We start from the raw sequence: 259,732 nt of genomic DNA, 5'->3' as shown, positions 1-259,732 counted from the left end.
ACCTACACACATAAGTTGATTTAGTAGCAGTGGTCAAATTTCAGGTATTCATTAGAGACCTCGGGATTTATTAAGCAATAGGATCTCTATCGTAATACATTTTAAACACATTTCTGCATTTATTAAATGTGACTCTTATATTGGCGTTTATATGGACTGAATAAAGGTCATACAGTGTATTGCCATTAATTTAACCAACGAAGTATTTTACCCACAATCAGAAGCAATCACAGAGAGGAATAAGTAACTACGTCTTTGTTGTGATTTAGCCTTCATAATCGAGAAAATTTTGGATTTGACTTACGTTTAAACACTGCTCATGCTAGCTTTGTCCATTATGTTACTTTTATTATTAAGATAAATAGACTTAAAACGGAGTATGAAATACGGTACAGCAAGTCACGCATATAAATAGCTCCCTCTCCTGGAGGATATAGACTAGAAACACAGCTTTGCACTCCAAGGAAAATGTTTTGTATTACGAATTCAAACTAACTTCAATTTTCAACTGAGACATAATATATATATATATATAGCTTGATTTGCTCCACTGAGCATTTGCTTTTGCCATAGCAGTGGGATATTGCAGCTAGGAGTTTCACAAACAGTGGTCTCTATTTCAATATTGAACCTTTAGAAAGTTAATTAGTTAAAGTTGCTTTGTGTTTCCATATCAGCCACCGTTTTCAGGGAATTGAAAACTGGCTTTCGTCTGTTGACTTGTCCGTTTCTGTCAACGTCCATTTATTGCGTTTCGCGTTCAGCTTGGCGTTAGGTCCATGGTAGGAGCATCTGAGCATCTGTTCATGCGGCCCCGGATAACCAACCAATCCAACTACCACCACGTACAACAAGAGCATCTTCAAGAACATTGTGACGAACAACATCATGCCCAGAAACGCAAGCAGACGTAAGCACAGACCTTCTCTAAGACCTGCACTCACAGTCATCTCTGCCAACGTCGAAGGGATTTCTACTGCGAAACAGAACATTTGAGCCGAGCTGTGCAGCAATCTCCAGTGTGACATTCTGTGCCTTCAGAAGACACACCGAGGAAGGTCCAACCACCGCCCAGCCATACATGGTATTATCCTGGCATGGCTCCAGACTGCGACCAAATATGCGACCATTTTTTGAGAGTGTGCGAGTAAAAATTTCACGTGGTCACATTCATGCGAGTGCATGATGATCATTAGCCTGTTTTGGTGCCCCCCCCCCCCCCGGCACGGGTACTGCGTTAGCCATTATGGTTGAAAATAGTACTTTTTATTCTTCACTGGCTAGGTTGGTCTGAGTTATATGTTGCATTCAATTGCCTTGGGTGTTTGATCGTGTGTTATTACTGTTTACTGCTGCACAACCAATTCCGTTGCGCGATTACTCTCATCTAACCGCTGAAAAGAAGTGAAGAGGGACTCAATGTTTCGGGTGATGCATCGGTCCCTGCAGGCTTTGTGTTTTTTTTTTTTTTAACTGTCGTTGTACAACTTCAAAGTTTCAAGCTTAAACTGTGTTGACCCGGCAATAGGCTAAGTTTAGAGTTGCCTGCAACTACACCTTGTTGAACGGATACTAAGCCAGAAAAAAATGGCAACTGTAAAATGATGTTAAAGAGTTGTTTGAAATGTAACCACAAGATGGCATCAATAGATTAAGGGTAGTATTGTGTAAGTAATTCCAGACCATTTCAACTTTGGCTGTAGTTAATGAAATAAATCACAATATAAAATTCACCAAGAGTGTGTAGCAGAACTGTAATGAAGCTGTGTGTTTTAATATTTTTATACGTTTGCAAGTTTTTTAACATGGTTATAAACTCAATTTCTATGAAAAAAATCATAACTAAAATGAAAATATAGTGCTGTAGAAATTCATACAACTAAATGATAACCCTTATATGATTATGTGCCTTAAAGTCTTGAAGGACACAAATGTGCAGAAAGTTAAAAAAAAAAAAAAATTGCTTCCTCCTGCCAGCCAAGCCAAGGTAAGGTAAGGAAAATAAGGGTCTAATGAGTGCAGCAAAGGCATTTATTCACACAAGCACTCTAATACAGAACACACAGCTCTTTAAAGCTCATATTGTATGAGTCCTATGAAGTGTCTTCTCTCCATGTGCCTGTTTTGTTCACTCGTCTTTACCCTGTGGAAAGTAAACAGGATTTTGAAATTATTATTTAAGTGGCTCTCGTGACTAAAATAAACGAATGACATATTTTAATAAATGATTTAAGCAGAACATAGAAAGATCTGATTTGTTACAGGTTGCAAAAACTGACAATAATTTGAAGTGGTTTCACTTGACCAGTGTAACAGAGGAGTGTTCATCTTTATGCCAGAAACAGACAGCAGGTCTGCTCAAAGCCAAGGGTTTTCAAGTCTAAATCAAATGTTACTTTTGAATAACAATAGCCTCTCTGTCACAAAAAAGGCTGGCTATCAAAACATCAGTTCTAACTAATTCTGTTACCCAAGGACTTACAGCGCAGATAAAATGCATTCTTTGTAAATCTATGCTTGTTTGGATTTTTAGTGCTCCTGAATGCTTGCCACAAATATGTCCTGCTTATATCACAACCAATTGTTTCTTATGCGGATGTCCTAGGTGCACCCTTTTTCACATCTACATCTACCTGTATTGTTATTCAATATACATTAATAGCCATTTAACCGTGAAGACCAAAAATGTAGTATATTTGGAAATAAAATAAAAAGTTGTATGAACTGTACGATCATATGACAGTTTTTGATAAAATATTTCCATACCCCATCCTTAACCCATTGAAACAAACTTCAAAATACAACATTCATTCATCAGTCATGTGCTGGGCAGGAATCTAGGGGATTAGTTGCTCCATATTAACACTGCTTGCACTTGGGGCAGGGTGGTTCTGTGCAAACAAATGAGGATCCCATCATGCTACAAGGCATTACTATATATACCATGTGTGAATATTGTGTATATATACTTTGTAAGTTTTGAAATTAGTCTGGAGGCCAATACCATAAAGACCTGCATAAAGCAATTTACTATCAGTGGATTGCACTAATAATAGTCGAAAATGTCTATCGTATATCGTTGCACTTTTTAATTTTGATTATAAATAAACTGCAGTTCACTCAGTTAGGACTTTTCTTTTAAGCCCAACCACATTCTAAAAATTTAAGCAACGAAGAGAAAATCTGAATATATAACTGCATAATGCTAGTGTTGGACGTAACACTAGTCATAAATATATTCCAAGTTTTGACAGTTCACATTCATTCTACAAAAATTGTCTGTTACTTTGGACTACTCATTATCTTCAGACAGATTTAGCCTAGCATGGAAATACCTTTTGACTGTAGGTCTTCTTCCCATTAAAGTGATTGTCAACTAACCTTTGATCCCATATCACGGCTCTTGGCTCTCAGCTTGTTGACCTGGGACTCAGCAATGTCAGCACGCTCTTCAGCCTCCTCCAACTCATGCTGCACCTTCCTAAACTTGGTCAGGTTAGTGTTCGCTTGCTCCTCCTGGAAGGAAGTTTACAAGATTACACAATTATGTAATATTTAAAATCGTTTATAAATCATATTTAAAAGTTGATTGAGCTTTGACTTACAGCTTCCTCAGCCTGCCTCTTGTAAAGCTTTACTTTCAGCTGCAGCTTGTCCACCAGATCCTGGAGTCTGTTCACATTCTTCTTGTCTTCCTCTGACTAGGGGTGATTCAATAATACACTTTTTTAAAGATCTTTACAATTGTAAATGTGTGAATTGGTTTGTGTCCCTTTCATGCAGTTATTATAATATAGCTGGTATGTGTAATACTATATGTATGATAATTTACCTGGTAAATGAGTTCCTTGACTCTCCTCTCATATTTGCGGACACCTTTAATAGCATCAGCCCCACGTCTTTGTTCAGCTTCCAGCTCACTCTCCAGCTCACGCACCTAGAGATGAGGAAGTCAAAATAGTCATATTCCCACTCTCCAAAATTCTGAGAGAAGTCATTTTGTCGTGTAAAGTTCACACATGAGAAAAGAGTGGCCTACTCTAGCCTCCAGTTTCTGGAGCTGTTTCTTGCCACCCTTCATGGCCAGATTCTCAGCCTCATCCAGACGGTGCTGCAGGTCCTTGACTGTGATCTCCAGGTTCTTCTTCATTCTTTCTAGATGAGCACTGGTGTCCTGTTCTTTCTTCAGTTCCTCTGCCATCATGGCAGCCTGTATATTTCACATGAACACTTAGCACTACCCTCACAGAAGGGTGATTGTAAAGCTGAACAGATTTTGAACCAAAGTATGACAACAAAAAATACTATACTATACTGAACTATCATAACATAGCTTTAACAAAATGAGAGGCATCTATTTAGGAAGAATCTCACTGGTATTCTCACTGAATAGGATACTACAGCTGAAATTGTCATTCAGTGGACAATGTCATGCTATAGTACTATTGTAATGGTGATGAGCAAATTATTTCTACTGAAAATTAAGATATTTATATTGAATTAAGATTGCAGTATTATTAAGATACAAACTCTTTTGTATACCTTCAATATTAGAAGAATTGAATTACACATTGAAACATGTGCGTGCATGCGTGCGTGCATGTATGTGTATAGAAGTTCTGAGTCTTAGTTCTTGCTCTTATAAAATCCAGCTGATTATCATTTGTTTATGAGTCAAGTTGCATTTAAAAATTCCTGTTAAGGGGTCAAGTTCTGTTTTTTTTGTATGAATTTTGTCAACATCATTATGAAATTTAAGTGAAATATTGAAGTAATAAATACACAATTTACTGCCAAATCACTACTTTCTGTTGTCACTCACATCAGTAATAGCCTTCTTAGCCTTTTCTTCCGCATTCCTTGCTTCCTGGATAGTCTCATCCACTTCTGCTTGGACTTGGGCAAGGTCAGCATCAAGCTTCTTCTTGGTATTGATCAGACTGGTATTCTGGAAACAAAACCAGCATACTTTTTAACAAGTATTGTACTGAAAGTGTGTTCAAAAATTAGAAGAATTTGAGGCATTGTGGATATACAATGTTTTGTTCAGCCGAGACATTTACATTACGTGACAGAATGTAATAAAACTAATTTTAAAAAAAGATGCATTGAACTCAACCTGAGAATGCAGCAGAGTCACTCGTTCACTGGCATCCATTAGCTCCTGCTCAGCCACTTTGCGGCTTCTTTCCGTCTGTTCCAGAGCAGCCCTCAGTTCCTCAATCTCAGCCTGCATCAGGGTGTTCCTGCGCTCCACCATGGCAACTTGCTCCTTCAGGTCTTCTTCACCTCTCAAAGCATCATCAAGGTGTAGCTGAGCATCCTATTAATTAGGCATATTCAATTATCATTCTATCGCCACAAATAAAGATGATGTAGAGTCCTAACAGCTGAGAGGAAGATTGTTTAACAGCAAAACATTACCTTGAGCTGTCCCTGTACACTCCTCAGCTGTTTCTGGGCTTCGGCAGCCTGCCGGTTGGCGTGGCCCAGCTGAATCTCCATCTCATTCAGGTCTCCCTCCATCTTCTTCTTGATTCTGAGGGCATCATTTCTGCTCCTGACCTCCGCATCCAGAGTGCTCTGCATTGACTCAATGACTCGCTGACTGTTTCGTTTCAGCTGCTCAATTTCCTCATCCTTCTCTGCAATCTTTCTGTCCACCTCAGACTTGATCTGGTTGAGTTCTAGCTGAACACGGAGAATCTTGGACTCCTCATGTTCAAGTGAGGCCTATTAAAAGAGATTGGATGTGTGTTTTCAATCTGTTTAATTTCTGATGTCCAGTTTTGAAGTTATGTAGTAGATGCAGTAAATCCTTACAATCTTGATTTACAATTAACTGTTAAATATCAAGAGGCACAAACATAACCGTCTGGATTTCATATTAACACAGTATGTTAGTATGCTTGTTTATTATTTAGTATAGTCTCCTGTTTTTTTATAGATTCATTCTAGAATGGTAAAAATTAAGTCAGGAAAGTTTCGCCATCAGATTTCATCAATCAAAGTACATTACCGAACAAGTACATGAGCATTCATTCAAAATTGTTTGCATTTGTGAAATAAAATATGTCAGCCTGCCAGCAAGTTGTAGCATATCTGCACATGTATGTCTTTTCAAGTCAGTACATGCCTCCTCAGCAATAAGCAGTCAATACTTCCTGTACATGCCTGTTACTGAGACTAAGTGCCTATGGGAGGCGATTGTAGTATTAATCTCAACAGAAATAATGCAAAAACACAATTTTTGCTGAATACCTCTGCTTCTTCCAGTGCAGTCTGAATTTCTGCCTTCTCAGTCTCTGCTGTCTTTTTTGCCTTCTCCAGCTCATGTATGATCTTCCCATTTTCACCAATCTGCTCGGTGAGATCTGAGATTTCCTCTGGTTATAAAACAAAAGTAACAGCATTTACATTATTCACACAAGACATAATTTGATTATAAATTTCAATGATGGTTTTGGCAAGAGTGCTTAAAAATGAATGATTGAGGGAGAGAATGAGGCAGATAGGAGCGAGGCAAAGAAATGAGACAGCAAGAGAACTGTAAGCAAAGCCATACGCTGTAGGTTCCTGTTCTCTCGTTTCAGGGTCTCCAGCTGATCCAGAGCTTCTTCATAGCAGTTCTTCATCTTGAAGAGCTCAGTGCTGAGAGAACGAGCCTCTTTCTGAGACCCTTCCAGCTCTGCCTGACTTTCCTCATACTTCTGTTTCCATTCTGCCAAAACCTGAAGTAATAAGAATAATAGACCTTTTTGGAAAAGAACATGCCATTCAGCTTCACTAGCCACATAGTTTTGTCTATACTCTAGAATGTACGTAGTGTTATGTCAAGCCTAGTATTGAATACATATGTCTGTAATGGCACATGTTGATGTCGTCCAGAGACAAGAGTATCCATTATTGCCACTATTTTTATTCCAATGGCTTTTGGCTCATGAAGAACAATTACATTTCTTGAATATGTTCCTGTGTTTTATATATTCAAAGGTTATTGAGTATTATTATGTTCATTATACTCAAAGATTCTTATTTTACAATACCTTATCAAAGTTTCTTTGTTTCTTATCAAGTATAGCAGCCAAAGCATTTGCTCTCTCCACATCAGTCATGAGGTCTTCTACTTCCCCCTGCAGTCTCTGTTTGGTCTTTTCCAGAGAGGCACACTTTGAGTTCAAAGCTTCAATTTGTTCTTCCGTGTCTTGCAGACGCTGGGCAAGCTTTTTCCTATGAAGAGTGACATTTAATATAGCTCACTCAACAACATGCTCATTCACTCATACTTTTATGTGGTAGTGGCATGAAATAGGAACAAATTGAATCAGAGGAAAGAATCAGTGAACTTGCTTAGCTTCCTCGAGTTCCTCTGTGCGCTGGATGGCATCAGTCTCATACTTGGTTCTCCACTGAGCCACTTCGCTGTTGGCCTTGGACATTCCACGCTGCAGTTCGGCCTTAGCCTCCTGCTCCTCCTCATATTGCTCACGGAGCAGGTCACAGTCATGGCGGGCTGACTGCAAGCCATGGGCGAGAGCATTTTTCGCCTGTATAAAATACACAAGATGGTTAATGCAAAGATGTATTTACATTTGCCAATGATCCACAAACCATATCCGATGAGGGACATTACCTTAACCTCCTCTTCAGTTTGCCTCTTCAGCTCCTCAATTTGCTGAGTGAATGCCTGTTTGCTTCTTGTTAACTGGGATACCAGGGATTCTTTCTCCTCCAGAAGGCGAGCAAACTCTCCATTTTCTGTCTGAAGCTTTGCTTTCTGTACACTAATGTCATTGATATGACGCAAATTTTCGTCACTTTTAGTTTTGAGTTCACTGAGCTGGTCCTCAAGGCTTCTGCACATCTTCTCAAGATTAAGCTGTCATTAGGGGAAATATCAATGTAAAACAGTTACTAAAACATGCAAAGTGGTGTTTGTATTTTAATTTGTGTTGCACTGTTACCTTTGCTTTAGCTACTGCTTCCATATTGCTGGCAAGGTCATCAATTTCCATTTTGTACTCGCTCTTCTCCTTCTCCAGCTTCTGTTTGACACGCTGAAGGTTGTCGATTTGCTCGCCTAATTCAGCTACAGTGTCTGCATGCTTCTTGCGGAGGGCGGCCGAGGTTGCCTCATGCTGAAGAGTGGACTCTTCGAGATCACGCCGCAGTTTCTGGAACTCAGCCTCGCGCTTTTTGTTCACCTCGATCTGAGCAGCAGTTGCTCCACCAGCTTCTTCGAGCCTCTCACTGATCTCCTCCAGCTCCCTGGAGACATCAGACCTCTGTTTCTCCACCCTGGCCCGAGCAGCACGTTCAGCTTCAATCTCTTCCTCCAGTTCTTCAACGCGGGCCTAAATTTCAGTTCATTACGTGAATTTAGAAGTTGTGCTGCTTACATAAGAGATGTCTGTTTGAAGCATAAAAATCAGGTGTTACCTGTAGCTCCTTGATTTTCTTCTGCAACTGCCCACCAAGTGCTTGCTCATCTTCAACCTTTCCAAGGAGCTGACTTATTTCAAAGTCCTTTCTATGGGGGAAAAGAAAAGCATCATAGAAATGTCAGCAATGAAGGTAGTTGGAAGATTTATTTATATTTTTTCTTTCAGTGTGTCAGGTTTTGTAATGTTTCAGTGTTTAGTCTTACTTTTTAATCTTCTCCTCTGACTGTTGCTTGTCATTCTCCAGGTCCATTATGGATTCCTGGGCAAGTTTCAGGTCTCCCTCAAGTTTTCTCTTGACTCTCTCAAGGTCCATGCGAAGTTTTTTCTCTTGCTCCAGAGAACCTTCAAGCTGCAAAGTTATAAAATGTACTGAAATAAATGAAGTTCTGACCTTCAAAGGTTTTTTTTTTGCAAGGCCCAAATGGAAACTCACATCATCCACCTGTTGCTCAAGTTTTGCTTTAGCTTTGGTCAGAGTGTTGACTTTGTCTTCCTCTGCTTGGAGATCATCAAGGGTCTGCTGGTGTGCCTCTTGGAGGGCTTTTTTCTCCTTTGTTAACTTGGCAATGGTTTCATCCAGTGATGTCATCTCCTCAGTCAAGTTTTTAACCTGCATAAATGCAAATATGTGCAGACACATTCAGATGAATTTTCTGTATCCCAGAATCAGTCACACAGTATTATTGTAGCAATTTTTTTTACCTTGTTTTCAGTTGCATGTTTCTCTTTTTCCACTTTGGCTAAGGTAAGCTCTAAGTCATCAATATCTTTCTTCAGCTCAGAGCACTCATCCTCCAGTTTCCGCTTCTTAGCAGTCAGTTCGGCATTTATTTCCTCCTCATCTTCTAGTCTCTCATTTAATTCTTTCACTTTTGCTTCAAGCTGGATTTTATTTTTTATCAGCCCCTCACATCTCTCTTCAGCATCTGCAAGATTTTCAGTTTCCTAAATTGAAAGGGAACTTGATTATTTATTTAAATAATCAAATTACTACAGCTGGTCTTTGACTGTGGTAAGTTTGCAGTTTTTCCCATTAATCTGATATCATAAGGATCCATACTGCACATAGTCTACACCGTATACAGGGTTTACTCACGGCTGCCACTTGTAACTGCAGATCATTCTTTTCCTGGAGCAGAGTGACCATTTTCTCCTCAAGTTCTTTCCTTTTGGCTTCTACCTTTGCTAGATTTTCCTTACACTTTGCAAATTCCTCTTTCATGGTGGCCATTTCCTTTTCAGCTTCTGCACTTTTTAAGAGTGGCTTGATCTTGAAAAAAACCTTCATCCATGGCCAATGCTTCACATTCATGAATGACCGGATATTGTACTGAACGATGAAGATGGACTCTCTATAAGAACAGAGGGGGCCAGAGGGTTGTGTCTTCTGTTTAGATTCAATATAAAACTGAGTATAGTCAGGTTTTTATCAGCTTAATGTGTCTTTCTTAGAACCATTAATGAGGTTAGGTTTTACCGTGAAATCAAAGAGGATCAGTCTTAATGTTTGAAACTAAGCATATACTCATGTCCATCATGTTTTTTTTAATTTGATGGTGCTAATTATATTGACTGTAACATCCTTAATGTCCTACCTCCTTTCCATCATTTTCATAAACTCCTTTCTCATGAGGAAGCCCCGGCAAAGAGCTTGAGTCATCGTCACCAGTGTTGCCAGCTTCTCATCTCTCATCTCCTCCAGCGTTCCCAGCAGACCAGCTTTGAAGAACACCTGTGATCAACGGTAAAGTTTATGATATGTTTTGTGCTTTGCAAGACATAATTATTCTGTCACAATTTTATTTAATGACAATGGTGCACAAACCTAAAAATATCCATAGCTTCTTCATTCCTGGGTCTATTTTTATGCTTGCTTTACCTGCTGTAAGTTTCTTCCTTCTTCAGGAAAAAGTACACAAGCTTTACAAACAAGCTTGTGGAGTAAGTGATGAGTTAAATCTGAGCTAAATATCATTTTGATTTTCAGAGATGCCTTAGGGACATATTGGTTATTATCAATTATGGTTATTTGTAGTGGTATTACTGAATTACAGTATTACTGCCCTTCATTGAACTAGCCCCTTACCTTGGTATGTCCAAACTTGTACTGAGTGTGGTCCACATCAATTGACCCCAAGAGCTTCTCTGAAGCTTTCTTGTTGTCAATGAACTGCCCTTCTGGGATTACACTGGCATTCAACACTTTATACCTATTACAATTGTGGAAAAATAAAAAAAAATGATATTGAGATTATATATTGGTTTTCTGTACTCTTAAATGATTAAACATGATCCATATTATTATTTGATCATTAGGTTTGTGTTACTTTAACTGCTGTATGATCATTTTACACCTCTGTTTGAAGTCTCCATAGAGGATCCTGCTGGGGAACCCTTTTCTACAGATTCTGATGCCTTCTAGGACACCATTGCACCTCAGCTGGTGGATCACAAGATGATTCTCCATGAGACCTACAGTGTAATGGTAAAGACATTTATTTTCCAGTATTAGCTAGTGATGACTATAACTGAAATAAATAAAAGAAGCAACACCACTCAAAAGGCACATTATCAGTACAAATAATTTACCTGGTGTCTTTGATTCATTTGGAATCAAGCAGCGTACAAAGTGAGGGTGAGTACTTCGCAGGTTTGTCATTAGCTTCCCCAGGTTCTCCTGTAGAGTAATGTGTGGCATATTGTTTATAGTTGTGCCTGCCATTTATTATGTTTGTTCTGTTAATCAATGTAACCCTTACCCTGAACAAAGCAGACACAGTCTGGAAAGAACCACCCTTCTTCTTGGCACCCTTCTTGCCACCACCACCACCAGTAGCCTCTGTTTATCAAAATCAAATCATCACACTGAGTGTGTGCTATAAGGGAGTACACCACAAATTCCCAAAGATCCGTGAAAAGATTTACGATTTAAAGACTGAGCAGAGGAGACTTTTGTTTGCTTTTCAACACTGTTATTTTTACTATACATCTTAATGAGCTCAGGCCTTATTATAGGTAGCATACACTTAAAATATCACATTTATTCTCATTATGGATCTTTCAATGAGTATTTTAGGCCTGATACTAATAATGTGTGTTTGTCTTTCCTTGCAAAACATGTAAGGCCATATTTCTCAGAACATGATGTTTTGCATTGTATCTTCTTCTGTAATAAAATACTAAAGGGCCTTTGGCTGATTTTTTATTTATTTTGCTTTATTTCATGGGGAAAAATCATTTGACAGTGTAAACAAAATAACATGCAGATACCTTCAGCTGATGAAAAGCTTGCATAAAGATGAGCCAGCAGTTTCACAGAGGATTTCTGATAGAGCTGTACCACAGATTCATTCAGGGGGTCCTTGTTTTTGTCCAGCCAACCACAGATGTTGTAGTCCACAGTCCCAGCATAGTGCACCAGGGAGAAATGGGCCTCAGCCTTGCCTTTGGCAGGCTTGGGCTTCTGGAAGCAAGCAGCTTTGCCAAGATGTTGGTCATACAGCTTGTTCTTGAAGGTTGTGTCAGAAGCCTTGGGGAACATGCACTCCTCTTCGAGGATGGAGAAGATTCCCATGGGCTAAAAATCAAAACATAGAAAAACATGGAAAAACATGTAAAACAAGTGAAAACCATGTAAAAACACAAGTGCAGATATGCATTTATAAAACATAAAAAACATGTAAAAACACAAGTGCAGATATACATTTACAGTGCATTTAGTCAAGTTTTCTTACCTTCTCAATAAGCTCAATGCAGGCAGCCAAGTCCATACCAAAATCAATGAATTCCCATTCAATTCCTTCCTTCTTGTACTCTTCTTGTTCCAGTACAAACATGTGGTGGTTGAAAAACTGTTGCAATTTCTCATTGGTGAAGTTGATACACAGTTGCTCTAAACTGTTGAACTACACAAGCAAAGGACAAGTGTTGAAAACATCCATTGATCAAAACAATATTCATGGAGTCTCATTTGTCGATCATTTTTATCTGTTTTTTTGTACGGTATCTCTTGTGGCTGAGGTCACACCTTAAATATTGAGAACACTGATAAATTACTTTATGATGTGTATGAAAACTCAGGGTTATAGGTTATAGGAGAGAAATATTCATGGCACCAAAATCAGGGAAGAAGTAAATTGATTACAGAAAAAATGCCATGAAAGTGTATATAGCTGCAAAAACACCCTCTTCTCAGTACAGAATTGATGATATTAAGACTGAGATCCAGTTCTGTCTATTTGTCTAGAATGTGCTGTGATTATCCATGTGTTACAAAGAGAGCTTCTAATCCATTTCATGAAACCAGCAAAAAATGAAAGATACATTACACAAGAAATAGACTAAATTTTCTTTGTAACAAGGATACAAATATGCATGTGCTACTCACATCAAAGATCTCAAATCCTGCAATATCCAGGACACCAATGAAGAACTGTCTGGGCTGTTTTGTGTCCAACATCTGGTTGATACGGACTACCATCCACAGAAACATTTTTTCATAGATGGATTTAGCCAACGCCATGACTGAATTGTGGACCTAAGATAGTAATAGTAACACATTGGTGACACAAATGCAGTTCAAAACAGTTCATAAATACCTTATATTCAAAATAAATTACAACAGAGACAATAAGTGGAAATATAAATGTTTCACCTGTTGAACCGTCTGCCCCTTTGTCACAAATTCATTTCCCACTTTCACTCTTGGGTAACAGAGAGCTTTGAGTAAATCAGCGGAGTTTAAGCCCAGGAGATAAGCAACTTTGTCAGCCACTAAATTCAGAAAAAGAATTAACAAAGCAGAATTTTATTTGATTTATGGTGTTGTTCTTTCAACTTGATGGATACACATCTGTTCTTTTGTGCTGAAAGTTGTTCTGGTTAAGAGCATGTGCTAAATGAATGTAACGTAAGGTATTTATTTATCTTCTCACTCTGAGATATTTTCATAAATGAATTGATTAATGATCACAGATGTTACCCTCAGTGCCATCAGGCTCAGCCTGCTCCTCGCGCTGTTTCTGCTTGAACTTCATGTTCCCATGATGTATCACACCACCAGTCAGTTTGTAGATATTCAGTTTCTCTTCATTTGTGAAGCCCAAAATGTCAATGGCAGTCTAGGTATAAAATCATACTGAATATTAGATATATTAAAAAAAACATACCATCAACATCAAATCAGCAATGACCTTATCAAGAGCACTAACATCTGTGGCAACCAGCTCTTCCTTGTCATCTATGCTGGCCACAGTGATCTGGCCCTGGCTGATCATGGGGAAATCGTATGGGTTGGTTGTGATGAGGAGCAATTCTGTCAAAAAAAAACAACAAAATAATCATTCAGACACTTACACTTGCTAACAGTTGTTTGTCTTGTATTTGTTGAAATTAATAAATTAATAGCTAAGATAAATATAATAATGAGAATTCATGGTACCAATTAGCTCTGGTTTGTGGTTGGTCATGATCTGATAGAAGATGTGGTAACTTCTTTCATCTGCCAGCTGGAAGGTCACTCTGGACTTTTCCAGCAGATCTATTAAAATTAAAATGGAACAAAATGAAAACCTTAATAATTATGAAAGTGCAATGTAATCAGCTGCAATCAATCAAATGTTTGAGAAAGAAAACTCACATGTTTCAATATCAGCTGAAGCCAGTTTTCCTGTAGTTCCAAAGTGAATTCTGATGAATTTACCCTGATTTAAAAGTATAAGTATTTCAGTGTTGAGCAATATAAAGAATGTATATGCTTAAGATTTTGAATAGTGACTTACAAAGCGAGAGGAGTTGTCATTCCTCACAGTCTTGGCATTACCATAAGCCTCCAACAGAGGATTTGCTGCAATGATTTGATCCTCCAGAGATCCCTACAACAGAAGTAAACATTTTTAAGAAGTAAAAACATGACATAGCACATGGACCTCTAACATTCACAGCTGGATTCCCTCTAACCTGCATTTTACCAGCAGCTGCAGCCTCTTTCTTCTTGTCCCCAGACACTGCAATTGTTGCAAAGTACTGGATGACACGTTTTGTGTTCACAGTCTTTCCAGCTCCAGATTCTCCACTAAATTAATGGCAAATGCAAAAAGAAATAAGAAACATTGCAGTATAAGACCTGGAGTATAACAATCACAACAATACAATAAAGAATATTTTAAAATGTAGTCTATAGTAATAGACACTTACGTAATCAGGATTGACTGATTTTCTCTGTCTGCAAGGGGGAACATTTGGCATTTGTTCACCATGGCCTTTGTTCATTGTAAATAATTTCATTATTATCAAAGTATTAACAGTGTAATTAAAATATCAGTGTATAAATTATGAATAATCAATTGAATCTACATTCTGAGGCATAATACGTTATGTTTCTTTATTACCAGTGAGCATGAATTGATAGGCATTGTCAGAGACAGAGAAGATGTGGGGAGGGGCCTCCATGCGCTTTTTGCCTCTGTAGGCTGCTACAACTTCTTGATTGTACACAGGGAGCCACTTGTAGGGGTTCACAGTAACACAGAACAGCCCAGAGTAGGTCTGAAATGGAAGACCGCATTGATTAACCGTAAGAGGAAAAAAAAACAAAATAACTACAAAGACAATGTTTCAGATGTTGGGCTTTGGCAATTAAGACAGGACTCACATAAATCATCCATGCTGCATAACGCTCTTTGAGGTTGTACAGTACAGAGGCTTCATTGAGGTGGGTCATCATGGCCATATCCTCAATTTTGTCAAACTTTGGAGGATTCATTGGGCAGATGTCATCATCCTTGACTGTTACAGTCTGAACAGCAATAAGTGAAATAAGTGAAATAATAAATGTGGCCAGTGCTCCATCTAACAATTCAACATATATATATATATATATATATATATATATATATATATATATAACCTATATATATATAAGTTTATAGGTTTAAACCTATATACATACTCTCACATGCACATTAGCTTTACTGACTCACCTGTCCAGCATCAGTTTTAACAGTGACTTTCCCCCCTTCTTTTTGAAGGATTATACCTTTGACATACAGTTCCTTGGGGTCAACCACAAAGCAGGCTGTCTTGGCATCAAAGGGCCTGTTTTGTGCCTCTATTCTTTCCTTCTCCGGCTTCCGGAGGTATATGGCTGCCTCACCAAAAATGGCCATCTCTGCGTCTGTACTCATGGTGATTTACTGGGGAAGAAAGACACATTTTTTATTTAATTTAAATATTGTCTGTGAGCAAAACAGAACTGGAGAGAAAAAAAATCTTTTTTTTTCCAATATTTTTTCAAGGTTTCCTACCTGTATCAGCACAGCCAAGTACAGAATTGTGATACTGTTTTTCTCTACAATGAAAAAAACAGCACATTATTTCACCCCAGCTTAAGGTTTGTTAGTTTTCAGATCATTTCAGGAACATGACAGTGGTGGAAAAAGTGTCACTTACCTCTCTAAAGTTTTGCCCTTGAACTATAACTGTGCTACTGTGATTTTTGTACTGTGCCCTTTCTCAAATGTGTAAGACATTTGAGAAACTGAACTATTGTGTAATTGTAATTGTTCCCACTTTGAACAAAGCAAATGATATTTATGGTATGTACTTATATATTTTATCATGTCACACCCATATTAAAAAGTATCTTATTCTTATTCAATACCAATGCTCTTTTACCCATATAAATAATAGATTTCAATTCTATAAAAACTAAAAATAATGTGTTTGTCATTGAACAATTAGCAGAAAGGTATATACAATCAGGGTATCAAAAGATGCCAGGCAAAAATATGGGGTTCACATGGTAGAAGAACATTTTTCATCAAATTCATTTTTAAAGAATTGTGAAGAAATTTTAAAAACAACATAAATCAAGTGATCGTCTGGCAAACTACATGATGAGATAATGATCATAATCATCATAATAAAGAACAATACTTACCACTGTTTTAATGTGATAGGCCTCTTAGTAATTTGGGCGATTCCCTTCAGTGGCTTTTATTGAGATCATTTTGCAAGCCAAGCAAAACTGTTCTCTCTATTTGGACATGCGTTCCTCCCTCTTAGTAAATTTGTCACCTCCCACTCTCCATAATTTAAATTTGGGTCTGACATTTTTATCCACACAGTGGGAACATATTGCTTTTGTACAGTTGCCAGAATGCTCATTAATCCTGATGTTACTTTACTTATCATCACCTTCAAACTTCAGAACTTACTACTGATATTTGACACTTGATTGATGGTTGATGCTTTCAACAAAAAATTTGTAAATGGTGCTGGATAAGAAAGAATGGACACAACGAAACAATTTATAGATTCTCAGTTTTGCTATAGAAACTGCTAATAGAAATATGAAATAATAACACAATACATTATGAATGATAGACAATAGGATTGCTTTGAAGTCAATGTCATATTACAGCTTCTCCACTGTCCAGGTAAAAATAACTAAGCATGTCCATATCAATCACTGGTAAAGCTGAAGTGATGACAGTTTCAGTCCAAGGGAAGATTTAAAGGGAACCAAGATTCACATCCTATAGGTCAATGAATTGAAACTTCTTTTCATTTGAATTAAATTTTAATTTTATAAGACACATAACAAATGTGTAAATCTTAAACAATGGCAGTATATTTTCAAGAGTAAATTGTTCACAAGAAATTTTGTTACATTTGAACGGGTCATCTCTAAAATGTAATTAGAACCGAGCATAATCCTATGGCATTTTAGATATGCAGAGTGAGAATGGTGTCAGGTTTAACATGGCATATGAGTATGAGACAATTGTAATACCAATGGGCTGATGAAAAGAACATCCTATTTTTCATCTTGCAGCTACTTCAATTAATGTTATAATTAAATGTGTATTTAAATATTACACAGGGAAATTATATACAATAATGGAAAAATAAATATATTATTTTATGTATTATACATTTATTATATTTACAAATAGTGTACTGTTCATAATGTTGTATAATCATATAAAGGGAATAATAAGGGGAGTGCACAGATATGTTTTCATACTCATTTTAGCTCCTGATCGATATGATGGCGTATATATATTTTGTTTAATCCAGATATCTAATGCAAGCATTTGCATTATGTCCAGCATTTGACACTGGTATCAGAGATAAGTCCCTTTTTGGCTGCTGTGGGGGAGCTCATAAATGTCAGCAGGACACAGGCTGGAGCTTTGCCAACTGCAGAGCGAGAAGACAACCTGATGACAGAATGGTCTTGTCTTCTGTGTCACAAATGGAAACAAAAGATGGAGGTTTCTGCTTTAAGTGGAATAAAAAAAAATCAGTTTAAAAACTTTCACTTAGTAAAAATGGAATAATCCAATATTAAGCTTTTTGTACACCTTTGAATTTATATTGTATTTAAAGTAGGTATAGTATAACTAATAAGCACATACACAATTATCAAACTGATTGAAAAACTAAGCTTTGTCCTCTTGGTGCTTTTGTTTACTTTAGTTATGTGGTGAAGTAACACAACAGTAGTAAAATTTCCTTCTTGTTTTGTGTGACATATATTCTTCTTTAAAATACCATATTTCCCTAGTATATGCAAGTGATATGTTGTTAACTGGAACCCCACTCTCAGAAGATAACAACATTGTCCTCAAGAGTCATAATTCCTAGTCTTCATTATCATTATCTTCATTAAATGATGGACAAAATCTAATTACAGTCCATTCTGTAGTAATCCCTGAGAATGCTAGTCACCACAAATCTATTTTATGCACAACATGTGTGTCCTCCCTGATGTCTTAGTTTATAATACAGTTCCACCATTAGTGATAACAAGTGAAAGAAGCTAAAAACAACTGATAAACAATATCACCATGAATTGGGAAAAAGATGCATCTATGTTTTCTTCATTTGTATGGTGTTTATTAATTAACAGATTAAGAATACAGTTCATTATCAAAGAATTGCTCTGAAGGTTTGCATTCCTTTGTTGTCTGGTTTTAGAACCTTGTTGTCCATGGCAACGTTCTTGTGAAACTGAATGTCAACACAGATGTCAAATAACGGGAAAACGAATGTGAATTTAATTAGCTGAAAATGGGGAAACTGAAAGCGTCGTCCTGAAAAACAAACCATACTCTGTGTGATTTATTTGTGGTGTGGGATTAATGCACATGCCAGAGGCATTATGCCAGTACGCTTTTTAGAACTTGCAACTAACCCAGTGTTTCCTACACAGGTGAAGATATTACTTCCTACTTATCCATGTCTGGACTAGAAACAAAATGTTTACAATATTCCAGACATGCACAAATATACACTATATAGACAAATGTATTTGGCCACACCTATTTTTCAGGGTTTGGGCTAGGCACCTTATCTTAATGCTTCAGCATACCAAGACATTTTGGACAATGCTATGCTTCCAACTTTGTGGCAACAGTTTGGGGAAGGCCCTTTTCTATTCCAACATGACTGTGCCCCAGTGCACAAAGCAAGGACTATAAAGACATGCTTTGATGAGTTTGGTGTGGAAGAACTTGACTGGCCCACCCAGAGCCCTGACCTCAACCCCATCGAGCACCTTTGGGATGAACTGGAACGGAGATTGCGAGCCAGGCCTTCTCATCCAACATCAGTGCCTGACCGCATAAATGCTCTACAGAATGAATGGGCACAAATTCCCACAGAAACACTCCAAAATCTTGTGAAAAGCCTTCCAAGAAGAGTGGAAGCTGTTATAGCTGCAAAAGTGGGACCAACTCCATATTAAAGTATGTGTATTTGAATACAATGTCATTACAATGTGATGGTCAGGCGTCCGAATACTTTTGTCCACATAGTGTATTTACTATGTCAGAAAAATAAGTGAACTGTTAACCTGCTGAAAAGGCTAAGGATGTATCCAGTCCAAACACAGCAGGCTGTTCTGTTCAATCATTTACCACAGTTTTTGTTTTGCTTTTGTTAATAATGAATATTAAAGTCAGTTAACATGTTAAATGTTGCATTCTTAAGTACCAAAGCTAACATGTAATATGCAGATTGTATGAACAATGATTTTTGTTGCTGTTCTTTTGTGTTTTACAGTGGACTGGGTCCATGGCATTATGTAGCCTGTATTCACAAAAGTTGTGTTATGAGCTGAGCTGTCCTACCAAAATACATACTGAGAGCATCATGTATTGTAGGAGCGTCTGAAGAGCAGACCTTTAAGCAATAGTAGAGGAGAGTGCTATAGATATGAAGATATGAAGTGTTATAACCATTTAAGATACAGATTATTATACAGTTATTATATCATGCATGGATATAACAGTATAATATAAAATACAAAAAACATCCGCTGAGACAACATACAAATACATTTTTGAGATGCTTTGGTTTATTTATCTTCACTACAGAAATCTTAGAGACAACACTACTACATGTCTCATAAATTCTTCTGTTGCCACTTAATGGTCTTCTACTCTTCAGATTTGACAGGCTGTGTGACAAAAGTGAAAAAAGAGTTTCAGAAAAACTTTACTTTGACAGGAATGTAAGATAGCTTTAACTTTCTTTAACTTACATATAAATGAAATCCTAGCTACAGCTCCCAACAGCAGTCATAATGAAGCAAAATTGTCTAAACAGGTATGCTTTCCATAAGTTTTATATATACAGCACACAATCTTAGGCAGGGATCCAGTGTGACCACTTCCTAAAAGTCATACATGGCTCCTTGCACAAAACTGGAAAAGCCTGGTGTATTAAATATATTAGTGGGGTGATTATTATGCACTTCAGTTTATTACAGCCTTCTACATATACACAGGTAGCTGCCCTTACAGCTTGCAACAATATATTTTTATTACCATCATATTGATCAAGAGTCAGTTGTCAAGAAGACAATGTCTCTATATTTCAATATTTCATTGATAATCCTAGCCATTAACTAATTTGTAATTTGACTATTTTGTGAGAAAAAGTATGTTGTCAAAGCATTCCTCCAAACACATACACAATTAAATGGTCTTCATGACAAAATTCTGCATAAACTTGCTCTTACCTTGAAATTCACTCAGAATATTTGCTTGCTTGCTTGTTTTATGGGGGCATTTATTTCAATTTCTACAGTAATTTCGGCACCAAATTTAATCAAATACTATATTTTTCCAATTCTTACACAATATTGTTTGTTAATTTTGGTGACTGCTGGTATTGTGAGGATATGTAAGAATAAAAACTTGCTGCCACACATCTTGTCAAGTAATACAGATTTACCTTTCCAAGTTCACGGCTCTTGGCTCTGAGCTTGTTGACCTGGGACTCAGCAATGTCAGCACGCTCTTCAGCCTCCTCCAGCTCATGCTGCACCTTCCTATACTTGGACAGGTGAGTGTTCGCTTCCTCCTCCTGAGAGAAAAGCAAAATGCAACATTTCCTCATAAATGCTGTTTGTGACTTTGACGTACTATTACTTAATGCATGTCTTGTATAAATAACAAAATTGTTTAATCAAAACAAAGAAATCATTTTTGATTGCTCAAAATCACTTTTGCAGGAAAAAATGTAATAATTTTGTTTGTGTGGCCCTGAAATGCACTTTCCAGAGCAAGATTTTATGTATCATTATGTTAAACAGTTAAATGGAATACATTGTCCAAATGAATAGATTGAATAGATTGTCCTTTGTAAATGGATCCTTTGTAACAGAAACTACAAATTACATACATACTGTCTCAATATGTTTTGATGATCAATGCTTCAGCCATTTACATGTTAGAGTTACTCAATTTAATCTAGAAATTACATACATTTGCTTCTGTGGCTACAAGGGTTATCAGATCTCGCTTTGCCAATCTTCATCAAACCTAACATATGATTACCACACAACTCATAAAGCTGTGCTTGTTAGAAGGAAACCAACACTTCCTTAAATTTGCAATGAGTTAAGGAAAGTTAAAGAAAACATGTAATCAATGTCTGTGCTTAAGAAGAATTTTGTTTTGTTTATGAGAACTACTGTCGGCTGTGTTCAATAATCTCTCCTGTCTTCAGAAGCAGGCCTTACTCTATGTTATGTGGCCAGATGTTCAAGGCCATAACTATGCCTTGCAAGCACATCCCAGTTATTTCTATAGAACGTTTGTTCTATACGGTCTGTTCCAATTGTTTCCATTTTTATCCATTTAATGCACTCCTCAAATATCAGATAATGGAACACCACAGAAATGAATAAAACAGTTATCCATATGTTCCATATGTTGCATACGTTCCATATGTTATCCATACACATGTTGGACCTACTAATATGTAAGGACAAAATGTGGTCCATTATGTTCAGGAAATATAGGTTTCTGATGGACAAAGTAATTAATTTTATTTGATTTTATTCTGACAAGAAAATAAGAACAGACATTGATTGAGACATAGGGACATTGATTTGAACTTACAGCGTCCTCAGCTTGTCTCTTGTAAGCCTTTACTTTAAGTTGAAGCTTGTCCACCAGGTCTTGGAGTCTAAGAATATTTTTCTTGTCCTCTTCAGCCTGTATATATTGAAACAATTCCAGTTAGCTAGCTGCTTTTTAAATCATTTTAATATACTTGTTCACAAACCTTCATTTAAAAATGAAGCAGAGATATGACCTGGTAGATGAGCTCCTTGGCTCTCCTCTCATATTTGCGGACACTTTTAATAGCATCAGCCCCACGTCTTTGTTCAGCTTCCAGCTCACTCTCCAGCTCCCGCACCTAGAGATGAGGAAGTCAAAATAGTCATATTCCCACTCACCAAAATTCTGACAAATGAACTAATTAATACTCTACTACAAATGTAAATTTGATCTTTTGACTTTTGAGTTGAAAGAGTGACCTACTCTAGCCTCCAGTTTCTGGAGCTGTTTCTTTCCGCCCTTCATGGCCAGATTCTCAGCTTCATCCAGACGGTGCTGCAGGTCCTTGACTGTGATCTCCAGGTTCTTCTTCATTCTTTCCAGATGAGCACTGGTGTCCTGTTCTTTCTTAAGTTCCTCTGCCATCATGGCAGCCTGTGTATTTTAAAAATAGAATTCAATGGCTTGAAAACTGGTACAAAAAAATCAGATTTGTAATATTGCTACACACATAAAAAGTTGATATTTCTATAAAACATACATCAGTGATGGCTTTCTTAGCCTTTTCCTCAGCATTTCTTGCTTCCTGGGTGGCTTCCTCAACTTCAGTTTGCAGCTGACTGATGTCTGCTTCAAGCTTCTTCTTAGTGTTGATAAGGCTGGTATTCTGAAATATTGTTTTTAAAATAAGAAATACTGTACTTAATTTCAGTGACGTTACAGAAGGAATGTCCAAAGATGAAATACAGCTGACTATTAACCTGAGAATGCAGCAGAGTCACTCGTTCACTGGCATCCATTAGCTCCTGCTCAGCCACTTTGCGGCTTCTTTCCGTCTGTTCCAGAGCAGCCCTCAGTTCCTCAATCTCAGCCAGCATCAGGGTGTTCCTGCGCTCCACCATGGCAATTTGCTCCTTCAGGTCTTCTTGGCCTCTGAGAGCTTCATCAAGGTGAATTGTAGCATCCTGCATATATAACAAACATAGGGGTAATGTGTGACAGGGGAGAACACAGAGCTATTTGCTTTTCGCTTTGAACTCTGCTGTGTATGTCTCTGTATACCTTGAGCTGCCCCTGGACATTTCTCAGCTGTTTCTGAGCCTCAGCAGCTTGGCGGTTGGCGTGGCTCAGCTGGATTTCCATTTCATTGAGGTCACCCTCCATCTTCTTCTTAATTCTCAAAGCATCATTCCTGCTCCGGATTTCAGCATCTAAAGCAGTTTGCATCGAATCAATAATCCTCTGGCTGTTTCTCTTCATCTGCTCGATTTCCTCATCCTTCTCTGCGATTTTCCTGTCTACTTCTGACTTCAGCTGACTGAGCTCAAGCTGGATGCGAAGGATCTTGGATTCTTCATGTTCCAGGGAGGCCTTATTATGGACAAAACAAATACAACATCAAGATAAAACTATACAAAGATATAAATATTCTATCATTACATTATCAATTGTCATAAAAGAACTATCATTGGCATTCAGATTGACTCTCCCTATGATAAGTTACCTCAGCTTCTTCCAGAGCAGTTTGGATTTCCATCTTTTCTGCTTCTGTTTGCTTCTTAGACTTTTCTAGCTCATGGATAACTTTCCCATTTTCACCAAGCTGTTCGGCAAGGTCTGAGATTTCCTCTGGAATGGCATGAACATCATTATTAACACTGGAACCTAAGTGCTTGAATGTAGGTGAATGTAGATGTAGAAGTCATGCTCATGCCCTTCACATACGTTGCAAGTTCTTGTTCTCTCGTTTCAGGGTCTCCAGCTGATCCAGAGCTTCCTCATAGGAATTCTTCATCTTGAAGAGCTCAGTGCTGAGAGAACGAGCCTCTTTTTGAGCCCCTTCCATCTCTGCCTGACTTTCTTCATACTTCTGCTTCCATTCAGCTAGAATCTATCATTGGTACAAGTATAATACTAAAAGTATAAGACTACAGAGTTGTTCATTGCTAAGTATCACTAGAACAACATCAACCACAGAAAAGCATCCTGTACCTTGTCAAAATTCCTCTGCTTCTTATCAAGGGCAGCTGCTTGGGCATTTGCCCTCTCCACATCAATCATGAGGTCTTCAACCTCACTCTGCAATCTCTGCTTTGTCTTTTCTAGAGAAGAACACTTGGAGTTCACAGCCTCAATGGACTCTTCTGCCTCTTGCAGACGCTGTGCAAGCTTTTTCCTGTGTAAGAAGACGCATTAATTTTATGTTCTGAAATGGGGCACCAATATGTAAATCATGCTGAAGAAATAATAATTACTTGGCTTCCTCGAGTTCTTCAGTGCGCTGGATGGCATCAGTCTCATACTTGGTTCTCCACTGAGCCACTTCGCTGTTGGCCTTGGACATTCCACGCTGCAGCTCAGTCTTAGCCTCCTGCTCCTCCTCATATTGTTCACGGAGCAGGTCACAGTCATGGCGGGCTGATTGCAGGGCGTGAGCAAGGGCATTCTTTGCCTTTGAAGAAGCGTATAAAATTGGACATTGGTGTAAATGAGGAGTTTCCACTTTGCTCTAGAATTTAATGATATCAAACTTGTTTTTGTAAGACACCAACAATTGTTCCTCGCAAAAATCAAACCACGTCTTGTTTTGGTTTTGTTTGCTTTCTCAGAAGACATTCTTATGCCAGGCAACACATATAGCTTATATTTTATATACTATCCACTTTTTCTGCTGGACAACATACAAGAGGAATCAAGGTTAAGTACCTTGCTCAAGAGTACAACAGCTGGATGAATGAATAATTTATTGAGTAAATATCTTGATTATGTTTTCTCTATTGTAGAGTTAGACAGCTGATTGAGTCTTTCATAGATAATTTAGCGATAATTGTGCAATCTAAAGAGAAAGTTTTGAATCTGTAGGCACACAAAATATTTTTCATTTTACATCAGTTTCACAAGATGAAAAATACTATGTAAATTATGTTTAGGTCAATTAGTTCATTTTGGGAGGTACATCTATGGCTGAGGTGCATTCGGTTAGGCCCATTACAACACTAATAATTTCAGTTGTAAAGAGTGAAAAAAATGTCAATTATTTCTATTATAAACACTGTAATATATAATTTATATAATATAATATACTTATAATATGTAATTTGTATAACTATTATAAATATTGTAAATAGTTTATTTATTTAAACAGAAGCTTTACCTTCACTTCCTCTTCAACATGTCTCTTGAGTTCTTCGATTTGCTGAGTGAAGGCCTGTTTAGTCCTTGACATCTGTGATATCAAAGCATCTCTTTCCTCAAGCTGACGAGAAAACTCACCTAGAGCAGGAGAATTAAAAAAACATTTGGCCATGGAATCCACTGCAGTCTCCATCCATGTGAATATAGTTAATTTTATGTCTCATAAACTAAGTTGCTTTCTTACCATTTTCTGTCTGGAGTCTTGCTCTTTGAGCATTTATTTCAGCAATCTGACGAGAATTCTCATCATGCTTGGTTTTATATTCACTTAGTTGATCTTCCAAAGTACGACACAGCTTCTCAAAATTGGCCTTCAAATAAAAACAAAAAACAATGTTATAATAGTCACTGACAAATACTTCCATAATTGTCATAATTTTTTTTATATAAAAATTTGTTTACTTTTGATTTAGCCACAGCTTCCATATTGCTGGCAAGGTCATCAATTTCCATTTTATACTCGCTCTTCTCCTTCTCCAGCTTCTGTTTGACACGCTGAAGGTTGTCAATTTGCTCTCCTAACTCAGCTACAGTGTCTGCTTGCTTCTTGCGAAGGGCGGCAGAGGTTGCCTCATGCTGCAGAGTAGACTCTTCGAGATCACGCCGCAGTTTCTGGAACTCAGCCTCGCGCTTTTTGTTCATCTCGATCTGAGCAGCAGTTGCTCCACCAGCTTCTTCGAGCCTCTCACTGATCTCCTCCAGCTCCCTGGAGACATCAGACCTCTGTTTCTCCACCTTGGCCCGAGTAGCACGTTCAGCTTCAATCTCTTCCTCCAGTTCTTCAATGCGAGCCTGCAAAAAAGAGGATAAAACTGGAACAATCCTGCAGCCAGTAGCAACACAACAGTGTTATCCCCATGTTTGCCTCTTTGAGTACCTGCAGTTCTTTTATTTTCTTTTGGTATTGTGCTCCCAAATTTTGCTCATCTTCAATTCTGCTGAGAAGCTGGCTGAGTTCAAAGTCTTTCCTGTAAAGCAAAAATATGTTATGTGGCAATTTTCAGTTTTTGTGGTTGTCTGATTCTGTTTTAAGAATACATTTTTAGATTGTCTCAATCATACTTTTTAAGTCGCTCCTCCATTTGCTGTCTGTCATTCTCCAGGTCCATTATGGATTCCTGGGCAAGTTTCAGGTCTCCCTCAAGTTTCCTCTTGGCTCTCTCGAGATCCATGCGGAGTTTCTTCTCTTGCTCCAGAGAACCTTCAAGCTGAAATGTTTTAACATGTATTGAATTAAATGAAGTTCAGAACATCAAACATTTTTGTCTTGCAAGGCCCAAATGGAAACTCACATCATCCACTTGTTGCTCAAGCTTTGCTTTAGCTTTGGTCAGAGTGTTGACTTTGTCTTCCTCTGCTTGGAGATCATCAAGGGTCTGCTGGTGTGCCTCTTGGAGGGCTTTTTTCTCTTTGGTTAATTTGGCAATGGTTTCATCCAGTGTTGCCATCTCCTCAGTCAAGTTTTTAACCTGCACAGGAAATATGCATATACATATTTATATGTATTTCCTGCATGCATTACTGTATTACTGTACATTACTGTATCACTTTATTACTGTATTACTTCATTGCATCACTGTAGTAAAATCTTACCTTGTTTTCAGTGGCATGTTTCTCTTTTTCCACTTTAGCTAAGGTAAGCTCTAAGTCATCAATATCTTTCTTCAGCTCAGAGCACTCATCCTCTAGTTTCCTCTTCTTGGCAGTCAGTTCAGCATTTATTTCCTCTTCATCCTCCAGCCTTTCATTTAATTCTTTAACTTTTGCTTCAAGCTGGATTTTATTCTTTATCAGACCATCACATCTTTCCTCAGCATCTACAAGATTTTCAGTTTCCTGGATAGAAATGGATCATTAATAAAAGGTGAATGTCTTCAATGTTATGTTGTGCTCTATTTGAATTCATACTTACAGCCTGAACTTGCAATTGCAAATCATTCTTTTCCTGGAGCAGAGTAACCATTTTAGCTTCAAGCTCCTTCCTTTTAGCTTCTGATTTTGCAAGTTCTTCCTTACACTTTGCAAATTCTTCCTTCATGTTGGCCATTTCTTTCTCTGTTTCAGCACTCTTCAGAAGTGGCTTGATCTTGAAGTACAGCTTCATCCACGGCCAGTGTTTCACATTCATAAATGAACGAATATTGTATTGGATGGTGAAAATTGACTCTCTGAAAATGTATTGTTGTAATTAGATACAGAGGTCAACATTGCTGGTTTCAGTTTCTAAGCATATATTATTGTATTTGTTACCTCCTTTCCATCATCTTTGTAAATTCCTTTCTCATGAGGAAACCACGACACAATGCCTGTGTAATAGTGATGAGCACAGTTAATTTTTCATCCCGCATTTCCTCCAGGGTACCCAGCAGGCCAGCTTTGAAGAACACCTACAAGTATTAAAATGACATTTTCGCAACAGTATGATTGAATTTCATCAACTAAAGTGCATCAGCAACCATGCAAGTAGTAACATCTGACACTTGCCTTGGTATGCCCAAATTTGTACTGAGTGTGGTCCACATCAATTGACGCCAAGAGCTTCTCTGAAGCTTTCTTATTGTCAATGAACTGCCCTTCTGGGATTACACTGGCATTAAGTACTTTGTACCTGTGCAATTTAATATACAAGCATGAATGAAATTACTCATTTTCCTACCACACAATGAAACTTGTCATGAACATCTTATTGTGGTAAGTGATTTGTATTTCACCTCTGCTTGAAGTCTCCATACAGGATCCTGCTGGGGAACCCCTTTCTGCAGATTCTGATGCCTTCTAGGACACCATTGCACCTCAACTGGTGGATTACCAGATGGTTCTCCATGGCACCTAAAACAATTAAATTGGTTGGTAATGGTAAGTAATGTTTTATTACTATTTGATTACTTACTACTAATAAATACAAATAAAATATCAAATACAAGTTAATTGATCAATTTATTGATTAATATGTGAATATCTAGGCTATAGAATATCTAGAATATCAGGCTTTTAAATCTATTTACCTGGTGTTTTTGTCTCATTGGGAATAATGCACCTTACAAAGTGGGGATGAGTGCTTCTTAGGTTGGTCATAAGTTTCCCCAGGTTTTCCTGTTCAAATGAATGTAACATGTTAGTACTGATATACAGTATAAGATCATACAAATGAACAAAAGTTTTTTTTCATAATCTCTTTGAATAAGACATTTGTTCCAATGCCAGTATTGTACAAGGTAAATTCATTTTTACTTGGTCATGCCTACCTTTCTATATAAGAATTAGCTCTAAATTTTATAAGGTTGCAATAGCACAGAAATTACCCTGAAGAGAGCAGACACAGTCTGAAAGGAGGAACCCTTCTTCTTGGCACCTTTCTTTCCACCTCCACCACCGCTCTCTGAGAAAAAAAAAATCATACAGTAACAGATAATTTGTGCACGTGTATATTTGAGGCATATCTGTGTGAGTATAAACTCACCCTCTGTAGATGCATAGGTGGAATACAGTAAGGCTAACAATTTCAAGGCAGACTTCTGATACAGCTGCACAACAGTTTCATTCAGGGGGTCTTTATTTTTGTCCAGCCAACCGTTGACGTTGTAGTCCACAGTACCAGCATAGTGCACCAGGGAGAAGTGGGCTTCAGCCTTGCCTTTAGCAGGCTTAGGCTTCTGGAAGTTGTTTGATTTACCAAGGTGTTGGTCATACAGCTTGTTCTTGAAGGTTATGTCAGAAGCCTTGGGGAACATACACTCCTCTTCAAGGATGGAGAAGATGCCCATTGGCTAAAGGTCAAAACACAAACATATACTGTATAATATAAACCACATAAATATTTATACAAACATATAAAATGCACGCAGTCATTTTTTCTTACCTTCTCAATAAGCTCAATGCAGGCAGCCAAGTCCATACCAAAATCAATGAACTCCCATTCAATTCCTTCCTTCTTGTACTCTTCTTGTTCCAGTACAAACATGTGGTGGTTGAAAAACTGTTGCAGTTTCTCATTGGTGAAGTTGATACACAGTTGCTCCAAGCTGTTGAACTACAAATGATAATGAGCATTGAAGTCATTGTCAGCATTCAATTAAAGCCATACCTACTTTAAATGCACTCTGTATGAGTAAGAAACATGATATTTTACATTTACATTTACATTCATTCATTTGGCAGTAGGGCTGTGCGATATGACAATATATATCCTATGACGACAGAAAAACGTCTATCGTTTCATATTATGCTCTATCGTTCATTTCGTTGTGTCGCAAATCACACACTTTACGGCAATATTTTTCCTCATCAGCCCTATTTGGCAGATGCTTTTATCAAAAGCAACTTACAAGTGAGGCAGAGTACAACACAAGGACACAGTACTTACATACAGTACAGTACTTACATCAAAGATCTCAAATCCAGCTATGTCCAGCACGCCAATAAAGAACTGTCTAGGCTGCTTGGTATCCAACATCTGATTGATGCGGAGGACCATCCATAAGAACATTTTCTCATAGACAGATTTAGCCAGGGCACCAACAGCATTGTACACCTGCAAGTGACATGTTGCATGTGTGCTTCAGTTCACACAGATGGCTTCTTCAGCCCAAGATGTTCACTGCTGCCACACAGTACTGACCTGCTGTACCGTCTGCCCCTTTGTGACAAATTCGTTTCCAACTTTCACTCTGGGGTAGCACAGAGCTTTGAGCAAATCAGCGGAGTTCAGGCTCATGAGGTAAGCTGCTTTGTCAGCAACTAAATGTGTATACATTGCCACATGTTAATGCTGACTCACGCCAAAAAATTTGTATTCAACACTGTATACTAATGAAGGAAGGTGTGACTTTTACCCTCAGTGCCATCAGGCTCAGCCTGCTCCTCACGCTGCTTCTGCTTGAACTTCATGTTTCCGTAATGCATCACAGCACCAGTCAGCTTGTAGATGCCAATTTTCTCCTCACCAGTGAAACCCAGAATGTCAATTGCACTCTGAAAAGACACAATAATTAAACGACAGATTGGGTTACCCATTAAATCTGTAATTAGTAGCCTGTAATTACAGTGATTAAATAGTGATTACTTACGTCTGTGGCCATTAGTTCCTCACTATCATCAATACTGGCCACACTGATCTCCCCTTGACTCACAAATGGATAGTCATAGGGGTTGGTGGTGATAAGGAGTGTTTCTGGCAGGAAAATAGAATATGTAAATGTTACTCAAACATTTACACATCCATGTCACATTATTTAACCTTATCTAATCGACACTGGTAAGTGTTGTAGGTATTGTTATTTTAGTTATTTTTGATGACCAATTTGTTACACCTGACACACTTTTGGCTTTAAGATTTTTGGAATATTTCCTGCTAAGACCTCCTGCCATGAAAGTCATGATGATGATGAGAACAACATCTCCTGAAGAAGAAATGGAATAAAACAATCATAACAATGACCAAATGTACTTCAGAAAGTGTGCTTTCTCATTTTTGACTCCATTACAATAGCAGGTAAGCATCTTGCACCTAACAGAAATCAGAATTTCTTTGGCATAGTCAAGCAATCAAAAGCAGTAATTTCAATCTGCTCTGCCACCAAGAGGTGGTGGTGATATGCTGGATAGAGGTTTTGTCACAGATCAACGTCACAGACACAACCAAAAATTGATGAACCAATAATGCTGTAGTCTGTAGATTCCTTTTGCTGTCTGTGAAAAATGTCACTAAATAAATTGTTGTGATATCAATACTGAAATGCCAGCAATTGTGTTTGATCATATTCTTTGATGAATTATTTACTTGCTTCACAGACAAACATACAGGGTGATTTACACCAGTGATTTACAGTTTGATATTTACTGAAACAATTTGGGTTTAGAGTGTAACTGTGCAGCTGGCAGTGGTCGATAATGCTATCAAGGATTTTGCATTTATGTTACAATTAGTTGATAAGCATTGCAGATACAGTCTATTTAGGCGGCAGTGTGGCTTAGTGGTAACAACGCTGCTGTACCCTTGGGCAAGATACTTAACCCAGAATTGCCTCAGTAAAATATTCAGTGGTATAAATTGATAACATCTAAAACTGTAGCCTGTGTAAGGTGTTTAAGTAGATGTGGTTTGTAATCTTTGGTCACTAAATATCTCCCTTACCAATGAGTTCGGGTTTCTTGTTGGACATAATCTGGTAAAATATATGATAGCTCCTTTCTGCTGAAAGCTGAAAAGTTACTCTTGATTTTTCCAGCAGATCTGCAAAAAAATAAAAAGTTACAATGTAGGGTGATATAACATATAAACAAGCTATTGTTTTGTGCTGAATCTTCCAGAACTTACAAGTTTCAATATCAGCGGAAGCCAGTTTTCCTGTGGTTCCAAAGTGAATTCTGATGAATTTACCCTATAATTATAATGTAATTATAATGTCATTATGATAACGGTATGTCATTGAAGAGGGTATACAGTACTGCTGGCATAAAACTTACAAAACGAGAAGAGTTGTCATTCCTCACAGTCTTGGCATTACCAAAAGCCTCCAATAGAGGGTTGGCTGAAATTATCTGATCCTCCAGTGTTCCCTGAGGGAGACATACTGCCATTTGTTGGTCTGATTCAGAATACAGTAATTCTGAAATTAAGAAAATGAAATCCAAACAGACTGCATACCTGCATTTTACCAGCAGCTGCAGCCTCTTTCTTCTTGTCCCCAGACACTGCAATTGTTGCAAAGTACTGGATGACACGTTTTGTGTTCACAGTCTTTCCTGCACCAGATTCTCCACTATGTGTAAAATAAACAACAAACATTAAGTCATCCAAAGTTTCATGTAGCGCAGTATACTAATTACATAAATTTGGTACATGACATTAAGCCACTTACGTGATCAAGATTGACTGATTTTCTCTATCTGTGTGAAAATAACACATAATACAATATCATGCATTAAAATAAAATTAAATATATGATTATTTTAAAATTATGAAATAAATGATGCTTCCTTAAGCATGATATTCAACATTACTGGCAAACAGTAAAGCAAAAGGACTGATAAGCAAAAGGATAAAAATTTATTCTTTGGTGAAGTATGCTTCAATTGTGCAATGATAACGCTGTAATATTGAATCCAATAACATGTACAAAGGTAGATCAAATATTTTAAAACATTAGTTTGTGAGAACAAAATCTAACTGAAAAGCTATTCCAGTGTTACTTTCTCTTTATGTTGAGGAAATATTTACCAGTGAGCATAAACTGATAGGCATTATCTGAGATGGAGAAGATATGTGGTGGTGCCTCTTGACGTTTTTTGCCTCTGTAGGCCACCACAACTTCTTGATTGTACACAGGGAGCCACTTGTAGGGGTTCACAGTGACACAGAACAGCCCAGAGTAGGTCTGAAATTTACACAGATTAAAATAATCTTAATCTAACTTTGAACTTCTGTAAATACAATTATTCTATTTGCCAGAAAAACCAAGCCTACATAGATCATCCATGACGCATAACGGTCTTTGAGGTTATACAACACAGAGGCTTCATTGAGGTGGGTCAGCATGGCCATGTCCTCAATTCTATCAAATTTAGGGGGGTTCATTTGGAAGACTTGGTCCTCCTTTACTGAAAGGGTCTAGACAGAAGACAAGAAACCACTGTTACTGATAACGTTCTGCATCACACTTAAATTTAACCATAGGTTACATCTCTATGTTGTGCTTACTTGTCCAGACTCTGTTTTCACAGTGACTTTGCCACCTTCTTTGCTTTGAATGTTGCCTTTGACATACAGTTCCTTTGGTTCACACACATACACAGCTGTTTTGGCGTCGAAAGGCTTGTTTTGAGCCTCTATTCGCTCCCTCTCAGGCTTCCGTAGATACGGAGCAGCCTCTCCAAAGACTGCCATCTCCGAGTCAGAACTCATTGCTGCAGTACACTGCAGTGGACAGTTATGATAAGAAAGTTCTTTACAATATTCACTTGTTCAAATAAAAAATGTTGTACGAGAGAAAACAGCGTAAGACATTAAAATATAGAACACCATACTTTGCAATAAAAAATAAAATAATATATATAGCTAGCTAGCCATCATAATCGATGGTCTCATCCATGAAGACAAATCGTCAAGAAAAGAAAATATAACAGCCTACATCCTTTCATTGTAATAAGACTGCTTACAAGGTAACGACACACATGTTAAAGGGAGAACACAAAATTCCCACCACACTATGACACCTGATCTTTAGAGATGCGATAATGTTGCTGCACAACACAATGAAAAACATTCAGTTCAAAGGCCTGGCAAATAAGCTTGTCACCTCCCTGAAAACCCTAGCTCACCACAATATGTTTATGACACAGATTGATGCTTAGCTGGCCTCTAGTTAGCGCAAATGCCTAGCTAGCTACCTCTGGGTACTTTTCAAAATCAATGGCTGTGGGTTTAGCTAGCTAAAGCTGCACATGTTAGCTTGAGGATTCTACTAATATTAAAAAATGGGAAAAAATAACATAAGAAACTTAAGAAAGCCTGATACATGACTTCACATGCAAAATCTCACAAGCAAACTAATTAATTGTAATTTTTGAGGGAATCTTAACAACATTCAAACTAGTTTTCAATACATGTGCGGCTCATGTCAGCAGTTCTACATTTACAAAAATAATTTACCTTCTCCAATGGCTGCTGAGATATGTGTTATCCTTCGATGCTACAAAATGATAAAAAAATAAAAAATGTTTCATCTTTCTTGTTCTGTTATGCAACGGGGATAACAGTCCAAAATACTCAAATTCAAGTGTTCCATTTTGTTACTTCTCAGTTTACTCATAGCAATTAAACAAGATCTATGTGCTATCAAGATCTATTATCACTTGCATGAAAAATTATTACAATTTTTTTGTTTGTTTTGTTTTAGGCTCAACTATAAGGTCAGATAAGTTTAAGCAAACTTACCCACTGAAGTTCACCCACTGACCACAAGGTCCGGGTTCCTCAGACAGTGGTTGCTTTTATAATGATCCTTTTGGCTGGCATCAAAACTGAACACCTATATTTGGATTTTAGGAGTCTTATGTATGTGTGTTTTTTGAGGGTGGGGGTGTGTGGCTACTTAAAAATGTCTCAGAGGTTTTGTCATAAATCCATTACAGATGGCAATCATAATACTGTGTTGACATGTTTATTGTTCTGTATTGGAATGCCTTCCCTCTTGAAGTATATCTTCGTGCACCCTTTTGATTCTGGATTCAGTGTTCTGTGATCAAATTCAGTGCAACCTGGAAATAAAATGTCATAGTCATCTGTGGATGAAGAGAATGATGCAGCTTTGGAATACTATTTCCACTGAGTCAGGGTGCCATTTGAAGGTGCCTAGAAGTTCAAAGGGATCCCTGAATCAGATTAAGCTGAGGTATTATTCCCCAGAGGCGAATAATAACATAAACTGTCAACAGAGAAAAACTGTATTAGTCAAGTGCATTGCATTAAATATACTACTCATAATGATGAACAGGTGAATAGTGTTGATGTTTCAACAGAACTGGGTACTGGGGTAAATGGATCATTTATCAACCCAAGGTGACCTTAAAGACGTTTGTTTGATAGCATCTAGGCTTGTATGGTTGTGCTTACATGTACTAATATTAGGTTTGTCCTTAGGAGCTGATGTCATTTGTCACTTAGGTATTATGACTGGCAGGTGATGGAAAATTTATGTTGAAATGGTTGCATGTGTCACAATAAGCCTGTTGACTTCACTACTTTAATCTTCAAGTTCAAGTCCAAGGAAACTTTCTGACATGAATTGAATGTCCCCTCTGAATGCTGGCATTTCTGGCAGCATAAAGCATTGCAAGGAAGCCAATGGTCTGTTTTTATAGACTGGAGTAAGGTAGAGCAGTTACTTGCTTGGAAGGGCTTTGTCTTGAACGAGCCTTTAGATTTTAGAGGTCTAACATAATGTAGCATATCTAAAAACCCATTAAGTAATCAATGTCTCTATGATGTATTAATTAGGTCTTTACAGGATCAACATTACATTAATTGACTGTTAAACACAGAAATACTTGTTACAATGTTTGTTACACTGGGGTGAAAGAAAACCCAGTCGTTCTATGCTGTTTCAATTAATAAACTAAGCTCAATGGTATAAATCTTTCTGACAATCACTTAAACTATGAAATATTTCAGAGCTTAATCACAGAACTTGGAAAATTGTTTTCAAATGGATTAATTGAAGTGGCAGCCATGTAATGTATGTGTCAACAACATCTTCACATGAATCATTTGTATTGTGTATGTTTGATGGAAGTATTTGCATATATTTGGAAAGACACATATCATAACCATTCCCATAACGTTCAAGAATAAATGTGTTATGCATTCCAGACTTACAATGAATTTATCAGACCTCACTATTCAAAAAGTATGTAGGTCTGTATGTGAATCTAGAGGATGTTACCTCTGATTGTTGGCACCTACTATCACTCTTCTTATGGTGTTCTTCTCACATTCACAGAACAATACAAGACCTTGGAAATTGTTGTCAGTGCCAGCCCTGAAGCTGTTGTGCTAGATGTCATGTGCCTAGCTGTAATTCATATACCTACAAAAATATTATTAAGTTGTCTAAAATTAATTTTACTGGGCCTCACAATGACAAAAAAAGTCTTAAGACAATCTGCTACTTAAGACGATCAGCTACTTAAATGACCATTTTCCTTGAAACAATCATTTCACCATAAAAGATCTTTTCTGATTTTAACACAAATGACCTCCTAAAAGAGCTGCAGGGGCCCCCTGAATATCCAGGGATTAGTTTGTCTTCTAAGAATACTTCTGGTTCATCCTATAGGCATGGAATATTCTGGGAAATGAATGGCACATGTTGCCAGTGCCTTCACACCAGTGGAAAAGACATTGTGGATAACCATACTGGTAAATCTGATACAAGGCTGTCTTGCTAAGACACGTCCATGCTGCCAAGACATAGAGTTTGCCATACCAAAGAGGCTTCCAGCATGAGAATGGCTTCAGCTGCTCCTTTGGTTTGCCAGTCTTTCCCATTATATCACATGATGATGCATTTTAACCTTCTATCCTACTTGAGCATCTTGGGCCAGTGCAGATGAGCATTTCTAAGGCCTTATATCATTCTCTGAATCTGAGAAAGGGACAATAAGGTCATCAGCCTTTCAGGAAGGCACAATTCTTGCTTTTTTCATTGTCTATCCCTTTTTTTAACATAAACCAAATATGTTCGTTCCTTAGTACGTAGAGCCGGGAGCCTCACTCACAAGGTGGAATGACAGGATGTAATAGCACCACGGTTACGCAGCACCTACTTGCAGAGGTTCAGATCCCTACATATGGAGTCATTCTGAGTACAACGCCTTCCACTTCACACTACTTTAATGCTAAGTATGAAATAGCTGCCTGTGTGTTTCTGTAAATAAAGAGTGTTTAGTCTCAGCAAGTGGATTCAAACAGAATTGATATTATTGATATTTCATACTACACCATTATGAATTATATCTCATAAAATTTGCAATGTAGCAGTATTTGATGTATATCTAATTTGTACCCTCTTCTGGCACAGAGTTATGTGAGTGCAATGTGGAAGCTGGCAGGCAAGCCCATACTGTAGCAGCCTTCAAGCTTAAACCGGGCAACAACTGTGGTGGCTGCAATGTCTCAGTCACTCTGTTCACACTCGTATTGCTCTGATAACCCCTCTACCTTATAGTATACCTTGCATTGTGTGCTTGCATGACAAATGTCAACCATGCTGGTCTAATAGCGGTCTACAAATGAAGATGGATGAAAATGAATGGAGGTTCTATTAAATCTGTTTAGGGTGTAACTATCGGAAATATTTCAACTGTAACTTGTATGTCCATTTCCGGAGAAAAAACAGTTTGTATGTTTTCATGGATCATACTGCGCTTCAGAACAAAAAAAAAATGGTAAACAAGGGGAAAAAAATAGAATGGCAGAACCACATTTGTTTCAATAAAGCTTAACATTAATGGTGTGTAATGCCACAAACAGAAAAGTTGTTTTTTTTTCAAAAATCAAACAGGCGCCTGAAAATCACAATACTGCTGATCACACCGAAAGGATAGCCCTTCTCAACCAGAGGAACATTTGCCCATTGCTGAACTTCAATCTATGCCAGATAACACTCTTTTGATATTTTTCTTTAACTGTGTTTGGCATGCACATGCATTATCAGTACTGCTCAATATCCCCGTATGGATAATTTCCCAATCCCCATCCTTCTTGGTCAGATATACAGGACCACAACATCTTCCTGGATAACATCTACCCAGACTTTTAATAACTGCAGAGCTAGCACTTCAAGTGACAATCCACTAAAAAAGTTTAACAGCACATTTCTGTGAGACTGTTCAATTTACTGCTGTTAACGTCACCTAAGCAAATGCATTTCCACCAGTCCCATAACTGATAATCTAGCCAAATGCCTCCCTGACTCAAACCTCATCATTTCATTTGCTAGCTGAAACCACTGGATAAGTGCATGTGGCCAAATGTGTGCAATAATCTTACTTTATATGATGAAAGTGAAATACATGATTTGACCAAAATGCTGGGAGAACCAGAAAAACTGGCTTTGCTAGCTCTGCTGAATGTCAATGTGGATTTTTAGCGCTCAGTGACATGGACAGAAGGTCCCAGAAGCCTGGCTTCATTTATTATTCTGAATATATAAATGGGACTCCAGTGCTATTTGTGAGATTCTTGATGAAGGACGGTCATTATCCATCGACAATTTAAAAGACTGGACAACAGACACAGAAGACTCGTGTTACACCATAGTCTGGTCATTTTTTTCAAAGGTAAGCTAATACATACCATAAATATTGTACTGTTACTGTGATATAAGTTCACTGCTATATAAGGGGAAATGGACTGTGTATGAGCAACAATAATCATGGTGCCAAGCAACAGCTTTAAACAGTGTGTTTGAACATTTAAGCAAATGACACAGGAATCTTAGGCATTCAGTGTTCTTGACTTGGAAAATTTTGTTGGCTGCTGCTGCTTTTTAAAATCGAAATTCAACACTTAAGCTCTCACGCACTGTTCCTCAATACCACACTCAATATCACTGAATTAAAAACATAACCGTGAGCATTGTTTTAATTTACATGGACAACTGTGATGAGTGATAACCACACTGCAGGTATTTCAATTTAAAAAACTGAACCAATCACACAATGTCACACATGGTCTGCAAGAAAAAAATAATGAAGCCATCCAGTGCTGGAACCTTATCTAGGAGCAGTAAAATTGGGTAGAACCCACTGCATATATGTGTTCCTGTGACGGAGTGGAGTATGTGCTTTGACTGCCATACCAACGAGCCAGGCTCTTTGGCATCGTGGTCAAAGTCACATGTTTGGTACCCCGTAGATCCAGGTTCGAAGCTGGGTCGGGCGACTGCTCTTGCCCTTCGCTACAGTTCCAAAAGTTTGCCCAAATTCAGAAATAAAATGTAATTTTTTACATTGCAAATTTTCAAATGTGTACTTAACATATATATGTTATACAAATATACACTGAAGGTAGCTGGTCTCAGGTCAGGCTAAGAAACAGAGACGAGGCATTGCCGTAATTTCGTATGCTTTTTTATTGACTCTTAGGGCACTCTTGAATTTGGTATCAGTATGCAGGGAAGGCACTCACAATGAGATGTTTTTTCTGTCCATAGGAGAAGATCATATTATTTGATTTTAAGGCATTTCATACGGAAAGATGTCCTAGATTCTGGGAAAAAAAATATGAAGAATAATATGACATTACTCAAGCACATTATTCAGGGTCAATACTAGGTAGTGTTGTGCAGTTTGCGAATGAGCAAATCTTTGAATCTTTTCAGTGTGCTGTATGTACCGGTTCACTATTTGAAAAGATTTGCTCATTTGACTCACCAGTCAGGCAGCCTCCCCAATATGGTTTGAATGACAACTACATGGCCCTATAAAAGTATAAAAAAGAAAAGCTGTCTGTGAGTGGAGGAAAAGATACATTGGGGTGGGTTGCTGTCCAGACAGGGCATCAAGTAGTAGAGTGATTGAACGGAAATGCCCCTAATCATTGTATGAATCAGTACACTGTACAGTTATTCTTTTTCAGCGCGTGCAGTTCTTCCATTCATCCAGTTGTTTCAGTGTGTGACCATTTGAGTGTACTGCTGTTCACTAAGTCACAGCTGATTCATTCAGTTCTCCCTGTTTGCGCCGTTTTTCTATACTATAAATCTCATTCAGTTCTTTCAGTACTTCTCCTTCAGTGAATCTCGTTCAGTTTATTCGGAGTGTTTAAAAGGTTATTCCATCCGCAGTCATGCTGTGCAGTTTAATACATAGCCTACAAAGTTTCTCTATTGTGAAAAAATCTTATAAGCCTATTTGAGATTACAGCATGCAATTAAACATGTCTCAACTGTAATTTTTCAGTGTTTCACGTGCATTGTTTCACATGCATTGGAAAAATGCAGTTTATCAATATATTTATTCATGGAGTCATCACTCTTTTGTTAATAACTACTGTCATTCAGCACCTTCACTGTTGTAGCTACATATTTGGTAGAATTAAGGGAGAAAGGACATTTGATGATATTGTATTGTTTTTAATGGTTTCATTTTTTATGTCTGCATAAATGGCATGTCATATTCACTGTGGCCTAATGACACTACTTGCCATCCAGGTTCAAGTAACCTTCAGTGAAATGACTGAGTGTCGTCAAGTTGCCACCGTATGACCAGAGAAGGAAACAGAACTGAACAAGATGCAGTGAATGAGATGTACTAAAATAACTGACCGAACTGGAAAAGAACAAATCGGTGACCGTCACAGTCATATCATCACACTTTTTGACAGAACTGGAGCAGTGTTATTAAAACCGTGGGTGAAGTGCTTGTGGGTCGTGGTGTGTAATGTATAACACAGACAAATTTACATTCAGAATGATTTTTTTATTATGTAAATGATGTTAAAGCTATTAAACAACAAAGAATGATGTAAAAAGAGTAAAAATGCCCATCACTAATACTACTATACTTTTTATTGTTGATATTTCTAATGTATCTAGTTTACTTAATTTTTCAGGTTTCTTTTCCTCAAAACTTATAAATAAAAGATGTGAGTCCCCTTTTTTTACTGTCTTCAAGAGAGTACACATTTTGAATGTACAGTAAATAAAAATGTATGATTTGGAATCAGTTTCCTGAGTGCAATTCTTTTTCTTTTGTGGGCTGGGACATATTGAATATATGTATGTATTTTCACCACAATATATTTGTAAACCATTTCCACAGTGGGTTGCTCCTGATCCACTCCATAGGCTGAGGGTGAGTGTCCAGTGTGATTTTTTTTTTAATTGTCATTATCGATTACAGCCATTATATATACACAGAGTTACAAAGTTATATACTATGAAAAGCCCTTACTCATACAAGCAGGGCCAGCCCAAGCCTTTATAGGGCCCTAAGCAGAATTTGATTTGGGGGCCCCCCAAGACCTCGGCGCTGCCAATATTATTGACTATTGTCAATGCTTGATCATTCGCACGCCTGCTGTAAATCTAACACACCCATTATCAATTTTATTAGTTGTAGCTGTGTTGCTTACATCATACCAATGTCAGCCTGACATTTTAAGTGCTTTTGGGGGCCCTCTGGTGGCCATGGGGGCCCTAAGCAGGTGCTTATTTTACTTATGCCTCAGGCTGGCCCTGCATACAAGCATGAGGTATAATTTTAATGCTCATATTTCACTATATTTTATAGCAATTAAATTATATAACCTACACAGTCTTGTGAATTCATTTTTTTATACATTCTGACTAATAACAGAATAATATGATGCATATGCAGTATACATATATAAGGAAGCTTTGTAGATTAAAGAGTGTGTCACAGTGACTAGATGCTCAGTTGTATTGGTCTAATAGGCTTTAAATGTCATTTGAAGGACCAGCAGGAGAAAGATATGATGATAACAGGTGTGAATGTGATCGTGTATAGCTAATTTATGGACAAATAGAGAGCTTTACTGACCTCTCCAGTCCAGTGAAAGCATAAACATCAAATGTCTTGGAAATATGTACTGGTGTCATGATGTAATGTGTTCAAGATGTAGTGAAAAATTCTGTTTTACAAGATATCCCAAGGGACTTCCAACAGGGTTGTCTTTCCATTCTTTTCATATAGATTTAGCAATCTAACTCAGCCCATATGAAGGGGAGTGATGAGGTCTGAGGACATCTACAGATGACTATCCCCAATCATTTCCTGATTCATCACTGCTGGCTGAACATGAGTGTCACTAGTGATGATGTAAACCTCACTTTTCCTGAGCAAGCTCCATCGATACTGTGCTGTGTTATGCGGAGGTTGAAGCTGAGCTTTCACCAGGCGAATGCAATTGACGTCAACACAAAGAAATCCCCCGGAGCCTAACTGCTGTATATTGTCTCTGTGCCAAGATATAAAGGTCACCAATCAATGCAACAGTCCTTCCCTGTGCACACCCAAAGCCCCTTAGTTCCTGAACGTTTGTCTGAGGAAAAGTCTGCCTCTTCCAAATAATTTCCATCATGTATTACACAGCCAATAACCTACAGACCTACAAGGTCGACAGATAATACCTTAACAAAGATTTCCTTCAGTTCCTTACGTCCATGTACCTGCAGAATTTTGCAGGTGTTTATGAGTACATTGGTGTGAGTTCAATTCCCTTTTCTCTGCCTGTTTACACGTGATGACCTGTCCGCAGAATTTATTTTTATGCCAAACTGATTCTTGCCATGAAAATCTCGAGAAGATGGATTGTGCACCAAATAAAAAGAACCACAAAACACTACTGAACACTTCAGTCAAAATGACAGAATGTGATTGTATATCTTACATGTAAGCTATACAGCATATGGAGAAAGCATACATGATGCAATGATTTTTACTAGTTTTTTGTAGGCTTTTTTGCTGTTATGTTACTTCTGTTATTTCTTATGTTATTTCTGCTTTTCTCAGTAATTAGTATTTCCTGTGGCAGTCTTATTCAATGTCAGATTAATAAGATATGTCATACAGGAAGAGACCACATAATGCAGATGTCAAACTGGATGCTCATTTTAGCCAGTCACATTCCTGTGAGCTTCTGTGGCTTGTTTTTAAGGAGAATCTTATCTTACATCTGAAAAAAGAATCTGAATGAAGAATACCAGGGATTACCTCAGTGAGGCATGTGTCTCCTCTGGCTAAAGATTGAAATACATCTCAGAGAGAGAGGAAGTGAAGAACAAAGCAGGTGGCATATTTACGGGTTAGACCATTAGGGAATTTGAAATGGCACCGACACCTGTTCCTCCACTAAAGGCCCCGACATCACTGGAGAACACAGTATAGTGTTTTACAGAACAATGCATTTTTTTGTTGCGGTAGACAAACGCTTTTACCTAAAAAATGCAGTTATACATTTTCAAGCATACTGTGGTGATAATTAGTTTTTCACTATAGCAAGGAGAAATGTGTCACTAAGCAAGACTCTTCTTTTAACTTGGGAAGAGGTTAATTATACAGGGCCAGCTGAAACATCAGATTAATCATAGAACAAGTCTGAGGAAAGCTGATGAAGTTTAATTATTAGATGTCAATGATTTTTTTTTCTCTTTTTTGCCAGAAGAGATTCCAAACTATGAAATTACTCAGAGTAATTTTTTGTTTGTTTGTTAATGCAAGCCTTCACTTTTCAGATGTCAAGAGACATCAAGGAGACACCAGAATCAGTCTCCAACAATGGCACTGGATCACATTGCATCCATTTTTAACGTAATCTTTTCTGTAACAGATGTTAAAATCTCATGGCTTATGCGTTAATGTCATTTCAAGTTCAACATTTCTAAATAAAGCTCTGACAAGCATGGCTGTCTAGTGCAATGACATTCACTACTATTACTATTATACAACTAGTTTTAGGGATTGGGAAACAAATATCCAGGTATTGTCACAACATTTTTACTGTTTAATTTTCAAGGAAGTATTTAGGATTGAATAAACTGTTGATCTTGAATTACAGAGAGCAGAAACCCGAAACATTCATTTTTCATGGCATTGATTGCATTTTTATTTATAATTACACTTAGTCATTTAGCAGATACTGTTATCCAGAGCAATTTACAAAAGTCAATAGCAAAGGGTTAGGCTAAGAACAGAGACAATTCTCAAGTCTCACAATCAGATAGTCATTTCATTGTCATTACATTACACTATTATCATGTAGCAGATGCTTTTATCCAGAGCAAGATACATAGGTTACAATTTTATGCACACATACAGCTGGATATTAACTGAGGCAATTGTGTGTTAAGAATCTTGGCCAAGGATACAACAGCAGTCCCCAGCAGGGAATAAAAAAAAACAACCTTTTTGTTATGAGCCTTTTTCCTCACCATGATGTCACTGCTGCCACCCATATTCTGCTAACATATCTGTTACATATCAGTCACATTCTGTTAAGTGCCACAGTAAATCTTTGCTGGTAAATCTGGTAAATCTTTTCTTATCAGAAGAATGTCTAGGCTGTGAACTTGAAACGGGACAATCCTTCACAAGATAACAAAGGCAGCCATTTACTTTGTGCAACTGTGCTTCCTTGTGTGTGACACAGGACTAGTAGTGTAGGGATCTTACATTTACTTGCTTTGGCCACAGCATTGTACAAATTCACCAAACGGGTAAAAGAATAATCTAAAACCCATTTTATGATTCCTTTTTACTGTATACTTGTCACTGTGGTCTGCATGGCTCATTAAGATACTTGAATATCCCACCTCAGTATGAAGGTAAGATATGGGTCATTCTTGAACCACATGGTAAAAGTGTTTGATTTTCTTAACAAATCAATGTCTTCTCCGAGATGTTGTTCCAAAGCACTTGAGTTTGGGCTGGGGGGCCAGGGGCTGTTTTGATTCACTAAAAGTCTAGTTAAGTCATTAACCACATGCTTTTAGCACATGGAGAGGTAGCTAACAGAAAAAGCCCTGGTTATGGTGTTTAGAGTAATTAAATTGGACTTAAGACATAAATGGCTGTAAATTGAACAAAAAGGCAAACTGTTCAAAGAAATGTCTGTACATGTGGTGCCATCTAGTGAGCAACTACTTAAATAACAATATAACAATGTGCCAAAGGTGGTCTGAAGTTTTCAAGGCAGCATTTCCCAAACCTCTCCTGGAGGACCCCTTGTCTTGCATGGTTTAGATCGCTCCCTGCTCTAACACAGCTGATTCAAATGATCAACTCGTTATGAACTCCTGAAGCTGCTTAATAACAAACTGATCATTTAAATCAGCTAGTTTGGAGCAGGGAGAGATCTAAAACATGCAGGACAAGGGGTCCTCCAGGACAGGTTTGGGAAATGCTGTTTTAAGGGGAAAGCAAATCAGACTGCCAAAGACTGTATTTCCATTATCATTATTATTCCATTATCATTTCATTCTCAAAGTGTGCAACTGATTACTTTACTGCATGGAAATGAAAAGCAATGCTAAAGCCATTTCAATTGATCCAAATTCTTGATTTATTACCGCACAACACACATTTCACAGTATTACTTGTACAAGTCAGTATGCATTCCCTTATTCTTTGCAATTTCAAAGAAAAGTAAAAACATTAAAAGCAACAGAAATGTCAATTATTAACTTGCAATTTCATATTTTTTTAATCAAAAGCATTAACTTGTCAGCAACCTGTGAATACATCAATTGTACGTAGTAATCACTGAAACATCCCATTTGTATCAATTCCATTTCACTAATTTGAACTTTATTGAGTCTCTTAGGTCTCTTAAAGTAGTTAGGTGTCCTATATTTACATATAATTGGCCATAGCCCCTTCTGCAGTTATGTCACAGTTACAATGTAGTACTGTACCATCTGTAGTACAGTACTATCTCACCCAAGAGTGGTCATTACATTCAGCGTACATTAGAACTTACAATCCTTTGGAAAAAATGAAAAACACATTTCCACAACACAACAAAGCAAGTCCAGTAGTGACAATCAAATGTCCAGAGGCACTTCATTACATCCCACATTGCACAGTACTGACCAGAGAGTAGTTACAAGAATGAACATATTCATCTATATTCAACACAAAATGACTACATTTAAATGTGGTCATTCCATTACAAATATACACATGTTCAAGTATAGCTATGGGATATTGCACCTTGAAGGAGGGATGACATTTCTGCACATTTTTAAAACTACCCAGTTAATCAAATGGCAGAATTTAGCATCCTAACACATATATTTATTTTAACATTAAATAAATATTTTCATTATACAGGTTCAGCTTTATATATTACTTTCATAACTGATAAAAACAACAATTTTAATGTTATTCATCAAATATTTTTTAGTTATATATTTATGCCAACCAAGATTCATGAGGAGAATAAAACAGGATAAAATCAAAAATCCTACTGTAAAGTTAATGGTGGGAAATTATTACATACCACTAGTAAAAAGCTATTTTTTGACATCAAGTAAAAGGAACCCAAAACTACACTTTCAGATTCAGAACAAATGCACACATAAAAGTGTTTCTACTTTCTCAAAATTCAGATGATTTCCTAAAGGTTTTACCACTCAGTTCACACAGAACTGATTTCTGCGTGCCATTGCCTTACTGCCATTATATAATACTTTATAACTGTTAATACAACCACTAGGCTTTGTCCTCTCCTTAATAACCTCATGGATACATGAGAATTCTGTCTGTGACCCTGCCATTCCCTTTCAATGCCATCCTGTCCTCATATACATATACAGTGCCAAACGCCTCGCTGTCTGGTGGGGTCTCAATCACCCCCTCCAGGGTGAGATGGTGAACTCCAGAGGCATCTCTGTAGTAGCCCCCATCATGGTCATGCCCAGCCATGAAACACACCACACTCTTGTGAGCACGTATTATAGAGAGCGCTTTTTCATAGTTCCAAGCAAGACAAATTGGATCTGTGGAGTTCGGATGGATGGGCAGGTGACCTGCGAATAAACACACATTTTTAATGAGGGAAGACAGGCTGGCTGTGACGCAGTTAATGTTATTGATTTAGTGCAGGACATCAAGAAGTTTTGGGTAATTTACTTACTCACAATGATGACTTTTTCAAGTTTCTCATCTGCAAGGGTTAGTACCCCCTCAAGCCAGTCAAGTTGGTCCTGGCTGAATCCTCCATTGAACTTCACAAACCTTTGTTCCAATCCTATGGATACTGTTTTGATTTAATGTAAAGCAATATGTTCTTAAACACAATTCTTACAAATACATTATTAAACACATAGTTAATATTCAGGTATACTGCAAATGTTGCTAAATGTTTTATGTCGGTTAAGTACCGAATGCAACGTTTAACAAAACGGTAAAATAAAGAGGAGCCATGCTTGCAGCATTACCTGGAGGGTGATTAAGATCGTCGTTGTTGTTGTGTGCCTGCATGATTTCCAGAGACTGGTAATACCTTTCACTAGGTTCTTTTCGCCCAATAAGACTCAAATCGTAGGCATCAAGCACGACAAATCTGAAGCGTGGAGCAGGACTAAAATGATAGGCGTAGCTCTCCTCAGCGCTTTCTCCGGTTGGGACAACGTCGTCAGTCATGCCACCATCCGTGGCTTTGCTGTTCAGAGCCGAGCTCATTAGATCGTCTCTGCTGAAGTTATAAAATTCATGGTTGCCCCACACATGGTGTACTTCAATTTCACCTTTGTCCAGCTCATTCACAACCGTTTCGAGGGCTTTTTCGGACGCGTCATACTTCTTGTTGAACCCATCAATGATATCTCCTAACTGCAGGATGAAGCTAGGTGGAACTGCCTCTGTTCTCCACTTCTCATTTGCTCTACGTAGTAATTTCAGACTATTTCGGTAGTATCGTTTTCTCGTGCGTTTAAAGTTAAAGCCATCATCAATATCAGCATACTGGATATCAGCAATGATTCCAAATGTAAACAGAGGCTGTATACTGTCATCCATTTTTCTTGTCCTCGTCAATCTGCTTGTCAACTTCCCACCTTTTGCCCACCATCTACAAAAAATGTTGGGTATTAGTCAGGTTAATCAAATTGCTAACAGAGTATGGAGATAAAGGTTAGTTCGTTGTGGAGTATGGACGATAGCTTTGTTTGGAGAGTCAGTTAACGTTAGCTTGATTACATTTAGATACATTTGATTACACGGTACTTCTTGTTGTCAGGAAAATCCTGTTCAGTCTGCATTCGGAGTTTTGCATTTTCACTTACCCGATGAGTCGCCCTTCAGAAACGCAGCTGTTACGAAAAGAATGTTTAAACTTCAACATCAAAACACCAACACTTCCGACAACATGCACACTACTAGCGACCCTGACGCCAATATGGGACGTCATGACGCAGACGGTCACCTGATGTGCAACTCTGCTGTCCTCATTCAGAACTCTATCGCCATCTATCTAGACGGTGTGAATTGTCTTATATTGATGCTCTTCAAGACATCAGGGTGGGAGCAGAAGCCCCCATTAGGGTGGCGGTAATGACCAAATGACAAATACTTTGGAGGGTGGAGGCTAGAATCTTACATGGTTTCAGGGAAATGACAGGAAATATAAAATTGTAATAACAAGATCGAGAGTAGGTCATTCAAGGTTGGATGCATCATTGCCCCACATAGGGAAAAATACTACTGTATTTGTGATGCGCGCATGGATCCTGAAATTATACAGCATGTTCTGTATGTGAGAGTGAGATGTACATTGATCAGTGAAAAGAACTTCAAAAGAATGTTTCCTCACTTAGGGTTAAATCGCAGGGTAGATTTTATGTGTGTTGTTGTAGTGTACACACGGTAGTATGGAAATTTACAATGGGTGTTGCTATTCTGCACGGAGGGTGAGGGGTAGGATTTCTTGTGAAAAACTGTACAAAAACACATATAACACAAACCACTTAAGCACACATTATCATTCAGCGCAACATACACTAAATATATCATATGAACATGTACAGCCTAACAAATACCTAGAAATGGAACCTTAACATTAATTATCAAAGTTCACATAATATCTTAGTAATAATCCAAAGTACATAGTAGTCTTCCTGAAACTGAGGGGGCAGTTTCACCCGTAACTAGGTTCAGGCTAATTTGCTGTCACAGTGGGGTGTCGGTCAGGACACAGGAGTCAGGCTCCAGGTTCAGTTGTTTATTGGGGATTTGGGAATGGGTGGATGCAGGTGTGTGTGTTGTATGTGTATGGTTTCTTTGGCACAGACGCACACAACAACAGCACAATGCTTGGTCCCCAAGGGCTTGGTCTCCCCAGTTCTTCACCTCCCAGGTATTGTTGCGATACTGAGGTGGGGCAGGTCACCACCACTTTTATATTGTCCCGTATCCTTGGCCCTATTGAGGCCCTGATTGGTGGCCGAAGGATATGAGCAGGTCAGAGGGTAAATGGTGACCTGGGGGCCGTCCTTGGGGGTGCGCCTGTGCCTCGAGTTACCTGTGGGGGTCCTGCTGATAAGGGGAGCAGCAGGACCAGTTTGGCCAGGTTTCAACTGAGTTGTAAACAAGTGCCTGTGAGAGGTGGGGGTTGTGCGTAAACACAGACAAAGACAGAAACAGAAATGTGGCCCTTTTCTACACTTCCATAATAGCATCATTGCCTTCCATCATACCAATGTACTCATACTACCTAACAATGATATGCAAGGACAATACTACATCATCAGGTTCAGAGTTTAAAGTGATCAGATAATGTGTAGTACATGTCCAAGTGCATGAAGTAAGGTCTAACAAGGTGGTTTTCAGCGGGCATCGAAACATGGAGATTGATTCTACAGTTCCAGTGCTTGTAAATATTTCATTTCACCACTGGAGGGCCAGAGAGGAGAAGAGGAGAGTTTGGCTGTAGAGGGCATACTCAGGGAGGCTTAAGGCCAGCTGAACAGCAACAATCTGAAATGGAATGAAACTTCTGGAGAAGCTTGGTGTGCATTGTTCAGTGCATTTTTGACATAGAAGAGATCTTATAAAAAGTCAAAGTGGAGGTGTTGTTTATTTTATTTATTTATTACATGTATGTGTGACGTATATCAGGGACCATGTACAAAATACATTAACCTCAAAAAGAGGAAAGATGTTTTGTACCAGATTAGCTATAGCTAATTTTCATCTGCAGTCCCTGGGCAGGTGAAGGTGTAAACCACAGTATAATTGGGGGGTATGAGTAGATATAGTGGTAAGAGTAGAGGTGGTAGGCATAATAGTAGAAGTACTTTTTGGAATAGAAAGTGGATATGTAATACAAATATATTCTGGTGTTTTAGAATTTGCTGTAGGTGTAATATTGTAAGTTGTGTTCATTTACATTTGTTTTATATTGTTACATGGAGTTTACATGTTCACTTGATTTACACTTGAACACATTGGATGGAATTCAGTAAGTGATAAGCATGGGAGATGAAGCATTTTCAGAAACGATAGGACTAGCACAATTATGTATTACATTGTTAGTTTTTGGTATTGTATTGTAGGATACTGTAGTAGTACACACATTTAAATGGGACTTTAATTTTTACAAGGGAATGATTAAAAAATATATATCAGTCTGTCAATGCCTTTAATACTCTGGGAGGAAAGAGAAGAATAAAAAGAAAGATCCTGCATGAGACAAATACTGTGCATATATTCATCTGTAAACAAATATGTTGAAGTGGTGTGGTGGTACAGACTGGTGGGCCAGCTATCAGGGAGTTGTGGTAGCCTAGTACAAAGGCCTACAGTCAGCACAAATAAGTGGCATACAAATTTGCTACATAAACTCTCAATTACGGAATGACTCATGCTGTGCAGAAGAGATAATCTCAGTATTTCAATTTCGATTAAAATGCATCTCGTTATCTTATCTTATTTTAAAAAACCTCACTCATTGTTATATACGCTCTGTTATGTTGATAAGGTCTGTACCAGATGCTGATCACCAGAGCAGCAACCCTCAGGGTTAAGTTACAACAAGAATCTCCTGTGCAGCAAACAACATGGTTACCACAACCCTAAAATAGATTTAATTAAGATATTAAGACACCACTTTGTACTATATGAAAATGAGAATTTCCTGACCAATGAGAATTTTAAAAATCAATCCACTTTAATTTGGCATAGTGTCATTTAGAATCACACTGCACTGAAAACACTGAAAAAATTCCCTTGTATTAACTGATTAAGATAAACTCCAAGAATGACAGTGACAGTGACAGTGAGTCAGACACACCCATATTATACTTTGTTCAGGATATTGGATTTTCCCATTTCTCAAGTAATATACTCTAATGTGCATTATGTAGTTTCATTCACTACAAACAAACAGTACAGGTTTGTAAGTGATGCTGTACTCAGCATAAAAAACGAAATAAATCAAAATGTCATCAAGCGCAAAATAGATCGACTTTTAAGGCCGAAAATACATTTATCACAAGCTAAAAAAAAACATTCCGCTGTATGTTATTACAGTGAAAATGCGTGGTGCGATGGTGAAAGTTTCGGAGGCTATTAAATAGGCGATTATTACAAAATTAATTTTACCTAACACATTCATACTCTGGGTACCCTGGTCACACTCAAAAGTCATCATATTTCTATGGGTTCACACTCTGAATTAAAGTGTCAAATTCGTTGTCCCAAGTATGTTAAATTGCTCAGTTACGTCAACCCCCCACCAGCTACGTGGACAATCTCTTGACAAGAGGTGGTGTTGAGACTAAAAGTTAGTTGCAGTGCTATAATGGGTTCTGTAGCTAGGTGTCCTGCTAAGAGAGGGTGAAGTTACTCCCTGCATTGCAGCCAGGGTCTGCTGCTGAAATCCAACACACAACAATGGCGACTCCCAGCCCGAGCACCAACTCAACAGCCTCCTCCAGCAACAACAGCAATAACGCAGGATCTACATCAACATCACACCACCACCAATCCCAGTCTCAACACATAACGACAGTGAGCAGCATGCAGGGTAAGAGCAGGAAAAAATAAACATCCGTAAACGCCTTTTTCCACCTCATTTTGTCAGAATTACTGGAGAACATGATTGCTGAAATATCCTTAGCATGCTATTGCTGCACCATAGCGATGCAGTTTGCATTTCCTTATCGGCAACGTATGAGTAGGCCTCGGTGTTTAGTAGGCTCTTTATTATCCCTGATGTGATTATTAAACTTCGAGAAGCGTTGGAGACCGATGGTCAGAAAGTTACATAATTTTAGTTCTCTGAAATTTTGCATTTTATTGGCCGTTTTTTCACTGACAGCTATTCGTCAGGTAGATAGCAAGGCCTGTAGCTAAGCAATTAAATTTTACAGCCAAAATAGCAAGCCACATATGTGCTTTTATTGTATTACATTGTAATGCTGTCATTTAAAAGTATGCTTACACCACAATGGCAACACGTTTCAATGTTGTGTGAGAAACTAGCTAGCTTGCTAAAAGCATAAACAGTAAGTTTGTTAGCGAGTCAGCTAGCAAATTAGATGTAGCTTTAGCTAACTGACTAGCTAGCTAAGTTAACTTCCTAGGGAGCAGTGCTCTCAGTTTTATTATTGTGTATATGTTGGATTCCATAGCTATTCATGTCATTGTTCATTCGAGACGGAGCAGAAAGATTTGAAACTGTCGGCTGGTTTACGAGGTTAGCTATGCGAATAAGCAGTGTTAGAGCTCTACTGGCACATCGCTGTCTAGCCGGTCAGCTAGCTAATGATGCAAAGATCTACACGCAACAAATAGAATTCATAATCTGATATACTCGTAATAAAGACTGCAACGTAGAATTTTCTTTGCTATATTTAATGAGAGAGCCATGTAGGCACAGATACCAGGGATGTACCTCTGTTTTGGAACGTAACGTTTACGATATAGTACAAAATGTCAGGGATGTGTCAGACTTGTTGCATTATGTAAGACATTGAATGTTTCATTTAAACCTTGCAGAAACCAACACGTGCTGGAGATGTCAGAATGAAACAGGTACTCTTAAACATTTTTATAGAAATGCAAACATAGACATGTGTCATGAAGCAACCGTATCATATATATTTTTAGAATCCCTGGAACAGTATGAAACATTTGATAATTAACAATGGCAGTGCAACATTGCGGCTGTGTAGCTAGATATTTCTTTAACAGATGTACAGATCTTTAATACCTTAATCAATTGCATAAACATAGACTTATAGGTCAATGATGTCTGTGTTATGTTTTATACTGTTACTAGTAAAGCCATTGGAGAGTAGCTTGCATGATTTTCTAGACAAACATATTTTATTTGCCATTATAGTTAGGACAGTGGTAAGATGGACAAAGCATTCATTGTTTTTTGCATTGGAATGTGTCTGTACTTTTTCCATTCATATTTTGTGGTGGTATTGTATATGAAATTGCATGACCATATCTTGCAAAATAGTAATCATCACCAAGGACTTAATTGGATCAACAGAAGAAAGGCCAGTTTAAAATTGTGAAGACACCAAGACACTTCCTGTTATTCTCATGTGATTTATAGGCATGTGGCCCAGCGTATTAGTAAAGTTTTTTCCTGTCCATATTCAACAAAAGGAAAGACAGTGTTGGCTGTGTTATTTGTGAGTTGAAAAGGTATATATTGATTGATCAAAAATACTTTGTAACTTTGCTGGAGCCTACAGCAGATGAGTAGTTGGATGCAAAAACACATTAGGAGATTGTCTCGTTTTTGACCTCTGTCCAGGAAGTTGAATGTTAAGCTGCAGACTGTGGTCCAGTGTTGTACCCTCCATTTTGGTATCAAGGTTTGACGTGGAGTTACATGGTTAAATCCATACAGAAAGTCACGGTGATAGGACAGCAAACTTTTTTTTTTTTTTTTTGTAATTGTGGGATTTATGAGCTTGGTAGAAATTATACCTTGAAACATTCACATATTTTCAATTTAAACCGTGTCAAGGTATGTCTTTCATGAGCACCTTTGTTTAAAATAATGATCAAATGATCATTATTATTCTACTGTAGATAAACATTTAAATTCATATATTGTATTTGCATAAGTATAGTTTGATAATTCAACTCCGGATGACATGCTACCTCCCTTCCTGATATACATGATTGACTAGCTAGAAGTACGCAAGCATCACAGAACATTTTTGCCAGAATGTATTTTATGTAGGTGTGTCCAGCAGTTCCAGTATTACAGTATTTATGGGATTATGGACAGTACTATGGAAACCTGACCAGAGATTCTTCACAGCTGATTGACAGGGCAGAGGGTGGACATGGGTTTCAGAGAAATATCCACCTAGATGGTAATTGTGTGTAGGTACTGAGTGCACCAGGTGACAAAAGCAAGGCAAGGTTGATTTTGGGAAGTGACAGTAGGTAGGTATGAGCAGGAGCCCACAGCAGGAGTTCGGTGGGCTGGAATTGGCCAGGTTTCCTTATGTCCCCACTGTATCAGTTATTCTTAGCAACTTGTTACCTACAGGTTTGTAATTTGTTATTAGTTAGAGATTTGTAAAAAATGAAAATATGCCTTTGCCTCTCTTGTTTTGCTTTGTGCAACTTGTAGTGTGCACAAGAGCCATTAGCTGTGGGCAGGTGTGTCTGAGGATTGCACATGCTTCACTTGCATGCTTCCTGCGTGAATGCAGGAAGACTTGTGGTGAGGCGAGCTTAATGCTCAAACTGATTCCGAAGGTTGGGTTGAAATAGGGAAAAAACATATAGTCAAAAAAAAAAGTGGAATCGGCATTCATGATCCTCTATTTCTGAAACATGAATTATGTCATTTATTTAAATGAGATACTGAGATACGACAACACTGTGTATACCATTTCTTTTCAAATCTGTTGGGAACGTGGGTACATAAAGAATATAAGTGGACGGTTGTACAGGTAGTTCACAGGTACCAAATTATGTAACCAGGATAACCAGTATTAACCTCTTGATAGTATTGCAACATGTGATGAAGGATACTTTTACTTTTTTCACATTTTGTGTTGTTGGTGAAGAGTCTTGTCAGAGGTTGCAATGATGTACATGTTATGTCAGAATGTTCACAGTGGCAAATTATTATAGTGTAACAAGGTGTAGTTTGTATTACCAATGTGAATACACCAAATTCTCTAAATGAAAAAACATGGTGAATGCTTAAAGTAATCTTAGTCTACTGAATGTGCTATCTGTTCTTTTTTGTCGTTTGGCTTTTCTTTTACTTTCTCATACTTTAGAACCTTTTTATTTTCTGTTCAAAACCTTTTCTTTGACATATTCCATGAGACTGTTATTCCACTTTGAAGTTGTTTGCAATCACCATAACCGATCTATTGCACTTGCAGGTTTTATTACATTTTTTGTTTGTCAGTAGATTTTAGGATTATAATAATATCATCTTTATTTATATGTAGCACTTTAAAAGTATACAACACAAAGTGTTTCACAGAAAACAGTTAAAAGGAACATAGGGATGGCAAATGCGTGCTTTAATTGTCAAAGTTTAATGAGTATTGAATTGCATGATTTGTTGGTCAAGGCCAGCTATGCACATTTTAAGTATTAGCGTACAGCAGTATTCTGTATGTCTAGCTTGAAATACCTTTCTTAGCTGTAAAATGGAAGTCATTCACAGAGTGTATATGTGACCATTATGTTATCTTCCCCCATTTAAAGCTGTTTTTTTTTTCATTATCCAAGTGAACAGATGTATGTGAAGTTCATAATTATATGTTAGCTCATTTAGCATAATTCTCCTCTCCAACTTAGCTTAGTTTTATATAAAACAGATGCAAACAAAGTTGACTGTGTTTGTTTTGACGTTTTCTTAAAATTTCAAGTGCACAAGTTCATTTTTGTGGAAATTCCATTCTAATTGTTTATGTGTACCTAATTTGTCAAGACACAGTGTACCCTCTATAACTGTGTAGTAATGGTTTTAAGTTACTAAACCTTTACAGCCTGTTTCAAATAAAGCAGTCTTTATACGAATGAATCCAACCCATATTTGGATTATTTTTGTCACTGATAATTTAACATTTGGAATTTTTTTCAACTGTTAACACACATTTGAATATGGGCTTGTTTTGGAGTAGGGACATTGGTAAACGTTACAGTATGAAACACATAAATCAGTTAAATTATTCTTTCCTTAACTGTGATTCCTCTTCTCTGTGGAAAGTATAGATGCAGCATTTATGGGAGGATTGGGGTGATTGTATGGTCCTACATACTGTTCAACCAAGTACCTTAATCACTCCTTCTGTCTCAATTTACTGGGGATGTCATTTTTAGCTCGTGACATAGCAAAATAAGATATAGTTTTTTAGGCTCACAATGGAAGGAAATTGCCACAATATCATAAAAAGTATTGACACCCAATCTGAGAAATTATAAGAAAAAGGAGTTTATTTCTTATATTCTTCCTGTTGTGTTAATGCTGTGTGCAGGCCAGGGCATATGTTATTCCTAACCAACATACTCAAGAACCACACATAGTTGCAGATATTTGCAAATAATAATCAAATGTTTGTGATGTGATGTACCCACAGTACCCAAATCCATGCACAAAGATACTTTAGCATGTTTAACAGTTTATAATATGTCATTTTCCTGTTTTCTCACTATGAATGTAGATTAACATGGCAAACATTAATAAAATCAAAAATCTTTTCAAAGTCTTAAAGGAAGCTGATTGAAAGAAACACTGGTATGACAGTGTGGAGTAGGGGTCATGGATTAAAGCTTTTTACTGGGCTGTACCCTTGAGCAGGGATGTTACAACTTGATGTTTGTAGTAACTAGAAAACAAGTTTGATAATGTTGATAATGATGTTTTTGATCTCAGTGTGGTATGATTTGTTGTCTTCAAGATCATGGTATGTCATTGGTGGACTTTAACAGCTTTAACTGTATATTACAAGGCAGCAGACAGGCAGAGGTGTAAAAGCATGTTGAGTCAACATATGAGTCTTGCCTCTCTCTGGTGGCTTCATTTAGGATGGCTCAAATAAATAGTCTTTTCTGGCTGTCCCTGGCTTCTTGAAGGGCATAACCAGACCTCAAAAGAGTACTTCCTTTGCTGGTTTATTCTTCAATTTCTCATTGTAGGGCAAAGTACAAAGCAATGTAGAACTTGGCCATATGTATAACCGTGCCATCACTGCCTTTTTGTTGCATATTTTGCTGTTCGCCTTTATTAATCTTATTTAAGAAAAAAAAAATCATGACTTATGCGAGCTAGCTAGAGCGCTGTCAGCTTTCACAAGGCAAATGCACACGTAAAAATGAGAATTTGCAGACATTTTGGGAAATTATCTTACAATGTTTTCTTTTGTGAATACTTTTGGGAGTGAGTTTGCTGGCAAGCTAATGTTGGCTGTAACCATCTAGATGCAGCATATGTTTATGTAGCCAGTCAGCCTTCTCCCATTTTTCTCAATTGATTTCATTTTCCAGTTTGGGGATGGCTAGCTACTAACTGATAAGACAAAATAAAAATGTGAGATAAATTAGCAGCAAGTATGTCTCTCTGCTAGCTAGCTAATTCACTAGCTAGCTAGACCAAACAAGGAGCTAGCTAACATGCCACTGTAGTTAACAAGCTAATGTTTTTGATTCATGCATTATATTTGTGCATCATAAACAGTTTATATACAAAGTATAAGTAGACATTATACCCTGCCATTTTCCAGTTGATGAATGGAATGATGGAGTAGAGTTTGCTTGAAAGACCGCCATGACGCAAAAAATGTGTGATGTAGTACCTCACTGAATCACTCTCAGTCATGACATTGGCACCAAGACCATTTAACAAATATCTAACATCTATTTAGTTTACTTTCTTTAGGGCATACATTTGTAAATGGTAATACAGTTCCTTTTGATGTTTTTTAGTATATGTCTCATGTGGTCCAGTTCAAGAGATTGAAATTTATAGAAGTTGAATATAACATAAACAAATAAGAATTTAAATGTGAAATCAAATAGTTACTTTGCATAAAATAGGAAATTAAAATCTTGAAGATTTAAAAGATACTGTTTTATAGGATTATTTTTTGGTGTATTGATTGTTGTTTTTGCTTGTCTCTAACTTTAGTCATGCAGCCTAGAGCACATCTTACATTTTTTAAAAAAGAAAAAGCTTGAGTCTGTAGTGCTTGTCAGAGAGGTCCTCAAAGCATTTGAAATGCTTGGATCCATTGTGATTTTTGGTTGTATTTTTACATTTTATTTTTGCAATCTTCTGTCATGACTTATTTTTTGTTTCTCAGATAATATAACCATTGTCTGTCTCATGTTCTGAATAATTGCTAGTAAGAATCAGAAATCACCAGTATGGACATAAAGTTATACTGGACGTGCTACATCAAATGTCTTTCTCTAATGGCTAATCCTACTTTGATATTTGCAAAATCTTTTGTCTTCTCTTTCTCTCACTGTCCCACCCTTCTGACTTGATGCTGAACAACAGTGAGCTCTGCAAAATTAATAATTTTTAGTTTTTGATCTCTTCCATCATCGTCTTTTGCCATATTCTTTTTTTGAACTTGAAACTATTTTCGATAGTTTGTAACTGTTTTTGGTTTTTTACCTCAGCCATTGATAATTGGAGCAAACCTAATGCTATTGACTTTGTGTATAAATTGGATCCCTTTGAAGCTTAAGGATGTATAGAACTTTGTGCAGTGATTGCCTTGGGGACAAGGAAGAAATTGTTTGATTGTAGTGCAGATAAGACAGTTGTTAAATGGAGACAGAGGTATGCACTCTGTCGAGTTCTGCTCAAGTTGTGGCTTTTGTATTTTTTTTTTGTTTTGTTCTGCAAGTGCTGCATACCTCTCACGCATGTCCTTTACTTTGTTTTCTGTAGGTGTACATCACTTTCTAAATGTACTGAAAACTGAAGAATGCCCAAACTCACTTTATCCAGATCTTGTTTCCTTAGGCTACTAGTGCATTTAGGAAAGTGGGGAAAATCCCCTCTGATTTATCACTGCAGTCCATGCAGTATTATCTTCAGAAATTTTAATTAAAATGTGATTTGTAAACAATATCTGTGAATATAAATGATAGGTTGCCTTATCTTTCTACAAAAACCTAATATTACGGTTTTGTTTTTGCTCTTTGCTTAGGTGCTAAAGATGGAAATTATGCTGAGGGGAAGGAAACTTGAGCATGTTCGTTCTTGTCTTTACAACATCACACGTATTTGGGTTAAGACCAACAGGTTAAACAGCGTTACTGCCAGAAACCCTGGCAATTTTTTTTTTTAAGTATTGCAAGTGGAATGTAGACCATATTTCTGTTGGAGACACAATTTTGCTTTCCATGTTTATTAAATTATATGAAAATGAAATGAATTGGCTGCTACTTAGAAAATGAAAGCCTAACACAAGGGGTACTTGTGGGTATATGTAGGTATATGTAGCCAGCTATTCCCCATAAAATATGAATGTGTGTAGGTGTGTGTATGCATATCTATGTGTATGTGCATGTATGTGTGTAAGTACATGCATATACACACACTGAAAAATAGTTTTGTATTGTTGTATAGCTTTTAAAATCGTAAAAATGGCACTGAAGATTTAGATTAGACTTCAGATCTGGCAATCACTTGTATTTTTTTTCTCCTTTTTTTTACTTAAGATTTTAAAACTCAAACACATCCCAGTAAATAAAGCAGATGACTAACTCTATGGTCACGTGAGTAGAAATATGAAAGCACCATAGTGACCAAAGACAACAATTTCAGAAATATTTCAAATACATTGTCATAGCTGGAAAGCTGGGGTCGTGCATGTGTGAGTCACATGGCAACTACATGCAAAAATGCTTTTTTTAAAATTTGATAATCAGCATTCAGATATGGCTACAGGAAGTGGAAGGATTTCAGCAAATTTGATAATTAACCTGCTAAATTCCATACTTGGTTCTTTATACCTGTTACAATGATTAAAAAAGCAGAAGACATATTTTTTTGTTTGGGCACCTCGATAACTACCTAGCTTACTTTTTGAATTGCATATTAAATCATTGTCTTTAAATAATTGTCTTTAAACCTACAGCCTGTAGGGGTCCAGAGCTAATCAACAACTGAATGCTGGTTTTGGTCTGAGGGTAAGGTTATTTGTGAAAATAGTAGTATGTGGGAGTTTATTCAGGTAGTTGTGTTTTTCCTGTTAGCACAAAGGGTTGGTTGTGTTGTAAATTACAGTAACAGTATGTTCCCCTCTGATCCAGCAGTTTACAAACTGATTTTTTTTAACTTTCCATCAATTACAGGCAATAACAAAATAAGTGAATCTCATTTACCCTGAGGTATCTCTGAATCAAGAATTCTTACTTGGTGTTAGCTAGATAGTTACCTAAATTGGATGGGGCTCTAGGCTAAGGGTCCATGAGAGTGTCCAGTTGGACCTTACTGCTTTACATGGGTTAGAATATTCAGGGAGGGCGTAATTGTAGGCTTCCAAGAAAAAAGTAGTAGTGTGTGTAGAGGACAGTGAGGGACTAGTAGGTCAGGGGCTTTTGCTAGGGGTGGCCATGGCAGTGGAGTGGGGTACTGTGACCCAGAGCTGATGGGGAGAGCTGTGGGTCAGCATTTAAGTGAGAAAGGAGGGCTACATCCAGTTGTTTGGTTGATACTATAGCCCCAGTAATTACTCAGGAAGGAAAAGACACTGGTACTATTCACGGTACCAGTCACTTGAAAATTTAAGAGTGGACTGTTGAGTAAATTGTTTGGTATATGAGAACGAATTTTGCACTGATGAAAGTGCTAACGTGTCATCTTATTTGCTAAAACTGCTGCACAAATTTTTGCAATTTGTTGCTTGTCATGGTCAGAGCTCATGTGTAAATAAAAAAAAAAAAAATCATGGTAAAATAGGTGAGATTTTTGATGTTGGATTTTGCCACATTGAATGCAAAGCTGTATAGTTAAACTATAGTGCAAATAAGGGAAGGTGATACCATATGCAAAACATGTATTTTTACAAGAATAAGATAACAGTAGTTTCTACACTTTCATTTCTGTAATGATAAAGTATGATTCTAATGACTGACTGACAATGATTTTGTATTTATTGTAACACTTTTGGGAATTTGATATTTTCATAGTTTGATGATTTCCTGGACAAAGATTTGTCTGGTTTTGAAAGATCAGGGAAATGGACATAGATCCTATCATTGTGCTGCACGATGGCTATTACCTATGCTGTTCATGCAACAGCTAAGGAATTGAACAATGTGGTAATATATAAAATATTGCTTGTTTTCTCATGGATGAAGATGGTAAGATGGTGTGCATCTCATTAAAATGAGGTATTTTTTTCAGTTTCGTTCAGTCTGATTGTTTGAATTTGTCCTACCTTTATGATTGTAAGTGCATCTACTAATTTGACAAATACAGTATGGATGGGGAAGACCACAGAGGAAGTAACTGCTGCCTGAAGGTTAAAATGGAGGAAGCGGGTTGATCACATTATAGGGCCTTAAATTCCAACTAAATTTCACTGAAAATGCAAAAAAAATGTGTTTTGAATTGAAAATTGGAATTCCATTTCCAGTACATTTGAATTGCCTTGTTTCGTACATATATGGGTGTAGTTTTGTTACATTGTTCTTGTCAACCTCCAAGAAAGAAGCAAACCAATGTGGAAAAACAGAAGCATAATGAAATTTTAAAAAATGTTTTCTTTCCACCTCAGGGTTTCAGATAAACCTGTCTGGAGTTCCCCAAAGTAAGCCAAGAATTTTCTGTTATCATACCACCCCTTTTGTGTTTCCGTTTGACAGTCTGGTATGGGGGAGTCTGTCCACTATTGTTTCTTGACTAATCCAAGGTGGAGTGGTGGGCGAGCTTCCATTTACACCTGGGCATAAAGAGTATCTTCACCACTGCTTCGATGGTGTTCTTGTCAGATAATTCTCCACACCATCAATGCTCCTGCCAAATTTTATTATTTTTTTTACAATAACTAAATGTTTTATTCTTCCATTTTTTTCTGATTTATTGTAATGGAAGCTCTACCAGGTATTTATTGCACTCTCTTTAAGTACTAATGACCAGTAAAGACTGTTCACATATGGTTCTTGTCACAAAGAATGTATTTGCTTTTCCTCAACTTTGCATTTGTTTAATTTATTAAATCACAACACAGTAGTTTTTGGCATGAGCTGCACCTAATAAACAGCTGATCATTGATAAAACGAAGATCATTATGTGCGCTTAATGCGCCTTAAAGTTGATTTGTACTTTTATTTTCTTGACTGTACTCTCTTCTGTTCATGGTATCAGTGACAGTTCACGTTAGTTCACAGTTTATACTTATTCCATTATTTTCTGTGTTTGAAGTAGTCTTATCACAGTATTAATTAAATTGTTTATATTACAGTCATTGATCTTTATTTGTCATATGCTAATAGAATGTGGAATGTCTCTACAAAACTCAATGGAATGGAATGTCTCTACAAAACTGAAAGAATGAATTGAGGGAGGCATGCAGTCATAATATTTCATTATGCGAGGCATGATAAGGACAGCAGTTTGACAGCTAACCTGGCACAAAAGGACTTGAAAAATATTTTTTGAAAACATTTTCAGTCAACTGACTGTGCCAGCTGTCCTTGATTGCCATGCATGGCAAAGTGATTGAGGATTTGACATTTTTTGAAAGCCAGCGGAAGTGTCAGCACAGTATGTGCTTGACTGAATTTTGGCTAGAGAGAGACTTGCTTTTGTTTAACTGAAAAAGTAATAAAAACTGTATTTATTCAAAAAATGCATAAAGTAGTGCACCTTTCTACATGGTTAGGGTTAAGTTGGCACATGCTAGTGCATGAATGATGTTGCATCATAGAACAAAAGATGTTTAACATAACAGTAGAATAGAATCCTCTGGAAACTGACATTCATAAATCACCAAGTAAGAATTATTATTATTATTATTAGTAGTAGTAGTATTAATAATAAAGGGATCTACATACACAATTTACTTTGCTCAGGGTACTTAGGGTTGGGGCACCTGTTTTTTTTTGTTTTTTCCTGTGATCGCTCCATTCTGCAGTTGCAGACTTTAAATCAAACTGATATTGACAACTGCACATCACCATTTTGAATTTTTTGAAACACTCCTTGTGAAACATCATGGAATACTGACATTGGATATTTTACTCAGGATCCTTTTCCAGACCTCTACAGAATGGTAAGTGGTTAATCGAGATAGGGCCTCTGTAGAGCAAATTAAATTAGTGCTCTTGTGACTTGATCAGTAGTTGTAGCCCCATAATACATACTTTCCATTTGTGAAGGGCTGTGTCCATATTGAATTTGTTAGCAGGTATATTTAGTGCCTTGTTTAAAAAAAAAAAAAATGTTTCCTAATTTTCTCAACTCATTAAGTTAGACCAATTGCAATGAATATGAGTTGGGGTTCTATGTCACTACCGAGAAGATTATTAGTTAGCCAGCTGATTAAAGTTTACCACTTTATGATCCGGACAGGCCGGTGATAGCAGTGATTATTTTGCCACTGGCATCCCTGCTTGGCACTTGAGTTTTTTGGTGCTTGGAACACAAAGTGTTGGCTACCATTTCAGCTAAGGTCTTTCTCAATTATTTTTGATTCTGCTCTTACGGAACGACAAGCTTTAGTATCTGTTGATTCTTAACAATGTTTACATTTAGTTCTTTGTTACAGACTTGTTTGTTTGAGTATACATTTTTTCTTTATAACAGAAAGATGTAAATAAATGTATTTTAAAAGATAATTTAATGAAGAACCTAATACCATTATTAAACGCAGGTATTCAGCTTTATTGATTCAACTATTGTATGAGTACTTTGGTATTAAATGAGACTTAGAACAATGAATTTAACAATTAATTGAGACATATGCACAGTATTTTAATATAAATGTAGACTATTCCAGCAAAATTCCAGCATTCTATTTACCATCTTTAGTAATCATCTTAAGTAATGTTAGATTAAATATAAAGACTATTAAATACAAAGACATTCATTGTGAGTGAAGACATGTGTCATGCAATTTCCTCTATATGATCAAGATGTGGGTTGTGATGTGTGACTTTCACATAGTCTCTCTTAAAATGAGAAAATGCAGCATCCTCAGTACTGTGATACTCAAGCAGACGCTGACCAGTTACACTTTAGGGATTGTAATTTTTGTAATTATGTGTCCTATCTTTCATTTGCAGTGTGTTGCTTATGTTTTGGCTGAAAAGTACACTTTGATTGGATTATTTCTATTTTATGGAAGGAAAGTGTGGGCTGATTAGTTCTAGCAAGGCTCAGAAGAGTGACAGAGATTACTGTTCTTCCAAACTTGATTTTTGTTTACACTTTTGCAGTTTTCAGCTGGCTTTTTTGCAACAAATGTAACTGAGTGGGTATAGAGCTGATCTTTGGTATGGTCGTCGTTTGTACAATATTGAGATAAAATGATCACCAGCTCTTTACAGAAATAAATCCAAATTGCACTAAAAGAATAACAAAGTTGAAAACTACTAGCAGCAAGTTAGTTTATTTCTAAGAATGGTGTTTTATTTATTTAGTGTCAATACACAACACTAAACATTTATTGCTTCTAGTTTTGATTGTGTATCTGCGGAAGCCCATACGCAGGGCAGAAATACAGAGAATTACAGTAATTCTGTAAGGCAAGAAATGGCCCAAGCCTGAAAAAAGGAGATGTTCTGTGAATGTTGTGCAATATCAAGTAGCAAGAGTGAGTCAAAAAGGAAATATGTAGAGAGAATTATAGGGAGGAGTCTTGACCAACCTCAAGTTTTTTAGCAGACTAGGGGGAGGGGAAATGAAGATAAACTCTAGAGAGAGAAGTGAAGGGGTTGGAGTTAGGAGGCAGAAATAAGAGGTCATCCTGTAAAGTTATCATGCCTTGAATGATGACACCCCCCCCCAATTATAATTTCTTAAATGGAGCCTGGGTTGGCAGAAGTAACACAAGAAAATGACCCTTCTTCCATTGACAATGTCTCCAAAGTAAAGTTAGGAATATAGCATTTTGTCTCTGAGGTTACCCAGTAATGCTAGTGTGCTATAGAGCTTTTTTGGCATACAAATGACTTCCATTGCATGTGTATCTACCAGCAATAATTGAATTCAGTTTTGTTTGATTAAATGACCATGTGCATTTATTGTGTTTAAGTTTGAAGCCTTAAATTTTGATTATTTTTGGTAGTTTTTTTCTTTTGGTAGAAGAGTACTTCTAATGATTTGTAAATATTTTGTCTTATTTTATTGATCCCAGGTTAGACAGAATCATTGAAGCGGAATGCACTGTGCCTGTTGGTGCATTCTTGTCTTTATGCACAGAAGTGTAACTTTTATTTTAGCATTATCCATGGCACCTCAGCGTTTTTAGAGAGTTATGTCTTCACTTTCATTCATGGTTCTATTTTGTTTTAAACATTGCATTCAGGGGCTGTGATTAGTATTTAGTGATTTGTGATTTTTGTGCATTACTGTTGCCTTGGCTTTGACACAGTTGCTGAAAATTAAGAAAATATGGAGGATAGGCTATCATTTATTGGTCTCATCTCATTGTTGTCACTCACTGACTGTGATTTGTTAAGTTTAAGTTTCTTAAAAGTACAGATTATAGCAGACTACATATGATCTGACTTTCACCAGCCAAAAACATTTTTGGCTAGCGTCCTAATGTTGTGAAATATCACGTGCTTTTGGCATATGATCAGTTCAACTCGCCACTTTCTGTTTTTCAGTGACCTTTTTGATTTACTGCATACAGTTGGTTGCATTACCTCAGTGTCCTGCTTGCTGTTTACTGTAGAATTTAAGGGATGGGCAGCTCCTCTGAGCAAATGTGTGTTATGTGAATGTGGTTCTCCCTCTCTTTCTCTCAGGTAAACGCAAAGCACTGAAGTTAAATTTTGCCAATCCTCCAATTAAACCAACTACAAGATTCACTCTCAACACAACAGGACCTCCTTTCCAGAACCCACATATGTAAGTAATGAACTTCAGGGCCTCTTTTGGGTCCTGACATGAGTGGACTCTTAATGTATAGTAAAAGTGCATGTGCGTATGTGAATGTTTAAATGTTTGAGGTAGATGTATATTTAGTCTCTATGTCTTATATTATCTGTAAGTTATAATGATGTCCTGGATGGCAAACTCTCCCCGTAGTTATGTCCAGTTTTTGTCCTTTAAAATTAAAGCGTCAGTCTTGTTGATTAGACAGGTTAGATTCCTTTCTTACCAACACCTATAACAAAATATTCGTTTCAAATACATAATATATTCAAATAAATAAATAAATAAATGTAAATGTAAATATCATGCACCCTTTGCTTGCAAGTGTTTGTATAAGATGGCTATGCATTTGAGCTCAAAATTTCAATTATTTGAATGAAATTGGAACAGATTTCCCCTTTATTCAGCTTTTGCAGTGCACTCAAATGAACTCCAGATCAATTGGATATTGTAAACCAAAAGCGCATAATGATTGCAGGGTGTCTGAAGCAACTGTCCATTGTAAATTCTTTAAGACTCTGCACTGCAAATCACACAATAAGACAGCAGTGAGACCGAGAGACCAAATTCTAATATGAGCATATAAAAGAAGATTATCTGGTGTAACAATACCACTACAGGGAGCTGTCTCTTTAAAGTGCTTCTGCTCACTGTGTTCTAAATTTGGTTTACACATGCAGCCAATCAGCACAGGAGTTAATTTCCTTGCGTCATGTTAAATGGAATGTGATAGCATCCATAAGCTCCAAACATAAATGTTTGAATGCAGTTCTGCACAGAAAAACACTGTATTTGTCTGTTAGCTCTTTCACCTGAAAGTGAGCCAGCCCTTTTTCTGGAGTGCTGTTCTGAACATAGTGCAGAGCATGGTAGCGGATTGAAGGAATGGCTTGACTGCTATGGGATGGTCATGCCAGGATTAACACCAGCCTGTGTGTACTCTCAGCATGTGGGCCAGCATAACTGATAGCAGGAATCACTGCCCTTGTATGTTATGAGGGGTATTTATGAATATGAAGAAGAGGCATATTTTATACCATTATTTAGGGTTTGTTTCTTACAAATTATGAATAATTAAACACAAGGCAGGGTTATGGGTAGTATGGGCTCATGAACCTGTCCTATTATCAAACTTATACCAAAACTTCTGTCAATGTCAGAATCAAGTATATCCACTCAAATATTTTTTTTTTCAATAAAAGTCAATAGACAGTCAATAAAATACTTGAAAATTATAAACATTATGAATATAGTTTGTGTTACCATTCTGCTTACAGTTGATGGTATCTTAATGGTGTCTCCTTTTCTAAACTGTCACCTGTCACCCCCAGAGAGAGGCTGCGTACGCACAGTATCGAGTCTTCGGGTAAGCTGAAGATCTCTCCAGAGCAGCATTGTGACTTCACTGCTGAGGACCTGAAAGACCTGGGAGAGATCGGGAGAGGCGCCTACGGCTCTGTCAACAAGATGGTGCACAAACCCAGCGGCCAGATCATGGCTGTCAAGGTGATCAGCCCGTCATTTCTTTACTATTTTCATCAACGATAGAAGAATATGGGGAAGAATCTTAATGAAGAAATGCAGAGATGAAAATAAGTGATTTTCATGATGTACCAGTTTGCAGTTTCTTGAACTGTGTGACAAACTACTGCATTGTACTGAACAGTGGGTCATCTGACAAAATCAGTCATGAGCCTCATTTTTGTAATTGAAAAGATGATCACATTTTAAGAGCAAATGGGACAGAATATTTAATTCATTTTGTCTTGTCCTTTGTGTTGTTGCTGAAAAAATTTTGACCAAGGTCAGCATACACCATCCAGTTGGATCTTGCAATATCTTGCATATACTTTAATAAATGAAATATGACAAAATATAAAAGATGACATTTCATATTTGTTCATAATTCAGATGCAGGGATCCATGTTTCAGTGAATATGAAGCATACACGTTCGCCACATAACTGTCCCATATGAATGTTCCAGTGATTAACAATTAAATTTGTATAAAATAGCAGTCTATTTAAAAATCAAGGTGCCGACGTTTCTTTGAATGATGTTACATGGAGTGCACTTTAAGACCGAGTCATCCATTTGTTTGGTCCCTGCCACAGAGGATTCGATCGACTGTGGACGAAAAGGAACAGAAGCAGCTGCTAATGGACTTAGATGTGGTTATGAGGAGTAGCGACTGTCCATATATTGTTCAGTTTTATGGGGCTCTTTTCAGAGAGGTGAGTTCACTTGTTTTTCTTCAGTCATATAAAGCAGACAAATCAAGAATTCATCTGCTGCCTTTTCTTGTTTCAGAGCAACACTTTTAATTTGTTTGCATCAGAATCAACCATGTCTGTATATGTGATGTTATCGAGTTTTTATTGAAATCTGTGATGTCTTATATTGAAATACAAAATGGCTGAGAATGCCTGTAATAACAACTTTAAGTCTGTTACTTCATGTGGTTTGCATCAATTTTCCTTAGTTTGTATGCACTTGAACCTGTTATGATCAGACCATTTTTCTTTCAGGGCGACTGTTGGATATGTATGGAACTCATGTCTACCTCGTTCGACAAATTCTACAAATATGTATATTGTGCATTAGATGATGTGATTCCTGAGGAAATATTAGGCAAAATAACATTAGCTGTAAGTTAATCTTCTCTGTTTAATTATACAGTATGTTTTATATTTTTTAAACATTTATCTGATGTGTAAGGTGACGTTTCAAATATTTATATTGCCTCTTCTACCCGCCGTATTTTATTCCAGACTGTGAAAGCGCTTAACCACTTAAAAGAAAACTTGAAAATAATTCACAGAGGTAAGTCTTAATCATCCAGAAAATCAAAAACAAAAATATTCACATGGTTATTTTTTAGAGCTCCATTACTTAAGGCAAATCCCTTTTAAATAGTGTTATTGTTAATTTTAAAACCAACCACAGAAACATTGTGAAATGAAACGTTAGTTTTGAATGCGATTGTACATTTGATAAGTCCAGTTTAGTGTAATTGCTTAGCATGCACTACTGCAAGCAAAGGCCATTTTGTTACTGTAATTAGATATCTGATAGTAACTATGCACAATAAAGCTTCCATAAGTTTACAGCTGTTTCAGCATGGCTAAATGAGTGATGTTTTTAAATTCTCATACGATGATTTACAACTGGGGTAGCAGTGTAGCATAGTGATAAGGAGCAGGACTTGTAACCAAAATGTTGCTGGTTCCATTCCCTGCTGGGGCTCTGCTGTTGCACCCTTGGGCAAGGTAATTAACCCAGAATTGCCTCAGTAAATATCCAGCTGCATAAATGGGTAACATGTAAAAAATATTATAACCTATGTAAGTCACTCTGGTAACTTACATAGGTTATGAGTGTCTGCTAATTGCCAAAAATGTAAATAATGTAGTTTAATAAAAATTATTAAGGATCAGCTGATATAATTTTGATAGTAATACAATTTTCCTGGCTGCTTAACTGATTACACAGAAATTGGCTGAGGTATGTTTTAAAGTATCGTGTTGAATTTTATTCATCAACTGAAGTCTGAATATAAACAAGCAGTTACTTTAGCACCACAAGCCACTGTTAATATTTTATTAACTGCACAGAAAGCATAATGATGAGCCTTTAGAAATGCATCTTCAAGAGAACTTGCAGATCATATTAGTATTGTCTTGCAGTTTTTTATAAAGAGAAGGATGTATAAAGATGAATGATAATGCACAGCACAACCTCAAATAATGAGAAGTGATCGAGAACGGCATTTTGCTTCATCCTGTTTTCATTTCCCCCCCAGACATCAAGCCTTCCAACATTCTCCTGGACAGAAACGGCAACATTAAACTCTGTGATTTTGGCATTAGCGGACAGCTTGTGGACTCCATTGCCAAAACCAGAGATGCAGGATGCAGGCCTTACATGGCGGTAAGTCAGAAGGGCATTTCTGACTGGAAACACAGATGGGTTAAGGAGGGTTGAAAAGCCTTCTGACTCATATCGTATGCATTTTGAGGGTTTGGTGAGCATTTGCACATGAAGTTCTCACAGAGTGTCCAGCATTGTCACCTTTATATAGGCCACAAAGAAAGTGGTCGAGCAGATTGAGGAAATGGTGCGTCTGCTTGCGGGTAATTGTGCTTGGTGGAATTACAGGGTCCTGGTGTAGCTGTAGGGTCACTGCAGTGTTTCGCATTGCTGAAGAGCCCCAAACTGCGGCCAGAGCACTTGATCTCACAGCGTCGTCATTCAGATAGTATTTTTTATTTTTTTCCAGCTTGTTGACGTGAGCCTGGAGTCCCCCCAACCCCCCCGCCCCCTGCTAGTTTCCATTCTAAATTTGGTAGTACTGTCATGATGCAAGGCTTCTCTGATGCTTGAAAGGAGACCTCATTCATACATCCCTCAGAATTAAGTAATTCGGTCATTCCCTGAGTGGTGAGCTCACAGTGGAGGAATTCAGAGCAGTGTGTGTAGTTTCCTTTTTCAGATTTAATGAATGGCATTTTTGATTGCCCTTTTTATCTTTCTTTTTCCCGGGTGCTTCAGCTTTGACTGTTATCAATATTTTTTTTAATTCAGATTGGAGTTGGATATCCTTTTGAAAAGAAACTCTTCATATTAAGTACATTTTATACAGATAATAATCTGTATAAAAATGATTATTTTTATGTAACTTCTGTTAAGTCATATGTATTTCTCTGACCAAAAGCAGAATTGAATCATAGTTCATGACACAGATATTATGATGTGTATGTGGAACTGAATTTTTAGTTGACTTCCTACATTTTCAGTGCACTCCTAGATATGTCAGTTTAGGAGCACTTGTGCTGCAACAAGGGAAAAAAGGTAACATTTAGCCCTGCACACAGAAGGATGACATCACTGTCTAAATTCGGCTTATGAATCAGCGAAAGGAGGTGGTTCCTCAGCCCCTCTCATTACGTCACTGTCACCCCTTTGATTCAGTAAGATTGTGCTCAGAGCTTAGGTATTCCAGTAACCATGCAGCGTGCTGCTGATGTAATGGTTATGGCAGTGGAAGTCCAGCTGTTAAGTAATATGTCACATGGCAGGTAGAGGTGCCCCCACAAGCACTGCCCTTTTCTCTGGTCATTTTTGATCTGTCTGTTTATGGGTTCATTCATCAAGCACAGATTAAATACACCTAAAAAAACACCTAGGCTAAAGGGTCAGTTTTTTGTGATTCAGACATGGAAGATTTTCAGTATTAATTTTTACATTATTAAACAAGTATATTATAAAAGTGCATTTTCTTTTTTGCTTCTTCCATCACCGCTATTTGAAATACTGATGTGTGAATGAAGTCCATTATTTTAGCATTTGACGTTTAACATAGGAGTTACCCATTCCATGTTGGTAATCAGTCATGCCTTGTTGTAATTATCTATAATTACTGCTGTACTCCCACTTACCCCTGAACTCCTTGTCTGCCAGCAGTCTCCGGATTCTATAAAAATACATTCGACAGATTTTGCTTTTAGTTTTCTTTCTCACTGGTCAGATCCATGGAAACGTATGAGCATGTAACCATATAAGGGATAACAATCCTGATGCAGGCGGGATCCTGTCCTGTCACAGGCTCCCTGTAAAGTATGTTAGAGACTCTTTTGCACAAAGGTCTTAATCCATAAGCAACATCAGCGATTAGGCTAAGTGATCATATGGATAGAAATCTGAAATTTTGCATCCAATTTCTCAGAAACATGCTTTCTGTGAGAATTGTTATTTTTCCCGTTTTTCTGAGTAGCACAGATAAAGTGCCAATTTCATATACATAGAAGGGAACAGTTAAGTTTACATTGAAGCGCTGCTTGTCTGTGGTAGTTCACATGAATTTTAATATGAAACCTGTGTTTATTTTTCAGCCTGAAAGAATAGACCCCAGTGCTTCCAGGCAAGGCTATGATGTTCGATCAGATGTGTGGAGTCTGGGAATCACACTTGTGAGTTATTGTTCCTGCCCATTATACCTTCAGGATTGGCAGGATTTATTGATGTTTGTGTAGCAAATGCCAGATTTGTGGAGTCAGGATGCTTTATGACTGAGCACTCCTATCCTGCGTGCTTGCCACCACGCAGCAGATTTCACATTACCGGCCTGTCACGCTCACAGCTGGGAAGAAATGCTGAAGCTGGCTCAATCAAGAGTTTGGTTTGTTGTATCAGGTTGTTAATAAAGCTGGGACAAGTTCATTGGCTTGATTACACTGAACTGAAAAAGATATTAATCATAATCAGCTTCCTGTAATGTACTTTTAATAACCCTTACACAGTCTGCTAGACATCTGTAGCTGTCTTAACATAATGCAGTTACCTGGCTAACCATCAGATGTCTGGAAATATTCTAAGGAAGAATCACTGAATAAAATGTCCATTGGATTGTTTTTTTTTCTACAAATAAAAGGATGAGTACATGCCAGAATGCCATTGCAGGTTTCTCAAAATTCATCAAAGACCTGAACATTTCCAACAGCTAGTTGGTTGAATGGGTGGAGATTTGAGTAGCTTTACTTTATGACAAGTCACGTCATGTCCTCACCTTATTGTTCTGTCTTCTCTCCGGGTGCAGTATGAGCTGGCCACGGGTCGTTTCCCTTACCCCAAGTGGAACAGTGTTTTTGATCAGTTGACACAGGTTGTGAAGGGTGATCCTCCACAGCTCAGCAATTCAGAAGAGAGGCAATTCTCTCCCAAATTCATCAACTTTGTCAATCTGTGGTATGTATATGTACTGTAGCAATTAAGCAGTTTACACATAGATTTTACTTGATACAGAGCTTACCCCCCAAGTATATAACGAGGCAAAGAATAATGATAGTTTTGAGAGTCTTTATATTCCTAAATATGGAATTTGGGGGAAAATATTGTACTTGTAACCTTACAGAATGTGTATTCCGCATTTGGGTGAATTTACAGGCGTGTTTTTGTCACCATCTGTTGGTGATGCTTCAGTATGAAGGTAAATATGTTGCAAAATGCGAGAGCTTGTAGACTTGATTTTGAGAACTTGTAGAATATCATGTGAAAACTTGAAGAACAAAAATCTGAACTAATATGTTTAAATTTTCTCTTGTAGAAAAAATGTGAACTTGTATGTTGAAATTCACAAATGTGTAGACTGATATTTACATAAATATAATGACAGATGCAAACTTGTAATCCAAAATTTACTCGTATTTATTTATTTTTTTACTTGAGTCCATTTTCCAGTACAACCACAACTCGTTGATTACAGCCACAACTTGCTGATTACAACCACAACTCTCTGATTGCAGCCTCTCGAATCAGTCCCTACAACTTCACATCTGAACGCCTTGACTTTTGCAACACTTCTTGCAGTAAGCGTGTTGCAAAACCAATTTGCATTTGTAGCTCCGGAAGTGAGAGAGCAGAGCGGGGAGCAGCGGGTGGGGCGGGGGGACCAATCAGAAATCAGAAGACAAAGCACTTTTTTATGAATCTGATACCAAAAACAAATAACGGTTTGGTTTTCGTACTTTCTATTTTATGCTCAGAACAAAAATAGGAAATGAAGAAATGGGCAATGGGCTGAACTTGATTTTGATATTTTAGATGTTTTGATGCTTTCTTAAAAAATAAATAAATAATTGCAAGCACGGCTGTTCTCGGCTTCCATAGATTACAAGTTTGCAACTGTCATTGTATTTATGTAAATATCAATCTACACATTTGTGAGTTTCAACATACAAGTTCACATTTTTTCTAAAAGTGGAAAATTTAAGCATATGAGTTCAGATTTTTGTTCTACAAGTTCTCACATGGTATTCTACAAGTTCTCAAAATCAAGTCTACAAGCTCTCGCATTTTGCAATATATTTACCTTTATACTTCAGTTCTGTGTGTGTGTATGTGTGAGATGCTTGTTTGAACATTTAAATAAGAGGTTGTAAACCAATAGTCTGGTAGCTCCATGGTCAAAAATTTACATTAACATAGTCTTTTGGAATTCTGATTTACATATTGTAATTCAGCTAATTTGTCATGCAGTTTATTATGCTGTTTTAAATATAGTTTTTCCAGAATATGGACAAAATATAAAGTTATGTTCTCTCTTCTATAGCCCACATCACTTACATAGTTGAAACACGGGAGCACTTAACATTGCTTTGGTCTTTCGGTGCTTTAAAATTTTTATTTTATTTCACTCTTATCTAGCCTTACAAAGGATGAGTCAAAAAGGCCAAAGTACAAAGAGCTTCTGGTAAGTGTTTGTGTGCAATTCATTACTTTGAACCTGGAGTTGAAAAATAAATCTGTGAAAACTGTTTTTGTGCTTCATTGACCACGTAACTGCACAGCAGTCTTCAGTATTTAAGAAACTGAAATTGTTTGTTTGGTTCACAGAAACATGCCTTCATCTTGATGTATGAAGAGCGGACCGTGGATGTTGCCAGTTATGTGTGTAAAATCCTGGATCAGATGCCGGCTTCCCCCAGCTCCCCTATGTATGTGGATTTATAGTGTGTAGAGGTACGGGGAAAAAGCCTGAACAACAAATCCATGGTGTCAAGATCTGGTTCATCCCATATCGTGTTTAAAAGAAGAACGTAATCCCAAAACACCATGTGCACTGGTGTGCAGTTCAACCATTTCTGTATCATAATGACATTCACACAAACACGCACTATAGTTTTCTTGCAATTTTTTTTTGCTTGTTTGTTTATGTTTAAACAGAAGAGACATCATCTTGATGTAAGATTGTGAAATCATATTATTTGAAGACAGTATAGTCCTAAAATCAGGAATCGTGTCCAGTGTTTTGGAATAAAATCTTGTTGAGCTTTCATTTGAATGTTTAATGTTCACCTTATGCTCATGAGGTGAATAATAAATGTTCACCTTATCATTCTATTTAAATAAGTGGGGGAATATGATTTGGAGACCTTTGAATCTTCTAGTGAGTACCTTTACAAAGGGTTCACCTCTTGCATTCTTCTAATTTTATTTATTGGGTATTTTTCTGGACACAGGAAAAGGAAAATATATTGGGTATTTTTCTGGACACAGGAAAAGGAAAGTATATTATTAGACCAGGTAGATTTCCTAGAGCTTGCAGGGCTATGTGTGTAAGATTTCCTCACAGTGCAATGCTGATTTTAGACAAAGGAGAGAAAACAATTTAGCTTCACAAAGTCATGGTTGATATTATGGGACTATATTTATTTAGCAGTTTTAAGAAAAAAGTAAATATGTAAGTATATATTTGAACTTTAAAGTGTTGTAAACAAATAAAAAATTACCAAAAATGTAAGACACTAAGGGGTTAAGGCAAAATGAGGCATTGTAGTAGACACATAGGATGTGGGGGCATGTATGTGGATTCATATGTGAATTTAAAAATGTGTACAGGTATGGAAACACAAACATACAAACACACATGAGCTTGCATACAAAGTCATGGACAACTTTACACTTTGTAAATAAATGGGTATGCAAAAATGTTGTCCTGTTAAGAAATATTGAAAATTGTAAAGTGGCTTTATTTCCTTAATATGCAAAAAAGATTGTTTTTATTTTTATTTTTACTGCATAATTCATTAAAATATCCAAATTCTATGTACCACACCATAGAATATCCTCAATGTTTAGCATAGGATGTTCAGACATGTGTCCATGACTGTAAATGTGTACATATCTCCTTTAACTAATCCATCTGCATTTTTTTTACTTTGCCTACTATATGCATCAGCAGTCCTTGATATTAGATTCACACAAACCCCTTCTACCCCTTATTTCACCTGTAACAGAGCACTTAGCATGTTTTCAAGGGACACGGCATGTTAAATTTGCTTGTGCTGACTGAATGTCCCCCCCACTCCCCAAGCCTTCATTGGTCCTTAGTATAAAGTGACACCTTGTGTATGAATGACTTTGTAAAAGGGCAATAATAACTCTTTTCAGAGTTATGTCAGTTAATATGAGCTTGCACTTACAAAACCATGCTGTGCTGGTCACCAGCTCTTACCTAATTCAATTTGAGCATAAACATTGACACAAACTGGGATTCAACAGTTGACAAAAAAAAAAAAAACAATTAGTATTTTTGTTTCTGTTCATTTTTTGTTCAGTGCATGGCACCAGATAGTATTCAGCATTGTAACAGCAACCAATTTATGTAAAATCTATACCACAAACGGTGTCAGAGTTGAGAGTGGAAGGAGACATATTAGGAATTGTGGAACTATACTGTACCATTACATTTTTTTATCACTGTTGACTGCCTGTAAAAAAAAAAACCAAGTGTATCAATATTACCCTGGATTTAGGTTATCTACATATAATGAACACGTAAATGTTTTACTGTGGGGTTGTCGAAGTTGAACACAATGGAAATTGTCTTACACTAGACATTTCTAATGGAGAAAATTAGTGTAGAAATGTCAATTTATTAGAATATTAATATTAAAATACTATTAAGGGTGATGAGTATTACATTGTATCTTTATTAAGGATTTAAATCATGTATAATGTTCACACAACTGTGAAAATATTATATCTCTATGTTGTGAACTTGGGTTATTTCCTGTACAATAGAAAATGTATAAAATATAAAACAAGAACAAAAGATGTGCAGGGATGTTGCCTTATATGTCTGTGAACAGGAGCACGGGTAGTGTAACACCTGACTTCAAAGAGCTCCTGGCGATTTTATCCTATTTGCTTCACATATTTAAAAAAAAAAAAAAAAACGATCAGTGGAATCTAAGTGTTCATGTAGTAATGAAATGATATAGTATCTGCCTGCAGGTCAGTTGTAATAAACCTAGGATGTGACTGTGACCTTGTCATCTTGTTTTGTAAGGTCTGGAAACATACAGTTGCAAAATGTTAAATAAAACAAACCAATCTGCCAGAAATGTGGCCATTCATACCTACCATAAATTAATGTTTTTTTTTCCTGTGTTATTGAAAAAGTTTTGTACTCTCAGTAATGTCTCTTGGACTGCATAGTCAGCTATGCTTCTTTTCCGGTAAGTAATGCCTCTTGAGTTGAGACTGAATGTATAGAAGAACATTAATGGAATTGAATTATGTTGTCCCGCATTCAGAAGTTCCTCAAAATCCACTCGGATTAAATGAACAAAAATATATTGTAATCCCTTGCCCGTATTCTAATTATTCAAATGAGATTTCAGCCATGGCTAAGAATTGAAATGGTTGAATTTTTCAAGTACGTAAACTCTGGAAATATACATTATACTGTATGTTATGCAAGTAATTCCATCCAAAGTCCAGTAGTAGTCCTAAGGAACATGTCTTGACTTTTGGAAAAAGAGGTACAGGACTATGACAAATTCCATGAGCCTTGTAGCTCACAGCTCTACTACTCTAAAAGCAATTTACATTCAATTCATAATAGCTTGGTGTGATCCTATGGAAAGGAAAAGGAAGGTTTTGTATTATTTTTGACTAACTGAGGACAAATTAAACATTTTAACCCAACACATTGTTAATTTGTGATAGAAATAATTGTATAGTTGGCAATGGGTTTGAAGCAGTACCTACTAATGCAGCAAGATTTACAAGCATGTGTATGGGTGTGACATAAGTCAAAAGCATGTGGGTACCCTGGTGATGATATTGACTTGTAGACAAAGAGCACTTCATTGAGCAGCCATTTTATTACACTGTGATGCTGTTAACTGGCAATGGAGCTCATCATTGATATATAATATCATATAATATTGATATATAATGCCTATTCTGTGTAATATATTGAAAGACTACTCAGTTCCCTTTCTTGAATAAGTTAAAGTCCTCATTTTATTTATATTAATCTTCAGTATTCATAGAACAAGCCAAGGATGATTTGATTTTTCTGATAAAGTGTGATGATTCCTTTGACATGTAGATGGCAGCACAGGCTCAGAGAATTTGGAACAGTTAAATCACGCCCAGCACTAAACTGCGAAAAAATCCATTTGAATTTTATTTTCTGGTTATCCTTGACAAGTATATCATACTTTACACTGATTACTAGATAAATCATAAAGGATGATTTGATTCTTGAATGGACTCTCCATGTGATCATTCACTTACCGTATGAATCATTTTCAGTCTTCTAACCTCTGATTTTTTTCACAATTACTTTCTGGTTTTATTTTTTCCCCTTTAACATTTTTTCCTTTTTTCTTTAGGACCATATACAGAAGGAACTTTCTTTTCCCTGATAGTCTCAGCCATTTTGCTCTATTTGCATCCAATATCTGGAATTGCATTTGCATTTTATAATTTTTTTTTAATTTATAATTTTTAATTGACTTTTTCTGACCATGTGGTTCTTGAAGAATTGTATATATCCTCACATTGTGGTGAATATGCATTCACAGTGGTATGGATATAATATTGTTAGTTTCAATGCTTCATGACATTTGCATCTATTAGTGTTGACCATCTGAGCCAGTCTGTGCATTGCTGTGTAATATGGACACCAATGCTGCAGCTGGAAATGTGAGTCTCCATACAGCTTTGAACCCATTTTTGAACGTGGCCTGTCAATCATGGTATAGTAGGTATGGTTCTAGCAATTCCGAAGTGTTATAAACCCAAGATGGGTACTGATGCTACCAGGAGCATGAGACATGAAGGGTTTTAGCTGAAGCACATTTTAATTTTAGTAAAAATTATTGACATGGCAGCAGCCTTAAAAAGAAAAATGTATCGGCTCCGAAGTGGCTTGAAGTAAGTTTGTTACGGTGCTTGTCCCTAGTGTAGTCTGAGACCTACAACTCAGACTCGAGTTCAAACCTGGGTCAAGTCATTGGTCGACAATGACCAGGAGTCTCTCGAAACGGTACAGAATTGGTTCCATTACAAAAGGTAGGGTGTGTTATGTCGGTCAGGATCCCCTTATCCCCTTATGTCCCTTTACTCATTAGCACCCCCTAGTGAGTCATCTAGTGCCTATGAGCTCAGATGATGCCAAGATGAGAAATGACTTTCCTGTTTGGTGTTGCTCTCATGTGGTGCATGGAACTTTTGAAAAATAGCTGTTAGCTGCAGGTGAGTGTATGGGAGGATTGTATTTGTTGTTTCAGCACTCCAGCACAAGTGCAAAAGAGGTGAGTTTAATGCATACAATCTTAGATTTCAAAGTTAGATTGAAAAAGCGGCAACGAAAAGAAAACAGGAAAATGGCAATATGGATATTAAGTTTGAACCACAGTCAGTTGTTGTCTTCACAGTCTCCCCTCTTATACATTATTCTGAATGCAATTCCTCTAAAGCAGCGGTGAGGACTTTAAACATATGTGACCCCTCAAGGTATCTGCAAGCCCATGCAACTGAATGTCTCTTAAAACTGACTTATCCAATGGCATCTGACACCTAAGTAACTGCTTTCTTGCAGTCCAGTATGCAGTTGTTCTCGCAACACGGCCCATTCCTTTCATCTCATCGATCACAGTTATCTTAATGGGTGCAGCAACTTCATTTGTTTTGGAACACAGTGTCTTTCATATCATAGCTGTGCAGTTGGGTTAGAAGTTCTTAATAAGGTCCTGGAGTGCTGGAAGTTCAATCAGTCAAAAACGGAAGACCCCTCCTGCTGTTTGCATTTTTACACGACTAAGATGGGCAATGGTATGATATAAGATTTTCTTAACGATCTCATGGTTTTCAGAGAGCTCATGTCCTTCTGGTGTGGGGATGACAGGTGTGCTGAAAGGCAGCACATTCATTTTAGTATGCTTTCCTTCCAAACTAGCATATATGAAACAGCATTACCCATTTCAGATGATATGGCCTTTTTCTTTCTTTTCATATTCTGGCAGTAATATGAAACAGCCCTACCTCTGAAAAAGTAAAATGTACCAATAAAAAAATTCTACAAATGCAGATTCTATACAAAAAATATGCATACATTAAGGGAGTATTGTCATTTGTTTCCAGAATAAATTGCTTACACGGAATGCACAGAATTACTACAGTCAACGTTAAAATCTTAGATGTTGCCTCATCTGGCTGGATTGAGTCCTTTTATAACTCACCCAATTTATGATGCGTGAAAGGAGGACTCAAACATCCTTGGATCTGAATGGAGCAAACAATCATAGGGAACATTTTAACCACATGATAGTGAGAAAATCCACTTGGAAAACACAGGCATAAAGAAGTGACCTGCAATCAAAGACACAGGGTTACTTCTTTTTCCAGGCTGTCTTTTGAGTTTAATTATGGGAGACAACATTCCTCAGTCACAGTTGGGTTATTCCTGTCTGTGCTGACTTGCAGAAAATTTCAAGATGGGTCATGTTGATCTAGCAGACTTTGGCTATGTAACGCCCCAGTTTATTATAGATTTATACCAGTACATGACCCTGTGATTGTACAGTCTACAGTCTAGCATAGTGTACTGAAGTTGAACAAGGTTTATAAGAAGTAAAGCGCAGATTTCAGTAGGATGATAACTTATCCAGTATAATAAGTACATTATTGCAGTGAATAAATGAAAGTTTGTTTTATAAGGGCATAAGAGGATCATTTTTCATCTTGATGCTGTAACCACCGTAAACCATGTCTCACTAGGCAGACTATGTTCTTCTGTGTATGCATGTATGTACATTATATATAAAATATTTTCTCAAAACAGAAATCCTTTTACATTACTCAAAGCAAATCTAGTTATAGCAGTAACTTCACAAAAAACACAGTTGTAAATGCAGTAAATGCTCCTTCTTGAAAGATGAATGAAAGATTTGTTCAACAAATCAAAAACAAAGGGTAAACCCTGCTCTATGCTATAGGAATGAACCAGAACATGTTAACTTATTTATATCTGAGGTTGCAGTCTTAGGTAGACTAACAGACACTTGCTTATAGATACTTGTCTTGAATTCATTTTGTGAATATGGCAATGTATAAACGGATAATATGTAGCATATCCATTAGGAAAGTTTCCATAAAGAATAGTGTCTGCTAAGCAAATAATTAAATGCTAATGTTAAGGTCATTAGCTGTTTTGCACCACATGTAATTGGTTTACATAATTTTAGCTAAGTAATTTTTAACTGGCAAAGTGAAGTATAGCTATCAAGCTGTCAAGTATATATGACTTTTTTTGTTAGCTGAAGGCTAGCAAGTTAATGCTAACAATTACTGTTGGCCTCAGCCCTTTACTTTTGTGTGTGCATTGAATTTGCAAACATAACGTGACTGAAAAAGGAATAATAATTTTAGAGGAAGACTAAATGAAGACTAAATGAATGCCAGGAGCCTGATGTGCTTGGTTAAGATTAATTAATCTTTGATATGAGACATCTGGATGTACACATGCTTTCTACTGAGCATAAATAGGACACTTGAGAACAGATTCACATTATAGAAATATAATTGTGTTAAAATTTATTTTTTTGTCATCTACAGTAATACAGTGGTGTAGACAAATACCGAGGATGTTTACATTCTAAAACAGTTCAGTGGCCAAGCAAGAACAAAGCTTTCTGTCAGATGTTATTCTTGATTCATGAATTTCGTATGAAATTATGTAATCATAATCCACAGAAACATCACAAATTGTAGAATATTCTCTGTACGTGTACCTCAGCCGTAATTTATTTTTCAGGGACACCTCATCAAAAAAACACAAACAAAACAAAACAACAAATTTGTTACTTTTCTTTACCTTTTACAACAGTTGGCACATGCCTTTTCACACCTCGAAATAAACCTTGTGGTCTTAAACTGAAGCATGTGCTCACAACATACATTTTATCTGCAGGCAAATTCATATAGCGCTTCATATGGCCTTCACATAAAATGGGCTTTTGGGAGACGACAAATTGTACATGTATCAATACAGAACTCCATTATCACAGCCACCAAGCATTTGCTGGACAATAACATTGAGGGCATGTTCTTTGTTTCAGAGAAATCAGACTGGATACAAGACTTGGGAGTACATTTACTAGTTCTTTTAAAGATAAGAATCAATGGCCCGATTCAGATGACCCTTTCAATGGACTGAAAGGCTCATCTACAATACGTTTTATATGTTCTCATGGAAATTACGAATATTTAGAAGTGTCCTGTTAACCCTCTACATCCTGTTCTGCTAGTACCTTCACCAAAGCGAAAAGCTGTATGTGTAATTATTTTCACATTTAACCTGTTAATGAAGTCCAAGTAAATAAAAATAAAAATGGCAAAGTAAGCCATATCTTTTGACAGTGACAGTATTTGCAAAAATATTCACAGGCCTGTTTGAAATCGCAGAATACAGTTCCTTCTAACCAATCATCAGTCTAATTTTACAACATGTAAAATATCATTCTTAAGCACTTGCTCCCATTACAGAAAAACATCTTTCAATGTCTGAATAGTATTGTCATTTTACATTTACCTGAGGCATGCTCAATTGTCTGGAGTTTACAAAAGACACTGACTTTCACAGAAAGATATGTAGTGCATAGTATGTGAAAATGGCACAAGAGTTTACAATATAAGTAAAAGCATACTGAATTTAATAATATATTGAAACAACCTAAACCTGTTCTAGCGGAACTATACTGTATCCCACTGTTAGCTAAAAATAACAACTGCATAACATGTATCTTCCCTCAATATTTTTTCCCTGAAACTTTGGTTCACCTTTCAAAGTACCTATGACAGTTTTCTTAAAAGATACCATAAGAAGAATGTGATTAGTTTTGTTCACCAAAAGTGATTATTTAAAAAAAATAGTGTTATTTCAAATTGCAGGAGGTAACATATTTTTGGATCCTTGTCACTGCATTGGCATTTTATATTGAAATGGCTTTTTCAACAGTATTTAACTGAGATTAATTGGAAGAAATTGTAATGCAAACATTAGCACTGCATTTGAATACACAGGCCAACCCACTGTTAGTGAGTGGTATAAAAGCCAGCTAGCAGATTTATTCTAACATGAAATCACCTGTACTGCAGGTGTTTGTTTTAACTAAAAATTCCTGATCACAGATTTCCTTTCAAACATAAAAATGTGCCAAAGTAATTAAGGTTTGTGGTTTGATACATCATATTTAATTAAATGAGACTTTTATTTTGACCAGCACCAACCCAGGCTGTACCATTACGTTGGCATCTGACCTAACAGTCATAACAATAAACACCTTCATGTATGTAGCATACAAATTTACATGAAGGCACTATTTTGGTATACAGTAAGGGCACTGTGTGAATGAATAATACATGTAGTTGCAACCAAGTCTTGTAGGTTGAAAACAGAGTTTTTGACAGCTGACAGATGGATGCAACAATACGTTTGAAAGTGTACCCCAGGTCAAGTCAACAGACCCCATCTCAGTGTTGCTGTTTATGTGAGATGTCAGAATGTCTGTGTGACCCTGATGTGCAGACATTCTACACAGTTCTATATTTAGAAATCAACAATAGCAAAGTAGTGAGGTAAAATTGAAATGCTTGCTAGCCATCTTTACAAAATTTGATATAGTCAGGAAACATTACATTTGAGCAAGTTAGTGCACAATGATATTCACTCACAATGATGGATAGATGGATATGCATTTGGAAAAATATGTTGCTTGCTAGCTAGCTAGCTGATACTGTGTTCTGGTAACCTGAATAGTTTCACAATTTGAAACCAAGTATAGTTTTTACTTCTTCCAGTTAAATTAAACTCAAATTTATCAATGTAGCTAATAAATGTAGATTGATAAATATAAGGGATACTTTTCAATGATTAAAATAAATAGCTAGATATTTTTTAATTACTTCCTCACATAAAAGTGGAATTTATTAAGGGTGACTTACACAGTTTATGTTTTTATATGTTGTATCTATTTACAGTATACCTCCTGATGATTATTGGAGAAATGTAGATAAAGTACCTTTCTACCTTGAAGTGTGATTGATTTGACAAACCGAGATTAAGCTGAAAAACCACAGACCTTTTTTAATTTATTAGATTGGTGGTATGGTTAATGTGGTCATGCTCTGTGTTGTGTTTGGCATTGAAAAAGGGAAATTAGTACAGGTGTTTTCTCATCTTCAGGGTCGATTTAGAAAGGTATTTAGAAAACAGATTTTAGATAACCACCAATATAATGCTGCCCATTATACCCAAAACCCACACATCCTCTATCTTCTTTACAACTGAAATCATTCCTATTTAAAGCATTCTAAAAATATATGTGGTGGTGAAAGAAAACTTCATGTTTTAGGGGAGTATGCATGCAGTCATTTAAAATGATGAACACAGTGTCAAGGAGAAAATATTGGTGTACATTTACAAGTGCTGGTAAGTCTGGCATTACTTTTAGCTGATAAATGAGATTTTTAGAAAAATATACTCTATAAATAATTGATTTGGCATGACCTATTAAAGTATGTTGTTCATGTGAATTATTAAAAATAAACACGGTGAGGTTAAATGGCAGCATTCGGGTTTTAAGTCCATCAATCATCCAATTTTATCATATAGGAATGTCACATAAATATCAAGATATAAAAACAAACTGAAAATAATAAATACATCTGTGAAGTCTTTACTTCTAGGATACTTAGCTAAAAGAGGAGGGTGAATATCAAATAATAATACAAATCATATCAAAAGTATAGACAATTTGATCCCAGGCGAAATTAGGGCCACAGCTTTAGGAGATTCAGTTTCCATTAAAGGTATTTCATTATCAAGAAAAAAAAAAAGAAGTTGAGCTGCAAGGGAAGACAGATGAATCATACACATGGGGAGAGGCAGCAGAAAGATGTTCTACACTGCTAGGAAAGAAAATAATGATAATTAAAAAGACTTCATATGCCAACACTTATTTCCTGCATTAACCTTTGATCTTCCTCATCTTTTGGTCAACTTCAACACATTGTGTTTTGCCATGCAACAGAGATATTATTTGAACAAATTATTATGAGGGGAAATAATGTCAATCTTACATATATTTCAGAGTGTCACAGTGATTGAAATTGGTGAGCCATGTTTACGATTCAAAACATTCCTGGCAATTTTCATTTGACAGACTCTACACTTCATGAAAATATTTCCTTTTTATTCTAAAATAGTGAGAATATAAAAAGCTCAGTGTTGATAAAAATATGTGTTTTCTATACAGGTTAGCCCAACTGCAGTGTAGCGAATAAATACGTTCGAGCAAAAAGGGATTAAAAAAGTGATAAAATACTTGCACGGATGAGCAGTGGAAATGCTTTTCCTGCAAATATAAACTACAAAAAAAAAACAATCTGTGACAACTTCTACTATGCTACTCAATGTGCAACGTGAGCATTCTTGTATTTAAATTCTTGTATGAGAGACTAGCATTTTCCATATTGTGAGAATGCAGCTGAAGTGCTCTTTTCCCACCTAAAATACAGACCTCACCTTGTATCTAGTATGTTTATGTTTTTTTTTTTTTTTTTACAAATAGCAATAATAAGCTATTTACAAAGGGTTGATGCATAACAAATATCTTCACAGGACTGCAACTTTGTATTTCGCTTTGCCAATAAGTAAACCCAAATAATAAAACAAACAAAAAAATCTCTTCAGGTTTCAGTTTTTTGCTTCCAGTAAAACAAATGCATTGTTTCCTCAGCATGCATTTTAATAATACTGAAATGTGTTTTTTCAAGTTTTGTGTGACCAAAACTAGATGCATAGCAACTGTCGCTGCGCTACATTAATTGCAGCTGTGTATATTTATCCTGTACAACCTTCGTACTTTCATTTTTATAACATTCCTTTGCTGGTAATCTGTTTTAATATATATAAACTCACATCTAACTTAAGCTTGTCCCTGTGATTGTGCGCGTCGTGTCCAGGAAGACAAGGATCTTCTCGGAGCACCTGGCATTGTCGTACGGAAGTAGATTTTTAGAAAAGGAAAACGTGTTAGTGATGCTTAACTTCTTCTGTAAGAGGCTGCTTTGCTTTAGTGCTCCAAGCTTCCTGTTCACCATTGCTCTAAGTGAAGGTCCATGGCCGAGTTCAAGTTGATGTCTGCGACATCCAGGAATTCTGTGTTGAAGATGCTGGGCGCGGCCGGGGGGATGGAGTTGAAGCCCGTGGCAGAGCTTGGTGGCGTGAGATCCAGCCACTCCATGGTCTCCCACGGAGATTCGGTGAAAGTCATGTTGAGCCCCTGGCTCTCCGTGGCAGGAGAGACCCTGGCATCCATGGGGGACAGCGGCGTGTCCATCATGTCACGGTTGCTGAGCACCTTGTCCTGGCGGGTGGCCGCGAAACCCTCCCCTGCATCCTCCAGACGGCCTTCCTCGGCACCCATCTTGAGGAGCACAATCTCGCCCGCTCTGCCCATGGAGCTGCTCAGCAAGGCCTCCAGGTGGCTGTCCCCATTGCTGGCGCCGTGTTCGAAGGAGAGCTGGGACGGGGACAAGTGCTCATAGTGCCTGTGGAATTTGGGGACTGGTATGCTGGAGCTCCCTGAAGAAACTGTAATGTGAGGCACAACTTTGGTTACACAGGGCCTGTCTTCTTTGGCGTTAGCTGGCATTTCTTGAAAAGAAGGGGAAAAACACCACAGCACAGGTTGTGATTTAATATCCAGAAAGGAGTGAAATCTGGATGTGCTTAAGAAGTAAAGAAAAAAAGTACTCAGCATCAAACATGCTGTAGGCAATTGGGCAAGCATCCCTTTCGGCTGTCGAGCCCAAACTGTTTTCAGTTATGAAGCAATAACTCATGGACTGCAGAGGCACAGAGATTACTTAACCATGAAGAAATGCTCCAGTATCTCATAGCAACCAGGAGGTTGGCTTCTCTACATTTATGTCTTTCAGTCTCAAAAACTAGAATACTTTTTCAAAAACATGTACCTGTATGCATGTGTATTACAAAAACCCTTTAATAAAAGTCATATGCCTGTCTATCTTAAAATGAGTTCTTTAGTTCTTCAAGATTTACAGGCATGTACTGGCATGCTGTAGCTTTCAATGACTGTTGGCTTTTAAATTATACTCACCTCCACTTTCAATTAGTACATCAAGAAGTTCATCCATTTGCTGGCTCCTGGTCAGTTGCTGAAATTTGAACAGGTTGTTACATTTTGAAACTGCTTGTTTAATGTGAAAATTAGTGTTTATACTGACCTGTGCTTGAGACTTAATGTTCACTATGTATGCAATGACTTCACACTTTAGAGCTGCTTAGTAACTCAACAGATATGTAATAAATTAACAGACCTTTAATAACAGGACTTTCAAAAAGTTTACATAACCACACATTTAAATGACATATTGAGTTTAACCTTTCCATAACAGATTTAACATCATTTCAGAAGTCATAGCATGCTTACAGGGTCACAATATTTGAATTATTCTTTATGAGCTGTGTTCCTTTCTTGCATCACTGCATTCTAATTTAACTGTTCACCTGGGATGATCAGGACTATTATTGATTAATATAAAGCCAAAAGCTTGGCTGAAGGTTGAGTAATAATGGATTAAAAAAAAGATGGTGAGTAATGCAAGCAAAAGGAAAAAAAAAGCAAGCGATGTTGCAGAGATAGAGCCGAAAAGAATCCAGGCCAGCCACTAGTTACAGGACTTAAAGGAAGAAATAAGTATCTTGTTTTCTGGCTTTAGTCTTGAATTTAGTTTACCTGCTTTACTGCATCTTCATAGCAGGGGGGCCCTTTTATCTTTGATGCAGCAGAATCTGAGCTACAGCAGGTAGCAGAGGAGATGGAAAACTTTTGACCCACGTGCCTGGGAGAGTGTAATATTGCCATCTACATGAAGAAATAAATTAAAGATGTTATGTTTCTTGTTTAAAAAAGAGCATTCTGAAAGGGTTCTGAAAGCTGTAATTGGTGTCTGGGCTAGCTTCTTCATGGTCATGGTCTGAAAATGTACAAAATAAAGACGTGCGCTTGCATTCTTTCACAGATCTGTTCCAGTCATTTTTAGGGGTCTCCCTTATTTATACATTTCCTTCCTTTTAAATACTCTCTGCCTGATAACAGGAAACAGCAGAGTAACAGAGCGAACAAGACGCGAGGGACTGAACATGACGGCACATCTGGAGATTTTCAGCTGGAAGGCTCCAGACGCTGAAGCAGTTACAGAAGTAACATGTTTCAATATGCTCGGTCATACAGTTATTAATCCAGTTTCACCCAACACTCCCTATCAGGCTTAGAAAAAAAAGTGACAAATTAAAGAAAAGCAGAAAACAGTTAAGTGGTGTGCTGGAAGTTATATTTAGCCTCATTCTGGGCACCTACCCTTAGCAGAGATGAAGATTAGAAGAAGTAATCATGTTAACTCAACGAGTGTTTCTAATACCCTAATTTCCTACCTACCTTTTGTTGCATACTTGGATTCTTGGCTTTGGATTGATTCCTGTGGTTAAAACCGTTGTTGGTAGAGCTGGGGAACAGTTGCTGTAGGCTCCTTTGGTCGGGTGAGTAGGAGCAGTTCATGGGCTGGCCAACGTTCTTCTGCTGGGTCTGGAAAATCATGCCAATAAAGTCACAATTTGTAAAAATCTGTTTTAATATGTCAATTTCTATTTTCTTCTGTTAAAAAGTGCTGAATGAAAATTTCTCAAAAAAGGATTTTACACAGTTCTTTTTCACTCCAGAAGTGACATTTATCACTGTATGTACTCCTGGAAACAACTTTCAGACAGGTTCTTGCTGTTTGTATAGTTTGTTCTGGTCTAACCATGTTGTAGGCTTTGGTTAGCGCTTAAGTTTGCTGTACCTGCACATTTCGAGGCCTGCTGCTGGTCTGCTGTGGAGACCGGCTACGGTTCTCCCCGGACAGTGTAGTGGCAGACACAGGTAGCAGGTAGGGGTTGCTGGGGGAGGAGGACAGGCTGTTGTGTTGTGGACTACCAGCTGTCTTTGAAATGGGGGAGTGTTGAGGAGAGCACTGGGGGCTAAGGAAGGCAGACAGGGTGGAGGGGCTGCCGCTGGCTGAGGTGTCCAGGCAGCGGGGGCCGACCAGGCTGGACATGGAGGGTGGGCCACAGTGGCCCAGGCTCTCCATGCAGCTGCTGGAAGGGCTTTTCAGTTGCTTGGAGGCGAGAGGACAGCTGGAGGCCACATGCTCTTGTTTGATGGACACGCCGAAGAAGTGCTGCTGTTGGGGTGGAGGCTGCAGGTGGTGCTGGTGTTGGGGTGAGGCCTGCAGGTCCTGCTGGTTGTGGTTGCGCTTCCTCTTGTGCAGCTGCATTTTGAGCTCCTCAACCTGCCGCTGCTCCTGGTGCAGCTTCCAGGTCAGCTCCTCGATCACCTTCTGCTTCTCCACCAGCATCTTGTCCTTCTCCGCATCCAGGCCCTCCGCTTCCGCCTGCAGGCAGCCCCCATTCAGGCTGGCTGCCAGCCCCTCATCGGCGCTCAGATGGGCCGGGGAGGGCTGCAGGCCGAACTGGGGGGAGGACATGGTCACGTCGCTGAAGCTGTCTGGCAAGGAGCCGCTGACCGAGAGATCAGAGGAGGCTGGCGAGATGGGCGGGGTTGTGCTGGTGCTGCAAAACGGATAGAAGCCGCTGGCAGTGGAGGAGCCCGGGGACTGGTAGGATGACAAAGAACCAGTAGGGGTCACCGGAAATGTGACGGTTGTGATGTCACTGGAGTTGGATGGCGGGCTGGCGTTGGGGTCCTTGAAGGGCTTCAGCCTCTCTATGAGGGCTGTTTTGGTGCCAGACACAGGAAGGCCTCGTATCCTCAGCTGCTGTCGCAGCTCAGACACCTGTCAGCACAAGGACACAATCCAGTCAGGGAGGCACCAATATATCAACACAACACCTCTACTATCTATTTTAAAACATTATAGCCTTTTGAAAGATATATTTTGCAAGGAAAGTTGGCAAACTGACTGGGTGTGGTAGCAATTTTGAATGGCAATGAAACTAATTTCACAAAATTTTAATGACCTGTAATCTATTGATCTTGCATAGCAAACTGTAATTTCCTTACAAACTGCTGACATGGAAGCCCAAGTGTTATTTGACATGCTGAACCTTTTTAAAAGCTGGACGTACTTTAAGGTCATCCAGATTGGAGGGTAAAGGTCCTGGCTTTATTGGTGAAACGCAGGCCTGTCCAGAAAAGCTTGTCTTCACAGGAGATGAGGAAGTACTAGTCACAGTGCTTGTGGGAGCACTTGAATTTCTTGCAAGTTGTTCATTGGATTGCCTGTGGTATACATAAAAACAGTATTTCATATTTCATATATTTGACATCACTTACAGCAAGAACAAACTATTTTCTAAATATTATGGTTGCAAAGTATCAATGATCACTGCCATGTTTCTGAGACTGCAGAAGCGGCTGTAAGAATAAAATTTTCATTTTCTGCAAATAAAGTTCACACAATAGAAATCACATATTTATACATTTGACACTTTTTTGTTTCATCCCCTCCACAATTCTGCCGCAGAGTTGCTCTTTGCCATGTTAACCGTGTAGGATCTGGGAGGGAGGAAACTTGTAGGTATGACTTGAGGGACTCACTTGACAGGTAGTGAGTGCAAGGGCTGGAAGCTGAAGTTCTGCTGGCGCTGCTGGGAGTGCTGTTGGTGCTTCTGCTGGCTGAGGATCTGCAGCTGCAGGAACAGCTGCTGCTGCTGCAGGAGCCTGGCGTAGGCCGAGTCCATCGGGGGAGGGGACTTCTCTGCCTTCTGGTCCGGCGGAATGTACTGATGATACTTCAGCTTCTTCACCTTTGGCTTTGTGTCTTTCAGTTTTTTGTGACGGCTTTTGTCAGATGATTTTGACTGCTCCATGATCAGGATCACAAACACAACAGAAAATAATTAGAACCAAGTAAAAAGCAGACATGTAATACGTCATACTTCATATAAAAATATAACATATATTTAAGAGACCTATGCTATGCATTATGTCTTGCCCTTTTTATTTCATCTCAAGTTAAAGTGCTGATTGTTACTATATATTAACCATCCCTTACCTTTACAATTGCTGGAACAGGGATGGGTGGAGTTAGTTGGTTGTTGCTCATCACAGATTGGCTTTCCTCTTGGCTTACTTGGTTATTAGGAGAGGCAATATGTCTATTTACCTCCCTGCTTTGAAATCCCTGGAAAAGAATAAAAGCCAAACTTATTACTGTCTATTATATACTTATTATTATCTGTCCTCTAATATATGAATATGGCTTTTCTAATACTGATCACTGAAACAAAACACACAGAAATTAAATCCTGAACATATTTTGATGTTCTGTGATTATGTTGTTTTATTTAAAAGTAGTTACTCATTTCAACTCAAGATTCATGTTATCACTGGTTTATGTGTACAATTGATTTTGTCATATATTTCATCATAACAGATAATTCCAGTATATTTAAGAAATTAATACTTTGGAATTTTATCCCAAACAATAACGTTGCTGTTATGGGAAGTGCATTTCTTCCACAAAGAAATCACCAAGTCCTTTCCTAAACATGATTATGGTGTAGAAGAAACCATCCATCAGGTGAACATCAAAGCCATTGATAAGGAGCTCCAGCATAAGCCTTACTCCATTGCTCTAATTGAAATCAGATGTTAAAAGAAAGCTCAAAAAACAGGACGGCAGGCTTGACTGTCTAAGGGTTTACAGTGCCATTTCCCAGTTGGCACTGATGGAAGGGGCTGGAGACACGTGTATCCACTTGTTCCCCCACATTTCATCCCAGACACGTGACACCAATAATAGTTTAACGGTCTCGTGCCACTGCGCTCACTCAGTGAACAATAGTTTGGAATGCCTAGAGCTGTGCTGGAAAATCAAAGGGCCCCATACCAGGTCCACTCTATAACAAAGACGCTGGTATGCAAGACTCAGGCATCAGCCAAGGACCTGTCACATTCAGGTTAACGGTCATTCGAGAGCTGTAGCAGGACACTGCACTTCTCTCAGTATGCCACAAGGGGCACACATCACCTACTCTCCCTTGCTTTCTGCACAGCGTAGAATTTTCAAGTGACATTTTGCAGTGGAGTTCAACCCGCAAAACTTGATGCACACTTGGTAAGAAATATGGCTCAGCATGGAAGACATTTCCTGTTGACATATACTTCAAATAATCTGTTTACTCACATGTAGAGAGAAATAATGATTGATAAGCACTATGACCACTGCAAACTGGCTTACAGTCAATTTGGTGACTCAACACACATTAGACATGTGCATTTGATCTGTTGCCACTTCAGGATTATCTCATTCTGTTCATATAAATCAATCCATGTTTCAAAGGAAACACATGGAAAAAAGTTTAATTGAATACTGTGGTGCAGACTGAAATGTTATGCTTTATAAAAGAATCCCTTCAGTTAACTGATTTGAAATCATGTAAATCATTAGCTAACAATTACATGGAAAGTAATAAATCAATAAATCAACAAATCAGTTATGATTTTGTGCATTTACTCTCACAATAAGAATGTTCAAGAGAGTTATTTGCAGTGAAATCGGTAAAAATAGCATGAGGGCACCCTGCTGTTAATAACTAGCTAGACACAAAGTAGCTCTGCTATTGTTTTATTTCCAGTGTATCTATGTAAAAACTACAGTTCATAAAATTATAAAGCTAATTTAAAGATTTATCTTCTTAGCGGCCATCAAGCATCATTGATCAACACTTTAAAAATGGTAACTAGTGTCCCATTTTTGATCAACTTTAGATCAGATTTAGTTTAGTTGAAAATGAAGTACTACTCTATGATCTGTGGTTATAAAAATTCCCATTGTGACACGGTCATATATAACTGAGCAGAACTGATGTTCCAAACAAGAAATAGCACCCTCTATTGAAAAAAAATAATACAGGCTATACAAATCGTAACACTGTACGCAAATGGCCAGGTCACTACAAAAACAAAAAAACTGCACCTGCCTGTTCCCCATCTGTAATTGTTTGTTCTACGATTCATTCTACATTTGTTCTATATTCTTTGTTCTTGTAAAAAGTGAAAAAATAAAAACTTTTCAAAAAGGACATGGTTCCTTTAATCATGAAAATAATACCACTTAATTTAATTGTTTTTTCTTTATAAACTAAATTCTTAGAGGATTACTGTGCCACTCTTCAAGATTTTCATCAACAAGTAACGCAGAACATTTGTAGCAGCTGATGAGTAATTGTAAAACTATATGGTCACAACAATGCCAGAATTTAGTTGTTGACAGCCGGTTATGGTAGGGTGCTATTGACTAATTCAGTAATCCAGCTCTAAAGAACTTAAATTTGTATCCTAACAAAACTGCATTAAATTTGTATCCAAACAAAACTACATTAACCTATTAGGATTTATTACTTTTAAGGAAGAAGTTAGATCAGCAGCCCTATGTCTACAACAAAAACCACTTCAGTACTGAAGATGGATCAGTACCAAAACACATTCCATTTGAATAGATGGACTTGAAAAAAATTAAAAGTAATAGTTATAACAATAACAGCAAGCAGCAACACAACAATTATGGACACATAACAAGGGAATCGTTTAACTGAGTTAACTTACTTCATCCATTCAATGTTGGGAAATATTGAGAGACAAACCAATGCTCTGAACTGCTACATGAAAGCTAAGACTTTGATATAATCAGCTCCTCACTGGTAAGAATAAAGGGGAGAATTTCAATATGACTTTGATCTAATAGGAAAATGATTACAAGCAGTTTCATTTCTGCATGATGCCAGACTCTTCATAGCCTTTAAAAACTGAAATGAAAGGTGATTCTGCCAGAGGAAACAAAGGCCTGCAGGCTGTAAAACAACTTCACACAGTGCTCATGCTGGATGAGTAAAACCGCTTTGACAACGTGAGAATGAAGTCACAGGACAAAGATACGGCACACGCGAGAAGAAAAACATCTGTCTGCAGTCATTATCACCACTTGAATTCTCTTATTGCAGAAAGGTTTGCTGCTACAAATGCTTTGGTGACAACACTGTTATTACATATAGGGTCATATGTGTTTTCGATGTTATTGTACGGTTAGATCTAGGCTTGATTTTCAGAGGTAAAAGAAACTGAAATCTTACTCAAACCCAAAATGCATCCCTAGTCATCATTACGTAAGCATTTAAATTTGAGGAAGTGCACATCTCATTAGTTGGAGTTGCGCTTTCCCAGGAAGGTGTGGGTTTTGGTGTTTTGGTCAGAGCGGTGCAGGCTGTTCTTGAGTCTTACCTGTCGGGAGGTGGTTAGGGCAGGGGAGGACGAGTCACTGCTCTTGGTCTCTGATGAGGAGCACATTGACCCCTGAGACTCATTACTGTGGGGCTGCTCAGGGGACAGGCTGTCACTGCTGCTGTCTTCCTCAAATGCGTATGAATCCTCTTGCTTAGGGAACTTGGCTTGGTTCGCTGCACAGACAAAGCAAATGCAAGAGTGTACTGAGTCTGTCATATGTCCGTATTCAGTCTTACTTAAAAAAGAAGACATCAAGAATTATATAAATTTATTTGATAAACATTTGGTAAAACAAGCATGCCAGTTATCTTTACTTTTACAAAGACCAGTAAACATATTCCAAATACTCAACTAAGCATTAGTAGAAAGGAGTTGAGATCAGAATATTGTGAGTGTGTGTGCCTGTGAGTGTCTGTGCATGTGTGTGTTTGTGTGTGAGCATCTGTATTTAATTGTAAGTAATGTTGTATGTTTTTATGTACCGTGCAAAGTCCTTATCATAACACCGGTTTAATGCTGGGATTAAGAAATGGCTCATTTGTCACTTGCACCTAGTTGCACACTTGGCCTGAAGGAGCACTTTAGTGTGGAGGGAGTGCTGATAAACTGGGCACTGAGATGCAGCTCTATCTGGCCAAGTCAACTGCAGGGTTACCGAGGGGACAGTAGGCGGAGGAATTCACCCTCTATCTAAGCATGTGACCTGCCAAGCGGAGACCCTGGTTTTAATCACGACAGCCACACATTCAGTCACAGCCCTGGAAGACGACGCCCCCCTGCTGCTCATAAACAACAAGCCAATCAGGCCAGTGTTATTTCCTCCACCTGTTGATTCTGGATCCATTCACATACTATTCAAAGTACCCAGGGAGCACCTGACTACGAACTGTCTAGTTCCTGTCATCTTAGGTCATTTAGAGGACCTTTCCCTTATTGGAGATAGAGGAGCAGGGGAGAAAACAGAAAAAAAATGTATCGAGGTATTTCAAAATGGAGCAATTTCACAATGCAGTGTTCAAAGGAGCAAAATTATGCTGTAAAGTAAATCCCTCCTGGCACAGATAAGATGATAAAGGGTATTTTGAGCAGTTCATGCTATACGGATGTCTCAATTTAGAGGTTACTAGACATTTTAGTGTAGTACTTACATAGCTAGGATAATCGAACAAAAACAAAGCAAAACTGGGAGCCAAATTCATGGACCAGTGTAGGCCACCAGCTAAGGGTCACTGAATCTTTACCTTCCAACCCACACATAAACAGGCCCTCTCCTCTGAAGAGAAGGACAGACAGCTGCACAACAGCATAGGTCTGTCAGACACCTTCGTAAGCCACATAAATCATGTGAAGTCAAAACACAGAGAAACAGAGGGGGCATTGAATTGATCTACAAAATACAATGTAAATACAACTGATGTTTATTGCAAACACGTTCGTTTTTGTACAAACGCTACATAAACTAACAGTGCTGACCTTGGGTCAGTCTTATGCAATGCTTCCAACAACTGAAACAACTGCAGAGCACATCCATGCATGGGGTTTATACAAATAAGAGGGCGGATAATGAGACACAGTTTTTCATCCCAACATGCTGCTATTAACAGCATAAAGATGATACAAATATCCAATGAAACAACTATCAGTTAAAGTCACTATCTTTAAACTTCAATAATAAAATCAAAATCCTCTTTCTGGAAATGATCTCCCTTCAGAATTTTTACTAAATAACCATATGCATCTTGAATGTTCTGCCACTGCAATGCACACAGATGCATGGAAGTTCATATGTTCTACAGCACGAACCATGTACATTTAAAAGTAAAAAGTGCACAAATACTGCTTGGGTTGTGGCAGTCTGAAGAGAATGGTTCAAAACTGATCTGATAAAAGGTTGCAAATGTGAGCAAACCACTCTAGCATTAGTGCCATCTCCTCTGATGATAAAACCGCATACATGCACACAGCTATAAAATTAGCTGTCTTTTTGTTAGAGCTGAAACAGATGTTGGGATGTGGTTAGCTGAGGTCTTTGAGGGCCATGGGTTGAATTTCAGTTGAGATGCACAATGTATGATACCATCAGTTAAAGCCAGTGAGCTGTAATAAAAAGTCCCATTTTCTCTAGGTATTATTGACAGAGAGGGAGTCAGTGACCCATCCACTGAGTTAAAAATCAGGAATAAAAGCACAGCTTCTATTTTTTGAGATACCTTTCATTGCAGCTTCTTTGACAGCTGAATCAACAGGAATGATATTCTTTTCTACCAGCTCCAATGGGCCTGGTCTTAGAGCAATTTTCTCATTAAGATCGTCGGCAAGCCTGGCTCGCTTTAGTTTCATCTGTGTGGCCTGTATGGACCCTTCCGCGGCTGAGTCTGTACAGTAAACATAATGATAAGCACCATTAATCCACTGCAGCAGCTTCTGACAGAACCACATACATGAGGCATGAACTGAGTCAACTGAAAATTAAACAGTTTGTGTGCTCCCCATCTGAGGAACTCAACTGCCTGCGCTAAAATAATCAGCCGCGACTCATTTGCAGTGCTATATTACATTGACTGTAAATAGCCGCACACTTCCGAAGCCATGTTGCAAGCTTTGTTTTTAAAGCCTGGATTTTATGCTGGACAGGTGGTGTGAGACAAAGCTGTGTTTCAGTCTACTGTTGTGGCTTGGTACCACAAAGAACCATTTTGTATTGACATCATTTCTGTAACAGGTAACATGGTCGAGTTTGATCTCATAATGCTTGCCTTCAAACCAAGGATGTTGTCATTGCCAGAGGTAGTCAAGAATTGCACTCAAAAATCCAGTGGAAGATGATAATGAAGAAATTTCTCAAAGAATGTTTTAATGAGCAGTAATTCTAAATTTTAGCACACAATGCACGTATAATGTACTAAATCTTAGCCCAATTGCTTCATGCATGCTTTCACACAGTATACAATTTTATATACACAGTGTACAGTGTATATTTTCTGAAGAATTATGCTGGAGAAACTTTTCAATGGCCACAACCAAGATTTATGGTCTGTATTTCCATTAGTCAAACATGTCTTTGAATATACAGAAAGATGGTTGGCAAGGGGTTGCTCATGGCTTCTTACCTTGTAATATCTGCATGTTGACTAGTTCGGACTTCTCCGGTCTGCTTCTAATTTTGTGTTTTAAGTAATCCCCAGTCTGTAAAAAGTAAGGTAGATCATTTTTCAGTTAAGCACTCACAATTGTGATATGTTTAAGAGCAATCTGCATTATAATTTCAGTCTATTTTGTGGTTCAAGAATTAAATACCCAAATGCTCAAGAATCTGTCAACAGAACAGTGAAAACAGAAATGATGATGTTGTCCCCATTTTATCAATTGGACTTCCAAAATCATGACTTCTTGGTGTTATAAAGAAATAAGTTGAGTAAAGCTACAAACCTAGAACACCTCTTTATACCTCTGGTTTGTTTCATGTGAATATTGTAACCTATTTCTATTCCCCTTAGAAAAAAAACGAACCATTTTACTGTGATGTTTAACGGCTTGATATTTTGTCAAGAATGTTCCCCCGGGGTGGAGATGGATTTGAGAGATGTGGAGTGCTGAAATGTGCCTGAACTACAGCCGATATATTTCCACTTTCCTTTATCAAACAGTGTCTTTTTTGCTTTTTGGCTCATGAAGTTTCAAGATTAAGTTTCCATTGTAACAACATATATCTTAAAAGGCTGTGCCATTGTTGACTTGCAACAAGGGAATTTACAATTAAAATACCAAAAACAATTCATCCATATACATAATGGAGTAGTCCTTTTTGTAGGTAAACATGTTAAATGCAGTATATGATTGTATAATTCATACCTCACATACCCCAAATGACTACTCTCTACAACCAGTTTTTTTTTTTTTTTGGCTCTTTAGGCCATGGGTTCTAATCTTATCTACCACAGATGGTTGAATGGTGGGATTTTAAGAATCCTTCCATTTATAAATTTGCTGTTCCTTTCTTTCAAAGAGCACATTCAATGTTGGTGATAACTGGCTTTGTCCAAAGGGTACTAGCAATGTACTGGGAAATTTAAAGTTTTGCCACAAAATCAACTTTTAGCTCTGTAGCTGTGTGCAACCCAGACCTTGCTCAATGACTGATCCAAACATTCAGTGTGCAGAACACTGGCCTACCCCGCTGGGGGAAACAAAAGAGTCGTAATAAAAGATGTACGAGCAATATAATAAATCATGGTTCATAGTAAAACTATGCCTGAAACAGTAATAAGTATTCACACTTGTTCGAATCAGAAACATGATATAAAAAACACATACAAAATTGAACTTGCTACATATCTTATAATTCTTTTATAGGAAGTATGTGTACATTATGATGCTATTATCACAATAAATTATATCTTTATTATTTGAAGATTGTTTTTGGAGAATATAATTGCAATTTAAGATGTTTTGCAAGTTAATGCTGGTGACCAAAACACAGCACTCTATAACATTATGCCACCATAGTGTCATTAAATTTGTCCTTGACTTTTATGTGATTCGCTTTCGATTTCTCTTTGCTAGGTCATTTAAGACAAATGATTATGTATGAGCCTGTGAGACCCATTTTAACCCAGAGGTCCTAGCATGTCACACATTTACCAACATTATTCTTGAGTTATGGTGCACCTGCTTGTCCACTGATTGACAAAGAGCTATGGCATTTGCATCTGTTACCTTGGATCTCTCAAGACTTTTTCTCTGTTCATGGAATGCAGCTGGACTCTTCAGTGCTGGAAAAATAAACAATGAAATCAAACTGATTACAAGATGCAATGATATCAGTACAACTCTCCACACAAACACTGTCAACTACCCTATGTAAATATACACTGGCAGATCCTGTGTTGGCCACTGACGTTCTGAGATATGCATTTGCCTTCCAGCAACTGCAGCCCAGTCACCAAGGAAGAAAATATAACTGTCTTTGGTAAAAAGTTTCAGCAATTATTGCACTTTACACCATCTGAATCAACACAGCAGGTTGAAATACAGTTTTAAATGTATGCTGACATTAAATAATTGCAAAATATCAGTGAATTGTCTTCCCCCCCCATTGATGGATTCAGCTAATTTTGAATTTAAGAATCATGTACATTTTTTTTTTTAAGTAAGGTTAGATTATAGATTTTGATCTGTCTAAAATGACACATGAAATATTTTTAAAGCAGACTTTTAGGCATGAACCCATGATTCTGAAAAAAGAACTAAATTAGTAAGCCTCACTTCGTTGTAATCTTATGCTATTTAAACTACTAAGGTGCAACCTCAACAAATCTTAACCTTTATTCCAGCTACTGGGTCCTGTTATTGTGTCCTAGCTTACACCAACAACATAGGCACTGACTTTACAGCAAATGATTGCAGAAAAATGCTTATACATGAGCTGGTTGTCACTCAGTGATAAAAAGAAAGAAATAACTTGAAGAATGTGATAACTTTCAACATTGATGTCTTGTTGAAAGTTAACTTGAGTGAAAAATACTTGAGTGATAGATACTCATTCTAATTAGTATAAACTGCAGTTCCTTATTTGCAAATGCAGGTTCTGCTAGCATGGTTTAAGTATGTTAACTAAGTGGAAGAGTGACTACACTACTTTATCTTGCATACTTTGGTGGAAGATACCCACCAATGTTCAGCACATCTGACATGCTTGCATGGCTTAACATTAGTAACACTGCGGGACGGCAGTGTAGCATAGTGGTTTAGGAGCCGGACTCATAACCAAAAGGTTGCTGATCCGATTCCCCACGGCGGCACTGCTGCTATACCCTTGGGAAAGGTACTTAACCCACAATTGCCTCAGTAAATATCCAGCTATATAAATGGATAACGTAAAAACCTGTAATTGATATAAGCTGCTCTGGATAAGAGCATCTGCTAAATGCCTATTCCGTACCCCAATACTACATTACTGCAGTTACAGAGAAACAGGAAATATAAACAGGTTCATCTGCCTGTCTTTTTTCAGTTCTGACTTGTTTCTCTGTGGAAAAATGTGTTTGTATTTTTTTTTATTGATTGGGTGTAAATAAACAGATATACTGTATTTGTGATGGAATGCATGAGTCTATTTTACATTGCATTCTGTATCATTACAGACATACTACACTTGAAGAGTTGAAGGGCATCCAAGAAAGGAAAGCTGAACCAAAGTCTTATTAATAAACAGGAACTTGCATCAGATTTAGATCATTTATTTCTGTTTTGCTTACTAAATAACATTTATTCACTAAAAAACATTTATTTAGATTGAATATTTTTATTAGGATAGAAACATCCTCAACTACAGTGGAATGATAGTTGTTTAACACTGTGATAAACATTAACAATGTGATAAAAATGGTCAAATTAAAATCGTTTTAAGATCCATCAGTTTGAGTGTGTGTGTTTGTGTGTGTGAGTGTGTGTGTTAGTTATCTAAATTCACAAGCATTTCTTCAACAAAGCAGCATGGTGTAGAAGAATTTCGTTCACAGCTTCCAGTGTCATACCCCTTTTCTACCAATGCGAACTAGGTGCTAGTTCTGGGCTGGTGCTACTGCCGGTTCAGAGTTGGTTCAACTTGCGAACCTTTTAAGAAGCAGTTTGCTTTTCCATGGGCTAGAGAGCCACCATAGAGCCACGTCATTATGTCACTCTATATGTCTCTGCTAAACGTTATTGTTCATTGCACTCAACTTAACCTAAAAGTATATTCTCAGTAATTTAAATCGAGGTGCCCCTGCAAACTAGCGGGGACAAACAACAACAAAAACAAGAGTACAGTGCTTTAAAAAAACAAACTTGTCCACTACACTTTATATATGCCTTATGTTAAGCCAAAAGTTAAGTGACGTTGGTAGGTGAGTTGGTACTAATTTCTTACATCAACGTTACGAACGTAGCTGTTGTTCAGCTAACATTACCCAAGCAAGCATAGCTACTAATTTCATAACATTGATGTGACTAGACTAACAGCTACGTTCGTAACATTGATGTGAGAAATTAGTAGCTCGTTAAACAGCTAAGAAATACATAGCTGGCTGGCAACAAGGCGAAACATTTGAAAAATAAAACTCTGGTTTTTCTTCTTCTTCTTCTTTTTAGGCAGACTGGATGCTACACTAGCTCTGGTTTTTTTTTTGAAAATGGTGGTCACAACATTTTAGTTGGTCTTGTTGGTCACGATAATCCCACCCCCAGCCCCTGACGTAAGCGGTTCTTGGTTCTAGACCAGCAAAGTGTTGATGCCCCTCTCGCACCAGTTTTCCTGGCCGAGAGCCGGTTCGTTGGCTGTCAAAATGCAAAGAACTGGTTCGAGATTAGGCACCGGCCCCTCGAACTGCTTTGGTGGAAAAGGGGCATCACTCATTTATCAGTATGTGCACACTTGTGCTCATGTCTGTCTCTTAAGTAGCCCATGTATTCAAAAGGATTTGCACTGGCTTTAGTCTATTTAGTAAGCTGCTTTATAACTAGAGTATAGCCTAGTGTGTGGATGTGTTGACCAATGACTGCTGACTAAAAATCTCCAACATCTCTCTCAAATGTACAGGCTATGTCAGTTTGATCCTTTCAAAAAGAAAAACCAACTACTCCATATAACATCAATGCTAGCTAGTTAAGTATCAGGGAATGATGTTGCTGTTACCAACTTTATGCAGGACTCACACAAGCTTCTAATTTCAGCTCTGCTTCATTTGCACAAATAAAAATGAAAAAGAAATGTAAAGCTTGAATATGTTAGCTTTAATTATTAATGCTGATACTAAGGATATCTCATTAAGTGTAACGGGCTAGGACTTGAGGCAGAGGAACTGATGTCACATTAATGACGTTCAGCTTATCTGATTTTTACATTATGTGATGATCTTTTAATTCTTCTGTAATGTTACTTTTAATTTAAAAGAACCATCACATAATTGAGAGCAAATGTGCAATTTGGTCAAAATTCATAAACTGTATTTAGTCTTTTTAAAGCAGCTTGCCATCACATTTTTGACATTCAATTACAATATCCCTCAAGTTCCACTATAGCACAGACAGATAACATTAAACACCTAAAAGGTTGATTCCTCTACGATACGTTGCCCTGTAGTGCTGGTAAAGCCCCAGCCAAACGTGGACCAAGCCACACACATGCCAAGCCCTCTGTCCTCCAACGCCTCCCAAACCACAGGCCAAACAACTCAGAGAGGCCTGACTGCGTATTCAAGATCCTAATAAACACCAGATGTTTCTAGTGAAAATGTATACACAGGCCATACACATTGACTGCATTCCAAAAAAGTAAAAAAAAAAAAAAAACTAAAATAACTGAAAAGTAACGAGGAGTAAAATACTGTAAATCATTCTTCTGAATCAGAATGTGTGCATCATCATTATTCTCATCATTATTTAGGGTAGTGCACAGGATCATAATTACAGTAAGAGACACAATACCAATGAACACAACTCTAAACATGGGCATGCAATCAATATGTAGGCAGGTCAAAACAGGATGAATGAGGGGTCTATTCAATTTGCCGTAATGTGGCTTTGCATACTGAAAATAAGCAAGTGTGACTTTATTGTGACTTACATAAAATGTTTTGTAAAATTCATGGACTGCAATGCATCAGGAACTCATTCTGTAGTGCAAAAAATAAAAAAGTAATAAGCAGTGTTAAGGACAGCATGCCTTTTAGACTGTATAAGTGCTAGACATCTCAGTTCACTGGAAAAAATAAGGTAGCTACATTATTTTCATTACTATGTAAGCAATTTATTGTCTTTTGAGCACTCTCATAAGCATTACATTGATGCTTTCACCTTAGTAGCTAAACGAAGAAGTAGCTACAATTCTCTAGCCTGTCACTGTGTGAAAGTTTAACCACAAATGCTAAGTCACACAAGGAGTGTAGGGAAAAAAAGAACTTTCCATCTGCTTCACAAGCCTCTTGCTTACCATCAAGAGATAAACCAGCAATTCAAAATACTTTTAAAAGAGCTGCAGACTGGCCAATCACATTTTCTGTGGCCTTTATCTGTGGCAGACTCCGAGAAATTGATAGGACTGGCTTCTGGTTTCCTTTAGCCAGCACACTTATGAACTTATCTTAATGTTCCTGCTCATGCCATTCTGGAAAACTGTGCCAGAGATAGCACTCAACAGTCTCTTCCCCAATAGCATCCTTACAAATATAATGATCAGATGAAAGGCATTATTGTACCGCCTGTGACCTGTAGTGTCGATCTGTTTAAAAACCCTTTTGACTACACAAAACTGCAGGGTCAGTACAGTGTCCACTGCAAAAAGCAGCAGCAAAAATCAAATATGCAGTCAAGCTATGGTTCAGGCAGGGGGATCTAATGTTTCAGAGTAACAGTATCCTGTCATGCAATAATCTAAGTGGATAAGTGACCCACCCACTCCAGCATTGGTATTTTTTGTGGATGTAGTGGAGGTAGATTTCATTACCATGTATTGCATGCCACTTTGATCATTAAATCCTTCTCAGGTGACTTGCTGAATTACTCATGAAAGTCTTCTTTAATTTAATAGTTTGTTACCATGCAAGTCCATTCCTTCACCTCAGCACCCACCTGCATTTTGGATTTACCTGTTTCAGTGATGGTAAAAAACTCCACTTCTATCCTTTCCACTTACTTGCTGACTGGACTTAGGGTTCCAGGAGGGTGGAAGCACAGGCCCAAACTAATATCTTTTTACATTCATGTTATTAATAAAAATGTGATGAAGTTGTGGTAGCCATTCCACGTGAAAAAGTATCAAAGGGTGAACATTAAAGGGTGAAATTTATGCCAATGTCTGAGCGACAAAACTAAATCAACATTATAAAATTCGAATTTATTTTGATGTAAACAGGTGCCATTCGTGTACATCTATCCCATGGCAGGGCTGAACAGCACCAGCCTGGATAACTCCCAAGCACAAGAGCATTCCACTGAGGTCAGCTTCTGGCCTTGCTGTTATTTGTTTGCTGCCAGAGGCGTATAAGATGTTTATTGCTTACGCTGATTCAAAGCTCAAGCACACAGATCAAGTTTAAAAGCATTTTTCAGGCTCTGGTTTCCCTTTTTTCATGAAGTAAGTGCATTGGCTCGCAGAGGCAGTACCACTGCGGGCTGCATTTCTCTGGTGTTGCCTGACATTACATGGCAGCCCTTTCGGGGCGGGCTGCTTTCCCAGTGTGCCCATGAGACAGATCTGAGACCTCCGAAACCACTTGTGGTGTTGAAGGTGGAGTGTAGCTCGATGGGAAACAAAGGTGTTACTCACGAGGCATGATGCCCTGGTCTGCAAGCTGCTCCCGTGTCCTCCTCTGCTGGAGTCTTAACTGCAGGACTGGGGGGGGGGGTGCAAGGGAGAAAGAGGAAGAGACAAATTGACTCTTGACTCATTCCTTTAAGCATGCATAAAACCAAGCCTGCTATCTCTAAAAAAGGTCATGACTATGTGGGCTATGCAGCATTTTGGTCTTATTTAGAATACAGTTTCATTTCTGGACAGATTGAAGGACTGATTAATTATAGTAAACACTAAAGCCATTGGCAAGCCATGTGGTATCTTTGACATGACTGACATTTGACAGTGAAATGTAAATAGGCCCAATGATATATGGGTATATTTGTATCACAGCAGGCTAAGCATGATAACCCTTAGATAATCCCTATGATCCATCTATTGAACATGTTTAGTCTTTGATGTCTTACATATTGATGTTATTATGATGCTATTTAACACATAATGCATCTGGTGTTGATGGTTTTGAGCTGAGTAACACGCTGGGGTGAATTTACAAAGGGAAGTGAAAGCCAGCAATAAAACAAGAGTTCTGGCTGATGGCGTGCACATGCTAATTCCCATTTGTGGCACATTTACTAGAATGCAGCGTGTGGATACTTAAAGTTGTGATTAACTTATGTAAACATACAACAACAATCTCTTAGCGTGCTAACACATTTCTGATATGTGGAAGGGAGACTGAGACTGGATAACTGGATATGCACCCTCTTCGCAGTTTCTGCAAGGTTAATCCTCCTGGTGTTCCCAGATGATAATTCATTCCATCACAACATAAGTAAACTATTTTCTAAAGTTTCTTCTTTAGTCTCACCTTCTTCAACATGTGGTAACACAAAAAACAAGGGTGCATTTGTACCTTTTCTGAAGTTCCAGCAGGTAACTTTATTAGCATATATAGCTGAAGATAGCTCATAACACCCACTTTTCTTCAAATCGAGAGCACACTTGTACAGAGAGTTTTGTAAGTTACTTAATTTCCTATGTTTTTTGCAAGTCCACAATGGAAAACTCATATTAACATATGAAAACTGCAGAATTATGTTATTATGTTTTGGTTAACCAACAATTGGCTAAACCCCCTTTCTGTAATATTTATTGCATACAAAATGCAATTTAATGCTGACCTCTGGTGCTACTCTGCTGAGAAAATGTTTTGTGATTATTAGCCATCTGCCTCCACAGCACATCATGAAGAGTATTATTTTGCAAAGAGAGGCATTCCCCTGCTCATTGCAGGATTCCCTGTTTGACTTTATCACTAGTCACCTGAAAAAAGGCTGTTCTATGAAAACATGCAAAAGCAAAAACAAAACAGAACACAAAAAAAAGCAGAGGACTGACAAATATTTCTTAAAACAGGATGTACAACTATGATAAACACAGCTCCTGGCCTTTAAACAAACCTCCTTGCAGTGTGTGGTCTCCGCGGGTGTGGAGGGCCGAGCACTATGTGATTAGTCAGCCCAATGGAAGTCTAAGTGGAGCTCTGCACATGTGATGCACACTCTCTTGCTCCTTTCGTTAAACTAGGCAAAGCTATGTGGAAGTCATATCATCATGATGATGTCACATGTTTCAACTGGACTGTCAGCGTCTTTATTGAAGATTTCATATTGTGTACACTGTTCATTAATGGCACACGTAATCACTTGATGTTTAATCATCTTTGAAGTAATAAAAAAAAGTTTGGTTGCCAGTGGTCCACCCTTTTTATTAAAGCTTTTAAGGTGACAGGCCATGCATAATTATATGCCGTTAATGTCTGGTAAAGGCATTTTTGGCTGCATGAATAGATGCTCTTATCATAGAAGTGCACTGGTGACATTTCCATTAAAATAAATTAATGGGATTTCCAGGCAGGCACAAATTCTCAAACCCTAACTGAGACAAAAGGCAATGTTGCTGTCTTTCTCTCAAAGCTGAACTCCAATAGAGTAATGTTATGTAGAGGACACTGACAACATCCACAGACCAAAGCAACAAGACTAGAATTGCTCATGGACACCGATCCTTCCAGCTGATATGTTGAATTTCTTTTGTTATGGCTGGTAGTTTATTTTCAGGGGGAAAAACATTTCAAATCTGGTAGATAGCACTCACAATCACATGATCAAACTTTTCATCAGTTGCTTTCAATGAACATCCTGCATTGTGGTGTTAATTAAGTGCCACTGTGCGAGTGAGGCCATGGTTCTAAAAATGTGCATATAATTTGATGCCATACATAAAAACAAAGACATAAAACATTTTGCAAAGAATGTATGAAAATTTATGAAAACATGCATTGTGCAGGACATCTGTTTTTGCTTAGAGTACATCGAATGAACAACCTTTGACCTCTCTGAATCTGGCATCAAGTGGCATCACTGTGGGAAAGGCCAAAGCATAGGAATTCACTGGGCACTCAACCATACAGGGCAGAGACCTGCAACTGTATAGAGTCCCCTGCTAGAGATATTACCAGTAAAAATGAGAGAGAAAACCTCTGTGTACTTAAAATTATTCCATCCAATCCAAAAATGTTGTCAGATGACTTTGTTTTTGTGTACATTAGGCTTTTTTTTTCCAATGAACTCACTATTTACATTGCTGGTGAGCTTTTAATGTTACACTGCCCAGACCTCACTCAAGATGCTTCTCAAAGCAGCACACACACACTTTGATTTGAAGTACATGAAGGTACAAACATGTTATCTTTTGTTAGTGTGTGTCTGGACTGCAGTTTTAGAGAATGATTTGATTGCCGGTTTCCTGGTGGCTCAACAGTGAAGCCAATATTTTCCCAAGAATTGCCCAAAAAAGCTCAGTTTGTAAAGGTGTACTGCTACTATTTAGTGTCCATCTCACTGGTATCAAAGACAGGTTATGACCATATAATTCTCAAATTTGAAACTTGAAATTTGAAGCATTTTTTGTTTACATTTACATTCTGTTATTCAACCAAAGCTCTTAACTGAAGCCTTAAAAAGGTTCATACAAAAAGGCTAGGCTAAGAGCAGAAATGACAACAAATCACTGTTGCCACTGATAGAAGGAGTTACATAAGATTCTCATACATAGCATTCACACACAAAGTGCCATAACGGGTGCAAGAGTTTTCTTAGTTTACAAATATGTGCATAATTTATTTTTGAATACTCTACATGGAGTACATGTCAGAGTACACAAGCAAGTTCAAAATAGATGCCAGGTAAACACACATAGGAAATGAACATATGTATGTTGTGTTGAAATTAAATCACTTGAAAAACAGTTAAGAGTTACATATAGTTCAACATAAGCAATTATCTGGAGCCCTGAATCACGCCAATTCAGGGCTCCAGATCCCTCCAAAGGATTAATCAAAGCCTTAAACAGGCTCTGGATTATATACCTCCCCAGAAATGAAAGCCAAATGATTAACACTAATGAATTACGAATAGCAACAGCAGTTTTCTGTAGTGTGTATATTTACCTTGTACTGGGGAACAGGGATATAAACCAGGTGAAAGTCAACTACAGTGAATGCATTGTGCATGCTATTATGGATATTAGATTTCACATATGGTGTAAGGTTTGAACTTAATACTGTGGCTCTGCTGCAGTTTTAACTGTGCGAAACTAAAAAAAAATTGAACCATGCAGACTAATTAGATTGCAACAATCATTAAAACATTAGCATCATAACTACTATCACTGTACAATTCAAAGGTACGGTACCCCTAAAGTGCCATCCAAAAGTAAAATTTATGTGCTACAATAATTTGATAATTTTCATATGAATAATACATGAATGGCATTACTCTTTTGTCCAAAATATAAAGTGTTTTCCCCCAGTTTTCCCCCAGAATATATGTTTGTAACTGGAGAGAGCATGCATTCTGTGATAGCTAGCTAGCTAGTTGTTTACCTAGCATAATGATGAGAAATGCAGTAACCATGTCTAAAAAAGTGGAGTAACCCAAGCAAGAATCCATGGGATTGAGAAGAAGACAAATCTAACAAACAAATGGTACCAGCTAGCTATTGTAGCTACCTACTTCAAGGAGAAGCTACTGCTTCTCCTTTCTTAAACATATTTAAAATCAGTCCTTGTGTTATGACTATAGAACTGGGCTGCCAGACCCTATAAAGATTATTTATTGTTAAATGAGCCCCTCCTTTAGCTGAGTTGCTATAATCTTTGGAAAAGTTCCAGGGATCATTGGGCGCTTCCAGAAAAGTGCTTTACACACATATACCTAAAAGCTTGTTGAAATGTGAAAATTATTTATATTTATTATCTTTAAGCAGAGGGACCTTTCAAAACTGTCATGTCTTTACCACACAACACCATCAGGTACAGATTTCACAGGTAATTTCCAGGCAACCAGGGACACAATGAAATAAAACTGTGAGATTTCCATTTACTCTAGCAAACTGCAGGTTCACCTACATTTTCTAAATCTGAATTTCATAGTATGTTGTTGTGTATCTTCATGTTTGTCATGCCACTCATGTAGTTTTCCTTCTGAATTAAAATTATTTCTCCACAATTCTATTTTTGTGACATGATTATTCTTTGTGAATAGTAGTGTGGTGTTGTGGGGAGACACTTGTAGCAGGAAGGTTGTATTAATGTGACCAGGCTTGAGCACTATACACTTGTACATCTGCGCCATTCACTTAAACTGAATTACTTCTGCGCCACTCACTTAAACTGAATTACTTCATATAAGTTTGTATAAATGTGTGTTAAGATATGAGAGTGGTCTGAAAAATCTGTGGCCCCTCCCAAATGGTCTTCAACAGACATAACTGTTTATACATTGCAATGTAATCCTCAGTATCAACACATTTATTCTAAGGATGTTTCAGAATTCACATCCCCCATTGTGGCACTTTCCATTTTGCTTTCCCCCTCCCCTAAATTGCTCCAATCACTTCATTATCATAGACAAAATCTCCTTCAAGTAAGTAAGGCCACGAATAGATGGTACGATTTTAGAATCATTTTGCCAAGGTTCACTTGTTAGCTAATCATTTTTCATGAATATCTGGCATGTCAGAATTTTTTGTCATCACGTGTGCATGTGTAAACAGTACAACGAGGAGATTTATGAGTGACACTGTCAATGTCCACTAGAAACATGGCATATTAATTATAACAAACAATCTGGTGTAGACAATCTACTATGCACCTGGACCCAAGAAAAAGCTACCGTGACAGAGGAAAAAAAACATTGTTTCTCCCTGCTGGAGAGAGATATTGTCAGCACTTCATCAACCTGGAACGTAAATACTAAATAGGAAGCTAGCTAAAAGCTTACAATAACAATGACATTTCAAGCCAGATAAACAAGGCAGTGGGATCAGCATACAAATCTGTCCATCTGCATGTATGTGCATGGGAGTGTGAGTAAGTATATGAGTGAGACCACAGTCGCTAGTTAGCCACTCTGAGTGCACAAATGCACCAAGTGCACTGGTGGATCCAAACTCTTCCTTTTCTGCTTTATCTTTTTGTGCTGAGATATTAGTGGTCATACAGTGTATTCCTAACCAAAGACTTCAGTTTTGGAAATAGGTAAAAGGTGCAAGGCATGACATCACGACAGTCTTGACAGTCATGACACCTCCCATGAGGAGGACATTCCTTTTTTCACCTTAGGATACCTATCAACTCAGAACAACTTTCTGACCACGAAACTGGTCCTTATTCAAATTCTGAATTGGCAAGCACAAACCGTACTCTACTGTCTTTACGGTTGCTTTCTTAAAGAAGATGATTTCCCTTTTACACTTGCTGTGCCCTGTGTTACTTGGAATAGCTGACAACACTGTGAGTAATGTCACATATTGATTTATGAGCCATGTTATACCCCCCCAATCTTGCTCTTGGCACCCACCACACTATTCAATGTCAACAGCTTTCTGATGGCAGCTCACCACCTGCATGTCCACAATCATTCCCAGACAGCCAGTGCTTTGAAAACACAACAATATGATCAAACTGTGTGTAATACATACACTTCCCTCCAGTTATAAAGACATTTCTATCATGAAAACTTTATTACCATTTTCATGGGGTATCACAGTCATTCAGGACGTAATTCAAAAAAAAAAAAAAAACCTCACAAAAAATTGCCAGATGAATGCATGCTCATATGTGTATGAGTGGCAGACTGCAATGTATTTGAGCATTGAGACACATGTCCTTCATTTGCACCCATTTACACAGAAGTCCCTGCGATGTAGTTGGAAACAAAGTTATGTCATCTCAGCACACAGAACATTAAGTAATGGACATGGGCTGTCTTGTCCCCCCCCTCCCAACCCCCACCCATCACCAACCCCCAACCAATAATGCATCAGGACATGTCTGCAGGGGCACTGGGAATAGATTTTTATCTGATCTTGTAGGACCAGCCCTACTGATGCTGAGTTACTGCACTGTCAGTCCAAGCAAACACAAAGATCCCTTCTATCACAAAGAAAGTTTTTGGTGAGAGAAACCTCTTCACTGACTGAACCTGCATGCACATCAAGAGTCCAACATCTGCAGCATATTAGTAGTTAAATGTATGCAGGTAAAAACATTTTAAATGCCTCTTGCCATGCTACATTTCAGACCGCAAGTTTTCCGTTTTCACTTCCTCTGTGCATGGTGTAATTTCCCCCAGTATTAGCTACTCTAAACAACCTGAAGGAAATGCTCAATTTTGAATCAAACTGCTGGTGGCCAGTTACCATGTTCAAAATAAATTGACGCACATTTTACTGGGAATCTTAACATTCATGTTGGTTTAAAGGGCAAAAAGTGGTATTTTTTCATTTCAACAAAAATAAAACTTCAGTGTGCTGATTATCATAGCAATTAATACTAGATTTACTTGTTAAAAAGGGGCACTAGTTTACAGAAAGGGAATGCTGTTATCCCTCCATTAAGTCACACTATATGATCTGAAAGATTCCAAATTTTAGAGAAGGAATGAGGTCAGTATAAGTCAGTAACACTTTCATCAGAGAGGTGGCAGTATTGACCATGTTTTACATATACACACACATACATACGTATACACACATCATATATATGTATATATATATATATATATATACACAATGATGGGCATCCAAAGGGATTCTTCTACAATTATTGTAACTTAGTACTTATCAAAATGCATACATACATGTATAGAGGCCATCATTTTTTATATATATATATATATATATATATATATATCAGTGAAAACTCTGATTTCCAGACAGAAAGTAACAAGCAAAACTGTCAACTATTGACAAGAATACAAAATCATTTTATGTAAAAATGAATGGATTACATTTCTATTAAAAGAAAGAAAAAAATGACATACAAGCAAACTAAATGAACATGACAAGCAGACAAACTTACCTGATCTGAACTTGCTTCGAATCAATAAAGAATGCTCAGAACCCAGAAGTGTCATGGTGTTCTGTATAAGATTCCAGCGTCAGTTGAACAACATAAATAAAACACACCCCTCACTTCAAACCAACAGCTGGCTCCAAGGAGAAAGACACCAAATCTAGCAAAAAACACTTCATTAAAAAGAATATGATGAGAAAAAACTCTAACGAAACAAAAAACTGAACTAAAAAAAACAAAAACTGAGAAGGGTGACAAAGTAGTAGTGTATCTCTTTAAGATTCTACACTAATGTCTAGACTTTCCCTTGGGATTGTTGCTTAGAGTCAGTCAGTCAGCAGAACTTGTGAAAGGTTTTGGTCCCATCTAGCCCTGATCCTCCACCAGAGAGCGAATGATATCCTCCCTTGCTGGGAGGGTCTAAAAACCAAAAGGCTCAGCAGACCCTCCTCCAACTTTGAGTTTACTATCAGAGCTGGAGGCTCCCCTCTAAAATGCCTTCCCCCGGGATCGCCACCACACAGGGATCCCAGTCTGCCCTCCAAATATAAACCACTCCTAAGACCAGTCTAGGGACAGGGAGCACTCTGGAGTGAAAGTAAACAGCAAAACGTAAGAATAAGAGCCTCAATCCTTTACTGAGACGCTCACATATGAAGGAAGCGAGGGGACACATACTTCATCATTCTCTGCCCCAAAGAAAGATTTACTCTGATTAACAAATGGCTTCAGAAACCAAGCTGCCTGTGGGCAACAATTAAATATACTTTTAAAAAACAAACAAACGAGAGAGCAATGCCATTTTCCCTAGAGGTTATCTGTTGAAACACAGAGTTTTAATTTGGTTTACTCAAGTGACCTCTAAACATTTATATAATCAAGGCTTAATTTTATTTTAGATGACCAATACTGTTATTTAATCCTGACTTTAGACTTTCTCCAGAGAAAATGAAGATGGCAGCTCTTCCTCCAGCTCCCACATGCAATCATAACATTTATGTCTGTTTTCCACAGAATCTGTCACATGTGTGTAATACCTCTGGAGAGACATTACACACTCCATGCCAACTGTCCCTAAGATCTCCAACATTTATTCTTGCTAATCTCCTCTAATACGACATATTTATAGAATTAGTCTTAGCACCACTTGGCCCCCGGTATACTTGTTTGTCTGATTATATTCTTCTCACTACCTGATAAAACATGTGTTGGAGGATCATTATAACTTCTTGGTTGTCACAGTACAAGCTTTATGGAAAATGGATGTCACTTTCAGGATGCAGTTTAACAGCACTGCTATGAACAAAACAAGCCAAACGATCTTAGGAAACTCTCAGTATATACTGTAATAAATGGCAAAGTACTGACTGCACAGCCACTCAGTGTAGTTTCTCAATGACCTTGCCTATTCATCCGCAGTTGTTTCCGAGTATTTTCTTTTTTAAAGGACTCACACTCCTCCCAGCTGAAGTGGTCTTGTGGGTACAGCTGGGAATGTAACCACCAAGCATGTGTGACACGTATAATGTCACCATGCCTGCCCTCCTGTCAGAAATGGGTCACGCACTGTTGACAGAGCCCCAGTAACAACCCCCAAAACGAAGGCCACTCGCCTCTCTGACCCCTCCCTTTGTACCGCAACAATGAACAGCAGTCACCTCTCTCGTTTGCCAAACCTCACCCACAGCTAAGAACACTTGGCTCATGTCAGTGAAAATGCATAGGTGTTTAAATTTGAAAGAGTTGTACAGCTCAACGTATTCTTTCAAATAGTCCTCATAACAGAATTTCTGTCTGCAAGCCATGAGGTCTAGATCTCACAATAAGCAACTGACCAGGACACGTGCTGGATTTGATTCTATTATACAATCAAAGTAAACTGTTTATATTAAAACATCTTGTGTTACAAAATCATTTGTTCTGTTTTGGAGAGCCCCAAACCCACATACTTTACTGATTCAGTGCTGGACAGCTTAATTAGCAGGTGAAAGTACTTAAAGCAAGGTTTCACCAGTGGCTTTGACAACGAACACACAGCATCCTTGTAAAATTCCAGTGGAGGTCACAGAGCCCTGTCTTAATCCCCGCCTTAATTGGGCCTGGTGTCAATGGAGATGACATGTTTCATCTGAATAGACCTACTGGAGCTTCTCTGTGTAATACTGCCAGTCATTAATCATTCGTCTGGATTTATGGTGCATGTTTGTATACAGTAGTGCACACAGAACTGGCTACTAATGTTCTTAAGAAAAATACTCACTTTAAAAGCATGCTATATCAGTGACTGCACCCATTTCAAGCAGATTTAGGCCATACTGAATTCATCAGCAAGTTTAAATTCTGTTTATGTCAAGATGTGTTTATTGGCACACATTTCTGGGATTTATTAAGTATACTGTGAAATTTTGTAAACAGGCACACTTGATTTATAGTGTTATTGATAATGTTGGGTATGAATAAATTAAGACAAGTGTTGAGTCTACAATGAATATTAATATTTCAAAGTGGCAAAATGTGCACTTCAACCCAAGCATGCATCTTATGTTGACCTTTGTCATTTTTGTTGATTTGTAGCATCTCACAGCAACAGAACAAATTCAAAAAAGCAGAAAAAGCAAGTACAAAAGAGTCTCATGTCTCATTATATAGAGTGTCATATTGATTTTTAGAAGGGGAAAAAGAAATTCAGTTTCTAACAATACTATCACTGATGTTTTATGGAACACAAAGCAGAAGGCAATCTGTTGTCTGCATTTTTAATTTGTCTCTGTAACTGGATCTGTCCAATGGCACATAATTACTGAAAAAAAATGCTCTGGCATGCTCTAGATGCTTCACATGTCTTAGTTCATATGGAATCCAGGAAATTCATTTGTTGCTGAGGCCATTGGCATGTCTTTGATAGGTGATATTATGAAAATTCCATGCATCCTGGCATTAACTGTATCCACAGGGAAAATACTGAAGAAGTTATTGAATGGGTTTCAATTCATACATACAGAAATAATGCACAATTTAGACTGGGGCCAAATTATTTGAATCGGAGATATAGGCCTCATTATGATGTTTACAGTCAGATGGATTAGTTAGCTCTGTGTGTTGTCAATTCAGTCCCAGTGGCAGTGCAGCCAAAATTAGCTTTCTTGATGTGACAAGACTAGTATTTCCATAACATCAGCTGTTATGTGTAATACACTCCCCTCTTTAATTATCTTAAATGGTTCTCATCCATCAGTTTGTTATAATGAATATGATCAGAAATTAGTAAGAGCCATTATTATAGGTTGTGCAATTGCTGATTTTTCTTTTCTGAGAAAATGGGGGCGGTTTGTTGGCTTTCCTCTGTCATGGGTTTGGCTCCACCTCAAACGCCGTCAGACTGGGTCTCCCTGTGCAGACAGTCAGAGAATGGATGTTGCCTGCCGCACTCCGTCTGGAGCCAGAGAGGCCAGCAATGACTGCAGTCCCCCCAAAAAAGTGGAAGTAACAAACAGTGAACAATTGGTTTTTCAGGGCGAGAAGGGCCTGGGGCAGAGGCAGCAGCTGGTTCTTATCTGTCTGAAGCCCATTGGTCTCAGTTACAATGTTGCTTTAATTATAGTTCTCTGCTTACTGTCGTTGTTCGGACTGGCCTGAAGAGATGGCCACATCCACAGGTAAACATTCACAAAGGGTGCACTTAAGTAATTCATCAGGAATGGAAAGACAGGACTATCTGCAGCCTTTTTTCTTGTATGTACATATTTTTAAACAATTTTTTGTAACACGTCTGCATATAAAGATGTGGTGCAGTCTGTGCTTTTACCACCACTGATGGAATTTGATTAAATCACAGTCGTTACATCATCTTTTACACAGATTGTGTAAGCATGCTGAAAATAAATACCGGTTCACATTCTCACAAAAATTAAGAGTTTTTTGAAATCACTTCTGACCATGAAAGGGTTGATCTCCAAAAGGCTTCCAGAACACAGATATGGTTTTGTATGATTCATCCCTGTCCTAACCTGGCCCATCAGTGTAATCAGAGAGCTGAATACCTTCAAACACACACAACCTTTTGTGTTTCTGAATTTGGGGACACACAGAATGAAGGCAAGCAGGCACCATGTGAGTAGTTGTCTCATTCATGTCTCATCAGCCAAAGAAGGGACTTAATTAAGAGGCGCTTCAGAAGAAAAAAAAATACAAGGAAAAAACCAGCATGACCAAATAAAAACTGACAGCAGATCTTGGGGCCCGGGGTCTCCCGTGTCCTGCAGACACCAGGAATTTTTGGTGTGAAAGTTTGGGCTAGCGAAGGAAATCTGAATGGAATCCAAAGCAAAACAAGGACACACTCATGTTGGTTAGCTCACACAAAATCTGAACTGCACAAAGAAAAGCACCCTCATATTATTTTGTGCCTCTGAGGTGTTTATATTTCAGTAATTGATTTCACCTCTGCTTGCGTTCTAGGAGACTGGCTTCATGCCACTTGAGAGATGCTTCAATAATTTCACATTAAAGCAGAGGAGTCGAGTGGGCTCTGTATCACCAAAGCTTAGTATTAACTCCTGGATATTATCTGGGGTTATGGAAGGCTTTCTATGGTATTCCTGAAACCTCACTGTACTTTAAATTTCTTAAGAAATTGCTGAATTTCTTATCCTTAAGGTGTCAATCAAACATATAAATATATATAAACATATAAATGATGAAAAGTGAAAAATTAATATATTATATATATATATATATATATATATATATATATATATATATATACATATAAGACGTATATATAAATTTACATTTTATATAAATAAACATTTCCAATTTCAATTAGAATTACTGATTAGTTACTGGCAATCAGTATAACTTGGAAACAGCATCAGGTCTGCTTCACTGCTTCACAGCCATTGAGAAGGCTACCAGAGATGTGGCATCTGGGAATTGTCTTCTCCTGGTGGCACTGACATGGAGGGTGTGTCAGACAGCCAGGTGATCTGTGCTTTGTGTTTTTTTTTTTTATTCAGGAATAATTAAAGTGCTATTTTATAATTTTAATTTATTTTCATGCACAAGCTAACTTTCAAGTTTCATCCTAAAAACTTACAGCCAGCAGTCGATTCTCACATAAAATATTATTCTGGCACAGTGACAATGTTTTATATTTGATTTACGATGAAACTAGAAGTGATCACAAATATTGTTGTTGATGACTCAATCTTCTAAGAGATAAAACTGGTAGTGTATTGCCAGATCTCTATAAAGTTTACACTGATGTTCAATGAAGACAGTGTAAATATTATATCAAAAGCTAATTTGGCAATACATACGGTTGTGTTATCTACATTGTAAATAGTGTGCAGATTTTTTGCTGGTTGTTGAGTGGAAACAAAATCCTGAGCCAAGAACAAAACAAGTCATGTTCTTGTTGCTGTTTCTATTGCCATTGAACCACAATGACCAAAATAGGTTGACAATAGAACAGACACTATGGGGGCAATTGTGTCAGCTATCTTAGCTGCGCTTTAGAACTGTACTACTTAAACCGGACGTATTACAAGTTTAACGCGCAGCTGTGTGGTAGTTAAGCTAAACGTGACTGCTGTGTAACAACATGCACGGGTTCAGCTGATTCACAGTTAAACTGTCTGGAAACCGGAAGCTGGAGATCTACCCAGAACCAGAGCCCGTCTATATAGATGCCAGAACACAGAGTTAACAAGAATGCCACTTGATGACATAATTTAGGATTCTTTGCGAGTTGGATCCTTGATGTAATATAAATATTATAGGCTACTGTAATTCTTATTAGAATTATATATTTCATATACAATTGACTTCACATCCGCCAAAAATAAAGTTTATTTCCCTGCAATAAATAAATAATAAGACCCTTCCTGGATCCTGTCGTCATTGAAGTGTCTGAAAGGGAACTAGAGTTATAACTTTATTGTAACCCTCTATTTATAAGCATTTTGGTCTGGATCGTGTTTGAATTATTATCATTACTCAGGGAAGTGCATAGACATTTTCAGGGGCAGTGGCTCTAAGGTCTAAAAAGGTTACACAGAGTCAGACAGGGGGAAGGGCAGCCCCATCTCTGGGTCCAATCAAAAACTAGGCTAGGTCTATCAAAAACTATTACAAGTTTTAGGATGATATGGCAATTTAATTTGGTCAAAATTTAGCAATGATAGGCTACTAAAAAGCTTATAAGCAGCAACAACAAAATGAATACAATTATTAGGCTATAATTTATTATCTCCAGAGGCACAGCTCAGCCAAAGAGGGGCTGCTTTCAGCTCTGTGTTATGCACATCCATGATTTGAATGTGAAATTAAATAAATAAATCAATTGGCAGTGAAATAAATAAATGTGTTCCATCGCTAAATAGTTTTTGATGTATATATACATATATATTAGGGCTGCAACTAACGACTATTTTGATAGTCGAATAATCTATCGATTATTGAAACGGATAATCGACTATTCGGATTATGAATCGCACAATTATTCAATGGCTCTTATTTATCTATAGACTTAAATTTAGCTTGAGGTTGTTTTAGGCATATACTAACTAACAATAAAGAAAATAAAGATGAGAACTTCATTCAAAAATACGTCTTTTAATGAATGGTTACTAGGACTAATTCAGTGAGGGCAGTTGCTTGCTGGGGAGTACAAGTCTGCTTCGTTTGAAGAAAGCCATCCATAGTAGCATTACGAGATCCAACAAACCCATAACTCATTTGAATTAATTCGAATGCAACTCACATCGGGCACGCACGCATAGACATGAGTAGAAATCTGTCGCGATTTAAAAAGTATCAAATTCTCCAGTGTTCTCTAAACTTGTGCACTCGGCAGCGTCACTATCTCCAGCCATAAACGTCGCCATGACAACGATGCAACGTTTAAACAGAATTTCTAACTGGCAGACGGGTTCTGGTTTAACATTGTAAAGTCAGGGCACATTTGGAATATGAACAGGCTCATTGTGAATAATAGGTTATTATTTGCTACACTGTATGTTCAGCGTCATTAATAATTTATTGATCAAGAGAAAATGTATTTCAAAATAGAAAACGTTACAGCTCATAACGTGAAGTAACATGGTTTTTAACATTAACGTTAGCTATGCTAGCTAGCTAACTAACGCAACGAGACGAGTCTTCATCATCCAGAGAGCCAGCGTACCAACTCTACAGATGCTAGAGCATAACTGATGTGCTCCCATGCCAGGCAAGGTCAGGTTTGCAAATGTTGCAGTTCACAACCTTCTTGGCAGAGTTAACCCTTTTGTGCGTACGGTCATGTGACTAGCCGTTTAGCGCGTACATGCTAAAACTGGTGCGATTGGAAACATTCTAGCTAATTTTAGTTTTGAGGAAACAGCGATTTAACATTAAAAAATACAGGAAATGCTAACTGAAAACTATGAGAAGCTTAATAACGCTGATGGAAACATAACGAACCACGTAATACATGCGCTACATAGCATAAAAAATAAGTTACGTGCCAAAGGGTTAAGAGAGAAATGCTGCCACACTTTTGAGGTCTTTGGTCGTGATGGTGTTGGCATCTGTATTGTTCACTCCAGTAAAGCAAAGTAGGCTACATGTCTGAGCATTCCGAGTCAGCACAAAAAACACAGTGATGTCACAAACTAATCGACAATTAAATTCGTTGGCAACTAATTTGGTCATCGATGTTAGTCGACTACGTTGATTATTCGTTGCACCCCTATAATATATATATAATATATATATTATATAATATATATATATGGGGATGGGGTATATATAATATATACCCCATCCAACAGTCTATGCAGAACAGTTAAATCTGATTCTCATCTGGAACATATTTCATTCTTTACCCGTGCCACATTTCATACCAAAAACCTATCATGACTCTTTGTTCTTATTTTTATTAATATTCATTGTGAATTTGTTTGATATGTACAGTATATTCAAATAAAGTATACAATCCATAACACCTAAGTGTTGTATATTCAGTATGGATATATAGGAATGACAAGGTTGTCAGAGATTGTTAAAAGCATATCTATCATACATAACACCCATATCCTGTTCCTAAAACACAGTTATGTATTTGCCTGTGGTCAGTGAGTGTAATCCACTTCCTAGTCCTTAGGGCACAATTTAATGAACCAAGTGTCACAATTTCACCATTTAAAATGGCATTCTGATGACCAAAAACATCCTGGCCTCTTGGGTTTACAGGCAAAAAAGCCTTAATACACTGTGTATTGACTCCCTCTCCTCCCTGTTTTTTAAGATGCAGCATGCGGTCAAAGGGAATAGGTGTACAGTGCAGGGCTTGAACTGTGGGTGCTGATGAGCTGAGGAGAAGCAAATTCACCCTGGAACTCATATGAGCACTCATATGAGTGAGGTTTTGGACTGCCACTGTGCTGAACTGTTTCTGGAACTGTCTTCAAATCTTACTATGACTCGTTTTCAAAGTAATTTAGTCTGGCTTTCCTAGCCATCTGATTTTATGTCATTGATCATGTCTACTGTTTTGTTTGTTTGAGGACGACAGTTGATAGTGTGAATGAATTATAGTGCTATATTGTGTATTTTTAATGGGTGGCATTCAAATTAAACTGTTGGTGAGACCTAAAACCTCTTGATATAAGCACTCCAGATACCCAAAATGAGTTGTTTTTTGAATGTCTGTAAATTGGTCCTAACTGGTTTAAAATGAATAGACTCATCTCTTATGTTCAGAAGCTGTTGAATGTGTAAACATTTCTCAGTTTACAAAGCTTATAAGTGGGGACTCTCAAAATGGAGATTCTTCCAGTTTTTTAGTTTCAATATGATGCAAAAGGAAAGCTTCTGTTATCCACATTCTTTGCATGTGTTCAACAAGTAAGGTCAAATGTAAACTGCAGGTATTCAATTTTTCAGTTCATTATTACAGTTATTACTATTATTGTCTTATCATCATCAAACAATAATATGTTTAATTTAATAATAGTGTGTGCCTGTGTTCTGCTTCTGTTGTCCTTAGTGGGGCAGTAAACATTATTTTGTACTGTATTAAGACCCAGTTTGGGGAAGTGATGCACACCTTTCCTCTGCTGAGGGGTCCATGACAGAAACTAGAGCTATACTTTGGATGGAAACACGCTTTCTCAGTTTTCCATACCAGCAGTCACCTTAAGCTGCCATTGCTGAGAGCCAAATTAAAACCACTTCTTGCAAGTGAACTTTAAAATCCAAGCTTAATATCATATTTTTCAGCTCCTGGCTGGATCATTTCTCATTTGCTCATATTTTGTGTGCTTACATTGGTTGGAAAAAGAGGTGAAGTAAAAATACACAACATTTTCAGAGGATTTTGCATAAATCAGTCTTGTGGTACAATATCACAATGCAGTGTTCAATGTATTCTGCACAGATTTCAAACTTGTTTACTTGAAAATTCAATTATTGTTTACTATATTATTGGATACTGGCAGCCATTGCTCTCTACACAGTTATTTTAGCAAAATTTAGTTGAAACAACATTACTTCTCTTATGCTCTCTTGTTACTTTTTCCAGAAACCAAGGGAATAGGTTTTTTTTCACATGCATATTGTTCTTAAGAAGTCTGACAATATTGTATTCTTTCAAGCTCTGTATAAATAACTGCAATTTGTAAATATGAAACAAAATGCATATATACAACAGATGAAAACGTTCTTACTCACTCTCGGTTGCCATATTGAAATTCTCACATCGTCTCCACAGTCACAGAATGTGTAACTTTAGTAACCAGTTTATGACACATAAACAATGATTCTGGACTGATAGAAAAAGAAAATAAATAGATTGAATCTAATATTGAACTAGTTCTGATCTTTAACATTAAATACAACACTGTGAAAAATATATATGAATTATAGGTTTCTGGCAAAGCTTGGGCTGTGAAATCATTTCTATAGTGAAAAAGCAACATTTTAACTGCACAGTAAACCAGTTATTGCCAGTCTGTTAATCTACCCTGTTGCGGCATCTTTGTCACCATTATCCTGCTGCAAGAACCAAAGCAGTTGTCACCCTTGGGGACAACGCAAACAGTCTATGATATCATAGCTCTCTGATAAAGCCACAAGACACTGTAGTTAAAAGACAGGCAGCCGTGGAAATCTACAGCTGCTCTGGCTCTGGCCCTCCCTCAGCAGGGAGTCATCACAGAAATGTCGTCCGACACAGCCTTACTCTACTCCAATATCTCTGTGACATTTGTCTCGCCTTGACTGCTTGTATCCACAGCAGCTATGTGAGGCTAGCTGAAAAATCATCTGTTCCAAATAATTTGGACCAGGAATAAAAAAAGCCGCCAGTGCATCAAAAAGGAGGGATATTGAATAGTGCAAATATTTATCTTTCACGTCTCTGACCGAACCCAACACTTCTAAACTGCCTGGCTGAAACGTGCTGTCATGTAGCACATTTTTTAAGGCAAAGGAGAAAGACCAAGAAAGAGAAAGCTATGTTTTTGTTGGTATGGCCCAATCCCCTTCAGACTCCATGTTACAAAGTGCATGACATTTGTTTGACAGAGACAAACTGGGCGAATGGCCACCATGGTCTTGGTCTCCTCCTCAGATAAATGTGACTTATCTGAACTAGCTGATTCCACTTGACCCCATGATTACAAATTATAAATAGTCCTGGAAGCAGGGCTCTATCTGAACCATGATGCATTCATCGGAAATGTCAGATTCTGCCATTTTGTGTTCAAACTTAACAGGCATTCGCTATCACCATTCAAGGATGTTGAGTAAACCCTTGACTTGTATTACTTGTAAGTGTGAAATTACATTTGTCACACTGCCTGGCTGTTTCAGAACATTACACTCGTATTATTTGACTGTGAGAGGTAATTTGGTCGCTCAAAACATGCTGTCTTTTCAGATTTAAAACCTGCAAAAAGAAACATTGAGAAGTAATGTCTACAGATTCTTGCTTGCCCATGGACACCCTTAGGGTATTGGTATGCGAAGAAAGCTGTCCTTAGATAAATAAATGATCTTGTACCAAGCAATGTGTATAACCTTGTTATAACTTTACTGCTCTGTTTTGTATAACTTCACTCACTCAGGGAATCTATTTCCTCTTTCCTTTTTAATGCATATTATAAAATGGGACTGAAGGTAATTGGAAAAGACTGCTATGTGTACTCTACTAATAAGATTATAAACTTGAGAATAAATGTTGGTTTTACCACATGGAAAATATTCAAAAACTTAAGGCATGCTTCCTGTTGAGGAGATTGACCACATGTAGGACTAGGAATACCAACACTGTTTCCAGTACATAACAGACAATTTGGACATAACCAAGCACAAAAATGTATCTAATGTAATGTAATTGCTAATGTAACAAACTATAAAATACAGGAATAAATATTTCTTTTATTTATATATTTTTAAACAAACTCCTGTTTTCAGCCACAGCCTTTGCAGTAAATCAGCACATGACTGGATGTATGATTAAAACTATCTGCTATGTGATTGACTGTTCAGGGAAACCAGCAACAACCAGCCACATGAGCCAGACAATGTAGTGCCAAAGACCTCATGTCACTTTAATGTACTCTCCCTGTGCAGGTCAGGTACATTCTCATACACTAACTCACCTCTGAATCACAGCACATTCTGTTCTTAGACACAGTATGTCACACCAGGCTGGGGTTTCTTATCCTGTAGCAGCTTCAATATGCCATGTGGGATTTGCGTCACCTGCTGCCTGTAAGCTGTGTCAGCCAAGCCACACATCACTGCAGTAATCAGGGAGTGCAGACTGTTCCATCTGGGAAAGAGGGCCAAAAGCAAATGTGCTCTGCATTCTGGTGAGCACCAACACTTCTACTCATCTGTGTGGCTACAGTGTAGCTTATAAATGGGGGAATTATCTAAGAAATTCAGAAATCAAAAATGTTAAATCTATGTGAAATATATTACCACTGTTGCTAAGCATGAGGTGTAAGGAAGCCAGACAATAGTCATCAAACACAGTGTTTTGTGCCTGTGTTAAGCCTCCTATATCTGATAGCACTAGTGTCTAAGGACATGTCATTCAGGGATCTAACATTGGGATCATTTGCCTGTTCTTCGGTTTCCTTCAGAGCGTGATGACAAGGAGAGCTATTACTTGTTACACTTTTATCAGAAGCAATTATCTATCTTAACTATCTCATAGGAACCACTGCACATGCCTGTACGCTAAAAATAGAGCCATTTTATACTGCTTACTGTTTGTTGCCTACTACAACGCCAGTGTATTTAATTTTTATCTATACTGCAATTCATCTGATCTGATAAATATGTGCAGAAATTGCAACGGCCTGTCTATAGCGAAAGCACATATTTACATATTAAAAAGCAGCAACACAAATATTTCAAGACTTCTGTTTTAGTAATGGGCAATTAGCAGAAAAGATAAGATAAAACATTTTACCAGGGTTTTTTTGTAGGTCCTCTGCTATATGTAAACTAAAAGTACAAAACACCTGCCATCTCTTTCTTACTGTGAGTCAGATCAACAACCTGGTCCATAAAGGCACTATACTTTCAGTCACATCCAAAAGAGAAGTTATCACACCGTTTACATTCCAGATGTTCTGCTTTGCCAGTCCTCATTTACATGCACTTATACTGCTTGATTCTTTCAAATGATTGTCAAACTTGATTTCCAAGCTATTTTTTCCATGTTGTTATGATCATTTTAGTAATTGGCCTCAATCTATGACTAACATAAAATCCTGGCTTGGATCCTCAACATTATTCTAGTATATAATAAAGCCAGCCAGATACCCTCTCTTTTTTGTTTCTCTGTGGGATTCATTTAACAATCAGACCACGGGGAATGTTTTAAATAGAATCTTTTTCAAGTCCTAGCAAACATGGATTTTATGCAGTACTGTTATCAAGCTCCCAGGCCCGCTATTTGATGTCAATAAAAAATGAGACTGCAAAGAAATCAAGTCAAAACATCAGTTGTTTGATATGTAGCTGAAGGCACATGCTTAGACACAATACAGCAGGTGAGACAGTTGTGAACTGATGCTGATGTAGGTATTTATTTAACAGCTGGGCAGAACACACAGAAATGGAGCACTGGGAGAGCACACAATTGACTGCAATGGATCCTGTCTTAGAATGTTTATTTATTTTTTATTTTTTAGAATAAAATGGATGCATGCAGAAAGAAACCTGTGACCTGAATTCCTTGCTTGCAGTCAAACATCATTGAGTCAGCGGATGCAAACAAATTCAATACAAAAACAATTTTAAGAAGATCCTGCACTGTATACTTGGACAAGATCCGCACTACCAAGGCCATGACCTGATTCAGTAATCATCCTCTTATTTCAATTGATGATAAAGCACTCTTACAAATTAAGTGTCACGGCAAGTCTTTAACATGTCACTGGTGAGAAAATGATACCTTCACTTCAGTTCTCGGTCAGACTTCAGATCTTTTTATTGCTGTCTTTGTCCTTTGACAGACACTTCTAATCAAATACATAATCTATCAACATAAACACATCCAGAGTATCCAGGAAGCTTAGATCTTACAGTGCAGTCTTTTAACCAGTGATAAACAATATACTGTCTTTGTTAGCATTATGGCACCATTGGGTTAAGCTAGAATTCAATATAAAAAGTGGTATTATGTTGTTTTTGTGTTAAAGGACTCTCATAGCTTCTGGTATATCAGTTGAAACCTTTAAAATATGATTCCATTAGCTCTGTTTTGCTTGGCCTTACAGATGGGTAACCTTCAAAGGCATTTAAAACATTATTTGGTCAATTCCCAGATTTACAGAGTTTAGTGAATACTGCAGGCTACTGAGAAACTTTAGCCTGTGCATCTTATTGAATGCAGTGTTCAATTACAGTTATTGGCAAGCAGACAGTTGCTTTGATATCTTCCTCCAGTGCCTGTAAATTGTGCATCCCTGCAGAGCAAATTTGCTGGTGTCAGAGCACCATTCACAAACATCACATATTAGTGGTAAAAATATTATACGATTTTCAGATGGAAAATAAATGAAATAAACTGTAAAAAACTGTAAGCGTCAAACGTTACTTTTATGTACACAAAACCCATACATGTGATTGCACAGGCATCTTTCATGTGTAAAAATGCACAACAGAATCTTACGGTACATAAGTAAGCTGTGGGAAGCCATCATGGCATAGGATTGTTGTGAAAACATACCCTGATGTGCCTGTCTTGAAACACAGAGAGGATTATTTTAGTGAATTGACCAAGAATGAGCATGGGAGGATCACCAGAGGTGGAAAAGTAGAAGTATTTGCATGTATTTGTTCCATCCAGGCACTGAACCAACTGCTACTAATTAGTGTCCCTTCATAGAGGAGTTATCATAATCATATCCCCAAATTGGAACAGCAGATTGAAAATATGGAAAACTAAAGCTGAGAACCAACTGGCAGCTAGTATAAGAAATCTCACAAAGTCACCTCTGTATTTTTTCCAATGAAAAATGGCACTAATGGAGTAAAACATGGACATGTTTAAATGCACATTGTATAATAATGACCTAGTTTTGTCTTGATCTGAAAGATAAATGAACTAGATACACTATATGGACAAAAGTATACGGACACCTGACCATTACATTGTAATGATATTGTATTCAAATACATACTTTAATATGGAGTTGGTCCCCCTTTTGCAGCTATAACAGCTTCCACTCTTCTTGGAAGGCTTTTCACAAGATTTTTGAGTGTTTCTGTGGGAATTTGTGGCCATTCATTCTGTAGAGCATTTATGAGGTCAGGCACTGATGTTGGACGAGAAGGCCTGATTCGCAATCTCCGTTCCAGTTCATCCCAAAGGTGCTTGATGGGGTTGAGGTCAGGGCTCTGTGTGGGCCAGTCAAGTTCTTCCACACTGAACTCATCAAACCATGTCTTTGTAGTCCTTGCTTTGTGCACTGGGGCACAGTCATGTTGGAACAGAAAAGGGCCTTCCCCAAACTGTTGCCACAAAGTTGGAAGCATAGCCTTGTCCAAGATGTCTTGGTATGCTGAAGCATTAAGATTGCCCTTCACTGGAGATAAGGGGCCTAGACCAAACCCTGAAAAACAGGTGTGGCCAAATACTTTTGTCCATATAGTATATGTATGTGTCTGTGTGCTGTAGGAGTCATCACTTGATAAACACAACATTGTTTTGATGAAAAGATGCAACTTTGGAAAGTACAACAAATTAAAGAATTCAGCTAAGGGGATAAAATACTGATAGAGTAAAATACATGTCTTTACAATGCTTTTTTAAATACTTATGGTAATGAACTATTACTAGTCCCTTGTCAGCCTGAGATGGTGTTTATCATTTCTTAACAGACACATGTCACATGTTTTACTCCCAAAACTGTGTCTGTACAGAAAGCAATACGCATTGTTTAACACTCCTACATGATAATGTAAATAGTTGAAAAGCGAAAGTAAAATAACCTGAAGCCAGGTATGGCAGTATTTGGGGTGGCAGTGTAGCATACTGGTAAGGAGCAGGGCTTGTAACCAAAACATTACTGGTTGAATTCCCTGCTGAGGCACTGCTGCTGTACCCTGAGACAAGGTTCTTAACGTAAAGTTGCCTCAGTAAATGTCCAGCTGTGTAAATGGATCACATGTAAAAGTGTAACCTATACAAGTTGCTCTGGATAAGAGCCTTGCTAAATGCTAATGATGTAATGTAATGTTTTAATGTAATGTTTTCATTGTGTTATCAACTTAAGATGTCCTGATGTACATGTACTACATACACATGTTTTTAATGTTGCAAGTCTGTCAGGTTATCAGACTTATTCTTTGGAGACTTGACTAAGTTGTTGCCCATGTGAAGCTTTGAATGGAAACAACACAATGAAGTTCAGTGAAAACATGAACTGCAGTGCAGTGCACACCTAATGCAGATAAAATTATGCAACAAAGATATATGCAGTGAATCACTGAAAATTTTAGCAACAGACTGACATTACATCCCCTTAAAAAGTTCAATTTTGTTGTCTTGACTACTTTTTACTGTAAAGCCCATGTTCAGTGCGTTCCTATCATCAACTGTCTGTAATCATGGCCACATGCTTCCAATTGAAATTAACATATGGTTTTAACTTGCCCTGCTTTTCCCCCTCTAATACATACCTTTGTTGCTGACTAGTAAAAAAATGGAATTAATTCTATTTTTTATTATTTGCAACATATGAAATTGGTTGGAAATGCAGGTCTGGAATTTTACTGAAAATGATTTAACCTTGCATGCAATGCCTTTTCCCTTCTCTTTTAGAAATGGCCTGCTGGCATACACTCACATTAGTTTGGGTACAACTGTGCTACACTAATTTCTCTTTTGTTACCTATACTAATTCATCTGTTTACATTCGGTGGAGTGCACATCCACTATTCCTACTTTCAACAATCTTTAGCTTATAACTTCTTTCCACTGGTTATTGACTACATTATAACCTTTTAAAGGGCCATGTACCATGCATGATGTGTAATAAAGTTGGTTATGGTCACCATATTGACTTCAAAAGGAATTCCTGTGTTTTTAGGTGTATTTCAATATTATATGTCATTCTTTAAAACTCTGTTCATAAGTTATTATCATAAGTGAGTCCAACCAACTTTCTTTCAAAGCCTCTCTACCCCTGTGAGCAAGAAATCTCTTGCAATCAATAAGAGCAGATAATAATTGATATGTTTTTAATGTGGGGCATTTTGATATATTATGATGTATTATTTTCTAGTTTGCATCTTAACATATATGCATTAGGTTTATGTGCAGGTATTTAAGAATGCATGACTCTTTCATGTCTATAGTGCACCTAAAAGTATTTGACTTGCTCTAACTCACTTTTTAAGTTGGACCAAGAACTTCTTCATTTTATTTCTCTGTTGAGCTGGATCAGAGCTGCATATTGTGTTACTGTTTTCATTTCCAGGGAGAGGATTTTTCCCTTGGTAAAATGCACAACCCAAATCTCTTGTATCCACAATACAACACCTGGAAAAAGAAACCGTTCATTAATCTTTGCTGCTGTAAAATCCGAGGTTTAAGTATTCTTCTCAAACCACATGTGATCAAGTACCGTGCATGCTGCAGTCCTTTGTTTTAGAATAACTTGGTGGATTGTTTTCAGGTCGTTGTGGCCCAGCGGTTTCTTAATTGAATTTTTGAACATTTTGTTTAATATGCAGTTGTTAAATGTCTATAAATAGACTACTGAATGAAATGACCTAATCTTTTCCAGTCACACTGTACTGTTTCGGAAAGATGTTTAATGTTCGACAGCCATAGCACACTTTGTATTAACTGATGAAGAAATAACTATGCACTGCTGTAGATCTGATTTTTGTTTCCAAATAGTTTTTCATATGTGAGCCTTAAATTATCCCGTATAACATATATTAAGTAATCAGTGATGAATTCTGATATGTTACTGATAAACCACAAGGGATTTTGTTCTAGTCTGTGTGTGTGTGTGTGCATGTACATTCTAATTTCTTCAAGTCTGTTTTTCATCCTTTTTTCTAAAGAATCAGATTTCATATCAGCACACTAGATCACTGAACACAAGCATTCTACAATCTTGTAAATTGGAGATTTGTTCTGGGTGATTTGTTACCTTGTAATTGAATAAAAAAGAATTTACTCAAAGCAAATAATGCAAATAAGTTTATTTTATTAAGCAAATTGTTGATAATACTAAGTAAATAACTGTACTGTTAATTCAACAGCTTAGCCTCGAACATCAGCTATGAAGTCATACATTAAATCAGGTGCACACACACACTCACATGCTCACTTTATGGCTATTTGCCTTGCTGTAATGCCACTCGATCACTAAGCTTCAAATAGACAGCATTGGTGCCATCTCCTGGTTTGTAAAACTGGTTTGTAGGATTTCTTCTTGCTCAACAGAAGTAACTGGTCAAGTTTCATTATTAAATACCTTTTGATGTATACCTGTAAGAATCTTACTATGGCCCTGAGTCACTCTCCCTGGTTTCATGGAATGCGTTTAGATTACTGTTCATACATGTTAATGGGCATATTTGGGGGTAATGTGGCATGTCTAAAGTATTATTTTTAGTGATCTATGTTACATTACAACACTTTAAACACTTTAAATTACAGTATAAGAAGACCACCATCACTTTGCAGTATAGGATTATTGCTCTTATTTATATTAGCCGCAAACCAGCTTCAACTGTACATTCCTAATAGGTGAACAATTCTTGGCTGAGTGTTTGAATTTTTTAAAGCTTACAACAAAATTAAGCATCAATGTCCAGACCACTGAACACTTGCCATATGTGAATAACATTTTTGCAACAAAAGTAATGATTCTTTATTTATGTGGCTGAGATCAGACCCGAGTTGATTTTTTCAATGATGTTTTACTATGATATTAGTAATTGTGATACTAACAATACTGGCACTGTGTGCAAAGCAGGCATTCTGTTCCTCAGTTTCTACCATCTCACCAATGCATTTTCTTTATTATTATTATTATTTTTACTTATCGCAATTGTAAACAACTTGTTTTAACTGACCTTTTGGGCTGTGGTTCTATTTGATTAAACTCACACTCTTATAAAGCCCCAAGAAACAATATCAATCAAGCAATCTTCATTAATGGCTTTTATCAAAGCCAGAATTGGGATCAAATGATGAATAAACATGCAAGTAATTTCACGGATGAATTAGGTGCATGAAAACAACAGGAAAACTTGTGCAGGCACAAAATCCACTTGCTACTTAATGAGAGAATGCTAGGACTATTATTTTGTTTATGTTTTTTCTGACATGTCGGCAATATGTTTTAGATCATTTTAAAATATTGCATATTTATGACATCAGAAACATGCATGTAATTATAATTATGATGCTTCAGGACACTATAGCATAAATGACCTCACTAAGAGTTACCTCAATAAAAGTGGTCTTAAATGCACTAACTGTTAACAACGTTTAATGAAGAATAAAACTGTTTTTATTGTCACTATACAATAGCCCTTGTGGTTGATTTATACATAATGAGACTGTTTATATTTAATCTCATCGTGTATGAATGCACACATTCTATTAGATTTGATATTACAGATGACTTCTTTGGTCATGCTTACTGTATTTTAAACTGCCATACTGAAACTACTGATAACCTGAGAAATCTTTGCGGCTGCTTCTCTGAGCCCTCCAAGGGGGGTGGAATTATATCCATATGGGTGTAATCTCTCAGCCACAGTCACCACAAAATCAGCGTGGAATTCACTTGAAAGCACCTTCGGGAAGCAACATGCAGACCACATATTGTAACAATAAGCTTTTTACTGCAGGTGTTGGTCGGCACATTGATGCCAATATCAAACACAAAAATCTGCCCCTCAACTTCCCCTCTCATTTAAGAAATCCTTAAATAAAGCCCACTTAATTATGTATAGCACAACATTTCTTTTGTGTATTTTTTTTATCTGACAAAGCTGTGCTTAGCATCAAGGAACCACTGTGAAAATGGGTGCATGTAGGCCTAATACATTAAAGCCTGACATAATAATCAAAATATCTTTCAAGTCAAGCCAAAAATATTGACCACATGTTTACCATTTCCAATTCCTTATTATTTTAGTACATTGTTAGTCTCTTCCACTAATGGACGTAACATGTGTGACATTAGAGGAGGTCTGACAAACAGATTACTGAGTGAACCTGACCTCTCCCTTACTTGATACCTGCTATGTTTACAGTAGGTAGTGCAGTGGAGGGGTTTCTGTTCAAGGGTAAACGTATATTTGTTGGGACTTGGCAGATATGAGATGTGGACAATGAAGTTTTCTGGGGTCAGGATAACTGAAATACACTAATTGCACACTACCCTCAGGCCGCTACTGTCCTCATCCAAAGAGCCTTGTATAAAATGCTACATTATAACTTGGTGACCACTGTGCTGCACCAGACTATTGGCATCTGTTTAGTGCTTCTTTTGATATTATGTATGACCACAACAATACATTGCTACACCACTGACAGAGAATTTCCAAATATATTTTGTAAACAAAAAAAAAACAAACTTTCAGCTTTGGCTCAGCCATCTTGGTATCCCTCCAGAGCATTGGATGGCTACCTTTTTACATAATTTAAGAAATTAAGATGATGAAGGATACTCAATGTGCAGATTAGCTGCTTAATTCATAATAAAGAAGAATGAGGAAAGTCACACTCTCCGAAACAGTTATTCAACTGCCATCTGAGTAAGTTTCTTACAAAAAATACACTCCTAATGTATACAATGTATAGCTAAACTTTGTAAAGTGTTTGCAAAGCTTTACTGCAAAACGATTTATTCAGGAAGGTTCATTGTTCACTGCACAGGTGATGTATTGAAAATGTTTACGTGAGATAGGTCCAATTTTTTCAACCACTTAAAAATGTGGTTTTGTTTGCCCAAGTAAAAACATTTACTTGGAAGCAATTTATTTTTTATTGAATATGATGCTTAAAAGGTAGACCAATCTAAACAATGGACATAACAGCTAAAGATATGCCATTTGGCTGGATTTTCTCAGGTTAAGTAGTCTTTCTTGGAGCACAATTTTAAATTAAGATTTTCATTCTCAACTAAACAACTTTTTTTTTTTTTTTTTGCTATTTTTCAATTAAATAACGTCTTTAAACATTCAGGCAAACAGCAAGTCACTTTCCATTTAGGGTCATATTCTTATTTATGGGTTATATATCTTTACCGATAGTCTTTAATTAAAAAAACAGATTCCAGTTGTTCATTTTTCAAGTTGTACTTCTGAATTCCTCAGGTGTTATTGTATGATTTTAGCAATATGCTAATAGGAAGTATGCTTTTTCATTTTACTGTTTTATACATATCTATATTTTATTCTTTGTCAATTGTGTGTGGAGACCATGTTGCAATAACCCCTAAATGACATGTTAAAATCCCTTCAGTTGGCTCGAGAGAGGGTATTAGTCCACATGACAGGACAGTAACACTCTTCAGTGTCTTTTGGCTGAAATCCAGGGTTGAAACACTGTTGGGTTCTGCAGAACATGCTGACATTCAGCCCCCTCTCACTGCAATATCATTCTCTTTGGATTTCAAAAATGCCATCTCACATTATTTATGCATACTCTGCGCCCATTCCTGTATACACAAAGGACCCCCAAATTGTGAATGCTAAGTTGTGGTTGTTTCCTATTTGACAATACACATCTATGTTATTACATGCATTAATAAGAATGTAAATGTTTTATTTTCTTTTTACATTTCTATTATGCTCTCACTCCTTGCTCAGAAGGAAAGTTGGAGAAAATAGTACAGCATGACATCAAACAACCATGCTTTCACCACCAACACAAGGCCACCTTCCCATTAGACATTACGATATGAAATTACAGCATAAAGCATATAGGTCTGCTACCTGCATAGTGCAACAGCTTGAAAGTGTTTGTTTTCTCTTGTGTTTGAAAGTCTTGTGAGGTTTTTTTGGTGGGGGGTTAGGGACTGGAGTGGGGGTTATTCTGTCACTACATGTTATTTTGGGTAGATTTTAAACGTGTGTGTGTGTGTGTGTGTGTGTGTGTGTGTGTGTGTGTGTGTGTGTATGTGTGTACTTACAGAAACTACATAAATCTCATCATTTTTTAGCCTGCAGACATCAAACCTATCTACTAAGACATGTTACATCGTAACATTTCTGTAAAGTAAATACTGATTGAGTAACCACCTGTGTCCGTGAACTGAAAGGCAAAGAAATGAGATCATAGTAACTGTAATGACTTGTACAGCAGGCTGTGTTAACCCTATTTATCGACAAATTCTTTAAAATTCTGGCAGTGCTACACGAATGTCCATATTGCCCTGAAACCGGTTTACATAAATAATGACTGAATGGATGAGTTTAGGTTCAGCCATTTCTTTCATTTGCTTTCACCCTACCACCACACATGACATCATGGAAAAATTAGTGGACCCTAAAAGTGAAGTAGGAAATGCTGCACTTCTCTCGCCGTGAACGGTGAGTCCAAGGATACATCATTCTAAAAATAAAATTTATATCATAGGATTCCTCAAATACTTTCATCTCAAACCTTGTGATTCAAGTGGCATTTAAGCTGGTTTGATTAGGCTATGAAGTTGAAAAGCAGAGCGTACTGATATTTCAGCATGGATTAATCATCAGCTGGTTTTAATAAAATGTTCAAACAATCTTGTTTTATCTGGCCAGAGGAGTTACTTGGCAAAGCTTTGCCTTGCATACTTACCTATTTACCTGGTATGTATGTTGGCAAAAATACATGCTTTTCTTAAAGAGGACTATTCATATTTTTTACATACAAAACCAACCACAAAACCTTTTCTCTACCCCAACAAAATCACATATTAACTTTTGTTGCTTACTGATTCAACCTATAAACTAATCTACCTGAGAAGAAAAAGAAGTATACCAACTATACAGAAAATGATAAAGATCAACATATAAAATTATGATTTTTATTGGAGTCCTCCTTTAAGTGCTTAGCATGAATACTCAAATATCAAACTGGATGACTATAAAATAACTAAAATTTTGTAAATTATGTTCATAGTTGAAAATGGGATCAGGATTTGTTACCAAGTCAATAAAGTTTTAAGCCTCCATATGATGCACTGGAATTGGTGTCTTTTGAAGTAATGCCCAGTTAAGTTCCAAGCTGAAAAAACTGAAAAGTGATCTCAAATTCTGGTGGAGAATTCCATCATAGGCTTCAAGGTGAGCTATGCATATGTTGCAAGGCTCGACAACCTTATAGAAAAGCCAGACTACTTCCAGCAAACGTCCATCAGCTCATAGGGGCAATGCAACAATAGGTTTAAATCAGGCGCAAAGTCTCCAGAAGCTACTTCGCTTCCCACAAAAGAATACAACAAACCTGGGGGGGATTCCACAAACTGTAGTGATCAGCAGTTCCCAAATAGAAACACGTATATTAGAAATTGTCAGTTGCTTGTGGGAGATAAGAAACAGGGACAAAGTGCTCACCATTCTTCCGCTCAGTCAGTGGGGGCAGCTGGGTGCTGGCCTGTAGGCTCAGCTCCTTCATGTTGTCAGAGACCCGCTCTGCCTTGGCACGGCTGTGGGCAGGACCCTGCCCGGTGTTCTCATCCTGCGCCGGTGGCTCGGCGGCCACGACTCCATTCATTGCCCTGACCGCGTTCCAGATCACCTCTCACACAGGTCTGCCACAGTCAGTCCTGCTGTTAACACACACAGCAAAACATGTCAAATCATAAAGGAAAGGGAATCTACATAAATACAGGGGACCATTTGAAATTGAACGCACTGAAAATAAATGGAATGAAAATTAAATTCTGCACTCCTCAGACACAAAGGTAAGCTGAGGATATGGGGCTCTTAGAAAATGTGTGGGATACACCTGGATATAGCAGGAATTGAAAACTGTCAAAACAGTGAAATTAATTGGATGCAACCAAGAAAAAGAAATATAAAACAAAAATTTGCAAAGATCTTTTAAAAAAATTGCCCCAGATTAATGCACCAATATAAAGTGTGTTTGCTTGTAGATTTAAGAAATAAGCCTGTTCTTTTTTTTGATTAGTTTTCATCATGACAGTTCAGCCCTTCATGTAGTTCCAGCACAGAAAAGCCCTTTGTTTTCCTTTCCTTCGAATCAGTTTGTAGCCTGAAGACATTCTGCAGTTCCCAGAATGCATAGCTTAATCAGATTTTATTTACAAAGCATAAGCACACTTTTTGAGCCTACAAACGTGTCTCCCGTCAAGAAAGTCAGCCAACTTATTAATTTACTGAATGTACAAAGAGCAGGCCTTTGCGTGGCCTCCACCTGTCAGTAAATATTAAACACACAAGTTCAGAATTCAGTAGCTTTGAGAGCCCCCACATTGTGTCTGTGTGAAATATGATGAGGTCTTCATCTTCTGCTGGACAAGCCAAGCCTTTTTCTATTGCCTGCCTGGGTACAGTACATCATCTGCAGAAACAAACCCCATAGGGCACTACAAACACACATGTCTGTTTTCTTTAATAAGCTGTGTTTGGAAAGCCACTCACGTTCGTAAAGGCCAATAATTCATTCAGCAGCTAAATGTAATAAAAATAGCTGCATTGTCCTGTGGGCAGTTTATTACACGTTTGGGTGGCCAAAATCTGACGGGAAATTGATGACATCTTAGAAACGGTGACATTACTACTTGAAACATCGAGAAAATATTCTGCTTCATCTACTCTGCTTCAGAAATCAATTGCATTATGTATGCAATTGTAAAAATTAAGGATTCTGACCTGAGCCTTCTGTAAACAATATTACACATGGCCAACAGCATACAGAGAAATTTTTCATTTGGCTTTTTAATTTGATGTCATTATGCAATTCTTGCAGTATTGCCATCTTGTAGTCTGTCCAAATATAGAGGCATATGTTGTTTTTGTATGGCTGACCATTTCTATGTTGCTTTTGTATGGCTGACAATTTATTTAGAATAAAACATGACATGTCCATGCTCAGCTTTGTTACATTAACAAACAAAAAAAGTAAAAATTGTTAACATTACTTTAAAACTCATAAAAACCAGACCCAAGAAAACTGGTGGTGGAGATTGTCTACGAAGTCAAGCAAAGACAGTGTGGCTAGCACTATTGCTACATCAGAACAATATGTTAAACATCACCGTCTGCCTTTTTCATAAGGCCTGGTGACATGGTCACGTCCTCTATCTGATTCAAGCAATGCAATTCATTAAGAGGCCTGTTCAAATTTGAGATAAGCACTTGTAAACCCTGCTTAAGATTTTCCACTGAGCATCACTTAAGCTCCTACATGGGCAATGCATATTCAGGTGGAGTCTGCCCAAAATCAGGGTATTTTTCTCAAAATGATGGTGTGCCTCATTATATTCCATGAAATGTGCATTCTGACCCCACACTTAAGTTTGTTTTCTATCTGCAACTCTTATATACACAAAAAGGTCAAAAAAGGTTTGCGATCCTGAAAGAAAAAAAAATTCTCCTGATTGTAGTGTGAGGGTGTGTCATCTTCAAAAGCCCTAGTCCCTGAAAATGGTGGAAATATTTTGTGTAGCTGGCTAGCTGTGAGGTCAATGGCTAAGGAGGCACTGGATAGTATCAGAGCCAGATTTACACACATATGAACCCGACAGAGGTAGCTTAAATTCACCATTCAATTGGCAGGTTGCACAATGACTATTGGTTAGATGACCGTATGTTTCATATTTCATATCAGCATTCTTTACAACACACGCACAGATAAGTTACGTATTCGATTCATGTTTTATTTGCCAATGCAGTTCCACTATTCATACTCATTCAACACAAATGAAAACATATATTGCATGGTCATACCTTTATTTTTAAATGAAGTCCATTTGCCTATAGCTCAGCAGAGACGGCGATGGGAAATAAAAATTAGCTGGCGATCACTGACCTCGTGCTTTGGGACTCAAACGGAGGGCCTAATGGTTTCGACCGACCCCAGGCTAAGTTTTTCACCCTGGGAGGATGCTAGCTGCATTGATGCCATGCTTCTTTCTGCTTCCAGTGAGGCATGAGACCATTTTTACATACCGCAGCTCCGTAAGCAGTGATGGCAATGGGAAATAAGCCAGCAATCGCCTAGTTCCTACTTTGGGACTCAAACATAGGGTGTCATTTTTCTGTTCGTACACTTACACAAGGATACTGGACAGTGCATACAGTTTTCTGTAACTTTATTGTGTCTCTGCTCATTCAAAATAAAAATTGCGGCTCCGTAAGCAGAGACGGCGATGGGAAATAAAAAGTAGCCGGTGATCCTTTAGTTATTGCTTTGGGACTCGAGGAATAGAGGGCCTAGGGAGTTGCAGCCACTATAATTTTTTTTGCTAGAGCTAGGTAACGTAGCAGAAGAGCGAGTGTCACCAATTATGCAGGCTCAAGACCAGAGACTTAACGTAGAGGAAGAGCTAGCGTCACCAATTACGTGGGCTGACGACACGCCGCCCTCAGTGCGGCAGATGTGATAGCTGCCTCCCCTAGTGCTTTTTCGTTGCAGTTTTAAGACGAGACCAGCAAGCCTAAATATCTTTATGCACATACGTGAAATAAGTTACCTAGACTATGGAAGGCGAGAGGGGAGGCTGAGCTCATCACTGCCACACCTCTCGTCTCTCCCTGTATTTGCAGCTGACCTCTGCGAATTTGGCAATTTACACTATAAAAAAAATGATTGGAATCATACAGAAATGACATTTATAACACAGATCAGTGGAAAAATCTTAATATTTTATTATTATTATTATTTATTTTATTTTTTTTTTTACTTTCTGTGACAGCTATTTTCATTGGAGTATGACAGGTGAGGCTCTGCCTCCCCTCCTCCCCTGACAGCACGTCCCTGCTGGCTAATAAATACTCCAGTGGTTTGGCAATAATTTCCTACTTATGTGTCAGTTGTCTTGTTCTTCTGGACCAATGATGTGAAGTCCTGCAAGTGTCTTAATGTTTCTATCATTTTTAAATTCTTCACAATGTGGTCCTATGGCGTAGTTGGGAAGGGAAGATTTACCCTTCCTTGAATGAAGTCAGCTTATTTTATCTGAGAGATGCGGTAACTACCCAGCAACAATAAAAACAAAATATGTCGATATCATTACATTACATTCATACAATACATTACATTCTCATGCTGTCGTGTCTGAAAGGGGCAAGCAACATGTCAATTCAGTCAAAGAAACACTCACTGTAATTGAAATGGTAACTATCTAGCTTGGCTACACTGAATACATTTTATAAGCCCATTCATACTGACAATCATAACAGGACCATTGTATAAATACAGGTGGAACCACTAAGCCTTTTATGCTCAGTGCCCCACCCCCTAAAATCTCTATTTTAGATTCTCCTCCTCAGGTCTTCAAAGCATATGTTGACCCAACGTCTTTGTGCCCCTCAAGTGTAACCAGCCATGTCTGTACAGGTCCCAAGAGTTATAAACAGAGAAAAAGTGCCCTATAAACCTAAGCTCCTCTTTCTTTCTTTCCCATATAAGATTTCAGTGAGATAATCACATATATTTATATTGAGAAATTCAAATTTCAAGCCCTTTTGGGTCCTCCCATTAATGCTGCATGTCTGCTGCATCCATGGCTGCATACGTCTGTTTTAGGATGTTAGCAAGTCTCCATTTCAGGAACTCCTCACTCTAGTTTTTGGAATTTCAAGGGGGAAAAGTTGTAAGAGATCGATTTAAGTAGGGTTTTTTTCACTATTAGCAGCTTAAATTTTATGTGACTGAGGGAAGTTTAAACAAAGTTTAAAAGTACAAACATATTTTGAATGGTGTGTTTCATCTATTCACAAATAACAAAGTTGATGCTTGGAGTACACAGACTCAAGAATTACTGCTCACCGAAAAGAGCTAATTAAACATCTATCATTTGAAAAGTATGAGTGTAGTAACCTTTATTAAACAATGCAGTAATATAAACTCTTTCCATTGGAAAATTCCAGGTGAACTTGGTTTTAGATTGCACTGTTTAAAGTCATAATATTGCCAAGGTCTTGATCAAACCCAGAAACTGAGCAATTGAGCATAAACATATTTCTTTGATACACTTTATGCATCACAAGCTTTCACAATAGCAGACTCTGTGCTTCAGCAGACATTATGGTCTGTCAAAAATAAACATGAAGCCTTAGGCTGACTGAATACCATTTGATTCAGTACTTGGGTGACAGATAAGTTGAATTATGAATTTAAAAAATTGAGAAAAAATTGAGTCTGTTGATAGAAAATAGTTTCTGTAGACAAAGATCTTTATAAAAACCAGTTACACAGAGGAACAGCTCAAATTAGTTTTTAATTAGCTCAAGATGATGAGGTCTTCACTTTATTTATTTTTGTCTCATTTCCAATATAATCTTGCTCCCTAGGATAAACCCCAGCTGAAGATATTGCCAACATATATCGGTAATACTCTGGACCATGACACTAGAGCAACTAATTGTGTCAGACTTGAGAAAAGTCTCAGATAATACAATTATTGCTGCTATATGTTTTGGATGTACAGGCAACTGAATGAGGCAAAACATCCTCTTGTGTTTTCATCACAGTTGTGAAGAAGTCAGAATGGCTATTCATGTTGCAGTCAACCACTGTATTTTTTGTTTAAATGAAATTAAGATCACTGTGTACATCTTAGTCCTTCTTAATTTCATTACATCACCATCCAATTGTAAGCATGTTTAATCTGAGCATTGTTTAATAGAAAGTTCATGCCTATCTGAGGTGAGATCATCCTGTGCAGACATGGGCTGAGTGAGTCTACGAGAAGAAGTGGATGCACATGTAAACACAAGCAATGGAGCAATAATAAACTGACCTTTGACTTAAGACACAAGACAACACTTGAATTATTTTCAGTAAATGAAGGGCAAAGAGCACCTCTCTTTCCAGCTCCGAGAGAATCACTTTAATGGACCTTAACTGATGGGCAAAACTTAAAAGTCCACCCCAAGATGGAATCCTGGCAATTTACAAGCGAGTGACAGCTGGTCCTGGGGAAGCTCTGATGGCAGAGCCGTCCGTGGCTTAAGGGACAGTTCTTCACTTAAGGCATGGGCCTGCTCCTTGATGAGGTGGGAGTCTCAGTAACTCCTGGTATAAGGAAACCCCAATCTGCACAATAAAAATGAGGCCCATCCTCAAAGACCAATGTTACTGCTTGATAGCATCTGCACTCAGAGTGCAGCATTAAAGCACAATTAGGAGCTGACACGTGTGCTTTGAGTGCGATCAGGAGGAACTACATCGTAGTTCTCAGTCTCCCTGTAGTGATCAGTGCCAGCATTATCAATTTATTCAGTTCTCCCTAGTAGGAGCCTTGCTTTATAATTTCCTACATGAATAAGACAAATACATTTCTTAACACCATCTGCTTGTACATTCAGCAGGAGACAGTTCTTTCTAACTATGGCAATACATATACTATATTTCCCAAGTTTCACAGTGTCAGCAGACAACCTAAGTCATAGTTGGCTTGTGCAAGACTAGGGATATAGTTATAAATGTGATTGTTTAAGCTTCCCATTTCAATGAGGGACGTGCCTCTGCCACTTTCTGCCTCTGTGAACTCTCTGTGTATCGTATGGAAAATACTGTAAAAACCTGTAACCGATGTAAGTTGCTCCGGATAAGAGCGTCTGCTAAATGCCAATAATGTGAAAAAACCATCAAGGTGTAAGATAATTGTGACTGATATCAAACTTGAGGGACTTCACACAACTTCATGAGTTGATAAGTTGCTATGCAGTGTGAACAGATGTGGAACAATGAGGTGTTAAAATTTGAGCATACAGATGTGTAAATCCCCACTCCTTCAAGGCAGAACATATACTGTAGATGGAGCATGCTAAGGGTAGAACACAACGACAATGCACAATCATTAAGCATTAATGGTGGAACATACAGCTCGTGCTACTGGACTGCAAGAGAACTTTTGCTAACTGTGCAACTCATACAATGTATTTGGTTAATTGGTAACCAATGAGATGTGAGCATGCTGACTCATTAATGAGAATACCAAAACATGAATCAACCACTGTTAGTCTAACAGTCACTGATGGTTGTCATGGTAGCTTTAACATCTTGATAGGTCTGGGCACTCCGAAATAGGAAAGAAAAACAAAACAAAACAAAATAACAACATTCTTATCTAAGGGTTTATCTCATCAGACATACCACAAGAGTTATGTCAAAAAATAATGAACTACATTTATCACTGATATAAATAAGCTGAAACACTTTGAATTCGATGGAATCATTCCGCAAACCATGTTTTTTTTTTTTTTTTTTTTACAAAGATATCTATGGAGCTATTGATATGGCAAGATCCCAAAAAGGCATGACATTAAAAGGGCACTTAGCAGAAAGGAAAAAAAAAAGTTCTTTTCATTTGCCTGCAAATGAGCAGAGCATAAATCATGGACACTTTGAAGTGCCTGTAGCACTGAGAAATCCCCCATCACCTATTGACAGAGTTCAGAGTTCTTTGTTCGTTGGCTTTCACAGTACAATATCCTCGATTCAAACACACAGTAAACTGATAAGTATCACCTGAAATGTACAGAATGTACCATGTGTATGTGTCTTTAGTAAGCAAGAGAGAACATCAAAGAGCTGCAGTGGAGGTAGTTCCCTGCCTAATCACCAGTGCAAGTCAGTGCTGAGTTCAAGTTTCAGAACAGCTGATCCCTGAGTGTTCACTGCTCAGATACAGTGAGATGGAGCTTTCAGATGGGTCGTCTTCTGGCCAATCATTCTGATCTTGACCAAGGCCAGATGCCCTCTCCATCGAGAGATTATTTCACTCCTGATGCTGTTTGATCCAGAATGTTTTGTTTCTTCTGTTTTTCATTTTTTTTAAGACCACCAGTTGTGCTGAACCTTTGCCAAAATTATGGGAGGTTTTCATTTTGTTCCTTATTAATGCTGTACAAAAGGAGGTTATCCTGGGACTTCCCGAAACTACTTGTTAATTGGCCATGAAATTAATGCACATGAGTCCTTCTCTGTGAGTAAAATATGACAACACTGGAGAAATGCATGATTCTTATTTTCAGAGGGGCAAAGAACAAAATGATAGAGAAAATAACTTGCATGGATTGGATAGTGCTTACACTGAATATAGACACAAGTATGATTATTTTAGTTTTATTTAGTTGTGTTACTTGTTTGAGATTTAGGAAAATGCTTGTGATACTTAAATACTTGTGAAGCATATTAAGAAATCCTAACATAGATTAAAGTGATTGGTGCCTCTTGGTCCGTCTCCACTATGAACACACCATAACATCATCATCTGTAGTCTACGAGGAAGCCAGCCCTTAAGTTCACCTCATTAGTTGTTTTTTTATTAATGTATTACTTGTGGTAAAGAGAGCCAGCCCAGTACTTTCCTGCAAGTGGCACTGACACAATGAAGCTGTAGTTTGGCTTCACAAAAGAGTTCCAAGCCATGCAACCCCATAATGGGAACACTGTGTGTAACTGAAGGGCAGTACATTCTAAAGAACAACCTACAGCTAAGAATGAGGTGATTGAAGCAATAAGGCAGAATGTTTGATGTTTGTTATGATTTAATGTAAATTTCTTTTCTTGGGCTGTCATACCTGTCCTGTACATGCTACTTTTGATGCAGTTGAGAAATGCTGATTTTTTCACATAAACTGTGGCAAAAACTGAATCCCTGTCCCAAAACATGCAATATATTCAGCATGACACATAACTCCCCATGAAGCCACACATATGTGTCACACTGAAAAACCTAGTGCAAAAAGATTTGTTTGAAAGTAAATAGACACATGAATAATAAAAAGATACAACCTTTACATACAGTCCGATTTGCAGGACAAGTTGTTATTAAATGACTTTTTAACAGAGCATTTGGCAAGATTTAGAGCTTTTGCCATTCTATAATAAACAATGGCATGGCTATATTGAAAATATTTACTTAATTCTCTAAAGTGACTTATGGCAACATTGGCTACTAAATAGAATGTCATGAGTGTTATGGCGTCAGGTGCCACAGCCTGTATAAATACTCTCTGTACACTTGTTTATAGGAAAACCCCATCTGGCTTTGGCTAACAGAGTCAGACATGCCACTGACCCCAGGTTTTTCTAATGGAAAATATAACACAAGTGTTTGCTAAGCTGGGATAACTACAGCAGTCAACTGTCAAGTGACAGACAAGACAACCCTGTAAAAGACTCCAGGGCTCCAGATCTGAAACCCAGCCTTTTAAAAAAACTGGTCATAAGAATGTTTGGATTTTGAACAACTATCCAGATAATTCCAGTCATGTGACTTTCCATTCTGTAGATTTACAAGTATGTAGGCATTGTATGTAGAACGTAAATATCCTTCAGTGAGGGTTAAAAGCAACATAAAATCACTGATGTGAAGGAGGAGATCCCTGGACAGTGCTGCTATTAATTTCGTACTGTTTATCAAGGTAGGTAGTCATATATCTATCCAATAGAGTCACTCTCCTATTATTTCAACATCTGATGACTGAGTAAAAAAAAAAAAAAAAACATTTTGCTGATTACAAGCTATGTGTTGTCTTTTTTGTCCCATATAAATCCAAGTTGATTGGTTTTAAGTTTAAGTACCTCTATTTCAGGGCATTGAATTATTTGCAGTAATTCAGCAAAAGTCTAGAAGGTTATTAATTTGAAAATACATTAAACAACCCATGGTTTTTGTTACTTCTAGCTTTTTTATGAACAATTTGGTTTAGTCTAGAAAGTGTACTAAAAGCTACGGGTGACAGCTGATGCATACAGACCTGTAGTATAACTTATGTGAGATTAGCTATGTAAACTGATGGATAATGTTGAATGGTTAAACGTTTAAATAAATACAGATAAGGACAAAACCCTTCAGAACATAGGTATACTGTAGAGGAGACAACAGTATGTTTGCTGATGAGATTATTTTAAAGGGAATCCTTCCTTAAAGACACTAAAGCTTTACGATCAATTAAGCTTTCATACAGTAATTAAAATACCTCTTTCCTTCTAAAACAAGGGATTGTATAATGGCAAGACTTACAAGTAAAAGAAGAGAAATGAATAAGTACTTGAACTATCAGTCAAGAACACTTTCACATTAGTTAAGCAGTTTATTTCAGTTCATAAATTGATCTGGGCGTCAGTGTAGCATAGTGGTTAAAGAGCCGGACTCATAACCAAAGGGTTGCTGCTTCAATTGCCCGCTGGGGCACTGCTTCTGTACCCTTGGGTAAGGTACTTAACCCACAATTGGCTGGATATGCAGTAAATATCCAGCTGTATAAATGGATAACACTGTAAAAACACTGTGACCAATGTAAGCTGCTCTGGATAAGAGCATCTTCTAAATGTCAATAATGTAATAATATATTCAGTTGTTTACATTAGTTGTTATCTCACTAAAATTAGTCAGTCTGAAACAGTCCCATAATGTATTAAAATTCTCAACTGTGGAGACATTTCAAAGCTGTTACTCAAGTTGTTATTGTGCGTGTACAGATCAGCTTGAAGCAATATAAATGGTTAAAAGTTCTGACTTAATGTCCACACTTACTTAATTGCCATAAAAATCACAATGATAGTGGGACACAGAATCTGAAAAAAAAAAAAACTCAGCAACACAAGAACTTTAACAAGTAAATTATATATTTTTTTCTTTTAACAGTTCAACCTTATCTCTAAATGGTAATAACAATGTATGTTTTGAAAGAAATGGTTATGATCTGGAAAGAGCAGAACAGCAGTTGAGCTATTTGTATTTTCTTTTGTGATTAAACAGCATTAAAGAATGAACTTGGATATGTCATCAACACCATAACTGTTAAATGGGAAGACATTCCAAGACCACTTAAATTCTGTAGAAAAAGACTTATGCTTAAATTCAACAGAAAAAACAAAATTCCTCAAAGTGAAACCATGACAACTGCTCTGACCATACAAGCCAAGAAATATGAAGACATTACAGAAACAAGGATCTGTTACTGTCTCAGAGTTCACTAGATGTTCCAACAGCCATGGACAACACAACCATATTGTAAATCCTTTACCTGAAGCATCGAACACAAGAGAAAATGTACATTTGACTTTAACATATAATCCATTAGCTGACTTAACACATACAAGAGAGGTGGGGTGGTGTCGGCCCACCCTGTCATGTGAAAAAAGCGAGCTAACACTAAAGACCTGTTCAGTATACTCTCAGCTTTGGGAAAATGAAGCAGGTACAATGTAAGACAGAATTATGTTTTTTGTGTTAATTACACAGTTAATGTGTTAATTATGTCATTAATGCCATACTTCAGCACCAACTACTTCACTTGGAAATGCTTTTTACATTACCTTTAGCAAGATCTCTGCCAGTTCCAAGGTGGAATATGCTCCCTTTTCATCTCTGTTTACTACTTGTTGTCAGATGTGTGTACTGAATGAAATTATTTGTTCATTTCAGCATCAGCCAAATACCAATTGTATTGTGATTGACTATATTTGATTTGCTTAAATAATGTTGAAGCAAGTAAATATGTAATGCCTTGCAATATTTATAGTTTGCCATTGTGAAATGAAGGAATTATGTAGAGTGTGCCAATGAGCTGTTCCACTACACTGCCAAAGCATTTACTTTGAAGAGTGGTGATTGACAGTCCTCACACAGATACCTAGGGAGCTGAGGTTGCACTCTTGGAACAGAGCCCTGAGGAGTGTCTGCTGTTCAGATGATGTTACAGTAGTTTTAGTGTTAAGACTTTATCTCTGATATGGCTGTCTTCTAGTGAATCCTTTGCACATCAACTCCACTGAATATTGCCACCTGTTCACCTCACCTTAAAAAATCTGTAATGTTACAGCTGCTCTAGGAGGCAGAAGTGAGCACTAATTCAGCATTTCCAATCCTGGTTCAGGAGTTTGCTCCAACCAAGCTCTTATTTTGGTGTAAATGAGGAAGTAACTGGAGGCCCATTAGGGTTTTCACGTCACTTGACAAGTATCTGCAATTATTCGTTTATGAAAGAAAAGGGTATTTAGAAGAGTGGTGCTGTAAAAGAAAGACAATAGTGAAGACTTTTTATTGTGATCTATGTCATTTAAACAAATATGTAAACTAGAAAGATATTCAAGTTAATTAATTAGGATTTACCAATTGCTCGATTACAGAGGGTAAGTTTAGTGGCTATAGCATTTAGATTACACTAATTACAGTTATAGATTACACTTACAGGATACAAGCTAGCTACTGTACTGATTACTGGCCACATCACAATACTGACAGTGTTGTAGGTAGCTAGCTAGCTCCCTGGAGGGGCAATCAGACCACCTAAACCACACAGTTCACTCTCATTTCCAAATGAATAACAATCTCAACAACAATGTCACATCCAGTTCACTCAATAAGCAAGAGCTTGCTATAAAAAATCATGGCAAATGCATTAGTCTATTTATTTCTCTCCAGATGTTTTACAGCAGGAACCAAATTACACAATTTGTACAATTACAAAATTACAAAGTGTTTTGTTGTCTCATATGGTATTGAACACTAAAACCCCCAAATTTGTGAAGTGCTGGTTAAGTAGCCAAATATCCTTAAGCAAAGAACAATACTGGCTAAGACTGAGATGCTTTACATCCCCTCCAGGTCCTCCCCATTTCAAGACCTCTCCCTCAGCCTAGACTCTGCAAGCTTTTTTACCAATAGCACTGCTACTGTCAAAAGCCTTGGGGCTCCACCTCCATCCCCACCCTCTAACACCTGGTACTTGTATTACTACATGTAAAATAAACAGCAAGTATTGCAATGCGTTATGGATTCTGAGATATAGCCACTGTGAAGTATGGTAGTGTGTGTACTTGGCTTCACTTCTAGACAATCCAATCAGGTTAGCACAAGTTAACTTGTGATAGGGCTTGAATAGTGTTATGCTCACACTCACTGGATTGGGACTGTTGTTAGCCTGGTCTGACACTGTTGCCTGTTCAACTTGAATGGATACACTTTTATTCTTTTGTGCTGGAAGCCACTCTGGGTAAGCGTGTCTGCTAAATGTCTGTGATGTTATGTACAGTATTATAATTTGAAAGATGTGTGACCAGCCATGGTTAGTCTTCATTATAGCCTCAACTTATAATATGACCATGGAGGCATACAACACTGATTTTTTATACTTACATGCTTACCACCTGTCTGCAAAGTGCATTGAAGAACTGCACTTACCAGTACAGAGCATCATGTTGCTGTAGCAACATGTTAGCAAGAGCAGTAATGCATATCTGAATTCCCATTGTTTTGATCTATATGTTCTGTTGTCTTGTACTGTAACATAATATGCATATCTTAACTGGAAATCATCTGTTTACACATCATCTGGTAAATCAACTGTGAGTGAGAGTCACATTTTCTTCTGCTCAGAAACACACAAAATATGAATGATTATATTCACATAGACACATACAACTGCATCAGGAATTTATTGCTGTCCCTTTAATTTCTAATTCCTCTTTCTTTAGATGAATCCAATCACTGTCTATGGATATGATTTTATTTAAATTGATCACTTCTTCCTGTTATAGTTGACTGTTCAGTTTGCCTTCACCCCTTCCCACCTTTCACCTGATTATTACCCCACATCTACCATGATTTTAGGCATTGACTGATTTTTGCCCTAAGCTGTTTCCAGGCAGATACGTAGTTCACATATGATGCTGACTTGCAGGGACCACACCAGGGCTAATGCCACACAGCTGCATCCAACTATTATGATCCAATTTAATACACACTTCATCATATTTACAGACTGTAAACAAAGTCAGTAGTTTGTCAACTCAGATGAAGCTCATGTGAATTGTACAGATATGGAAGAAGATCAGCTGTGGTTTCACCTTCTAGGTTCATACCTGATTCATTAAGTTGACATACACTCACTGAGCGCTTTATTAGGAACACGTGTACACCTGCTTATTCATGCAATTATCTAATCAGCCAATCATGTGGCAGCAGTGAAATGCATAAAATCATGCAGATAAGGGTCAGGAGCTTCAGTTAATGTTCACATCAACCATCAGAATGGGGAAAAAATGTGATCACAGTGATTTCGACCGTGGCATGATTATTGGTGCAAGACGGGCTGGTTTGAGTATTTCTGTAACTTATGATCTCCTGGGATTTTCACGCACAACAGTCTTTAGAGTTTACTCAGAATAGTGCCAAAAACAAAAAACATCCAGTGAGCAGCAGTTCTGCAGATGGAAACGCCTTGTTGATGAGAGAGGTCAACGGAGAATGGCCAGATTGGTTCGAAAGAAAGGCTACAGTAACTGGTTCGAGCTGACAGAAAGGCTACAATAACTCAGATAACCACTCTGTACAATTGCGATGAGCAGAAACGCATCTCAGAATGCACAACACCTCAAATCTTGAGGTGGATGGGCTACAACAGCAGAAGACCACGTCAAGTTCCACTTCTGTCAGCCAAGAACAGAAAGCTGAGGCTGTAGTGGACACAGGCTCACCAAAACTAGACAGTTGAAGACTAGAAAAACGTAGCCTGGTCTGATGAATCTCAATTTCTGCTGAGGCACACAGATGGTAAGGTCAGAATTTGGCGCCAGCAGCATGAATCCATGGACCCAACCTGCCTTGTGTCAACAGTCCGGGCTGGTGGCGGTGGTGTAATGGTGTGGGGAATGTTTTCTTGGCACACTTTAATACCAATCAATCATCGCTTGAATGCCACAGCCTATTTGAGTACTGTAGCTGACCATGTGCATCCCTTCATGGCCACAATTTACCCATCTTCTAATGGCTACTTCCAGCATGATAATGCACAATGTCACAAAGCAAAAGTCATCTCAAACTGGTTTCATGAACATGACAATGAGTTCAATGTTCTTCAGTGGCCTTCCCAGTCACCGGATCTGAATCCAATAGAACACCTTTGAGATGTGGTAGAACAGTAGATTCGCCACATGTATGGGCAGCTGACAAATCTGCAGAAACTGCGTGATGCAATCATGTCAACATAGACCAGAATCTCAAAGGAATGTTTCCAACATCTTGTGGAATCCATGCCACAAAGAATTGAGGCTGTTTTGAAAGCAAAGGGAGGCCCTACCCAGTTTTAGTATAGTGTTCCTAATAAAGTGCTCAGTGAGTGTAGATGCAAAATGACCACACATATTAGCTGTTGACATGCTTACAAATCTGACATAAAAAAAATATTAAGGCTAGTGTTTCAGCAAAGCAAATGGATTCATAGCATGCGCTTCAAACAACATGCAGGCTTTAGAGTGGAAGAAACTGTTACTCTGTAGTAACAATATGAGATATGACTGAACAAATGAATGATTTCTTCTCCTCGGAGGTCTCTGGTGAATATTTGTCTAATGAGACAGTTATCACGTCACAGGAGCCCTGCCAGCTCAGCAATAAAACATACATTTTCCTGTCAGTTCCTAGTCTGCTTGAGGTAAATCATGTCTTCTTTAAGGTGATCTCTTTATGATAAACAGCGCTGAATGAGACTAACTGAAGGTAACAGTGTGTAAGGCCTGGTGACCGTGTGCTGCACACCATGTATCGAAAGTTGTGCTGATGAGAACCTTTGATTTATATTAGTTCTACGTGCAGCTTGAAGCATTTTATTACAATAATTCTGAAAATAAGTGATTAAAATTCATGACATTCTTTTTTATTTGCCTGTCTTTAAACCACCATAGACAAGCAGGTCTGGTCAGAGTCTAGTTATTGTCTACAATGACCATGACCTGGAAGGCTAAGCAAACTCCTAGTACACAAAGATCTTTTGGAAAAGTTTATGTTTTTCTTCTTCCATTCAGTATTGAACTTTTGAACACTTGCATACAATTGAAATAATTAATGTTACTTGGCCCATGGGCCAATACATTTTCAAGGTAAAATGGCTAACAGACTGAACACACTTACAGGAATTTCAGGCAGAAAACATCCTTTGACTGAAATGCATACACAACCGGCCAAGGGGTTGAGGGGCGACACATTCATTTGCATTTTTGGTGGGACAAGGCTCCTAATGCCACAGCAATTTTATGTATGTTTACAGAATTTTACAATTCACAGACATTTTCCATATGAGCCACCGTTACATAACACTTTAGTCATTGTAAGAAATTAGTCTCAAGCTTGAATATTTCATGAAGTATGGCCTTCCACCCATTTAACATTGCCAGGGCAAGTGACACTATTCAGTACCTTCCTTAGAGTACTTTAATTGTTTTTACAGTGCAATTTTCCACCATGAGAGAGCACTCTGCTATAGTGGTTTGTCCTGTGCTAACCTTTAGCTGCAGTGATTTGGTCAGTGGTGGTTCAGTGCAATTCCCAAGTGCCAACCCATCACCCCAGTATGCCATAAGCCTCCAGATGGCATGATGAATAATGCTTGGTGTGTTTAACTTGCTAAATACAAAGAAGCCGTGTTATCTAAATACATAAGGTAATATAAATACAAAGAAACCATATAATCTCTTCCAAGGTTTGCAAACTCTTTGTGTGTGACATTTCTCCTGAGTCTCCCCGTTTCAGCCCTGACACTGTGCGCTGGCACTGGCAATGTTTAAAAAGCTCCCGGAAAGTTTACAGTAGGTGTACTTCTCTTCAGTTTTTGTGTGACAACCTTTAGCGCACCATACCCATCATCAGGAAAACAGAAGGGACCTCCCTGGAATCCTTTCCGCGAGTTTCCATTCATACATTCGCACACAATACCCTTCAGCTTCCTTTCCCCATGGAACGCACTCTGTTTACAATTAATACAGCTTGTTTGTCAGGCCGCAAGTTGTGAGACTACTGTGTATTCAAACATATGGCTTCTTTGCTGTTCTGTCCGCTGTCACATTTTAGAATTTGGATCATGTCACCCCTGCAGCGTTTCTGCACATGAAAATGTTTTTGCAAGGGCAGGGCGGGGTGGGTTTATCTGCAATCAACATACTAGCACACACTTGAAAATACGTATTAAAATAAATACTCCTAGCATCCTAACCTACAACATAACAAAGGACTCCAATGTATTTAACTTAAATTCAAAGAATTCAGTTAAAATCATATGTATTTTTATACTTAGGAGAACATTTTCACGCTTAATTGGTTGTAGAACTGCAGTAGTACTGCAATACTGTCCAGTGACAGGGAAAATAATGCGCATGTGTGCACGCACGTGTGCGTGTGTGTGTGTCTGCCTGTCTGTCTGTATGTCTCTGTGTAGTCAAGAGAGAATGCTAGCAAGGCAGTTGTTCTTTTGAGATATGAAGATGAGGTTGTGTCCACAACTTTGTCAAAAGACACTATATATATATAAAACCTCATTTTCATATCTCAAAAGATCAACTGCCTTGCTAGCATTCTCTCTTGGCTACACATATAATCTTATCACAGGAAACCAAGTGTCTGCTTCCACTTTTCAAGCCTTGGCTGCTCTGGAATACTGCTTGATACAGCACACCTGCAGCAGTCTACGACAAATCTAAACAACCTGTTTAAACATTTCAAAATGGTGAAGGTCAAACACACATTCCACCGACATGATATTTTATGGTATTTACTGGAAATATAATTTTATTTTTGGTTTGGTTTGAAAAAAAAAAACAAACACACAACCCCTGAGTATACTTCCTTGAAGACTGCCTTATTAAATAATGTAATCATGCTATGATTTTCTATAAGAATATTATGTACTCTTCCTTAATTGTAGAGCTTTAGTCATGACTTAATCATAATTGTATGCGTTTGAATGAATTGAGTTCATTTAACTGAATTGTAATGTGAATAAAATTTCTTGGGAGCAGCCCATAAAATGTATACATGACATCATTGTAATGGCTCAGACCTTGTACTGAAGCATTCTTTTGAGTGGTAGTATGCATACGAGGAAAAGAATGGTGTATGTCGTCACCTGTGACTCTTTGTTCTGATGACTGCTATCCTCAGCCTTATTTTGACTCATTACAGAAATTATATTCATGAAATGACTGCATGATGTGAGTCATCAAGGTAAATACATCCTTAAGAAGCAACATTTAACTATATAGTGTAGTCAGAATAGACTCTCGGTGAACTTGCTGGTATACTGTATGACAACTCAGGAACAAAACAAGTTTTGAGAGAGCATTTCAATTCATTTAAATTAATCCTTAGTTTATACCTAAAATGTTGACATTACTTGCAATAAACATGTTATGTTAGCACGTTAAATGTGGTAATCTGTCCACTGTTTAATAAGTGTGGACACAAACATTACTTGATTTTTATTCAGCTTGATGGGGACAGGTGAAGTTACCTTTAACAATGTTCTTTGAGAGGCCTTCACAGCATACAATCTATTAAGGTACACTCACCTCTTCTTCTTCTATGACATAGGGCACTAAATCAAATTGCTCAAATCAAAACTGAACTCAACTCAAAACTAAATCCAAAGCTGTTTGCTCTTTGAGTAAAACTTCAACCTGCCTCAGACTACTTGATTTTGATAATTGTTCTGTGTCTAAAGTTATGATTCTATGATCATACATAATCCTTATATCGGTCCTTTGGCTGTGCACTGCAACAGACATTCATGTGATTCCTCCAAAAAAGCATCAATCTATCGATATATCTATCTGAACATATTTCTTGTGTGCACTGGACTTTATTCATCATGGTACTTTGTAATATAAATGTGGTTTACTCTCATTTCCAACCCCAGCAGATCCATTTGGCCCTGGACCAACATGTGTTCTTGCATTTGCTGTAATCCTGTCATATTTCCCCCATGGCTCCTTTTGATGAACTTAAACAAAACTACCCATCTTTCACCTACATGAACAAAACACAGACCTTATTTTGACCCCAGCACCTTTCAATAAAATGTGTACTTAAATCCCAAGCCCAAGAGTGCTCAAATACATATATAACACAGCTGTGCCAAAGTCGTCCAACTTTGCACTACTGTTAACCTGTTCTTGTGTACCTTGTTAATTTTGCTGTAATATATGCAAAAGACAAAGGTATTTTTCATCAGGCTTCACTCATGCAGTGACATCATTTTGTGTAATCATTTTATTTTGTACAGTGTGATTCTCCTGCAGGGAGATAGAGTACAAGAGTGTAACTCTATCGGGCTGAACCGCCCAATGGGATTACTGGGTCAAAATTTGTTTTCTTTTCTTTAACTTGTGATGTAATAGTCTTTAAATACAAATTTACTCAAAAAATGGCAACCAGAGCAGGAAACAGCTACAGTGTGATGGTAATTGTGAGTGGCACAGAACACATTTTCTCTCTGCTCTGTGGTTTTAAAGCTGTGATTCTTATGGAAATTGGCAGCCTTACACATCCCACAGAAACTCCTCTGGCATTACCTCACTACTTAAGTCTTAAAGTGATTCAAATAATGAAATAATTATATTTTCTACTGTAATAATGTCACGATTATAGTGGGAGATTTCACTTTTTCTTCCCTGTCATTTATTTCACTGACATATGAGCAACACACATTGAGCCACTTACTGATAACCTGGTAATAGGCTGTACAGCTGCTTTGACAGATAACTCTCATGAATTTCATGGAAATTTTCATTTGCAGTGATTTTTATAATGTAAAGGCACATTGTTATAGATAATTTCCTGTAGTGAATATGAAGAGAAATACAGCAAGTCCCATTTATGGATGAATGTTCTTTCTTTGGACAGTCACTCTTCTCTTTCCACACTCTGAAGACCTGAAATAATGCATATGCACAGGCCATATTTTGATACCCTATCTCATACATTTTTTCAGCTTAGTGAAAATATAGAATATTAAGAAAAGTACACAAAATAACTTAAGTCTAACATTACACACACACACACACACACACACACACACAATTAAAAGTCAGCTACATTGATAAAGTTGAGAAAATCATGCCTATAAATTAAAGTGGGTATAAATTCCTGTCATTTGTGAACCCCATAACATCCCTGGATCACAAGGAATGCTGTATTTTCCCTGACTTCATATATACAGTAATCACACACCAAATCTTGTGATTTAGCGAATTTGGGGATTGTATGTATCCTCTCTCTCTCTCATATATATATATATATATATATATAAAGGCTAAAATTATATGTACAGTAGTTTAGACCGCAGACAAATTAGGCTAGTGAACACATGCCCAGAGATCAGCTTCACTCTCAGATACAAACACTAAACACCTCAGAAGAACAGGGTTCAGCGAAGACCCCAGTTTCCAAAGAGGCATTTAAGTGAGTGTTCCTGACTGCTATCAGATGTGGTATCCTGAAGTGAGGAGAGAGGGAGACTGTCAGGAACAAATGAGCAGCACTGGGCATCTCAGCTGGAGGTAGTCTGCTTTGGAGCTTTCCCAGCTCAGCACGATTAGCTTGATTAAATGACTGCCCGCTAATGACAAAGTGCACGCTCCATTCGACCTTTTACTCTTGCAGCTAACAATAAAAATGGAAAGCTGAAGTAATACGCTGATGCACACCAGTGCATTCCTTGAGACAAACAGTTATGTGACAAATTACAGAGGTGCTCCGCGAAAGCCTTCATGTAGCAATTTGACAAGGACCATGTGTGGAAATTTTCGTTAAATTTTACTATCCAGGGTTATGAATATCTCCGACTGTACAAGTCAACCCGCTGCCAAGACTGAGAGCACCACAATGTTCAGCCCCTGTCAACTGAAGACCAGCTTTGTTAGTCCAGAGTCGCGATGAAAGAATTCTGTCTAGGTGCCTGTCCCGTTAAGTGAATGTTAAAACGTCCTCTGCATATTACTGCCGTCCTTTTGCAAACAAATGGCACAAATAGCATACTTACTTTAAATATTTTCCACATGTTTTTGAGGCATAACTCTTGTTACCATTTAAAATACAGGGATTCAGCCGATGGAATATGTTGTGAAGTTCTGTTTGAGTTTCTGTTTCTGTTTAAGATTCGTAAATGCCATCCTCATACCGCCTTTGAGGAACCAGGTTTTCCGTTTAGAAAAAAAAAAAACTATTGATGGTCTCAGAAGTTTGAGTGTATGAAGTCATTACAATCAAATCCTGTGGTCTCCAGTGCTTGTTCATTGTAGAACAAATAGTTCCTTTTCAAAGACAGAAATAAAAAAAGTAAGTCTGAGGCAAGCAGAGAAGCCCTCATACTAATATGGTGATTACGTTAGTGTAGTTGGCACGTGGCAGTGATTAGTAAATGGTGAAAAATGTGGCTGTTTCTGAGGGAAAACTTGCAAAAATGTTAGCATGTTTCATACTTATGAACATCCAGGCTTGTGTCATGTGTCAGGACATTTTGTTCATGATGAAAAGCTGTGCACTAAGATTGTCCCGGTTTCTTCCTGTGGAGCAGGTCATTCACATGCCCATACTATCTTCACACTAACCCCCGATACTGATTTAGATTTTCATGGGTCAGACAAAGCGGTCTTGGAGAACGGATACCTAATCAGCATAGCTCTTTTACATACTCCAGAGATTAAAAAAAAACACTGATGCATGGTATTTCTGAGGAAACACAATCTGAGTGGTATTTCTTGAGAAATAACACATGTAGGCCAACAGAGAACTCAAGAGCTGCTATCACGCATATTTAATGGCCTATAGCTGCGAGGAAATAGAAGAACATTCTGACGCGTGTAGGGCAATCTTATCTTTCCTGCTCTTTTCTGTTGATTTGTGTTCAATTTCCAACACAAGCAAAGGCTCGCCAGTGGAATTTAGAGACTTGGATTCACTTAGGGACTAGCACCTCAGCAGACTCCTTCAGCCTCAGTTTTGAAGGTGATTTTGCCCACAGTCATGGTTTGCCATGAAACAGAGGAAATGAGATAGACAGACAGATAGACAGATAGAAAGGTGCTACAATATTTTTAATTTATTCTAGTTGGAAAGACTTCCATTATGCTGCCAAAATGTCACTGCCTTGAAGTTCACAGTGAACTCCTGGACTAGTAAAAGCAATGAATTAATAGTACATAATGCATTGTAAACTACATTCAACATCCCCCCCCCCCCCCCCCCCTTGTGGATTAGATCCTGTTGTTCTTGTCCTGAGACATGACGCAAACCACAGCTGCTATGTTAACCAAAATTTTAAAAATGATATGCTTTAATCTTAATAGTGCGGCACAGAGCAAATTCAGATTGTTCACAAATACTTCATTTTAATCCACTTAATCCTTCAAGTCCCCTCATGGAGTGCGCGGTGAAGAATGCATGACTGTCTGTGTGTTAGTGTTTTATGGAGTCACCCAGTGGCTCAGTGTGTCACGTGAAGCTCTGCTGGGTTTACAGGGTCAACAGGCTCCCTCTTATACAAAGACACAGCACCCCAAGAGAGGTGGGTCCCCAGTGTAAGCAAACCAGGCAGTAAATAGTCCAGAAGTGGGACCTTCTTAGATACTAATATTAATAGACATGTAAAAACCTGCTTTCCCAAGGATATTTCAGTTTGATATAGGCCTGTCTCTATCACACACTCCCATTAATTAGAGTAATACTTAGGTATTCTTTCTTGAAAGTACTTACTTGTTAAAAAACAAGACTCAATCGGTCCTAAATCCAGTCAAAGTAGCCACACATTGCCAGGCTTTTATTACATAAAGAAGCTGACATTTAAAACTGAAATATGAAATCAATGTAGAGCACAGTCAGCTACAACTAAATTGGAGGACTGAGATAAGCATGCACTTTGTGGCCACCAGGCAAGGTTTTGCAAATTAACCAAAGGGATTTTTGTTTCATTGCTTTTCTGGAGCATGCTTGTAAAGTCAGATGTGATGCTTTCACAGAATTTCTTTAGAATGAGCTAAAGGAAGAGTTGTGTATCTCTGAAGCAAGGCGATTTATTTTATGATTTCGCATTGAACAAACACAAGAGGTGACAGATAACCTTTAATGTCATGCTGACAGTTTAAATAAAAGTTTATTTTTATTAAAAGTAGCAATAATTTTTTAAACACCATTTTACATTATGATTTTAAGAGTTACACTACACAGTGTAAACTGTTTACTTAAGATCATTTTTGGCTTTCTTTCAGTAAACTCACCATTGTTTTAAAGTGGCATACCAGGAAGATCTTCAGATTAGCTTCAAGCCAGACTCTGAATGACCTATTCAATTATCAGACTTTATGAATCATTGCATTCATTAAATATGCCTTTAATTTTGTATGGTTTTCTCATGAATCAGTATTAAAAACCTTTTTTTGGTTTGTGAGGAACCTGACCCAGATGCACATATTGAAATGTATAAGTATCTTAAACTTTTAACTTTATTGATAGCTTTGCTCACTGGCTTTCACAATGTACCTGTGATGGTATGCTGACATACCAGGCACTGTATGTGGACAGATCTGAGGTTAGTCCAGTTGATTCTTCGGAGACCATTAGGATGATAACTCTTCATTATTATACTGTTGACTCATCTAATCAACTACATCCAGCTCATGAACTTTGTATTGCTAAAGGGGGATACATTCAACCATATTGTCACTTTCTGGACATTCAAATTAATTCCAGGTTGTGTCGAGCACAGTGGAGTGGTGACAGAGCTGATCAGGGAGGCACATGAAGGGAGAGGAGACCTGGCAGTAGTGTGGTTGGACCTCACCAACGCTTATGGCTCCATACCTCACAAGCTAGTGGGAAGGGCTCTGGTGCTGCACCATGTCCCGAGCAAAATCAAGAACCTCATAATGGACTACTACAACAACTTCCGGGTGAGGTTCTCTTCTGGGACCTCTTTTCTCTTTTCCCTGGCTATGAACATGCTAGCCAAGTCAGCAGATGTGGAGTGCAGAGGCCCAAGAAGTCTGGAGTGTGGCAGCCCCTATTCGAGCCTTCATGGATGATCTTACTATAACAACTTTGTCAGTTCCAGGAACTAGATGGATCCTCCAAGGCTTGGAGAGACTGATCACATGGGCTCGGATGTGTTTCAAACCAGCAAAGTCCAGGTCTCTGGTGTTGAGGAAAGGCAAAGCGTCAGACCGGTTCCGCTTCACATTTGGAGGTACCTGCATTCCATCAGTCACAGAAAAACCCGTGAAGAGCCTTGGGAAATACTTTGACTCCACCCTGAGAGACACCACTGCCATTTCAACAGCAATTAAAGAGCTAGAAGGGTGGACAAATCGGGTTTTCCAGGAAAGTTTAAGGCCTGGATACACCAGCATGGCATCCTGTCTAGGGTCCTCTGACCACTGCTGGTGTATGAGTTCCCATTGTCAACCGTGGAAGGGATGGAGAAAAAGATCGGCAGCCATCTCAGAAGATGGTTGGGGTTGCCAAGGAGCTTAAGCAGCTTTATGGCCACAGGAACAAGCTGAGTCTCCCCTTCAAAAGCTTGAGTGAGGAGTTCATGGTGACTCGTGCCAGGGAGGTACTGCTATTCAGGGAGTCAAGTGACCCAAAAATCTCAAAGGCAGGGATCGAAGTGAGAACTGGAAGGAAGTGGAGCGCCGAACATGCAGTGGACTAAGCGGTAGTGTGAGTAAGGCACAGAGTGGTGGTGGGGCCCATGGCAACAGGCCGTGCTGGGCTAGGCATGATATCAACTTCTAACTACGCCAAAGCCAAGGGCAAAGAAAGGCAAGACCTGGTCCAGCAAGAAGTAAGAGCTACGGTTGAGGAGCTGCGCATGAGCAAGTCTGTGGGTCTATGGCAACAAGGGGTCTGGACTAGATGGGAAGAGGTGATGGACCGTAAGGTCTCATGATCAGAACTATCAAAGGCAGAGTCCTCCCGCGTGAAATTCCTCATTCAGTCTGTCTATGACGTTTTGGCCAGCCCAGCTAACCTCTTCTGCTGGGGCAAGACGGAATCACCATCATGCCCCCTGTGCCCAGGAAAAGGGAGCTTGGAACACATCCTCAGCAGCTGTCCAAGAGCGCTCGCGGAGGGACGCTATAGGTGGCGTCATGACCAGGTACTCAAGGTAATCGCTGAGTCCATCTGCAGCACCATCGACCAGGTCAAATGGCTGCAACCAGCAAGACGTGCAATCACGTTTATTTGAGCAGGCGACCCTCCCATTCCTCGACCCAAAGTCCAAGCGGGCCTCCTAAGTACAGCTCCCAAGTACAGGACTGGCAGATGAGGGTGGATCTTGGGAAGCAACTTAAAAATTGGAGACGTCGTTGAGACTAGACATCGTCCTGAGCTCAGAAACAACAAAGCAAGTAGTCTTGCTGGAACTCACGGTTCCATGGGAGGAGAGGATAGAGGAGGCCAGTGAGAGAAAGAGGGGGAAATATGCTGACCTCATGGAGGAATGCCACAAAAGGGGGTGGCGAGCACAGTGTATGCCCATAGAAGTGGGAGGGAGGGGCTTTGCAGGGAAATCTCTGTGTAAGGTCTACTCTTTCCTGGGCATAACTGTTGCCCGCAGAAATAAAGCCCTCAGAAGCCGCGGAGAAGGCCTCAAGGTGGCTGTGGATCATGAGGGACAAGCCGTGGTCTAACGCTACTTGGACACAGGCTGGAAGCTGATCACTCCCAGTCGGGTCGCCTGGCAGAGGGGGTCTGAAGTTGAAAGACCTGAAACCCCCGAGGACATCAGGTACTTCACTGATGACGTGTCCAAGTGCATCAGTAGATGTATGTTAACACTATTGCTAAAGGATGATACATTCAACCATATTGTCACTTTGTTATCAACAACATCTTGTTCAGTAAAACAGTAAAGTACTAAACCTTAATTGGTATGTAGTTTGTTTTAGGAATACAACTTTCCCTGGTTATATAATGGGTTAAGCATTACGTTTGATTTGTAAGGTATAAATAAATGATGACCATATTTATTTGCTATTATTTTGAATGTTATTTTATGAATCTCAGCATAATCTCACACTTGAAAACAATTGTGAGAGATTGATGGTGGGCTATGGGACAGTGATCATGGGATACAGCTGTTTTCCTTTGAGAAATGTACCATAAAGCTGTTTATTTTTTCTTATCCTGCATAACTGTGTATACACGTCAATTGTTCCTCTGCCTTTATTTTTGTTAGGAAAGTGAGTATTTGACTGATATACAGATTTAATGACAATATCGTGCCTAAAATCCCATATACATGCACATGTCATTCAGCATTCAACCTCTGCACATATGCAACTGACAAATCATAAATTAGGTTCCTGGGAGTTCAGAAGATAGAGGAAATGGGGTCTAATGGAATATTCTCAAAATGGTTTAAAATGTCAGCATCATTACTTGCTTCTGGTGCTTCCCCCTATTTTAGGAACTGTCAGAACAACCCTTCTGTCTGTCAATCAGATAAATTAATCCTTAAAATATGACTTTACAATAATAATAATAAAGATTGCAATAATAATATGGAAATATTAACGATTATTGAGTTTCATGTTCATAAAAGATCAGAAAAACAAAGTGTGTTTGTTCTGGAAAGGTCATGTGGTGCTAAGCAATGCGTTCCACTGCAACATGTAATGAAACAATTCCCTCTTTGCTCCAACAATAACTCTCACCACTATTTTTACCTCTATCATTTAAGATATAAACACAGTAATCACGCGTAAATGTTTTTGACACAGTGCATCATAGGCGGTTGGAGATTGCTTTTGGAGCTAAAGCATAAATCTGATTTTGTAGTTAAGTATAATGCCAAAAATCAATTATTTTATTATATCATTTATATTTATACTTTATGAAGAAAGCGTTATCTGCAGAATCTACAGTATATTCTTACCTATTTAAATATCTGTATCTATAACATTCATTCTGCTGCTTTTTTACACAGGGAATATAATCACCATTAAAATACTTACATTTGGGATTAGAACACTGAACCTGACTGGCATATCATTTAGTTACTGCTGCAGATCAGCCATATATTAGAGGACCAGCAAGTCTTTATCAACACCAGGCAAAGAGTGTAACCTTTCAAGGATTTGTACAAGCAAAACTGGAGGAGCTATTTTATGACAATGTGGTTCAAACAACCCTTGCTAAATCAAACATAAACCAATACTATAAATACATGTCACCAACATCTCCACAAACATGCATATATCAGGGATGTTCAACCACTTCCATCTCCACCTTCATCTTGCTGTTCTATGCCAAATCTGTAAGTCATCTCAGCCTGGTTGCACCAAGAAAGTCAACAAACATCCCCTCCTTCTATGAGCTTAACACTCAAGATTTACTTAATAGTCACTGTCACATTGCTATGAACACCCTGTCAACAGGATACACCACTTCAGACAGGAAATGACATTTTACTATCTGTCCTCAACACTACACTATACTCAAAAACATAGCATATCAAAGGATATTGCCAGTTTAGTTGCTTAAAAAGCACTGTCAGTTGCAGGTAGTTTAAATAGATTTGAACATCATTAACTCATTAACATTGAAGTATAGTCAAAAACATCCATGATATGGCTGGCTACCATCTCTACAACTCTTTAGCTACAGCTACTGGAAATATTAAATGTCTGTGAGATAAAACAAAAGACAGTGGAATCACATTGGTCCCAGTTGTTATCATAATTTATGCCTTCATTCTGGGACATATGCAGAGACAAATATCTACAGCTGGTTGCAAGGAAAGGAAAAATGTCAGCAGATTGAGCTGATAATGCATTGATTCTCAATTCAGGGGTTCATGGTGGGGCCAAGTCTGGCATAAGAGCAAAGAGAAGATTAGGCTGCATAGCGTTTACAGTGCTGCTGGTTTATATGTGGATCCAAGGGAGTGATAGTGTGTTGTGAAAACCTGCCACGTTTTTGGAATCACAGAGGTAGCAAGAACTTGGCTCTTTTAAACACTTGCGTTTTTGTTTCATGTAGGACACTACAGCGGTTTACCTCTTTCTGACAAAGTAGGACATATTTGGGACCTCAACAATGAGTCTCAGCACGGTGACTCTCTCCTTGACCTCCCCAAAGCTGTTCCTCAGCACATAACTCGTGCAGCACATAAAGCCTGCAGACGCCACGGGCAGAACTCAGAGTGTACTCACACCATCACAGAGAGCAGAAGTGAAGTCTGGAAACAAGCCATTTTACCACATGCCCGACAGGCTAACAGAGGGAGGAGATTTCCACTGTTTAATGTTACAGGATCAACACTCTCCTGTAGTGCCAATGAGCTGGGTGTCTCTTGAACATACAATCGTCACAGTCAGGATATGCTGGTCTAATGTCTGCTGGCCTGTACACAAGTCTGTTATAAATCGAGGTAAATGGCAAGAACCCAAAACAAAGTGGAGCTCTTTCAGCCAACGCTGGAAAGATGAACTTTTCACTTAATGAATTTTCCACTGAACTTATCAGACAAACTGTATGTAATCCTGTAATTATGATTCAGTTCATTTCACTGATGATAAGCTTGTCACTTTTTGAGATTTGCTTCACTGTAAAACTTTGTTTACCCTTTTTCCCCATAAACCTTGAAATGAAGGTATCAGATCTGTGAAGAGTGGCAAACAAAAAAGAACACCCCCTGTATCAAAGAAAAGGGAAAAACAACTGCATGGACACAGAATTGAGCTGCACAGCATAGGATCATTTTGGAAATGACTAAAACAAATTTTCACTGTACATGTATCATCTTCTCTTAAAACCATGTTTCATGTTTCTGTTGCTGTTCCCTAATTACAAACCATGGCTGGCGTGTTTTGATGACCGCAATAATGTTGGCTGTTGCCTCATAATCCCTGACTTCCTACATGAGACCCGCAGCTTTACAAAGGGCTTGACTAATAGCTTTCTTTTCAAATGACTGCTTTGGTACACGACTTCAGAGAGAAGTAACAAGCATGAAATTCAATTACGCAGCACACGCTCAGGAGCCTCATCCAGAGCTGTCTACTTTAATCCGCACCATACCCTGGAGGATTTTCAACAAGGCCACACTTTCTCTCTCTCTTTCTCTCGCACACTCTCCCTCCTTAATAAGCAAATGGATTGATGGTACAACGTTTGACTTCATGTTCCATTGGAAAACAGAAGTTTTGTGTGTGTGTGTGTGTGTGTGTGTGTGTGTGTTGTTTTTTTTAATTGTAGTGCAAACAAAAGTAACCACAAACACAGTATCTTCTAAACCGATAACCATTGTTTTAAAATGTGAAGCACTCTAAAATGTGCTTGGAATTTTACATGAAGGTAAAACTTAAAAGCCAATGCCAGGGAACGTTACAGGAAAGTTCTTTTTTAAACGTAAAAAAAGTCAACAAATGTGTAAAAAACTGGAGAGAGTTCATTCTTCACTGATTAATCAAAGATGTAACCTTTAAGAGAACAGGAGCTTTTTAGCATTGCAGATGGCTATATGTGCGCTCCAGGCACAGTTTGCTGAGGACCAACAGCGACAGACGAAGCAGTCAGGGGAGAGAGTTCACCCTGCGGCCTGTTCTCAGTGTCAGTCATGAGGAGAGAAAGCACAAGCTTGGTTTGACCCTGACGACAAAGGCTGGACGTGTCTGCTACAGCACAGGAGCCCATGCCAGACGCAGAGCGCCGTGAACCGCCAAGAAATGCAGGGGAGGCTTCCTGCCCTGATCCAGAGTGGGAACACACCATGTGTCCTCCTCTCATCCATACACCCAGCCGCCAGCAAGCAGTGATGAATTACGCAGTGTTCTGTACCCACATACCTCGGCTGGAGCCTCTTCTCCTCCTGTCCACTGCCATTGTGCACAATCCAGTGGATTCTACTCATTTCTGTGCTGCTCTTTGTGGTCGTATTCTGCGAAGCCGGCTGAGGTCTGGCACATTGTCAAAGACATCAGTTGGATTTTATGGCTTGCTCCGCGTAGGCTGGTGTGCGACAAGTCATTTATGAGTTTCATGTGGTTTTGTTGAAATGGAATACACGTACATTGGGCAGTTTGAAAACTCAGGTGAAGCAACCTAATGCTGACTGAACAAGTGCTTTCTGTCTGTCAGCATCATTTCAGAACTAGTTGTTATCTCCATCACTAGGGGTAAGAGGCTTAAAAGATACATGTAGTTCTTTCTTGTGCTCATTAAAAGTTTAATTCAATAAAACATTCCAGCACAGTGAAGTGTAGAAGTATGCAGTAACTTCTCATACGTGGTGCCATATTTTTACATTTGGGATTTACATAGATATAAACCAACAAACATGGTCGAAACAAACAAATAGAAAATAACCTTTCAGGCCAGATTCACAACAGTAATGTTGAAGTTTGGGAAAAATTGAACTGGGAACATCTGATGAGTAATAAATGCATATCCTCCTTATCTGATAATGAGAAAACCCCTGGACATCATGGCTCTCTGCTTTCTCTGCTCTCAATGTTAAGGAATTCCATCATGATTTAAGGGTCAAGAGACAAGGGAGTAACAAATCGGCACTAAATGACCCCTACTAAATTTGTATGAAAGACTATGCCCTTTCACACTGTTTGCTTCTTCTGCTTTTTTAAATGCAAGGGATAGCACATTGGCCAAAGAAAGCAAAACAAACAGGATCTGGGCTGAGTAACACACAAGGGACCAGGAGGACTGAAGTTTAAGGGGTATCCCTCAAGGTCCCAGAGAGTAATGTAGGACGGATCGGGGAGCTGGTAGAGTTTGTAGCAGGAAAAGGCTCCACTGCTTGACCAGTGTGTGCGTGTGTGTATGTGTGTGTGTGTGTACAGCCAGCGGCTGGGAAACAAGCCGGACTCGCGTTCTCTCATCATCCTGTGGGAGCAGAATGTCCAGACTGCCCCTTCTCACGGGTGTCTTGCCAGAATGCCCAACCTGGCACAGCCATGGCACATGGACAAGTGACCATAACATGGCAGCCAGAAAGATGTGACGAATAATGACTTATGAGTAATATGAATAATGAATTAAGTTCAAATAATAATGCAAAGAGATCTACATTTCACACATTCAGGCAGAATAAATTATGATATTAATGAATCATCTCTTACTTTGTTCAGGGTCCTTACACTCCCCCTCAAAAATATTAATGAGACATAATTAAGCATTGGATTTGTATTCTTTTCTTTTGTTAATTAACAAGCATTTGAATACTGAGCCAAGGAACCAATACGTGAGCTCATAGTCAAATATTTGGAAAAATTCAACATTTGGTCTCATCCCTTTTGTCACAAACAAAAACATAAAGCTACTGAGGGCTCCTGAGTGGTTCAGTTTGCAAGGCACTTATCTTGAGCACTGGCTGACTAGTATGGCCTGGGTTTAGCTGTGACATCAATGACTGGGAGCCCAGAGCAATGGAAAAAAAATGTTCATGCTCCCCTAGGCTAGAGGAATGTTTGTCCGCAGGATTTCTTTGTCTTTCTGCTCTCAGGTACCCTGATACTTGTTCGACACCTATAAGCTGCTTAGATGGTGTCAATGGAGTGACACCTGTCCTCTGTACTTCGCTGTTGTGTGAACTTGTGTGAAAAACAGCTGTTGGCTGCATGCTACAGTATCAGAGGATAGCATTCTTTCACTTCACTGCTTCTTTGCAACTGCAGAGGGTTTCACAAAGAGATGAGCATAATGTGCTACCTCCAATTCAAAGAAAGAGCTGCATAAAGGGGAACGGGCATAAAACAAGCAAACTAAACCACAAGCACTCAAAAGGGCAAAAACTGCACACTGTACATCATAAAGTGCAATGACTGTGATCCCTAGCTCATATACCCATTGTGAGCTGAAAAACTCATAAACAAATGGCACTGAAACTAAGCTAATACAATGTATCTGATACACTGTAATGTTTTGACTTGCAAAGAATATGCAAATGCTTGAAATGAGTTTTTTTTGTACAATATGAATAGTAGCACGCATGCAATATTATGAAACTAATTTGAATATTACTAAATTAAATAAAGTGTTGAATAAGGAAGCTTGTTTGAATTTACTCTCATTTCAACCAGCTCAATAGCTGTAACAGCAGTGACCTTCTCAGCATGGTATATCATTCTTGAATAGCTTAGCAGTGCGGCCACCATTCCTCTGGCCTCAGGAGCACATTAAATGTGATTGGCATCTCTTTGACTGGGTCCAGAGAGTACAGGCCACTGGCACCATTTTAAGGAGCTGTTATATCTTGGAATTTGTATTTCCCATTGGGTACATTGCAAAATGTCAAATTGTGGGAACCGTGTGTTTGTTGTTTACTGTTGAATCTTTTATTTCCATAGGAATTTCCACAAGAATTCATCCTTTCATTCTTTCTCATTTCGCAACATTGTCATTATGGGAAAATTTTTCAAGAAGAATTTCCGTACAATGAAAACTATGAAGGTTGTTACTGATTTGGGTAGAGCAGTACTTCAAATTGCCCTGGAATCCGACAAAGGGAACCCACCCGGCCATGGGTCAAAGTTGTTGACTAGTTACTTCAATTTGCCCTGTAGTCCAGCAAATGGAACGCACCCGGCCATGGGCTGATATTGTTGACTCTCCATTGGGACATCACAATCAGGGAAAAGAAAACGGGAATGACGTGAACAGCTGATCCAGAAACAAAGTCATAAGGGAAATTTTTATAGTTGTGACTGGGTTCATACGTCATTAATTTGGTTAAGGATTGTCTGACAGTTATCCTCCCAAATCTTTGCTTGGAACTTCATTTAATTTACACACAACCTATACAGGCTTATTTGTCTTCTTTTGGCATGTGTTTGTCCTGTATTTCTTTAATTCACTAATTATTTGCAATAATAAATCCTGACATAACCAGTTCCATGTCTTTATTCATTGGTTTACTGATCATTTTATACATGTATTATTGTAAAAAGGAACAGGAAGTATCAAGGAAGTAAATCTTAGTTGTAGTTGTACATATTATAATTCATGTATTTTATGAACTTATTTCAATAATCATCTTAATTTGCAATGCTAAATTTGAAAGGTTTTTAGTATATGAGTTCATTTGTGTACTGTAACGTTTGGGGTTTCAGCATAATTCCAAACACAGTATGTCATTTGCGACTTTTAAAATTTTAATAGCTGACCTTTACTGGACCATAAGTCACAACATCAGACCAGTATAAATTTGAAAAGAGAAACCCCTGTCTAAAATGCTTGTAATACTAGACGAATTATACAACCACCCAAATGCATGTAGCACCCTCTTATATATAGCAGCCATTTAGACTTGGTCATTTCCCTCTGTGTGGGAAAGACAAAAAGGGGCAGTTAATGTCACATGGGTCGCCGCGCTCCCAGAGCTCCTCTCTTTCTCTCCTCCACATTTTACCATTCAAATGTCATAATATATTTTTATTAGCATGATTAGAATGAGTGAAAATGAAGATTTCTGCTTTATGGGAGACTGTTTGATCGAAAGATCCCACAACCCCCCACATACACATGAACACAAACTATTCTTACATCAGCTATGAGGTAATGCACCATCAAGACCATAGTGCATCAGAGATTCTTAAAAACAAAGTCTCTGCCTGTGTTGTACATAGTGCTGGCCAGGTATTGAGGCCATGATATTGATGTACATTATAAAGCTTATTTTTGAGTGGGATATATACACTAAAATGCTTAGTAAATTGTTTTAATTTTACAATAAAATATAGCTCTTTGGCACTGCATTTTGGATGACCTTGTGTGAGACCTCAACTTTTTTAATCCAAAGATTTATTTTTGAAATAATGTCCACGACTGATTGGAAATCAATAAAGACATTACAAGTTTCTTTGATCCATAACTCATTTACCACTAATTTCATTTTTTATTTAGGTAACTTTCAGCGGAATTTAGGCAATAGTTTGTTAAAATAAATGATCGTGAACATGTGATTACATTTACCCCTGAAACCAAATACACTGGCAAGAGAGCTGTTGCAATTGTTATGTGTTACACCTATCACCTAATGATTTACAACTGCTGTCAATATAGTTTAACAGACAATGTAATTGTGTAATTCAATACAAGATCTAAAAAATAAGGCTGTAATGGGCTGAATAAAAATCACTCAGTACAAGTTACCTCAGATGTTGTCATTGTGGAGTCTGCCACTGGGGACTGCAAGATGAGTAACATTTTTTGTGAACAAATTTGTTGCAACCTAAAATCAAAAAGAATAATAGCAGTGCACACAAAGTGCAAACCGTTTCCATCACAATATTGCAATATGGTAAAATTTTTTTCAGATTTCAATCACCACTTGGTTGAATATATCTCCTATATTACAGTGGGGGCTGATGCACTGCACAAATGAACCACAAAGGACAATCAATCAATGTCAAAGCATTTTTTTTAACACAAGGGGACCAACATGGCTAAAGCTGCAACCAAACGAACAGCTCAAAAGGTGGCCCCTGTGCTTTCCCCATACATCTGTATTAAATGAGTCTTCATTTCAAAAATGAGGCTTGTTAGCCAATGGTTGGCTACCTGGCACACAGTCACGGACACACAATTATCCAATTTTAAATTCATTTGATGGAATACAGAGCTGCTGTTTAAGAAGATGGTAAATACAAGTTAAGAGAAGATTTCAGTCAATAAAATTATACATATTTAGTCTAAAATACCATTACCCCATAATGTGTGTGTGTGTGTGTGTGTGTGTGTGTTGGGGGAGGGGGTGGGGGGGGTGGGGGGCACAGGACAAGATTCTCCTTCACAGTGCTGTAAGATTCTTTAATTTATGCCATTTAGATGTGACACAGTAATGTATATTTGTTCACTGCTTTTACTTGCAAGTCGTGAGAATATTTATGTAGTAAATTTATCTGATATTTATCTACATTATTATACTGTAAACAATCTTTAGAATGAACACTTTATCCATGCATAATTCACCCAAACCTCAAAAAGCTTGCAAAGACCATGAACAGAGTACCTGTTGTAAGCTAACTATAGATTCTATCATATGCTGCCTAGTGTTAAGTATATGCCATAATATTTAATTTACTGCACAGTCACACAAACACCTGCACACAGTGAAAAACTGTGCAAATATGCTTAGATACAAAATATGTTGAAAGTGTCACTGTAAATAATGTAAATCAATATTTGTGTCTGAATGGCAGCTCTGCCCACAGCAGATATCCACAGTGTAAACAGAGGGGAATCCATGGAAAGCATCACACATGAGGGACAACTTGCCAACAGCACATGCATGTTTTTTTTTTTCCTTAGGTTCAGTCAACTGTGTTTACAGTTCATGCACAACGAAGTGACTCTTCTCTCAAGGGCCTCTGCACTTGTTTATGATTGCTTTGTGCTGCAGTTAAAAACCAGAGCTGACTGCCCTTTATTTTTGTAACAGCTGACAGATAAGGTATGATTTCATGTGCACTTACAAAAATTATTGCGTACTCTTAAGCACCAAGTTCCTTGAAGCTGTGGGAGAACAACACACTAAACAACTAAAAGCATATTAATTTCATGAATTATTGTGAAAAAGAAACTACATTTCTACAGAAAGGGACTTAAACTTATATTTACTTAGAAGGGAACTTTAACTTGAATTTATTTTCAACCGATTAGCTATTTCGGAATTCTGTTTATATGAACCATTCTGTTTATTCAATGGGCTATTTTGAGCTCATTGTGACATTGCACCTGCTAATATACCATTGGCATCATTTTCTAAGCTTGCGAGGAAGAAGTGCAAAAATAGCTTTCCCATGAGTTTAGAGTTTAAAATAAAAGACTGGGGCAGAACACGCCCCAATGCCTGAAATGACTCTGTCATGGGAACTTTTTAGAGACTGATGTCGTTATCAGATCTTAAAACAATCACAATGCAGATGAATGTAAACTGATGTATTTATTATTTGTAGATACGACTGGGGACCTAGCCAACACTGGGACCTGGTGAAGATGCAACAATGAAAACCACCTGCAACAGAGGAGACAAAACAGGTGGTTTTGGTGAAGGACCTCAGTAATAGTACAACCGGAGGAGTAAATCAGAGTCCAAACAGATCGTGAGTGAGCAGACGCATAGTACACATTCCCTCTGGACCCAGCGACACAACACCAGAAATGAAAACAGCTGCAAAACATGTAAACAGCTCTTAGAACAGCAAATGTGCCTGCATCAAAGTCAAGAGCTAACTAGGGTGATCTGATGAAAAAGAAACTTCACTCTCACCCCTGTCACTATAATGTTGAAGGATTTGCATAGATGTTCCTGAAAAGAGATAAAACTGAGGTTGAGGACAGAGGTGTGATTACCATGGGTATTGATTAACAGCCAGGGCATCTGTTACACAAAACAATGCAGATGTGCACACCTTTTTTTATTGCCTTCTTAAGTTGGTTTCTATTTCAGGAAGGAATCAGGTCTGGCCATGATTCTCTTTTTCCACTGCAGAAAACGGTGATTCATAATCATCCCATAATTTATTGTTGTGCACTGCATTCAAATCTAAATTTGTGGTTTGAGAACCTAATGGTTTTGTCATCTGGAGGTATGATCACTTTTTCCATATTGCTCACAGAGGGAGCATATTTTTTTGTGGGTGTTCCCGTGCAATAGGAATGACATGAGTCCCAGACTGTCCCTTTCCATGGAAGGCAACATGGGTGGGCGCATCCCACTTTACTTCAGAGAGCTCATCCAGATAGAAACTAGATGAAATAAGGGACTTGACAGATTTTGTGCCAAACTTTTTCAGTCTGTAGTGCTGTAATGGCAAAATCCTCCCCTTTTAAGTAAGCTATCAGCAGTTAAGTCTCTTACACTGGAAAAACAACAGGGAGAGAGGATAAGCAATGCTGATAGCTTTGATTTTTGTTTTATGACAGCCTTGTGAGTAAATATCGCACCATGACTAGAATAAATGAAAAACTACTCATTAATATATTGTATCATTTTTAACAGACAGCCTCATAAATACTCTTTCTTAAACACAATTAACAAAAGAAATATTTTCAGCACATCCTAAATCATTGAGAGGTTTAAATATCTTCCACCCAATGTTCAACATAAAAAAGAACCTATACTTTTTGTGGGATCCTGACCCTTGTCATCACTCCACAGTGCAGTAGGCATAACATTGTGTTTCACCATATAAAGTCACCATAAAATGTGTGGTTGTAAATATTGAGAGGTTGAGAGGACACAGAGGTAGACAACTTCAGTCTTTAAGGCCTGAGTTCCTTCAAGGAAGTGCTTCAAAGATCAGGTGATCTAACTGCAATAACAGCTGAGTCAATTTATGATTCCAATATTACTTAAATCAGGCATTAAAGCAATAAAGACAAGAACCTCCGACTCCACTTGAGAAATGAAGTTACAAACCCTGCTGTGGAACGTATGTCGTTAATGACCTGTGTAAAGAACAATTTGTTTAAGAGCGAAAAAGCGTTTCTTCATTTTAATATTGTATACAACCTACATTTATACAACCTATATGTATACACCTACAAATATTGAACAAATAATTTTTTCAATTAAATATGTCTGGGACATACAGTACAGACATACAATCTGTACAACACAGTGACACAGTACAGATTAAATCATTTCTGTACCACAACATTCATTTATCTATCATCCAGAAGACAGCTCTCACAAGATATTCTGTTTATTGCTGTTTCTGTGTTGATGAAGCTACTCCCCCCCCCCCCCCCCCCCCCCCCATAAAGCCACTACTATGGTTATTTGCATATTCTGAAGTCTGTCCACTATCCTCCTTCCAAAGTAATAAAGTATAGGGGATTCCCATAAGCATTGTTTTTATGTCATGGCTCTTGAGGGTAGCTGTACTAAGTCTGCCTTAACATCTGGCATTAACACAAAGCAAAGTTCACATCTTCATTTACTTGCTTCAATAAACACTTCATGTGACACCGCTCTATGAACTGCATCCAGACATGTCACCTAACTGTGACCCCTCCAGACCCACTGGAACACTTGTGGACTGCACTCTGAATGCTGAGATTAACACACTGACATAGAGGAAACAGCATATTCCTTTGATCTCTTTTCATTACAACACATGTATCTCACAAGGCCTGCGGAAATAAATGGCACAGATGGACACACTGATAAAGCCTTATGCAGGTTGTCCTCTTCAAATAATGTGGACGTCACTAGAACAACATCGGGACAGCTTAACATGTTTTCTTTATCTGTGTGTAGTCTGTTGTTAATTGCAAAGGAGTCATCACTCCAGTTAAGGGAATTCAAGAAATGCAAACAAAAAACATACACATACAAAAACCAGAAGGATGTTTTACTGGAACTAGTAAGATGTTATAGGTCTCCTGACGCCATGCAGTTTAAAAACAAGACTGCTGCTGCTGGACCCATCTGTAGTAAAGACCATCTGCGCTTCTCTGTAACATGTCTGTGCTATCACAGCTCTCGACTTTATATCTGGCTGACCACTGAGAAGAACAAGATCAGAGTTCGACAGTGTGTCATAGGATAAAATCAGCAGAAAGGATAATAGGTTGTTCAGAAGTCATCATTTTTGATTTCTGTGATTTTTCTACTTTCTATTTAAATCAATTTCCTGTGTAAATGTAAGCATTGGAAAAAAATATTTAAATCACCATTTTCAGAAAGAAAAATTTTCAGGATTTTGTCAAGTTTGCAGTTAAGAATAACTAATTGTGCAGAAATCTTTGACCAACACAGCAGTGCTAAAGAAGAAAGACCAAATGAGAAAATTATGTTATTTGTGTATATGTATAAACCCGTCTTAAGTGAGGTTCATAGCACAGTTCCACAGCTCTATCACCACTATGAAAATTCTGATACTTGTGGAAAATTTCACCTGATTTATTGCCAAGATACCTACAATCTTTTTTTTTTTCTTTGCAACTCTTGCACTCAGAACACACACAAAATACACCATGGTGTAACATCAGTATTGTTTGTCATTATATAGGCTGTTCATTTTTTAAAATAGAAATTTTAAAATAGAAATAGAATGCTGTGTCACATTGAATAGCCCAGTTAACTATCAATACAATTTTGAATATTTACTTTATTTAAACATGATGACACATTCTCTCTGAGGTCTGAAATGGGTAGGCAGAGACAGCAGATAAAATACATGAAAAATAACTCACCAGTGTGTTCAGGCTACCATGACATGTGATCCACACTGATCATATGTCCTTCCACACGTGTATACAAAACCTCAAATAATGTCATCTGTCATATAGCAGTCTACAAGAACAAATTGTCATGTGTCCTGTACTCCACAATCTTTTGCTGCAGATGGAATGGCAAAGGCATCACTTCTCTTGCAGAGGGACAAGGTCCAAGTAAGTAAGGCCTTGGATAGATGTTATGGGGTCAATGGACAGAGAATGTGTCCACTACGTTTGGCTGGACATAAAGAAGACCTATAAAGCTGTGTAAATCAACCCCATTTAATCCTAATTATTCTGAAATTAACCTGTTCACTCTTTCAGTGATTATTATAGTAGGTGTAGCAGAGTTTAGAAGCACAAGGTTTTGTTAATTAAGCTACAATGAGAAAGTGTTAAGTTCCTTCTGCTGGGCACCTTGGTCTTTAGTTTAGCAACTAACATTATCTCTTGTTGTTTCAGGCAGATTAAAGTCTTGCACTTTTACCATAGCTGGCACATAAGTCTGTCCTTATTATCTTTTATCGGTAAATATGTAATACCAGTAGCTGACTTTAATTTTCCATTTTACAGCAAAAGCCACATTAGAAGAACTGAACACATCACTCACTACCAGAGAAGACTCCCCATAAGTCTTGTATCACAAAGACTAGAATGATTAGAATGACTAGCATGATGTTCCATATTTTCTGTTTAAGTCATGAAACCCTTACCTGTCCACAGATGATTCCTCAGGGAGCTTCACATCTCGTCCTCCACTCCAGAAGACACACACCACAGTTTGGTGTTTAGCATCTATAAGACATCCACAGCAACAAACACAATACAAACAGACACATTATGTAGCTACCAACAGCTACGCAAATAAATCTGAATCCTAGAGCCAATAACTACGGTGTGGGAACTTATAATTTTTAATTTATCCATTTACACAGCAGTATTTTGACTACAAATTCAGGTAATGTACCACCCTCAATTGCATAAAACAGTAGAGCCCCACATGGGATTTGCAAGTGTAACCTTCTGGTGACTGCTTTAGTTCCCTGCACTCACTTTAAAAAATGACAAACAAGCCAGTATATCCATTTAGAAAAGAAGTAGTAACGGAAGTAAAACTTCATGAACGAAATTTCAACACATTTGAGAAAATATTTTAATTTGGAAAAATAATAAAAATAAACATTACAATAATAATATTATAAAAAGTCCATTTTTAGGTACAATTTATTTTGTTTAAAAACACAATTTTGAAATGCACATTCCAATCAAATTCCATAGTATTGGTTTATATACGAGAAATGTTTTCATTTTCTTCTATTTGTCGAGTGAGCGCTTCTGAGACTTGATGGATCGAATAACAAAGTCAGACTCCCACAACGTCACTTCAGTTGTACTTGTAAATGATTAACTCAATTTTCACTGTTTTATTTGGCACAGAGAACCACACTGACATCCCCTGATGACTGCTATCGGCGGCTCTCTCTCTCCCAAAGTGTGAGAGACTTTAACAACATCTTAATTAATACTTTACAGTTTAATAATACTGGCTGTATTCTTTATTATCATAAAATATACTGTACATTATGGAATATAAAAAAGTCAAACTTCATCAAAAAAGCCAGTCATTTGACAGTTCAGGCAAAGGTGAAAAAAGGCATGGGCACCCATCTAATACATTTGTTCTTGATGTCCAGAGGAAATGAATCTCTCCCTGACAACAACCCATTAACTTGAAGGCACTCAATAAGTCCAAAGGAAGCATTGATATGGTACTGACCAGAGGAACAACGACCAAAGCAAGGCCAGCCAACCCCAGTGAGATGATATGCAAAGGGTTTATTTTGGCATCCTAAATGTAATGTTAACATCAATTCAAACCAAGGTGTCTAAGCTGTACCACATCTATAGTACAACCCCTGAAACTGTAGAAAAGCTATGTGGGTGTTTCTTAAAAAAAAAAAAAAAAAAAAGGTCAGTCAATGGGATATGAGGTTTTTGTAAATCAGTATTCCTCTCTCATACTATAACCCAGTTTAGGATATACTGTACTTAATGCATATGAGGGAGAGCTCTACACTTACTGTAAATGTAGTATGCAGGAACAATACTATTTATCACATGCAAGAACAACACAAATGAAGACTAAGTAGACATATTTCATGTTCCAAAAATATGATACAATCGGCCATTCACAAATGATCCATTCACATCAATGTACAGCTTTCTTACATCCACTTTTAAACAGTAATGTCTAATATTGCACATTATTCCAAATTCAGTACTCTTCTCAGACAATAAACAATATTAATTCTAAGCCATCACATGAACTATTATTCATTTCTTTTGTGGATTATTAGAGAGTCCAGGAAGATAACAATGTTCATAGCTTTGCCACTGTGTTTCCATCTGACTAAAAACACAGGTGAATTTGCTCAACATTACTCTTGTATCTAAAGTGCTTTATGCACAGATGAACGTACTATACTGTAAAGGTGATTTCAATATTATATTTACATACAAGTTTTGAGAGTGTCTGTTATAAACAATTTGTACATTTCATAAATGTGTAGTCTGTGTGGTCACCTTCTTCTAATAATGAGAAGAGCGAAATGGGATTCATATAAGTAATAATAGCATCAGATTTTCACTGTGAGAACTGGATACGTTTTAATAAAAGTAACAGAAAACAGAACTCCAAACAAACATGATAATCATTTCAGCAGCCCATAGTTCCCCAGTGGAGATGTTAATTTAATTTTTTGCTAATTCTATCTTACTCCGTAAAAAATAAAATGCTATTGGGCTTAGCTCAACTATTAATTCAATCAAATATGAGGGGGGGTGGAATCACATAGATTTAGAAAGCTAAAAATATAAAGAACATTTTTCTTTTTTAAATTTTGGGGTCAGTAAAATCCTATGTGAATAACTATCATAGCAGGGTAGCTTTTCTCTTAGTTCTTCTTGCATTTGCAATTCTTTAACAGGCAACTTTGCCCCTTCTAAAAGTCCCATCTATGTATGTGTGTTTATCGCTGTAACCTGTTATTATTGCAAAGCTTGTTTTCTGAAAGAAGAAACAACTAAGAGTTAATATCCTCCAATGTTTATTGCAGTAAGTTATCTGGTGACCTTCATCGAGAAACATTTTCCTTTCCGAAGAAATAAAAAACAAACTGCAAAGTAAATATGCACGTAATCACTAAGACTATAAACATGCTAAATTCAGATGATAAGAATGTTCGCACAATTAATGTCAATCACGGTGTATGCCAACAGAAATGTTTCACCCCAGTCTCGCTCATGGGAGGGAGAGCAGAGAGCTGGCATGCATCCACCATGGAAATGACAAAGACAGAAACACCATAATAATGCTGATATAAATTAATACTCATAGATTTAGGCTCAATAAGCTTTGGAAAACTTTGCATGGTTTCATTTATGGTTTTCTTGGGAAAGGACAACACCACCATTCAAAAAAAAAAAAAAAACAAAATTAGAAATCAGAAATTAGAATTAGAAATTCTATTCAAGGGAACATGCCAAAATAAAAAATTACACCCCATACAGCAAGTGTCATTGCAGGAGGCTACATTCACCCCAGTTCAGAACAAAGCTCTTGACTGGAGCTCAGAAGGAGAGTACTGAAATGTGGAGTGGATCACATGAAATGCCAGAGCATATAATCCCCTTCTGTCTCAGAAATACTTGTACTTTTACCATGGACAGTAGTTTCTTTTAAAAACAAGGTCCAAAGGGCTTCTGAGCAAGACACTCATCTCTAGCATAGTCTCGACCAGAAGCGCCCATGGTGTCAGGAACAAATTGGGCTTGCTCCACTGAGGATAGGAGTGGGCAGGTCAGCCACAGTTTCCTCGTCTCACAAGTCTCAGGCACCCTGTGAGTTGTCTAACTCTTGCGAGCTGCTTGGACGGTGTCAGTGGAGTAGCAATTATCCTCTAATTGGCACCCAGTTAACTATGGTGCACTGTGCTCCTGCATGACTGCAGAAGTTCTTGTAGTGAGACAAGCCTGAATGAATGTCCATATACTAAAAGCATGAACGTTGTGTTTGTGGAACGTTGTGGTTACAATGGTACTTTTATTTAACTTGGAATCTGACATGGGAATCACAGGATTTTGAGACCCTGTTTGGGCGAGCCTGGTCACAACCCTAATTCGCTGACCGAATGTTCTGACCATTGAAATTGGCCTCTGTGTTCCGAAATCTGAACATCCACCCCCAGTGGTTGAAGTTAACAGCATGTGTTTTTCACTGCATACCGGCTATTCATAGTGCAGGGATGTAGGAAGTATTCTGCAAGGGGCTGTGGTGAGGTAGACGGGGAGGAGGTTCATTAACATTAAACATTCTAATTCCCCAACCAAAACTGAGGCTTAAAATTTGTTCCGAACTGAGGGTGAATCCACAATGTTTAATATTTCAAATGTGAGGCTGGAGAATGTTGTTCATATAAATTATTCATTGCGCAGAAAAAATTTAAGCAAAGATACTCTTCTAAAAACATATAATCGGGGTCTAATCACCCTCTCTCGACGTAAAGCACTGTGAATTATTTGGGCTGCAGTGTCGACGGGATCACCAAAGCCCCTTTCACACATGCACTGGACGCCGGAACATATCCGGCCCTTAGCCGGAGGAGCTGTATGTGAGAACGCAAATGTCCGAATCAGTCGGATCGGACATGTGACGGACTTCGTTCTGCCAGCTCCCTAGTACAAAGTCTGCCTCATGTCGGAGTGAGCCCATGTGTGAATAGGGCAGGCAACGCTCCGGAGAATCCACCGCGAGCGAGTGGGCGTGTTGATGACGTTTCTGTCATGCGACTGGCGCGAAACGGAAGAATACAAACATCTGCCTCGTAGTCTTTTCTACGAGCGTAGTCTTATTGCTTTCCACTGTGTCGTTGACACTGCGGATACATCCAAATACATGCTATTTTGAGTCCAATGATCGTTAAAGAGATAGTTAGCTATAGTTACACTGCCAAAACTTGTCTCTTACGATGATCAATAACGTTGGTTAGTAGTTTATTATCTGGTTAGTAGCTAGCTAAGCTGTAGCTAAGTAATAGTGATAAGTATAGTGAGATAGGTGAACTGGTGACCTAACATTACATAGCGAACAACAAAAACTTACATTCCTGTTATAATAAATGTATAATTAATAATAAATTATGTGTACCGGTAGCACCATTTGGATGGCTATGTGTGATTGTTTTATAGGCTACCCAAAAGTACAAAAGCTATGTTCGCCTTCTCCTTCTCTGTGACACATTATGTGCCCGTACCACCGAAAGGTAAGATATTGAAAAGAAAACACTTCAACTCGCGAATGCTTTTCGTGAACTTGTCAACACTTTTCACTCGTGAGAATGCAAGGACGTTTCTAAACTCGCAATGATTTCAAGCGACAATGTAACATACTACAAATGTAATTATTAATGGTCGCATACTGGGTACTACACTGAAAAATAGCATGCAGTATACAGTATATACTTGTGTAGTATGCAGTACATAGTATGCAGTAGGCGGTTTCGAATACAGCCACTGCGATTTCTGCAGCATAGTTTTTGCGTCATGTCCTGCCTCCTGCACACTCTACCCAGGCGCTGCCCCTCACCTAAACCAAACCGGAGTATTTCCTGTAGGTGAGAACGTGTCTGTCACGGACAATCTCCTGTTGTGTGCTACATGTGTGAAAGGGCAATTCCGGCCAATTTCCAGACCTGATTCTCTGCGCTGATTTGAGGTCATATGTGAAAACGGCTCAAGAAAAGGGAACGCCATGTCACGCAACTGTCTCCAACCTAAATGCTGCAGGCTGGGCAGGTGTTCTGATGAGTAACTCCAGGTTAGCTCAAGTAAACCTGCTAGCGAGCAGGTTAGCTTCAGATTATAAATTGCTGCAGTAACTGACCTAGATTTAGAATTAGAATTAATCTGATCGGAACAGAAAAACACAAATTTCAATCTACTCCGGGTTAACTAACTTGAGTTACTTACTAAACCTGCTTTCTGAAATACCCCCCTGGAGGAGCAGTAGCCTATAACTCAGTTCTTTAAATTAAAAATATTAATAATAACCCCCCCCGTCAATGGTTCCTTTAATCTACGCCCCATGGGAAACAAAGCAGGTGGTCGATCTGATGAGCTGGCTAAAGTGCTGGTAAGTAGCTAACTTACAGAAAACATTTTCATTGAATATTTTATTATGAAAAAAAAGGTGGTTAGCTAGCTAGTTAGCTAACATAGCTAGCTACCGTTTTGCTTCTGCTTGTTAAGATTGGCTCGCTAGCAATATTCAGTAACAAATTTGTCATGTCAACTTAAGCCACCTCCTAGACATGGCCCAAAGCCTGGCATATTCTTGTTTCGTGTCATTGTGGTTGATAAATCCCTAATAGCCCCTTGGTGGCGCTTGTCCAGGATTCAGTGCACATGAACCGATTTTCAGGGCACGAACAATCGGTGTGTGTATTCCGATTCCTCAGGAGGATGTTGTTTGGGCATTATAAGGGGAAAAAAGATGGGATGGAGATGGGATGGGATGGCGTAAACTGCTGACACAGCAAGGAACTGGTAAGTGCTCCCCCCAAAACACTGCCATGAGATAGCTTGCTACGTAATAGAATTTTTCTGAAATTAACATAAACAGAAGGAAACTGGATGCCCAATATAGCTGGGCCAAATATGTAAATACACACATTCCATACCACCATATTTGTCCATCCTGGCTACTACAAACTTTGCCAAAGGGTGAGAGCTTCACTTTCAATGATTACAATTCCATGTATTTTTTCTTTTTTTCGGAATCTTGAGAAGGCCTAAACATACACACATTGCCTGTACATCTACTCTTGCCAGTTTAAGAGGAAATTACACACTAGTCAAGATTTTGCCCAGCATACTAAAAACTTTCTTGGCACCACATACGCATCAGTTGTCAATAGCCTACTTACAGTACATCACATCAGTAGCCATTAATTCACTTTTCAATAAAAATAACGAAATGTTCTTGTCACAGTTGGTACATAAATTGATAGCATCCACTTTGCACTACTGATAGGCTTTGTTATTCACTAACCTTGAAAGAAGCTAATAAAGTGTGTGTGTGTGTGTGTATATATATATATATATTTTTTTTTTTTTTTTTTTTTGCATAATCTGCAAATAAACTGTTTAAAATAATGCGAAAACAGTGGAACAGTTGACTTCAGCAAATTACATTTTTAAGAGGCCCAGAGATTTCAGCTGTACCCTGATCAGAGCAATTTCAGAAAGCCCACCACTGTCAGCTATACTCCGCTACCCTTTGTCAAGAATATGGCACCAGAGGATTTGATGCAACCTACTTGTTATTTTTAAATTTTGGAAATGCATTCACAAAACAAAAGGCAGCAAGAAGGCATAATCATGTCAGTTTTCCAACTCCCAAGGGACAATAAAATCTGAATTGCTTGTGCTCTCAAGTTTTAGGTGCAAACACATCCATTATCCAAGCAATATCATCTTAAAGGAGTTTGTTCAGACAAAACATCTTATCCAACATACCAACTATATACACAAGTGTTTCCAAGGGGAGGCTTTTATCACAGCCAGTGAGAGATAAGAAGCTATCATTCTAGGTCTTGTGTTCACTTAGGGATGAAATCATCACAGCCAAGAGGATAGCACACATCATTTGTGCAAAAAAGGAAAGCAAAGACATTTAAGTTGTGGTTTTGTATGACACCGTTAAGAAATTTTTTCTTAGGTCATACTTCAGAACTGGACCAATTTGTTTGTTCCAGTGAACACTGTGTGTTTGGTGGCCTGATGCCACTGAAAATGATGCAATAATAAAGGAACTACTGAAGGACTTGGAGAAGAAATGAAGACCCTTTTTGCTGTTCAAAACACATCAACTCAGTTTAGCATCATTGTGTCTGATGCAATAAGGAATGCTCCCACCTTTAAAAAGATCAGGGATAAACATCAACAACTTCCCTGAGGCACATTAGAAAGTGCCACATTGTAGAATAAACTTGTACACCATCAGTAGGCTGATATCATCAAGTATGCTAAATATAAATAAATTAAACAAATAAATAAATCATTTCTCACTGATAAGAAATCTTTTAGTCCATATAGTGGGAAATGACTGCAAAGTGGATAAACAACATTTTTCTGAGGAAGAGACTTATTTGGAAAAGTGCATTAAGGCAATATCAATAGAAATGCTTATGCGTTTTTATTTTTTTCATAATATGTCTTCTGAGAATGTCCTGGGAAATATGACCTTGTACCTTATGTAGTGTCCAAAGTGGTGACATGAAGCAGTGTTGTGACTGACATAAATTACCATCATACCAGACATTGGGGTAATTTTCCCCAAAACCCCAAAACTTTAGGACACTAAAACAATCTTGGCTGATTCACATGAGCAAAGCGTTTTGAAGACCTCGCTTAGCCTGCTAGACCATTTGTTATGCACGTTTTTTTGCTGGTTAGTTATTTAGTAAGTTATTTTTGCTTGCTTGCTTGAATAGTTAGCAAATGTATCTGAATATTATTAAGGACATCTAGTGAGTTTCACAAATGAGCTACATTAATTAGACATGGCAATTTTCAAAACAGCTTGCTTATGACAAGTTATGCCAATTCCTTGCAATGTTTCAATGTAATTGTATGGACATTTTTCAAAATACAGTTGTCAATATTGCTGCAACCTTATGGTTAGTATTTCTTCAGATGACGGTTGAACTAATAGAGCTTTACACTCATGCAGCATGCTTTTTCCATGGTTGCTAACTATTCAAAGCAAAAAGCTGCCAGATTGCCTTCCAGAAGTACTTTTTGTCTCTGGTGACATATCACCAAATTGTCAGCACTTTTTCAGCAGTCCTGCATAATCCACATGTTGTGTTGAAGTACCAGAGGAATTCCACAACCTGCTGATGATCAGCTAACTTGCCACTCAAGTTTCCTAAATTAAAAATAACAACCATTTTGTTTACTTCAAATGACAGTGATTCAAAAAACTGTTGAACTGTATAAAACACAATAAATAAGACAAAAAATGGCCAACTCCAGACGACTATTTAGGCAGGCATTGTCCAGTCAAACCCCACCATGGTGCCAGGCTTAGTTGTAACTATAGTGCTTAATAGTGTTGTATGGCCCTGCAACACAAATGAAGACTATTACAGAAATATATACTTTTAGTAAAAAAATAATAACAGTTTATCAATATGGATCAACACGAGATAAAATACTATGGGGTCTTACTGCAAAGTATACCTTGTTATTTTCAGTTGATTTACAATTGAGTAATACATAAAAATAATTCGTCTGCAGATGAAAGAAAGATCAACATAATGGGCCAACTTACTGTTATTTCTCTGTCTTATTCCATCCAATTTTTGTACGCTATTCCCCCTACAGCTTTTTCAGCAACACATGGCCAATACCTTCAATTATTATGGGACTCCATTTCTTTTTGACGGAATACATACAATATTTTTTGGGATACGTATGATTTTATTTAGGAAAAGATCCTATTGAGTAACATGGATAGGATGTTCTGAACATTCCATCACTTGCTAACATCACAATCAGGCTGCCATAGACGGTCGCTTGTGCAAAGCGACCATAACTCTCACAGAGACATAACTCTCATGTTTTCAGCCTCAACAGCACGTTCTTATGCTCCCTTACAAAATCTCATGCCAAATCTGTTCACAGATCTTTTGTTAAAGTAGAGCTGGAGTAGCAACTCTGCCAACAGCTTTTAAGTTATGCTTACAATAATCTGTTAATATCTTCATCTGATATGGGACTGTATTTTCTGTCAATACCTAAAATATTTCTGATGTATTTATGATTTTATTTCAAGAAAATTATCACTAACTAACATGGATAGAACATTCAGAATCTTAACATTCTATCGTGGGCAGCTGACTTGACAGGAGGCATGTTTCAGCAGCCACGCATAGACCATCTCTGAGTCAAAGATTGCCTGCTAGAGTAGCCACAGATACAGATTGTAGCTCAGGGTTAACAACTGTCACTCATCTGACGTGACTCTCATGCTTTCAACCTTAATCTCAAGATCTCACGCTCCCTTGCAAAATCTCATGCCAGATCTGTTCGCACAACTGGACTTGCAAGATAACTGACTGAAAATGAAATTTGCTAGCAGGGCAGCGCATTACTAATTCAGCTAGCTACCTAGATAAAATTATTCCCCAGCTAGCTCGCTAGCACGTTAGGTGGCTAATGTGTAAGCTGGCTTTAAGTAGCTAGCTAATGATTTAGCTAGTGACATGAAAAGCTAAAAAAAAAATATTGTTCAGCTGGGTAAGCCTGTGAGTTGGCAAATGCATAGCATGTTAATTTGCTGTAGCAACACAAATTATATTTTTTTATTTTTTTCAATAATCAGTTTTTCTTTAGTCTCCACCTGCTAAAGGTCAGACATGACCAGGTGTTAAATTAAAGGCAACAGCAGTTCTGGTGATGTCATTCTCTTACATTAAATTACATTCATTTAGCAGACACTCCTTGTCCAGTCATCTCAAGACTGGACTACTGCAACGCTCTCTTGGCTGGCCTTCTTGCATGCACCAGTAAGCCTCAGCAGTTAAAACAAAATGCGGCTGCGTGGGATGAAGAGGGCCCAGGTAACATCTCTTTGTCTCACTGCACTGGCTCCCTGTAGCTGCCTGCATCAGGTACATGGCCTTGTTGCTTGTGCACAAAACAGCCAACAAACCTGCATCTACCGACCTGAACGCTGTACTACAATAGATGTTCCCTCCTGATCGCCACGCTCTGCTACCGAACAGCGTCTGGTGGTCCCATCACTTTGTGGCACAAAATTACTACTCAGAACTTTCTCTGCCATTGTCCCCTGATGGTGGAATGACCTTCCACACTTCATCCATTCTGCTGAATCCCTCACTGTTTTTAAAAAACATCTGAACACACAGCTCATCCACACTCACCTGATCACGGGAACCACCTAAAGCAATTTCTTATGTCCTAAACTCTGTCTTCCTTTTAAAAAATAAATAATGGTTTAATGCACTTGAGTTTCTACCATGTAGCTTGCACCTTGACTGGCTAACTGTTGAAACCTGGTCATGCAGCACTTACAATATTGGGACTCCATGTATGGTTTTCACTTGTGTTGTACTCTGCCTCACTTGTAAGTCTCTTTGGATAAAAGCTTCTGCCAAATGCATACATGTAAATATAATGTAAATGTATCCAAAGTCACATTTTATCACATCACTTTAAAAAATATATACAAAAAAAGGGATGCTTTGGGCATCATAGCAAATGCCAAAGAAGTTAGGTTGCCAGACTATACCAACTGAACTTGTATTTACAACATACAACATATCATTGAACCCCAAATCTCTGTACACTTCTTAATAGGTGAAACACAAGCTTTATGATTGGTCGACAGATTTAAAACAATTTCTCACATTCTAACACCAAATCCAAGACATACACATTTACTATACTCATTGTCACTGTTAATGTTACTCATTATCACTGGTCACCTTGAGAACAGAGGAAAAGTGCACAATTAAACAAAAAGGTATGAATCCCACATATTCACAACAGCAGATGGCTCGCAGGATGCTTTTGGCATGAATCTACAAGCTAACCTCCTGAAAATGTGGCAGATCACACTGGGCAGCAGGCTCCACTGTTTCTGAAACAACCACACAAAGCTTTGTGCCAAGTCCTGCCTCAACTGCTTCACAGACCACTGCACCTGACTAATACACATCTCACATCACTGCCCATAACACATTTCTGCTAACAATATCTTAATTAATGCAATCACAGCGTAAATGGTGCATCAAGCTGTGACACTTCACCCCTGGCAAAGAATTCCACGTCTGTAACCTCACACCAGCAAGTTTCTCCTCAGGGGAAGAACAGCAGAGGAAAGTAATACTGTCACTTCAAATAATAATCTTTTCTCAACATTGTCAGATCTAATTAAAACTTGGGTTAAACAATTGATAAAATGAAAACTGAAATGGTTTATGATGTCAACAGAGGCTACAACAGAATCGTAAAAGCTAACAGAGTAACTTGTGCCATGAAAATAACAACAACATTTACAGCTAGTTCAAAGGCCTTAGCCCTACCATATTCCTGAGAAAACAAATGTTAATCTTCAAGAATTTCAAAAATATATACAGAAAGTTTAAAATAGAATCAGTGGTCACTGTAATCACTGACCACTGAATCTTAAATCTCAAACTGAAACTCACACATTCTAACTCTGCTGGTAATAATTTGATATTCAATACATGAACACAATTACACATTTACAGAACTATAAAGTTTAATCATATTCTACTGATATGGCAGCAGCTTAATGTACCTATACTGGGTGCTCACTCGAAGTGAAGTTCATTACTTTGCTAGTAAAAAAAGTGAAATTAGAGCTTCCAATACACGTTACAAGGAGGCCATGTTAAACTTGATCTTCTCTACCATAGTCCCTGCGTGACTTATTTCATCACATATAAAGTGAAACTTCTCCACTTCTTGTTAATGTTGTGAAATGACAGTAAAACATTGCTTCTTTAAAGTTATTCATGTCCAGTGTCACACAAGTGCTGTTCAATTATCTTCCTTAACGCCAGCGAATCATCCAGCCACAACCTGGCCACAAAGGAACCAAGCAGCATTCCACAGGATATATCGTTGTAGCCAATTAACCATGAGATCACCTGTTGCCAAAACAACTATTAAACCTAGTGATCTGGAGATGGTTGTTGTATTTAAGCCCTGAAGACTGTCAGAGAAATAGGGGTGATATGAGTAGGAGACAATGTAATAAATTTTAGTCAGAACAATTCATTTATGTCTTCAAACAAAGACGATCCACGCTTGAACTCCTTTTTTGTAGGTAGATCTGGAGAGACTGTAAAATGCACTTGAGCTATTACACTGAGTCATTGTGTATTTCAGGTCTCCTAAGCACAAACTGTAGAGACTCATGCTGCACAAAGTCTTGCTGCACTTGTTTTTGTTATTTTGGTCTAAGCAAGGGCAATTCTCTCTGGGTAATCCTCAGTGTTATGTAGATTGAGTTTCTTCAGATTTTCAGTTCATACAGGGAAATACTGAAACATTAAATAAGATATTATTGTAAATCAGATATTGTCTGTTGTATCAGTGAGACACAAACACACAGACTCACAAACACACACATACACACAAATTGCATAATGCTCTCATATCATTGTTATTATTATTATTATTATTATTATTATTATTATCATTTTAATATATGCATTACACTAGCAAGCAACCAAGAAGCACAAAGAACTCCTATATATTTCTGTAGCTACCATGTGATGACATGTTAAAATGTGTTTCAAAGTCCTTTGAGCCCCTGGACTTTAAAAGCATTTAAATATTAGTCAGCATCATTTACAAATGTTTTGAATTTACCAATGAATAACTGAATGGTAATTACAAACTCTAGCAAAGTGCAAGTACAAACACAACACTCGCATGTTAGTGATTACAAAATGTGTAATACAAAATGGAAACAAAATATTCGTCTGCAATAATTCCAAAATAATTACATCCCTTTGTTTGTATTATGTAAACATAAAAGCGTCCAGAATGTAAATATAAATGTTTCAAGCTGCAGCAAAGCCTTCTTCATTTGGTTTGTATGCAAACATGCTTTAAGGCCAAATCTTGGTAACCATCACATTGTAAATTACCAATGCAAATGTAATTTTTTTAAGAAATGAGTACTGCCTGTTTTCCACAATGCAGTAATCTGACGATAAGTAGACATCAGTAAATGTGGACAACAAGCAGTCTCTACCATCCAGATACAACAGTGCAACAGAAAAAGTAGAATGCGGAACAGGTTCCTCAAAGGCCCTTTCTCAATAATGCAGCGGGGAACAGCATGAGGAATGAAAGGACTTGGCATTAATCCTGCTGTATTTTCAATCTGATGTTAATTTTGCTCTATATACTCTTCTTATTTTTCCAGCAACATAAAATCCATATCCACAATACAGCACAATATTTAAAAATATTACCTCACCTCACATTAAATTCCTTCATCTTCAGCACACTCATATTTAGAAGTCTTCTGTAAATATTGGGTTGTGCTGTTTTTGGAGAGTTCTTAGAGCAAAATATTTACAACATACCTGATAGTAGTGATCCTGTCCATTTCCCTGTGAGCAGATGTTTAGGTGCAGACTAAGGCCAATGATTTTAAACCAAGGTAAACGAAAATCTAACGAAACGAAAGGCTAATTAAATGTCTTGTTTGTAAGAGGTACAAAGGAAATGTCACATGTAAAACTGCACAGGGGTAGTCTGCTCAAGGTGTTTAAACCTGGAGTGAACAAGGGCTTTTTAAATCACAGTGCCAAATTTGCTTTTAGGCTCTCCCAAAAGAGCTCTTTTGTTTGTTTAATTAAATGTAGTTTATGGGGTAAAAATCCATCTTTAAAAAAAGAAATATGCCTCATTGTTAGATATTTAAAGGTACAGCCATTAAAACAATCTCCAGATTGATTTTGAAAAAGTTGTCCTAAATGTTTTATAAGCTAATAGCAAATTATTACTTGGAGGTGCTGCTGTGCTTAAAGGTGAAATTTATAAGGCTAAACAACTTCATATGGATTTATTATCTAACCTAGAGTACAGTACGATTATGCACGTAAATGGAGCATGAAAGTCACTATAACAGGATGTAGTAAGTCTCTGTTTGCTACATTGTAAGAAAACTTCATTATACCTTTATTTTTTTTATTTAAAATGACTTCTGATTAAAAATGATTCAACCTCAACAGCCACTTTATTTTGCTTTTATGTCATTCTTATCTAGTGCATTATGAATCCATTATGAACACGTCATTCATCGACAGCCTTAACCCGAATGGATAAAAACCACATTTTGTGCAGATTTTCACAATACGGAGAGGACACTTCCTGTAAGCATTTGTGTGGTTCAGGTACTTCTTAGACTTTTATCAGTTATTTCAGGCTGAATACAGTAACTCCTTCAGAGTTTGTTGTTTTCACTTGCTTTGTTGAGTTTGAACCACAAACTCTCTCTTGGACTGAGGATTTCATTTGCCATTCAACTGACTTTGTAAGAATTTAGAAATTTTTGTAGGATTTGGTGTTGTGAGTAATTATACTACTACTGCTACTCTGACCATTCTGATGAAGGCCAGGAAATTAGAAAAGAGAACTTGAATGTTAGCCATTGTGCCCTGTTACCCTGTTAACCAAGTCATGGAGTCAATGGAACGCTGTTTTTAAAAATAACTATTAAATGAGACAAGTTTGAAAAGGGTTGTCGTAAAAGGGCTTTTTCAAGCTGAGCTCTGTGGCCCAGGTTCAATCCTAGCCGTGTTGTTTGCTGACAATGACTGAGAGCCTTATCAGTGGAACAAACTGGATTTGTTCCACCAGTCCTAGGGGTGGGCTGGTCAGCCAGGGAGTGACTGACTCACCGTTCTCAGGCACTCTGTGGCTCATCAGACACCTGTGTGTTGAGATGACATCAGTAGAGTAGGATTATCCTCCAATGAGCACCCACTCAACTGTAGTGCACTGTGTGACTTGCAGTGCAAGAAATAGTTACTGGCTGCATGAGAGTGTATCAAAGCATTGCATTCCTCTGACCTTAGTGTGAGAAAAATGCAATCTCACCACAAGTGCAGAGGATGCTGAGGTGAGACAAGCCTTGTATAGAATTGGCGATTCCAAAAATAGGGTTGGAAAAAAGGGGGAAAGCAAGCATGTCTTGATTCCCAGTTGTTCAGTGGAGGTGTTTAAAGCATTCAGTTTATGTTAATGCATTTAAAAAGCCTTATATAACATTTATTATTTTAAAGGAGAAATTCTACTATAACAACACATGGAACACAAAGCTTCATTTTGCACAACTCCTTTTAGTAAATTTTTGTGGCCTCCAGGAAAGGTAGACACTATACCGGTAGCCCTGAACTCCTAGAAAAAAGTGAGAAAGTTGCCAAGCTTAGCTGATGTTATGCAGTGGTACCCAGACTGGTGAATGTCAATACCCTCCAAATTTTCCCCCCAAAAATCTAACCAGTCCAATGGTGTTGCCACAACAGAATATTTTCCAGTTCAATGCGATGACCCACACATCACAAGATTGAATACTCATCCCCAGAATACAATACTGATATGAACACACATTTACGCATTGTTTTGTTATCAAAAGTGAATTTATCTTGCAGACACACTGAAGTGACTGCAAATTCTCTATATTACAAAGATTTCCCAGAGAACATGAGTATGAGGGTTATAATAGGGCGAACAACATTATTTTATAGTTGCTCAGTGCCTTTTATTAATCAATATGTTGAGAGTTTACGTTTGCATTTTTGATAAGATGTAATTAAAATCTTTACATTTCTTCGGGTGTTATTCTTTGCTGGGATTTAAAAACGGATAGTGAGGTATAATAGTGGGTACTAGGTGAAACTAAACTTACTAGTCTACAAATCTGCCAAGAGTATATTGAGAGAGAATGCAATGCAATTCATGGGCAACAGGAAAGAACTTTGACCAAGGAGGAAGTACACCTCAACCCCACAAGAAGAGATTTATGATGTGCTTTAAAATCTGCACAGATAATGATTATTTAATGGTTCATAAACAGATCCCACCTTGGTCTCACAAATGAATAGAGGTACTCTGCGTTCATGGGCACAGAGTTCTGTGTCTGAGCAGCTGCTCAAACTGTACTCAGAGATTATCTTCCTAACTTTATGGGAGCACTCCTACTCCTTTCTTTTTATAGTTTAAGCATCAGTGGCATGATCACAGTAACAACAATATTACCTTTTACAATCGTTATCTTTTTCATCTGGAGTTGGTCAGTGCTCATAGCTTGGTAATTACATGAACGATGTCATTAATGCCCTTCAGTCAGCATCTGGGTTGCATTACTGCATATTGCAGCACCTCGTCACAGATTTCACAGACAGATGAATGTGATACTCATTTAATCTTTTTTGAGTTTCTCTATTTAATATGGACACTTGTGTATGATATGTTGAGGAAAATGTCATACTGTTGATGTTAGGGCATGTAGGAATTACAAGGAGGAACAATATTTCAAATACCCTTCCTGGATGTGTTATTCTATTCTCATAATATTTTTTTTCAGTCCTTTTTGTTTTGTTTTTGTTCTTTTCATGTAATTACTATACAGATAATGCTTTTAAAAAAGCAGTTGACACAATTGTGGAAAAAAGTAAGTTATCTCTGAATAAACACAAATTGCAAAGACACAGACAATGACATTTCCTGGTACTCACAGATTATTTTGGCAGTTATCACCTTCACTGTCCTCTTTATAGACAATCTTCAGATAAAGCTAGGCCAAGAAGACATGTTCCATCATCAAGGAAGCCGAAAATGGGCTGAAAAAGCAACACAAAAGTCAAAATATTTCAGTTCAAAGGCTTTTTTTACATTTTAATCTCCAAAATTGCCATGGGTCACGTTATTCCACTGAAGGAGAGATTATGTTGTACTGCAATATATAAAAAAGGTAGGTCAAGCTGAGGTAAGCTCCTCTACTTATTATGCACAATCCTTTTTTATGTTTACATAAGAAGATTTCTACTGCATGCATATCACTTCTCCAGTCGGCCCTGCTGCCTTTCAAAGCACTATCTCTCATCACACTCTTTATTTGTTTGCTCCCTTTCATTTATTTAGCATTTGTCTAGTGGTAAATTTGAATGAAAAAATGCTGAAAGGCAACCTCAAAGCATTTGCAACTGCCATTTAAGTCCATCAGAGGATAAGATTGCTTCATACCTATGATTTATCAGTTGTCTACCATGATTCAGATCCTTCCATCTACAACTGAGACACCAATTCCAATTTTTTTAAAAACCAGACCCGAATCTCCTTTTTCTTGACAGCTCATCTGGAATATCTGAAACTCAAAGCATATATTGTTCTTTCTGGTTCCTCAGCAAAAGTAAAAAGTACTCCAGACATATTAAAATATGCAAAATATCTGTTGACGTACAGAGGAAACACCCTCAGGGATATCTGTCCAACTTCATATACTACAATTGGATGGTAAAAAATCTTGTGAATGTTTATCTCCAGACTTTTTAAAAACCTGAACATTATAATCATACCATAACTACCACCTTGTTGAACATTCATTGTTAAACAGTGTACACAACAGAGGTAATTTTTACTAGTCTGAAATACATTCTGTTCTCGTTCACTACTTCAGTGATTTCATATAGAATTTATATTCATTTACAAATGCAAGGTGTGGGGCTTCTCTTGTGTGGATAGCTTGATAAATTGCTACATCCTTACATTTTTGGAAAGCCTTTTCACACTGCATCATGTTTGATGTAAAAAAAAAAAAAACACTGTGACCAAAAACTAAAGGATAGCATTGAATTAACTAAGAAAGTGGAAAAAATCTCAAGCACATCTTTTCAAAAGTGGTGTATTTAGTATGAACTCTATCCTTTTATGCCTTGTCATAAAGCATCATCCAGATTATCCAGAAAAGATCCCAAAACACAACTTAAATCACAATGTGCAAAGTAGCAGAATAAACTAATTAAACACGCTTATTAGGAATAAAAAATGCAGAACCAGGATGAGTCTCATTTCTTCTAGCTTAAAATGCTTTGTTGTATACAAGCTGTCTAGTTCCAAGATTATTCTCTTTGTGACCTCAAATGACTTCTATGGTACATTTCTACACATTTATTCAGCTGTTCCCCTAGCTCTTAAACCTGTTTCATCTGTTCTCAGTAATCTGATCTTAAACCAAATACCCATAACAACAACAAAGATGTACTCTTATTGTAATGTTCACCTGGTGAACACAGGTACCAATCTTTACATCAATATCATGAGAATAGGGCCATTTTGTAATGCTCCTCATTCGTGAGATTTTAAACCATTGTCCTCACCATCTGTTAGGCCCAATCAAAAGAAACAAGGAATTTGCTAAGCTACAGCCCCAACTGCTTGGTTGACACATCATGTTGTACATAGCTAACAAAAAATATTCCTAAAATACTCATGCTAATGCATCATGTTACTTAAATATCCTCTATGTCTACAAAGATGTAAACTGCTTAAAAAGGGATGGGGAAACTTGGGAAAATATTGCAAATTTGATTGTATCAACCAATTACTTTGTTAATGGTATGGAACACAACAATACGAAAGAATGCCTGCAGCTAGAAAGCAAATTTGGTGATCATAAAGTGATCATAAAAGTGACAGTAATTTCTTCCAGTATACTTTTGTCCAACCATGGTGTTAACAATGATTTACTCTTGCCTCAGCTCCTTTAATTGCATTGCAGACAAGTGTAAAATGAATGGCAGTTTAGCATAGAGTAGATAGTGGCTATGGGGATATGAGCTAGATAACTGGGCCCGAGAGGAAAATGGGTTGTGTTTTCAAAGTTAACTATCATCATTAACTATCACCATTTTGGTTACACTCAGCATATACTGTAAAAATCTTTGTGTTTCTCATTAATTCCCAAGGACTACAATGTGTTTTGATAACCCCACACTGCAACAAGCTTCCAATATAGTTTAAAATTGTGAGAAATTGGCCCGTGCAAGCCTTCTAGGATTAGATTAGATTAGATTTCTTTACTGTCTGTTGTGCACATAAATATGCTTTGCATCAGCCTTGCATCTCCATTTAGCAGTCAATAAAAACAACATACATCAATGTATGGTGGAAAAGATCTGCAGTCTAGACTTTAAAAGACTGAAGGGAAAGAAGTATCTAGTAAGTGCTCAATGCATGTTCACATGAATTCATGGTTAGGCGACACCACACAGCCAACAGATGCATCAAAGGTACAGGATTTTTTAAAATGCACATTCATACTTTTAAAACCCCTCACATCCTTGATAGGATGCAAACATATGTGTGCATCACCAACATCAATAGTCACCAACTACTGGCAGAGCAGATCTTTATCTCCTCATTCTTCTGCTGCTGAATATTGTTCTTACCATTCTTAAGTTCTCAAGCAGTGGAATGCAGTCTGCTGACATCAGAAGAGCAGTCTCCTATTCACTTTCATTGTTGCCTTACACCAACACACTTTTTAAACAATACCTCTGCATATCTGCTGCTCTCTGCTTTTCATTCAGATTCATTCTTTAATCATCTCCTACTCCTAACTCATCTGCTTTGCTCTTGTATCTTTAAAATAATCTCTCTGATATATCACGATGTCCACCCTAGAGGTTAGTATTTCTCATATTTAATCTGGATTGTTAAATGCCTTTGATATTAACTAAGTCCATTTTAACATTAACACATTTAAATGTATGCTATAGAGCATGGGTACTCAAATATAAGTCTTAGAGCTCCACTTACTAAATTTCCACTGAGTCAAAGGTCCAGAGAAAGGCAGGTCAATCAAGCAAAGTCCCACCAAGTACAGAACTATGTACAAAAACAATAAGTCCCCAAAACTCCCAAACTATGTACAAAAAACGTTGTAGTTTTAATGGGAGAAGTGACATCTTTTTTCTGCAAGTTTAGTTTTGTGGTTATTACCTCTGTGCTCTGAGGACAATTTTGTTCAAAATATACATGTTTGGTGTCATAGTGACGCTTACCATTGCCACTCTTCACAATGGCCACCGTCTCATTACAAATTAAGCACACTGATTTTGTGCTTCCCTCAGGGAGTATGAATGTGTATTTTCCAGTCCACTCAGTCTTAAACGCCCAGTTTTCACTATCAACCTTTCTCTTCTTGGTACTGGACAATTTTGACAATCCCATTTTTACTCTTTTGAACTCTTGCGAACTAGCTTGCTAACACCGATGACAAATGACTGGTTGATAAATTGACTAGCTATCTGACTTGAGTGTAGACTGTAACATTGTCATAGTGATGCTGTTACAGCTGCTATGATTGGACCTGATAGAAGACGAAACGTGAACATGCAAGTGAGGTGCTTTGAGGTTGAGTAAACAGCGCGGAATCTCTTTACAAAAAAAAAATGCCGAATCTTTTATTGTGTGCGCTATTCAAAACCCACCTAGATGACAGTTAAATTAGCATGCAGATTTAGGTCTTGGTCTGGATTAAATTGTATTTGGGTCCGAATTCGGACCAGAGTCCGCTTATTGAATACCCTTGCTATAGAGTGAAGGTCTTATTATTACTTTCTGCAGCATATTATATAACTGTGGACTCTGACTCAATACAATTGAGTCCATAGTGTTTGGATTGAATATCATAGCTTTTATCCATTCCACACTGCATTTGTGCACAATAATTTAATTACAACATTCAATAATCTTATCATTACAGTTGAAAAACTCAATTTGTGACTCTGAAACTCTGAAACTATTTCAGAAGCCAACAGACCACAGATGGAGCACTTCAAAAGTCTTGCCAGAGTGCAGATGGGCAATTACCAACTGCAGATGTATGCTAAGGGCGTTGGGTGGTCTTTTTTATATGACTGAACTTTGAGGGGATACATCATTACCAGCAGATGGCGAATGTGTCCGAGAACACTCGACACATTGATTGTATATTGCGAGGTCAATATTTGCCTGCTTTTAATGACCAATAGAGCATGTATGTGAATTTATTTGGGAGCTGAGCATGATAATATTTTTATTCTGCTACAGCACACTTTTAAAATACAATAAAGCAGGATATTTAAGTACTGCAGTCAAAATCTTCTCAGGGACAGGTACAACACCCCAAATTAGTAGATAAACAGACACTACCTAAATATCTTATTTGTCAAAGCATTCTGCTGTTTATGTGTTGTCTTGTATAAAACTGATTTACAGCTCATAATCACAACTCAAACATTGCTGCACAAAAGATGCAGGTTTCAAATGACATAAATGTACAAATAATCTGATGTGGACAGGGTCATCACTAACATTTCTTTCATGTACAAAAGGGAGATAAATGGAAGGGAGATGAAACTGGAGTCAATCTTTTTGGGAAGGTGTGAATCCATCACATCTGTATTCTGAGCCAAATAAAGCACATGTACAGTATGCTGATGTATCCAGGATTTATACTTATGCCACTTACTAAATGCACGTGTGGAGGTTTGAAATGATGCACATCAGCAGTTGACCCATGAGGGTCACTATTAAGAGGGCATCTGAAACACAAAAATGCCCTAATAATATATATTTTTATAAAGGAAAAAAAAAACATTTATTGAACACATACAATGTTGCCTAGCTACTCTAGCTACACCCACTATGAGAGACTAATGCTGACTGTATGTTTAGCAAATGAATGGCTCTCTGCCTTTTAGTGTAGGTAGTGTAGGGTAGGTCATTGGTACACCAGTGTGTTCTGACGCATTCTCAACTGTGAGGTGCATTAGGTAACGTAGGAGTACTGACATGCTCCATCCTTAAAATATGAATTTACATTGTATGCATCTGTACACTACAATCGACAATAGCCAGTCAAGGCAGGGTCAAATGAACAAAGCATGGCTGGGCTGGTGGCTTTGTGACCTAGAGCTAAAAAAACCAATTGATGCAAATTACATTTACTTTATATTTTGCCATTTGGCAGCAGATCTTACCCAGATCACCTTTCAACAAGTGAAAAGTGCATCCATAACAGTGCAGTGTGGAGCAGAATGAGTGAGTGCTCCAAGAAGTTACGCATTTATGAAAAAAGTTTCTGGTGGCCATCTTGAGTGGAGTTTATGACAGTTTATGAACAGGTAATGTGGTGGGATGTTTAGCTTTTCAACGACATTAATCCTGGATGAATGTGGCTGAACACAGAGTGACGGTAAGCAGTTCGCAAACATGTACAGTCCATGCCCGGTACTGTAGAGATATGAGTAAGTAAATGCTGCAAAGGTTATTGATATGTGATAATGCATTTATCTGGGATATAGATTTTATTGCCTTAGTTCAACAGAAAGCAGTTTATTTATCTAAGTATCTAAGGACTACAAAGAAGAGCTGTGAAAAAATGTAAGCAAAACTGAACAATGCTGTCAAGACATGTCTGAAACAAAAAAAAAGAAAGAAAGAAAAAAAGGACAGAAACAATAGGCCTTTGAATTCAGTTGTGGACTGAAACTGCAATCATCGTATTTTTTTGTGAATGTGAGCTGTAGGGAAGCAAGGAAGCTTTTCATGTTAACAAAACAACAAAAGCAAGGAATATATACCACACAATTAATATTAATCAGAATTACAATCAACGATCCTATAATCATGTAATCTTAAATCTGGAGGCTGGAAAGCTGCCTGCGTTCTTTTGGATGCAATCTTTCGGACATTACTGCTACACTGTAACAGTGCCATTTTTGCTCTGAATTGTAACTCATTGCTGCATTGAAAATCAAATTAATGGTGTAGCCATATGGTGTTTAAAAACAATTACATGGTCTCTTAAGAGTGTACTTTCTATATCCCCAACTGGCAGAATCAAAGAAGACTGAGGCGCAAAAATTTAAAATCAGACTACTACACAGTAACACTATAGTTCCATATACGTGTGGACAACCATCCAACCAACGATCCAGTGGAAATCCAGTGTCAACTTCTTATACAGGTTGTGTTATGACAGGGCATCCTACCCCTGAATATACTACCTCCTACCCCTGAATACACTACCTATTCCATTTTCCAATGAAAATATGAGCTGTTCTAGCTCATATTTTCATTATTCTCTCTGCCCTTAACCCTGAAAGACAATGGACATCTTCACAGATCTGCAAGACTTCCCTCCACCTTTCCCCTACTTCTTCCACACACATTTCACCCTCTTTGTTGCAAGAAGGATTCATCAAGACTGGGTAACTTAAGACAGAAGAGTTTTGCATTGAAAGTCCTAGGCTCACTTCAGGTCTCTAACACTTCCACCAACATAATCCTACAAGGCGTGGGCCTTATTTTTTAATTTGTGTAGGGCTAGCCATAGGAATTATATCCCCCATAAGCCTGAGTGAAATCCCACAATGATTACCCCTGACTCTAATGACTGTGAAAAATAATCATAGGAATTTAAATTCTGCCCAAGATTCACCAAACACATACTCAAAGAACTGTACTCCTGTGTCCAAAATCTGATTTCTGTGGATGGTCCCTCACCTCCCTTAACTGCCCCTTGCTCTTTCTGCCGGTTATTACGCTGCCCCCCCTGCTGTTAACTACCTCCCAGCAAGTTAGGAACATTCACATATTGCTCTTATCAGTATATTCATTCGCTAGGCTCTCTCCCCATCTCCAAGTCAAGGAATCTCCTGCTGGAACCCTTCGCCTGACATTTTAATTTAACGTACAGTTATATTTCTTACAGATAAGAAAGACACATTGAACCATTGTGTGTTCCGAAATGGAGGAGGCAGAAATCAAATAGTTGTTTGATTAATAATTGTACAGTCTCATATTCTCTCCCAAGAGGCGACCACCAACTCCCGCTTCTTTGCCTTCCACAGATGTTTTGTTAATGTAGAGACAAGGATTCTGCCCAATGTATATTATTTGTAAAAATAATTATATTAGCGCATAAAAGATCTATTCGCAAAACAGAAACACCTTCTGAAATTAGCCAGGTTTGCACTGTTGTTAACTGGCCCATTCGCATCCCTATAAACAACATACCTGGGAAAATACTCTTTAAATAATATTTTGGAGGAAGTGTCTTTCAGTTGAAAACATTCAATTCCAGCCTGTAAGAGACTGAATTTAGTTTAAATCACTAAAGTAACTAGCCATCTTAAATATTTAACATTCAGAACATATTTATAATTCAGAAATTAATTATAATTTATACTTATACTAATTATAATTTGCCTTAAACATCATTATATCAGGTACATTCTGTTCAGCCTAACAATGCAAACAGCTGCAGAGCTTTATTTTTAACAGCTGTTTAAGGGTGGTGATGGTGGTATGTTTTTCTTCAGTAATCTATTTTAATTTAAGATAATTAGATGATAAAAAAGAAAACCAAACACAAATACAAATGTCCCAGGCATGCAATGAAGCTTAATACTTTTTGACAGCCTGTCTCAATCATATCTACTGTGCATCGCCAAATGCAGCCCACTGAAATTTGGTGGATGACAGTGCACTACTATACCAGTTATTAAGACTGATGAATTATTCTAAACTCATGCAAACTGAAAGCAATGGGTACAAAAATCAGCATTTGCCATGGATTCTATTCATGCAGGGCTAAGGAATGAATTCCATGTGGCCACACTGACAGTAGTAGAGCACTGCTATGTTAAATCTGGATGGTTTCTGCATGGAATCAAACATGCCCACACTAACACTGAATATGTCACTGCTGAGCATATATCTGTAGTGCCTACAGCCTTAGTGCCTGGAACTGACAGGTGCACGGTGCAGCATATATGTTCATTGTTAATGCTCCTAGGTATCATGCAGTGTTTCCCATTTCAACCTTTGTCATGAAGACTGTAAAGGCCACCTCTTAGAACTTGTACAGTAAAATCAAATTGTACCAACCTGAACAGCATCTAAATAAGTTCTACCAAACTTATGAATTTTTCTAAGATGAAAAAAATCTATGAATGCAAGAATGTTCAAATTAAATCAGTTTGATTCTCACAATAATCCTAGTACACTTGCTTTTAGTAAGTCCCTGTGTATGTCTGCACATTTTTGAGCAACACACTACAAATAAGAAATGACATGTCCCGAACTGTATACTTTTTGTATTGAAATATAAGAAAATATATGAAAATACTTCATCTGTTTTTGGTGAAAATTAATGACCCATGATCAAGGTAAATTTGAGCTGTCATAAATTTACAACTGGGAAAACGGATCATATGAAAAATGATCTACATAAATCGCCCTGCATAAGGGCCTTTCTTAAATAAATAAATATAATGTACAGTGGCTAAATAATAAATCCGTAACAGTACAGCTTTCACAATCCTATACTTTATGGACAGTGCACTTCATACTCCATTCTAAACTGCATAGATAATGTTTATGCATGTTAAATGTTAACAAACAATCAGCTTAATATGTCAGACACTTCATTTAACAGAAAATGACAATACCACAAGATGGACAAGAGACACATGTTTCACATCAGGACCTAATGAGCTTTTTCTGTTCAGGATGTGCTTCTGCATAAGTTAAATGCTTCATTCTATGTTTATTGTGCTAATAATCGCAAACTTAATAGAATGTGATATGTCAGAGGATTTCAAATAAAAAAATGGGAAATACACATTCCTGATAACCCAAATGAATACTATAATTCTAAGTGGAAAAATATGTGAAAGCATTGAGATCTTGTACAGACATCCCTGACACAGAGTTTGTGCCACAAACTAGATATGAAATCAACATTTTTGTAATGAAAATATCAATACAAATATTTGGTGTCTTAAGGTTAATATAAATCTCTATCGCTGGCCCATTATATGTAAGTTTGTGTGCTGAAAATAACACTGCTGTACTCTGGGGCATTAATGGCAGAGGTCAGATGCCTCTCATCCATCCCTGTGTGATTTGAGACTGTTTGTGTGTTTGGGGGATTAGAGGAGAGGGGAAAGTGTCAACATTACATGTTGGTTCAAAAATCAGAGAGCGCATAGACCTAAGTGAAGTCGTATCTAAAGGTGGTTAAAAAAACAATGTTCCTCTTTTGCAGGGGTGCCTCAGATCCCCATTATGACTTTTGCACTATTCTGATGGGCTCATGGAAGCCACAATTTCATACCGAAATCATGGCAGACAGTTGAAAAAATGATTTTTATTCCCTCAGTATGTCTGGAAAGTTCAAGAAGACATTCAGCTGTTATAGAACTAGAGTGCTTTTTATGTGATGCCTCAACATATTAGGGCCACTATTGTTCTGATTTAAAATGACTGATATTTATATCAGGTATAAATCTACTGAAATTAGCATTTAAATGTGATGACGATTATTCAACACCTTCACATACATGCACTTCCAGTAGGCTGCTTTGTGAAATACCTATGAGGAATGTGCATTGTGACTTGTATTTGGTGAAGATCTGGGATAATGAGGGTCAAACAACAAAGTAAACGTGAGTACTTCATAACAGAAGAGGGTTTTTATTCTATTGTTTTAATAAAATACCAATGAATGAATGAAGTTTGCCTGTTGCCTCATTGTACAGTTTCATGGTCAAACCCTGGTTATTACAATAACATGTGAACTCCTTCCCTTTTATTTCACTGGTTCAACCATTTTGGAACATCTAATTAACTCATGTGAAACACATTCCCATGCAATTCATTGTGGGTAACTAGTCTGATATGGGTTAAACAGATGTTCCAAAAAGGTTGAACCAGTAAAATAAAAGGGAAGGAATTCACATATTAAATGTGGGGAATTGTGGTTGATTTGTTTCCATGTTGAAAAGCATTGCTCAATTCAAGAACATTTGTTAGAGATTCCACAATCATAGAGGGATATGGCCTATTAAATGTTTTCTTCTAGTCATTCACTGATCCATTTCAATGCATTCTGTATATCCACCAACACCAAAAATCACAAAAACAATTCATAAACAAAAATACAATCAAATTTGATTAAACTTCAAAAGTTGCATTATGTGCAGTTTAACAGTGACAAAGCTTGTATTCGATTGTCTTTAAATATAATCAAAAAGGTCTCTTTTTATATCTTGTACTGAATGTACACATAAATTGAACCAACTGCTTAAAAACTAGTAATTATTCATTTTCACATTTGAAGTTTAGCAAAGTAATGGGATATTCATGGTCACATGAATTCACATCCATTTCCAAAGAAGATAAATTTTCCATTGAATGACCATATTCTTAATAACACAAAATAATGCATTTACTGAACTTGTAACTAGTCTTACTACTGTCATGTATTGTAAATGGTTCAGATTATAGCACATAATATCAAAGTTCACATAATGCATTGCACAGACAGAGTCTTTTACACACGTGTTTTGCTAGCTGCCAAAGCACCCAATAGCTACTGTATCAGCGGAGACGTGAGGTAAAACAGTGAGTTAAGGCATTTCAGGCGTATTACTGAGCCAAACCTCACAATCAGGTGTCCTGATAGATGAACGGAGGAATACTTGACACCTGAAGAAACAAGTACCACAGACAGGATGAACGTTTCACTCAAACCAAAACAAACATTAGGCAGACTGGAAAAACACAAAAGGGAAATTAAAAAGACAAGCTAATTGACTCATGAGAGTGCACGGTTACTCAAAATGCATAAAAGGGTAGCAATTTCTCAAAAATGTACATGGAGGTATGTAATTTATAGATATTATAAACACTGATGTAACTGTCTGCTCTTGTAATGTAAATCCTGAAGAGAACTGACATATACAAGGAGTCAAACATAATGTGCCATCTCCCTCATTTACAGGTATTTTATGTTGTGTGGGCAACAAGTTCTTCTTTTGTGAATTGTCTTACAGCTGTCATCTTGTATAATGAAATTCAGTATTTCATTTATGAACTGACAGGCTCTGAAGGTAAATAAAAGTAGTCTGATTAACACATTTAGTCCTGTGGTAAAAATACTTGTGTGCTCCTTTCATTCCAAATGATTGAGTGCTCTGTGGTCGCTTTTGCATAAATAAGGAATCAACGTGTGTCAAAAATTGTTAGATTTTTCACAAGGTTATGCTTTCATATGCTTCTTTGTTCAAACTATGGTAATTTGACTGGGCCCGTCTGTGTAACAGTCCTAAAAATATATAAAGACAAAAGATGAATGGATGCTAAAAGCTAAATTTTCACTGCCATAGCTGAAAACAGTGAATCCCAACAGGTATACAATAACTGCTGTCACTAAAGTTCATATAAAATATTCATTTTCTCTCTTATGAACCACCTCAATGTTGGTCATGGAGAGGAAAACTCATGATAAAGTGACCGCAGTCTCAAGATGTCCATCAGAAAATAATTCAAATTCTAATGGCTTAGCTTCGAACAAAGCCCAAATCAAGCCATTCTTAGACTTGTGCTGGATTTTGGGAAAACATTGAGCACCAAACAATATTGTTACTTCAACTCAGAAGAATTTGTGGGCAACAAATCAAAAGACAAAACCCTTGGGAGCAGAGACGATTGGTGTCTCCAAACAACATAACTACCAAACAATTATGCAGCCCGCATCTGCATGCAGTCTGAATCTGCTGTTGCAGTAGCCACAAAAATATTTACTCACAAATGTACTATAACACTACCTACTCTGTAACACTCGTAAGTGTCACAGTCTTAAAAGACTAGTTTTTCACATTTATATTTAAACAGTAGTTACTTATCTCACACAGGACACATTTCTTTCAGTTTCCTTTCCTCATGGTGTGTGTGCTTATCATTTGGTTTTACTACCATGTGTAACAAAGGATATGGCATAGTGCTAATCATGTCAAGAAAAGACAGCTTCAATGGTAAAAATAAAAATGGGGGAAATGCTTCAATTCTCATGAAGGTTGACAATCGTGACAAAAAGAAACAAATGACATAAATGTTCAAGACACTGGACTTTAGGAAGAAACCGAATACCTCTGTAATCAATTATGTGTGACTTATTTCCAATGTTTAATTAACAATACAATAAAGTAAACAAAATCTATTAATTGGCTCATTCTCAAAACTAACAAGCCATTTTGGTATAATTTCATGCATGGACATAAACAGTTTTGATAGCTTGTGCATGATTTTACACTGTAAACAGGGACTGAAGGTGGTAGTCTTGACAGGATATAATTATCTAAACTGAGGAAGAACCTCTACTGTTGTACCCCATACAGAAGGATCACTATGAGAAATTCACTGGTAATCCTCTACTTAATTATGAATACTTAAGTATGCTCTGCCCAAAATAGTAAATGAAATACTCTCAGGCAAAATAAGTGAAAAATACTGACTGATGCACACATTGCATGAAACATTTGCCTTCATTAACAGAATAAATCAGTTTCTTAGCATATGATAGCCCATGATAATTAAAGGCAAATGTTATGAAATGAAAGTTAACCTAGTATAAATGACTGTAAGCTATTTTACAAATTAACCAAATCAAGAATGCAAATAAACAAGGGTAAGGCATTGTTTCTAAATCACACTCTAAACACTCAGCTTGTACTTTGCAAATCTGATGTGGAAAGATACCTTATATCCCTGACTTCATCGTATATTCATAGCTCATGAGTCAACACACAAACACACAGCAAAATTAAATGGTGGGCCATTTTCCCTGTGAACATCTACATTACAAGGTTTGACTGGTTTCCATCACTGTTCTGTCACTACATAAAACGCTTTCAATGTACGTTTTAACATAGATATCTCTTGTTTCATAATTCAAACACAAAATGCTGATTTCATTGACAGCAGTTAATGTTTTCACCACTATGTCATTCCATTGTTGAGACAGCATTTATTGAATGACGACAAAACACATCCTTAATCGTTGCATCTTTTGTGTATGTGTTTCAGTTTAATGTTCCTGCCCTACGGTCAAATGGTTCAAGTAAAGCATCAATTCTGAGATTCCACCTGTAGACTACTAATATCATGAAGCCATGTGAGTTGTGTCAGTATCTGTGACAATTTGCAAAAGACTTCTTAAGGAACCATATTTATTACTTACTTGGGAATTTGCGAAAATGTGTGCTGTAAAATCATACTCAATCAGTATATTATTTGTGAATATGTAACTTGTATGGCATACGTTTCAGGCGACCACACTCTGCACAAAAGACACAGTAAACTGTATCTTTTCTACTAAGAATACAATTTTTGGTAGAAGGGATAACATAATTCACACAGATTCACCTGGTTCAGTCATATTTACCACGCACTAATGTACCGTACAGCACATTTTTTGTCACGTAGGCTAACTGACCTGTACAACTTCACAACTGACTGTAATGTACTCTATCGATTGTCGCTGCGCTGGGCTCTTGAACACTACGAGGTATGTAAACCATATGGTGACCCCCTTCAATGACGTAATTTATTTAGCATCGGCCCTTTAGGAGGGTTTGTTTGGCATTGGCTCAGTTGCTTTGAGAAATAATGTTTTTTTTTTGTTGTTTGTTTGTTTGTTTTTTACCCTTTTCTAACGAAGTACATAATAACCCATGAGTACGTCATTAAATATCAATAGCATGTACAATTTTAATAATGAAAGCAATTGCTCCGAAACAACTACTTGCTTTCTACAGAATACCTATGTTTCACAATAATAAGATTGTCTTTGTTGTTGCAACGTTTGTTTCTGATAACCATCACTTTATGCTCCCCATTAACCATTCTTCAACACTGAGTCCCACTAGGAGGGCAATTTGAAAAGTTTGTCGTTATAGTGTACTGTTCAACAGATAGAGTCATCCAGTCTATTTTACCGTTAAGCAATATTCGGTTTAAAATACCGACAGATGCACGTACAGTAAACTACAAGCAAACTGCTTATTCGCTGTAATGATTACGAAAATGAGACTTCGGAATACAGATAAAGCATACTTGTCTTTCCTGTGGAAAGTTAACATACATTGCGCACAGCAGGTAGTTCGGTATTTAGCTCGGTAAAGCGCTGCTTCGTTATAACTATGGCCAACTTTCAATTCGCACTGCTTTTTGCTAAGCCAAGAACAGAACGTAATAAAATACCTGTGTAAGTAGCTGTGGCGTAGGGTGTTTTTTTTCTCTCTGATGAAATTTACTGAAGCTGGTGGGGATGAAGCGTAGAAGGCTATGAATTTAACAGGCTGCCTCATATAGTGTTCTCCCACTCTGTAAAGCTCTGGTAATGCAACAGGAGACGAAATTTAAGTGCCTGTCGCCCTCGGCTCACGGAAAGAGCCGAGTCTCATCGACTGCGCCAACTTCGGTGACGAAAATATTTCGAGCTACTGTACTTTACCAAGTGCCGTGAGAACTTCCGAAAACGGCCTTTGACGTAATGGTATGCGTTAGTTAATAATGACGTATTCACCGCTCTATTTCAGAATGACTAAATTAAGCTATTCATCTTTGCTGCCAACAGTGCTACCCAACTGTTACATTAATGTTACTTCTGACACTAGGTTTATTACAGACCACTGCTGTTACGTGGACTTACATTATTACAGTATTAGTGTAATTTAATCCAGTGTTTATATTGCTGATGACCATGATATTTTACATAAAAGCAATATTTCCATATTAAGGCAGGTCTAGTTTTCAAAGAGGGTTTCTGCATCCATTGCTGAATTCTTTAAACATGCATCACTACAAATAGTCTTACAAATCAGAACAAAATGTGACAAGTATGATCATACTTCTTGTCTGAGTTTGAGTTCCTTCCTAGATAATTGATTCATTATTGGTGTTCTATTTCTGTTGAGTGTGGAGCTGACTCTTCTTTCTTTGAGTGCTCAGAGTGATCACAGATATGTGTTTGTGTAATGTGGTGCATTCAGTTGGAGGGTTTTCAAGCATTACTCAGTGTTCGTTTTATGGAACTATTACCTGATGGCTGGGGAATGAGGTAGTTCTCAGATTGGTCTGTTCTGTGAAGGCTGTGCAGATGGCAGGGAGAGCAGGCCTACACCTGCTGGAGGAGAATATGTGTAAACAAGACCAGGCCTGGTTTGTGCCATGCCAAGGTGATCACACTTGATAAACCTTACAAGGGTGTAATGGGAGAATTTTATTACTATAATGCAAATGTGCCCCCCACTGAATGAGATGCTAAGCTGTGGCTCAGAATGCAGAATTAACTACATGTAAAGGTCTCATGTGGAAGATCAATGTAGTTAACTGCATCTCAACTACATTGCTGAAGATCTCAAAAAGTCATTGCTATGACACAGGAAGCTGCTACAAGAGGGCAGTGCCCCAAAAAGGTATCTGAGGGGATATTAAGCAATAATGATTAAAAGGTAAGGGGGGATTAAACAGTACATTAAAGCAGAGTACTTCGGCTCCCTCATAGGTCTGGAATTCTTATTAGATCTGCTCTGTATGTTTTAGTGTTAGCGCACATCTGTTTGTCATTTAAATTTCTTTGTTAGTTTCCCACTCCTCTCTCACAATAGCTATTAAAAGTCAGAAAAGAGCGTGGAGAAACAAAGTGTAATGGGGTATTTTAAAACATGCAGTTGTAACAGACCAGGCCCAGGTGAATAAAAAAAAAAAACATGCAGTGATATAGGTGTACACTGACAGTTCCACTTTTCATGATTTCAGTCAACATTTGAGTTGTATGGATACATTCTTCTGAACATTACAATGGCTATAAATACTTTGATTCCAGATGCAACCATTTATAGACGCATAAAAAGTCTTGTTTTTGTTACATTTGAATAAAATGCTTATTTTTTTACATCTCATATTATCAGGAATGCTTGACCATGAACATCTCTAGCCTGATTTTGTCCAATGCTAAATCTGAGAAATAATCTCACTATTGTATAAACAGTATATGTAAATGAACTGTTACACTGATGGAAGGGATCATACCTTTTGCTTGAATTACCCTTTAGATAGAAATCAGAGTGTTTGTGGAAACAGGTCTGTAAATGAATTATCCACCTCATTGCATGATGATAATACCCTGAATAGCAAATTGCCACAATTACATAGCAAATAATATTGATAACCTCATCACCTCATTGCTTAATGTGATCATTAGCCTGAGGGCACAGAAACACATGGGCTGCATGACTTTATAGTATAGTAATTTAACATTTTGCATGTAATTTTCTCTGAAAAGAAACAGAAGAAGCAGACAAAAATAGAAAACCTATTTCTGTTTGGTGTTTGTATTGGAAGTGTCTCGCGTACTTTCTCTTGGGGTGTACATGCTGGTTGTGAACCTATTTTGTTTTGAATTCTTTCCTCAGAAAAGAAGAAAGGCAGGGTTGTTCTTACTCATGTGCTAGACTCCACAAGGTTTTTGAAATGATTAAATCATCCTTTTGTATTCCTGCATATTGTATTGTGATGCTGGGTCATATTTGGTTGAAATTCCGTTTCTTACTAAAAATTTGGATAACAAAATTAAAGCTCCAAAAAAGGTTAAAATTTATGATGAAATGACTTTGAGGTGTTAAACTCCTATATTAAAACTGATGCGCACAGGTAAAATATATTTTGACTAATATCTTTATCTTCAACGAACATTGTGCGATGTTGATTTACATTCTTACGTTATACTCTTTCTTGAAAGGCAATGAAATTCATTATACTGGCTCTGATTGGTCTAAACAATGATTTTCACCTTGCCTGACAGAATATTCACAGGCTATGGAGGTGACACGACCTCACAGCATCCGGCAAATGGCGATGACGTGGTAGTGTCTTCTCCTTTTTTCTTTATGTCTTTTGATACAAGATGGTTTACAGCAACACTGCTCAGGGGGTGTTTATGCTCTTTCACTCTTGGGCTAAAACTATTTTAAAGTGCCTATTTTTGATTCTGACACAGACTTTGGAATGCATGGCCCAGAGCCAGAGTCTAAATTTGTCAGCAGGATATTACCAGTGTCTGACAGTAATTTAATATTTTGGTGACTGCATAAACGTGCTACGAGGGCAGGGTAGCTATGTTGATGAATCAGATGAATACTGGGGTTTTGCCAGTGGTTTAACCCCTACTTAAATTTCACTGAAATATCTAAGAAGTCATCTACATTACGTCAATGTCTACTCCATTCTAACACAAGTCAACAAATGTATGACAATTACATTGTGGTCTAACAGTGAGCCTGACTGACCATTTTATGGCTGAAGTGAAATAAGCTTCTGTAACTCATAACTGAAGGTCTTCACTGCTCTATGTGAGCCATTCATTATTACATTAATGTTAATCTTTCTAAGAAACAACTAGATTCACCCAGATTATGATTATTTAATCATCTATTATATTTTTTTTCAAATGGATTCCTTTGGGTTTAGTTAGCAAAGTCTGAAGAATATTTTCAATAGATACAATACCTTGCTGGAACCTTGTGGTAGTGATTTGTTAATAAGACCTTTACTTGTTTATTTAATATTTTATTTGCAAAATATTGACATGAAACTTCATCGCTCAGTTCAATCACATTAGCAAAGGAATATAGATGTGCCAGAGCCAACAACAACAAACACAGAAGGAAACTCTCCAATGCAGACTTCATTAGGACCTGTCCTTTGAAATGAGATTTACTGGAAAGCTGAAGAATGGAAGGCTGATTTGATATTTTGTCAGTGCTGCCACAGAGGTCAGGCGTCTGACTATAGAGTAAGTAGGTTCAACAGGCTGCAGACTAAGGGAAATTATTGGGAGTATTACAGAACTGATAGAATAATCTGCTCTTTAACCTCTATCCATTAATGCACAAAACCTCTCCTGAAAGTTTGATAAATTGGCCATTATTCCATTCACTATCATGACCAATACAGTATACCATGGAAGGAGTAAAACTGAGTCTATTTTCCTGAATGTTCCTAAGAGTATGGCCAGTGTTGTAACTGACACGAAAAATTACAATTTGAATTCACCTATAATTATTGTTAAAGCAAAGTTAAATGTTAAATTTTTAAAGTCATACACAACACAGTCATTTCAGCCCAATTCATGCAAAGTAGAACTTTTGGGTTTTTTAGAGGATCAGATGACACCCACAGAGGGTTAAATAGCCTCTCATCACTTTTGTCTGAGAGTTAAAGCTATGTTTGGGAGCCAACAACTGATTAGGTGCCCTGTTAGAAAATACAAAATGAAAGCAAAGTAATAATAAATGATATCATATAAATTACCAATGCATGATTGATTTCCGTTTTTGATTCAGATCACTGACTCAGAGTTGGAGAAAAAAAAAAGACGAGAGAAAGAAAGTGGAAATACTTTCTTTTTGTTCCTCATGCTTGACCTGGCCCCCATGATGTAATGTTTATAGAGGGCATAGAGAAAGCACCAAACACTTGAAAGTGTACACAATTGAAAACAGATTCTCTGACCATCCCCCCCAACCCCCTGGTTTTATCACAGAGAAGGCAGTGTGTTTTTATTACATTTTCAGGGACAGGTCTACTGTGTCGGCGTCAGGAGGCAGACTTCTCACTGTCTCTGAGTGCACATGAAATAAATACAAATGCAGTCAGAAGAGTCCAACTACGGAGGGATGAGCCACTGAGTGTAGCTGACAAAAGCAAGCAATTTGCCAAGCTGCATAAAAAAGAGATTTCTAGAACTATTGAAGTGAATTTCAAACATTTGTTTCTAATTAGGCCTGGCTGCTGGGATCAGACCAGAAGATACGTTCCTTCTGAACATTTCAACTTCTATAAACAACCAATCTTCTTGTTACTAAGCTGACGGGTTTCAGGCACAGGCCCGTGTGGCCTTGCCAAGATGTCTACATGGTTTCAGTGTTACACTTTTGACTAATAATCTTATTTTGAATATTCATTTACATCACACAACAAAAATCCTGAAGTCTAGACCCATGCCAAAAAACATCTAAACACCATGTGTCATTCTGATATCCCAAAAAGAACGCCCCAGGCTTGTAAGTGCAGTTAATCACGATTCCTGAGCAGCACACGAGTGTTCCCCTCCAGATATGCACTCAAAAAGCCCTGTTCAGTAACATATTATTCAAATAATTACAAATGCACATTTTTTCTTCTGTCCCTCAAAAAAGAAAGGAAATGAAAGGAATGATTACAAATGTATTCAGAAATACTCAATCGAAAGTAGTTTTGAACAAAGTACATATAGTTCTTCCATTAATATGAATCAGAATTCAAAAAACATATCTCAGATATACAACAATAGATTTGTCTATAATATCAGTATTTAGATGATGTAACAGAGTCCAGCAGTAATTACTCTTCAGGAATATTTCAGCATTATACATCTCAGCTTCTGTGATATTTGTGTTCATGTTATGTTTGTGATTTGCTATGCTTTGATCACTAGTGCAGTTGGGAAACTGAAAGACCACAGAAAGACCCGCTGATCTGGGACTGTGATTGACAGGGTGCTAATCTCTTTCACACAGGCAAAAGGCAACTTTTGAAAGGGATAGATGTCAAGAAATGCTCACTGCATGTTCGTTAATGACGTTGATTTTTCTGAGTCCCCCCCTCTCATATACAAATATGCTTTTAATGAATGATTACACTACACCACTAAGATACAGAAATTATGTGGACTGTGAAGGCAAAGTGTCCTCACCTTCCAGCTGGTAAAGTACTATGCATTATTAATGAACACTGCTTTGTTTGCAGACTGGGAGGAGATGACCTGATGCTATCTCTCTTTGCTATAGTTATGAGTAGATTACAGTCACTCCTTACACTAACTACCAAAAACCAGCTGCACATGATTCATAATAATATTATGTTTTTAGGTCAGCTGACAAATTAACAGGACAGTGAAGCTGTAAAGATTTGGTAGTCTAGTTTGTTCATATGCCTTGATCCAGGCGCTACAGTAGGGTAGAATCACATGTCCCTTAACATGTAAACTAGCATGCATTCAACGTGATATGTTCTGTATATCAACACAGCAAAAGTTCAGAAAAATTTTACCAGTCAAAAGAGCTACAGGCTTTTCTCTGTGTGTACTCTATGCTGGTCTGCAAGTCATGTTCCTGTGTATACTATGTGAAGATAAATGAGATACAATGTCTAGCCAAACTTGAAATCCCATTCTTCCTATAAAAAATCTGATATGGCATTGCTACATCTTAAATCATTTGTTTAAAATAACATATCCTGTGTCTTCAAGATCATGAAATGTACTTGACATGAAGACATAATGTGTGGAATATGTATCTATCACAGGGAACTCTGAATTTCATGAACTAGGTAAGTAACCGCATACCAAAAAGGAGAAAGAACTTGCCTCATTGGTGGAATTTCTTACCCCATCAAATAATGCTCCCAGAAAATGTAACTGTTCTTCCCCTTGAGAAAACCAGTCATTAATAATTATTTATGGCATTTAAGATGGTTGTACTGCTTTTAGCTTTTCCCATTTTTTTGATTACTAATGTCCTCTTTCATTAAATTATATGATCTTAACAATTGTATTTCTTTTCCTTTTAGTATGTCATTGTTGTTCATTTTAAAAACCATTCACTTATTTCTTGTTAATGTGAAGCAGGAATAATTACCATATGAAGCAAGAATAATTACCATTTCACATAGCTGATTCTGTACCTGCATAAGGCCTTGAGCTTGTGAAATGCCTTTTATTAATATAGTTTACTATTATTTTATGAGGGCAACAGACTCCCAAGGCAACTATTGAGATTTAAAGCTCCCAAGAGGAAGGAACTCAGACATATTACATGCCTTCACGCATTTATTTCCCATACATGGGCAGAATAATGAAAAAAAATCTGAAAATATCTGTGTTTACAGTAACTTTTCCACAAGAAAAGAACAACGTATCTCTTAAATGCAGAAAACATTGTTTTTCCAGAATGGCTATGAATGAAGAGCTTGGGATAATGTTTTTATTTTTAAACAAACAAAATAATGTGGAAATGTAGAGGTGGCTCACGAATACTTAAAAACACAGTCCTTTGATATGGCTTATAGGAGCAATTGTTCATTCATGACAATCTTGGCAACTTGTACCCTCATGTTGTGGGCTTCTTTATCACATACATTAATTTTATTAAAATTTTATCCATTTATGCAGATGGATATTTACTGAGGCAAGTAGTACCTTGCCCAAGAGTACAACAGTAGTGTGTTTGCGTGTGGCCCATGGCAATTACCACATGTGCATATATATATATCAGGGTTTCCGTCAAGATTTTTTCGGTCCAATGTCTGGAAAGAATTTTACCAGAAAAATCTGAAACTTACCGGTCATGTTTCAATATCAGTCTATGTCACAAACGTAAATATAACGTACACCTAGGTTGATGAAAGAATGACAACGACCTCAAATCAGTTAGACTATTTAATGAACAGTAACGATTAAGCAAAACAAACAGTAATGATTGAGCGAAACCTCAACATTAGCCGCTAAAGTGTAGGCTATTACGAAACATCTGTAACCTGTAACATCTGTAGCCTGTTTTAAAAAAAGTCTAGGCCAAAAAAGTCTAGGCCTACATGACATCAAATGTAGCCTATAGGCTACCATTTTATTTTCTCCTTCTTTCATTGTGGCTGCCGACTTGAAATCAAACGTGTCCAATGTGTCTTTGCAGCTTGCAATGCGCATAAGCCTCGTCACTCTCTCCTCCTCCAGACAACTTTGCAGCACCGTTTTAATTCGATTCTGCAGAGAGAAGCCCCTCTCTGCTGGCATGCTTGACACGGGCAGAACACAGGCAATTTTAGCCAGTGTAGCTTGCCCAGTGTTTTACCCAGTGTAGGGTACAGCTTGCTGAACTCATAAATAAGCAATCATTATAGCTAAATAAATAACTACATTTTGTATGAGCATTATTACCAGACAATTTGAACGGCAAGTTTTTAATTTATCAGGTTTGTAATAAATTTTACCAGGCAAAAACCGATAATTACTGGATAACGGACACCCTGACAGTAAATTGCCAAATCAAGTACAAACAAGAACGAAGTACAACCTTCTGGCCAGTTGCCTACAACCTCGTAGGTCTCATTGAGGTGGCTAAGATAGTTTGTAGAAGAAACTAGGCTTTGTGACAAAGCCACATAAGATTAGGAATGAAAGGTTATTCAAAGGCATGCTGTGAGAGATATTACTTCAACAGGCGTCCCAGACTCCAAGGGTATAGAATCCAGCAGATAGGCTTTCCTTGTGGGTGTTTAAGCCCAACTCTTCAATAGAGCTGTGAGGCCGTTAACCACACACAGATGACTACTGTCTTTTTTATGATCCATCTTGACAGGAGAGTTACAAGTATGTAAACATCACTGAAGCAAACAGTTTGGAGATGCCTGCAAAGCCCAGTCCTAACATCAACATGATAAATATCAAAGTCTGTTAGGAGAATGTCATTGATGGGCTGAATTATCTGCCTGTGTTTGTGCTGTTTTTTTTTTTTGTTTTTTTTTTCAATGTCTGTCTCTCCTTGAATCAGATGTATTTAAAATGATTTATTTCTTGATTTGGAGTTCAGTGAATTCCCAATGCACTGATGGCCATATTAATTTAAAAATTATATATGACTGCGATGCCAGTAAGCTACAAGGAGGGTGGGAAGAGAAGTGATTTTTTCACTTTGTACAACACTATTTTGGAATTGTCAGTTGTACATTAGTCTTGTCTCACCATGACAACCAGGAATTGACCCAAAGATACTTCTCAAGATGAATAGTGAAAATTAGTAGTTTGAATAGAACAGGCCTTACTGTATATCAGCTAGGCTAGTTTGTTTCTGTGTTACCCATTGATGACCAAACTTAAGATAATTTCAATAAACTCACACATGAAGTTATTTATTATATTCACATATCATAATGATAGTCTTTGTAAAATTTGCTGTTAGTGCTTCTGATTATTGGAATCCATACAATCCCTTCCCTTCAATGTTTGTATATTCACAAGCTGTAAATTGGAAAAAACATGTTTTTACAAATAGAAAAATGCAACCTAAAGACTAATATTTGTCTTTCATTAATATTCATTAGGCCTGTAAATACTGTAGATACTTTGTGTCTGGCTAATCATACATATGTCCATGTAATTAAACTAAGAATATGTAAGCTAAACAACCTTTGAAAGCAATCATGCAATTTAAGTTACAATAACCTGACCTGGTCATCCTTGACTTGACATTGTTTTGTTGATCCTAAATAGTATTAATTTTGTCAGGCTGGAAAGAACTTTTATCATAATGCTGCCATATTAAGGTGAGTTTGGCAGGCCTTTTGATAAAGTTAAGTTTTTGTCTCTTTCCTTTAGTTATTTGATATTTATTATGAGGTGAACTTCTTTTACATGAATGTTGTTTTGAACTGAATCCCTGAATTCGATGTTTGACTTTTCACAGACTTTTCAGATTTCACATGGAAAGTTGCTTGTTATTACAGTTTTTGACATTTACAGGTAAAACATGTTTGTTGGATTTTGCATTACTATTTAATTTGGCTTGGTGAATGTAAACAATATTTGAAAGCCACCACTGGAATCCACTGTGGCTATGTTCTTGATTTAAAATAAGGTATTATGAGGATATATTAAAATAGTGTGTTATAGTGGTCATGAATTAAACATGTTATGAATACTCATACAGTAATTTATTATGAATGCATGCAGTTACTATTAGTACAATGTATTTCATTTGGTCCTTTATGCTTCAATATAATTATTGATATAGTAATATTTTTAGGACCCAATTTACCTTTTTTCCAGGTTTTAAGCACTTCAAATGTTGGAAATGACCAACCATAACTGGTATGTACAATCAAACATCTCATTTTTTTTATTAGACTGGAGGTACCTCTTAAATATTCTTCCAGAAATAACCTTTAATAATTATGTGTTTGCCCACCAGTGTAGTACATTGCTAATGTCACAGTGAGACTTTTGAACAGATCACAGCTGGAAATGCACATTGGAAAACTATCTATCAGGTTGAGGAGACATTCAGAGTCAATGTGATTTCAATATATTTTCAATATATTTGGCAAATATCCCACATAGACATCCCACAACATATCTGCAGGTTATACATTCTAACCTTTATGCATTGTGTTAATTGGGTTATTGTGATTGTGCTATCTTTTGTTAATCTGCTGGTGCAAATCTTCAGTGATTTGTAGACTCCAAAAAAGGCAAAAAATATCAAAGGCTAATGTATGATGACAAAATGAAAATGCAAAAAATGAGTGTTAAATTGTAATATGTAAATTGTATGTAACATAGTTAAAATAAAACGTTTGCCTTGACCTTACAAGCTATGATAAAATGAATTTATAGTCATGATTTAATGGTCTGGGTACATGTATTTAAAAGCAGATGGCAAAGAGTGACAAATAAAATAACAATTTTTCTTTTTGCTTTCTCTGGGGTGTCTAAACAGCATGCGCCAGTGACTTTAATATGTCAGAGGAGTATGAAGTATATGCTTTCTCAGCCAACCTAAACAGTGCACTGTTATATCTGGTAGGACGCCTCAGGACAGCCAAGAGTTGTATGTCTTACAACAGAATAAATTTCATAATGTGCCTTCAGACTCATCAGGAGCCCTTGCTACAGTAGTGCCATGCTTTAGTGTAGGCATCAGTATACATGAGGTGAACGCATTTCAGAAACAAGCTAAGAGTGATGATGGAGCCAGCAGTGAGAGGCATGAGAAAAAGAAGAACATCTGTGGAGGTCCTCATTTATCAGACTGCCCTTTGTGTAAGGCATACACTTTTATTTCTGACAACACTAATAATAAGAAATAACAATGACATGAATTATGACTGTGTCTGAGAATGGGAAAATAATCTTTGGTTTCAGCCCCCCTCCCACAATAAGCACATTTGATTCAGTGAACACATGCAGCGTCCCTGCATTTCAGGTTTAAAGAAAGATGGATCACTTTTGTGAATCTGAGCACTGTTGTGTCTTTCTGTCTGTTTTTTCTTTTTTTTTTTTTGTTTCTTTCTTTTCAGCCGTGGTGACAGTGTGCATGACCGCTCGCTGGAGGAAGGCTGAAGGAAAAAATCAATCACTTTACATAAACTGTAAACAGGCAAATGACACAGGGCAATATAAAATGGAAAATTCAAATAAACAAGAGAGTGCCTGTTTGGAGGCATCACTGTTATATTAGTTCTAAGAAAGGATATTTAAGTAATCATTAAGAGCCATAATTCACAGCCTGTGAATTTTAAATAAACAGTATACTTGTGCAGGCATATACAAATCTCAGATTTACTTTATCCAGATTCCTGAAACCTGTGAGGTAAAGGACACTTGCCAGCCTGCCAGCTTTGGAATTTTTCACAATCATTACACCTGGGCATTGTACAGAACTTACTCAGAGAAGTGGCACTACTGCAGTAGGATTCCCCTCTGCCATGTTTTATTCACAGGGTTATATTAGATCAAGGGTAGACATTTTTTTCTTTTTGTAACACTTAAGAGAGAGAGGGGCATTTATAATTTCTCTCTCTGATTATCTCATTGAGTTTTGGAGTTGGTGGTTGAGTAACATTTGAAATGTTGTCTCAACTGAAAAATTGTACTATTTGAGCATCATTAACTGTGCAAGCATGGACATCAGTTATTTCTAAGAAGGTGGATTTACACTGCAGAGACAGGGCTGCTAATGCAGACATGAAATATATTGTAATATGTTGAAAAATATGTTGTTCAACTCAAGAAAATATTGCAAATAATTGTCAAAATATATTAATTAAATCAGAAATATATTGCAATATACCAAATGACAATAATTTGGATATTTGAAATATAATGATTAAGATACAATATATATTCTCAATATATTATTTTATTATATAGGTAACATTTGTATAAAACTGAACATGCACTCATAATGAAAAATGTGAAGGAGGTATAAATTCACTTATCAAGTCATTCCCTTAGTTTGTATTTCATGTGGTTAGCAAGCTTTTATATTGTCCTGACATATATATGTCCTGTTTGCTGACCTTACTGCTGACCTTGTCAATGAATGGGTACAAATACAAATATAAGTACTCTACATGTCCTTATTATTTCAGGCAAACATTAACAGCACTTTGGATTCCAAAAAATTACCCGGCAAACAGGCATGACTGGCTACACAATTAAAGAACTCAGGCACAACAACAAAGGTTCCACCAGCATTTTCTCCTGTGGGTGTCACAAAGCACCTTTACATATATACTGTATATGTATCACTGTATATCACTCATACTACTACAAACACACATAAAAAGGGAATAAAAATGCTCTGTGACTCTGCAAGATAAGGAATATGCTACCATTAACGGATGACAATGAAAACAGGCAATGGTAATATACATTTAATAGATAAACATTCCCAGTGAATTAACATACACAAAAATTAACTATTTACATATTCATAATGTATAAGAAGCAAGCCCGCATGAAATGATTAACGCTACTGCAATAACAAGTATTTGTGTGTTTGTGCTTTTTCAGTGCTTTGTGTTCTCTAACACAAGAGGTAATGCAGTAATGGGTGTGGTTGACTATCCATGATTACTGTATTGATCAAGTGATAATGCGGGGTACTGTCCCTAGTTATATGATGCCTGCATAACAGTGCACAACAAGCATACATGTTTTAGAAAAAGGTTGAGATGATTTCAAATGAAATTTTTGAGAAGTGAATTTATCAAAGACTTGCATATACTTTATACAATCATATACTGTGTACTTCTCATAATCTGACCTCACTTTTTAAACATTTATGTAATCTGTATATTTAAGGATCAAAATGAAAGCACTGCAGTATGTGCCTGTCTCTCACCTCACAACATATGGTTAGTCATTTTGTGTATGTTAGTTTTCGGAGTAGTTAGCTTGCTAACTTTCATTGCCACTGGAGCGTCAGTGTAACATAGTGGTTAAGGAGCATGACTCGTAAATGAAAGGTTGCCCCTTCGATTCCCCACTCGAACACTGCTCTTGTACCTTTGGGCAGGGTACTTGTCTGACAATTGCCTCAGTAAATACAGTATCTAGCTGTATAAATGGGTAACATTGTAAAAAAAACTGAAACCAATGTAAGTTGCTCTGGATAAGAGCATCTGCTAAATGCCAATTATTTAATGTAATGTCTATTATTAACAAAGGAATATTAAGATGTTATTAAGCTCACTCAATTATATTTAGCAACCTCCTGTCAAGTGTCATTAACAATCCATAATGATGCTATGTGTGTTTCTCTTGTATTAAAAAATATGAACCTACAAGCTGTGATGAAACCAATGGCTCTCTGTGTGTTTACATTGCTTTGGTCACTTAGCAGATGACATATAACTCTGTGGCACTGACATTGAATGTTTAACACGTGTAAGTCTGAGAGTTTCTTCAAGCATTATGTGGCAAAATGATAAAGAAGCCCAGTCTCTATTATAGATTATTTAAATACGTTTTCCCCTTCATGCACCCCTGTTTTAGAATTGCCAATAGTATGCTAGGCTCACCTCACCACTGCAACCACTGCACACACTCAGGAGCACTGAGGTGTGATGAGTATAATTCTCTCATACACTTGCATGCAGCCAACAACTTTTAACACAGCTAGTCACACAGTGCTACAGTGGATTGGGTGGTCTTTGGAGGATAGGTACTACTTCACTGACATCATCCAAGAAATCTGTAGGTGCCTGACAGCAGTGAGCCAATTTGTTCCACTGCTGTGGACACCCGGTCAATGACAGCTGATGACATGGCTATTATACATTTGACTGATGACTGGTGATTGCTGAAGCAGGGACAGGCATTTGAATGGTTGTAATGGTTGTAAGGGTGTAACTGTGCAATTAGCCATTCAGAAATGTTTCGGTAGTCACCTACATTACGTTACATTATTGTCATTTAGCAGACGGTCTCATCCAGAGTGGGTTACACAGTATACAGTTTTTACATGTTATCCATTCATACAGCTGGATATTTACTGAGGAAATTGTGGGTTAAGTACCTTGCCCAATGGGTACAACAGCAGTGCCCCAGCGGGTTATGAGCCCTGCTCCTTACTGCCATGCTACACTACCATCTATAATTACACATTTCCCATCCAAAGTTACAGTTTTACAGATTTCTGAAAAAGAAATATGGTTGTAAACATCTAAGCATGCATATTAGAAGTCAACGTACTTTATATAAATAGTAGTTGCACATTCATGTACAGTACAGAGAGCTGAGAACTCAAGGAAAAATGTGACTGTGTAATAATGATTCATATTCGCTTGTATGGTCATTTATCACCTTAGAATCTGGACTTTATACAGGCATTATAATTTTGATTATTCCAAATTCTCATTGTATGTGCACTCATGTTACATGAAACTGTAAGATATTTTTAATTTGACACTGGATCTGTGACATAAGTAATATTGATATGAACACCTCACCTTAAAACAGATTGACGATGTAAACTGAAGCTGTTTCTGATCATTGATATGTTGAAAAACTAGTTATCTAAGGGTTTTCACATCACATACCAGGTACTAGTAATTTAGAGGCGTCTGTTGTGCTTAGGTTGGGTGGGATCCATCCATCCATCCATTGGAACCCAGCAAGTTAGTTGTGGTGCAGAGGGTACATGCATGCATGAGGCACAATTTACAGATGCCAGTCCACCTAAGCTGCATGTCTGTGGAATGTGAGAGGACTCTGATATATCTAGAGTAAACAAACATGGTCACTGGCATGCAATCAACATGTGAGCTCCACACAGCCAGAGCCAGTTTTGAATTCAGGGCCTGGGAGCTGTGGCTCACGTGCCATCCACAAGACCACTGCCCTTGCTCAACCGTCTTCATTAAAATTCTGTAGAATGATCCAAAAACAATGGCAATAAATTCATCATTTCGAGCAGGCAGATACTGTAACATTCTGCTCACACAAGCCCTGGCTTTGCCCTACTTTTTGCTTCTTTTATTTCACTCACAAAATGGTTAAAACTCCAATTTTGGCACGCAGCTCTTCTAAGAAAAAAAAATCTTTTGTTATAGATCCAGAATTGATTTACAAAACCCACAACTGGTCTGTGTCCAGGAACATTCTCCCTGCTGACCTCATGAACAAATTCCTGACTTTAATTGAACTTTAATTGTGTCTGATTACATGGCAATTAGTGGGAGCCTGGAAAAAAAAGAACCCTTTCCCTGAATGACTGTTACATGCCTATGGTAGTGCATTAGCCAATTAGCCAATGTATAGTAGGTAAGGTGTCACAAGAGGGCTAAATCTGCTGGAGCCTATGTCACAGCAAAATTTATCAGGGGACTCTAAGTTGCCAAAATATCCAGCAAAAACAAAAAATACAACACTGTTGATTGCTCCTGTGGATAAATCAGGGATATGTCAGTTTTATTTGAAACAACTGGAACAATAATCTTAATGCTATTGATAGTCCTTCATGCGATAGGGAATATTCCTTAAAAGGGGCCATTATTGACTGTTTTACATTGCCTGGTGAATCTGAAATTAATTGCCTATTTTTATATTAATGAGCTATCTTGAATTTGAAGACATCATTTAAAATCATAAAACTCATTTCTCTTTGTAGAATTGAGCCTTTGTTTAATATTCCATAGATCAGTTGTAAATCATTTCATGCAGCTATAGAGGGAGTCATGAAAGATACCAGTAGGCCTGTTGCTGCTTTGTGTTCTTTCTGCCTTTCTTCCTAATAGCTCCTTGTAAATTGCAGACACCTGCAGAACACTTGCAGCCCGTGGTGTACAGTCACACATGTGATCACACAACGTTTGACCCCTGTTAATGTCAAATAACATGTAATCATCATACTTCCTGATAGTAACACTACCTGTCATTACAGAAATGTTTACAGGGACTTCTTCAGATGCCTCTAACAAAGTGATCTGCATTACATTTCCTATCTGGCATCTACAATAATGCTAATCCTTGGTGCACCCCATATCTAACTAGATCCAAATGGTATGAGGTAAACTGTGTTATCATTATGAGTCATGATGTGTATTGAGTCAAGGTGGAGATACTTAGTTCTTGGAAACCTGTGCTTTAGACATAAGCTGTGCAGATTGTTTGTGCCATAACTTCATTTACCATAGTGACATTAGGTCTGCTGGAGATTCTTCTTCAAAATTTGTCTTTGAAATAGGTGTGCACTTAAAATCCCCTTTCAAGGCTGAATGCATAATTTTCCAGACAGAAATTAAGACTACTTGGAGGAAAACTATTTCACTCAGTCTCGAAAGTTCAAACAAGATTCATCTGTCACTCCAACTTTACATACGGCCAATGTAGCGATAATTTGTTTTTGTAAACAAAAGTAATTATTAAAGGGTTCCATTTCTGTAGAATTTTATATCACTTCAACGAGATGTTTAACATGTAAATAATAAACCTGCTATTTATGTCATAATGGAAGTCCCCAAACAGTCATTACTAACCCAATATCCTGTTTCAGAGTGAGTCGTTCTAGCCTGTTGGTCTTGGCCTTCCACCAAAGCATGAAAGTATGAAAATTGTCCAGTCATGGCCTGCAGCTCTTTAAGCCACCAAGTTCCAGGGACCAGCACATGTTTTAAAAGAAGCCTGGTAAGATAATGGCAACAAACATAGAACTATTTGCTGCTATTTGTAATGCTGCATATTTCAATGACCATAATGGCCAACGATTATAGCTATGCAAGAAGATAGATAAAGACTGTTAACTTCCTCTAGGCATTTTATCAGCTTTCTCATACTCACTGCCCTGTGTTTTACCCTCTGCTGCTAAATGTGTCAAATCCCTCTAGAGAGCGCAGCCAGAAATAGCCTGACATGTTGTACGGAGGATGTGAAAACAAAGCCATTTCTACAGTTCTCACTCAGCGGGTCGCGACTGAGTTCTCACTGAATAACCCAAATAGTGTTCTGCTGTGGGAGAACCCTTTGCTAGCCATCATACCAAAGAACTCAAGCAGAAAACAATACATGGGCAGGACTTTAATACAACTGAAATAAAACAGGGTCGGAAAAGAGCATGTTTTACCTAAAATATAAAATTACAACTCAATGTTTTGGGTTCCCTGCCTTTTATTGTCAGATCAGACTGATTGGATTTTCAAAACAGCCGTAAGAAAATTAGCTCTCCTGCTCTGTTAGTGGCTAGGAAACAGACTGCATTTTGATCTAGATAGGAAAGACATTAGCTCAACATATGACATGTACAGGAAAACAGGAGAATAGATCATTGAAAACATCACTGGATGCCAACTCTTTTGTGTATATGTTTTATAAATTCTTTTACTTTAATGTGATACATGGGGCATAATTTACATTCTGTGACCTTACTGGTTCAGTCATAATTTAATCTAGGGTTAAACCACGAGCATAATCTACAGTATTTGGTATTGAGTGTTTGAAAGTACAGTGTAGTGGTCCTACATGTGGCATGTGACCACTAAACTGAGAGACTAGTGAAAGCTTGTGTGTAAAAAAAAAAAAAATTAAAAAAGTGGAATAGTAAAGTTTCAGATTCAAACCTCAAATTTAAAATTTCAAAAATTTCAAATTTGAATGGTTATTCAATCAGAATAATACATGAAGTGAAGGTGAGAAGTGTTAATGGAAATGAGACAGCCCTGGTAATGTTTATGGGCAAAGTCAGGTTGACTGGCAATCTGAGCCAGCCTGTGTGGATACAGATGTGTGTCTAGATCTCCACTAACTAACCAGAGAACATGAGATGCTTTGCCAGACTGTGCTTCATTACGTTTCATTACATTTGATGTTTGAACTTTGGTCCATTAACTGACAGGAACTGAGGTAATGTGACTCTCAAATCATCTTAGGACTTTTGACATTCAAGATTTATAACCTCACAGGCTTGGTCCAAGTGTGTTACGTGTGTGTGTGTGTGTGTCTGTGTGTAAGAGAGAAAGAGAGAAAGTTGTGTGCATACACATGCCTAGATATATATGGTGAGCAAGGAGTCCAAGCAAAATTGAAAGATTATTTAAATGAAATCAAATGCGATAGAAAATAAACAAAGTGGTCTCACAGCAGCCTCTGGCTATACCGCCAGTGCCGGATTGAATTTTCATTGCATATATTTTTCTTATAATGACATGTAATCCAACTTTTCCTATTGCAGAGCGTATTACCAATTAGCCGTCCAGTAACATTATAGTAGTGGGTATTTAATTACTATTGACCCAAATTAACTTAAACTGGAGCCGCTTGTGGCAGCCGCTCCCTCTGCAGGAACAGACCCTAACCACAGGCACGTTAAAGCACTAGGGCAGTTGTTGATTTAACATGTCAGGGAGCAGTGTATGTCAGGCTACAGTTCGTGTTGAGGCTTTGCGGAGTTGTTTTGGACAGCTGGGGGGCCCTGTCATCACACAAATACAGATGGAGGAAAACCGAAGTGATGATGTTACCGTGGTCTGCTATCCAGACTCCCCTCATGCATCCGTGCATCTATGCGTGTGTGAAGTTGCTGTTCTCAAGCATTTATCATTAGAAGTGCCCTGAAGGAAATTGGACATACGAGGAAAATAACCACATCATAATCTGGTGGAAAAAATTATGATCCTAAAACTTATATGGTGATGTGTGGATGAACAGTTCATTGCGTGAGTGCCTTTGCTTTGATGAGAACAGTAGTGGTCATTTGCTTTGTCTCCACTCCATAGACATGGGGGGGAGGGTATTTATCAGAGTATGCCCTTAGCTCTGGATGATATGATAGATGATCTTCATCCACTTCTACTGTGTAAAAGAAGAGCAGAGGATAACCCTCAGACAATAATCGAAGTTAAAGTCACTGTGCAAAACTTTTGAATTACCCGGCTGACTCACTTTAGTGTTTGCAGTGAGACTGCTAATGATTTATTGCACGTTAATCTGTTACCTTTATGAAACAGAACTATTGTTGCACAGAACTAATGATGATTTTAAGTGGGCAATTGTGGCTTGTATCTTGGATCTAATTTCATTGAATATAAAACTGACTAACTGGAGACATGGATTTTACTTGCTCTGAATCTATTTTAAAATACCTTTTTTTGTGCATAGAATGCTGACCAGAGCATGTCAATTATAATTAACCATCTGGCACTTTTAAGATCAGTGAAAAGGTAAATCATATTTTAAAAATGAAAATATGGGATAAAATACCCATTTGGTCTGACCTAAATTTTGTCATAATGAATTTTCTGGTCTCCCCTGACAGTTTCTTTGTTTACATCTTCATATAGTATAATGCATTATTAAACAAATGTGAAATCTTTCATACCATGTCTAGCCTCAGTTGTTCAATGCATTGTTTGCAAATTTGTGCAAGGAAATAGCATTAATGCTCAAGAGAATATAACTCTTAATTTGGCTATGAATACTTTTTTCATAGTAAAACAAAATATAAATGAAAAGGTAAATGTAACATAAATGAAATGGAATGGAAATACAGATGTTGGCCTGAAAAACTTATTTTGAAAAAAATCCAATGGTGTCATGTGGTTTTAAAAACTGTTATTTTGCTAGCGTGCCAAAAAAGGAAAGCATAGTTTGTTTTACTTCTCATCAAACTTTCAGAAGCTGCTCCTGTTTATTAATCTTCTTAATGTTTTTAGAGGATTATTACACATTTTAATTGATGTGAGTCTACATTTTGAGATATTTAATCATTGAATAAACAATAAAATGTTCCATGATCACATTCCCTCACTTTAAATGTTTGAATAATTCATAAAAGGCAATGTGCATGATATTACATGTTTTTCCATATAAAATCCTGTCATTTTGTTAAGGTCATGTTAAGATTTTTCATTGTTATTGAAGTATCATGAGTATTACAGAGTCCAGTTACTAAACTGAACCGTATTATAGTTTGCTTACACCTGCTTGTATCATGATGACTGCAATTCTTATTTTACTTTCAGACTGAATATATTGGTAGTACTATGGCACTCTCTGGTGGCAACTGTTAGTATCACCACAGATTCCCTGAACCCGACATAAACTTTACATTTACATGATTGAAATAGACCATTTTTAGTAGTACATGCAAGTCATAATTATTGATGATATATCTCCATGGTATCCTTGGAGGACATACTATAATGAATTTCAAGGCAACTTATATCTATACACATGAATAAAAGTGTAAGAAAATTCCAGTGAGCATTTGTATGCACCTCTTATATAACAATATCTTTTTTGACAGCCAGGAACAAGTAGAGAATCAAATCATTTTCACCATTAAAAACAAACATCAACAACAACAATATCCCATGTTTGTGGTTAACAATGAGACAGATTTGGGGCAATTAAGAAAATCTAATAAATGATTGCCACACTGCGGGATAATTAAAGCATGTGTAATTGAGGAAAATCTAATTCCTAAAAATGAGTGCATACTAAATTGTGTTGTATAGATTCAATCTGGCAGCATTGTTCAAATGGAAATTGTAAATATGTACATATTAGGTACATGTATGCCTTGACACAAAAAATACATTGACCAGTGCAGTTCTACATAGTATATATCTTCATTGTAAATAAAAGAATTTTAGTGACCCCTGTAAAAATTGCGTCATTTATAAAGGATGAATGATTCCATTAGAAAGTACACCTGATCCTTTGCAAAATTTAGTTTGATTGCACTGATGGGTAAATCATCAATCAAGATTGATCCATTTTCAAAGTTACAATAATGCTGATGTCAGTCTCTCTTTACCTTTTCTTTTAATGTTAATTTGAAAAAATGAAACCCAACTGTGAAACACAGCCGAAACACAGATGTTTGGGACCAGCTCCAGGGAATTTGAATGTTCCAGCTGTGAGCTAAAATTGATGTATTTCAGTTTAGCACACTGACTTACAGGTAAATGGTTTGGGATGCCTGTGCGGCCTAGTATATGCTATGCAGATTCAATTTAATTAGGGTAAAGTATAGAGTGTTAACTAATTCTTCAGCACTGTTGAAGTCTTTTGCTTTAGAAAGTCACTCAGCCTTAAACCACAAATCTGGATGAAAGCAATTTTACCATGTTTCTGTTTGGGGAGTTATGGTATTTAATGTTCAGATATGTAAATGCACACATTTGGTAGGGTCCTAGGTACTGTAGTAGTACTATAGTGAGGTGAATAGTATCACTGCAGTCGAACCGGCTATAACCTTACTCCAGATCATATTCAGATCTGAATAATTACTGTTTCTTGTTATAGACCAGCAGTCCATGTCAATAAACTGCTACTAAAGCTTAAATCTAACCTGAACTGAATAGAACTGTTGTAGGGAGCTATTTTGGTTAACATCTATGTAGCAAATTAGCACTGTGAAAAAACAACAGTAATAACCTGCAGCCTACTGTAGATCATACAAGTGTACTGTAAATGAACAAATGCAAAATGGCAATTGCTAGTGCTATAGTTTTGAATATTTTGGGTTAATGCTCAGCAAACCTTGCTTTACATTGAACAATTCCCATGAGAAAATTCCCTTTCTGTGTGGGATTCAGTGAAGTGTAAACAACAAGCTGACCTGTATGACCCCGTCCTTCCCTTTGCTGGGAGAACCAGCAGTCTCAACCTTTAAATTCATGACCCTGGAACAGTACAAATGTGATGTTATTCATCTTTTATCTTGAAAAGATTTCCTTATACTTATGCTGCATGTATGTTCGCTGCTTTTGTATGTATACGTATGGATAGCATGTAGTGTTGGGTCTTGGATCACAACACCTTAGGACTCAACCTGGAGTTTATAGAGCAACTCTTTACCTTCAGCAAGGTATTTTAACTTTACTTGCTTTGGTAAACATACAGTTGTCTAAATTGATGTAAAATGTAGTATTCACCTTGAATAACACCTTCTACACATCAAATAAGTTGTGTATTCACTGAGGTGCTCAAGTATAGTTGATCCAGTTAACACAATGATTCACTGCATCAGGTAATTGAGTGTCTGACCTTAGTCTTCTGTAGTCGTCAACATTAGGGGTGCATACCCCTGCCTAAGACAATTGCATTTGTACATGCAAGCTAACATTTTCCAGACAGAAGATAACAATAAATAATTGTGTCTGATCTGTAATTTGGCATTTTCAGATGTTGGGGGACCAGTATCAATGTACATAAACATCTGGATAGCCACCCTGCTTGCAGTGAATCCATATCACTTCCAAACAGTTTCTTGGTTTTGTAACAGAAACACTGACCCCTGATTATTCTCTTTGGTCTGTCATACTAATCTTCAAACAGAGAGAGTGTCCCTCCTTCATTGCTGAGTTCCCGGCACAGTCTGTGGTACAGTAGTTTCTAATGGTTAGCCAAGGGTAACATCTCTCTTTGAACTGCAACAGAAAAGCAGAAAAAAAGACTATGAGATATGCTACTGATAATTGTGCTTGTCATCCACTCGCCATCACAATGAATAAACAAACATTTTCTATTTTCCTTTGCCAATTTTCAAGTTTATGGAGTGCACATTTCATTTACTGTAATGCTTTGTTTTGTGTTGTTTACTTTACACAATGGAAAACGACCAAACACAGTGGTCTGATAAAAGTTTTGGGAACTTTCAGCATATTATTAGAATCAAATCACTCAAAGCTCTTCGATATATGTTGTCTACCTTGGATTATTCTACACAATGCCAGGTTACAATGTGGTCATATTTATTTCGTTGGTATTTTTGGATGAGTTCCTGTGCTGTCAGTTTCTCTATATCTAAACATAAATGCCTGCAGATATTGATATTACCATTGAAAGCCTTGGAGTTCAATCAATTTTACTGTGCAGCAATACATGACACAACTGCATTCTGTTGTTTTAATTTCCTTTATGGTCCTTACCATTGCCTGCGCAAGTGTTGCTTTTTCAGAATCATTATCAGTTCTGCAAATCCCTCATGATGTATGATCTCTGACTTTTTGACATGCAAGTCCACAGAACTGTAGAAATGCATAAAAAGTATTTCCATCAAAGATCAAATTATGCTCTTAGTGACCTCATTCAAGTCCTGCTCTCTAGAATTATTAATATTGTTGGCCTTTTTATCAATGATATTTACATCAGGTTCTTTACCTCAGCTTGCTGACTGGCAATCGTGAAAACCTTTTAAATAAAATTGGCACTCTAAAGCCTTTTTCATTTCAGAAATAAAATACAATTTCAGCCAGCCTTCCTGAGGAGAAATCATTATATTAAAGGTAATTATTGAAGATGGCTGTGAACTGTTTTATAGGGACAAAGCAAACAATAGGTCTGTGTCAAGGAAACATTATGACCATGACACATCCACAAACAGGGTCATCGCACAGTTAAATCAGTGTTTCTGTGACACAACCACAGCAGGGTCATAGAACAGATGAAGCAGAGAGACAGCATTTCCATGACATATCTATAACAGCGTTCCAGTTTTGAACATGGGAATCATGGAGAACCATATTAGGGCACCTTCATACCCCAGCTAATGCATATTATGCCTATCATACATTTCTGCAGTCTTGCCAAGTTAAGTTTGGATTTACAAGCTGATTTAATCTAACTAACTGCTTCATGGGATATAATACCTCAACAGTTCAAAGGGATAATTAAAGTTCCATCTAAATTTGATGCATGGACAGCACTTGAAAAACAATCATTGGGCTTAGTTTTCTAAGAGTGGTATTTTTTTCTATAAATCTATAGCTATCTATAGTGTGCCACCAGCACTAAAAGAGCCTAAGAAAACAGAATCTTCTGAAAAATTTCTGGATATGAGGAGGCAGTAGTTTCCTTTCAGGTTCTTAAAAATTTTGAGGAAAATTACGCAAAGAGAAATATTCATCAACTTTACTCTTAGTGCAGCAAGAGCAAATGCTTTTTTTTTTCTCTGAGAGACAAACAGCTGCATACAGTCACATTACTTTATTTAACTGAACACCAGCTACCCCACCCCTACCAAAAATCATATTGTTTAGTGGTCTGACCACACTTTCATTCATTTGTGAGAGATCCCCCCAATCTATTTGGAAGTAAATGCATATCCACTTGACCGTGTTCGTTATTTGAAAGAAATCCACTGGCTTGTGGCATTTGTAGGAATGACCAAACACACCTGTTACAGTGTACTGGGCCAAAGGAATACAGTATCTAGTATGGTGAACACAACCATAATTGTTGCTAACATTATTTGTGTAATTATAAAACAAACCTGATGTGTATAAGAAGTAAAATAAACATTTGAAATATTTTACTGGACTTGTACTTGTGGATTTTCAATGTTCTACAGGACCTGTGATCACTGTAATTGAAATTACTGCTATATATTGATCACTTTAATTCTCCATGAGTGAAAGTTTGACTGGGAGCAGGGTATCCCAGAAGAATCTATCTTGGACATCATTACTGTTGTAGGGAAGTCACATCAGCTACCTTGTGTAGCCTACACAAAGTAAATACAATTTTATACCCAGAAAAGTTTGTGTTATTTAAACAGATCTGACAATGTCTAAATATAATGCAGCACATTTGCCGAAGTATGTGAATGGTTGCAAAACCATGCGACTTCATGAGGTCCAATAATTTGACCAAAGTGCTACCTTGACTTCATATTCTACTGTACCTGAAATCTGTTATGTAATTCCTAATTCAAAGTATGCACTCTTTGCATCTGTACCCCCATTCATATATCGGTTGTGTGTGTGTGTGTGTGTGTGTGTGTGTATGTGTGTGAGAGAGAGAGAGAGAGATAATCTTGAACAGTCTGCACAGGTAACCCAATATAGGTAAAGTACAACATAGCATGTATCAAATCAGTGTGCTGAAAAGCCTTCACAGTACATAGGTTGAGTGTAATGGAGGGGTAATTTCATGAACTTCTCATCTCTTGTGCCTCATGACTTGAACATAAAAGTATTTTCTGTTAATGAATCGTTAACTATGTAAAGAACTTTTGGTTTTTTTGTTACAAGAAATGGGATTTACATTTTCTCAACTATTACTACCATCTGCTGGCTAAATATTGTAATTGCAGAAAACTGGTTTGAAAAAGGAAGGGTTAGCAATTCACTGTAAAAAAAATCTAATCCATCATTTTAAATTATGCAAAAATAAAATACTTCAGCACATTGCTTTTACATACAAATTGTGTATGTATTATAGAGTAATTAAAGAATTAAATTTAATTACATTATTCTATTTTATGTCTTTCTGCTTAGTGTATTGTATCGTATTGTATCATGAGCAGGGGTGGACACCTTGGCTTCAGAAAGTAAAAGTCCTGCCACGTATTTGTTCTAGCCATTCACTAAACAGGGTGATTTCACTAATTAGCTCCTCTACCTGGCTGAAGAGTTGTGCTTATTAAATTCAGCTGGTGTAGTGCATGGGTGGAACAAATACGTGGCAGGACTTTTACTTTTTGAAGCCAGGGTGTCCACCTCTGATCATGAGAGTGGTAAGGTCTATTTGATTCAAAGAAACTGTCATGGTAAATCATGTTTTTTTTTTTTTTACTTCCACAATTTCACTATGCCTAGAAAAATCAGACAGGCTGCCCCAGCCCAGGCAAAAACCTACCCAGCCTCCCCACAGATAAGGACCTGGGGAAGTTACATGACTCACACAGTCTATCAACTGACATTGAGGTGGTGAGAACTGACAATCCAGGGGAAAACATGCATAAGGCAACCCCCTGCTAGACTTTTAATTTGAGACTATGGTTACACTGTCAGTATTTTAAGATAAACAACCATGTACCACTGCAATCACTGATAGTATTATTACAATTACTATTAATAATAATAATTAAAATAATGTGAGATGGGGTATATTGTATATATGGTCATAATATTTGCAACTTGCAAGATATCATTGAAAACATGTTTCTGTTTCATAATAATAGAGTTCAATAACATGGAATGCTGTGAGAAGATTCAAGTGGGGTTCATCAAACATGTTGACAAGAAAGTTCATTTGTATTTTGTTGTATTTTAATGCATTGGTGAAAGACCCTTTGCCCTGATTTCCTTTTTAGCCTGACGATTAGAAAACAGCTGGCGCGACCAATAGTGCAACTGCTAGAGATACTCAGCCACTTCAAGCCAGTCACCTAAGTGATGGAGTGCTGTTTCTGCTTTATGTTCACTGACCACATGTTTCAGTTGCCTTGAAAGTATTGCAAAATGGAGAACATGACTTGAGGCCAACGTCTTGCCCTGCAGAAAAGCCTGAGGCCATATTTCCATCTTGTGCTAAATTTGATCTTCTTTCCAAGGTCATAAATATTCTCCCTCCCCAGTTCCTAACAGAGGGAGTGAGTGCCAAAGCACAAAACCAAGAGGGATGTCAGTTGCCAGTTGGGATGGTATGCACAATATGTCAATGTAATATTCCTGCAGGACATTTCAAATTAAAACATTTATTTAGCATTTATTTCCATTATACTGCAACAGATAACATGTAAAATGTGCTATCCAAAAATGCCAAGCAGGTCAGGACATCACAATGCCAATCAATACAGACATGACTCCTTTGTTTTCCTCTTTGTAACGTGTGATCCAAATTTCTGTGTAGTCTCATTGTTTCTTAACTATGTTGAGCAAAACAGCAATGTGACATGAATTTCTGTCTAAGGCATACAAAAAAAAACAAGAATATACAAGAAGATTACATAGAGCATTCAAACATGTATGGATGGACAAAATTAGAGTTATCACACCAGTCAACACTGTACAATCCTCACATTTTACATGTGTGAAATTAAATACTACATGTTAACCCATATAGAGGTTGGTTAAAATCTTGCCTTACTGTGTGTGTGTGTGTGTGTGTGTGTGTGTGTATGTGTGTAATTTTGTGTTTGTACCTATTAAAATTAACCTGTAAATAAAGAAAAGTACTCATAAAATAATGTGTAATTAGGATTGCTTCTCAGTCTTGGGCATGATGTGTTATTTAGTAGTCAAACATCTAAAAGAGTTCTCACGTAAATATAGTGAACACATATCGCAAGGGAGTTTTACACGGTTTACACGGGAGCTGCTTTAGACTCCCCTATATAAATGTTGCTTTGCAATCTAAACACTAGATCTTACTGATATTTTCACAAAGATCAAAATTGCCCCCCCCCCATTGCTTATCATTAAAGGTTTGTTTTCTGATGACTGTACCTAATTTTAGACAAGAAGACAAAACTTGCTTTCCATTTACAAGAGTCTGACAGAGCTCTGAGAAATAAAGCTGATTTTCAAGAATATTTGAATTTAGAAATGCAGGGTGAGAGGCAGTCACTATAAACTCCACCTTGCATTTCTGATTATGTTAGACTTTTGTTTGTTCTTTTTTGTTTTATTTCCCAAATATTGACAGTTCACTGAACAGCCAGTAAAGACTTTAGGGTTGTACTTATAATTTGCTGTACAGTGGTCTAGGTCCTTCTATGGTAATGGAGAACAGGCTCATTGCCAAAGAATGTGAATTTCAGTTCACATTTGATAATATGTTCATATCACTTCTGCTGCTCCAGCTCCTTAGTGAGCAAGCAATAGAAGCACCTGCCAACCAGGAGTAAAATTGCCCTATGAGAAGGACACAGGAACTCTAAAAAAGGACAACAGGAAACACCTAGCTTATCAAATCATAAGAGTTATAAAAAGAGACTTATGAAATTTCATCTCTTCCACGTCAGCAAAAGGAGACTCAGAGGGGGTTTGATTGAGGTTTCAAAAATTTAGATGCATTAATAAAATAGTCTACAGAAGCTATTTCAAGCTCTGTCCACCTGTTCTGGAGGGTATAGGTCAAAATTAAAGGTCAATTTTAGAATGATATTATGAATTATTTTTCAACAGAGAATGATGAATGCATGGAATATCTTAGTGTGATATCAGTGTAAACAAAGATTCAAGGACTGTTCATTGCCAGGCTTAAATGTAATCTTCTCATTGAACTATGCTCTTAGTACATCCTCAGTTTTGTTTCTACATGCTTGTACAGGCCATTATAAAGAGTGGTTTCTGTGACACTTCTGTAATGTTGTGACAGTCAAAAAGTGATTTGTGTACAGTATTACCCAACCAAAAGCACTACCTTACCTGCAGTGATGTAGAATGATACAGAAACGTTTTGTGTTGAGAGGGATTTCAAGAATGTTTTTTTAACAAATGCTTTTGGACTTTTAGGTTTAGTTGTTCGGTTGTTCGGTTGATTTTGTGTTAGATCTACCAGCAATTTCAACTAAATTCTATCTGAAACGTTTATATGCGTTTCAGATAGAATGAGTTACATTGTTCCAGTAAAATATACAGTTTGAATCCGATAAGTTGTTCAATAAAACGTGTAATTAGTTACCAAACAATATCGCCTTACGATGACCCATGCGAAGAAATCTGGGGTTGCCAGAAAGGACGCGTTATCCCCTCCACTCTTCCATTCTATTACATTCATAATGCCAGCTTTATGTTCCTTTTCCAACTCTGACAATGTTCTGAATTGTATGCAATAATTTATCAACATTAGAGGCAGACAAAATTAACCGTGTAACTGGCAAAATGATTAAGACCTTGGACTCCCCGCTGTTTCCCTCGCTTTCTCTTAGGAATGGATTTCCCCGTCTATGAGGGTTTTCAGCGCAGCTGGCAACATTGGAAGAAATCAGTGTTTGGTCGCAAGTGGGCCTTTTGTCCCTCAAGCAACCGTAAACTAATGCAAACAGGTCTGTTACTATGGAAGCAAAGAGGGGATCATTATACCTAGGATCTTAACTCCGGCCGGTGGTCAGAGCTGCGAAATCTCATGGGCTGCTGTGGTCTCAAGCACGAGTGAAAATGGGAGATGCACCTGTGGCAGACAAGAGATACGAGTTTCTTGAAGAGTATATTTTGAAAACTCTGAAGTTAAAAGCAGATCGGTGGCAGAAATGCGTCACAACTGATGAGTATAAACAAATCATTCAGGATTTTTTTGACCGGCCAGATCAAGCTATGCTTGTTGTGTCCCTAAACGCAGCCGGGCAATTACTTCCTTCATCAGAGTTTCCAGCAAGCTCTAAAAACAAAGCCGTTTACTTCGTGAAACGCGGCAAAGATGTGCTCAGTCCAGACTCTATTAAAAGTAATTTATTGTATGGAGATTTGTCATACTCCCCCCTGGACCAGTTTTCGGCACTCGTTGAAGAGGTAAGACTAACTCTAAGCCCTGCTTGTTTCATGTTAGCGAAGGTAGGTGCGTAACAGGTACAGTAAACCCCTTAGCATCGCAAGAAGTTTTTATACATATTTTGGCAGTGTAAAGTATTGCACGTAGTGTACTTTAGACAGAGATACTTGACATGTCAGTCATTTTAGTACTTGGTACAGAATATAGCAGATTATACCCAGGTTTAGTTTAGAACGGGTGGCTGTATTCTCTGATCCAGAGGCGGACGTATATACATAACTTGATGTAGTATAAGCTAAATCTGAATGGACAAACTCAAAGTGCTCATGTTTTAGGACTAGACGATTAAGGGCATTCCCTGCGCAAGGAGACAATGAAACCGGATAAATAAGTGGCATTGTGTCTGGTTTGTTTGTATGATGTCATGGTTACAACGAAATGTAGTTGTGCGTAACTATGTGACCTGGCAACTTGAATTGTTTCTTCCAAAACATTTTCATGGCTGTCTTATGCTGGCACGGTAGCTATAGCGATATCACACGGAGCGTTACCTGATCTGAGGAAAGTTAGTTTGCCCAGCACAAGTAATTAGACAGGCAGCACAAAACACTTCTGCAACATTGCACATTGATGTAGTAAGGTTGTGGTTTTGTTTTGGGAGAATGTTGTTACAACTTTTTGGCAAACGTATAAGTTATACTGGGTTAATTGTAATGTACTGTATGTCACACGTTTTGTGCAGATGTGGGAATCAGCCTTCAACCTGCCTAGAAATGTGTAGCTAGTTAGAGTGAGAGTAACGTTAATGCTTTTTGACCGACGAGTCACTTACTAGAAAATATATTTAACGTTATTCAATGGACCACGCTTCTGAAGCAACAGCTTATAATAAAAATGTTCATGCACCTTGAATATATAATAGAATGTGACTGAGGAATAGTCGAGGTAGCTAAATAACGAGTGGAACTTGTTTGAACAAAATTGATGTCTTGTCCTGTATGTGTGTCATAAAGTTTATTCACAATGGATTTGTGCGTGTGTGTGTGTGTGTGTGTGTATGTGTGTGTGTGTGAGAGAGAGAGAGAGAGAGAGAGAGAGATGCTATTAGCTTTTCATTCAAGCAATGTCTATTATCAACAGTACTTTTTGGTGACATGACAGTAGCACCTTCCTATATGATATGCTGCCTGCAGCCTCCACTTAATACCCCTCTTTATTCATTCCTCATGGTAATTAGGTTGTGGTCCCAGTCCTGTCCAATAACAGTAACCACTGTGAATGGCCAAATGTTGTGTCACAAGACATAAAGCAACATGTCCGCGCTCTGAAGACCAATGTGTTTGTGGTGACTGGACAAGTCCGAGGCAAGACTCTTCTTCCTCTACCTGCAGGATCAGAGAGAGTGGAGCAGGCGGCCCTAGAAAGGGACAAGAGGTAACAAAGCAATGGAAGTTTGTTTTAGATGCTGGTGAGAATGTAGTTTCTTCTTCTAACCTAACAAGGAAATGGGTATTTATTCACTATTTTTGTTTCCTCTATCACTGCTAGATTAAGTCTTGAATACTGAAACTAGAATACAGAAATTAAATACTTAAAGTATCTGGAATTTACTGCATAACTGAAATGCCAAGATAAATCAGGATTACAAAATGAATAGGTTACAGTCAGCACAGGAATAAATCTGTAGAGGACTGGCTATTGCATTATTAGTTCAAGTTATTGCCTTTGTAATCTCAGTGGCGATCTAGTGGACAAAAGCATCATCCACTCCATTGAGTCTGTAGTGATTGAGTGGAGCCACCAGATACGTGAGGTCCTAAAGAAGGATTCATCTGAACCACTCCTGGCAGGAAAGAACCCAACGCCTCATGTGGAACTGCTTTTTTGGAAAAATAGGTCAGTATGTCATGTGGTCTTGGGTAGCTTTGCACTGAAAAACATATACAGTCTGATAAAAATGAAGATTATTTAGTAGGTTTACCTATGTTTGCCTGTTGCATAACCAGATACAGAAATTTGGAAAGAAGTTTTCAGATAAACTTGTTTTGACTTTACTTCTCTCGTTTTTAGATATAATGACCTAGAATGCATTTATGGACAGTTGAAGTCAACAAAAGTGGCCAAAATGGCAGAGCTCTTAGAAAGAATGGAAAGTAGCTATTATCCTGCATTTCGGAACATGTTCCAGGACATTCTTGCAGGTAAGATTTTTCTCAGGGTGCGCATGCCTTAAAACATAGTCATGTTGTTGTAGATATGGCTTACCTCAGGGAGGGCAGAATTTATGTAGGAAATATTCCTATCCAAAGAGAAGGCACAAAATAAGTAGGGAATATTGCTGACCCCTAAGTGATGAGGTCAGGATGGTGAGGTGAGGTGAGGATAAATAATTCTGCAATGAATATCAAAATTTAATAACGTGAGATCTTTTCAGATTGTTAGAGCCTGGTTTGTTCATACAAAATACAGACAAGACAATGACAATAAAACAAATAAACAACAATGAGAAAAAACATTGAGGAATCAATGAAAGAAAATGAATGGAAGAGGCCACAAAAGCTACGAAAACAGACCAACAATCACAAAATGAATGAGTGAATTGGACTGGAAGGTTATGGCGGTAATAAACTATGCAATCATAGTTTTGAGTTTATTTATTTAGGTTCTTCTTAAAACCTTTAGAATTCTAGCTCTCCAGGCCTGTAATATTCCTTCCTTGCTGTGTGATAGATTTAATAGTTAAATGTTATTTTACCGTAAAATTTTAAATAAGCAAATGATTGTGTGGGTCTCCTGTCTGGTTTGTGGTCAGCACTGGAAGAAGCCAGAGATATCAACATCTACCTCAAGCCCCTTCAGCGACTGTTTGAGAGTCTGGAGAGTGTGGAATTTGGTGAAATCAAGTGTCAGATCAGTCCCTTAATGCATACAGTGTGTTTACTCTGGGCCAACTCCAAATACTACAACACCCCTGCCAGAATCATTGTGTTGCTACAAGAGATTTGCAACCTCCTCATACAGCAGGTAAATTGCTTATGTACTAACTGTACTATTTGTCTCTAAACCTGTTGATTTTTATTACTATATTTTTGCTCCAGCTGCATAATTAATCCCATGGACGGAACTTTTAAGTTAGTTTTAATTCAGACTTGAAGCTCCCTTCAGTTTTGGGAATTGAAAGGACGGAGACCTTATATGATGCTTATTAAGTGGAGAACTCCCTTATTCACTGCATCTTAATTTTCCATTTTTCAAAAATGTATGCAGAACAAGGAGTGACATTATAATTAGGCTCCTGAATTTATAAAGAAATAATCAACTTGTTTGATTGTATTAACTTTTAACCCGACAAATGTTAGCTTCCCATCCTAGCTGATAGAAATTGTACTGCAAATTGACCTTTAATCGACAGTCACTAATGTCACACCACATAAAGGCACCTGCATGGTACATTATCAGTATTTCAGATCAGATTAATCTTCTCCTCCAGAGTTTAAAATATTAATTTTATAATGCATCATGTAGCCATTTTGTACAAGTTATCTAATTTTGTAGGCCCGGGGTTTTCTGAACCCAGAAGACATCCTCAAAGGTGAGATAGAGGAAAGCCTGGCCAAGGTGCAGGGGACCATAGATGTCTTACTTCACTTCAAACAGACATTTGATGAGATGAAGGGCAATCTCGGGAAGTACCAGAGGAATGGCCAGGGGCTGAGGGCATGGGACTTCTCTCCAGCAATGGTGTTCACTGGAATGGATGGATTCATCGAAAGGGTGCAGAGTGTTGAGGCAAGGAGATTTGGGAACATGTTGACATGTTTATGTGTTTTCCCCTGAAGTTAAAAAGACATAAGCACAATAGAACAAGTTGGTCTTTGGTGATTTTTTTCGCCTGCATTTTTATGGATAGATGAATCAACATGAAATTGATTCACAAAGAAAGTGGGTTACAATGTATTATTATTATTTGTTTTAAAGACATGGTATTGCCTGAATTTTTTATGTTTAATATGTTAATAATTTAATACTTAATAGGTAATAGTATGCCAAACCGTATTGTCATAGTTCAAAGGCAGAAGACAATGTGTTTAGTTTAACTGTGCTTGTTCTCTATCCCTGTCCCACCGCAGGATCTCCTGCTTACAGCTCTGGACATGATGAAGCTAGAGAAGGTTGAATTTGGAGGTATTCGCGGAAAGATGCTCAGCCAGCAGGTCCAGTGCATGCATGAGGAGTTCCTGGAGGCATACAAAATATTCTCAGAGAAGTCCTATGACTGTCTGGACACCTCCAATGAGGTACATGTAACACACTTTTGATTAGTAACTTGCAGTATACGTTTTGTAAGAAACAATATCTACTAGACAGAGTTTCAAAAGAAGTTTACCGTTCTGATGCTTTATTAATTCAGCATGTCAAATATGATTTTATCTGTGGACCCTCTAGGAATTCAAGGCTGATGTTTGTGAATTTAAGTGCAAAGTAGAAGACATGGATCGGCGTCTTGGTGCTGTCTTTTGCCAGGCTTTTGATGATGCTGCAGGTTTGGAGCATGCTTTCAAAGTGAGCATGTGTTACTATGGCAACATAGTCTCCAGATACACAAACACGCACACGCACATGCACACGCACACGCGCGTACACACACACACCCTCCAGCTCTCCTTTATAGTGAAGCATAACAGGACTGGTTAAAACAAACTGAATTTTTAAATAGTATTTCTTGCACATCCTTTTCAATGTAAAGTCAATACACTGCATATATCACTAACTGAATGGTAAAACAATGAAAATGTCTATGGCCTGTATTCTCTGCAGGTTCTAGACATGTTTGGAAGTCTTCTTTCTCGTCCCCTACTTGCTGCTGATGCAGATGACAGATACCCACTCCTGGTCAGCATGTTTGACAGGGAACTGGACTGCTGCAAAGTACTCTATAACAGACATGTTCAAAGGGAGGAAGAGCTGGGTGAGACTTAAAAAATTTCAACACTCTTTAGCAGCAGCCCCACCTTCAGAAAACCAAACACAATAAAGAAAATAGGCAAAATTCAATGTAGTATATCATTAAGTAAATAAATACATTTATTAAAATAAGGTTTAGGTTTTTGATGTTTCTTAATGGTGGCATAACAGTATTTGAGGACAACAGCAGATGTGCATGCAGTGCACAAACAGTTCTTTTCTCAAGTGCTCTAGAATGGTGATTTAATGCCCTAGTGCAAAGTGCTGCCATTATGGCAGTGCTCATTTCTTTAGCGTGCTACTTCAAGAAATAACAGAGCCTATTACCACTGAATAATAAATTATAGTTGAGCACTTTAGTACTATGTATTAATAGTTTGACTGATTGATACATAAAATCCATTTATGTTTGTAGACTGAAGCCATTTTTTGTAAGAAACAACAGAATTCCTCACTTAAAGTAAAGAGCAGAGTGCATTGCCCTTAGATTGAATCTGGGCCTAAGTGTCAGCATAAAAAAGTACAGTATTGGATATTTCACAAGGTTTTACAATTACACCATAGAGTGACTCTTTTAGTACATAATGGGTTTGGTTTTATTTCAGTTTTATGGACAATGGTTAAGCTAATTTTATTTTCAATATTTTTTTTACTTAAATTCTAAAAAAAAAAACAATAACAACAAACAGACAAATCAAATCATCCCCTAGGCTTCCGTTTAAGCCAAAATAAATTGTATTCATGCATTTTTAATAGGTACAGTATGAATGCATCTTATTTTCCCCAGGTTACACCCCTGTCAATAAGAATATGCCTGCTGTAGCTGGAGGACTGAGGTGGGCTCAGCAAATGCAGGAGCGCATTCAAAAGCCATTTGGAAACTTCAGGCATATCACTCATCCGTGAGTTTCACTTTGTTCCGGCTGTCTGTACCATCACAACATTTCGCATTTTAAAAATTGAGTCTTTCTTTCACCATGCTGGAAGGCTAATGCATGCATAAGTTCTGAACTTCATCAAACTTTATAAGAGATTACTGCTGCTGTTTATATGTGATGTTTTTACTTTTGTCTGTGTCGTAATAGTTGCATGGAGTCTTCTGATGGGAAGAGAATGATCACGAAGTATGAAGAAATGATGAACCTGCTTGAAAGGTTAGTGATCTCATAGTAACCCTGAATGAACAATGTGTTACCATTAATAATATAGCATGCCTATGTGTACAACATGTGGACACCCCTGTGCTCATGCATGTGTATACTCTGTGAATGCTTGTTGAAATTCATTGCAGTGGTCTATAAGACAGTGCCATTGTTCATTATATTAGACCTTTAGTTTTGTTCTGTTTAAGATGTCAGTATCCAATGGGTTATCAACCATAGTTGCCAAATAGTATATGTTTGCGGAGGTGGAATGTGTGTCATGCAAAGTGAATAAAGCTTTATTAGAGGGAACTAAATAAAGGTGGACATAGTGAGCTGAGGTTATAGTTATGGATGCAGCATTGTGCCAGTACCATCTGTCAATAGAAAGCGTGAAGGGATTTTGGAAAACATGTAGGAATGCTTAGTTTATTTATCTTGTGCCCGTGCCTTCTTTTCAATCTGCAATGGTGCAGTTATGCACAGTGACCATGCAATGGCTAAATGCTGACTTGTACTAAACAGCCTTAGCTGTATATGTGTCATTATAATGTGACCAGCTCATTAGTTTCACCTACTGTACCTGCTGTTTACTTTAGAATCTCTTTAAAGATTAAGTTTTCTGGTACTGGTAAACTTCCCCCAGATTTTTATTTTATATAGAAATGAGCAAGAAGTCTTGTCAAAGGCATGTATTTTCTTACTTGCTAATTATGAATGAAGAAAGTCTGATGCTTGTGTTTGACTTGACTTATTCTTGTTTGGGAGGGGCAACAATAAAAGGTTCCTGATCCTGAATAAACGTGGGTTGGGCATATGAAAAAGTTATTTTCTAGCAAGTAATTTGGGTCCTGTTACCAAGTTTTACATCAGCAATGATACATATACTTTGTAGTTGTTGTAGGTGTTGTAGGTGTTTAAGGTGTTAAACATACCTTTTCTGTCTTGACTTTTCTTGTCTTGGGGCACACCTAGTATCATAAATGTGACTGCTCAACATTGTATAGAAAACTGACCTACAGCTAAGGTAGGCTGGTATAAATGAGGTTTGTTTTGTTGTTGTTAACCTGATGGTATCATAGGAAAATAAGCATTTGCTATATAGGCCAGGGCTTGTGAAATACTGATAACAAAAGGTCAGCTTTGGACCAGCATGGCTAAAGAAGCGCTAGTCACAGTCATGACTCATTCACTCATTAAAGTTGGGTTCATATAGGTACTTCCTCCTTGTCATCACTGAGTGCATGGTCTATGAAGAATGACCCAGCAAAACATATTTAATATATAAACTTGGAAGACAAAGTATCCTATTTTGCGCAAATTGCTTTTAGAACTTTGCCTGTGTGTGCGTCGGTGTGTTTGCGGCTCACATGGGCAATCTCATATTGTACGGTTCTTTGTCCCTGCTAGCTATGTAAAAATAAATAAATAAATAAAAAGTAATGAGCAGGCTTTATACTGTATCCTCAATGCTCAGAAATTAGGCCCCTTGTTAGAGGGGAGCATTTGCCGATCTAGTAAAAACACTCAAGTTGGGGCAATTAGGAGCAACTACAGTCATTACCTCTCAACAAAGAGGCGTATGATTTATTGCTATTACCGAGCCATTTGATTGCTGCAGCCCCTGTTCTGCTTCTGCGGAGAAATAAAGCTCAGGCCCAGATGGAACAAAATCCAATACAGATCCCTTTATATGAGTTCTTGTAATCAGGTTATTTACAGATTGATATGGTAGTTCAGAGACCTGACATATTGTCTCCTCAGTGTCCTTCATTAGATTGAATGGGGCTGAGTGTATCTGTTTCCTCAATGTTTGTGAATGGCTGCTGCAGGGTCCCTTAGAATGCTATTGTGTTCCTTTCGTTCCCAAGAATCTTGTCATTCTGATGAAATTGTGCTCTCTGCTGTGATGAATCCCTTCCTTTATTCCCCATGTGCTTCCTGGTTTTGGGGGGATATTGTAGATGATCACACAATTCCACAGCCGACAAGAGATCTGTATTTTTATCCACAAAAAAATAAATAAATAAATAAATGAAATAACGGTAAAGTTGTTAAGTTTAAGTGGAATGTGTTGTCATATTGTAAGTGCTAGTGGCAAGGATTTAAATTGGGGTGCAGTTTAGTTTTGAGTTTTGGTCATGGGTCATTCCAGGCCAAGTGTACAAGTGTTGTTGCCCCTCTGGCTCAGATTTTTACTGCACAATCATCTAAGGATGATTGAGCATGCAGAAGTAAGAATGTAGTAATAGATTCTGAATATGTTCACACTTTCACCTTTTGTGTGAATCAGTAAAAAAGTGACCATAGGAAAAAAAAATCTTTCTTGCTGAACTGTGTATTGTATATTTTACATATACAGATTTAATTTACATTTACATCTAATCCAGAGTGGTTTACAAAGTAAGAGCATCATACTAAGTGCATATAATACCTATTCATAGGAAGAGTTGCACCTACAGAATGCAAGAAACCACATCCATACATGTATAAGCTTTTATGAATTTACATACTTTTTATACCATTGATGCACAAATTAGGAAACTCTAGCAGGTGTTACTCTCTCCTAATAAGGTGTTTAGAATAGTAAGCTGGCAAACTAAAGATCCTTCAGTATATTTAATGATGACTCATACTTTTACGATATTTCAGTAATGCAACATTATTTTTTTACCCAGTGGAAAACATGTGAGCAGAATGACCAATGTATTCTCTTGCTAGATACAGTAATAGGATACCTACTAGTTTGTACTAGCTACTGGGGCAGCAGTGTAGCATAGTTGTTAAGGAGCAGGACTTGTGACCGAAAGGTTGCCGGTTTGATTCTCCACTGGGACACTGCTGTTGTGCCCAGTAAGGTACTGTTGTGTTGGGTAAGATACTTATCCTCTAATTGCCTCAGTAAAATATCCAGCTGTATAAACAGATAGCATTGTTAAAACTGTAACTGTAACTGATGTAAGTCGCTCTGGATAAGAGTGTCTGTTAAATGCCAATAATGTAAAATAATGTACTAGCTTGCAACTCAATTCCTACTGTTATCAGATAGCTAATGGAGCTGATTATGGGAACTGTGGTAATTTAAGGTAAGGCCTTCTTTCTTGAAGCAATTAATTTACATGCAACTTGTATCACTTGTTAACCAAATCCACCCCAAATGGCTTCGCATTAAAATTGTGAAGGTTAAATGGACAAAGATGATCTGTAATTTGAAATATGTAACAAGATTTTTTACTCAATATTTTTGCTCAGCTATACCTGTAAATTGTATGACAACTGGGCTGAAACAGTGGGAGAGAGATCTCAGTACAACCTCAGTCAACACCTCATCTCTAGAGATCCTTCAACAAGGCTCATCACTGTCAATTTCAACCCCCAGGTAAAGATCAGTGAACTGCATATCCATTGTTTCTCTTGATCACATTTGGATGATTTAAGTCTACAAAGGCTAAAGTCATGATTTTTAAAATTACCTTTCAATTAGGAAGTAATTTATACCTCAAATCAAAGCTTCTTAGATTTATTCAGCACTTTGAACTTCAAAAAAAACCTCAGAAAAGTTCTTTGTTGGTTCAAATTAAAAATTGAGAACAAGTGATATTTATCAGAGTGTGTTAACATTAAAGTGTTCCTAACTTTCCATTAAATAAAGAGGATCAAAGAAGATATTTTAAAGTGCCAGAAAGTGGAAACAATGCACCTTTCAAAAAGAGGGTTTGATCACACCTAATGTCAATTGTGCTGAGACACTACTGAGTGTTTGCAAGTGTGTGAAGTGCATACTGAACTGTGAAATAGTCATGAGTAATAATATACTCTAGTAGTAAAATCCTCTTGTGATGTTACGCTTTTTGTACATGAATATGTACAATGTTTACTTTGTTGGTATTTTTTACAATTTCACTCAAAAACCTGTTAATGTATGTTGTATATTGTCTTGAAATTCTTTCTTACGGTCAGATCCTTGCCTACAGTAGCTCAAGGCTCTTCTCAATCTTCCAGCAATGTTCAACATTTTCACCCAATGAAATATATAACACAACACAATGTGTACACTTTGGAAAACTGCTGCTCTCATCTATATATTGCTAGCTTGATAGAAAAGGTTCCAAGTTAATATACTTACAGTGTATATTTATATTTTAATGTAGGTATTTTAATGTATATTTTAATGTAAAATATTTTTAAATATAGATTTTATGCATAATTTTGCTAGTTCTTGCACCTTATTTCTCTCTCTCATTTTGAACTTTTAATCAAAGTGGGCAGCACAATTTCTGCTGGGCGTATTTGCCATTGCTTTTTGAAAAGCAGCAGATTTTGCTCTTTAATGGTATCTCCTCTCTCATGAAATTCTGTTTCTGTCCTGCAGTTAGTGTCGGTACTGAGAGAGGTGAAATATCTGGAGTCCCGACAGACTGAAACCATACCTGACACAGCAGCGGACATCTACTCCAGCAAAGAGTCCTTACGTCAGTATGTGGCCAACCTAGACCTCACTGTAAGCTGGTACAACAAGGTTATACGCAACGTGTTGGAGGTGGAGTTTCCCCTTGTAGAAGGTCAGCTGAAAGGCATTGACACCCAGCTTATGGAAGCTGAGGAATCAATCAACTGGAGGAGTAATGGTAAGATGCGCCAACACATCCACTTCCTACTTTGTGCTCTAAATAAATCTATGTAGTTTCATTTCTCTGTGTAGACCTTGATTGCTGCATTTTGCTGCACAGAGGTGGTATGTGTACACAAGACACTAATTTCTTTCCTGTGCTGTAAGGTATTTTCCCTTCAGCATGGTGCTTTCACTACTGGTGAAAAGAAGATTTCAGAAACTTATTTCCCTCAGCATCTCTCAGATGAAACATTTGCCACTATGGAGCTGCACTCTGTCTTGAAACATTTTAAAGTGTTTTGCAATGATGTCGCTGGTGACATATGGTGTCCACAACACTTTGGCCTGGGAGCAGGATGCCTTGCTGCAATGGCTGCATCATTTGGCAGCCTATTCCCTCACTCTCCTGCCTGTCTAGTTCGTGTCTAAAAAGAAAAAAAAACTGTGACCAGTTGTTGTGACCCAAGTTACCTTTGGGATTGGTTTGGATTTAAGTCTATGAAAAAGAGAAAAAAAATATTTTTGTACTGTATAGTTACACGTGCATTACATTACATTATATGCCTATCCCTTAACTTAACTAAGGGAGAAGATATATTCATAGTATGTCAAATTTATTACTGTCATTTCTCTTTAACACCTAGAGTTAAAGAGTTTTTTGGTATCTGTAAGTTCTATTGTTAAAATAAATGCATGCTTTTCTGTTATTGGTAAGCACACTCAGAACTCCTTCAGGGAATTCACACATTGGAATGCACGTATCACTTATGCAACAAAGCTCAGAGACCATCTGTTCCCTGGGAGAGCAAGAGTGGATTTCTGTTATCAATGAGCGTACAAATAAGGAGTAGAGAACAAAAAAAAGTATTTTGGACATTTACAACCTTACACAGAGGTAACTGTTATGCAGTATGTGCAATATCCATTAGATGCTGGAACCCTGCTGCGGCAACTCAAAGTAATAGCCAGACTTGCATCATGCCTGGCTTTTTTTTTTTTGCTGGTGTGAATACTGGCGATATTGCTGGGTGCAGGTTACCTGTGGTGAAGAATGACCAAAATGTAGTGAGATTAAACAAAAAATCATCAGCACACAAGAGCAGAAACATGAGTGAAAACTGCAGGGGAAAAGGTACAGATGGGTTCTAGTGCCCAGTAAACCAATGTAGATAGATACTGGTGCCCAGTGGACTACCCTGAAGAAGATGCTGCAGTTATATCTAGGAAGCCTGTAATTGCATGTTTTCTGGGTTATTTTTGTATCTTCCTGGGTTGCATTATTTTCCTATTGAGTTGAGTTGAAAATTTGGTATTTAAGCCTTGGTAAGTAGGGGACTACCTGTATATACAATACACAAAGCAGTAAACTGCATATCAGTGAAAATTAGTATAGTTAGAGAAATAAATACAAGTAAATGCTGGAGTAGGTATGGGACATAGGCCTTACATTCGTATGTAAGTCAGTCTGCCAAACATCCACCAAATGATTATAATCTAATGTAAAAATGTAAGTCAAGTTTGTATGAAAATTCTAAACCCATTTAAAATGTATCCTTTCATTTAGTGCAGGCAATCCAGTTCCTTATTGTGTATTTAATGTAGAGTGGTGTGCATGATTGAATAGTGTTCTCAGTCAGCATAATATTGTCTTTGCTTACATTGCAAAAGATACAACAGCTGTGTCTTTGGGAAAAAAAGCAAGACATAGGTGAACAAAAATTATATTTCTGTTATCAGTAACCCCTCTGAAAATGTTGAATTACCCTTGTCCCAGCCACACCTCATTAGGTCTGATAGCAGAGGGACGTCCTTTACAAGCTTCTTCATATTAATGCAAATAGGTATCTGGGACTACATCCAGGAAGTCCGAGATGCAGTACATGACCTTGAAAGCCGCCTGCAGAAGACCAAAGACAACGTTGATGAGATCCAAAACATCATGAAAATGTGGGTGTCACCCATCTTTGAGAGGAAGGAGGGGAAAAAGGACACTCTCCTTAACCTGGAGGATAGGTCGGAGCGACTGGAGAGACGCTACAACCACATCCGAGACTCAGGGGACAGGATTCATTCCTTGCTAAAGGTGTTTGTTCATGCTTCCATTTTTTTGCCCTGTCATTTTTTTCTCCCTACTGAGAGACATTACCTGTTAAGTTCATAGTTATACCATTACTCGGTGTGATGACAATGATTGTGTACTTCAATGTTTTATTTTTCTCGTGACAGGAAAACTTAGCTCTTTTTAAAGCTGACCCCACCTCTGAGGTGTGGAGGGCTTATGTGGATTATATAGATGAGATGGTTATTGATGGGTTCTTCAACACCATTGAATGCTCCCTGAAATTCCTTCTAGATAACACAGGTAAATATGCTGTTGTCAAAATAAGGGAACTCGTTTCATCTGTCTAATCTGTAGAAAATGTTTTTTAAAACACATCTCATCTGTTACCTTTGCAGACCCCAAGGCTGGTTTGGCTCCTCTGTTTGAAGTCCAGTTAGAGCTACGTGTCCCAGATATGGTTTTCATTCCATCACTGGAGTTTGGGGCCAGCGATGGTTTTTACGACTTGGTGGAAGGCATCATCAATGACATTTACAGAATTTCCTCCCTGATGCCTCGTTTAGCTGAGCACAGCAACTTTCCCCACTACCAGGTACTATTTCACTTGCATTACTAACATAAACAGAAATACTGAAATTAATAATTAAACTCAGTTTTAGATCCATTCAGATTGCACTTATCAGAGTAATTACTAGAGTGAGTATCTCCCTAGAGCTTTCTTAGCTTTTTAGCTTCAGATGACAGATATCCTAACCACACTGAAATAAAACATTGCACTCTTAATAGCTTTGCCTTGGGTCTCTCCAGGGGACAGAAACAGTTTCAGGAGGGTTGAGGGTCATCCATGTCTCCAAGAAGGTATTTATCGCTAGGATCATGTATTGTTTACTCCACTTTGTGTCCAGACCACTTTCTGTTATTACTGTAGGCTGATATGGAAGACATGGCAGACCTTGCAGATATGCGGCAACTCCTGATGGACTGTGTTCAGCAAGTGATGTCCAAGTGCTGCGACTACCGCAATACTTTGGACCACTATGCTTACCTGTACGTGGATGACAGGAAGGAGTTCATGCGGCAGTTTTTGCTGTACGGCCATGTCCTCACCAGCGAGGAGATCCAGGCCCATGCGGATGAAGGCGTCCCGGAGACCCCCCCCACACTGGAGCAGTTCAAAGAGTCGGTGGATTCTTATGAGAAGATCTACGATGAGGTCCACTGCCTACAGCCAATCAATGTGTTCGATGGCTGGATGAGGGTGGATGCTCGCCCCTTTAAGAGCGCCCTCCTTAACATCATAAAGAAGTGGAGCCTTATGTTTAAGCAGCACCTCATCGACCATGTCACACACAGGTGAGGAACTGAAGGAGCCAAGGGCGGTCAAGAAACACAGTATGTGTCATCCTATTTTATGCTGCTTATCTGTATGGTTATTTCACCCAGATGCCCATATGTTTGAATGCAGCTTGTCTGACCTGGATGACTTCATTAAAGTGGCCGAGAGGGAGCTTGGCACTAAGGTGGAGGAGGGTGACTACAATGGCCTGGTCACGATTATGGGACACCTTATGGCTGTGAAGGAGAGGCAGGTCAACACGGACATAATGTTTGAGCCTCTGAAGCGTAGCATAGAGCTACTGAAGACATATGAGCAGGAACTACCAGAGGAGGTGTACAAACAGTTAGAGGTACTCACACTATGTTGTATGAATCACAAATCATCCAAAGTATGGACCTTTTCTGTTTGGTTCTGCTTAAGAACTAAAATCCCCCAAAATATTTTCATTTTGGAAAGTTATGGGTAATAGTCAAGTTGTTAGAAGACATTGTTAAAAAGACATAACTAAGGGGTGCACAAGAACATTTGTTTGTCTGCACAAAGACAAAATATGCTGAAAGCAAGAGTTCATAATGTTTTTATTCTTCTGTCATTATTATAATTATTGTTGGTATAATTACTGCATTTTAGTCCCATAGCAAATCTTTAACGAAATCCAATTTCACAGCAATTTGACAAGCGAAGCAAAAAAAAAAATTTTTCAGTTTCATGGGATTTTTAACTTTGAGAGAAAGACCCCTGTTCTCATTGCCATGTCACGCTTGTGTGAAGTACATAAAGCATCAGGCTGTTGTGGTGTGCGTGTGTGCAGGAACTCCCGGAGAAGTGGAATAATGTGAAGAAGCAGGCCGTCACAGTGAAGCAGCAGGTTGCCCCTCTGCAGGCCAACGAAGTGGCCTCTCTGCGCAGGAAGTGTGCCTCGTTTGATGTGGAGCAGCACAACTTCAGGGAGCGCTTCCGCAAGGAAGGGCCTTTCAGGTAACATGCCAGTGGCAAGAATTTAGTTCTGACCCAGACATGTTTGATTCTTCCACAGGGGAGGAGAGCAACATATTTTAAATTTTTCATTGTTCCCATCTGCACAGTTGATGACAATATATTTTGGTGGAAGTTATTGTAGAGTAGAAAAGAAAGCAGTTGCATTTGATTTCTTATGAGAATGCTTCAAATAGTGGATGAGGCTGGAACTCAGTAATGAAAAAATGTCATTGAATGAGTTGTTGACCATGAGACTGTTTTGTTTTGTTGAAGGTTTGACAGTGAAAACCCATACCACATGCTAGACGTGGCCCACAGGCAGATTCTGGAAAAGGAATCTACCATGGCAGCAATCATAGAATCTGCAGGCCTGTTTGAGGTGAACATTCCTGACTACAAGCAGATGAAACAGTGCCGCAAAGAAGTGTTCCTACTGAAGGAGCTGTGGGACCTGATCACGGTGGTGGACTCCAGCATGAATGACTGGAAGACCACAAGATGGCGGGAGATCAATGTGGAGAACATGGAGCTGGAATGCAAGCGCTTCTCCAAGGACATCCGGGCGTTGGACAAGGAGACCCGGGCTTGGGACGCCTTTGCGGGCATGGACAGCATGGTGAAGAACATTCTTACATCCCTGCGGGCGGTGGCAGAGCTTCAAAACTCCGCCATCCGGGAGAGACACTGGCATCAGCTGATGCAGGCCACTGGGGTGCGCTTCACCATGGACCAGGACACAACCCTGGCAGACCTGCTGCAGCTCAACCTGCACAACTTTGAAGATGAAGTACGGGGCATTGTGGACAAAGCTGTAAAGGAGATGGGCATGGAGAAGGTCCTGACGGAGCTCAACACCACCTGGACTTGCATGGAGTTCCAGTACGAACCGCACCACCGCACCCAGGTTCCCCTGCTTAAATCAGACGAAGAGCTGATTGAAACCCTTGAGGACAACCAAGTGCAATTACAGAACCTCATGTCCTCCAAGTACATTGCCTTCTTTCTTGAGGAAGTCTCAGCCTGGCAGAAGAAGCTGTCCACTGCAGACTCGGTCATCTCCATCTGGTTTGAAGTGCAGAGAACCTGGTCCCATCTGGAGAGCATTTTTATTGGTTCAGAGGATATCCGCTCTCAGCTTCCAGAGGTTAGATTTGAAAGGACAGAGGAATAAAGAACTAATTTACAAATGAAAAGAGGGCAGCTTTGTTGCAATGAGACTTACATTTAATTTCTCTTAAATTACAGTAAAACAGTACATTGTACATTTGCATGGCTTAAAAAATTTGTTGGAAAAAGGACAATGATGTTCACTGTGTTCACATGACATACAGACATCTAGTAAAAATCATTTTCCGATAAAGGTTAACCAAACCTTATTTAATAGTATTAATTGTAGGTACTCAGTTATGGATGTAAGTAATTGAATAATTCTTCTGTAAAAATTGTAAAAAAATTCTAAAATTCTTGTAGGAATTAATTTTCATGTGAAATTCTCAACAGGATTCCAAGCGCTTTGAAGGTATTGATACAGATTTTAAAGAACTGGCTAACGATGCTAAGAAAACACCTAATGTTGTGGAAGCTACCAACAAACCTGGCCTTTACAATAAACTAGAAGATATTCAAAGCAGGTGGGTACTTATCAGGCAACTAATATGATCAAAAATGTCCAGTTACAGCTTCCTCACTTAACTGACCTTTCTCCTGTATGAAATTTAACCTGGATGAGATTTTCAGTATATCATTGACCATGATCAAAGACGATGTTCATGTGGACATGGTCTTTAATGCACACATTTCATGAGTAGACATTTGAGTAGACAGCTTAAAGATTTGTAAATAAATAAATAGCTATTATAATACAAACATGACTGGTAAGCAGACTTTCACAGCCCATAAGCCCAAAGCCCATGAGACACTTTGTTCATGTGAAATTCTGAAATTATGAAAAGGTTTTACATTATTAAAGCCCATTCCAGTGATTAACTGGGACACAGTCTACCCAAGAGGGTGTAACATGTGTCTGTTTTTGCAGATTGTCCCTGTGTGAGAAGGCCCTGGCAGAGTACTTAGACACAAAGCGACTGGCCTTCCCCAGGTTCTACTTCATCTCTTCTGCTGATCTGTTGGACATCCTTTCCAATGGCACAGACCCGCACCAGGTGCTTCATACGAATTCTGAAGTTGTATTACAACCCTGATAATGTCAATATGTAAAACGTGAATCATTTATGACCTTGAAAGATATTTTTGCATTTGTTTGGTCCATTGTTCTGTTCACTAGGTTTGTATTACATTTTACTCTCAGTTTACCCCCTGTTATTTAATACACAGATTTTTTTCTAAATATCTTTATATATCAGCATAAATGCTTTTTTTTGTATCCGTATGTGTAAAAGTGTACTGCAGTGTAGTACACTGCATTGTCACAAGAGGGCAGTCACAATCATTGGTAGTCATCATCCCCTCACACTCTCTGTCATTGTGTAACAGTCTGACGTCTTTAAAATTCATTGCTTCATTGTTGAAGATATGCATAGTTATTCACACTTTGTTCCCATTATAAATATTCCCCAGGTTCAGCACCACCTTTCCAAGCTTTTTGACAACACAGCCAAGGTGAAGTTTCAGGCAGACTCGGATGGTAACCCAACCAAAACTGGCCTGGGAATGTTCAGTAAAGAGGAGGAGTATGTCAGCTTCAATGAACCATGTGACTGCTCTGGCCAGGTATCTTGCTGCAACTGTCTGACTCCTTTTGTCAAAATTGAGAAAACTCACAAAACACAAATGTAATTTATGTAATTTACTGTAATGTATATGATTAAATGTAGCACATCTGAGGGAACATATACCTATAGATTAGCATAAAAGTAGGTATGGAAATAAAAATACATAAAATTGGTATGGAAGAGGGAGCTAAAGGAGAAAGGAAGCAGAATGTAGCCCTTCAAAAATGTCTTCTATGAGCTCTGCAGGCACCATGGTGCTGAGCATGGTAAATTATTTACATTTGCCCTGCAAGAACACTATTCTCATGAATATGTTGTAAGGATGTCACTGTCTCAGGGTTTGGAGAATATAACTGGAAGTCTTGGAGGCTCACAACTATAATTCATTCAGCTCTCCATTTTAATGTCAATCTCCAGATATGTAACATGTATGTGTGTATATTTCACCAGCACACTGTGTAACAGAAGTACGCTGCATACCACACATGCACAAATTTGCATTTAACACCCTGTGTCAAGTTTTAACAACATGTATACATATATGTCTGTATAAAACTGCCTGTGATTGCTTGATTTGAGGTTGAGGTTTGGCTGAATCGAGTGCTGGACACTATGAGGTCCACAGTGCGCCATGAAATGACGGAGGCAGTGACAGCCTACGAGGAGAAACCCAGGGAACAGTGGCTCTTTGACTATCCAGCACAGGTACTCTATATGTGTATTTGTGTGTGTGTGTGTGTGTGTGTGTGTGTGTGTGTGCGCGCGTGCTTGCACGCTGCACATAAAAATAATAAAAAGAATATGGTTCTAAATCTGTGTATTATATGACTTTGGCTATTCACAAAAATACCTCAAGGTATAAGGTTGCAGTTTCATTCTCAATTATTCCATTTGTGTGATTGCTCATAGAGAATATTGCAAATTTAATGTCTCATTGCTGATAGATGAATTGCTCTTCAGAGATGAGAAGTAATATGTAAATCCAATATTTTCGAGCAGGCACTGCATTAAATCTGCCAGTGATCTCAATATGCTGCCAGAAACTGCATGGCATGCATTCTTGATACAGCCCTTCTGAAGTCTAGTGTGGGAAAACCAGATGTAATACCTTAAATTGCTGAAAAGCTGAAAGATTTTATTTGTAGCTGCAAGGTCATTATCAGGTTTTAACAGTGCTCTTGAATGAATCAGAACTGGAGTTCCCCTAATTCCCTGTATTTGATTGCTTTGGCTTTGATTTCTTTGAATTGTGGCATATGACTGGAAACTGTATCCATGCACAACTGGAGAATGTACCCATCTTAGACTTTACTGGTATCTGTATGTCTGGGTTGCTCATTTGTGTTCCCAGATCTGCCAACAAATCCATTTCAGGCTGTTCCTGTATCTGTGCATCTAGGTTGCTCTAACGTGCACCCAAATCTTCTAGGTTGCTCTAACGTGCACCCAAATCTGGTGGACCACAGAGGTTGGAATCGCATTCTCTCGCCTAGAAGAGGGTTATGAAAATGCCATCAAGGAGTACTACAAAAAGCAAGTCAGCCAGCTAAATACCCTCATCACCATGCTGATTGGCCAGCTGTCTCCAGGAGACCGACAGAAGGTCATGACCATCTGTACCATAGATGTGCACGCTAGGGACGTGGTTGCCAAAATCATCTCTCAGAAGGTACAGAAATGTATGCTCCCCACCCACAGCTGAAGAGCCCAATTTGTATTAATGAGACTGCCCTGAAAGGTCTGACTCCAGTGGCATTCAGATGAACATAAATTGAGTGGTTTTTGTTTATTTATGGTATACACCTCAGTTGGATTAGTCAAAAGAAATTCAGTGTAAGCTTTCCGTGGCATTGTATTATATGTCAGGCAACAAATCAGGCTTCTCTGAGAATAAAGTAATTCAGAGATTTGGCAGGGTTTTATTCACTTTGTTATAAGTTTGGTTGCTGTGTTGAAGTGAAGCTGTTTTTCCTTTTTGTCTTCACATAAAGCTTCATCAGATTCTTAGTCTTAAGTAAATTTTGATGCAAGTCTTGAAATAAAGTTGTCTGTCAGAAATCTCATATGAATAGGATTGAGGCAGGATAGTCCCTTGGTGAAAGAACAGCAGGTGTCTTGGACGAGTCTTATTTCTGTTTTCCTTTGATAATTGTCTTTGTGGTGCTCATCTGGCACATAAATTATGCTCTCGGAGACAGAATAACGACTTGTTTTGTGTTTGTCCCTTGCGCACAGGTGGAGAATTCACAGGCGTTTGTGTGGCTGTCACAACTGCGCCATCGGTGGGACGAGGACAAGAAGCATTGCTTTGCCAATATCTGTGATGCCCAGTTCCTGTATTCATATGAGTACCTGGGCAATACACCACGCCTGGTCATCACTCCATTGACAGACAGGTGTGGGGTGGGCTTTAAAGTTGTTTTGTTCCTGATTTATGTATCTCCATAGGGAGGAGGGGAGGCATATAGAGAGTATGAATAAGTGTAATAATAAGTACCGGGATGAGCAGAGGGTGTATAGGCTTTTGTCCTCCCTGGCTATAGCAAGTACATTTGGCAGTCATGTCAGTTTGACTGTAACTTAATGTCAAACGCTGTTCGTCTTGGAAGGGATGCACAAAGGTAGAATTACATTTGAATCCATATGTGCTGAGCAAAGTCACTGGTCAAGGAAGGATCATCCATCAGGGGACTTCCTTGCACTGTTTGACAAACTGTATTCCAATGTCCCAGAACAGCTCAGCTCTCTTTGTAGCATAGATAAAGCCAAGACAATAATCTTTGATGGCTAAATCAATGGCCATGTAATTGGCTGAGCATACGGTTAGTCCCTTATCTCTGCAGTCAACCCCTGACCTGTCAGAGGTATGGCTTCTATCCAAACAGGCAGAACCTTTCAAATAATGCATAGGTTACAAGTAATTGCATTGGTCCAAGCCATGAAATCACAAGTTAAAAGGGGGGTTTTCCTCTTCTTTTCCATATATTCTTTACATAGATTTTTTTATTATTTTCTGTACTTTCCATCTTTATAAAATCTCATGTCTTTCATCATGCTCAAAAAAATTACAATATCTTAAATGGGTTTTTCTTCTTATCAGATTGCAATCATAAATGGGTAATTGTCTAACATTGATTATTTGTTCAACTTTGTGTCTGTGTTTTGACAGATGCTACATCACTCTGACCCAGTCCCTGCATCTTACCATGAGTGGAGCCCCAGCTGGTCCGGCAGGCACAGGGAAGACAGAAACCACCAAGGACCTGGGCAGAGCACTGGGGATCATGGTCTACGTCTTCAATTGCTCTGAGCAGATGGACTACAAGGTATACAATTCTGAGAGCCAAAGGGAACACCATTGCAAGTAAAGACCTCAATGCCCATCTCTCGGTTAGTCATTAGAAAAATATAACTGACAAGAGAAATCTGACAAGTGGAGTGTTTGAATCATTTTCTTGGAAAGACAAATTTGTGCACAAATGGGTTTGACTAAATGCCTGTTTTGTTTACAATGGCAGAACTCACCATGTCGAAAGCTGGCATATGTCCAGGTGGTGAAAGTACCTTTGAGATGTATAACTTTCCTTGAAAATTGGACAACTTAAAGGAAAGTGTGGTGACACCTGTATTTCTGGTAGCGAAGCAATAATTGCCACATACAGCCCTTTCATTCAGTTTGTTCTGAGACAAAGACAAAGAGAGAAAGTGGAAAAGGAGTGCTTTGAAGATTCACGTTCTTTCTTCCTACCTGAGACCATATGTTACTCCTTATTAATTCCTTTTCTTCCTCAGTCTGTCAGTCATATCGAGGGCTGTTTATTAAGCTGTGCAAAGCCCCTTCTCCCTCCACATAAAGGAGGCAGATTAGTTAGACTCTGATGGATTTGCCTATTTACCTCCCAAGCCATGTCTGAACTGCCTCTTCAATTTCATCCTTCATTTTTTTTTTGTTAGGACTGGCTTAATAATCTATTGTTGCAAAGACACACACACACACACACACACACACACACACACACACACACACCACACACACACACATACACACACACACCACACACACACACATACACACGGATTATAAGCGTATAGAGACACATCCATGGTCTTCTAATACAGCATGTTCCTGCCTCCTGTGGCACCACCAGCATCATTGCCTTGCACACTGTTCCTCCTCCATGAAGTGTCAGAGGGATATATTAATATAGGCAAGGAAAGGTGTGGATTGTATAATCAGAGCACCCATGGATGCCAGATCAATTCCACAGGCAGATATAGTTTTTTACAGATCTGTTTTATGGTCTGCTGTAGAGTACATTTTTGTTCATGTGGACTATATATGGGCAGCAGCTGTTCACTGTTATTTTTTCCATTTGGATAGTGTTAAATAACACCCCACTCACAAGGGTCATGTAGGACCAGCATTATTTGTCCTGAACTAGACATCAGTGAGACACATGAGTTTGAAATAATGCAGGCTAAAACTTACATTTAATACCACTGAATGGGTTGAATTTGTTTTTCAGTGTATTGCATTATTTATATATGCATCTGATGTGCTAGTCTTACCTTTGTGTGCTACAAATTAAGTAATACTAGCTAGGACAAACTGTTCTTTCATGAGTATTTGTGATTAAAACAAAGAAATTTGGGATTCTTAACATCACCAAATTAGTTTTGCTATATGTACAGTTTTTCTGTGGCATACACAAAGGTTACAATAATAGACATAGTAAAGTAGAATGTATTTAAAATTTCTCTAAGTCAGGGGCTTTATTCAGTTTGGTGGTGAGTTTTTCATTATAGATGCAGTACTTGCTCTGCTTTCTTATAGTGTTAGTGACTCTTCTTGGTGGAAAGTGCAATTAAATACCATTCCATGATGTACTGGCTCCTAGACCGTGTCTATGAAATGATAAGTGTAAAAAAGGTATGGGCTTGTAAATGTAGTCATTGCATTATAAAGGGTAGCCTTCTTTCAACAAGTCATGAATGATAGCCACAATACTCATAAAATAATAACTAGTATGGTGTGTCAACAACTGCAACCCTGTGTCCTAATGCATATTAATGTGCACTGCCCAGAATAGGAAAGCGTGATCTGTCTAGTGCTATTTCTTTCTTCATGAGTTGGTGCTTGTTTATTGACAAACAGTCTCAAACATATACTGTCCAAGGCAGCGCCACAGTGGAGGCTGTAATATCTAACATCTTTCTCTGTTATTCTTTCCTCCTCTGCCCTAGTCCTGTGGGAACATCTACAAAGGCCTGGCACAAACAGGAGCCTGGGGGTGCTTTGATGAGTTCAACAGAATCTCAGTGGAAGTGCTGTCGGTGGTTGCTGTACAGGTGAGTAAGTTGTTTGTGATGTGCATATGAATATCGATGTGATTATTAAGTTATAGTGGGGAAGTAGGAGTATACATAACTGTCAACCTCAAATGCCTGCCTTCATGGAGGTGCAACTCCAACTGAGAGAAGTGAAAATAAACAACCATTAAGCAATTAAGTGCGGACACATTTTGTGAATCAAATATGTTAAACAAAATTATAAATACTGTATATTTTATGATCCCATTTCATTTACAGAATGCAGTTATACGCAGCAAAATTTTATATCAGTATTTATATCTATCTATAATATCTTCCACATAGAAAGCAACTTAACCACATCTGTTTCTTCTTGTTAGGTAACGATTTAAGTTAACATTTCATATTTCATATGACATTTCTTGACTACATAGATCATATTTGTTAAATAGATTCATTGTATATTCTTTGCATTGCCTTAAAGGCATTCTTAAAAACTTAGTGATTTTTGATGTATGGTGCATGCGATGCAGAAAATAAATGTGTCAAACATGTATGTAATTATTGATGAATACATTAACACTGGTTGAGAATGTATGTATGTACATTTTTCTATTTGCAAGAATGGATTATTCCAAAAATAGAATTTCATTCTGGTTAATACATAAAATGCTGTTCTAGGTGCTGCATGAGCTCAGCAAATTTCTGAGTGACTGTCAAATAAATGACTGTCAAACAAATAAAACTTTAATTGTCATATATCTTTTATTGTTTATGGAATTACAACAATATACACTGAGATGAGAGCAACATAAAAGTATACAGTATTCTGTGGTAGATATTGAATGATTTTGGGAGGTCTGTTATTTCAGAGTGGAATAGTGAGGTGACACAAGCAATCAAAATCGATTGAAAAGTTTCATTTCATCATCAAAGTTTAACACAGCGAAATGTTGAATTGAACACTGCTCTCGAGCAATTAGTTTTGATAGAGAACGTTTAATTTGAACACTGAATGTAGAAGAAGAAGAATGATTTTCATGACAGTATGGGTGAATATATATTACTGAGCATACGTTTTACTACATAATGCACGTTTCATTTTGATTTATGTTAATTTTCACCATTATGGTGAAAAATGTTATCTATATCAAAGTGTAAGTGTGTTTCCAGAAACACTTTTCATTTCCAAGACAATTACTGTAACATCTTGGTAGTCTCTGTCTCTTGTTGCAATGCTAGTGGTTACAGTAATAGCGGCAATATTACATGTTTGAGTGATTTTTATTTGATTTGAATTAATTTTTATTGGGTTTGGTTTATTTAGATTTTTCATCAATATTAAGACTGGATGCTACTTGACAGGTTTACAGTATTTTGAAGTAACAACTGATTGCACAGTAGAGGTAGCTTGTGTGCCGTGTGTCTGATACTGAAAGGTTAGAGACAAAATGGAAAATGAATACGATGTTTCAGACAGTATTTTTTGAAATGGCACAATTTTTGAAAAAAATGATGGGTGACATCCATTCAGATTGTTGCCTACAGGCAGAAAGTTATGCTGATGATGATGGTGACATCTTTTTCCTGTGAAAAAAAACCTTTTAGGGGAGTTCAGGTCTAGACTGACAGTGCACACTGATAATGCATGCCAGTTGTCATTATTGCTCTTGCTATGTTCTGAGCTGGAAACAGACTTCTTTAGTTGAAAGGTTTTTCTGTCCTACAGCAAAATGTAAAAGCAGTGAGTGGTGGAAGCACTGGGCAGATGCTGTTGAACTCATGATCTCTGTTTATAGCAAAGTGCATTAGTGTCTGCCCCTAAGATGAATAACATTGTTGTGTTATTATTCAGCAGCATGCAAAAGGTAAAGAAAGACAAATGCATACAAAGTACAAAGTTCACAGTGAACAAAAAAATCTGGACTGCCAGTGAGTTACCCAGACTATACTCTGCAGCACTTAAACAAATGGCAGCACTGTCCTTTATGGAAACTTTAGTACCAGTTGACAATCTTTTTTTTTTTTTGAGCAACCAGTAGTGCATGGATACACCTCAGTGCAGTTTCTTTTTTTCCCAACGCAGGTGGTGGGATCAATTTTCCATTAGGTTAACTAAAAGCAAACAGAAGGCCTTACAGACATATCAATATTGAGACAAATTAGTGGTGCTCTTCCCCTCCTGAAAATGGTTCAGTGTTGCTGAAAGAATGAGTTTGAAACAGACAGTGTTTGTTTGTTTTGGTTCCCAGTAATAAATTGTCAGGCAATTGAAAAGCCAATCCAATTCAGCAGATTTCTTTCAACATTTAGGCCCAATTCATCTACCTTTCTACTCCACTGTGCCATTCTCACTCCCTTGCCCACAAAAGTACCATTTTGCATTAGTTCAGTTGCTATGCTTAATAGTGTCATGCAAAATTCATAAAGCAAGTATACTGCCAAGTAGGAGGTCATTCAAGGACATTGAAAAGTTCAGTTTCGCAATTCACACAATCACAATTGCATAAGCTGGATAGAGCTGGCCTAGTGACGCATGACCAGAACCCAATGTGTGACGTAACACCGTTCCTCAGACTCCAGAGGCCCCTTACTGTGTTTAGTATTTTTTTTCCTGTCTGGAATGAATGGGCTGCCTTTAACAGATTATCCATATTGATAAGCTCAGTCATAAAGTTACACGTCAACCTTCTGAAGAGTCAAATATCAACAATTTGTCTTCAGAGTTTTCATTATATATTTGTTCATCAGAAAATGTTTGACATGTACATTTTGGCATCTGAGTGGTCACAATTGTAAACAATAGGATTTCCTCTGGTTACCAGTTTGAAAGTGAATCCAGGTCTGTGCAGATCACTGCAGTATTCATGCAGCTACACTCTTAAGAAACAGAACAGAGACATTCTGCAGCTCACAGACA

General features: G+C 37.7%; 6 protein-coding genes across 14 annotated transcripts in view; 2 read left to right on the top strand and 4 right to left on the bottom strand.

Moving 5' to 3' along the window:
• Positions 1 to 3,372: 3,372 nt before the first annotated feature.
• Positions 3,373 to 15,628, bottom strand: LOC118776054 (myosin heavy chain, fast skeletal muscle-like). Of its 2 annotated transcripts, none has more exons than XM_036526131.1 (37): positions 15,425 to 15,628; positions 15,097 to 15,240; positions 14,834 to 14,990; positions 14,640 to 14,667; positions 14,403 to 14,517; positions 14,225 to 14,317; positions 14,083 to 14,146; positions 13,885 to 13,983; positions 13,655 to 13,758; positions 13,426 to 13,564; positions 13,099 to 13,217; positions 12,832 to 12,981; positions 12,179 to 12,349; positions 11,715 to 12,021; positions 11,204 to 11,283; positions 11,034 to 11,121; positions 10,799 to 10,916; positions 10,531 to 10,654; positions 10,040 to 10,176; positions 9,541 to 9,796; positions 9,147 to 9,389; positions 8,878 to 9,054; positions 8,648 to 8,793; positions 8,440 to 8,530; positions 7,965 to 8,354; positions 7,634 to 7,879; positions 7,351 to 7,547; positions 7,047 to 7,230; positions 6,566 to 6,731; positions 6,262 to 6,386; positions 5,425 to 5,733; positions 5,120 to 5,323; positions 4,823 to 4,948; positions 4,040 to 4,210; positions 3,833 to 3,937; positions 3,606 to 3,701; positions 3,373 to 3,516 (listed from the first exon to the last, which is right to left on the bottom strand). In XM_036526131.1, exons 1-37 carry the CDS (start codon positions 15,626 to 15,628, stop codon positions 3,373 to 3,375), a joined length of 5,817 nt encoding a protein of 1,938 aa, XP_036382024.1. The 2 variants fall into 2 exon arrangements, with proteins under 2 accessions (XP_036382024.1, XP_036382032.1); XM_036526139.1 differs by having other exon boundaries at positions 11,204 to 11,281; positions 11,722 to 12,021.
• A 4,896-nt stretch (positions 15,629 to 20,524) lies between these two features.
• On the bottom strand, positions 20,525 to 34,174 carry LOC118776046 (myosin heavy chain, fast skeletal muscle-like). Its single transcript, XM_036526121.1, has 40 exons — positions 34,155 to 34,174; positions 33,870 to 33,909; positions 32,919 to 33,134; positions 32,685 to 32,828; positions 32,439 to 32,595; positions 32,080 to 32,107; positions 31,866 to 31,980; positions 31,685 to 31,777; positions 31,536 to 31,599; positions 31,353 to 31,451; positions 30,286 to 30,389; positions 30,052 to 30,190; positions 29,838 to 29,956; positions 29,601 to 29,750; positions 29,079 to 29,249; positions 28,680 to 28,986; positions 28,522 to 28,598; positions 28,225 to 28,312; positions 27,931 to 28,048; positions 27,704 to 27,827; positions 27,470 to 27,606; positions 27,132 to 27,387; positions 26,813 to 27,055; positions 26,512 to 26,688; positions 26,282 to 26,427; positions 26,097 to 26,187; positions 25,622 to 26,011; positions 25,404 to 25,530; positions 25,179 to 25,297; positions 24,280 to 24,476; positions 24,017 to 24,200; positions 23,750 to 23,915; positions 23,529 to 23,653; positions 23,087 to 23,395; positions 22,786 to 22,989; positions 22,566 to 22,691; positions 22,289 to 22,459; positions 22,059 to 22,163; positions 21,863 to 21,958; positions 20,525 to 20,822 (listed from the first exon to the last, which is right to left on the bottom strand). Exons 3-40 carry the CDS (start codon positions 33,120 to 33,122, stop codon positions 20,589 to 20,591), a joined length of 5,904 nt encoding a protein of 1,967 aa, XP_036382014.1. The 5' UTR covers positions 33,123 to 33,134; positions 33,870 to 33,909; positions 34,155 to 34,174; the 3' UTR covers positions 20,525 to 20,588.
• Positions 34,175 to 45,730: 11,556 nt separating this feature from the next.
• adprm (ADP-ribose/CDP-alcohol diphosphatase, manganese-dependent) lies at positions 45,731 to 47,628 on the bottom strand. 3 transcript variants are annotated; one of them, XM_036526275.1, is made up of 4 exons: positions 47,530 to 47,628; positions 46,684 to 47,315; positions 46,380 to 46,502; positions 45,731 to 46,272 (listed from the first exon to the last, which is right to left on the bottom strand). In XM_036526275.1, exons 1-4 carry the CDS (start codon positions 47,586 to 47,588, stop codon positions 45,983 to 45,985), a joined length of 1,104 nt encoding a protein of 367 aa, XP_036382168.1. In that variant the 5' UTR covers positions 47,589 to 47,628; the 3' UTR covers positions 45,731 to 45,982. The 3 variants fall into 3 exon arrangements, with proteins under 3 accessions (XP_036382168.1, XP_036382176.1, XP_036382184.1); XM_036526283.1 differs by having other exon boundaries at positions 46,380 to 46,493; XM_036526291.1 differs by having other exon boundaries at positions 46,131 to 46,272; positions 46,384 to 46,502.
• Positions 47,629 to 51,049: 3,421 nt separating this feature from the next.
• On the top strand, positions 51,050 to 73,980 carry map2k4b (mitogen-activated protein kinase kinase 4b). 4 transcript variants are annotated; one of them, XM_036526241.1, is made up of 13 exons: positions 51,050 to 51,269; positions 52,244 to 52,279; positions 60,988 to 61,020; positions 65,186 to 65,288; positions 66,647 to 66,821; positions 67,429 to 67,548; positions 67,843 to 67,962; positions 68,086 to 68,137; positions 69,117 to 69,244; positions 71,206 to 71,283; positions 71,910 to 72,058; positions 73,517 to 73,562; positions 73,706 to 73,980. In XM_036526241.1, the coding sequence occupies exons 1-13, from the start codon at positions 51,137 to 51,139 to the stop codon at positions 73,820 to 73,822; spliced, it is 1,290 nt and encodes a 429-aa protein (XP_036382134.1). In that variant the 5' UTR covers positions 51,050 to 51,136; the 3' UTR covers positions 73,823 to 73,980. The 4 variants fall into 4 exon arrangements, with proteins under 4 accessions (XP_036382134.1, XP_036382152.1, XP_036382144.1 ...); XM_036526259.1 differs by lacking the exon at positions 52,244 to 52,279; XM_036526251.1 differs by lacking the exon at positions 60,988 to 61,020.
• Positions 73,981 to 84,961: 10,981 nt separating this feature from the next.
• myocd (myocardin) lies at positions 84,962 to 204,717 on the bottom strand. Of its 3 annotated transcripts, XM_036526185.1 has the most exons (17): positions 204,611 to 204,717; positions 190,249 to 190,353; positions 173,587 to 173,668; positions 134,265 to 134,479; positions 103,790 to 103,855; positions 98,200 to 98,255; positions 96,594 to 96,669; positions 95,694 to 95,858; positions 93,481 to 93,656; positions 90,254 to 90,382; positions 89,797 to 90,059; positions 89,325 to 89,478; positions 88,040 to 89,032; positions 87,637 to 87,783; positions 86,935 to 87,063; positions 86,296 to 86,353; positions 84,962 to 85,829 (listed from the first exon to the last, which is right to left on the bottom strand). In XM_036526185.1, exons 4-17 carry the CDS (start codon positions 134,422 to 134,424, stop codon positions 85,267 to 85,269), a joined length of 3,135 nt encoding a protein of 1,044 aa, XP_036382078.1. In that variant the 5' UTR covers positions 134,425 to 134,479; positions 173,587 to 173,668; positions 190,249 to 190,353; positions 204,611 to 204,717; the 3' UTR covers positions 84,962 to 85,266. The 3 variants fall into 3 exon arrangements, with proteins under 3 accessions (XP_036382078.1, XP_036382086.1, XP_036382095.1); XM_036526193.1 differs by lacking the exons at positions 134,265 to 134,479; positions 173,587 to 173,668; positions 190,249 to 190,353; positions 204,611 to 204,717 and adding an exon at positions 111,186 to 111,324 and having other exon boundaries at positions 89,797 to 90,062; XM_036526202.1 differs by lacking the exons at positions 134,265 to 134,479; positions 173,587 to 173,668; positions 190,249 to 190,353; positions 204,611 to 204,717 and adding an exon at positions 111,186 to 111,324.
• A 28,624-nt stretch (positions 204,718 to 233,341) lies between these two features.
• The window catches only part of dnah9 (dynein, axonemal, heavy chain 9), a 109,844-nt gene continuing 83,453 nt past the window's right edge, over positions 233,342 to 259,732 (top strand). Inside the window, exons 1-28 of the mRNA XM_036516829.1 lie at positions 233,342 to 233,692; positions 234,910 to 235,106; positions 235,410 to 235,568; positions 235,743 to 235,873; positions 236,485 to 236,696; positions 237,228 to 237,461; positions 237,803 to 237,970; positions 238,119 to 238,235; positions 238,491 to 238,641; positions 239,425 to 239,539; positions 239,723 to 239,791; positions 243,032 to 243,158; positions 244,152 to 244,407; positions 246,233 to 246,474; positions 246,618 to 246,753; positions 246,849 to 247,045; positions 247,382 to 247,806; positions 247,919 to 248,141; positions 248,604 to 248,770; positions 249,044 to 249,914; positions 250,271 to 250,401; positions 250,806 to 250,932; positions 251,348 to 251,500; positions 252,082 to 252,207; positions 252,932 to 253,171; positions 253,738 to 253,898; positions 254,672 to 254,828; positions 256,747 to 256,851. Of these exons, the coding sequence (XP_036372722.1) occupies positions 233,342 to 233,692; positions 234,910 to 235,106; positions 235,410 to 235,568; positions 235,743 to 235,873; positions 236,485 to 236,696; positions 237,228 to 237,461; positions 237,803 to 237,970; positions 238,119 to 238,235; positions 238,491 to 238,641; positions 239,425 to 239,539; positions 239,723 to 239,791; positions 243,032 to 243,158; positions 244,152 to 244,407; positions 246,233 to 246,474; positions 246,618 to 246,753; positions 246,849 to 247,045; positions 247,382 to 247,806; positions 247,919 to 248,141; positions 248,604 to 248,770; positions 249,044 to 249,914; positions 250,271 to 250,401; positions 250,806 to 250,932; positions 251,348 to 251,500; positions 252,082 to 252,207; positions 252,932 to 253,171; positions 253,738 to 253,898; positions 254,672 to 254,828; positions 256,747 to 256,851 (5,748 nt within the window). The remainder of the gene's footprint in view (positions 233,693 to 234,909; positions 235,107 to 235,409; positions 235,569 to 235,742; positions 235,874 to 236,484; positions 236,697 to 237,227; positions 237,462 to 237,802; positions 237,971 to 238,118; positions 238,236 to 238,490; positions 238,642 to 239,424; positions 239,540 to 239,722; positions 239,792 to 243,031; positions 243,159 to 244,151; positions 244,408 to 246,232; positions 246,475 to 246,617; positions 246,754 to 246,848; positions 247,046 to 247,381; positions 247,807 to 247,918; positions 248,142 to 248,603; positions 248,771 to 249,043; positions 249,915 to 250,270; positions 250,402 to 250,805; positions 250,933 to 251,347; positions 251,501 to 252,081; positions 252,208 to 252,931; positions 253,172 to 253,737; positions 253,899 to 254,671; positions 254,829 to 256,746; positions 256,852 to 259,732) is intronic.

Source organism: Megalops cyprinoides, chromosome 1, assembly GCF_013368585.1.
Source record: "Megalops cyprinoides isolate fMegCyp1 chromosome 1, fMegCyp1.pri, whole genome shotgun sequence".
Lineage (NCBI taxonomy): Eukaryota > Metazoa > Chordata > Actinopteri > Elopiformes > Megalopidae > Megalops > Megalops cyprinoides.
This window is presented reverse-complemented; position numbering and strand designations above follow the sequence as displayed.

Coding starts and splice junctions, on each gene's coding strand:
- LOC118776054 (XM_036526131.1), bottom strand. CDS start 15,628: ATGAGTACAGACGCAGAGATGGCCATTTTTGGTGAGGCAGCCATATAC. Junction 13,984..14,082: donor TTCAGCTGATATTGAAACAT/GTGAGTTTTCTT, acceptor TAATTTTAATAG/ATCTGCTGGAAAAGTCCAGA. Junction 9,390..9,540: donor TGCAGTTACAAGTGGCAGCC/GTGAGTAAACCC, acceptor CTTTCAATTTAG/GAAACTGAAAATCTTGCAGA.
- LOC118776046 (XM_036526121.1), bottom strand. CDS start 33,122: ATGAGTTCTGACTCGGAGATGGCAGTCTTTGGAGAGGCTGCTCCGTAT. Junction 32,596..32,684: donor ATGCGTCATGGATGATCTAT/GTAGGCTTGGTT, acceptor TGTAAATTTCAG/ACCTACTCTGGGCTGTTCTG. Junction 27,828..27,930: donor TATGGAGACTTCAAGCAGAG/GTGAAATACAAA, acceptor TAAATTGCACAG/GTACAAAGTACTTAATGCCA.
- adprm (XM_036526275.1), bottom strand. CDS start 47,588: ATGTTGAAGTTTAAACATTCTTTTCGTAACAGCTGCGTTTCTGAAGGG. Junction 47,316..47,529: donor TCTGAAGGGCGACTCATCGG/GTAAGTGAAAAT, acceptor CATTTTTTGTAG/ATGGTGGGCAAAAGGTGGGA. Junction 46,503..46,683: donor CGATCTTAATCACCCTCCAG/GTAATGCTGCAA, acceptor AAATCAAAACAG/TATCCATAGGATTGGAACAA.
- map2k4b (XM_036526241.1), top strand. CDS start 51,137: ATGGCGACTCCCAGCCCGAGCACCAACTCAACAGCCTCCTCCAGCAAC. Junction 71,284..71,909: donor GGAGTCTGGGAATCACACTT/GTGAGTTATTGT, acceptor CTCCGGGTGCAG/TATGAGCTGGCCACGGGTCG. Junction 73,563..73,705: donor CAAAGTACAAAGAGCTTCTG/GTAAGTGTTTGT, acceptor TTTGGTTCACAG/AAACATGCCTTCATCTTGAT.
- myocd (XM_036526185.1), bottom strand. CDS start 134,424: ATGAATGGAGTCGTGGCCGCCGAGCCACCGGCGCAGGATGAGAACACC. Junction 98,256..103,789: donor AGACCAGGGCATCATGCCTC/GTGAGTAACACC, acceptor TTATTTTTCCAG/CACTGAAGAGTCCAGCTGCA. Junction 89,479..89,796: donor TTGCACTCACTACCTGTCAA/GTGAGTCCCTCA, acceptor TGTATACCACAG/GCAATCCAATGAACAACTTG.